This window comes from Muntiacus reevesi, chromosome 12, assembly GCF_963930625.1.
Source record: "Muntiacus reevesi chromosome 12, mMunRee1.1, whole genome shotgun sequence".
Classification (NCBI taxonomy): Eukaryota; Metazoa; Chordata; class Mammalia; order Artiodactyla; family Cervidae; genus Muntiacus; species Muntiacus reevesi.
Window position 1 is genome coordinate 35,513,637 of NC_089260.1, and position 288,358 is coordinate 35,801,994.

Consider the following 288,358-nt stretch of genomic DNA (forward strand, 5'->3'; position numbering starts at 1 on the left):
GAGCCTGATTTTCTCTGTACAATTTCTTAGTACATGTTTTTTAAAATGCTTTGGGTATCTTTGGGACTCAGAATTCAATGGTTTAAGAATCATTTAGGATCAGAAGAAACCAGGCACGAGGTAGCCAGTTGCTCCTTGATTGTGGGGTGGCACTTACTCCAAAGTCCATCATCTGTCTTCCTCATCAGCCCTTCTCCAGTTGTTCAGACAAAGCCTACAGGGTGCATAAGAGAACTGATCCTGCTCCACGGAAAAAGACAGAGTTCACTATAATGCTTGAAAGCACTCGCTGCTGTAAGTTTCATTCAACTGTTACATTACGACTGTACTGTTTCTCAGTTTGTTTTAATATTTTTATTTATATTAAATATAATATGAAATATATACTTACCTGAGAAATATATAATAAATTTTAATAAATATAATTATAGATCATTACAATAAATAGAGAAAAACAAGTGTCACATATATGTAGAGTTTAGAAAAATGGTCTTATTTAGAAAGATGGTCTTATTCGCAAAGCAGAAATAGAAATACAGACACAGAGAACAAACATATGGTTATCAAAGGGGAAAGGAGGTGGGGGTGGGATGAGCTGGGAGATTGGGATTGACAGATACACACTACTATGTGTAAGAGAGGTAATTAATGAGAACTTACTGTACAGCTCAGGGAACTCGACTTAATGCATTGTGGTAACTTGAATGGGAAGGAAGTCCGAAAGGGAGGGGATATATGTATGAGCATGACTGATTCATTTTACTGTACATGTTTTGTTACTGTACAGTAGAAGCCAACACAACACTGTAAAGCAACTATATGCAAATAAAAATTACTTAAAAAATAACTACAAATAATAAGAAGAAATTAAGTACATTAAATAAATACTAAGTATAAATATTTACTTCTTTTTTTAAACTTCCAGCACTCTGTACCTCCGGGCTTTATTTTCCTCTGTAGCACTTAGGGCATCTATGAAATCATAGAGTTCACTTATTTTCCTTGATGGTTATCTATTTTCCCTCTCCAGTGAGGGTTATTTTGTTTGCTATTGCACACCGGTGCCAAGAAGAATGCATGGTATTTAGCAGAGCTCAATAAATACATATTGAATGAATGGTGGCATGAATGATGACATGTTAAACCGGACTCTCTGGAGATATGCCTTCTGCATCCCATGACTTAAGAGGCACACCTCATGCTCAATGGCAAGTGTTCCCAGTATTACAAGTAAAAATGTGTTATGTTTAAGGAATAGAGGAGAGGGGAGCAGTTGTCAGGCACCCATGTCTGGCATCATGAGATATTAATAGTTCTTGACTTCTGAGCCCATGAGTACCATAAGCAGTGCGCCATCAGCCCATGTTATGACATAATTCTTGGTTCCTGATGAATTAGGTAATTTGATTTTACTTCTTGCCGCATATGCTCTGGTTTCATGAGCTTGGTCTGCAGTAGCCTGCAGTTACCTGGATAATACTGCTCTCCCTGCCCATCTAGATCCTTCTCTTCCCTCAAAGCCCAGCTGAGAACAAACCTCTTCTGTAACGTTAACCTCAACTTAGTAGTCCCAGTACACGAAAGTCAGTCGTTTTCTCCCACTCCGAGGGGAGCATCTCTGGCCTAGTGGGACCAGGGAACACGTATATGTGGACTCCATTAAGGTGGCCTGAGCAAAAGAACAGTTGATTTCAAAACACATGTAGCAATTTTGAAAGAAGGTACAATGGTGTAAATTAGTACCTCTTCCACTAAACCACGAACACCAATCACAAACTCACTTTACTCGGTCTTTCCTCTCAGTTGTCAGGAAAATACTCTCCATCATCTATGACAGTTTCAGACATAAAAAGCTTATCTTTGGCCTGCCCACAGCCCCTTGATAAGATCTAGCTGGACTTTAAAGGCAGGTTATTATATTACTGACAGTTCTGAACTTGCTAAAGGAAAGTTACCTAGTTATTCTTTAACAGTACCCCCAAAACACCTTGTTTATCCACCACCATGAATACATTTACTATAAGAAGCTCTTATATAGACATTCTTATACATGTTATACATATTAGTATATGTTATACTAATATATTAGATATATTAGTATATATCTAATATATATATTAGTATATATATCTAATATATAACATATTAGATGTTATACATATTAGTTCATTATCCCACAAAACAACTTAACTATTAGGGGTGTATGTGTTTGTGTGTCCTATTCTTTGTGACCCCATGGATTATAGCCCACCAGGTTCTTCTGTCCATAGGATTTCCTAGGCAAGAGTACTGGAGTGGGTTGCCATTTCCTCCTCCAGGGGATCTTCCTGGTCCAGGGATTGAATCCGCAGCTCCTGCCTTGCAGGTAGTCTCCAGAATTGCAGGTGGATTCTTTACCGCAGTGCCACCTGGGAAGCCATATTGGGTAGGTACTACTATTATCCCTGTTTTAAAGATAAGGAAAATGAGGCACAGAGGTAGGGTGAGTAAAGGCATATAGCTGTTAAGCTCAGAGCTGGGATTCAGACCCAGATATTCTAGCTCCTGAGACCACGTGGCTAACCACTAGCCCACTTGTCTCACCTGTTTCCCTCCACCACCCTCCTTGTATCTGTCAGCCAGCCCCTTGCCTCTGATCTTTATTCTTCCTGGTCAGAGAAAGACTCTGCTGTCTTTCTCTAAAATCATTTTCCAAATCAACCAAGGGAAATTTCTTGCAGTTGGGATGAAATCACTTCTGTGACCCTCCATTCTTCACACTCACTAATACTGATTAGTTTACTTCTTAGCTGACCCCTCTGCTGTTTCATGCTTTGATCAAGCACACCCATCTCTTAAAATGCTCAGACCATTTCCTTCTCTCTCTCTCTGAATTCTCCAGTGGAATATTGACATGAGAAGTTCCACCAGAAAATGCCTTGATCTGAATGAAGTTTGGGGAAGATGAATCTGGTGCTTATATTTGGAGAGGGTCACGGGAAGGTGTGTTATTGAGAAACTAGGTATAGGAAGTTTGCTAGAAATGCTAACTTTTATGGTCATGAAATTCTGTAGGAGCTTGGGAATGAGAAGGAATGAGACATTTCAGAAAGACCAGTGGAGTTGTGGGCAACTGCCTCTAGGAATAAGGTAGAGAAGGGAATGAATAAAATAACCGCTATTTTGGGCCTGAATGATTCTAATGAGAATGTCATTACTGAAATAGGTCTATCAGGAAGCTAATATGATTCAGGGAGAACAAAAAGTTCATTTTAGAATCTTCGTCATCATCCCAGTGGAAATGTTCAACAGTTGGAAGACACCATAAGTGAGCATTTAATGAGCAGCCTTCGAGAGTCTAACAGGGCATGTGATGTGAAATCTACAGTCATTACCGTGAAAGGGAGCTGGGCGAAGGCATCCTTTACACTGGTCTTCTGAAGGCACCTGCAGAGTGTTTGGAGATCCTCCAGAGCCCTCAGCAACAAAGGTGGAGCTGGCTTATAATTTGAATGTAAACAACGCGGCTTACCATACAGCCTAACCCCAAACAGTAGCAAATGACTTTTCTTTGTCACACCTAAGAATCCTTAGACAGTGACAATGTCATGTGGCAAACTGGTTCTGTACTTGGTTTCCACACTTGATCTCACTTCATATTAATTTTTACAACAACAAACTCAAGTAATCTTGAACCCTTGCCCCAGTTTGCTTCTCTCAAGGTCCGGACAGCGCCAGCAGTCTGCACATTGAATGGTGAGAGCCAAAAGCTTCTTGCAATTTAGCTGTTAAAATCAGGCACTCAAGGTAAAAAACGCAGAAATAAAAGATGCAAAAAAAAAAAAAAAAGCACAGCGCCAAGAGAACTCAAAAGATAGGGCCTAGAACGGTGTATTCAAGAAGCCGGAGAGATTGGCGAGCAATGTCCAGAAACAGCATTTCAAAAATCCAAATGATTCAGGTTAGCAATTAACCCCAATTCTCGGGTTGGTACACCTTCCTCGAGATTTCGTACAAGCTCAAGAGTAGTCAAGCCTTGCCCGGTAAAGATCATCAAATGACTTGTGGCGAATCTCTTCCTTCAAAAGTCTGACTTGGACCGCCAACCTTACTTCTAGAAGCCCGGTCGATCCTCCTTTCGAAGGGAATAAGCTGCCGTGGGCTAGCGCGGGCCCCCACGGCTCGCCGGGCCGACTGCTCGGAGGGATCCGATTTTCGGAGGCTGCGGGTTGGAGAAATGATAAATCCAGTCCGGGTTTTGTCTGCACGGGGGAGGGGGACCGGAGGGCTGCGAGGAACGGCTCGCGAAGAGGGGGGCGGTGGTGGAAAACACACAACACAAACAGCTCGCGCCGGGAAACGGCAGCTGTAGGCCCGGAGCGCGCGGGCCCGGCCGCCGGCCGCATGGAGCGCAGCGCGGCCCGCGGCTCCCGGGCGGCGGCGGCGGCGGAGGCGGCAGCGCGCCGCTCGCTCACACCCACCCCCGCCCGCGGCCGCCGCGCCGCCCCGCCGTAGCCGCCGGCGTCCCCGCGGGCCGGTCCAGCGAAGGCGGCGCCCGCGCCTCTGCAGCCAGTGGCAGCCGGCGGCCCCGGGGAGGCGGCTCCCGCGGCCCCCCGGCAGCTCCGCGCCCCGGGCGCCTCGCGACCACAGCGGCCGCCCGGGGAGGAAGAGGGAGGAGGACGAGGAGGGGGAGGTGACCAACTCTCCGGCTCCGCGCGGCGGCCGGCAGCCCGCGGGCAGGCATGCAGGCGCGGCGTCTAGCCAAGCGCTCCAGCCTGGGCAGCCGCCGGGGCAGCGCCGCGCTGCAGCCGCCCGGCCCCGCGCCCGCGCCCGCGCCCGCCCGGGAAGGCGCGCTGCCCGGGCTCCCGCCGCCCGCCCCGGCCCCGGCCCCGGAGAGCTGGAGGCCGCCGCTGCCGCCGCCGCGCAACGCCGGGACCGACCCCCCTCGCGCCGGGGCCGCCGCCGCCGCCGCCGCCTCGTCTCCGGTGCTGCTGCTTCTGGGGGAGGAAGACGAGGACGAAGAGGGCGGGAGCCGGCGGCGGAGGGGGCTCGGGCGGGCGCCGGCAAAGCCCCGAGGGGGCGCGGAGGAGGAGGATGACGACGACGAGGACGAGGACGAGGAGGTGGTCGTCGAGGTGGTGGACGGCGACGACGACGACGAGGACGGCGACGAGCGCTTCGTGGCCCTCGGCCCCGGCCGCGCGCTCCCCAAGGGCCCGGCCCGGGGCGCCTTGAAGGTGCGAGCCGGCTGCGGGGGCGCGCGCGGGACCCTCGGGCGCGGGGAGGGGACGGGCCCCGGGCTCCGGCGCGGCGCCGGCTGCGGCCGGCACCGGCGACCGCAGAGGCCGGCCCGGGAGGGGTGTGTCCGGCGGCCGCGCGGGCCGAGCGAGGGGACTGATGAAGCTCAACGCTCGGGCCCCACACCTTCCCCGGGCGGCCGCTCCCCCTTTCCTCCAGGGCCGGCCGGCCGGGCGTGCTCGTCCGGGGTGGGTTGCGGGCAATGGACGCTTCTCCCGGGTGAGGCGGGGAACTTGGAGGCGGGACGAGGTGGGAGCCGGTCTGCGCCTGGTGGGGACGGGCGAGGTAGGGGGCCGTGAGGTCATATTCCTCCCCGGGAAGCACGAGGGTCCCCCTTCCCCTTATTCCGAGGACTAGTCTAGCGCGTGGAAACTAGCAAACTGCTTCTCTTGTCAATCTCTCAACCCCTTCTGCATCCGAGAACAATTGTGGGTGAGTTTCCATCACCGGCGCCTGTGAGGGAACCGGTAAGCCCAGGACAGGACACAAACCAAGCCCTGGGTTTCTACATGCATTTTGCTGGCAGCTTTTGGCAGAGCCTGCCACCCCCCACCCCCGTTTAAACTCGACATTGTTTAGCATTTGTGGTATTTTCCCCCCTCCTCAAAATTGCAAATGAGAAAAAAAAAAAAAAAAAAAAGGAGACCAGAGGAAGTGGGGGTCATTTGGCATTTAAAATGGATGTGAGTTTCAGCTGAGAATTCAAGCAAAGTCCCTTGTGTCCTGAAGCACTGAGAGATCTTTCCGTTTGTGTATCTTCAGGAGATAAGGGGTTTATTATTACACAACTGACTGGCTGGGCTTTCAGGCATGTGATTGGATAAAGCAAACCACGTTGAGGTTCATACAGAGTGTATGTTGCTAAGAAGTTTTGAGGGCAGCAAGTGGTAAGCAATGGAGTGAGTGATTTTTCTGAAGAGTGGTGCTTAAAATCCACTGAATAACACTGTTGATGGGAGTTTTCACAAGATACTGGTATTTCAGGAAGAAAAATACATGAGCTTAATAGATAGAGACTATTAAAAAAAAACCTTTAAAAAAAAAAGGAACCAGAAAAAAAAGTCTTACTCCTCAAAGCATGAAATTGCAGTTCCAAAGAAATGTTAAATATTAGCATTTGAAGAGCCCCAGAGTAGACATGGGCACAACTTTCTTTCCTAGACCACCCTGGAAGTACCAGCTCTGGGAGTGAGAAATTTTCAGCAAGTGGTCATTTGGGATGATAGTTTTTGACAGTTGCTTGTTGGAATCCAGACCATGACCACCCTCATTACCATGGTCTAATAAAAAGCCTGCATTGTATGGCTACAGGATATAGCTGGGTTTGGAATTAAATCACATGGCATCAGTGACATTAAGTAACAAGAGTAGTGACTCCTTACCTTTTTTGTCCAGAAATACTGAAAAGATGTCTTGTAGTTTGGACAGTTGTTGCACAAGTTATGATGGAAAGATTAATTATAATTTATGTCCTGTGATCAAAGCAAACCCAATATAGAAAAAAAAATCAAATTTATAAAAACCAAAGAACTAGAATGTGATCATTCATATTATCAGAAAAAGATTTTCACATCTCCAGGAAAATTTCTGTTAAATTCTTTCTAAATGGGCCTTATTTTCTAACATTTTGGGTTGCCCATAACTTTTCAGGAATTTATATACTGAATAGTTTGAGGTGTAATTTTATAATCTTTGCTGCTTTAAAGTCATCTTGACACTGCATCTAAAGAGGTTTTCTACTGAATAAAATAGGGTCATTTTATTCTAATGCATTTAAGAATGTCAATTTGTTGTTTAGTCTCTAAGTCATGTCCAACTCTTTGCCACCCCATGAACTGTAGCCTGTCAGGCTCCTCTGTCCCTGGAATTCTCCAGGCAAGAATACTCATGGGATCTTCCCGACCCAGGGATCGAACCCACATCTCCCGCTTTGCAGGCAGATTCTTTATCAGTGCAGATTCTTCCCACCTGGGAAGCCCAAGAATGTCAATATTTTATATATACTTAGGCATTCATTTATTCACATATTTATTAAGCACCTACTATGTGCCAGGTACTATTCTAGAACACAGCACCTTTCAGATGCCCACATCCTGCAAGAAAAACCAGAGCAACAACCATCCAAACAAACAAAGAAGCCTGGTGCTTGAGATTGTGATGCATCCCCTCGTAAGGGAAATGATACCATCTAGGAGGAGGAGAAACTAGTAGAGAGAAGGCCTCCCTGAGGAGGGGACATTTGATCTGAGATTTGAGATGTGTAGTTTGGGAAGATCTTTCCAGAGTAACTATTGCAAAAGTCTTGAGGTGGGAAGGAGAAAAGGCCAAGTGTGACTGCAGCTTGGTAGGTAGGAGGTATGTCAGGTAGCTAGCTTACAGGCCAGCAACATAGAGCTTGGTGGGCCTTTTTAAAGTGGAGAAAAAATATTTGCAAGGTTTTAAGCGGTAAAGGCATACAAAGTGGTTTGTATATTTTTATTAATTTTTTAATTCAAGGATAATTGCTTTACAGAATTTTGTTGTTTCTGTCAAACCTCAACATGAATCAGCCAGGCATAGGTGTACATATGTCCTCTCCCTCTCCAACCTCCCCCCATCTCCCTCCTCATCCCGCCCCTCTAGGTTGATGCATGGTTTGTCTTTTTAGTAGAGTTATGCTGTGTGGGGTATAGAGGGCAGCTGGGAGGGGCAGGGATCCACTTTGAAGGTGATTGTTGAAGTGCATGTGAGAGGCCAGGCAGTTTGGACCAGAGTGGTGTTAGACACGAGGGGACAAATTCAGGATCAATTGTGAAGATCCATTTGCGATAACTTGCTGATGGATTAGGTGGCAAGGAGTGGGGGGTTGACAGACAGAAGGGAATTGGGGATGAGACCCCAGTGTAAAGGTTGGTTAGATGTGCCATTTGCTGATATTTGGAAAACTAGAGAACAACAGGTTTTTGTGAGGGAAAGAATCAAATATTCTCTTTGGGGCATGTTAAGCCTGAGATGATGCTTAGACATAGGCATGGGAACTGCAAGTAGGCAGATGGTTGTAAGGTGTGGAGCTTAGAGGAGAGGTTGGGGTTGGAGAGAAAATTTTGGGAGATGTGTTGATGTCCTGTGAAGCTGGGGACAAGAAAGGAAGCACAGCGAGCCAGAGGACCGTCTTGGGCTAGACTCTGGGGCCAGCACTGTTTAAGTTTGGGTATGGAGGGAGAAGCCAGCAATGACAATTGAAAAGCAGCAACCAAACAAGTCAGAGGAAAACTAGAAAATAGAAAGTACAGTAAGGCAGGAGAAGATATAGTTCTAGAAGCAGGGAGTAATGAACTGTGTTGAATACCACTGGGATACTGAGTAAGACAAGGACAGAGACATGTTCATTCGGATTAGATAATGCACAATGCATTGGTATCCTTAACCAAAGCATGTAAAGTCAGTGGTGTGACCTGAGTGGCCTGAGCAGTGAGCAGAGTTAAGAACACAGTGAAAAACTCTTTCAAACTCTTTTAAAAGCCGTTTGCTAGAAAGGAAAGTAGAGAGAAGGGGGAGAATCTGGAGAACATATGGTCTAGAATTTTTTTAAGATAAGATACAGTAGACTCTGCAGTAAGCTTGCAAGGCAGGAGTCACGGAAGACATGGGCTTAATCCCTAGGTCAGGAAGATCCCCTGGAGGAGGGCATGGCAGCCCACTCCAGTATTCTTGCCTGGGGAATCCCGTGGACAGAGGAGCCTGGAGGGCTACAGTCCGTACAGTTGCGAAGAGTTGGACACAACTGAAGCGACTTAGCACGCACACATGCACAGTAGGCTCTAATATAGAGACTGTAGCACAGTAGGAATTATCTGTTACCTGTATGGGAAGTATATTTGTTTTCTGTTGCTGTGTAACAAAGTACAATAAGCCCCCTACATACTAACCTTCAGGTGGCAAACTTTCAAACATGCGAACGTGCATTCACATGTCCAAGCATGTAAGTTAGTTCATGTGTCTGGCATACTTTGTCACTAGTGTGCATCCTCTGCAAGTGGTTGTGCTTCTGTATGCATTGCTATATAGTGCAGTATAGAGTACAGTAGTACAGTGTCTTTGTTTCAAGCCCAGGATGTCCAGAAGCAAGTGTAAAAGCAGCAGTGATGTAGCTGGTACTGCTAAGAAGGGCCAAGCAATAACAATGGAAACAAAAGTGAAAATAATTGAGGGTGGAGTGAGGCAAAAAGATGGTAGATGTCAATTATTCTATAACATGAATCATTCAGCCATCAGCACAACTCTAAGGACAAGATCATGGAACATGTAAAGTCTGCTCTGCCAATGATGCCCACAATAATATTGAAGAAGCATAGAAAAGTGATGGAGATGGAGAAACTTCTCAGTGTTTGGATGCAGGATCAGAGTCCCACTCAGCTTACTGCTGATTTGAGAGAAAGCTAAAACCCTTTATGAAGACTTGAAGAAACACTATGAAGAATCAAAGGGCACATCTTTTAATGCCAGCCATGGCTGGTGTCATTGGTTGAAGGCTAGAGCCAACCTTCATGATGTAAAAGTAAGTGGTGAAGCAGCTAGTGCGAGTGCAGATACAGGAGCTGCCTGGGAAGTTCCAGAAATGCTTCCAGAAGTTACTGAAGTACCAAAGAGCGTCACAGCACAGGAGATGGCAAGGAGATGTTCTTTATCTGAGGAGGGCCTGTTAGTTTTTGAGTCGCAGGACTCAAAGGTAGAGCAGGGCATGAAGGTTGCAGCAGTTGTTCAGAATGCAATCCAGTGCTGCTGTGTCATCGATGACAAAGAAAATGAGAAAAAAAGAGCCACTACCCCGACATCGCTGGGTAGAGAGAATGTCTACGTCAGGACTGTCCGATGGAGGGCAAGCTGCAGTGTCGCTCATGCTTGATGTCATCAGTGTGATACTGCAGCCTGCCCTCCATCTCCTATTGCTGACAGTCCTTCAGCTCTACCCTCTCCCACTTCCTCTCTCTCCTCCAGTCAGCAACTCTTCTTGCCTGTTCACTTGATGCCAGCCCTTTTGGGCCAGCTGCTATACTGTACTACTGTACTTTTCAAGGTACTGTAAAATTATGTCTTTGTTATTTTTTAAAATGTATTATTTGTGTGAAAAGTATTATAAACCTATCGAGTACAGTTTCCCAGGTTTCCCAGGTGGTGCCCTGGGTAAAGAACCCATCTGCCAATGCAAGAAACACAGGTTCAATCCCTGGAGTGGGAAATGGCAACCCACTCCAGTGTTCTTGCCTGGAAATTTCCATGAACAGAGGGGCTGGTGGGCTGCAGTCCATGAGACCGCAGAGGGTCAAACATGACTGAGCACACACAAACACCGAACCCAGCGTTGAGCCGATTGTATTAGTTGGGTATCTAGGCTAACATTGTTGGTCTTACAAACAAATTAGACTTATGAAAGCACTCTCAGGATGGAACTCCTTCATATGTAGGGGATTTACTGTACCGTAGGCTTTTTGGCTTAGAAGCATTCTCCTTGTCAGAGTCAGGGTCAGGCTTAGCTGGGTCTGCTGTTGAGTCTCCCAGGGCTGTAGTCAAAGTGTTGAGTAGCCTGTGTTCTCATTGGGAGGCTTGCCTGGGGAAGAATTCACTTCTCAGTTCCCTCTGGTTGTTAGCAGAATCCATTCCTTTTCATCTGCAGGTCTGAAGGTCCAGCTTCTTGCTGCCTATCCCTATGAAGGCTGGCCTCAGTTCCTGGAGCCCCTTTCCCTCAGCCCCACCTCCACTTCTGCAATGCTTTGTTGCATGATTTCCTCAGCATGGCCTCTTACTTCATCAAGTCAGCAAGGAGAATCTAAGCCCCTGTCTGTGGTAAGGTGGAGTCTCGTATAAGGCACTGTAATCACAGGAGCAGTACTCCATCATCATTGCCATAGTCTATTGCTTAAAAGTGAAACATGGGTCCTGCCCACACTTGAGGGGAGGAAATATGCAAGGGCATGAATACCAAGAGGTGAGGATTGTGTGGGTCGCCTTAGGGAGGAACCGAAGATACAGAGAAAAGAGGGACACCTGCAAGAGGAAGGTTCTTGGAAAAGGGGACCTGGAAGCCAAGTATTGATACTGGCCTTTGACAGAAGCAAAGACCCTTCTTCCATTGAGTTAGAGAGAAGGTAGGGAAAGCGGGCCCCGATGTGGGTGGTTGTGCATTGGATGGTGGTCAGATAAAGTGGTACTCATCTGATGGCTTCTGTTTCTCCCTGCAGCAGGAGGGAAGGTCATCAGCTGAGACTGAAGGAGCTTTGAAGTAAGAGCTGAAGCCAGGATGTAGTGCTATGAGAGAGCAGGAGAACAGATGAACCAGACATCAAATAGAGCAGCTGGATAGTATCAAGGACCCGCTTGATGCTGGTGCTTCTACATGGACAGAGTAAGCACTCTGTCTGGGTGTGTGATTTTTCCCAGCTTCATTCCATTGGTTCAGACACAGAATAATAATAACAAAAAGAATCCAAGCTAATGTTTATTAAGTTATTTAATTACTATGCTAGCGCAAATCTGGGCTTCCCCTGTGGCTCAGAGGTCATCTTCCTGCAATGCAGCAGACACAGGAGATGTCGGTTCAATCCCTGGATTGGGAAGATCCCCTAGAGGAGGGTGTGGCAACTCACTCCAGTATTCTTGCTTCTTGGAGAGGGGAGACTTGCAGGAGATAGTCCAGTGGGTTTTCAAAGAGTCAGATATGACTGAGCATGCATGCACAGTGCAAGTCTAAGTGTACAGTCTCATTGAAACCTCATAACATATCCCTGTCAGGCATTATTATATCATCCTCATTTTACAGAAGTGATAAGCAATTTACTTAAAAATACACAGGTGTTAGGTGGCAGATCAGGGGTTTGAGCCCTGGGCAGTCCAACTCCACATCTAGTACCATTAAGCCTTACACTTTAATGTCTCTTGTTGGAGACAAAGCAGAGAGCTATATTTGGCAGAGATGAAGTTTAGCCAGGTGGTTGAGCAATGGAAAGAGAGACTATATTGTTGATGAAGTTGATACTGCTGTGACTATAATGATGGACTATGGGCCCTAAGAAAAGTAAGGATAGGAAGGGGCCATGGGCTGGTAAAAAGTTAGGGGTCAGTGGATTGGAGAAAACAAAGGGGAACCAATAAAATCATTAAAAGAATAGGAATGAAATGCAGGACAGTTTGGATTCCAAGATAGTGTTAATGAATATTTTCTGAATACTTATAAACCAGGAAGTGTGCTAAATACTTTATATGAAGGAGGCTCTCCTGAGAAATTATGATTTGGGAATTGGTATGCTCCAGCTGGGGGCTTCCCCAGTGGTTCAGCAGTAAAGAATCCACCTGCAATGCCTGAGACGTAGGTTTAGTCCTTGGGTGGGGAAGGTCCCCTGGAGGAGGGCATGGTATTCCACTCCAGTATTCTTGCCTGGAGAGTCCCCATGGACAGAGGAGACTGGCAGGCTACAGTCCATATGGTCGCAAAGAGTTGGACACGACTGAAGCGACTGAGCATGCACGCACGCCTGCTCCAGCTGAATGTACCGACGTGGACCTGGAATAGCACACCTGAGGCTGTTGGTCACAGCAGAGCTGTGGTTCACATCCAGAACCTGTGCTTTTAATCTCTCCCTATTTGTTTGCGATGTTTATGTCCATTTACATTGAGGAGGATTTGCTACAGCTCAGGAAATAGAGGAATAGATACTAAGTATCTGAGATGCTTGATTACTATCATGGACACTAAGTTGGGCTTTAAATGAGACAAGAAGAGAAACTTTGTGTTACATAGTTGTCAATTTCTGATCAAAGAAGTTTCACATTTACTGCAATGCTAAGATACACACAGCCCCCGAAACCAAAAGAAACTCACCTCCTGGATCCTTGAATGATGAATAGCAGGTAAATATCTTCAACCAGAACTTTATTTTCTATAAAAGAAAAAATACAAGGACTCAGATCTATCAGAGGAAGGATCCTAGTATAAGTTGTTACTTAGTGAAGGCAAAGCAGTAGGGGGCTGAGATAACAAGGCCAGACTTTCCTCTGTGATGCTGTGTATTAGTTGAGGATGACAGCCAGAGAATCTGAAGAGATTGATCATGTACTGTTATATAATAAGTTTAGGAGAAACCTGGACCTGAAAGACTGCTGGTAGTTCTATTAAGAGTTCATCTATTGAAAAATTGGGAAGAAAGGTTTGTGAGATTGTTGTTGTTTAGTCACTCAGTAGGAGAAGGCAATGGCACCCCACTCCAGTACTCTTGCCTGGAAAATCCCATGGATGGAGGAGCCTGGTAGGCTACAGTCCCTGAGGTCGCTAAGAGTCAGACATGACTGAGCGACTTCACTTTCACTTTTCACTTTCATGCATTGGAGAAGGAAATGGCAATCCACTCCAGTGTTCTTGCCTGGAGAATCCCAGGGACGGGGGAACCTGGTGGGCTGCCGTCTATGGGGTCACACTGAGTCAGACACGACTGAAGCGACTTAGCAGCAGCAGTCATTCAGTAAGGTCTGGTTCTTTGCGACCCCATGGACTGCAGCACACCGGGCTTTCCTGTCCATTGCCAACTCCCAGAGCTTGCTCAAACTCATGTCCCTTGAGTCAGTGATGCCACCCAACCATCTCATCCTCTGTCACCCCCTTCTCCTCCTGTCTTCAGTCTTTCCCAGCATCAAGGTCTTTTCCAATGAGTTGGCTCCTTGCCTCAGGTGGCCAAAGTATTGGAGCTTTAGCTTCAGCATCAGTCCTTCCAATGAATATTCAGGACTGATTTCCTTTAGGATTGACTGGTTTGATCTCCTTGCTGTCCAGGGAACTCTCAACAGTTTTCTCCAGCACCACAGTATGAAAGCATCAATTCTTTGGCACTTAAGTGAGATGATATATGTCAAAATGTCCACTTTCAGTGCTTAATAAATGTTAATCAAGAGGAATCTGCTTCACGTGAGCTGGCTCTGCAGGGACATCTCTCAGACTATCTCTGGGCTATCAGATGACTTTACGAAGCCCTTGGCAGGGACTGTGTGCAAGCACTGAATTTCAGTTTATTAACAAGTATATGTGTTGCACACAGTCTGCGTTGGCTTGAGGGGAAGGCATGTGCCTCTGATACCAGACAAAGTTGTCATTCACAGAACTGTCTACTGCCAGACGTGGAAGTGAAACAGATCGTTTGGTAACCCAACACCCTCCTTCAACTGCTCAGGACACTGGGGCTGGGAAATCAGAAATGCCTTGTCCAGTTAGGGCTGACTAGCCAGTTAGGCAGGGCCAGGATTAGCACCTGGTCTGCCAAAGCCAAGTTATCACCCTCCTTGCCGAGTAGTCCTTTGTGCCTGGAATGATCTGTCTGTACCTCGTTTACTCCCTTGGAGTTGTAGTTAGAAAAATCAGTTTCCTGAAATGATCCACCACTCACTGTTTATCCACTTCTATTCTGGGAACACTCTGCCTTCTAAAACACATCAGGCAGAGGTGGTCTCACTTGTGGCTGTGGGAGGTGGGCAGGACCCTCTGTGAATCCTGTTCCTATCAGCCCCCTTCTGTGCAGTTCCCAAGGCACTTGTGTACTCAGAGGATGACTTCTTGTTGCTGTTTGTTGTTGTTGTTCAACAACAGACATTGTTGTGATAGTTGTTCACTAAATTGTGTCCAACTCTTTGTGACCCCATGGACTGTAGCCCACCAGGCTTCTCTGTCCATGGGATTTTTCAGGCAAGAATACTGGAGTGGGTTGCTATTCCCTTCTCTAGTGGATCTTCCCGATCCAGGGATTGAACCCACATCTCCTGCATTGGCAGGCGGATTCTTTACCACTGAGCCTCCAGTGGATGGTAATAAATGGCAGATGAACCCCATTTTACTATGAACAAATTCCCTTAATTTCTGGTGTGGTGCACCTGGTAAGCCAGCCTAGAAAACAGCTTATACTCAGCCCTTAAGCAGGGCCTCTCCTCCTCTACCAGACTTTACTAGTTGAGCCTGCAGTGTCCCAGAGCACAAGGGTTAGGAAAGGAGGAGGCAAGGTGAGAAGTCAGCCCTGCCTGGGATCTGCTCACCTGAGCTTAGTGAGAAGGAGCCAAGAGATACAGTCAGGATGCCCTTGACCTCTGAGAGCCCCTGGACACTGTTCATTAGTAAATCTGCCCTGGTCTCATTACCCCGCCCTCCCTGCTCAAGGGGGCCCCGAGGAGAGAGGTGTGGGAGCCTCTCCCTCCCACCCCAGTGTACACTGTCAGAGCTTCTGGTCTACGTTGGAGCAGCCAGTCTTGCACATGGCCTGATACGATGTCTGCTAATGCGGGGGAAACCCGACCTTTCATTGCCCTGTCTCATCTCTTTAAGGTAAACTCATGGTTTCCATTAGACTTTCTGAAATATCTGAGACTTAGAGGCCCTTAGGGCTTCCCTGGTGGGTGGTTCAGACAGTAAAATATCTGCCTGCAGTGCAGGAGACCCGGGTTTGATCCACGGGTCAGGAAGATCCACTAGAGTAGGTAATGGCTACCCACTCCAGTATTCTTGCCTGGAGAATTCCATGGACAGAGGAGCCTGGTGGGCTATAGCCCATGGCATCAACAAGAGTCAGACATGAGTGAGTGAGTGAGTAACACTTTCAGAGGCACTTGTAACCAACCTCCCAGCATAGTTGAATCTCTTTTTGGAATAAAGATGATTTTCTTTGGGTTTGCTCTCCAGGTTTCTGGTCATTCCCTCAGGAGATGGTTATTAGAGGCCATTGCATGCCATGTTCCTGATTTACATGTAGGAAACAAGAATGGATAAGGCTGATTTCCACTTCTGGGGAGCCCACACACAGCCTGGCAGATTCCTGCCACGTTATCGATAAAGAGGTTCAAAGCCCCTTTTCCTCTTTATCCCCAAGATCAAGATTAGATCTGCTGAGAGACCTCGCTTGGTGGTTTGGGATGGAATTTTGATATGTATCCTAAAGCGTTTGTAGCCAGTCTGTGTGAAGAGGATTATATGGTTTGGGCAGGAGGTGATTCCTGAGTAATTAGTCAAAGGATGAGTTTAGATCATAAATTTGACAAATAACTTCTGTTGCTCTCATTTACTGGATGAATTGGAACAGTATGTAATAACTCTGAGGTTTGTGTAGTGGAATTAGAGTGATTAAGTTCTCACTTTTCATTTAAGATACTATTTGGAAAATCCGGAATTAAAATTTATACATGGGGGAAATAGGCTCGGCTCTAGAGTTTCAAGGGCCTTCCCAGGTGGTGCAGTGGTAAAGAATCTGCCTGCCAATGCAGGCAGTGCAAGAGATGTGGGTTCGATCCCTAGGGAAGGACATGGCAACCCACTCCAGTATTCTTTCCTGGAAAATACCATGGACAGAAGAATCTGGTGGTCTACAGTCCATGGGGTCACAAAGAGTCAGGAGATTATTGAGTGCACACACAGCCACACATACTAGAGTTTTGAAGGAGAGTCTGTAATTTTAGGGTAAGAACTCTGCAGTAACATACAGGAGGGGTTCATTCATCTTGCAGAAGACCATGGAGCTTTGAGATGCAAAGAATTAAAAGGATTTTGCCTGTCCACAGCTCCATGTGTACTAAGAGCTTGAGTTTTCCAGGCTACACACGACACTTACCAGAGACACACTTGCCTTCCTTACGTTCTTGTCATTCTGGAAGGCTGAGTGAAAGTCGAGTCTCCTGATGAAGGACTAATTGGGGATGGATGGTCAAAATAAGTGAATGTCAAAAGTGCTTTGACATTTTAAATTAAATCCAATTTTTTAAAGGCTATATGCCTTGAAATATCATGTAGTAAAACCTGTAAGCAGGGTAATTTTAGTCCATTAGTATGATCTGTGTTGTGGGCTCATTAGTAAGGCAAGAGGGAACATGACTGAGTCAGAGCAGATGACCTTGCCCTCTGCCCCCTCCCCAGGAAATGAGGTAACACAGGCTCTGGGTTCCAATTCTGGATTCTCCACTGCTAGTTGCGTGGCCTCATCAAGTAACTTAATGTCTCAGTGCTTCAGTGTTATCAAATAAAATTGGGACAATATTGTTTTGCCATTGCCTATTGTTATATTTTTTTCAGTTAAAAAAAATATTTTAGCTGCTGTGGGTCTTCGTTGCTGCGTCTGGGCTTTCTTTAGTTGCGGCAAGCAGGGGGCTACTCATTGTGGTGGCTTCTCATTGTGGTGCATGACCTCAGTTGCTCCATGCTGTGTGGAATCTTCCCCAACTAGGGCTCGAACCCGTGTCCCCAGGTGGAATCTTAACAACTGGATCACTAGAGAAATTTGCCTATTGTTATTAAATATGACCAAAGACCTCCTGAAATTAGAGATGGATGGCAATTTATTTCCTTTTTGGTTCCAGAAAAGAATCTTTTGTAGAAGTTTGTTCAAGGACCCAAAATCCTACAGTCATTTTGACTGTAGAGCCTCCTGCTTGTTCCATACTACCAAGGTATTTCAGAGAGCTGCTTCCTGAAGTGACTTCGTTCATCTGAACTCTGAGTGTTCCATTGTATCAGTGGTGAGCTTGAATCTTCCCTTTCATCTCAGGAAGCTGAGAGCCATTTATCTACTTGTGCAAAGAGGACGAAAACATTCCTGCTCTCAAGTTCAATCAGTCTGTTCAGACGTATAGCTCTTATTTTGGAAAAAGCCTGGTTGTAAGCCGTGCAGGAGGGGAAAGTCTTGCCACACACACTGAATTATGTGTCGCTGAGACCTGTGATGCAAATACCAATGATGTTACCTCTCACCTCTAACTTGCTTGGGGCTGAAAACCTCTGCACTGGTGTCTACGACCTGTTGTACTTTTGTTTGGTAAAGTCTTTGTTCTTTGGGTAAATGGGGATGCAAAGCTCAATGTATTCTTCTAAATGCTTGTAACTGCTTGCTTCCACTGTTGGAAGATATCTAGAAGGAGGAGAAAAGGACTCTAATTTAACAATTTAGGGGAATTTCAGTTAAAAAGAAAGATATAGATTTTTTTTTGTAAGTTATAAAATGTTTTAAATGTAAAATAAATTGAAAGAGAAGTATAACACCCATGTACCTGTGCGTAAATTATTCACTGTGGATAACAAGGGCCATTTTGAATTTCTAAGAAGGTGAATATAGATTGTGGCATTTACATATTTATTGGACCATTTACAAATTTATTGGAGCCTTTTTTTTTTTTTTTCTAGAACACCTTTCCCTTCAGATGCATTTTGGGAAATTCCAATTTAAAATTATTTTTTCTAAATGGGAAACCCATGGATAAGTGGCTTATGCTTGGGATAAATTCTTAAAATATCATTATTAGAGAAATAAATTGTCACAGAGCAAGGTTGAAATATTGTTAGTGGGTCTTGCAAGCTTTGAAACATATTTCCTCATAAAGCTGCTAATTTCTTCACTATAAAAAAAAATGAGTGTTCTATGTAGTGAATTTTCACTTGTGTATCTGTGAACACCATTCCTCGGTGTGAAGTTTAAAACCTGGTAGAAAACCCTACTTCTCTTGGTAAATCAGGCTCTGTGATGAGTCCAGTGGGGGAGACAGGAAATGTGGGAAGTGCTATCATGACAGAATTACAAGGTGCCCAGGGAGCAGAATGTCACACAGTGCTGATACCAAGGCGGGTGTATTTAATAATATGGTTTTCACAAGATTGAAAGTATCACAGTTGTTTAAATGAGAAGGAACATATACATTCAGTAAGATTGACACCTTTTCTGTCAATAGCAGTATGACTACTGCAAATAAAGGGGTTAATCATTTATGAAAAACCGGTACCCTATGTTGCACTCTTTATTGGCTATTGTTCAATATTTCAATATTACCCAGCATTTAATGCATTATAATTTATGGAGGATGCTCATCACTCTCTTGGAAGAAAACCTATGATAAACCTTGACAACATATTAAAAAGCAGAGACATTACTTTGCTGACAGAGGTCCGTATAGTCAAAGCTATGGTTTTTCCGGGAGTCATGTATAGATGTGAGAGTTGTACTATGAAGAACGCTGAGCGCTGAAGAATTGGTGCTTTTGAACTGTGGTGTTGGAGCAGACTCTTGAGAGTCCCTTGGACTGCAAGGAGATCCAACCAGTCCATCCTAAAGGAGATCAGTCCTGAATATTCATTGGAAGGACTGATGCTGAAGCTGAAGTTCCAATACTTTTGGCCACCTGATGCAAAGAGTTAACTCATTGGAAAAGACCCTGATACTGGGAAAGACTGAAGGCAGGAAGAGAAGGAGATGACAGAGGACGAGACGGTTGGATGGCATCACCATCTGGATGGACGTGAGTTTGAGCAAGCTCTGGGAAATGTTGATGGACAGGGAGGCCTGGCGTGCTGCAGTCCATGAGGTTGCAAAGAGTCAGGACTGAGCAACTGAACAACAAGAAGTCATAGCTAACTTGGTAATCTTGGAAGGTAGATTTTATTATCTCCATTTTATAGATATGAAAAATGTATTGGAGAACAATAGGGCAGTTTTTGTGGACAATATATATGTGTATATACACATATATACACATACATATAGAATTTTTTTTACCAAATGACATATTTGTCAAACATTTCAGAAAACATTTGGGGCCAACAGATTTAAAAAATAATTGGAATTGTTACCTAAGCAACAATGGAAATTTAAGGAGAGAAGGACTTTATTTTGGAGTAAATTTTAAATTAAAACAACATGAAATACAGTTTTATAGGTTGTCATAAACACTTTCACTTAGCTTGTTTATGCTTTAAAACCTACCTACAAGTGCATGCTGAAGAACAAACCATTAATTTGTATCAGTTTGGGTTAGGATCCAAAGTTGAGCTTAACAATTCTTTTTTTTAATGTAAGCTTTTGACAGTGTTTTCAATTAGTAAGTTCATATACTTAAAACTCAGAACTAGTTTAACAAACTTAGAAAAATAGTCAAAATGTTAGCATAAGGATCTTTAGTTCTGTTCAATGACTGAGTTGTGTCCGACTCTTTTCGACCCCATGGACAGCAGCACGCCAAATTTCCCTGTCTTTCACCAACTCCCGGAGTGTTCCAAGACTCATGTCCATTGAGTTGGTGATGCCATCCAACCATCTTATCCTCTGTTGTCCCCTTCTCCTCCTGCCTTCAATCTTTCCCAGCATCAGGGTCTTTTCCAGTGGGTTGGCTGTTTGCATCAGGTGGCTTAAGTATGGGAGCTACAGCATCAGTCCTTCAAATGAATGTTCTGGGTTGATTTCCTTTAGGATTGACTGGTTTGATCTTCTTGCTATTAGGACTTATGAAAATGAAAATGTGAAGAGTATCTGAAAGAAAAACAATCTTTTTCATCAGATATTACTTGCAATAAAAGTTGTCTCAGAAAAAGGAGGAAAATGGACCCTTGGGCCTATGTAAGCCCTGAACACTGTATCATCTTAGATGGGAAAGAGGAGGTTGATGATATGGAGGAACCACTGGAAGGTTTGAAATGATCCAAGATAGGGTTTATGGAGAGAGAACAGTGACTGCTATTTGGATTTCCCATTACGTGAGTACTTGGTGGATATTTAAGAGGTTCTGAAAATGCGCTCTTGGCCATCTGTTGGGTGACAGCAATATTTTTCAGCTCTTTATTCTTATTCTAAAAGAGATTTCTATTCAAATAGGTCTCTCAACTCTCTGTATTGATTTTGTCACTTGAAATTTTCTTGAAATCTAGCACAGAGGTTATTAGAGAAAATTCTTTTTACTTTAAAAACTATAATAGAAATGATGTAGTTTTCATTGTTTGTAAACTATGCCTATTTTTTATGTGTTAAAATTGAGGTATCTTGAAGATCTTGTTTAAATTCAGTGACAAGTTAATGGTTTAATTGTTTAAAGAAATTTGCGGGGTGGGGGTTACTACTTCATTCAATCCCGTGGTTATTCATTCAACAGCTATACTCTTTGTCAGCTTCAAGGACTCAGAAGAAAAAAGACTTGGGAAGGGTTTCTATTCACATTCTAGCTGGAGAGACAGACAGTAAACTTTGTGGATGGTGGTCCATTGCTGAGCTCAGATGCATGGAGGAAGAGAAGATTTGGGCTAGAAAGGTTGAATCAACAGTTCACCCTTAACTGTTGTTAAGGGTCTTAACTGTGTTAAGTGTGAGATGCCTGTTAGACCCCCGTGTGAAGATGTCAGGTAGACAGGAGGTAGGTGGAGAAGACAAGCAGGGATGGACATCAAAAGTCATGGGCACATGGAGAATATTTACAGTGAGGGAACAGTGAGAATACCTCTAGGGAGAGAGTGCGGGTAGAGAAGGGAAGGTGCCTAGGAGTGAGGAGCTCTGGAACACTTTAGTTGTAATGCTTCCTCTGTCTGTTTCTCTCTCAATACCTTTATTATGGCATAATTCACATAATAGACCATATAATGGTCTATAATGCTCCTTTTAAAGTACACAAGTCAGTACTTTCTAGTATTGTCGCAGAGTTGGTCAGTCATCAACCACAATCTAATTTTGGAACATTTTGTCACTCCCCAAAAGAATACTAGAGTGAGTAGCCATTCCCTTCTCTAGGGAATCTTCCCAACTCAGGGATCAAACCCTGGTCTCCTGCACTGCAGGCGTATTCTTTACCATCTGAGCCATCAGGGAAGCCCTAAAGAAACACTGTAGCCATCAGCAGTCATGACTCCGTGCTCCTTTATATGCACCTATACTCATTTGACGGAGAAGGCAATGGCACCCCACTCTAGTACTCTTGCCTGGAAAATCCCATGGACAGAGGAGCCTGGTGGGCTGCAGTCCATGGGGTCGCTAAGAGTCGGACACGACTGAGCGACTTCACTTTCACTTTTCACTTTCATGCGCTGGAGAAGGAAATGGCAACCCACTCCAGTGTTCTTGCCTGGAGAATCCCAGGGAGGTGGGAGCCTGGTGGGCTGCCGTCTATGGGGTCGCACAGAGTCGGACATGACTGAAGCGACTTAGCAGCAGCATACTCATTTGGTTTTATTTTTCAGTGTCAATAAGTCATTATTCATTCCTTGTGCTTTTTCAGGAAAGAAAGAAGGCAGGAGGGAGATGAGGGTTAACATATATTAGAAAACAAGAAGAGGAGGAAGAGAAAAGAAAAGCCAATACAGCAAAATCACCCATCTGATGAATATACCCCAGTGAGGGGGTCACCACAGCTCAAGGGAGTCCAGTCTCCTAGAGCTCAGAAAAAAAGGGGAAAAGGAACCAGAGACAGCACACAGACTGGCCCTCACTTTCCTTCCCCACTCTCTTTCTTGTCAATTCCAGATAAAACTTGGTTTCTAGCAGTGAACATGGAGTTGAATTACATCCAGTCTACATCCTACTAGGTAATCCTGTGTCTACTTTAACATCAGATTCTTGGCATCAGCAGGAAACTCCCTGAATGAATTGGGCAGACTTTCTTTCCTTTCTCAGCCTCCCACTCTGAGTTTCTACGTGGAAGCCCCTTTCTGGCATTGGAAATGAGGGGTAGAGAGTTCCTAGTATGTTGAGGTTTTATGCAGATCTTTTAGGATTTAGAGTCTTATTGTTTGTTTTGGCTAAAGGTGGGATGGAGTCAAGTTTTCAGGATGAAAAAACTTGTCCAAAATAGGAAGTAAGGGATGGAGAAGAATGAGAGAATGGGTGAGGAACTCCTGCTTTGTGAAAAGTGGCACCAACCTCACAGGTCACATCTTGCCTGGTGCAGAATCTTTTCACAAAAATGCTCTGATTATTTTTCTTTCAATACATAAAGAAAATTGTAAACAATAAACACGCCCAAACAACGTGAGAAATGCCAGCATATTATACTTATACAAACTGGATCACATAAAATATCACACAAAATAGATCACACCAAATGGTAACTTGTGAAGTCCTGCAAAGTTCATATAAACCCAGAAACTGGAGGAAACTAGCATCCAGGGTGATATGCCTTGTTCATTGTGTCCTATTTCATCTGGCATCTTTTAGCACACAGTGGTCGGTGCGGTAGGTCTGTGCTGATCTCCTAATTTGTCCTTTCTCCATTAGCTACCCTGGCACTGTTGTTATCACTGCAGCAGGGGACACTGGCCCTGGAATCACAAAGAAGCTCTTGTTTAGAGGATCATCTGGGAGCCATACAAAAGTACAGAGTTTTGAAAGGTTAAGGATTCTAATTTTGTTCCAGGCATGCCTCCCAGGCAGCATGGGAGAGTACAGAGGTTTCATTCTTAAAATTTTGCTTCCCTAACACTATCTTGAGATCTTTATACTGCAAGCGTGAGTGTGGCTGTGCACACACACACATATCCTACACCCACTTTTGGGTAATGTAGACAGCCTGATCCAGCAGAAGGTAAGATCTCATGTGGAAAGTGAGTCAGTGTCCCAGGATTAAATATTTGGTCAGGAATTCTTAAAATACACACACACACATATACATACACACACGCGCACACACACACACAGGCCTTTTTGTTTTCACTCACACTGTTTTGCCAACTCTGACTTATTCTAACCTCTGTGTCACTTCCCGTTCAGGGCTGACTTCCAGTCATACATCTAAGAGGTAAGTCAGAGTTGTTCTTTAAAGTTGGTCCTGCTCTACAGACCCAGAGCTACTGACTTACTCATCCCTGAGATTCCTCCTACACCTGAGAGCGCGGTGTGCACACGAGGGCCTCTCAGAATAATGTATTCAAAGATACAAAGAAGAGTTATATTAAGAAAAATGAAGAAAAGACTCAGTACACAGTGAATGTCATTCCTGCATAGCTAGTGCTATCAGCCCCCTGACGGAAGCTGGACCCAAGTCAGAGTTATGAGCAAATAAATGTGTAGTAGATCAGAACGGCAGGGGAATGAACCGTGCCTGAGGCAGCAGGCCTTCAGATACTACCCCAGTCCCTCCCCTTTTATCTTTCCTGCTAGCATCTCCCGTGGCTTATGATCTTTCCTAGCACCCTGTACCATCAGTGAGTCATGGGAAAGACAAGACAGGGAAACAGCCCTGCCCTGCCTGGAGAGTCCTGTCACACAAAGTAGTAGCTTCTTGAGCCTATTAACCTGGTCTTATGTTTTATCTTCTTACTTTAGTGTGGGACGTGCATGTCTTTTCAACAGGAAAACAGCTGTCCTATCCAGGCCGCTTTCTAGCCCTAGAGCCTAGAACCTGTGATCAGAGATAAAAAAGAATATCTTATTATGTTAGTTCAGTTCAGTCACTCAGTCGTGTCTGACTCTTTGCGACCCCATGAACTGCAGCACACCAGGCTTTCCTGTCCATTGCCAACTCCCAGAGCTTGCTCAAACTCATGTCCCTTGAGTCAGTGATGCCATCCAACCATCTCATCCTCTGTCGTCCCCTTCTCCTCCCGCCTTCACTCTTTCCCAGCATCAGGGTCTTTTCCAAGGAGTTGACTCTTCACATCAGGTGGCCAAGGTATTGGAGTTTCAGCATCAGATCGTCCAATAAATATTCAGGACTGATCTCCTTTAGGATGGACTGATTGGATCTCCTTGCAGTCCAAGGGGCTCTCAAGAGTCTTCTCCAGCACCACAGTTCAAGGGCATCAATTCTTCAGCACTTAGCTTTCTTTATAGTCCAACTCTCACATCCATACATGACTATCGGAAAAACCATAGCTTTGACTAGATGGACCTTTGTTGGAAAAGTAATGTCTCTGCTAAGGGTCAGTTTATTAAGAAGACATAAAATCCTAAATACACCTAATATAGCTTGAAAATATATGAAGCAAAAGTCTATAGAATCAAAGAGAGAGGAATAGACAAATCTACAAGTATAGCTGAATATTTTAATTACTCTCTCATTTATTGATGGTTGATAGCAAAAAAATGTAAGAATATAGACTGAATAGTACTGTCAACCAATTTAACCTAATTAACATTTATAGATCCCCACAGTGAATAATTGAAATATAAATACTGCCTTTAATTGTATGATAAATATTTACAAAGATACACTATATACTGGGGGCAAAGCCAAGTCTCAGTAAATTTCAAAGGCTTGAAATAGAACAGAGTATATTCTTTGACCACAATGGAATTAAATTTGAAAATCAATTTAAAAAACTAGAAAATCCCCAAATATGTGAAAATCAATCAGTATTCTTCTAAATAATCACTTGGAAGAAAGAAGAAATCACAATGGTAATTAGAAAATAACTTTAATTGAAAATTAAGATGTATCCTATCAAAGTTTGCAGAACTTAAATCACTGCTTAGAGGGAAATATATTGCTTTAAATCAGTGATCTAATCTTCCATCCAAAGAAGCTAGAAAAAGAAGAGGGAAGAAACAAGATATGGTAGGAAATCAGTGAAATAAGTAGAAAACAATAGAGAAAAATCTATGAAGCCAAGAGCTGATTCTTTGAGCAGATTAAATTGATAAATTCCTAGTTTTATAAAGATTTTGCACAGAGAGAAAGCACAATCCAGAATGAAAGACAGGATGTCATACGGAGCTACAGACTTTAAAAGAATAATTACGACATATTACTTGATGTTAGTAGAGGAATTTATGCCAATACATTTGACAGCTTGGATGAAATGGGTAAATTCCTTGAAAAATACAAATTAACAAAACTGACCACTAAAAGTAACAGGATGTTTGAATAACCTACCATCTGTTAAAGAAATGGAATTTGTAATTGAGAACCTTTGCACATGGAAAACTCCAGACCTGAATGCTTTACTAGTGAAATCTGTCAAATATTTAAGGAAGAGATATGTAATACTAATCTTACAAAGGTACAATTTCCTGGTGGTTCAGATGGTAAAGAATCTGCCTGCAATGTGGGACATCCGAGTTCAGTTTCTGGGTTGGGAAGATCCTCTGGAGAAGGGAATGGCAACCCACTCCAGTATTCTCACCTGGAGAATCTCATGGACAGAGGAGTCTGGTGGGCTACAGTCCATGGGGTCGCAAAGAGTTGGACATGACTGAGTGGCTACACTTTCACTTTCAGTATAAAAGCCTTTACCAAAAAAGGAAAAGATTGAATATTCCCAATACATTTTATGGGGTCAACATAACTCTAATACTAAAAACATACAATAACATAAATAAAAAACATGTTAGTTTTTCTTATTATACATGACACAAAAATACTAAACAAAAGGTTAGCAAATCAAATCTAGTCATATAGAAATGGAAAATAGGTTATGACCAAAGTTTTTTTTTTTTCCTTTCATAAATGTAATTTTGGTTAAATACTTGAAAATCAATTGGTATAATTTACTATATTAGATAGGAAGGAAAAAGGCACATGATTATGTTAATAGATGCAGAGAAAACAAAATTCAACACCTATTCATGATTTAAAAAAGAAAAACCTCTCAACAAATAAGGATGGAAAGTCTCAATTGATAAACAGCATATATAAGAAACCTGTAACATCTTAACACTTCATAGCAAAAGATAATTTCCTCCACCACTATGAGGAACAAGACAAAGATGTGTGTGCTAATTCCTTTATTCAACATAGTGCTGGAGGTTTAACCAGTGTGGTAAGTGAAGAAAAATAAGTGCAAGGCACAGAGATTAGGGGAAAAGAGAAAATAAGACTGTTTCTGTGTGTTGATGATATGATCCATCTTCATAGAAAATCCTAACAAAACTACCAGAACTAATCAGTGAACTTAGTATACAAGGTCAGTTTACAAAAATTAGTTGTGTGTACTTCACTGGAAAAATGAAATCTAAAAAACTGTTTACGGAGGTGTCAAAATCTAACACTTGGGAATAAAATTAATGAAACTGTGCAAAAATTATGTGTGAAATCTACTAGACATTGATGGGAGTAATTAAAGAAGACCTAAGCGAATGAATTGATATGCCATGTTCAATTAGAAAATTAAATATGGTTAAGATGCCAATTCTCCATATATTGATCTATAGATTCAGTGGCATCCCAGTGATAGCTCAGTTGGTAAAGAATCCATCTGCAATGCAGGAGACCCCAGTTCAATTCCTGGGTCGGGAATATCCACTGGAGAAGGGATAGGCTAGCCACTCCAGTATTCCTGGTCTTCCTTTGTGGCTCAGCTGGTAAAGAATTCACCTGCAATGTGGGAGACCTGGGTTTGATCCCTGGGCTGGGAAGATCTTAGAGAAGGGAAAGGCTACCCACTCCAGTATGCTGGCTTGGAGACTTTATGGACTGTATAGCGCGTGGGATCGCAAAGAGTTGGACAGGACTGAATGACTTTCACTACTACTTTTATGTGCAAGATCTACTAGACATTAATGGGAGTTATTAAAGAAGACCTAAACGAATGAATTGATACGCCATGTTCAATTAGAGAATTCAATATGGCTAAGATGTCAGTTCTCCACATATTGATCTATAGATTCAATGCCATCCCAATGAAATTCTCAGCAGGAATTTTTGTAGAAATTCACAAGCTAATAGAAAATGTTTATGGAAACAAAAGAAACATAAGAACAAAATTGCAATACTTACTCTACTTGATTTCAGGGCTTGCTATAAAGTGAGAGTTATCCAAATAGTGTGCTACACGTGTACTGTAAGATAGAAAGGTAGATTCATGCAAGAGGAGAGGCCAAATATAGACCCACACAGAAATGGTTTAAAAGGCACTGAAGAAATTCAGTGGCAAAGTGTTTTCATGGCCCTAGAAAGAAAAGATAAAACCTCTACGCCTACCTTACACCATACCCAAAAATTATTCCAAAATGAAACATAAACATAAACATCAAAGCCAAAACTTTATAAAGCTTCTTGAAGAAAATAAAAGAGAAAATCATTGCAATCTCAAGGTAGGTAACGACTTTTGAGATATAAAAGAAAAAACAATTAAATTGGACTTTATAAAATTTAAATATGTATGACCATCAAAAGACAATTAAGAGACTGGGTTAATAATTAAATAGATTTCCTCTGTTACTACTTTTTTTGGGGGACTATCCAAACATTGCATTCATTTTGTGTTTACTCTGCACAGTCCCTTTGCTGAATGCAGAGAATATACTATTTAACAAGAAAGGTGTGGTCCTCATGAAATGTTCAATTTAGTGGGAGAAAGAGACAAATAAATAATTATAATGTGAAATGACAAGTGCAAGGATGGTGAAAGTGTAAAACTCATATTATGATTTTAGTTTACAAATGTAGAAACCGGGCAGTGGTTAATAATTTGCTAAGTTGCAAAGCCAGTCTAAACTCATATTTGCTGACACCTATTCCCCTCTTGCCCTCAGCCTTTTTATTTTTTAAAATTTCTGTTCCAAGCAAAGGGAGTGGAATTTTAAACTTAAGCTTAGTGGCCAGGGATCAAGTAGCAAATGGTATTCATGCTTCTAGTTTACTAAGAAGAGAAATGGGATTGGAGCTATTTAAATAAATTCCACTTCAATGTTGCCATTTTAAAGCCTTGTTTTGAAGTTAGTTTCTCAAACTATGATGTCAACATCAAAGTTAGGTAAGTTTCTCTAAGGATATTCTCTTGCCTATAGTGCCCAGTGAGTTGCAAAGGAGAGCTCTTTTTAGGCAGGCCCCTCTCATCTGTGCTTTGCTAAGCAATCTGTCCTTTTTCCAAAGGAAGGTGCTGGGAAGTGCAGAGAAAAAGATAGGACTCAGAGCATTTCACTTGGAGAGAAGACTTTACTTTTGAAAGTAAACATTTATTGGGAATGAATACATTTGTCCTTCTTTTTACCCTTGCATTTGTGGCCAAAATATATATTGTGTCTTATGTCTGTCCCCACAGTGCTTTGTACTCTTTAGTACATTTCACGTACAGTACCTTTTGTATTTCTTATGTTTTTGACAGTCACTATCATTTCAATTAAATCACAAGGCAACCCTGGCTAGAGGTTAAATGACTATTTCAAGATGACTTCATAAATGACTTCGAATTCTTTCTTTCTGATTCTCCCCATTTTTGTCTCATCTGCCATATATTTATAGATTTTCATGTTGACATGTTCAACTATGACTTATTCTTGCTTTAGTCTTCTGTTTACCCATGTTGAACTAGTGATAATTATTTTGTTTCCCAGTAACTTCCAAGCCATCATTGTCTTCCCTTCCTCTGAAACCACCCTTTGATTCTGATTTTCTCCATTGTTAGTGGTACTAGACCCCACTAAACTTACTCGAGTAGGAGTGGGTGCTCAATAAATGTTTATATGCTCGGAAAATGAAAGAATAAGCATGCCATTGTACAAACATTCTCTGTTTTTCCTCTACCACCTTCTTTCTCTGTATCTTATTTATTTATTACCAGATCATTATTTATTTTTTTCTACCATGTTTTTTTCTTCCCTAAAAATCACTGTCTTCATTCCTATAGTATCCTCGTTGCTTCCATTCCCTTCTCATTAAAGTCTGTTTTCCACAAAACTGCTAAAATAATCTTTGGTTTTATGTAGCCTTTTCACATCATAGGAGCAGTTCTTATCCTGATAATTCAAAAGTCCTCATAAGACAAAAGAAGGAACTAATAATCATTTAGAATTACACTGATCCTTCACCTTGCTGTGTTTATGTTTCTGGACCACAAGAATAATGTCATTTATAGGGAGATCACTTATCTTGCAAATTCTGTTCTTGGCAACCTACCTTAAAAAAAATAAGCTAACAATGCTTGAGGAGCTGAAGTAGATGTAAAAAAAACACAGCTCATACTTGTTTAATTCAAATCAGAAAATATTTCCTTAGGGCCATGGTATAAAAACACCATGCTAGACATTTTGGAGGCTCAAAGGTAGCAATGATTAGTTATTTTCTAGGAATATTCAATCCAGTGAGAAACACGAACCTGTTGCCTTACTCAATCTTAACATCCAGTCCCCAAAAATGTGGTTTCTTGCATGTGTGTGTTCAGGTGCTTCACTCCTGTCTGACTCTTTGCGGCCCCATGGACTGTAACCTACCAGGCTCCTGTGTCCATGGGGTTATCCTGGCAATAATACTGGAGTGTATTGCCATTTCCTCCTCCGACAACCCTGAGTCTTCTGCATATCCTGCATTGGCAGGCGGATTCTTTACCACTGAGCCACCTGGGAAGTCTGTGAGGTTTCTTGGCCCACAGCCAATGAAAACCTGGGAAGTAGAAAGACAGTACATCTCTCCACTAACAGTCAGTGTCCTAAGAGCAGCAGGCATATAACTGACGTTGATGGAACATATGGAATCTATATTTAAAACAGTGTGCAAGTGAGCATATGAAATAGTTTTAAAACTCTGGAGTCATGTAATATGGTTGCAAGGAGTTCCTGAGGGCATATGACTCCATGTTACAGTTTTTTATAGTCTTTCTATGACATTGTACCATCAAGGGAAGTTTGTTCAGTAGAAAAACAAGGAAGTAACTAATGCATTTCCAAGAAACATACAACAAAAATGGTTCAAGTTTATTGGTCAAAGCAGTAGAAACTTCCTATATTAAGAATTGATTTATGTGGCATAGCTGCACCATCATTGTTAGACTTACTGTTTTTACTATGTGTACACCAGCATGGAAGTGCACCCCCAAATGACTTTATTCATCCTCAGCAGTTGTCTAACGGTTCTTGTCTGCAAAGCTCCATGTCGTTTTCCTGCCCTTCCTTCTCAAGGGCAGATCTTAAAGATCCAAGAGATGATATTCTAACCTTAGTGTCCAGAGTACACCAGACTTATAACAGAGTGTGTTTTCAAGACCAGGGACACTGGATTCTTTCCTTAGATATTGCTTTGCAACTTGTATTGCCCTCTAGATTCACCTACCAGAAAAACAAGTCCTACCCTCACAGGGCTCCTAACATAAAGGATTCTCAGCAAACATGGATTTTCTGTCTCAGCTCTTACTTCTAAATGGGAGTCCTGAGAGATCACTGCCTGGGTCAGCTGGAAAAATAAAAAGCCCCAGCCTGTGTACTTGGCTCATGCCTTTTCCCTAGATCATGAGAATAAACTTGCCCCTGTTTTCTAAAAATGAAACAATAGCTCACACCAGCAGGCTGAGGGCTAGGGCCGATCAGGAAGCCAGCCTGCTCACTTTGTCACCTGTTCTGTGTCAGGCGTGTTCCCATGGTCCCCACCTGAGGTGTTCCTGTCAAATGGGGGAAACAGACATGTTTGTGACATTCACAGTCCAGCCTTTTGAGTTCTGCAGTAATGAGCTCCGCTGTGTTCCGGGAACACAGAAAGGGGGAAGTTAACTGCTCAGGGGAGCTCATAAAGGCTTTGGGATAAATGATGTTAGAACTAAGTCTAAAGCCTGAGAAAGAGATTGTAAAGTGGAGAAGGAGGAGAATGACACCCCTAGACAAAAAGCAGAACAAAGCAACAGTGAGAAGCACAGAGCAAATGCAGAGAGCAGGGGCCAGGAAGGAGGCTGGTGCAAGGACAGGGTGGTGGCGGCCAGCCTTAGTGCCAGACATCACTGGTTTTGCTGACTTTGCTGGTGACATGCCATCCTGTGAGAAGCATTTCAGTTTTATAAGGACATTTTTTTGGGGGAGGGGGACAGGAGAGGAGTGCTTAAGTACTTTTGTCCCATGTGCATGTTGTACATGATTTTTAAGATGTATTCATATAAATACAGAAATAATAAGCTGTGGAAAGACTGTGATGGCCTATCGATTCTGGAAAAAAAAAAGTGTGAACAGGGAAGTTTCTATTTTAGAGAATGCAAACAACCAGAAAAGACAACTTTCTGGTGAGTTTAAGTGCATGCCATGCATGTTCTATAAAACAAATAATGGGGCTGTAATTTAAAAGCAAGCCACAACAATAATCAGTCTCTAAGAATGCATTTTTATCCACTTACATGACTGAAAAGCAAATATAAAGGTACAAAGTCAGCAAAATTACAAAAAAATTTGAGAAAAGTCCTGCTTACCATTGAATATGAGTGCAAAAATTTTTTTCAAAAAATTATTTCGGGAAAAATGATGTGAAACATAGTAGAACAAACAGAATGGAATCCTGGTGTGCCACTCACGGTACAGTAAAAGCATATCTTTTATTGGGAAAGAAAAATGGATTTCTAAAAAGAAATGTATTTCAGTGAACATTTAAGCTATATAACAAGCTCTCAAAATGGTAACAAAAATATCATAAAAGTTTTCATCTTCATCCTGAGAACTTGAAAGTTATCACCTTCAGAGCCAGGTAAATAGAGACTGAAAATCCACATCATTACCATAATCTAAATCATCATTGGGACTTCCTGGTGGTCCAATGGCTGACTCCGCACTTCCATTGCGGGCGCTGGGTTTGATCCCTGGCTCCGCCCCCCACCCCCCACCGGGGGACGGGGAGGGGGGCTCAGCGGTAAAGACTCCACCTCCCGATGCAGGAGACACAGGAGAGGAGGGTTTGATCCCTGGGTCAGGAAGGTCCCCTGGTGAAGGGCATGGCAACCCACTCCAGTGTTCTTGCCCGGAAAATCCCATGGACGGAGAAGCCTGGCGGGCTACACAGTCCATGGGGTCGCAAAAGAGTCAGACACAACTTATCGACTAAACAAGTTAGCGAACGAGATCCCAGGTGCCTCAACTAAGAGTTCACATACTGCAGCTAATGCCCTGCATATTGCAAATAAAAGGCTGTTCGTGCTGCAAATAAGACCTGACACAGCCAAATATATAAATAAAAAAATTTTAAAAAGAATTTCAGTGTTAAAAAGTCATTTTTGGAACTCACTGCAGTGCAAATTTAGTCCGCGCCCTGTGCAGGGGGACCACGCCTCCATTCTTTATAGTGTTCTGTTGCAGGGTAACGCCTTTGTCTTCATCTCTGGGCCACAGATTGTTATACTAATAAATTTAAATCTTGAGTCTGAGAGAAGTAATGAATTCTGCTTCAGATGGGCTGGATTCGTTTGTTGCATATGGCTTATTTCTGTGACCAAAAGGGCGTGTTTCTTTTCTGGGATGTTTTGTGTTGCTGGACTTGCCACCGAGGAGGGTAGGGGCAGGGTAGCGCAGGGGTGTCTGGTAACCAGTAGCCTGTGGTTAACATCTGTGGCAGTCCATCTTCTGCCCATAACACGGTATTCTAAGCATAGAACATAGTTGGAGGTAAATCTGAATAAGAAGTCTCTTTCCTGTGTGTTATATATAAATGAGGTTACTTGCCTTGGATTTGTTCAGATTTGCAGTAGAATAGTGTGACAAATGTCTGTACCTTTTTTCTCTGAGTTCTTATTATATGTATTATTATATTTAAATTAGTGCCATATAATTCTTAAATGTAGTACTCACTTATTCCCTTAATATTATTCTGTATATCCTAAACTACATTTTTAGCTGCTTAAAGATACCTTTATTATTTTAATCCCCCAATAGGAGTGGGACAGTAGTGATGGCTTATTTTATTATTTGTGTTAAGGTTTGTGGCATAGTGGAAATTCAGAGGCCTAAGTCTTATTTTTGACCTACCTCCTAACTAAAAGAATACAGTGTAATATTGTGTAAATTTCTTTACTTCTTGTTCCTTCATTCATCTGTAAAATGGGCGTAGACTATATATTTTTCTTTTTTACATTTCCTTATTTGAAAAAGTTTAAGAAGATCACTGTAAATTCACCCACAGTTCTAAGAAATAATATTAATACAGAGAGATCCTGTGTATACTTCATCCAGTTGCCTCCAATGAGTACATCTTGCATAACTCCAGTACAGTATCACAACCGGGAAATTGACATTGATACAGTTCACTGACCTTATTCACATTTTACCAGTTTTACATGCACTTGTGTGTGTGCAGTACTGTCACATGTGTGCATCATGTGACCAATGTCACATTGAAGGTTCAGAGCAGTCCCAGCACAAGGGGCCCCCAAGTTGCCCTCGGATAGCCACACCTACCTCTTTCCTGCCTCTGCTGCTGCTGCTGCTGCTAAGTCGTTTCAGTCGTGTCCAACTCTGTGCAACCCCATAGACGGCAGCCCACCAGGCTCCCCCGTCCCTGGGATTCTCCAGGCAAGAACACTGGAGTGGGTTGCCATTTCCTTCTCCAATGCATGAAAGTGAAAAGTGAAAGTGAAGTCGCTCAGTCGTGTCCGACTCTTCGAGACCCCATGGACTGCAGCCTACCAGGCTCCTCCGTCCATGGGATTTTCCAGGCAAGAGTACTGGAGTGGGGTGCCATTGCCTTATCCTAATTCCCTTGAGAGCCACTCAAGTGGAGGAGGTCATCAAGAAGATGTGACCCAAGGATTGGACCTGGGCAACGGGAGGCTCCTCATCCCCTCCCCTGTCCTTGGAGTGTACATTCTGCCCACTGTTTGTACAGTAGGAGCTGTTTCTAAGCAGCCTTAGAAGAGTAAGGTGTTGCTGAGACCATCAAGATTAGATCGTGACTGAACTCAGTTACAGCCTCTGGACAACCCTGAATATTCATTGGAAGGACTGATGATGAAGCTGAAGCTCCAATACTTTGGCCACCTGATGTGAAGAGCTGACTCATTGGAAAAGACCTTGATGATGGGAAAGATTGCTGGCAGGAGGAGAAGGGGGCAACAAAGGATGAGGTGGTTGGATGGCATCACTGACTCAATGGACATGAGTTTGAGCTAACTTCAGGAGATGGTGAAGGACAGGGAAGCCTGACATGCTGCCATCTATAGGGTCATAAAGAGTCAGACATGACTTAGTGGCTGAACAACAACAAGAATAAGCTGTTAAGATTCTGGTGGGTGTGCAGAGATTTAGTCATCTGGTAGCTGCCCAAGGCAAGCCTCCTATGTAAATTCCCTTGTTTATTGAAATTACCACCCGCCACTTGGAGTGGCTGCCTCTTTCTTCCGTTTCTTTCTATGTATGGAGACCAGTTCCAGATTTCACCCAGGAAGATTCTGAGGTTTTGAACAAACCACAAGTTGTTGCATGTATCAGTAGTTTGTTCCTTTTAATTACCGAGTGGTATTCCATGGTATGGATATATCACAGTTTGTTTAACTAATTGGAGAGTATTTGGTTTGTTTCCTGTTCTGGGCTGTTATAAATAAAGCTACTGTGAACATTCTTATACACATTTTGTACATGAATGTACACTTTTATAAAGTTTTGTTTCTCTAGGCTTAATGTCCAAAAGTAGAGTTGCTGGTTCAATTATAGGAAGAACATGTATGTTTAGTCTTGTAAAAAACTGCCATAGTTTTTCCTGTAGTGACTATGTCATTTTAAATTCACACCAGCGATGTGTCTCGAGTTAAATTTGTGAGGTGTCGGTTGAGGGATGCATGCTTATGCTTAGGGATGTGCGGCACTTCCGCACCGTTTGTTAGAAAGCTGTCTTTCCTCCTTTAAACTGCATCTTCACCTTTGCAGAAATCAGTTGGGCGAGTTTGTATGGGTCTTGTTTGGGCTCTGTGTTGTGTTCTGTGGACCTCTGTGTCTCTCCATCTGCAAATGTCACACTGTTTTGAGTATAGTAGTTATAGAATAAACCTTTATGCACAGTGGAGTGACTACTCTCACTTTTTTCTTTTTTATCAAAATTGTTTCAGTTATTTTAGGCTCTATGTCTTTCCATATACATTTTAGAGTGAGCATGTCCATATATAGAGATTATCATGTTAGATGAAGTAAGCCAGAGAAACACAAATATTAATATCATATATCACTTATATGTGGAATCTTAAAAAATGAACTTATATACAAAGTAGAAATAGACTCACAAACATAGAAAATAACCTTATGGTTACCAAGGGGGTTTGAGGGAGGGTTAAATTAGGAGTTTGTGATTAACATACACACATTGCTATATATAAAATAGATAACCAGCAAGGACCTACTGTATAGCACAAGGAACTGTACTCAATATTTTGTCATAACCTATAAGGGAAAAAGATTTGAAAATGAACATTTTAATATACAAATATATTAAATATATATAACTGAATCACTTTGCCGTACACCTGAAACTAACATAACATTATAAATAAACTATTTTTTGAAGTCTTTTGAATTTTCAGGAAACAGATTATTCTCTGCATGTTTTTGCTAGGTTTATACCTAAGTGTTTAATTTTATTTTGAGTGATTGTAAGTGTAACTGTGTTTTAAATTTCAGTTTCCATGTGTTTGTTATAAGTATTGCAATATATAGAAATGTGATTGTCTCTTGCATTGTTCATCTTGTATTCTGTGACCTTGGTGAGCTACATTTGGAATCCTTTTAGCTCTGGAAAATCTAAAAGGACAGTGAATAATTGTTCTTTATCTGCAGTGAAGATGGAATGAGTAGAAACCAAGTTAAGTTTTCTGGAGTAGAAACTAGGTTGTGTGTGTTAGTTGCTCAGTTGTGTCTGACTGTTTGTGACCCAACGGACTAAAACCTGCCAGTCTTTCTGTCCATGGAATTCTCCAGGAAAAAATAGTAGAGTGGGTTGCCATTTCCTCCTCCAGGAGATCTTCCCAACCCAGAGGATTGAACCCAGGTCTCCTGCATTGTAGGCAGATTCTTTACCATCTGATCCGTGAGGGGAGCCCAAGTCCAACCAGAAGAACTTACTAACCCAAAACGGGACCACTTTAGTAGACTTGCCTAGAAAATGCCTCCTCCTTTGAGAGTTCTGACAGTGCCATAGTTAGCTTTTCCTGGAAGACATACTGCTTGATTTAGATAATCTATTCAGTTCCCTAGTAAAGCCCCAAGATCTCTTGATTCCTTTAAAAATGTACTGGTAACAATATTCTCAAAGTAGAAGAATCAAGACTTAAATAAGTGTGTGTGTGTGTGTGTATTAAGTCTCTCTACTTTAAGAGCTGGATTACTCAATAAATCTGGAATGTCTTTTAGTTTGTAGCCTCCAAGATAAATATCTATTATATTTTAAAGTTCTTGCTTAGGAAATAAATAGTTGCTGCTAGAAACTACATGTATATTTCCCTCATGAGCACCTGCTAAAAAAACACCAGTGAAGAGTATGTAAGTCATTGTCAATGAATTGAGTCCATCAGTGAGATCAATATGACCTCGGATATCCTAGAGAGGAATGCAAATCTCTGCAAAACCAAAAGCCTGATTTAGTCATTCATGATTCACAAACAGCATTTCCTGGTAACAACCCAAGATAGCATCAACCTGCCCTTCAAAATCTTGAACATTCATTGCATAAACCCAGCAATATAGAAACCAACAGGAGATTCTTTATTTCATTAATTTAGTATTACTATAAATGAATAGTGCAACATAACTTCTGGTGTTACAGAGGTTGAGGACTTAGCCATTTTACTTGAGTAATTTTTATTAAAATCTTCTAAAATTAAAGCACATACTTCCCTCCCCACTGAGGATGAACACAGCAACTTAAGAACATCAGATACCATGCTTTTAATGTGGAGACTCTTATGTCACTCAGAGTCATTAACATCTGAATGAATGGCTCCCAATTGCCATAATTTTGCAGATTTTTGGTGTTCTTCCTCTGTTTAAAGATACTTGGGTGTGCCTCTTCTTCTTCAAAATCTTACTTTAAAACCAAGTCTAAATTCATGGTTCTGAGGATAGTCTTACCACTTTACTACAGCAAAGCTCACAGTCTTTAAGACTGATAGTTCCTTTCTCAACACGGAGAGGTTCTACCAAATTCTCTATAATATTTGTAGAAGTCTGTGTCTAAGATATGTGGAACACTCCTGACTTTAAAAGAGGAATGCAGAAAAATGGAGGATACTAGCTGTTTTCTGTTCTGATGTAAGCTAGGCAGTTAGTGTGAGCGAGGGCAACTGTACAGGTCACATCAGCACCACTTTTAATCATCAAGTGCATGGACTTCCTAAGTGTAGCCAAGACTCTTCTTATCAGCAAGGTCAGCTTCCGGTGTGAGGAAACTGAAGTGCAAGTGCAGGAAATGACCTGCAATAGATTTGGCATCGGGAAGGCCGTGCTGATGACTGTGTTTGCCCTGAGCTCCGTGGGATCCGAATCACTGCAAAAGCGAGGAAGGGTGTGGCGTGGGTGCTGTAGGGCTATATATATTGCAAAGCAATATGTGTTCCTCTGTGTGTATTAGGTTTCAGTGGCCTTAAGAGGCTAAAAGTGTATTGAGGAGAGCATAAATATATAATAAGCGAATAGAAGAGAATAGGTCCTCTATACGTTCCATTTGTGAATCTTTATGGTAAGCACCTCAGGGGCTCCAGGCTTTCTTGAAATCAAAGTCAAGAAATATTTCACATTCAGAAGTACTTTTTAAACTAAAAGTTTTGATTGTCCCCACATAAAATATTAATAGCATATTAGACTTAAAATTTAAACTCCAGGATGAAGTATTGGGTTGGCCAAAGAAGTTCATTCAAGATTTTCTATGACACAAAAAAACCAGAACTACTTTTTTTTTTTTTTGCTAACCTAATAAATCAGGAAAACAGATTTTGTTTCCTGCCTTCAAATCATTAGATGCCTTGTCAGATTTATGACTCCCAAAGTGGGATGGTAGAGTCATTGCCCTGCCTGGATTTGAAGGTTGTGGTAGAGAAGAGTACAAGTGCTTCTCACTGGCTCCCTCCCCTTCCTTCTCCCCCAAACATAATCCAGCATCCACTCTTTTTGATTTTACTTCCTGTTTCTCAAGTTCTTCCCACCATCACTATCCAAGCATCTCTACATTAGACTACTGCTTGCACACCCCTGGCTCATTTTGCCGTGTGTTAGGGTTCTGTTTCCCCTGTAAGAGGTTACTGTACCATGAATTTGGTTTACAACACAGGTGTATTCTCTTACTGATTTGGAGGTCAGAGATCCACAGATACTCACTGGGCTACAGTCAAAAGGCAGGGGTGGTTTCTTCTGGAGACTCTAGGGGCAAATCCATTTCCTTGCCTTCTCTGGCTTCTGATGGCCCCGTCTATGTTTCTTGTTTTGTAGGCTCTTCCTCCATTTTCAAAGCATATTATTCCATTGTCTGCTTCTGTTGTTACATGCCCCTCTCCTCTATGGTGAAATCTCCCTCTGCCTCCCTCTTATGAGGACTCTTGTGATTACATTTAGGGTTCATCTGGATAATTCAGGGTAATCTCTCTATCACAGGATCCTTAACCTAGTCACATCTGCAGAGTCACTTTGCTATTTAAGGTCAGGTTCCTGGGATTAGGACATGGATGTCTTTGGAGGCCATTATTCAGCCTACTGAATAACGCTGGAGAAGACTCTTGAGAGTCCCTTGGGCAGCAAGGAGATCAAACCAGTCAATCCTAAAGGAAATCAACCCTGAATATTCATTGGAAGGACTGATGCTGAAGCTGAAGCTGCAATACTTTGACCACCTGATGCAAAGAGCTGACTCCTTGGAAAAGACCCTGATGCTAGGAAAGATTGAGGGCAGAAGGAGAAGGGGACAACAGAGGATGAGATGGCTGGATGACATCACTGACTCATGAGTTTGAGCAAACTCAGGGATATAATGATGGACAGAGAAGCCAGGCATGCTGCAGTTCATGGGGTCACAAAGAGTTGGACACGACTTAGCAACTAAACAACAACAGCATTCAGCCTGCTGTGCCTTATATCCACTCAGTCTCTGTCAGTTCACCTTGACCCTACAGAGAGACACATGGCACACCAGCTCTATAACCCTTCCTCTTCCCAGTTAAAGCCCCATCTGTGAATTCTATGATCTGAGCATTAAGACCATAGTTCTTTACCGTTCCTTGTATAACCTTAGTTTGCTAAGGCTGTCATACTTTGCTATAAGTACTATGAACTCTGTTGCTCAGGCAATGGAAATTTATATTCTCACACTTCTGAAGGCTCAAAACCCATGGTCAAGGTCCTGGCCAGGTGTGATATCTTCAGCATTCTCTCTCTCTTTGAGTTGAAGATAGTCACCTTTTCTCCATGTCCTCACATGGTCATCCCTTGGTCTGATGTGTTATCTCTGTCCTAATGTCTTTTCTTATGAGGACACCAGTCATACTGGGTTAGAGCCCACCTCTAAGACCTCAGGAGAAGGTGATGGCAACCCACTCCAGTCCTCTTGCCTGGAAAATCCCATGGACAGAGGAGCCTGGTGGGCTGCAGTCCATGGGGTTGCCAAGAGTTGGACACGACTGAGCGACTTCACTTTCACTTTTCACTTTCATGCATTGGAGGAGGAAATGGCAACCCACTCCAGTGTTCTTGCCTGGAGAATCCCAGGGACGGGGGAGCCTGGTGGACTGCTGTCTATGGGGTCGCACAGAGTCGGACACAACTGAAGTGATTTAGCAGCAGCAGCAGCAGCAGCTAAGACTCATTTTGTGTTAATTACCTATTTGAAGGCCCTATCTCCAAATACAGGTACATGCTGAGGTACTAGGAATGAGAGTTTCAGCACATGAATTTAGGAGGGTAGGGAGATACAATTCAGCTCATAACATATGATCTAGCCCCCTCTATCTCTTTGACCTCATCTCATGCCCTGTAACAGACTACTTTGGTCACCAGCCTCACTGGCTTTCTTTCAAGCTCTTGAACTTGCTCTGCTTTCCTTCCCTAACTGCTCTTCACCAAGATAGCACCATCTCTCATCAGACCTCACTCCAAACATCACTTCCTGCTATGGACTGAGTGTTTGTGTCCCTCGGCCCCAGCTGCAGATTCATATGTGGAAGTCTAAACCCCCGTGTGATGGTGTTGGAGATGGGACCTTTGGGAGGTAATTGGATTTGGTTGAGGTCTTTGGTGGGTAGAGCCCCACTGATGTCCTCATACAGTCCAGCGTTCTCTCTCTCTGCCACAGGGAACACAGCTGTATATGAGCCAGGGAGCCAGCCCCCACCAGGCACCAGACCTGCCAGTGAGTTGACCTTGGACTTAACCTCCAGAACTGTGAGGAATAAATGTTGTTTAAGCCATCCAGTAGATGGTATTCTTGATATAGCAGCCCAGACCAACAAAGATACTCTCTTGGAATTTCCTTCTCATCTGACTTTCCCCCTTTCATGTGCTCAGAGTTTCTCTGTATACTTCTCAAATCGGAGTATTTGTTGCAGTTGTTATATTATTTATGTTTGTGAGGAAGTATAGAAGTGGATACTTCCCTAATAGCTTCCTGATAGCTCAGTTGGTAAAGAATCCACCTGTAATGCAGGAGACCCCGGTTTGATTCCTGGGTCTGGAAGATCCGCTGGAGAAGGGATAGGCTACCCACTCCAGTATTCTTGGGCTTCCTTTGTGGCTCATCTGGTAAGGAATCTGACTGCAATGCAGGAGACCTGGGTTCAATCCCTGGGTTGGGAAGATCCCCTGGAGAAGGGAACGACTACCCACTCCAGTATTCTGACCTGGAGAATTCCATGAACATCCATGGGGTTGCAAAGAGTCGGACACAACTGAGCAACTTTCACTTTCATAGAAAGTTAACACTTCCACTCAGTCACTCTCCTTGAGGCCCCATAGACTGTAGCCCTCCAGGCTCCTCTGTCCATAGAATTCTCCAGGCAAAAATACTGGAGTGGGTTGCCATTCCTGACCTAGGGATCAAATCCAGGTCTGCTGCATTGCAGGCAGATTCTTCACCATCTGAGTCACCAGTTTGTATAGTTCACTTATTTATGCCCCTCCTTCCCACTGATCTCAAGTAGGAATATAGGGACTTTTGTACATTTTTAGTATATGTATATATATTTATCACTTTTAACCCTTGTACCTACAATACCTAGTAAAAATATTTGTTAAATGAATGCTTACTTTTCAAGCAAACACTCTTTTCAAAGGTCTACTAAAATACCTTTCTTATTATCACTGGTTAAAAAAAAGAGATTGGTTTATGTGTGGGTTGAATAAATATTCAAGCTTTAGAATTTTTATCTCCTTTGAAATCTTTTTATACAACCTCTTTTATAAAGAGTTGCAGGAAAATGATCTTTAAATAAGAAAATTAAAGAGACATTTTAGTTGGAAATTAATGTATTAACATATACTTTAAAATTGTGTGTTACACAGAGATGCAGAAGGTGTTTATATAGTGTCTATCACTTGTCTGCTGTTTTCCTGGAAGACTGTACATGCTTCTGGCTGTAAACAACTTATTTGCCTTTTGAAGCTAGAGAATAAATTGTGGCTTATTCATATTTTACCTTCTTTTTATAGAATGTCCCTTAAATAGCTATCATGTGAACAAAAGACTTCAACTTTAAAAAAACTGAACGTGTGCCCGTTGACGTTCATAAACACATATGAGTCATTTGGTCTATGTAGAGTCCTGTGATAGTGCTATTTGGCTGCCAGCCAAGTTTCATTTCTTATACTGGGGATGTCAGGGCCACATAGTTGTGTTTATAAGGAGAATTTCAATATACATAACCTGTTAAATGACTTGCAGAATCCCAGCCTCCTAACTATTCTGTCTTTGAAAGCAGTAAATTAGATGCCACCATTCTAGAATATCAAACTAATGCAAAATTCCTACTAAATTAGTAAAGGTTATGTCAGAACAGAGTTCCTGTTTTCAGAAAATCAAAAATTAAAGTTAACCCAGAGGCTAAATACATTTTAAAAAAATTGGTGGAACGTAGTTTCTTCTGCACAATTTGCAGTGGTAAACTGCTACCGGTGCATTTTAGCAACAGCCAAAGCAGTGTTATCTCTTGGCTCATTTCTTGAGTTGAAGACGAAAGCAGATGTCAGCAGGTGAGAAGGTTCACCTCTGTTTGGCATGTTTCCCAGCCTGCAGCCTGCCCTCTGTCTCTGGTTTGGAGACTCATGCAGGACCCCACTGATACGAAGAAGATTGTTACTGTTGTTGAATAAGCTCTGGGATATAGAGCAAAACAAGGAATGATGTGCTATCACTAAACACTTCCTGCTTCCTGCCCATCTTCCACTGCGGATTCTATTTCCTATGTTTTCTTGAGTGAGGTTAGAGCTCAGGAAGCGGGATGATTTGGACCATGGTGAGAGATGTTGATGACACCCATTGGGCTCACTCCAGGCAGAAGCTTTTAAGAAAGAGGTGGGTTTCGTTATTTATCCCTTCCTGGTTTTATTGCTATTTTTGTTTTCCTTATGATCACTCAAGGTCCCCAGAAGCCTTATGTACCTCTAGCTGCCCGTGGTGATCCATCCGTTCTCTCTGAGCAGAGCCCCATTCTTTTCAGCAGAGCCTCCTTTCTGTATGTCTGTGGTCCCTTTGATGCATGTCGGATTGCTGCAGCATTTTTTCTTTCCTTTATCAGCAAACTGGATATGAACTACTCTCACAAGCTAATTCTCAGTAAGTGCTGCCAGAGAGAAAGGGTTACAGTTCATTGCCTATTCACCATGCATCAATTACTTCACCGGATATTGCCCTTTGATCCTTCTTACCAACCTGTCATCCCTATTTTATAGATGAGGACAAGACCTTGAAATGCAGAGAAGTTAATAAACTTTCCCCAATCAACCACCTAGCAAGTGGCAGGGCTGGAATTTGATTCCAGTAATATATGATTTCACAGCAAACATAGACTCATTTTCCTGGGATATTTACAGTTTAACCAAGGATTCTGGGTTAACGATGTAAATATGGTTTAACCCTGTTGATAAAATTTCTGGCATGATTCTTAGCTATTGGAATGTAATCTCAACAAGGGATCTTTATGGCACTATCCCTGGTGGCTCAGATGGTAAAGAACTTGCCTGCCAATGCAGGAGACATGGGTTCAATCCCTGGGTTGGAAAGATGCCCTGGAGAAGGAAATGGCAACCCACTCCAGTATTCATGCCTGGAGAATCCCATGAAGAAGCCTGGTGGGCTCTAGTCCATGGGGTTGCAAAGAGTCAGACCTGACTGAGCGACTAAGACTTACTTTCGCTTTCAAGTTGAATCATATAGATAGTTGCCTACTTAAATGATTTTTTTTTAATTTAATGGTTATAACTAAAAACACTAGTTTATTAGCATTAATTTTTATATGGTATGTTAAAGTTATGAAACCTTCTTTCTTATTTGCTTCTCGAAATAACATTCTGAGGAGTTAAGGACAGAAATGGGGAGATTAGGCCTGAAGTTATTGTCGTAGTCCAAAGAAATTGATGGTGGCAATAGAAATAAAATACATAGATTAAAAATATGTAGCAGGGGGTAGCAGACAGAGGAGGATGCAAGGAAAAAATAAAAAAGTCCAAGGTTGGACAAATTGGGAGAATAGCACTGAAATATACACTTTACCATAGGTAAAATGGATAGCCATGGGACTTTGCTGTCTTACACAGGGAGCTCAACCCAGTGCTCTGTGACAACCTAGAAGGGTGAGGTGGGGTGGGAGGTGGGATGGAGGTTCAAGAGAAAGGGGGCATGTGTATACCTGTGGTTGCTTCATGTTGATGTATGGCAGAAACCAACACAATATTGTAAAGCAATTATCCTCCAGTTAAAAAATGAAGAAAATAAAAAAGTCCAGAAACGGGTGTTGGCATGGGAAATATTGTGTATTGGTTCATTTAATACCTCTGCATCCCCTTCCTATATTATATTTCTGTACTTCTGTGGCTGGAACTTCCCGGAATACCTTGCAGCTAGAATTCTGTGTGACTTAGCTTCTGTCAAAGCAGTGTACCCACGTGAGGCATGTGACGAGGCACAGGGAAGACAGTGAGGGGTCGCTGTGTGCCAAATTGATCTTCCGGCAAAATACAGTGTCATGGTTTCCTAGAGTTGCAGGGGCATCTATCGTGGAAGTCTAGCCTTCTGTGCCTGTTGTCATGGGATTTGAGTGCTGGGAGGCAGTGCTGTGGTACATGTGCTAGTGCAGGCTTGTGGTGTGTTTGGACCTTCCTTTTGGCTCTGTGTGGTTGTCTTGTTCAGCAGCCCAGCCTGATCCCCCAGGCTTCTTAGAGAATCTGTTGTCTTGCTCTACAAATAAGAATTGCAATTGGTCCTGCTATCATAAAGTCAAAAGAAGATAAAGAGAGAAGAGGCTGGTTAGCTTCAAGGAGGCTAATTGTGTCTAGTACTGAGAGAATGGAAATTAAATTAATAATGGAAATTTTAAAGTATATATTTATTAAATTTAGTGATATATATATATATATATAATTCACTGTGACTCTAGCAAAAGCATGGGTTTTTTTTGTTTGTTTGTTTCAGAGTAAGTAGAAATCAGTGACAATAAGTTTACGAGTAAACAGTAAGTAGGGAATGGAGGCAGCTCATGCACATGTCTCTATTGATAACTTGACTATGACAGGGAATATAGTAGAGGTGCTGTAATTGAGCAGCATCAGAGGTCAGAAGGTTTTGTTTTGTTTTGTTTTGTTTTTTTAAAGATAAGGGGTAGTGGAGCATCTTTGATTGCTGATGGGAAGTATCAAGAAGAGAGGAGAGAGAGATGAGGGGGAATATCTGTGAGACCTCAGTCAATTACATAATTTCTCTGTGCCTTAGGGCTTCCCTGGTGGCTTTGTTGGTAAAGAATCTGCCTGCAGCGCAGGAGACCTGGGTTCGATCTCTGGGTTGTGAAGATCCCCTGGAAAAGAAATCGGCAACCCGCTCCGGTATTCTTGCCTGGAGAATTCCACGGGCGGAGGAGCCTGGCAGGCTACAGTCCATGGGGTCTCAAAGTCAGACACTACTGAGTGACAAACTGACTCACTCTCTGCCTTAGTTTCCTTAACAAATTTAGATAATAAGATCCTCGTCTTAGAGTTTTTTTGGGTTGGAGTGCAATAATGTCCATGAAGAAATTTTAATGCAATGTCTAGTACTCAATAAGGGCTTAATACCATACTCAGTTGCTCAGTCGTGTCCCACTCTTTGTGACCCCATGGACTTTAGCCCACCAGGCTTGTCTGTCCATGTAACTTTCCAGGCAAGAATACTAAAGTGGTTTTCCATTTCCTACTCTAGGGAAAGGCTTCATAAGCATAGCCATTAGTATTATTGCTATTACTACTATTTTTATTGTTACTGTCTTCTGTATACCTTAGAGTTTTGTGAATATGGAATCATTTTGTCTTCTGAATTTACAAGTCTTCCTTTCAGCTCTTACAAGCTGGTCCCATTGCCATCTTATCATCACTAATTACATTAATTAAGTAAACATTTATCAAGCACCTGAATGTGCCAAATATGCATACATTAGGTGTCTGGGACACAAAACTGAGCAGAACTTGTTCTCCACCTCTAACTAGCATCTGGAACACTAGAGGAGAGGGCTGGGGGAGCATGACTACTTTATACCAAGTTTTATATTATATCAGTCAGAGTGCTAGCAGGAGCAGAACCACTAGGAGGTGTGTGTGTGTGTGTGTGTGTGTGTGTGTGTGTGTTCTATTTATTCATTCCTACATACATGCATGAATACATACATGCGCACACATATTTGTATATTTATTATAGCTAGCTAAGCAAGCCTAAAGTCCATAGGCAGCAAGGCAGGAAGGAAGGATAGTGACCAGACTGAAACCCCACGAGCACGCTTTTCTATCTTAAGATCCTCCTATACTCATTATCCTGGGTCAGTCCAGTTCTTCTGTTGAGCCATCTACCTTCTTGTGAAAGACTGTGTTGAAGTGGGAGGTATTTCTCTCTCATATTCCCATCCACTCTCCCAAATACCTGTTGGACCTTTATTCTAAAGAATTAAATTTATGATAAGCAGATATACAGATTTATTCTAATATGTACTGTTTACTTTCTTGAATACACTCTAGCTGCATTTATTAGCAGATTTTATTTAGTCATCTGTGCAGCTAGTAGAAGTAATTGGCTGTCTGTGAGTTAAGAGCACAACTCGAGCTAAAATGTGAATTCATTAGCTTTCAACTTCAGTTTTTAATTTCACCTGCTGTTTACTGCTCAAAGGAAGGACAAATTGTATTTAAATAAAATGTTTATTTCAGGAGGAACCCTTAGCAACCAGCATTCTTTTTTACTTAAAAATGGCTTCTTAATTTGCCTTGAAAAATTGAAGAAGTTGTGTTAGCCTGTGACAACCACTGATGAATTGGAGAAGCCTTATTTATAGTTCTTATTGCCAAAGGAATTCAAGGCATTGGGTTAGTTAGTCCAACTGTTTTTGTTGCAAGAAGTTGAAACAAAAAGAAACAAAAAATAAAAATTAAAAATAAAAAAAATCTTTTTTTTTGCAAAAAAGAAAGGTAGGGTGAGGTGGGTGGTGTGGGGATTCTGGTGATGAGAAGGGAGAGGCAGGTGAGCAGGCGCAGAGACAACCTGCAACCAGTGTGCTTGGGCGTGGATCTGACGGGCTGGGGAGGGGCATTGGCAGCTCTCAGACGCCTCGTCTCTCTGAGCCCCCCACACGCACCCCCGTCCCATGTTTCTATTTCTCTCCAAAGCCGGCAGCACCCCATTCCTCCTCCCTCTAACCTGGTGTCCTCTACTTTCTCACATGCCCTTAACAGCCTGATCACACCGTCACTCCAAGCCTCCACGGCTACTGGACCTCAGTTTGTGGTCCCTCAGCCTAGGCTACTGAAAGAAAGGATTGTCTTGGTCCTCTGTGCCCAGAGAAATTGTGCGTTGTCCTTTTTGAAAACTGATTCACCCTTTGTGAAAGTGATAGTCGCTCAGTCCTGTCCGACTCTCTGCAACCCCATGGACTGTAGCCCGCCAGGCTCCTCTGTCCATGGGATTCTCCAGGCAAGGATACTGGAGTGGGTTGCCATTCCCCTCTCCAGGGGATCTTCCTGACCCAGGGTTCAAACCCTGGTGTTCTACGTTGCAGGCAGATTCTTTACCGTCTGAGCCACTAGGGTTAATTTATACCTATCAGAACTACATTGTCCAAAATAACAAAAACTTCTTTTCTAACCACTTTGGAGAAATGTGTGGTTTGATCAGAAAAATCACATTTTAGAGTGTGGTTTGGGTCCCAGGTCAATGGCAAAAAACCGGTAACCCCTGAAGAAAATGAACTCTAACGCACTCCTTGAATTGCCAAGAATCTCTTCTTGTTTGCTGTGTGTGTTTGTGCCTAGGATTCAGGCCAGGTGGAGAAAGAGCTGCTCAGAGACACTCAGTGGGAGTGAGGAGAGGAATTCTGGGACATGGGGGTGGGCTCCAGTAGGGACTTGGAAAAGGCTCTGTGAACTATTAGTTTCCGGGGTAGCCTCTCTGTGTGAGGGGCTGAGGAAGGTTCCCGTGAATGGAGACTGTGAGATTCCCCTGGAGCGAAGTTGCCGTGAGAAGAGGTCAGAGGCCGCGAAGCTCGTGTCTGGGGATCCAGCTCCTCCTGGCAGGGGCTGCAGGAGTTTCAGTTCTGGGCTCTACATAGCCACAGCAGCTGGAGTGGACAGGTCTTCTATAGGTCAGCAGCCCCTCAGCAACACAGCTGCCTGTTCTTCTTCAGAAAGAAACTTCTAAGAAAATACTTCCGGAGGGGCCCAAATCCCATCGGCAGAAATAGTCTCTGTGAGCCAAATGTGGAAGAAATTAAAGATGACAGTGATTATCAGCATTGTTATTCTTGACTGTGGATGTTAGAATTCACAGAGTAAGTGGGCTGGTTGTGCAGTGAGCCTCAGACAGGAGGGGGAAGCATTCCTGGGCCTCCCTGGAGACCAGGCTGCTCCGGGTCCTGCCCCTTATAGGAATCTCCGCTGCCAAGGAGTTTGAAAAGTAGAGAACTTTAACTGTGACTTGATTCTGAAATTCTGCCTCATCTCTCAACAGGTTTGCCCTGATATAGCTGGGTGATATTTGTAGAAGGAAGGTTCAGAGTCCCTTAATTTAAAAGCAAAACCAACCCTATTTTCTCTGTGGTGGTTGCGTCACTCAATCGTGTCTTACTCTTTGCGACCCCATGAACTGTACGCCAGGCTCTCCTGTCCATGCAATTCTCCAGGCAAGAATCCTGGAGTGGGTTGATCTTTCCAAGCCAGGGATCAAACCTGGATCTCCTGCACCACAGGCAGATTCTTTACCGACTGAGCTTTGTAGATTTTATTATAAAATAAGTACTGTATTCCTGGAGAGAAAATCCTCCATGAAATGAAACTGAACACTTGGTAAAGAAAAGATTAATATGGTAGCTCTCCTGTAATTATTTTCCACCTATTCTCCAAATTATAGCACAATTCACTCTTTCTTTCTTGGTAGCTTAGGAAATTTCTCTTGACTATGACTCTACTCTTTGCAGCTCCAGCAAGTTGGCATCAAGCCTCCTTAGACTTTTGTTAGTAGTTGCTACCATATAGCACATATAATCACCTGAAAATTCATTCATTTATTTGTTCCCCAAATGCTTATTCAGGGCCCACTCTGTTTCAGATACTCTTCTCGGTACTGGAAGTATCAATACACAAAAACATCCTGGACAATAGACATAAGGAATGGTGAATTATACTTTTGTTATAAGTGCTGTAGAAGAACAGTAGAGTAGACTATGGGAGATGAGGATGGGGTAAGGAGCACTGAAATTTAAATAGGAGGGGTCAGAGTTGGCTTCACCGAGAAAGAGACTTTTGAATGAAGACTGAACGGGTGAGGAAGCCAGCAGTGGGAGGTATGAAGAACATTCCTGGAAGATGGCGCAGCCGGTGAGAATGCCTGAGGCAGGGGTGTGCCTGGCCTGATTCAAGGCCAGCAAGTGTGGGAGGGAGAGGTAAGGATAGAGGAAAGAAGAGGAGAGGGAGAAAATAAGGATATGGGAGGAGGGGCAGGGAAAAACAAACAGGGCCTGGGAGGCCATTGCAAGGACTTTGGATTTTATTCTGGATGAAATGGGGAGTCACTGGAAGGTTCTCAGCTGAAGCAGGGTATGATTTGACTCTGGTTTGTGTGGGATAAGGTGGCTACTACTACTGAGAAGGAACTGGGGTGTGGGAAAGACAGGGCAAGAATGGAGATGGGGATCCAGGGAAGAAACTATTGTAGAAATCAAGGCAAGAGATAAGGGTGGCTTGACCAAGATGGTAACTGTGGAGGTGGTAAGAAGTGACTGAATTCTGGATGTATTCTGAAGGGAGAGGCCGCAGAGTTTTCACTTGAGCTGGGTGTGATGGGTTGAATTAAACTTTGACTTATATAAAATAAGTGGAATATCTAATTACTGTGTGAAGTTCAAAATTCTCTATAGTAAAGTTAAATCTCTAAAGTAAAGTTAAATTTACTATAGTAAAGTAAAGTGAGGTCAACCCATACTGATGTTTCCTCTTTCTCCTTACATTTGTTTGGAAAAATATATGGGTGACTTTAGCCCAGCTTGACCTTAATATTGGACTTCATGGAGATGGTTATTTCTATTCAGAATTTTTCAGAAAGCGTTTTTTAAATACTTACATACTATGTTCTCACTTGCATGATGTTACTATTAATAGAAGGTTTGAAACTTCGGCCAAATTGTCTTCCACCAAAAGTTTTTGCAATAAATTTCTTAAATGTGTGGCTGACTAATCTGTCATTAGGCATGCCAAGTCATGGTTTGTTTAACATTAAATTGTCAAGATATTAGAGGTGAAGGTCCCTCTAGGAATCCCGGCATTAGTAATATTGATGGCTACAGTGGTGTAGCGCTGTGGTTGCCATCACAGGATCTCAACTCTGTTTTACTTTTCACCCATCAACACACTGCCAAACCAGGCTGATTTTCACCAGCCAGTTAGTCTGTGTTGGTATTGAGAAATTATAAACTTGAAGTTAAAGCAGTCAAAAAACCACTTCATTCTTTTCAGAGAGCTTAAGGAATAATATAATCAAAGGGCTAGCGATTGGAAGCAGTTATTTTTAAACTGTTTCTACTACAACTAATCACTAGGACTGGATAGATTTGCCCTCCAACTTATTTTCTTGTGTATCTAGCATGAAATCTGAAGAATTTAATCTGAAGTGATGAGCAGAGTTCTGTTGACTATTTTTAGACGCAGTCTTTATCACTTGACTCAAGAGTCTGGTCTTTCTTTGAGCATGACCTTTAGTTGCAATATTTTAAATTAATTTAAAAATCAATTGCTCCTATTATTAATATAACTTTTGCTTCTTTCGTAGCATATTTTAAAATGTTGGAGTCTGATTACATGCTTTACACTGTGGTTGATGTGTCATTGTCATCAATCACTAAACATACATATTTATGTATTCTAAAGCAAGTTAAAAAAATAAATACTAAGGTGTGGAAGCACAATCTGAAATAGGGAAAATTCTTATAATTTGTCAAATGTGACTGTGTGCTTGCCTGGTGAATGGAAGAGTCAGTTGAAAAAAGTTGCTTGGTCAAGAGGTCCATTCCCTTGTCTCCCATGGCTTGCTCCCCAAAAGTGGATTTTGCTGTGGCCTGAATGTGATTCTCTTTTCCTAAAATGTCTCTACTACTTCCTTACTATTCAGAAAGTTCCAGAAGGCAAATGGGTTGACTTTCTTTAGATTATTCCTGGAAATCCAATTAATCTCCAAAGCCAATTCCTCAAATCTTATTGGGTTGGGATGAGTAAGTTTCTGAGAGTGAATATTGACTCATGCACTTTGGCACCTTATTATCATATATTCATAGGGAGGGTATTGGGTTTAAGGTAGCCTGGAATGCACTTGAGTGTGGACAGAAGGAAGGATTGATCGAGTAAATGGGCTGATGCTAGAAGCCATTCTCTTTTCTGTTGTGCTGCTAGAGGCCTCCTATGGAAAGCAGATGTTTTTGTATTGAAGAAAGCCAGTGAGCTTCAGTCCAGTTTACAAAGGACACCATTTAGAGAAATTCAAGATGGAAATACATACTGTTAGCATCTTGTTTAAAAAGTTGCAATTTCCCCAAGTATATCATATTTATAGATATATTGATTATCTTTGTCTAGGAAAACAAAAGCTGTTCATCAAAATAGAAATTTTGAATTTTATTTGTTAGTTAACTTGTTAATTGGTAGTATTCTCATATAATCAAACACTGAAGCTTTGTTCTCTTGCAAGAAATTGCACTGAATAAAGTATGTGTCTGTGATGTGCTGTTGAAGGGCTTCTGTGTTGGGTAGGAAGAAGGAATTCAGTGGTAATCATTGTAGTACGATATAGCTGAGAGGTACTGGTGATCAAGGGAAGTAATAGTGCAACTGGATGGATAACTTGAAGTAATTAATTTTCCCCCTTTAGTATAGGCAAATATGGGCTACCCAGGTGACTCTGGGAAGAATCTGCTTGCCAATGGAGGAGCGCCAGGAGACACAAGTTCGATCCCTGGGTCAGGAAAATCCTCTGGAGGAGGAAATGTCAACCCCCTCCAGTATTCTTGCCTGAAAAATTCCATGGACAGAAGCAGCTTGGCAGTCTACAGTCTATGGTGTTGCAAGGAGTTGGACATGACTGAGCGACCGAGCATGCATACATGCATATACATATATACTAATAACTGAAAGCTGGTAGAAGGAAAAAAAATTATTATGTAAATACTGTATTCTTGAGAAAATTATATAACAGTAATGTGTATTTTTTTTGGAATAAGTTTATAGGTTTTAAAATACTAAGCTATACATGAATATTGTAAAAATTGCAAACAGGGTAAAAAGCAAAATTAGACTGTAAATCTGCTTCCAAGGAAAACCATTCTTAACATTTTGGAATGTCCTTTCAGAATTGTTTCTCCCTCTCTCTCTCTCTCTCTCTCACTATATATATATATATATATATATATATATATATATATATCTCCCTCCTCCCTAAGATTATATTACATAAGACTCTTTTGGATTTCCTTTTTTCAAATAGTATATTGAATGTCTTTCCATTTCAATAAATACAGAAATATGTCTTTGTTTTTAACTATACATTTTATTTGTTCATATTTAATTCCCAATTTATTGATGAATGTTTAGGAATTTGCATTTTTTAGTATTATAAGAAATTCTGTGCTAAACATTCTTGTGTGCTTTTCTAGATATTTTTTTTCTCCATAGACATAGAACTGCTAAATCAAAGGGATGTACCATTAAATTCATTGCCTTTTGCATGGTGGCCTCCTCCAACATGTATGTTCCCACCAACAGCGATTGAGAGTGCCAGTTCCCTCATATGTTGACCAGCAAAGAGCATTATTCCTCACAATTTTTGTGAATCTCTATAAAATTGTATCTTTGTTTAAATTTTAAAAATTTGAAAACCTTAAAAAAATTTAAAAAGTACCCATAAATCTCACCGCTTTGACTTGTTTGTGTGTCTGTCTGTGTGTGTGTATGCAGCATCTAATTATATAAGGAAAGAGGTAGAACCTTCTTGGCCCACAAGGTGTGTAACTTTTTAACAAACTACTTTGCTTTCAAAGAGCAGTGAAATCCTGCCTAATATATTAGTCTGCAGCTTACCTGTTTCTCTTAGTAAATTGTGAGTGAATATGTTCCTCGTAATACATCATGGATTTTTTCTGATGTTCTTTTTTAGTGACATTGTGGTATGTCCACTGTATGGATTTCTCACAGTTTGTCCCTCCATAAGGAAAAATTTTGGTTGGTTGACTCAGCAATTCTAACTTCCAGGAATTTTTCATACAAAAATGACTTGCACAAGTGTATAGAGGTACATGGATACATACAACAATGGTATTTATTGTGGCATTATGTTTAATGATGAAAAATTGAAAAGTACCTCAATGTCTGGAAAATTGAAAAGTATCTCAATGTCTGGGAGGAAAAGACAGGCTAAACCATGTGATCTTGTGAAATGTTACTGTATTCAAAACTTAAATATAGTACATTTACTACTAACATGAAACGCCGCCTGTGATTTATTGTGAAGTGAAAAAATAAGTTGCAGAATGATACATGCAGTACATTCATGTTTAGACACCCCAAACAAACATATACACAGTTAGGAATTTAATGCATTTTAAATAAGTGGAGGCTTTGCAGTAAATTGTTAAAAGCTGTTCTTTCTAGGGGTTGGACCTGACTGGGCAGGGTTGAGAGGAGAATGGGGAGGAATATAAAGCTGTCCCCATATTGTTTTACACACATTTTTATGGGAATTTTAACAACAAGCATATATTTTGTAATAAATGAATGTTTGAAAAAAATGAAAAGTGCATTCAGGCTCTACAGGAACAATGAAAAAGAAAACATTGAAGTGAGACTAGATAGTCTCTAAGATAATGCCTGCTTCACAGGTTATGAGTTCATGAAATCAGTCAGGTGAAAAGTAGTCTTCTTTATAGATACAGAATGTTTCATTCACAATGTGGTGGAAGAGTGAGAAAAAAGAGGAAGAGAGAGTAAACCGTATGGTCAAAACGGAGTCAGTTGGAAGCAGAAGTGGGCGCCATTGACCCTCGTTCCAAAGAAACACGGTACTCAAATTCCTCTTCTTTAAGAGGGCTCTACACATATTTAAGAGAAGCTATGTGGGCCTGCCCTGGTGGCTCAGATGGTAAAAAATCCACGTGCAATGCAGGATACCGGGTTCCACTCCTGAGTTGGGAAGATCCCCTAGAGAAGGGAATGGCAACCCACTCCAGCATTCTTGCCTGGAGAATCCCATGGGCAGAGGAGCCTGGCGGGCTACAACCCACGGAGTCATAAAGAGTTGGACATGACTGAGTGACTATCCCTACTGCCACTGTGAGTCTTAAACCTTCTGACTTTTAGATGGAGTATTCCCAGTTCCTCCCAGTAGGACCCTTTGTCATCCTGATCACCCTGTTGTGTTTGTTCCGGTTTGTCAATGTCCATCTTGAAATTAACGACCAGAATCAAATACTACTGCCTTCCAACTTACACTCTCGTCATTGTGGGATACAATCAGATTAATCCTTCCTCATGCAAAAGACGCATTTTTAAAAATCTAGACTAAGATTATTCCTAAACCTCTGCCTTGTGTTTTCTTCTTAAAATTCCTAGTTAAGAGTTTTGCTGTTTTTCTTCATTATTTGCCATCCAGGACTTCTAGATTTGGGGAGTTTCTTTGTTTTCTCTGGGTATCTTGTATTGTTGAACCCTTTGCCTCCTTGTGAGCTGTGATACGAAAGATTCTTCAGATTTCCTCAGCTTTCTATTATTTAAAATATCAGCTCATATGAGTCACATCATTAATTGAAATCAGCTTCAAGGAAGGAAGCTAACTTGGCGCAGGCCCTCCACACCACCAGAAGGGTTTCCTTTTGTCACCAGGGCATTGTGCAAATTGCGAACAAAAACAAGAAAGAGTGCCCTCTTTGGGCAAATAGATAAAAAGTTCTTCTCCAGATGAATTAGAAAAATGTCCCTCTTCTATGGGTGAAGAGGCCTGGGGACCTGGCTTGAGGAGGGACTGGATTTTAACCAGCCTTACTTGTGAACGGGATATATTAGCACAGCTGCTTGCGGCAGCCTGCGTTGTCAGAGCACTCCGTGGCTGCCTGTTTGCAGCACAGGTTCCCAATTTCTGGTCTGGGGGTTTTTGGGAAATATACTTTCTACACCAGTTATTCCTGGTTTGGTTCTTTCTTTTCTTTTCTTTTTTTTTTATATCAACAGTACTATTATGGTACAATTTACATATCATAATGTTCATCCCATTGTAAGAATACTGTTCAGGTTTTTGTTTTTTTTAATAAATTCATAGCATGGTACAAATCGGTACAGTCTAGTTCTAGAACATGTCCATCACGGCACAAAGATCTTTGGTGTCCATCTGCAATCAGTTTCCCTTATCAACCCCAGCCCCAGGCAATCCACCGATCTGCTTTCTGTCTTTATAGCTCTGCCTTTTCTGGAAATCTCATGTAAGTGGGATCCTATCTTCCCTTAGCTGCTCTCCTCTGCTAATCTGATAGGGGTTCAAATTGATTTGGGGTTATATCTTGCTTTTGCTGCTTTCTTCTGCTGATCTGCTGGTGGTGTGGTGGCTGGATGTGGCCCTGCCTCCTTCTGCTGCTCCTACAAACCCTCACTCACCCTTTTCTTTCCATCCGGCCTCAGCATTCAGACATGCTCCGTTACCTTCTGTCTTAGAACCTTCTCCCTGGTTCAGCATCCTGTTCAGCCACCACCATATTCTCTGAGCCATTTCTGAGCCCATGTCTCAAGATTTGACTTCATGTTCTCTCTCTACTCTCTTCTCCCCTGTGACTGTTCCTTTTAAAATTTGAAAGAATGTAGTATCTGATATGAGTGGAAGAACATTAAAAAGAGCATATATATATATATATATGTAAACTTTAAAGCATAGAGATATAATGAACATCTACATCTGTCACCCGCTCCTTCCACCAGCCTTACAAACAGTGGAACACATGACTCAAAGTATCAAAAATGTCTTGCTCATCTCTGCATTTTTTTTTGTCCTCTTTGATCTTAGCTAACTCATTTTAACTCCACTTTTATAGAAGGAGTCTGGGCTGAATAGTCTTTGAATTTAATCACATTGCTAAACTTTCCTGATTACCATTTAGAGATTAATTTTATGTTTAGAATGTATTATGGAAGATTTATAGCTTACATTGTTGAATATTACCATAGCTTACTTTATTATGAAGTCTTGGCTAAGAGCATGATATATGATTATACTATCATTTCTACAGGAAATTTATTCTACTTTGTATTAATTTGCTTCAAATGCTGTTTTTTTCCCCTAAAGTTTTGAAGCTAAAAGCTAACCTTCCTGTAATATTCTCCCTCAACCCCACCTCTCTTTGGATTGAATTCTTTTAATCAGATAAATTGGCCCCTGGGGAGGTATGGATGTCAATTATTGCTACAACTTAATACTAATGACTACTTAAATATTTAATTAATGTAATACTTGACACTTAGGGAGAAACTATTTATAATCATCAAAACCAGGCCTTTGTTTTCATCTTTTGTGACTGATGTTTGGCGTATTCCTTTTGTAACATAGTTGGGAATGAGCTGCTATAGAAGTGAAAAAACTGCCTCCCACTCCCTTCCACCTCCAGGCAGAAGAAGTTGCACTGAAAGTGATTAGTGATGGATATTTAAAACAGTTATAATTATATTAGTTTTCCAAACTACGTTTTTATTGAAAATGTATTGAATTTTAGAAGTATGCAATAGTTTCTTATTCCTCTCTATTGAGTATTGATGTCATTGAAACAGCTCTTAAAAGCACTCATTTTTCTTGGACTCTTACTTTGGTTCATTCATTAATACATTCTAAGAAATATGGCAACTTTTTAATGAGTTGCAAATGTACCAAAGTGACTGATGCACCAAATTGTCCTGTGGTGCACAGGCTCAGTGTGGCCGGAACACCGTGGAAGACAGTCTCTTCTGCCTGACAAGTGCAGGCCAACGTGAGCAGGGAGCTCAATTTAGGGCTCCAGGTTCATATGAAAGATACATTCCAGCCACGGTGATCCTGAGGCTCACAAGTCACCCCTGGGCTCAAGGAGAATACATATGAGAGCCCGTTCTGTGGCTCCAACAAACATATAGCTTCAAGTTTTCTCGCAGTCTGAGAATTTCTAGCCATTCACACCATATTTTGCCCGTCTCTGCTTCACTGAACACACAGAGTTTCATTTCATTCTGAAAAATCCCCTATATTTGTGGCTTTAGCTCTATAAATTCTATATCTACTTGATCATATTCTTTGTGCTTTTCCTCCTACCTAAAATCAAAAAGAGACAAACGAGCATACTTTGTATTAAAGTGGGTAGGTGAAGGTTTACTGACTACACATGGACTTCATGAGAAAGTGACTCTGACCTGTGAAATGTCTCATAGACACGCACATTTTGAAACATTCTTCACTGATTAGTGAGGCTCCCTGTTGACAGATAGTCCAGCTCTTCTTTGTACACTTAGGACTTTAACAAAGTAAAAAGTTACTTTTTACTTTGTTAAAGTTGCTCAGTTGTGTCTGACTCTGCGACCCCATGGACTATACAGTCCTGGAATTCTCTAGGCCAGGATACTGGAGTGGGTAGCCATTCCCTTCTCCAGGAGATCTTCCCAACCCAGGGATTGAACCCAGGTCTCCCGATTTGCAGGCGGATTCTTTACCAGCTGAGCCACCTGGGAAACCCAGGGCTTAACAGGGTCACTCTAAACTTCACGAACAGTGCCAGTCATCTTAAAAATACAAAATCCCCTTTTTTAACTTTAGTCTCCTTTTTCATCCATCACCATTCTAAACTCTGAAATCACCAGATATAATTCCTTTGACTTTTAAATTTACATTTGTCTTAAACATTGCATTTAGTCAAAAATAATAAATATTATTATGACTTTTGCAGCGTATGGGCACACCAGTGGTGGTACACGAGCCCCAGAGCTTGGGCTCCATAGTCGCAGCATGTGGGTGCTTATTTGCCCTGCAACATGTGGGGCCCTAGTTCCCCAACTAGGCATCGAACCCACGTCCCCTGCATTGGAAGGTGGCTTCTTAACCACTGGACCTTCAGGGAAGTTCCAGTGTTATGACTTTTTAATTGTCATACTAATGAAGGGATTTCCTTAAGATCAAACTGCTATAGATAAAGAATTAAAAAAACCATTTTTCATGAGGTAAAGAGTGGGGTTAAGGTCATTATTCATAGTCAAAGATTTAAGACTTGATTTTTTTATATGTATAGCTCTCTTCTGTTAGGCATGTGCTGCGCTTAGTCACCCAGTGGTGTCCGACTCTTCGCAGCTCTATGGGCCGAGGCCCGCCAGGCTCCTCTGTCCATGGGATTCTCCAGGCAAGAATACTGGAGTGGGTTGCCATGCCCTCCTCCAGGGGATCTTCCCAACCCAGGGACTGAACCTCTGTTAAGCATAATCAGCATGAAATATTTAAGAACTTGTTTATTTGAGTTTTCTCAGTTGTAGAAGAGAAAACAATGATGTTCTAAATTCTCATTTTTTTTTAGAAGCCTCATGCTTTCAAGTCTTCAAAATGTTTGCCCATCTGAAAGGCTTCTCATGTGCTCATGATGCTTGTTGCTTGCATTATGACAGGCAGCACGTCAATTGTACCTTACTTTGTAAAGTCAGTTATTTTATTTCCATGTTAGATTTCCCCCATTTAAGTTAAAAAATCTTCAAGATGAACAGGGACAGCAATGTCTGTGGTCTGTCCTCTGGCCATCTGCACATAGTCATGTAAAGCTGATATTTTGGGTGAGTGAGAATTTTTGTGTTTTGTTTCACAGGTGGGGAGCATTAAGCGGGAAATGACCTTCACGTTTCAAACAGAGGACTTAAAACGTGACTCTAGTAAAAAAATGTCCCATCAACACTTGTTTCCCTTGGCCATGGAGGAAGATGCGAAAACAGCAGACACCAAAAAAGCCAACCGAGCACTTGACCATGAAAAAGAAAACACTCGCTCCATCTGTCTCCTTGAGCAAAAACGAAAAGTTGTTTCTTCCAATATTGATGTTCCTCCAGCAAGGTAAGGGACCATTAGACCTTGTATGTGTCTGCCCCAGGAAGTCAGTGGGGAGCAGGTACTGTCTCTGCTGTATTTCTCTAAAGTATGCAGACATAGAAGGCTTTTCTGCTGAGAACATCTTTCTGTTACTTATGTGAAATGGAGCAGGTGGTTCTGTTCTTCAGAGCTGACTTTGAGGCTATAGCGGTCGAACTACTGTAGCTCTAGAAAAGCATGTTTTATTAGATTTTGGCAAATAAACAACAAACAGCAAGAGAAGAAATATTAAAAAAAATTTAAAAGAAATACAAAGTGTAGGACTGAGCATAGCCACTTACAAGCAAGGATATTGAGATCCTTTGGTCAAGAGTTGGAGAGTTGTGGCTGCAGATTAGATTTGGCCCCTGGCCCGTTTTTGTTTGGCCTGCCAGATAAGAGGGCTGCCCTGGTGGGTCAGCTGGTAAAGAATCCACCTGCAATGCAGGAGACATGGGTTTGATCCCTGGGTTGGGGAGATCCCCTGGAGAAGGTGAACAGCTACTCACTCCAGTATTCTGGCCTGGAGAATTCCGTGCCAGATAAGAACAGTTTTACATTTTTAAAGGATTAAAAAAATGAAGAATATGGAGTATAGATCATAGGTGGCCTGTGGAGCCTAAAATATTTATATGTGACTCATTATAGGAAAAGTTTGGTGATTCCTGGTTTATATCATGGTAATCCTTTTAAGACAGATCTAGCTTAGAACTGGGCCAAGAGGGCTTATCTGCAATATCAAAAGGCTCTTATCACCTTGTAATTCTACTTAAACCGCATCCAACAGCACTGAATCAGAGGATAATATTATGGCAGAGTGACAGTGGAACAGTAGTAGAATATACATGCTAGAACTTAACTTATTTTCTGGCCTCTCATGTATCTCAGATAGAAAGTAAATTCCATGTCGGCTGTGATTTTAGTCCATCTTGTTTATGCTGCATTTCTAGCACTAGGACCATGTTTAATCATATATTAAGGGCTCAGTAAATATTTGTTGAGTGGAGAAAAGAAAGGAAATGCTGTTGCATGAAAGCTTGCTAATTTTTAATATGTGAAATATATTTTGTTACCAAAAATCATCTATAATGAAACTTCATAAGCAGTTGTTGGTAGAAGGTCTGCATTTGTGCAAGTGGTTTCTGACAGCTAACTAGAAAAATAGTATCTTTGGAAAAGGAATAAATATTCCTTTTCTACCTATTCACTGCCTGTAATTAGAATTTCATTTCTTTTTATATGAAATCATAAGTCTCTTCTCTTAAAAAAACTACATATTTTTCTATTCTGCTATCAAATTTGTCAAACTTTGTAAAATTATAGGCCTCTTTCTTTCCCTTAGCTTTTAATTGAAACTTTTCATATGTTCATTACCTCTGCTTAACTACTTGGAATTATTTGCTTGTCTAATTTTTTCATATAAAGTACATGCTAAATTCTTTAGGATTAATTCCTTAACTGGGAGTTCACTATGAAATGTCTTATCATGACCTGAACCTGACAAGCCCTTCAATTCATATCTGTTATTTGGTTGACTCACAGGTAAAATGAATGACATGTAATTTGAATGTGAAGAGCTGTGGTTTTATTTTTTTCCTAAGTTTGTAGGACAAGAATTAGACTTGCCACTGTCACATAGTTTGGTGCCAGTTTGCAATTCTATAGAACTTACTCCATGGAAAATTTTCATTAGACCATTTTATATATTAAGAGACCTGGAATTCAAAATTTATGCTAAAAATCTGTTAAGGATTCATTCATTTCCACCCATTGACCTATCATTTTATTTTCTTGGAGATTGTTGTGTGGTTCTGATATCAATTTAATGATGGCCTCATAAAATGGTTTAGGAGGTGTTTCCCCCTCTTTGTTTTCTGAATTTGTTTTAGGACTGGTATTTTTTTCCTTAAAAGGTAGGTCTACTGGTAAAACCAACTGGACCTGGAGTTTTCTTTATGGAAGTGTTTTTTTAATTACAGATTCAACTTACAAGATTGATATACAGTTCACTCTTGAACAAGACAGGCTTGAACTGTACAGGTTCACTTAAATGCAGATCTTTTTCAGCAGTAAATACTACAGCACTACATGGTCCTCGGTTGGATCTGCGGATGTGGAGGGATCATGGATACAGAAGGCCGACTATAAATTATATGCAGATTAACCGTCACATTGTTCCAGGGTCAACTATAGTGCTATTCAGGTTTTACGTTTCTTTTTGAGTCAATTTTTTGGTAATTTGTGTCTTTCAAAGAATTTATCCATGACATATAAATTGTTAAATTTGTTAGCATGTAGCTGATCATAATATTGCCTTTTAAAAAAATGTTGAGAATCTACAGGAATGCTCCCTCTCTCATTTCCGATATTGGTCAGTGTGTTATCTTTTTTTTAACCAGTCTACTAGCAGTTTATCACTTTTATGGCTATTCTCAAAGAGCCAGCTTTTGCATATGTTGACTTTGTTGTCTGTCCATTCTCTATTTCACTGATTTATTTTTTATTATTTCTTTCTTTCTGCTTATTGAGTTTAAATTCCTCCTCTTTTTCTAGTTTCTTAAGGCAGAGCTTTAGATTGTTAACTATAGGCTTTTCTTCTTTACAACTATAAGTTATATGCTATGACTCCTTTGAAGCACTTCTTGATATTGTTGTTTAGTCTCTAGATTGTATCCAATTCTTGTGACCCCACAGACTATAGCTCACCAGCCTCCTCTGTCCGTAGGATTTCCCTGGCAAGAATACTGGAGTGGGTTGCCATTTCCTTCTCCAGGAGATCTTTCTGACCCAGGGATTGAACCGATCTCACATTGGCAGGTGGATTCTTTACCTTTGAGCCACCTGGGAAATCACTTCTTTCTATGTACTTCCCAAATTTTGTTCAGTTGTTTCTTTTTCGAAATTGGATTATTATAATTAGGTATTTTTAAAAAGTAAAAAGATACATTTTTCATCTTGTTATTTGTAGTTGGGAAAACAATCCAGAACACAGAAATATGCAGCATATTCTTAAAATAGGATATTTAACTCATTTCATTCATTATAATTACTGATATGTGATTCACTGTAATTACTGATAATTTTGGCAACTTAATTTTTTTAAACGATGCTTTGCTCTGTTTTCTTTTTCCTACCTTTTGTTTAATTCATTTAGCTTGATTATAAAGTTATACATTCTATTTCATTTTCTATTGGATTTGTTCCTCAATACCTTATCTTTTAAAAGATTTTATTATTTTTCAGAGCAATTCTAGGTTCACAACAAAATTGAAAGGAAGTTACAGAGATTTCTCACATACCCTGTGTCCCCACACACACATCGCACCCTTCCATCTGTCATATGTCCTAAATTTTACTTCTATACATGTTTGTGTTGTGCATGAAATGTATAAGGACATGTTTCCCTCATTTTAGTATCATACAGAGTGTTTATTTTTTTGCTGCATAAAATATACTCCATATTCTGCTTATTGATACCTTCCCTACCCTGAACTCCTGGAAACCAGTCATCTTTTTACTGTGTCCATAGTTGTCTTTTTCAGAATGTCTGTAGTTGGAATAATCTACTATGCAGCCTTTTCAGATTGGCTTCTTTCACTGAGTAATCTGCATTTCTTTAATTTATTCAGCATATTTATTAGTTAAGTGGATTTTTATGTACCAGATACTGAAATCCAAGGTAGAGTAAATTAAATATATTTCCTGCTGTCATAGAATTGAGGAGAGAGATATTATAAATAATACAAATATAAATATATAATTATAAATTATATAATTTATAATGTCCAAGACATTCAATCTATTAAATGTACAGGACGTTATGATGTCCATAAGTAAGAAGACTTATATTGAAGCATAAGGAAAGCTCTCTTTAAGGAAACTACATTTTAGCTGACACCTAAAGAATGAGGAAGAGTTATATTGACTAGGGAGGAAGGTGTTCCAGGGACAGGAGAATATTCATGAAAACTCTAAGGTAAGAAGGAAGGCCTATGTGGCTGAACCACAGAGAATTGGGGAGAGCGGCCAGAGATGAGGTTGGAGAGGCAGGCAGGAGCCACATCACGTGGAGCTATATTGATTGAGGTAAAGATTTTTAAAGTATATATTTAGGTTGATAAGAAAAGAATGGTTAATGTTCCTTTTGTGTTTAGGTGTGATCACATTAGATCACATTACATATAGATTGGGTTCCCAGGAGGTGCTAGCAGTAAAGAACCCGCCTGCCAATGCAGGAGACATAAGAGACGCGGGTTCAATCACTGGATTGGAAAGATCCCCTGGAGGAGGACATGGCAACCCACTCTAGTATCCTTACCTGGAGAATCCCATGGACAGAGGAGCCTGGTGGGCTACAGTCCATGGGGTCACAGAGTCGGACACAACTGAAGTGACTTAGCATGCGTAGATTGGGTTGTAGAGGGACAAGAATGGAGGCAGCAAGACTAGTCAGGAAGCTTCTGCTTTAGTACGGAAGAGATGTCATGGGAGTTTGTACTAGAGTAATGACAGCTGACATGAAGTGGAAAGACGCATGCATATTTTTGAAGTAGATGTGAGGTTTCTTGGTTGTAAGCAACAGCAAAGGGCTGGCTGATTGAACAAAGGATGGAATTTCCTGAAAGAGTTATGAAGTTTCTCGGAAGGCTGAATAAACAACTTAAATAGTGGATAGGAGGGTGGGCAGCTAGAAACATAGTTGTGTTCATTCATTCTATAGAACTGGGGCCTACCACTGAGCTCCTTGGCTTTTGAAGCAAGAGATGTGTGTGTTTGGAAATTCTCCAGGCACTAGAAATAAATTCAGCCACTGGAACACAAATTTAACAGATGACAGACCTACGGCGGCTAGGTTTCTGACCCCACGTGAATTTTTGTTTCTTACTATCATCATTAGTGTTTATCAGAGAACATTAACTTATTGCCAGTTACAACTGTGATGCCTTAAAATACATTGATTTCTAATGTTACTTGATGTTGAGCTTCTTAAAAAAAAAATGACTAAACCATTAGGCAAACATTATTAGATAACCTGGACCCATTAGAGCATGGCATTTGTTATTCTTTTTGCCAGACATTGTTTTTTTGGAAGTACTGATGCTTAAATTGGTTGGATTTCACCCAAATAGCAATTACAATGTGATTATGCAAAGTAGTAACTGTCTTCTAATTATAACTCTAAAGCTAAAGAAATCTATTAGCAAACTAGTTTTAACGAGGGAAAAAAAGAAAATTTTGGCCCCAAACATTCCTAGACCTAACAGCAGTTTATTAGAATCCTCCAGATTGTTAGATTGCTCTTGGAAAAAAAATGGAGCCATACGGCCCTGTTTGTTTTGCAGGGTTTTAAAATATAGTGATGTCAGATATATCACTTGCTGGGTAAAATGAAGTCATCTTCTCCTTATAGAATGCCTCTCTGGGAATTATGTATCATTGAAAAAGAACTTCAGAAGCTTGTTAACCTTTGAGTTCAAAGTTAGGAAAGGATCTGAGCTACAAGCAATATCTTATGTGTACATGGAAACTTGTGAACTAATTTGGACTGTCATTCTCAGTGGTGTTCCCCACATTTTCTTCTTTGTCTTTCATGTCCTGTGTATGACTGATAGAAAAGTCTTTTATGTCTAACCTGGAATGAAGTGATAGAGAAGGCAAGATTGCGATCATTATTTCTGAATCACCAGACGCATATCAGTTTCTGGAGCAACTGTTTAATGTTTAAATGTATTAAAAACACTTCCGGTCACAAACTCTGTAACCAGTAAGAAACTACTGAAAAGAAGGAAACTGTTAAAGGTCTCAAAGAATCTCATTGAACATATTCTTTTTAGCAAAGAATCTTGGGAGGGCAATATAAATATACCTACCTATGTTGGAGAAAGACTAATGCTATGTAATTGTTAAGAACCAAAGCAATCTCTATAGAGTAGCTTTTAAGACCATCTTTTCCAGGAAAGCTTTATCCACTTGCATCCCTTCCTATCCTTTCAGTAATTCAGGTCAGCAAATAACTGTTGTTCCTGTTCTTGCTGCAGTCTGTCTGTTTCCTACACAGCAGCCAAAATGATCTTCCCAAAGCACAGGTACAATGATGTGGATAGAGGACAGAGACAGGAGGTTGCTAGGAACCCACCTAATTGACATCAGGATTTAATGAAACACTTTGTGCTATCAGGACACCATCAAGTCACATCTTACTGGGGATTTAAAGTCAACAAATAAATCAAGATTAAATAGAAACAAAGTTATTATTTACAATGTCTTTGATCACCCGTGAGACCAGCACCCTCCATGAAAGACTTGAGATCAGAAACCAATTAAAAGAAAAGACAATTATTCTCTCCCTTCCTACACAAAATTTCATTGAACCGAGTGGTAGGACTGCTGTCTGTTGTGTTTTTTTTTTTAAGGTTCTCTCTTCCTGCCAAATGCTTATAGCTGAATTTCTGTGATCTAAATGCACATATGCTACAACTCTACTCTCATAATTGTCTATGAAATTATGAAAGTTGTTAATAAGGTGAGTCAGGAACCAGCAATTCTAAAATAGTGGTTCTTTCCTGTGCTGACTCTGATGACATTGGCTGGCAATATTTTCTTACTGATAACTTAGGAAAGTTTGTGTTTTGTGATATAAGTTTGGCTCAGATTGTGTATGTGTGAGACAACTTTACACACTTTTTGTGTTGACTTTAAACATGGCATTTGTTGTTGCTCAGTTGCTAAGTCATATCCGACACTTTGCGACCCCATGAACTGCAGCACGTCAGGTTTCCCTATCCTCCACTATCTCCCAGAGTTTGAGTTCAAACTCATGTCCATTGAGTCAGTGATGCCATTCAATCATCTCATCCTCTGTCATCCCCCCTCTCTTCTTGCCCTGGTCTTCCCAGCATCAGGATCTTTTCACTCATTTACAATCATTTTGTGTTATATCCCTTTATTATAAGTACCACATTAGTGCCAAATTAGAATGTGCCACCTGTTTATAACTTCATTGTGAATTTTGAATTTTGCATATTGATGTGGATTTTTAAATGATAAGTAATTTAAGTCCTTTTGCTATTAATGAAGGATATTCTCTCCGCATCAGTTGGGCAGTACTGAGTAAAATACTGGAAGTTTAACGTTGGGAGTATTTTGCTTACTGAAATAAGTCAGACAGAGAAAGACACAATTATATGATATCATTTATATGTGGAATCTAAAAAAATGATACAGATGAATCTATATACAAACAAGGAATGGATTCACAGACATAGAAAATAAATGTATGGTTATCAAAGGGGAGAGTAGAGAGGAAGGAAAAATTAGGGGTATGGGATTAACAGATTAAAAACTACTATATATAAAAGAGATATGCAACAAGGATTTACTGTATGGCTCAGGGAATTATACCCAAGTTTATAAGGTTAATTATAAGATTATTGTATTTCTTAATAACCTATCATGCAACAAAAAAAAAAATGGAATCACTGTGCTGAACATATAAAACTAACACAGTATTGTAAATCAATTCTACTTCAGTTTTTTTAAAAGTGTGACATTCAAGCATTTTCAGGCATCACCTCCAGGGAGTCCTTAGATAATTAATAAATGCTCTTCTGTGAAAATAATTTCTAGCATCAAAATGGAGAAAATTTAATACCCAAAGCTTTTGGTGGACCAGTAGCTTTGTTGTACTGAGTGGACCACTGACTTTGTTGCACAAGTTGGGTAAATGGGAATATTCCAGAATGCTTAAGAGTGCCATTATTCTGCTTTTCTGATGCCACTGGTTGCCTCTGAAGAATTGGTTTAGGTTTAGATTTTACACATCTGTTTTTTTCCCCCTCCTTACTTCTGTTCAAAATTTAAACAACGAGGGAGTAGAAACAATTGGATTCCCACTACCTCCCACTCCCTACTTCCTCCTGCCAATATAAATTCTGTATTCTGCTTTAATTACAGAAAGGCAAATAATAATTAAACAAGATGTTGGTCATTTATTTAAAACAAATCATGTCTGGGCAGCATTGTACAATAGAGTTTTCATATGAGCTACATATGTAATTTTAAAATTTCTAATAGTTACATTAAAAACAGGATAAAGAAACAGGTGAAAATAATTTCAATACTAGGTATTATTTAACTCAACATATCCCAAATATCATTATCTCCCTTTAATCAATATAAAGTGTTACTTCCCTGGTGGCTCAGCAATAAAGAATCTGCCTGCCAGTGAAGGAGACACAAGTTCAATCCCTGGGTCAGGAAGATCCCCTGGAGAAACAAATAGCAATCCACTCCAATATTCTTGCCTGGAAAATTCCATGAACAGAAGTACAGTCCATGGAGTTGCAAATAGTTGGACATGACTTAGCAACTAAACAACAGTGAGATTTTTACATTCTTTTTTGCATATTAAGTCTAAAAAATGTAATGCATATTTTACTCTTACAACACCGCTCAGTTTGGACTGGGCACATTTCAAATGATCAGTAGCTACAGAGGTTGTGATGACTATTGGACAGTGCATGTTCAGAGTAAAACATTGGTTATTATACCTTTCAGTCCAGCTTATCCTTTATCCCTACGACAGGGGTTTCTCTTTTATTCTTGCTCCGACACACATGAAGAAAATGCCTCACTCACAGCGATGCAGTGGAACAGTAGCCTTCTACCGCAGTGTTTCTTAAGGGTTAGTGAGGGACGCAGCAGTAGCCCATGTAAGCAGAGAATTTCAGCGTCTGTGGATCAGGGAATATTTAGTTAGAAAAAAATCTGCAGCACAGATCCAAGATATGTCCCTTCCTTTCCAGTTGTGAATAATTAATGTTTTTGTACAATTATAATTACTATGAGAATATTTAAATTCCATCCAAGTAAAAGAAAGGTTAAATTGATATAGCCACAGTGCTGACATTTTTTAAAATATGAAAGCAGTTTCATTTCCAGAGTTTGAAAATGGCTCTTTAGTTGTTACCAGATACTCTGACATTCCCTACCGTAGCAGCTGTTACCAGTTCTAACAGGCCAAGTCAAGACTTTAGGCTTGGACCTTGATTGTCACACTTATTGCATTACTTATGACTTTTTTTTAATATAGTAACAAAATAGTTAATGAATGCATACTACTGGTAAAGTAGAAAATACAACAAATATATCATTTTTTAGAAAGACTCCAAAGAACAAATGGTTTACTTTGTTTCCAACTTAAAGCTATTAATCATTCTTCTTTTAAATATTGACCTGTTTTTTCTCCTCCTATGTGTAGATTTCTGGGTGGAAGAGGAATAAGGGGTTAGGCTGGAGAGTTAGGCTTGACTTGAAATACTTTCAGAATTTGATTTTTTTTTTTTTTTCAGAATTTGATTTTTAACTGTTAAGTTATTCAAGTGATAGACTGACATTTCAGAAAAGTCGTCTGGTATCTGTGGAGATGAGGAGGTAGGGAGGACATCTGTGTAAGTTCTGACACTGAAGGCAGAAAGAATAAGAGGCAGATGTAGAAATCTGAAAGAGATCATTGTGGAACCTTTAACTAGGACAGAAGCATCACAGCAGAGGGCTATGTTCAAGAGTGTGAAGCGCAGACTCTACAGAACTTGGGGAAATAAAGCAGATGGGAAGCTTAAGTAAGTACTCGGGATGGTTCCAGAAACTGTGTTGTGCATATCTGGATGAATAAAGTGGTTGGTGATGCTGTTTAAAAAAAAAAAAAAGTAATTCAGAAGTAATACAAGAGAAAATAGATTGGATGGAGGAAAGGGGTTTGGTTTTAAACATGTTAAATCCAAATTACCTTTAACAATAAAACTATAGTAACAAAGGCCTGTACTCTGAGCAAAAGTCATATGAATAATAAATGTATTTATGAAGAATAGTATATAGACCAACTGAAGCAGTCAAAGCACAGTCATAATGTAAACACATTACTAGATGTGCTTACTAGTTTATTTTATTTTAACATAGCTATCATTTCTCCACATCTTGATATTCACATATTGGCTTTTCTTGAGGCAAGAGCTGCTCATCGAGTTTAATCTCTGAATGATGAAAAGATTTTGATGACTCTCCTCAGCTCAGGGTTTGTTTTGACCAGATTTGACAAACATTTGCTTCTTTAATGGAGTGCATGCACTCCCCTTTCCTAAATCATCACTTTCAGTCACATTCCTAAATCAGTTCCAGTCACTTGATAGATTTGCCTAATTTCTCTGCCCCTTTCTAAGAATAACATATCATAAGGTTGTCTGCTATTCTCTATATCCAATTTGTGACCACGTACTAGAAAATAAATAAAATGTGGCTTTCATCTTCAGAATATGAGATTTCATCAAATCACATTGTTGTTCAGTTGCTAAGTTGTTTCCGGCCTTTTGTAAACCCATGGACTGCTGCACGCCAGGCTTCCCTGTCCTTCACCATCTCCCGGAGTTTGCTCAAACTCATATCCTTTGAATAAGTGATGCCATCCAACCATCTCATCCTCTGTTGCCCCTTCTCCTCCTGCTCTCAGTCTTTCCCAGCTTCAGGGTCTTTTACAATGAGTCAGATTTTCACATCAGGTGGCCAAAGTCTTGGAGCTTCAAACTTGGCATTTTTGTTCCCTGGGATTGATTTCATCAGGATAACTCTAATCTTTGAGGTTACTTGAATGTGACCACTGTGCCAAGTCACTGAATAAAGCACAACTTTGAATACTGTTTTTGGAAAAACCATGCTCTCTAACCACAAATTGGTAAATGTATTAACCATGTGGGTTTCAAAATATCACCTCAATTCTTTGCACATACAATGTAATTTCACAAATACTAAGCAGGTAGTGTTAATGATCACACAGAGCTATCACTGGTGAAAGTGCCAGACAGCTGCACCACATTTATAAGGAGGGTTAGAGGCATGAGGAGCATGGCATTTAGCCTGTATTGTGCTTTGTAATCTTCACAGAAAGCTGAAAGCTATATTCCGCGCCCCCCCCCCCCCCCGAAAAGGTTGGGGAAAGCTGTATTTAAGAATTGTGTTCCCCCACATGTTTATTTTTCAGAACTAAAACAAGCTTTATTTGTCTGTTTTGATTCATCCCTAACGAGTAAACTATGCAGTCATATTTTCCACATATCTACAGATAATGACACAGAGTGAAAATTAGCATTTGCATTTGCAGAGAAACTGCTGAAAACTTGAGAAGTAATGAATTTTTGTGATTTTCCACCAATATGTTGTCTCAAATTCATCTTCACATTCAATTAATAACTGTCCCTTTCTCTGTAGGCAATGTAAACAAAATAAAGTAAAAAACAAGTCTGCTGTCACTTTCAGATCACTTTGGGAACAAATATAATTTTAAGGAATAAGAAAATTCTTGAAAAGCTTGTTTCTATATTAGAGATAAAGTAGTTTTAAAAATAGAACTGGTGTTTAGGAGGGAGGAATTTGGGGTTCTCCTGCTTTTTGATCTTAGGAAATCCTTTGACCTTCTCCCATGTGTCCAGGGTCAGGCACTGTCCATGCTTCTTCCCCTTGGATGGTTTACTTTCTGGCTGTGTCTCAGCTTCTCTCGAGCTAGCCAGGGAGTTTCCCTTCTCTGAACACTGTCCAAATCTTGTGAAATAGGCTGTGCTTCCCATAGATATAATCAGACTGGATAATAGAAACCAAGAAGGTTTGGGTCTTTATTATCTCCTTCAAAGCTAGAAGACTCAGCAATATCCTAAGGTTAAAAAGAAGTAAAAACCCATTCAAAAATATGAATATATTCAACTCAAGATTTCAAAGTGTTAGTTTGCTAAAATAAATCATCAACAGTTTTTTGTAACTAAGTAATGAATATGCAAAAGGGTCATCGTTCTCCTCGGTATATCAGTCAGTGATCTATTATATATATCTTTACACTTTTTATACTTCAACTATTTCTCTATAAAAACAAAAAGACCATTAAGCAGAGCTGATATATTTATAAGCTAAGCAAGTGAAAGGTTGTTGCTGAACGATGAGACGCAGGATTCTTGGCCTCCGGAGGAGATGAATTCAATCCGGGGCCAGAGACAAGGCTGGATCGCTCAGAGCTTTTGTGTAATAAAGTTTTATTAAAGTATAAAGGAGATAGAGAAAGCTTCTGACATAGGCATCAGAAGGGGGCAAAGGAGTACCCCCTTTGCTAGTGTTAGCAATGGAGTTATATACTCTCCAATGAATCCAAAGAATGTCTGGAGGTTGTAAAGACCTCACCAGACCTACTCCCATAATTTACATTTTAAGATAACAGAGTTGGCCAGGAGGTTTAATCCAAAGATCGTCCTCAGGCAGGACACATCCTTGTAAAGACCAGACCTACTCCCATAATTTATGTTCTAAGATAACAGAATTAGCCAGAGGGTTTAATCCAAAGACTGTCCTCAGGCAGGACACATTATTGTTATATAATCCTAAGAAATGTAGAGGAAAAAAAGTAAAAAAGTTTGCCCTTTCTTCCTCCTTGGATATCCCAGACCTCTCTCTCCTTGGGGACCCCTAGACTTCTTATCAACCTGCCTAGGAAATGACTCTCTCACAAGCACATTCTGTTGCTCACACTTTCTCCTCTAAAAACATTGTTTCATTGCCTATTGGAGAACTTTTATTAAAATCAATTACAGTTGACCTTAAACAACATAGCATGGGTTTGAAATGCATGGGTACACTTATACACGGTTTTTTTTTTTCCCAATAAATATGTACTAAAGTACTACACAATTGGTGGTTGGTTGAATCCATAAATGTGGAACCACACATATTGATGGCTGCCTATAATGTTATACATGAATTTTCAACTGCACAGATGTTGGTGCCCCAAACCTTGCATTGTTCAAGAGTCAACTGTTTGGATAACCACTTAGAAGTTTATTGAGTATCCTCTTAATGTATAGTATGCTGTACCAGGGTCTATCCTGTATAGAATTAAGTAAGCTTTCTTTCTCATTATTGGAAAAGCACACTTTTTTTTCTAGGATAGACCACAAAAACAAGTCTCAGTAAATCTGAGAACTTTGAAACCATATTAAGCATCTCTTTCAACTATAGCAGCATGAGACTAGAAATCAATTGCAAGGAGAAAACTGCAAAAACACAAACACATGAAGGCTTTTTCACATGTTTACAGTATGCTACTAAACAACCAATGGGTCATTGAAGAAATCAAAGAGGATTTGAAAATGTAAGAGGATTGGAGAAAACGAAAATGGATACATAACAATCTATAATCCGTGGGAGGCAGTAAAAAGAGTTCTAAGGGAAATTTACAGTGATACAAACCTACCTATGGAAAATCTCAAAGAAACACTCTAATTCTTACACCTATAGGAATTAGAAAAATATAAACAAAACCCAAAGTTAGTAGAAGGAAAGAAATCATAAAGATTGAAGTAGAAATGGATGAAATAGAGGCTGAAAAATAAACAATAGAAAAGGTCAATGAAACTAAGAGCTGATTCTTTGAAAAGATAAAGAAAATTGATAAACCTTTGGTCAGACTCATCAAGAAAAAATGAGAAAGGGCCTACATAATCAAAAATGAAAAAGTTACAACTGTCACCACAGAAATCTGAAGGATCATAAGAGATTACTATGAATAAAATGGATGAACTAGAAGTGAATAAATTCCTAAAAACTTAGTTTCCCAGGATTGAATCAGTAGGAAATATAAAGTATGAGCAGAATAATTACCAGTAATTAAATTGAGTCAGTGATTTTAAAATGAAAGTCCAGAACCAAGTGGTTTCATAGGTGAATTCTACCAAATATTTAAGGAGTTAGCATCTATCCTTCTTAAACTCTTCTTTAAAAAATTGAGGAGAAGAAATGCTTCAGAACTCATTCTACAAGGCCTGCATCACCTGTATACCAAACCAGACAAGGACACCACAAGAAATGAATGTTCCTGATTTATTCAAAATAAATGAGAAGTTCAGTTCAATTCAGTCGCTCAGTAGTGTCTGACTATTTGTGACCCGGTGGACTGCAGCATGCCATGCTTACCTGTCTAGCACCAACTCCTGGAGTTTGCTCAAACTCATGTCCATCGAGTTGGTGATGCCATCCAACCATCTCATCCTCTGTTGTCCCCTTCTCCTGCTTTCAATCTTTCCCAGCATTAGGGTCTTTTCCAATAAGTTAGTTCTTCCCATCAGGTGACCAAAGTATTGGAGTTTCAGCTTCAACATCAGTCCTTCCAGTGAACACCCAGGACTGATCTCCTTTAGGATGGAATGGTTGGATCTCCTTGCAGTCCAAGGGACTCTCAAGAGTCTTCTCCAACACCACCATTCAAAAGCATTAATTCTTTGGTGCTTAGCTTTCTTTACAGTCCAACTCTCACATCCTTACATGACTACGGGAAAAACTATAACTTTGGCTACAGGGACCTTTGTAGGCAAAGTATGCCTCTGCTTTTTAATATGCCGTCTAGGTTGGCCATAACTTTTCTTCCAAGGAGCAAGTGTCTTTTAATTTCATGGCTGCAGTCACCATCTGCAGTGATTTTGGAGGCCAAGAAAATAAAGTCTGACACTATTTCCATTGTTTCCCCATGTATTTGCCATGAAGTTATGGGACCAAATGCCATGATCTTAGTTTTCTGAATGTTGAGTTTTAAGCCAACTTTTTCACTCTCCTCTTTCACTTTCATCAGGAGGCTCTTTAGTTCTTCTTCACTTTCTGCCATAAGGGTGGTGTCATGTGCATATCTGAGGTTATTGATATTTCTCCCTGAAATCTTGATTCCAGCTTGTGCTTTATCCAGCCTGGCATTTTGCATGATGTACTCTGCATATAAGTTAAATAAGCAGGGTGACAATATACAGCCTGACGTACTCCTTTCCCTATTTGGAACCAGTCTATTGTTCCATGTCCAGTTCTAACTGTTGCTTCTTGACCTGCATACAGATTTCTCAGGAGGCAGGTCAGGTGGTCTGGTATTTCTAACTCTTTAAGAATTTTCCAGTTTGTTGTGATCCACACAATCAAAGGCTTTGGCATAGTCAATAAAGCAGATGTTTTTCTAGAACTCTCTTGCCTTTTCTATGATGCAATGGATGTTGGTAATTTGGTCTCTGGTTCCTCTGCCTTTTCTAAATCAAATTTGAACATCTGGAAGTTGTTGGTTCACATACTATTGAGGTCTACCTTGAGAATTTTGAGCATTAGTTTGCTAGCATGTTAAATGAGTGCAATTGTGCAGTAGTTTGAACATCCTTTGGCCTTGCCTTTCTTTGGGATTGGAATGAAAACTGACCTTTTCCAGTCCTGTGGCCACTGCTGAGTTTTCCAAATTTGCTGGCATATTGAGTGCAGACCTTTGATAACATCATCTTTTAGGATTTGAAATAGCTCAACTGGAATTCCATCACCTCCACTAGCTTTGCTCATAGTGATGCTTCCTAAGGCCCACTTGACTTCACATTCTAGGATGTCTGGTTCTAGGTGGGTGATCACACCATTGTGGTTATCTGGCTCATGAAGATCTTTTTTGGATAGTTCTTCAGTGTATTCTTGCCACCTCTTCATAAAATCTTCTGCTTCTGTTAGGTCCATACCATTTCTGTCCTTTATTGTTCCCATTTTTGCATGAAATGTTCCCTTGGTATCTCGAATTGTCTTGAAGAGATCTCTAGTCTTGCCTGTTCTATTGTTTTCCTCTATTTCTTTGCGTTGATCACTGAGGAAGGCTTAAATCCTCAACATATTAGCAAATCAAATTCAGGACTACATTCCCTGGTGACTCCGACAGTAAAGAATCTGCCTGCAGTGTAGGGGACCCACCTTCTATCCCTGGGTCAGGAAGATCATCTGGAGAAGGGAATGGCTACACACTCCAGTATTCTTGCCTGAAAAAGTTCCAGAAGCCTGGCTACTCCTGGTTAGTCATGGAGTTGCAAAGAGTTGGACATGATTGAGAGACTAACACTTTCACTTTTTTCATGCTTATGATCAAATGGAATTTAACCTAGGTATGCAAGAATGATTCAGTGTCCATAAATCAATCAGTGTGACACACCACATTAACAAATTGAATAATAAAACTCATTCATAGATACAGAAAAAATTTTGACAGAATTCAACATCCATTTATGATTAAAAACTCTCAACAAACTGGGTATTAGGAAACACACCTCAACATAATAAAGTCCATATATGACAAACGACTCAATGGACATGAGTTTGAGCAAACTCTGGGAGATGGCAAAGGACAGGTAAGCCTGGCATGCTGCAGTCTATGGGGTCACAAAGAGTCAGGCACAACTGAGTGACTGAACAACAATAGCATGACAAACCTACAACCAACATCATATTCAGTGGTGGAAAGCTGAAAAAGCTTCCTTTAAGAACAGGAACAAGACAAGAATGTCCACTCTGAACACTTTTATTCAACATTGTATTGGAAATCCTAGCCATGGTAATCAGAGAAGAAAAAAAGTGAGGAATTTGAATTGTAAAAGAAGTAAAACTGTCACTGTTTGCAGATGACATAATACTATATATAGAAAAACTTAATGACAACACCAAAAAAAAAAAAAAAACCTATTAAAACTAATATATGAATTCAATAATAAAGTTTCAGAAATCTATTCTGTTTCTGTACACTAACAATGAGCTACCAAAAGAGAAATGAAAAACTCCCGTGTATAATTGCATCAGAAGGAATAAAATATGTAGGAATAAATCTAACCAAGGAGGTGAAAGACTTGTACTTGGAAAACTAAAAGATATTGAGGAAAGACATTGAAGAAGACACAAGCATTGGAAAGATATACTTTACTCATGAATTGAAAAAATTAATATTGCTAAAATGACCATACTTTCCAAGACAATCTATAGATTCAATACAATTCCTATGAAAATAATAATGACATTTTTCAGAAAATTAGAACAAATAAAAAACTTGTATGGAAACGTAAAAGACCCTGAATACCAAAGTGATCTTGAGAGTGAAGAAAGCTGACAGCATCATGAACCTGATATCGAATTATACTACAAAGCTATAGTAATCAAAACAGTATGGTAACATGGCCAAGTGCCACAGGAAAAGATGCTCAACATCAGGAATCATCAGAGAAATGCAGATCAAAACTGCAATGCCATGTCATCTTATACCAGTCAGAATCATCATCAATAAGGCTACAAATAATAAATTGCTAGAGAGAATGTGGGGAAAAGGGAACCCTCCTACACTATTGGTGGGAATGTAATTGGTACAGTCACCATGGTGAACAGTATGGAGTTTCCTCAAAAAACTAAAAATAGAGAGTTATTTTATGATCCTACAATCCCACTCCCAGTCATATATCCTGAGGAAACCTTAATTTGAAAAGATACATGTGCTGAAATGTTCATACCAGCACTATTTAGAATAGCCAAGGTATGGAGGCAACCTAAATGTGCATTGCCAGATGAATGGATAAAGAAGATGTGGTGTATATATATGATGGAATACTACTCAACCATAAAAAAGAATGAAATAATGCTATTTGCAGCTACATGGATGGACCTAGAGATTATCATATAAGTGAAGTCAGAGAAAGACAAATATGATATCACTTTTATGGGGAATCTAAAAAAAATGATACAAATAAAATTATTTGCAAAATAGAAACAGACTCACAGACATGGAAAACAAACTTTTGGTTACCAAAGGGAAAGGTGGGGAAAGGGAAAAATTAAGATTTGGGGAATAGCATATACACACTACTAAATGCAAAACAGGTTATCAACAAGGCTATTATATAGCACAGGGAACTATACTCAATATTTTATAAGAACCATATGGGAAAAGAATCTGAAAAAGAATGTGTATAGCTGAATCACTTTATTGTACCCCTGAAATTAACACAACATTGTAAATCAACTAGAGTTCACATGTTTTCTCAGACCTGTCAGAGAAAAACAAATACCATATATTAATGCCTATATGCAGAATCTGAAAAAATAAGTATAGATGATCTTATTTACAAAGCAGAAATAAAGACATAGACATAGAGAACAAATGTGTGGATACCAAGGGGAAAGGCGGGGTGGGATGAATTGGGAGATTGGAATTGACATATACACAGTATTGCTACTATGTATAAAATAAATAACTAATAAGAACCTTAAAAGAAAAAAACTATATTTCAATTAAAAAAATGAATTTTTTAAAATACCAAAACAAACAAACAAACCCAGTATAGTACTGGCACAAAACCAGACACATAGTCCAATGGAATGGAACAGAGAACCCAGAAAAAACTCTGGTTGTCCATACTCTATGGATAATTTATCTGTGACAAAGGCAGTAAGGATCTACAATGGGGAAAAGACAGCCTTTTCAATAATGATATTGGGAAAACTGGACAGCTACATGAAAAAGAATCAAACTGAACTACTTTTTCACACTATGTAAAAAAAAATAACGTGGATTAAAGACTTAATTCTAAAACCTGAAATCATAAAACTTCTAGGAAAAAACAGGCAGTATGCTCTTTAACATCAGTGGTAATAATATTTTTTTTGGATCTGTGAAACAAAAAGGCAAGTGAAACAAAAGTAAAAATAAACAAATGTGATTACATCAAGCTGAAAAAGTTTTGGATAGCAAAGGAAACTCTCAACAAAACAAAAAGTCCACCTACTGAATGGGAGATGTTTGCAAACAATATAACTGATAAGGAGTTAATATCTAAAATATACAAAGAGCTCATACAACTCAGTATCAACAAAAAAACCCAAACAACCTCGTTAAAAAATGGGCAGAGGATGTGCAGATGGCCAACAGGCACATGAAAAGATACACAACATCATTAATCACTAGAGAAATGCAAATTGAAACCACAATGAGATATCACCTCACACCTGTCAGAGTAACTGTCATCAAAAAGACAAGAAAGAACACGTGTTGGTGAGAATGTGGAGAGAGGGGACCCATGTGCACTGTTGGTGGGAATGTAAGTTGGTGCAGCTACTATGGAAAATAGCATGGAGATGCCTCAAAAAATTAAAAATAGAACTACCATATGATCCAGCAATCCCACTTACGGGTACTTAAGCAAAAGAAAGAAAGCACTCTTTGAAAAGATAACATGCATTCCATTACTGCACCATTGTTTCTGATAGCCAAACATATGAAAGCAACCTAAGTGTTCATTGGTGGTTGAATGGATAAAGAAGATGTGGCATATATGCACAATGGAATTTCATTAGCCATTAAAAAAAAAAATGAAGTTTTGCCTTTTGTGACAATATGGATGGATCTAGATGTTATTACACTAAGTGAAATGTCCGACAAAGGCAAATACACATAATCTCACATATATGTGCATCAAAACAAACAAAACAAAATGTAAACTCATAGATACAGAGAATAAATCTCTGGTTGCGAGAAGGGAGGGTTGGGAGAGTAAGGAAAATAGGTGAAGGGGATTAAGAAGCACAATCCTCCAGTTATAAAATAAATAAGCTTCAGGGATGTACTGTACAGCATAAGAAATATGCTCAGTAAAATTATTCAATATAATAACATTGTGTGGGGACAGATAGTTACTAGACTTACTATGGTGATCATTTCATAATATATACAAATATCAAATCATTAAAGAGTACACCTAAAACTAACATACATCAACTAATATGTTTCAATTAAAAAAAGGAAAACCACACACTTTTCTCCAGTGAGTTGGTGTTCTGTAGGAATCTGATTAAATGAGCTTTTATCCGTTGTTCTTGGCCATGAGGATTCCCTGCTTCATTCATACGTCATGATAAACTCCATGTAGCGGTGACAGAGCAGCCCCCACTGGTGCCACCTGAATGTGTCACCCAGAGACAAGGTTAGTGCGTACCCTCTGGACGAGCAGGAGGGGGCCAGGGCACCACATCCAGAAGGAACAGGTTTCCACAGCTTTTCATTAATGTGTTTGATGTTTCCAGACTCAGAATTTTCTGTATGTACTGAATCAGTCCTTCTGCTACCACCCTTGTAAATAGAGGGAGACATTATTATGTTGGAATTATAAAGCTGCTTACACTTCCTTCGAAATCATGCCCAGTTGAGCTGACTGAGTCTGATGCTGGCTTCCTTTGATCTCAAATGTGAATCCACCAGTTTGCAAGCGTGCTCCAGTATCTGTGGCAAAAAAAAAAAAAAAGAAGTAACTTCTGCTTCAGCCATTGCTTCATTGTGTGTGGTGAAACTGTGTGCAAAAATGAAAAACATCAGTCTGATGACAGCATGACCCAGGACAGCAGTTGTCACATCTAGTACTTTCCCAGTGCTGAGGTGTTTGCCATGAAGGACTTCTCTTTGCTTGGTGTGTCTTCTTTATTAGCCCCAATCAAAACTGGGCAGAATTCTCTGCATTTATAAAGTTCTGTCAGTGGCAGAGGGACAGTTCCCACTCGGTTATGGGGTTTTGTCTTCACGTTATTGAAACTCCATGTGTCCTATTTGGCTGCAAAGGAACCAGCCTTAATAGAGGGGGAAAAAAACCTCATTTCTATTCTAAGAATAGAAATGAAAAAAAAGAAAATTAAGTTTTTCTGAGCCTATAGCTGAAACTTCAAAATCCAAATATGATTGCTGCTTTCTTTTTGTTTCCCAGACTCTGAGTAATTTAATTATATAAATTCTAATTATCCAAATAAAGTGAAAACACAAGCCTTTTCTTCTGCTTTCCTGGGAGAGCAATGAAACAGGCTATTTCGTCCGAATGAGACCTCTAAGACACGTCAGGCATCTGCCCTGTGTGTGCCAGAGTAATGCTGGGTGTGATGGTCATTGTATTAAGCCAATGTCAGGGTTTTCTGTCTCACAGAGCAAAAAGAAGTATGAGCACCTTGAAAATCTTTCCACATTATTTGAAAGATAGGAAGATTGGTTTAAAAGAAAGTTCAGAATTTGGGATTATAAAATGGACTGAAGCACTCTCGCTAAAAGCTGAGTTTTCAGATTTTGCCACATTTTCATCTGTGAGGCAGCACTTAAAATTCATCGAGCAGGACTTTATTTGCGGATGTGCTAATAGTCTTCCTTCTTGTTTGAGAGGAAGAGACACTACTTCCTGCTCCATCCTCTGAAACACACCACCTGCTTTAGCAAGCTGGAATGCGGTATTTTTCCACTGAGGAGTGCACTTGTTTTTGCAGTGAGAACACAGCAGTGCTGTTTGAAGGCTCCACTGATGATGGCAAAGGATCAAAGGTGGGAGGTGATAGCAGGTGGCAGCTTAGGGGGTGACCAGTGCAACCAGTGTGATCCATTGCTGCGTGGAGATGTGCAGGAGCCCAACGAGAATCCTAGAGTAAAGGGGAAAAGCTGAAAGTCAAAGGCAGGTGATGATTTCAGGTAAATCTGACCGTTCTAGGGAATATTAAAAAGCCCACTGTTACTCTAGTCAGAATTATGATCATTTGGGGAAATGGATGTTTAATTTGATGGATGGAACACTGTATCTTTGCTCTCTTTTTCCTTTACCTTTGGACATGAAAAACAAATGAAGAAAAATTTTCAAACTTAGTGAGAAAGAAACAAAAATTAGTAATCCTATAGGAAGAAAGATGGAGTAGCTAGTTTTTTTAAAAAATTGAAGTATAGTTGATTTATAATGTAGTTGCTTTAGTTTAAGGTGTGCAGCAAAGTGATTCAATAATACATATACATCCAACCTATTCTCTTTCAGATTCCTTTTTCTTATCCATGCATGTGTGCTCAGTAGTGTCCAACTCTGTGACCCTATGGACTGTAGCCCATCAGACTCCTCTGTCCATGGGATTCTTTAGGCAAGAATACTGGAGTGGGTTGCCATTTCCTTTTCCAGGGGATCTTCTCAACCCAGGGGATGAACCTGTGTCTCCTTGCATTGGCAGGCAGATTCTTTACCACTGAGCCACGTGAGAAGCCCTCTTTTTTCTTATAGGTTATTACAAAATATTGAGTATGGTTCCCTGTGCTATACAGTAGGTCCTTGTTGGTTATCTATTTTATATCTAGTAGTGTGTTAATGTTGAGGAGGGCATGGCAGTACACTCCAGTGTTTTTGCCTGGAGAATCCCATGGACAGGGGAGCCTGGTGGGCTACAGTCCATAGGATTGCAGGGAGTTGGACATGACTGAAGTGACTTAGCATGCATGCAGTGTGTTTATGTTAATCCCAAACTCTAGTTTTAAAGTTCATTCCTTGACTCTTGGGGGCTTTCTTTCCCTGAGTTGACTGAAATTGCTCCCAGGAAACCTTCCCTGTGTTATTTAAGAGGGCATGTTAGATCAAGGCTGGGTCCCCCATGATTTCATTAAAGACCCTGCTGTTGAGTTAGTGTTGGTCTCAGGCTGTGGACACAGGAACACAGAGCAGTGTCTTCTCAGAGAGCAGGAAATTCCCAGTTCCTCTTTGTTCTTCATGTTCACCAGAGCTGCAGCATCAAAAGCCAGAAGTGCCGAGGAAAAGCATGGGATGACTGCTTCAAAGGCAATCATGATCGTTTCGTTAAATGACAAAGTAGTCCCCCAAGCTTGAAACTTTCACAGCAGGCAACTAGTCTGTTGAGGAAGAATGAAGTTTTATATACCTAGGCTTTACGTATTTCTTGGGAGTTGGTGATGGACAGGGAGGCCTGGTGTGCTGCAGTCCATGAGATCGAAAAGAGTCGGACACGACTGAGCGACTGAACTGAACTGAACTTACTTATTTCAGTGGTGAACTATTTAATGTTTACAGTTTAATCATACTACTGATAGTTACATCCCTGTAGCTTTTTTTTTTTTTTTTTTGCTTAGCATGTAATGACAGCCTGGTATATTTGCATTTTCACTTTTTTCATTTCACTGAGCAAATTCCTTAGCCTGAATGCACTTTTTTTCTGGTTAGTGGGAGAGTCTTTCTAAAATCATAATTCCCCATGGCTTCCTATGAAATGACTAGTCTGGCTGTAAGATCTTTCTTTAATGCCATGCATGACTGAATATAATGCTGTTCCTTCTATTCATAGATGAGGTGAATTCAGTCTATGACTTAAATCTTATCAGAATTAACCTTCAAGTGGGATAGGGCAGAGTTACAGGGATGTTGATTTCTTTTCTCCTTTTTGGTATCATAGTTTGAAAATCATATTTCTATTCAAAAACTCTTTCTTAATAGAATAGAGCTATGCAAATCGTAAGGAATATCAATGTTTTCCCCCAAGAGCATTTTTAAAAGCCCTAATAAACCTAGTAGTCACTGACTGAATGCCTGCAATGGGGATCACAAATAAGAAATTGGTAAAATAATCAAGCGGTATATTGGAGCCGTCACACACTGGGCCAGGATGAAGTTTTCAGTCTAACAGGCTGTTCTTTGTGTGGTTCTACACTTTTTGGTGTTAGAGTGGCTTTTCTTTTATGACATCATGGTCACAGGTGAGAGGTTGTTTTTCATATTTAAATTGTAGGCAATTTAAAACAGTAGTGACCTCTTGTTGCTGTTGTTCAGCCACTAAGTCATGTCCGACTCCTTGTGACGCCATGGACTGCAGCACACCAGGCTTCCCTGTCCTTCACTACCACCCAGAGTTTGCTCAAACCATGTTCGTTGAGTCAGTGATGCCATCCAGCCATCTCATCCTCTGCTGCTCCCTTTTGTTTGCCTTCAATCTTTCCCAGCATCAGGGTCTTTTCCAGCGAGTTGGCTTCTGGCATCAGGTGGCCAAAGTACTGGAGCTTCAGCTTTGGCGTCAGTCCTTTCAATGAATATTCTGGATTGATTTCCTTTAGGATGGACTGGTTTGATCTTGCAATCCAAGGGGTTCTCAAGAGTTCTCCAGCACCACAATTCAAAAGCATCAGCCTTCTTTATGGTCCAACTCTTACATCCATACATGACTACTGGAAAAACTATAGCTTTGACTGTATCAACTTTGTCAACAAAGTGATGTCTCTGCTTTTTAATACGCTGTCTAGGTTTGTCATAGTTTTCCTTCCAAGGAGCAAGTGTCTTTTAATTTCATGGCTTCATGGCTGTTGGCAGTGATTTTGGAGCCCCCCAAAATAGAATCTGTCACTGTTTCGACCTCTCCTCCTTCTATTTGCCATGAAGTGATGGAACTAGATGCCATGATGCTAGTTTTTTGAATGTTGAGTTTTAAGTCAGCTTTTTCACTCTCCTCTTTCACCCTTGTTAAGAGGCTCTTTAAGTCCTCTTCATTTTTCTGCCATTAGAGTGGTATCATCTGCACATCTGAGGTTGTTGATATTTCTTCCAGCAATCTTACTTCCAGTGTGTGATTCATCCAGCCCAGCATTTCACATGATGTACTCTGCATGTAAGTGACAATATACAGCCTTCTCAGTTCACATACAGCTGAAGCCTAGCTTGAAGGATTTTGAGCATAATTTTGCTAGCATGGGAAATGAGCACAATTGTGCAGTAGTTTGAACATTCTTTGGCATTGTCCTTCTTTGGGATTGAAATGAAAACTGACCTTTGCCAGTCCTGTGGCCACTGCTGAGTTTTCCAAATTTGCTGACATATTGAGTGCAGCACTTTAACAGCATCATCTTTAAGTATTTGAAACTGGAATTCCATCACCTCCACTAGCTTTGTTTGTAGTTATGCTTCCTAAGGCCCATTTGACTCCAGGATGTCTGGCTCTACATGAGTGACCATACCATTGTGGTGATCTGGGTTATTAAGACTTTTTTGTATAGTTTTTCAGTGTATTCTTGCCACCTCCTCTTAATATCTTCTGCTTCTGTTAGATTTTTACAATTTCTGTCCTTTATCATGCCCATCCTTGTGTTAAATGTGCCCTTGATATCTCCAATTTTCTTGAAGAGATCTCTAGTCTTTCCCATTTTATTGTTTTCCTGTATTTCTTTGCATTGTTCACTTAGGTAGGCTTTCTCATCTCTCCTTGTTATTCTTTGGAACTCTGCATTCAGATGGGTATATCTTTCCTTTTCTCCTTTGCCTTTTGCTTCTTGTCTTTTCTCAGCTATTTGTAAGGCCTCCTTAGACAACCATTTTGCCTTTTTGCATTTCTTTTCCTTTGGGTTGGTTTTGATCACTGCCTGCTGTACAATGTTACAAACCTCCGCCCATAGTTCTTCAGGCACTCTATCACATCTAATCCCTTGAATATATCTGTTACTTCCTCTGTATAATCATAAGGGATTTGATTTAGGTCATACCTGATTGGCCTAGTGGTTTTCCCTACTTTCTTCAAGTCTGAGTTTGGCAATAAGGAGTTCATGATCTGAGCCACAGTCAGCTCCCACTCTTTTTTTTGCTGACTGTATAGAGCTTCACCATCTTTGGCTACAAACAATATAATCAGTCTGAGCTTGATATGGACCATCTGGTGATGTCCGTGCGTAGAGTCATCTCTTTGTTGTTGGAAGAGGATGTTTTCTATGACCAGTGTGTTCTCTTGACAAAATTCTGTTAGTCTTTGCCCTGCTTCATTTGGAAATGTCTCAGAGGCAGTTTTAGTTGTGCAAAATAGTCTGCCACAACAAAGAATTCTCGTGCCCCAAATATCAGCCCACCCTCATTGCGAAACATTGGTTGCTTTTATGTTTATGACAAAATTGTAGAATAACAGCTGAATACAATTTGATTATGAGATTAACTGCGCAAAATACTGCATATAAAGGGTGGCTTATCCTCAAGTGAGCCTTCTGTGAATCAGAACACTGTTCAGATGCAGTCTTCTGAGACATTTTATTTTTTAGCTTAACATAATGTAAAACTGTGTTTTCCATGTTCCAGCCAGTCCTGGATATATTTGGCTGATAGTTTGAAGAAATAAAATCTTCCTGCAGCCTTCAGTTATTAAAATAGAACCAACCACCCACTCATTTTATTACATTCTGTGGAATGTTTTTGAATGACAGTCTAAGTATTTTAATTGGTCTCCCGCTGATTTATAACCCCTTGTTTTCTGTTTCACATTTTATATCTTGAAATTACAAGCTACAGTGCCATTTTTATACTGTGCCATTTAAACAGAATGAACAACGTTTTTTAGAAAGAAAAAGTTCCATTCAGAAACCCAAGGGTCATTCATTTGAATTGTCTACATTTGGGGTGCTGGCGTTTCTTGGCTGTCCCAGCTGATTATCTCTGCTGCTATTCATGTAGGTTCTCCATGTGTGTTGAGGGTTGGGGGAGAGACAGCTGGATCCTCTCTGCATCCAGGAAGTAAGATGTCATTCATTTTCTGGGTTTGAATGCAGGCTTTCTCAGTTCTGTGTTCACCCTCTGTGGTTCTATCCCCACGCGATGCTCCATGTGTGTGGGTGTGTGCGTGCTCAATCGCTTCAGTTGTGTCTGACTCTGTGACCCTGTGGACTGTAGCCCTCCAGGCTCCTCTGTGCATGGGATTCTCCAGGCAAGAATACCGGAGTGCGTTGCCATTTGCTTGCTTCTCCAGGGGATCTTCCAGACCAAAGGATCAAACCCACGTCTCTTACCTCTCCTGTATTGGCAGGCAAGATCTTTACCACTAGCGCCACCTGGGGCTTCATGTACCATACATTTATGCTGTGGCTCCTCAGATGTGTTTTTATAAACTTGCATGAAAAAAATTCCTTTGAATTCTTCTCATTGAACCATAGAGACCAGAAAGGGAAAATAATCCTAACTCAGAGCCTCCAAGTTTAGTTGCAGTTTCATCATTTTATACATTTACCACCAATGATTCACTTATTCAAAGCTTTTTAACATCCATTTGTTGGTTTGTACCCAGACACAGCTTTGTGTGTGTCCAAACAAAAATAGAATTGTAAGTAACTCTGCACATGTCTGCAAAGACCTTGGTAGTTTTACTGTTTGAGTTGCTTGGTCTAGGAGCTGCTGCTTCATGTTCATAGCTTTCTCCCTGGGGATAAGGGAGACATGTTGGAAAATTAAAATAAATTTTTATACTCAGCCATTAAAAAAGAATGAGATAGTGCCATTTGCAGTAGCATGGCTTGACCTAGAGATTATCATACAAGTAAAATAAGCCAGACAGAGAAAGACAAATATTATATCACTTATATGTGAAATCTAAAAAAAAATTATACAAATGAACTTATTTACAAAATAGAAATAGACTTACTGACATAGAGAACAAACGTATGGTTACCAAAGGGGAAAGAGGTGAAGGTATATATTAGGAGTTTGGGATTATTGAATACACAGTACTGTATATAAAATAGATAACAAGGACCTACTGTGTAGCACAGGGAATGGTATTCAATATCTTATAATAAGCTATATGGGAAAATAATCTGAAAAATATATATATACACCAATGTATATATATGTATGTATGTATAACTAAGTCACCTTGCTATATACCTGAAACATTGTAAATCAACTATAGTCCAATATTTTTAATGCAAAAAAAAACTTTTTAGCTTTTTTCAGCATATCTTGCTCCTCCAGATAGTTGATTTGTCTTCTAAAGAATGTTTTTATATTGGGTAGTCTATTTGAAATATAGAGCAACAAAATGAACAATAGTTTCCTTTGATAGTTAACTTGATCTAATATTTTTCTTACATAATTATCGTTAGAATCAAACTCTGATTGATTACTGTACAGGTATGTTTCTTCATAAGGTCAATAGAATTGAAGAAACTCGTTTCTGCCCTAAAATGATCTGTATACTAAAGAAAGAGATAGCCAGGCCAAACAAAACAAAACAAAGCAAAAAAACAATATTAAGATTTCCTTACTGTCTTCCATAGTGGCTGTATCAATTTACATTCCCACCAACAGTGCAAGAGTGTTCCCTTTTCTCCACACTCTCTCTAGCATTTATTGTTTGTAGACTTTTTGATGAGGGCCATTCTGACATGTGTGAGGTAATAATATCACATTGTGGTTTTGATTTGCATTTCTCTAATAATGAGTGATGTTGAGCATCTTTTCATGTGTTTGTTAGCCATCTGTATGTCTTCTTTGGAGAAATGTCTGTTTAGGTCTTTTTCCCACTTTTTGACTGGGTTGTTTGTTTTTCTGGTATTGAGTTATATGAGCTGCTTGTATGTTTTGGAAATTAGTCCTTTGTCAGTTGTTTCATTTGCTATTATTTTCTCCCATTCTGAGGGTTGTCTTTTCACCTTGCTTATAGTTTCCTTTGCTGTGCAAAAGCTTTTGAGTTTAATCAGATCCCACTTGCTTACTTTTGTTTTTATTTCCTATACTCTAGGAGGTGAGTCATAGAGGATCTTGTTTTGATTTATGTCATTGAGTGTTCTGCCTGTTTTCCTCTAAGAATTTTATAGTTTCTGGTCTTACATTTAGGTCTTTAACCCATTTTGACTTTATCTTTGTGTATGGTGTTAGGAAGTGTTCTAATATCATTCTTTTACATGTAGCTGTTCAGTTTTCCCAGTACCATTGTTCATTGCAGCACTGTTTACAATAGCTAGAACATGGAAGCAACCTAGATGTCCATCGACAGATGAATGGATAAAGAAGTTGCGGTATATATACACAATGTAATATTACTCAGCCATGAAAGGGAACACATTTGAGTCAGTTCTAATGAGGTGGATGAACCTAGAATCTATTATACAGAGTGAAGTGAGTCAGAAGGAGAATACTGTATTCTAATGCATATATATGGAATCTAGAAAAATGGTACTGAAGAATTTATTTATAGGGCAACAATGGAGAAACAGACATGGAGAATAGACTTATGGACATGGGGAGAGAGGAGGCGAGGGTGAGATATATGGAAAGAGTAACATGGAAACTTGCATTACCATATGTAAAATAGATAGCCAACAGGAATTTGCTGTGTGGCTCAGGAAACTCAAACAGGGGCTCACCTAGAGGGGTGGGATGGGGAGGGAGATGGGAGGGAGTTTCAAAAGGGTGGGGATATATGTATGTCTGTGGCTGATTCATGGTGAGGTCTGACAGAAAACAGCAAAATTCTGTAAAGCAATTATCCTTCAATTAAAAAATAAAAGAAAAAGATTTCCTTAACAGTAATATCTTTCTCTTCCTCTGTCCTGTGTACACATATTATCTATTTGTGTTTACTCTTCTCAGTCCCTCTTATTTTTGTAATTTTTTTACCTCTATTTTGTCTAATTGTTTTCAATTTTCTTATTTTTTGTATCATACATCAATTTCAGATGTTGGCTATTAATCCTATCCATGTGTAACAATTATGATGTCTTTGTAACAGTCTTTGAAATTCTTTCCTTTCTTTATCTATATTGTATAGGATCAGGTGCATTTAGCCAGTCAGAGCGAATCACTTACCCTTCTTCCACTGATGAAGAGGCAATGCCACGTTGTCGTAGTTAACCAGTTGTTCCTTTCCTGCATGGGACTTCTCTGGTGGTTTAGATAGTAAAGAATCTTCCTGCAGTGCAGGAGACCTGGGTTTGATCCCCGGGCCAGGAAGATCCCCTAGAGAAGGGAAATGGCAACCCACTCCAGTATTCTTGCCTGGAGAATCCAGTGGACAAAGAAACCTGGTGAGCTACAGTCCATGGAGTCACAGAGTCAGACACGACTGAGTGACAGACAGTTTCATTTCCATGTTCTTTCCTGTCAAATTAAATCATATAACTCTTCTCAGTTTTCATCCCGGCACATAGAAGGCAACCGATAAAAAAAATGAATGAGACCTCCTTAATTTCTTGTGGTATTCTATGTTGTTGTTGTTGTTGTTCTTTTACTCATGCATTTAATTGTGCTTTTTTATTATCATACAGTACACAGTCAGTACATATACAGTACAGTAAACAATTTGTGAGTATAGATCAGCGGAAGAAATAAAACCAAAAAACCCAAAATACACTTAATGCAATGATTTGGTGATAACTACTGTTAGCACCTTTCTGTGTATAATTCTGCTCACCCTTTTATATTTGCATATAAAAAGACATAATTCAAATAATGTTTTTATAGCACAAGAGTATTTTCAACTTTAAAATATGTATTGTAATGAATACACTGCATATTCCACAAATATTTATCTATATTTGTCTATAGCATAACTTTAATGGGTGGATTTTATCATGTCTCTATACTTTTTACTTCAATCATTACCTGGTCATTTCCATTTCTTTCTTATTAAACATAGCACTGTAGTTAACTCAGTTGCATATTGTTGTATAAAAAATTACCTTCAAACCTATTGGTTTAAGAGAACACACGGTTTCTGTGGATCAAAAATCTGGCCGTGGCTTAGCTAAGTCCTCTGCTTCAGGAAGTCTTACACATGTAGAGTTAAGGTGTTAGCAGGAACTGGGTTTCGTCTGAAGACTCAGTCAAGGACACATGCCCTTCTAGGCTCATATGACTGTTGCACAGTTCACTTCTTCCAAGGCTGCTGAGGTGAGGGCCTCAGTTCACAGCTGGTGTGGACTGGTGGTGGCTCTCCAGTCCTTATCATATGGGTCTCCCCAGCATGCCAGTTTGCTTCAGCAAAGCCAGCAAGAAGAATCCTTTTTTACCCTGGACATGTCAAAATGATAGCATGCGCTTACTATACCGGGGAGAGTACAGCAAGACAAAAGTCACAATGTTATGCCACCTAATCATAACCCAAACAAATGCCTTCTGTTTGTTAGAAGCAAATCACTAGCACAGACCAGAGTCAAGCTGAAGGTATTTTACCAGGGTGTGACTGACTACCAGGAGGCAGGGATCACTGGGATTCATCTTAGAGCATGCCAGCCATATTAACTATCTTGTAGCTGAGCCTCATGCATATGCATTCATATTTCCAACTGATAAACGCAAGGGAAAAAATTCTTGATCAAAAGCTGTGTGTACTTTGGGGAGGTTTTGATGTCTATTGCCAAATCGCTTTGCAGAAGTTGTTCAAGCTTGCATCCCCAACAGCAATTGAACTCTCCAAAAAACTGAGCAGTTCTCTCTGTTTACAGTCGTTATCAGTCTAATAAGTGAAAAAAATGGGACTCCTTTGAATCTCTCCCCTTGACTTTTGTGGTGTTGAACTCTAGTATTCTTGCCCATTGACCGTCTCCTTTTTATTTCTTCTTTCTACTCCCCTTGCCCCCATAAGATGTGTCTGAAGGCTCAGTCTGAAGACCCGTTTTCCTTTCTCCAGTCTTTCAGCTGATGTTGGAGGGCTGACAGTGTGCTGTGCCTGTAGGAAGCTCCACCCACTCATGGGACAGGCACACCCCACTGTGAGTGAATTTCCAAGCAAGAGTCCAGCCAGGCCATCTCCTGGGTTCTGCTCCAATAGTGTGGCCACCTTCAGCTGTGCCTACCTGGACATCCTGGACATGCCTCAGACTTAACCTCTCCAACCAAATGCATCACTTGCTTGGTCCTCTCTTCCTCCTGGCGACAGCTACTTCCCTTCCTGGCTGCCCCCTACGCTCTTGCTGACAGTACTGCCAGGCCAGGTCACTCACTGCACACAGAAAGTCTCAGCAGTGACAGCCTCAGCCTATTCTCCCTGCACAGGGTCACGAAGGGCTTTGGAGGTATAGGTAGGCATTGCTTTCAGTGTAGGGGAGTTCAGTGAGCTGTGTATGCCAAGTCAGTCTGCTAATAAGAGCGATAAGCCAAGGGCTCCCGTGGCTGAGATTCAGTGGTCACCTCCTCACTAAGAATGCCCCTGGGTAAGCCACCAAACTCCCCCCAGCCCCACCACCCAGCTCATTTCCTGCAGCTGTGATGGACCTCGCCACTGATCATTTGTAACTCCGGATCCTGAACTTATCACCTGCTCTGACTGGAGATGGAAATTTCCTTACCATTTTCTGGGAAGATTCTGCAATTTTTTTTTTTTTTTCCCTGCTTCAGTTTCCCTAGGGACAAGGACTGCATTAGCTAGTGACATACCATCATCCCACTTCACCCCTGTACACACTCCTCTCTCACGATCGCAGACCTAGAACAGGAGGTCCTTGTTAATTACCCCCTTACCCCAAAGTGCAGGTAAATTTGCACATGGAAAATAAATTCTTATACATTCTGTATTCTCACTTTAATTTCATTTCACCTGAATACATTGAGCAGAGCAATTGTTTTTCACTCTCCATGAACTGATGCATTTAGCAAACCAACCCCACGTCAACCATAATTCTTGGCCAGAGTTTCCCTCCCCCAAGCTCATAATGGGCTTCCCAGGTGACTCAGTGTTAAAGAATTACCTGCCAGTGCAGGAGACACAGGTTTGACTCCTGGGTCCGGAAGATCCCCTGGAGTAGGAAATGGCAACCCACTCCAGTATTCTTGCCTGGGGAATCCCTAGCAGGCTCCCCTGTCTCCATGGGGTCACAAAGAGTTGAACAGGACTTAGCAACTAAACTATGCTAATCTTCTACTGCATCTTTGAATACTGTGGGGGCTCTGCTTCTTCATTCACCCTCTCTCCCCTCTGACACAGGGGGCTTGCCCTGTGCAGTTTCTTTTCTCCCTTTCACAAGGCTCTCTCAGCTTGGAGTTGTGGTTACTTCTTTCTTAGTTGTCTGTAGCTCCTTCAGTGTCACCTCTTGTCATTTTGTTCCTCGCCCTTTTCCTTTGATGTCCCCAGTATCCTCCAATATCCTCTCGGCTCCATACGCCCAGAGCTGCTTTTCCTCCAGGCTGTCCACTCTGCCTAGCTTGGCCCTCTCAGGCCTGCACCTCTCATTCCACCTGGGACCTCTGCATCTGCCTTTAGCTGCTCTTCCTGCTCCTGTTTCTCAGCATTGGCCCTAATTCATTACGCTTCTTGACCTACTATTCTCATTACCTGGTCACTTCCTTGCCCAGAATTTCCCACTTCCTACCTCTGTTTTGAAAAATGTCTGTGAACTGGTCCAGTCTTATGTATATATGCCTCATATGTATGTGTTTTTTCTTTTCTAGAACTTTCTAACATGCTGTCTCCACTATTCATCACTGTCTTTTGTCCTTGGTTATCCCTTCCTCCATCCCTTTTCTATTTCCTAGGGTAGGAAATAGATACCAGGATCTATTAAATTTTCTTAGATTAGACCTGTTAGATCTAGTAGACTCTAGGATACTCATCTTCCTTCTCCCCACTGATCTATTGTGCTGTCCACCCTCAAGGTCCAACTCAAGACCCATCCCCTATCATTCCAGTCCAGGAATTTCAACCCTGGCTGACAGCAACATCACCTGAGGTGTTTCTCAAATAATATTTTATCTGGACTGGGTCCTGGAACAACTGAAACCTGAACTCTTGGATGGGACTCAGGCTTTGTTTTTGTTCTGTATTCCCACTGAGATAAGCACTCAGGAGTGAGAATGACAACTTCTGGCTGATACAACATGCCAGCAATGTTACCGCATTTATAACCAGCTCCACACAGTCCCACACGGAATTTTTCCCCACCTTGTTTACTTTTGTTCTCTGACCGGATGCTGAAGTGCACACTTATCACTAAATGTCTGTTGATTGACATGTTGTCTTTAACATACAAATAACACATTTGAGATGATCTACCCTTCCTCTAACTATTTCTTCTTGACAGCCTTTGTTAAGTCTGATAATCTTTGTCCCCATCAAACAGAAGTACAACCTAGGGAGAATGGCAGAAGCTGTGGGGACACTTACTTTATTTGATTCATCCATATTAATTGTTGAACATGAATCACAGGGCTTTGTTTTGGTTAGTATTTATGATCCTTGGACTGTTCTTGGTGCTCACCATCTTTAACAAGCAATTTAATTTAGCCCATAACAAGACTTCATCTAAGTCTACAATATATATTCTGTTTGTTGATATATCAATCTAAGTGTGATAACTCAAATTAGTCATGAGAATCAAGAGTTAGTTCCCGTCCCACCAGAGCCTTTCGCAGTTACGCTGAGACCCTCTCAGAAGCACATGCTGAGGTGCCCGCTGCATAACTCCCCACAAATTTAGGCCAGTTTTTAGTCATCTCTTCACTTTAAAAACTCTCATCAAAAATGCTGTGAGAGGCAGCATTTTCTGTCACCGAATCATTCTGGTTTCTTCCTAATGAGTGTTTTTGGAGTATGTTTACTGATGTTTTCCCTTGGGCTTAGCATTGTGCCATTGTGTATAGGAAAGCTCAATAACTGACACCAATTACTGTACACATAACAGTATTTCATTTTACTTGAACACTGGTGTACATTATCCCTCAAACAATGATGATTTTAATTTTAAAGTATTCTTAATGAAAACAGTACATTACTTGCTGGAGCACAAATTATTCAGGCTCAGTCATATTTTAGAGTAGAGGTCCTCAGGAGATCTGCTGTGAGAACAGTTGGGTAGTGGTTAGTCTATTAGCTATTTTCAAGTGGGTGTTTTTAAATTACTTAAGGGTGCTCAACATTATTTTTATAGTTAAAATTGGTTTGGCAACATGTTGTAGAAACCTCATTAAGAGTGGCTTAAACAAGTTAGCTTTTTTCCTCCTTCATGTAACAAGACATCTTTTAAGAACCACTGCATAGTTTATATAATAACTATGTTATTATATGCAGAGTTTATGTAATAACATCCAGGATGTCACAGGAAGCCCATGCTTCTTGACTTCACTCTCTACCTTCCTTCATGCATGACTGTCGTCCACATAGACTCAAGATTCCTTCTTTAGCTTCCAACGTTGATCTTTTTTTCCAAGCAGAGATAGGAGGAAGGATAAAGAGTAAATGGTAACAAGTTGAGTTTGCCCTTTTGAAGAGCTTTCCCAGAGTTTACCTTTCTCGAAGCCTGCCTTGTGCCTTCCAGTTACATCTCACTGGACAGAATTGTCACTTGGCCACTTCTACAACTGGGGAAATGTCATTTTTTAGCTGGGAACATTGCCATCTCAAATAAACCAAACATCCTGGTAATAAGAAAGAAAGGGGGATTGGTTGTAGAATTGGCAACTAGCAGTGTCTACCATTCTAGTTCATTGTTTTACTTTTTCTATCATAATTTGTTGCTAAAATTTAAGAATTTTATCATCTTAAAAGAGTTACTAACTCGTAAAGCAATTATTCCCTCATTAAAAGTCAATTTTTAAAAAAGGAAAACAAAAGAAAATATAAACAAAAAAAGAGTTGTTAACTCAAAACTGGCATTTGCTAGATTTTTATAAATTATAAATGTGTTGGGTTCAACTGAGTGGAGTTTTACTGTACTGATTTTCCTTTTTTCTCTGTTTTTAGAAGTATTCACGTACTTAATCCAACACTTTTTAGAAATCATGTCACTGCATTTGTACAAAATTCTGATTCTTGTCATGCATGGAATTTTTTTAATAAAAATAAAATGTGTCATAATTTCGTGCTGCCTGGTGTTTTGATTTTGAGATTTGCAAATATTCTTGAAATCCCACTAATATGGGAAAACAGGAACCTGCTGAATCACTATGGCTACAATATGGCAAAGAAACTGTTTCTCCCCTCTTAGCACAGTGGGCATTTTTTAGATGGAAAATATATTGTAGTTAAGATTTTATGAAAGGCCCTTTTTTAAAGAAATACATTTCTTTATAATTTTTTCTTCTCTCTTTACAACATACTGGTGTCACCTATGGGTCATTTTCAGTCAAAGCTCCATGGTGGATCTCAGATCCCAGAATTTGGGGAGATGGAGAATAGTAACTGAGTTGTAATTGTTGTCACCAGAAAATATACTGGGAAGGGATGAACACAAGGTAATAAAAATTTGTCTTGCTGTTAAATATTTCTTTTTAACTGACGAAAATTAGATGAGTCAGCCATTCTTATTGACTCAGTTGAAGTACTTCTTTTTTCATTTAAATTTCTGATGACTTCATCCTGCATAGTTTATAAGAACATAGCTAGCTGCCTGTGTGTATACAATTACCCTCTACATGATGCCATGGCTGTGGTTATTGAAAGCTTCACCTAGGAAGCACTTTCATCTTCTAACTATTGTAGAGCTTGTGTTATTCTTTTCCTGAGTATGAACATCTGGGTTTCTGGTGATGTGTTGGTGACATGATTAGATCTTTATCACTTATTTAAAGAGAGTGGAAGTGTATGTGTGTGCCTGCACCTATCCGTGCTCCCATATGCATAATTTTTAAGGAAAAGGAAAGGTAAAGAGAAAAAAAAAAATCTGGCAGCGTTTCTGAAAAAGGTGTTCAGAATTGCCTGATTTCCTTGGATGTTATCCCAGAAACATCTCATCAGATGAACTAGCACACAGCTCAGAGCAGATGTAAAATAGTGCTTGAAATCTTTTCTCTGCATGAGGTTATTGCAATGGTTCAAATATTTGCTATAATCTTAGCAATTAAAGTGTATACTATCCACCTCTACTTCACTCATACTTATTCAATAAAAATAAACCTCTTCTGTTCTTTAGTATATTTTAGTTCCATATTTAACAACTAAAAGAGACTTATTAAAATATAGGTTTTTTAATATAATAATAATCAGGAGTCATATTTATTCATTTATTGATAATAAATCTCAGTCTTGGGGGGTTAGATTATGGTTTTAGAATTTAAGATCATTTTTATAAAAGCAGCTCTTGGTTTAAGACTCATGGTTCTCAATGAGTCCAGTTTATGCCCAGTACAAGGGTCTCCATCATAACCTCCAGGACAAGCTGATGGTGATCCAGTCTCAGAGCACATCTATTTATACAGTGTTGATGACTTTTCAAAACCAGTTTGTTCCTTTTTAAAATAACATTCTGATTTTTACATATTTTTTTCCTTAACGTTAACTTCAAATTGTCTTCCATAAAACTTAATGGTTGGTTCTGGTTCCTCCCTATGGAGCAACCCCAAATTATCTCTCTTTTATGAAACACTCACATGTTTGAATGCAACTATTAAAATGTTTCTAAATATTTTCCTCTCCAGACTAAAAACCCCTATGGGTGTTTGAGGCAAAGGAGGAGTAGTATGTGACATTGTAGCAGGGCGTTTATTTTTCCAAATAAACGCCAGTAGGCTTCAGGCAGACACCAGAGTAGAAGCTCTTCAGAGTTGGCCAGATAATTATGTGCAACTCAGCAGCTGGGCAGCTCATATGAGAAGAGGGTTTAAGTGCAGAGGCAGAATTTATAAACATGTCTGTTTACGTGGGTGAGTAGACACACATATATCTCCTTCTGTCAGCTGAGATGCTCAAGAGGCAGCAACAAGTGCACCTCACGCTCAGATCTTGGTTTTCGAAACCGAGGGTTGGAGAAATGACTGACGCCAGGACTTTGGCAGGAAATATGCAGGATGAGCCTGGAGAACCTCATCATGCCAGAAAGCAAGGAAGAACAAAGCAGAAGTCAAACAAACAAAAAAGCTACATTGCTGGGTGCACATCAGCGAGCCCAGATTTGACAGAAAGCGCTTCCAGTGTCCAAAGCAGAAACCATGTAAACAATGAAGTATATATATACATACATATATGAAAAAATTGATGAATTACAGGGGAGAAATTAAATAAATTTCTTGGCAGAAGAATTCCAAAGAATTCATACAAATATTCCCACCTCAAGGACATAGTGCATAATACAATCCTCTGCTTTGTCAGTATAAGCTGCTCAGAAGGTGACCTCCTTCTAAAGAGTATCGTATAGAAAGGAGGAAAAAATGATAACTGGTGGAGAAGACTAACAAATATAGTTCATGTAGGTTATTAACAGTGGTAAGTCCTGTTATTACTGCGTACCCTTGATATGATGTGATGAAAAGGGCTGTTTACTTCTGTGGTCTTCTTCCCCAAACCAAAGACTTCAGTATAATCATGCAAAAAGCATCATCCAAATCCCAAATGAGGGTGTTTTTATGACACTTGACCTGTAGTCCTTTAAACTGTAAGTTATCAAAAACAAGGAAAGTCTGAGAAACTGGCATATCCAAGAGGAGCCTAAGGAGATATATTGACTGTATTTAGTGTTGGTATCCTAGATCAATCCATAACAGAGAAAGGACATTAGACAGATTAAGGAAATCCTAATAAAAATTATGGACTTCAGTAAATAATAATGTATCAATACCATATGGGCTTCCCTGGTGGCTCAGTGGTAAAGAATCTGCCTGCAGTGCAGGAGATCTGGGTTCGATCCCTGGTTTGGAAAGTCCCTTGGAGGAGGACATGGCAAGCCTCTCCAGTACTCTTGCCTGGAGAATCCCGCGGACAGAAGAGCCTGGTGGGCTTCGGTCCATAGAGTAGCACAGAGTCGGACATGACTGAAGTGGCTAAGCAGCAGCAGCAACAATGCTAGTTTATTAATTGTTTCAGAAGTATCATACTAACGTAAGTAGTTTGTAATCAGGGAAACTCGATGAGGGGGTTTAGAGGAACTCTGTACTGTCTTTTCAGTTTTTCTGTAAATCTCAAACTGTTCTAAAAAGTAAAATTTATTTGAAAAAAAATAGTAAAAGATTCCCAGGAGAAAACCTGGAAGACCTTAGGTGTGTGATGCATTTTTAGATACAACACTAAAGGCACAATACATAAGTCATTGATAAACTGGGCCTCATTCAAATGGAAAAGTTCTGTGAAAGACAATGAGAAAAGAGTGAGAAGACAAGTCATGGACTGGGAGAAAATATTTGCCAAAGACACATCTGATAAAGGACTTCTATCCAAAATTGACGAGGAACCCTTAAAACTCAATGATAAGAAAACAAACAACCTAATTTAAAAACAAGCAGAAGACCTTCGCTGACATCTCACTAAAGATACATAGATGGAAAATAAGCACATGGAAAGATGCTCAGCATCATATATCATTGGGAAATTCAGATTTTGTAATAAACTATGGGATACCACCACACACCTATTAGAATGGCCCAAATCTGGGACACTGGTGACATCAAGTACTGGCAGGGATGTGGAGCAACAGGAACTCTCATTCACTGCTGGGAATGCAAAATGATACAGCCACTTTAGAAGACAGCCTGGCAGTTTCTTACCGAACTAAACATACTCTCACCATGTGAACCAGCAGATGCACTCCTTGGTATTTACCCAAAGGAGTTTAAAACTTGTGTTCACACAAAAACATGCACACAGATGTTTATAGCAGCTTAATTCATAATTTCCAAAACTTGGAAGGAGCCAAAATGTCACCCAGTAGGTGAATAGATAAAGAAACTGGGATTCATCCAGACAATGGAATATTTTTCAACACTGAAAAGAAATGAGCTCTCAAGCCATGATAAGACATGGAGGAAACAGAAATGCATATTACTAAGCGAAAAAAACCAGTCTGAAAAGGCTATATTCTGTATGATTCCAACTATAGGACATTTTGGAAAAGGCAAAACTGTGGGGAAAGTAAGAAGAGCAGTGGTTTTCCAGGGATAAGGGAGGGATGAACAGGCAAAGCACAGAGGATTTTCAGAGTGAACTGTACTCTGTGATACTACAAGGATGGATACAGGCAGTCATGCAGTTGTGGAAAGCCATGGAATGTACGAGGCCAAGAGTGAACCCTAAAATAAACTATGGACTTTGAGTAATAATGATGTGTCATTGTTGGTTCATTGATGGGAGCAAATGGTCCACTGTAGTGGAGGATGCCTGTAGTGGATGGGGTTGTCCATATGTGGGAACACTCTGATTTTTCACTCACTTTTGCTGTGAATCTAAAACCATTCGAAAAAATTAAGTGTATTGTTTTTTAAAATAATTTAAATTACATCCTCTCCTGGTAGGAAAGCTGAATGGAGGTCAGATTATCCCAGGGTTAACCAGGTTGATAGAACATGGAGTAAGAACAAGAAGAGACTTACGTTGTATGACTTAAATTGTGCCCTGGAGAAGGAAATGGCAGCCCACTCCAGTATCCTTGCCTGGAGAATCCCCATGAACAGAGGAGCCTGGTGGGCTACAGTCCATAGGGTCACAGAGAGTTGGACACAACTGAGCATACACATGCAAAATTAAGTACATTCTATTAAAAACATAGGCAATAAATTGTGAAATGACTTCAAACTCCAGTAATAGAGTGTGCTCATCTTTCTTGGATGGACAGGCCTTCTCTCCCTGCGCAGTGGAGGATGGGCAAGACGAGTATCTGCTTCTGTGACTCACTTTTGTTGCTGCCTTTTGATAGACATCCATACCTCTACTGGAGCACACATTTTGTTCTATCCAGTACCTTCAGCTCTGCTATCCAGGAGTCCAAGCATCTAGACTTTATACCTTTATGGCCTTGACTCTTTATGCTTAGATTGTGTAGTTTAACTTTCAAAATGTAACATTTCCTTCGTTGCCAAATATTTCCAAGTACTTCCTCAAAAACACCACTGACAGCTCCAACCCCTTCGAATATTCTCAATGTAATGTATTTTTCAGTCTCTCTCTTATTCTTTTCTTCCTCCTCTGTTTACATTCCTATTACTAAATAGCTTTCCTACTATTTTATTTTAATGTTCCTCTTAAAAGCTAGTGCCCAGAATTGCCAAAGACTCTATGTGTCATCTGATTATTTCAGAGTGCAGTGGACTCTTGTGTTCATCTGGACATTGTCATCGCTTTAATGCAGCCAAAAATTGCATTAAGGACTTTAGCAGCCCTATCTCAGTAGTTCTTGTTGAGACTGTAGTTAAAAACATCCCTGAGGCCTTTATCCTGTGAACTGGTACATCACACAGCTGCTCAGAAAGTCTCTCCTGCAACTTGTGCTTTTATAATTGAATCTCTTTAAATGTAAATGCAGACAATTACATTTGTCCTAGTTAAATTTCATCTTATTATTTTCCAGCCTGTTGAGATCTTATTGAATCTTGGTTCAGTCGTGGATTTCTGTTATGTGTACTTGCTTATGTCTATGACCCAGATAGAGGAAGCTTGCAAAAAAATCTATCCCATCTGGGCTAACTCAAGGCAGGGGAACAAGGAGAAAACAGCAATGAGGACTGCCCAGGAATGGAGAAGACAACCTGTCTTCTCTAACAAAGTAGAAATTCTGTACTATTTTTTGTGTGTGTGTGTGTGAGTGTGTGTGTCAGGTCACAATTTGACCTGCCATTGAGAAGTATACATGCTGCTAAGTCGCTTCAGTCGTGTCCAACTCTTTGTGACCCCATGGACTCTAGCCTGCCAGGCTCCTCGGTCCATGGGATTCTTCAGGCAAGAATACTGGAGTGGGTTGCCATTTCCTCCTCCAGGAGATCTTCCCAACCCAGAGATACATCTCTTACATCTCCTGCATTGGCAGGTGGTTTCTTTACCTCTGGCACCACCTGGGAAGCCCCCAGGTAAAGTATACTGAAAGTCATCCATCGCTAATTGCATTTAACAAATTGAAATTTTTCAGAGACTTAAAAATTAGAGTGAATTTGAAAGCATCTTTATCATTCCTCCCACTCCCTTTCATTCTCTGAAATACTTTTCAGGGGGAAAGAAAGAACTGGAATGAAATCAGTGGAAACCAAGTTTTCTCATATAGGTTCCGGCCTATACACCAGGTTTGCCCATCACTGCTCCAGCACAGTGGCCCTCCGTCTATTTTGAAGTCCATGGTATGCCTGGGGGATCATGTTCCCATGAGTGGTGCCCTCTTGCAGGGTGGGTGCACGTCACGGCTGCTGCGTTAGCAGAGGCTGCCAGCAGGCTGAGGCTGATCCTGGTGCATCAGATGTTCACCACTCCTCTCTCTCCTACTGCTTCATGGCATGCCACTGGCTAGAAAAACCTCAGCTCTAACATTTAAAGCTGCAATTTGCCAACTGCAGCATGTTAAAGCTTGGATTGGCAAACCATGGCCTGTGGACCAAATCTGGCTTACCACCTGTTTTTGTAGATCATTAAATGGTTAAGGGTAAACAAAAATTTTTAAGAATAATATTGCATGACACATGAAAATTTGTGAAATTCAAATTTCAGTATGCAAAATAAAAATTTATTGGAATGCAGTCCCTTTCATTTGCTACATATTGTCAATGGCTTCTTCTGTGACATAAGAGCAGATTCAGGTACTTGCAAGAGACTTTACAACCCATGAATCCTAAAATATTTACTTTCTAGTCCTTCATAGATAAAGTTTGATGGTGCTACTGGTAAGGAACCCACCTGCCAATGCAGGAGACACAAGAGAGGCAGGTTCGATCCCTGCATCAGGAAGATCTCCTGGAGGAGGAAATGGCAATGCACTCCAGTATTGTTGCCTAGAAAATTCCATGGACAGGGGAGCCTGGCGGGTTGCAGTCCGTGGGGGTCCCAAAGATTTAGACATGACTGAAGCGACTTTAGCACACACGTGTTAAAGGATCACTTGCATCAGATTCACTGGGATGTTTTTGAAACTGTCTTCCTGAGCCCACTCCACACCAAAGGGATCAGAACCTGGCGATGGGGCCCAAGCTCGTGTAGTGCACACCTAGACAAACACTAAAGACAAAACTAGAGATAATGAGCCAGATGCATGGAAGGATGAAATGCTACCCTTCTTTTTCTGCCCATCTTACTCCCTTATCCTATGGGCCATAATTTTTCTACAAACTGCATAAATTATATCAATCAGTTTCTAAGCACTTCTCAAAATCAGCTCTCATCCAGACTTGTCTATCTTTTAGTAAGAATGTTTATATTCATTTCCTAAGGCTGCCATAACAAATCACCGCAAATTGGTTAAAACAACAGAAAGGTATTCTCCCACAGTTCTAGAAGCCAGAAATCCCAAATCCAGGAAAGCTGTGTTCTCTCTGGGAGGCCTAGGGAAGGAGTTCCTTCTTTGCCTCTTGCAGGGTCTGGTAGCTGTTGGCATTCTTTAACTTGAGGCCTTATCACTCCAATCTCTGCCTTCATGGCCACATTGCCTCCTCTTCTCTATGGCTTTCCTCTCTTCCTCAGATCTTCCTCTGTCTTTCTCTTGTAAGGCTGCTTATCGTCAGATAGAGGGCCCACACAGATAATCCAGGATGATCTCATTTCAAGATCCTCAACTTGATTTTATCTACAAAGACATTTTTTTCCAAATTAAGGTCAGAGATTAGGAATGGATGGACCTCTTGGAATGCCACCATCCAACCCAGTACAGGTGCCATTGTCCATTCAGTTTCTGAGTCTTCAAGATTCCATCGCTCCCTCTCCAGTATTGTTATGATTCCATTCTGTCAACAGGAATTCCTGACACAGAGATTTATGATGGTGTCCTGTGTGTGTGCCAAGTCACTTCAGTCATGTCCAACTCTTTGCGACCCTGTGGACTGCAGCCTACCAGGCTCCTGTGTCCGTTGGGTTCTCCAGGCAAGAATACTGGAGTGGATTGCCACTCCCTCCTCCAGAGAATCTTCCCAACCCATGGGATTGAACCCATGTCTCTATGTCTCCTGCACTGGCAGGTTGGTTCTTTACCACCTGGTCTTTACAAATTCTTGATCCATTTCTGAGCCTGGAATTAGGAGTTTCTGCAGTCATGTTGCCAGTGGTGTTTTCTGTTTCATTCTTGCTCTTTCTCCTTATGTGTCCCTTGCCTTCCAACCACACTGTGCTATTTGCTGTCACCCTCCCCACTTCTGTCCTCTTCCTGAACTCATCCACACTGTTCCTTCCTCCTGGAAGACCAGGGGACTGGCTTTTCCTCCATCATCATCCCCACTCTTGCATCACTTAGGACCTAAGCATCTTTCGAAGCCCTTCTGAGGTTCCATTTCCCCTTGAGAGCTTTACCACTTCTTCCCACTGGATGTGAATCTCAGAACCATTTGCACCTTTTATGGTATTTACCTTACCTTACCTCATGTCATAATGTCTGTACTTGCATTATCATGGCTTTAGATGTAAACTTCCTCTAGATTAAACTCCTCAGGTCAGGGACTGTGAGAAACAGTATTGCTCAGTGGTTGAGACCTAGGGCTCTGACTCAGACTGCCTAGTAGACCTCCAGGCACTTAGTACTATGTATCCTTCAGCAGATTATTTAATATCTGAGTTTTTATTATTTAATGTCTATAGTTTTTTCATGATAAATAGGGACAATACTAATAATAACTCCTTTCTGGGATTTTAAGGATTAAATGAGAAAAGGCATGTAAAGTACCTGGAATATAGTAGTAAGCATGTAAAATTTAGCTGTCATTATTGTCTTATCTCTATTTCCTGATGCCAACACAAGGACCGCCTTAGATAGGTACTGAATACATGTGTATAGAATTTAACTGATCCAATTCAAACCTGAAACCAGAAACAGTGACCTGAGGTTTTCTGTTTGGACCCCTTCTCTAGGTATGACATGTTTTTAGCAAGAACCAGTATAAGTAAACCAAATTTCTGTCTTTTGCTGGCTATGAGTATTCTTAGAAATTCTGTCACAATGTTTTTGACTCTGTTTCTCTTCATCAAATGGATAGAGAAAGTGAAAATGTCTCAGCAGTGTCTGACTCCTAGCAACCTCGTGGACTGCAGTCCCCCAGGTTCCTCTGTCCATGGGATTCTCCAGACCAGAATACTAGAAGTGGGTTGCCTTGTGCTCCTCTAGGAGATCTTCCTGACCCAGGGACTGAACCCAGGTCTCCTACATTGCAGGCAGATTCTTTACCATCTGAGCCACCAGGGAAGCCCATCAAATGGATAATTGGTGGTTAAATATGATTTTCATTTCTTGGTGATTTCTTTCTTACAACCTAGTTTGTAGCCAAACACCAAATAGCCTGAAGTAACCACAGAGTAGGAACTTTCATGAAGTCCTTTGATGGGAGCAAGTACCTGGGAAAAGGAAAGGAGCCATGGGCCTATGATACCTGCTGCTGCTGCTAAGTCACTTCAGTTGTGTCCGACTCTGTGTGGCCCCATAGACGGCAGCCCACCAGACTCTCCCATCCCTGGGATTCTCCAGGCAAGAACACTGGAATGGGTTGCCATTTCCGTCTCCAATGCATGAAAGTGAAAAGTGAAAGTGAAGTCGCTCAGTTGTGTCTGACTCTTAGCAACCCCATGGACTGCAGCCTACCAGGCTCCTCTGTCCATGGGATTTTCCAGGCAAGAGTACTGGAGTGGGTTGCCATTGCCTTTTCCATGATACCTGCTAGTCACTGGTAATTTATAGATTTCTTTTCAGAGTATAGTGACAATCCTAAGGAAGAGTGCCCTTGTAGCAACTCCCACTAAATATGGCCCCAGAAGACTGCACTTACTTCATGATCTAACAAGTTCTTCTGTAGGGCATGGGTTCCAGGCAGAAGGCATTCTTGGTGGCCTCAGGGGGTGCCTTGAAGGCAGACTTCTGAGGCTGGGTGAGTTTAGAAGGTGGCTGGTTTTAAGACTTTTAGCCTCGTTGATGAACATGGTTCTACAGAGGATTGAAGGTGTGTTCTTCAAAATATCAATTCTGGGTATCTTGATCAGAAGTAGTAAAGGAATGTGGGCAGAGCTCTAGCTCAAAACCATATTTTGAACACATTTTGGAGGAGTTGCTATAATTATAGAACTTGGCAATACAGTTGGATTGCCACGATCAGTCTGCCCCTGTTCAGAGACTGCAGTTTGTACAGCAGGGACTTGATTAACCTGACGCTGGGTTCTCATGTCAGGCTTTCTGGTCCCACAGGATTTTTGCTCTTTGGAAGTTCTTTGGGATTTTACTGAGCAATCCTATTGCAGGCCCTTTTAGATGGTAATAAACTTCTTCCAGACATGCATAAATTCACCAACAAATGGATTTTCCTTCTTTATGAGTCATTTATTGTGGAATTTAATGTATATATTCCTCATGGAAGCAAAGTTATTAAATTGACTTCTAAGGATAATTTAAAAAAGAAACAAAAACAACAAAGCCACTTTAACCCACAATGTAGCCAAAATGTAATACATTGACAATAAAATATATCCTTAAAAGCATACTACTTGTCCCTCTTTGCCCACCCTACCTATCCACAGGGAGCATGTTGCCACCTGGCAAGAATCTCATCCTCAGAAACCAGGGCAGAACAGCCAAGTAGGTAATTGTCATCTTTCTCTCAAACTCTCTCTTTGTTCTGGGATTTGGGAAGTCTTCTGGCTGAAAACTAAAGCTGTCTAGATTTTAGGGACCCTCAGATGGTAGTTTCCTTTGCACAGTTTACATCCAGGTCTGGCATGTGGGGTTTCTCATTCAATCTGGAAACTCTGAAGAATAATTATAATAATGATTTTACAAATAAACACTAATGTACCTATAACATTTACTATATACCAGATACGGTTCCAAACACTTTTCGGATGTTGATTCATTTAGTCTTTACAGCTCTATGAGATTTGTTATCACCATTTTCTGGATAAGGGAAACCAAAGCACTAGAGAAGTTAAGAAAGATGCTGAGATCAAACAGATAACAAAATGAGATCCAGGATTCCAACCCAGGCTGTCCATCCCCAGCGTCTAAGCTCCAGACCCTGGCCTCCCCTCATTCCTCTCTGTGCAACTTTTTAGATGCATTTTTCTAGTTACAACTGTACTCTCCATATAATACTCTATTTTGACCTCAAGGGGGGCTTCCCTGATAGCTCAGCTGGTAAAGAATCTGCCTGCAGTGCAGGAGACCCCAGTTCAATTCCTGGGTCGGAAAGATCCACTGGAGAAGGGATAGGCTACCCACTCCAGTATTCTTGGGCTTCCCTTGTGACTCAGCTGGTAAAGAAAAAGCCTACAATACTGGAGACCTGGGTTCAATCCCTGGGTTGGGAAGATCCCCTGGAGAAGGGAAAGGCTATATCCACTCCAGTATTCTGGCCTGGAGAATTCCTTGGACTGTATAGTCCATGGGGTTGCAAAGAGTCGGACACAACTGAGGGACTTTCACTTTCACTTATGACCTCCAGGCAATTAGCTCTACCGACGTCCTGCTCCCAGGGATGCTCTACTGCCCCCACCTTATTATCTGCAGCTGCCATTGGTCTTGGCGTTGCCCTGTTCTCACTTGGACTTGACTGGTGATGTTGACCCTTCCCCAGAGCTGCTGCTTTTGTCATGGACTTTCCAGAACCCCAGCTTCTCCTATTTGTCCCTCATCCATCTCCACATCTGTTCCCCTCTGCCCCGACTATACCACGCAGGTGATCGTGTGGTGTCCCCAAGCCCTGCTGTTAACCGAAGCTGAGCCAGTTCAATACCTTTCATTCAAACAAAGCAAGATAACAGAAAAAGTCAATAAGATGAGCTTTCTTACTCTTGATGCTGATAAGGAAAGAAAAGCAAGCTTAATTAGAGGAATACATAGAGTGAGAATATAGGTAGAGATTTGTCAGTGTCTACAGGCAGGTTCAAAGAACTGAAGTTATATTAAGTCTCATTTCACTTTATTTCTTAGTGCAGTCTTCTTGGTACTTGTCCTAGTGAAGTAAAGAGTGATTTTCATGAGACACGTAGGAATGAGAGTCAGCCTGGGGAAGCTGAGCGTGGGCGAAGACTCTCATGCTCTGAATAACAGTCTCTTGTGATGACTTTGATGTTCTGTGAGTGTTGGAAAGGGAAAACGTGGCTTGTACATGGTCTTTATAAGGGAGAAAAAATGGTGATGGAAGGAAGAGAGGTGAGATGGCTTGTGTGGGATTCTGGAGAAGCAATGTTGATGGGTGAATAGGGCTGGAGTGGAGCAGGGGTGGAAGTAGAGATGGCAACTGCTAATGTTTGTTTTATAAGCAACTTGACTGCACCCTGGGTTTTGTCTGTAAGTACATCCTTCTGATTATAGACACAAAGTAACAGGAAATACTTTCTATTTTCTTGGTTAATGCATTACTTTTATTTTAAAAGTTCTTTGAAAAAGATAATATGCTGGATTGGGGCTAAAATAGATGTATGAAGAGCATCCAAAACTAACCTTTAAATAACAAAAATACAAAAATGTATTCCATCAAATGAGTTATAAATTAAAATACTTATATGACTATTCAGTAATTATAGTTCCTGGTTTTCACTAAGCCTGTTTTTGTTAAAAATACTTTTGGAATTCTTTTAGAAGCATCTTTTTCAATGTCTTTAAGAGAAGAATGGTCACTATCATCTTCATATTTAGTACTGTTTTAAAACATTTTGGTCACATTAGTAGGATAATATTTATAAATGCTGAGAAAGAAGACATAAAAATTATTACTATATACAGGTACTTTGATCACATACTAGAAAAATTTAAATATCAAGATATTAGTAGAAGTAATTCAGAGTTTAGTAAACTGCCTACAAATAAGACCAATTTAAAAAAAGCAATCACCTTCTAGTTGGAAATGTAACTTTAAAAAATTCTCAAAAAAGTTTTTCAATTGCAAAATAGTGTAACTGTTACAAAATAATGATTTCTAGTATATGTTCTATATGAAGAATTTTTCAAAATTTTGAGTTATAAGAGAAGATGACTTAAAGAAATACACACTCTTTTAAATAATATAAAAATGTCCATTCTTAATAAATTTGTTGTAAGATCCAGTACAATTTTCTCTGGACTACTTAAACAATTTTATTTATATTTTGTAGTACTGATCAAATTCCAATAGGATTTTGATGGTAGAATTACATGTGAAGAGAGAAACATGAGACTGAAGCTTAAAAGAATTCAAAATGTATTTAAAATAATACACAAGTAAGGAAACTCTCAGAGATATACAGATTTTAAAATATTCTGTGAAACAGCTGGCCTGGACCTTTGAAAATGTCATGCCATGAAATTGAAAAAGAGAGGAAGGAACAGGGAGCGATGGAGACAAGGAGTGAGAGTGAGAGAGAGAAAGAACAAGAAGGTGGATGAGGAGGGGAAGAAAGAGGGAGAGGAGAGGAGGGGCAGAGAGTGAGACAAAGAGAAAGAGAAGGTGGTCAGATGACCGGTATTAAAAGAGGTCAGAGACATAACATCAACTAAATGTAATGAGTGATTCTTAGTCAGATCTTTTTTGTTTGTTTTAAGCTATAAAGTTAATTTATATATGTATAAAGGTGGCTTAAAACTCAATATTCAAAAAACAGATCGTGACATCCGGTCCCATCACTTCATGGCAAATAGATGGGGAAACAATGGAAACAGTGACAGACTTTATTTTCTTGGGCTCCAAAATCACTGCAGATGGTGACTGCAGTCATGAAATTAAAAGACATTTGCTTCTTGGAAGAAAAGCTATGACAAGCCTAGACAGCATACTAAAAAGCAGAGACATTACTTTGCCAACAAATATCCGTCTAGTCAAAGCTATGGTTTTTTCTAGTAGTTATGTATGGATGTGAGAGTTGGTCCATAAAGAAAACTGAGCCCCGAAGAACTGATGCTTTTGAACTGTGGTGTTGGAAAAGACTCTTGAGTCCCTTGGACTGCAAAGAGATCAAACAAGTCAATCCTAAAGAAGTCAGTCCTAAATATTCATTGGAAGGACTGATGCTGAAGTGGAAACTCCAATACTTTGGCCACCTGATTCAAAGAACTGACTTATTAGAAAAGAACCTGATTGGGTCTTTTCTATTGGGAAAGATTGAGGCAGGGAAAGATTGAGGGCAGGAAGAGAAGGGGATGACAGAGGATGAGATGCTTTGATGACATCACCGACTCTATGGACATGAGTTTGAGCAAGCTCCGGGAGTTGGTGATGGACAGGGAAGCCTGGCATGCTGCAATCCATGGGGTCACAGAGTCGGACATGACTGAGCAACTGAACTGAACTGATAAAGTTAATTGTGGGAGAATTGAGGAAATTTAAACTGGATAATAATAATGGCTGTGATAATGTATTGTGGTTATAAAGGAGAATGGCCATGTTCATAAGAGATGTACACTGAAATATCTAGAAATGAGATATGATGTCTTCAGGTCAGTTTCAAAGAGTTCAAAAAAGTAATAAGTTTGTATATCTGTGCTTTGTATACAAATATGTATAGAGAAAATAAAATTAGTAATTGAATCAAGGTGATGAGTATATAGGTATTACTTGTAGCCCTCTTTTAGCTTCTTTGTTGATTTTAAATTAGTCAAAAAAACATGTGGGGGCAGAGAGTAACACACAGGAGAGACAATGTTAAGGAAAATTCTAGAAAATTAGTAACCCTGCCAGATTCTGTATTCACTGAACAAGTAGTCATCGACTGCATGCTATGTTCTATATTCCTGCAGTGTTTAAAACAGTAATGGCACAAGGTTAAATAAGGGTCAGTGAGCTGAAGTAGACAGTCAAAAGACTTGGCATAACTAAAAATTTCTCACATGATAAATCAATAGTGAAGGGTAGGATTATTCATGAAATCATAGTGAGATAAATTCTTAGCAATTTTCAAAAAAAAATCAGCTTTGCCCATCCGCTCAAAACAAACACTGAGCTAGATTATATTGGATAAAAAGTTTAAAATATACATAAGTTTAAAAAGGAAAAGAAAAGCAGAATTATAGTGAATGACATTCTAAACCTAGAATAAACTGAACAAATCACAAAGAATCAGAAATTTTAACTCTATCACAATGAAAACCTTAGCACATTAAAAATATGAAAATAATCTGTAGGTTAATATTTTGATTACTATAAGGAATTCATTCAAACTGATTTAAAATAATCCCCAAATCTGAGGAGATGAATGGCAAAGGTCAACCACAGATATTTCATAAAAGAAATAAAACTAGTAAACAACTGCTAACTCAATCATTAAAATTAAGCAATTAGTATTTCAACCTTAAAGTCACTTTCTTTTTTTCAGTAACAGTGACTTGCTGGAGAGGATGCTAAGCTCCTGTTCTCTTATGTTGTTGATGTCATTATAAAAGCATACAAGTCCTTTGGGAAATAATTTAGTGGTTCCTGTTATAAGTCATAAGAATCATCATACTGTCGATTCAGTAATTCTGTTTCACAGGCTCTAGCTTAAAAAAATAATCCAAAATAGTAGGTAGGGTGAAAACTATGTACAAAAACATGTCACTCATTATTTATACAAGTGAAATGTTACAAGTGAGTTAACTGTTTAGCAATAATGGACTATTTAATGAATTATGATATAATGCCCAAAGGAATATTGTGCACCTATTAAAATAATGATTATGACAATTGCATGAAAAATATTCCTTTGAAATGTGAAGTTTTAAAATGTTGAAAAATTACATGCATAATACAAATGATATACTTAAAGTCAACTTTCCGAGAGGCTCTTTATCATTAAGATAAAAATCTGCTCATCTTTCCAAAGTTTATCTCCTTATAGTCTATCTTTTTTTCCTCCATCAAGGAAGAAAAATAGTTCAATGAAGTCTCCTATAAAAGGCAGCATTTATCTATGTCTTAGAGCAAAATTTCATCACTTGCCATTTTTCTCTAGAATTGTCCAGAAAGATAAGTATTTAAATAACTGTATTTTATTGTTGTACTTGCTATATAATTTTCTCATTTTTCTACCCTATCATTTTTACCACACCGTGAGTAAATCAACAAGCAGACTGAGGGAAGATATTCCCAGAGAATGATATATTTGGGATATTCCACTAACTAAAGGTTACTATTCTAAAATTTTGCCTACCATAGATTTGGTCCCAACTGTGTACAGAGCTCACAGGTCTACCCATAAAACGGAGTGTATCTACTCTATAAACAGTGAAAAATAACTTGTTGGAAGCAACTTTATAATTATTTTACCTTCAAACACTTTCCATGGCCTCTCAGATGCCATTATTACAAATTTAGAAACATAGACTTAGAGGACAGCAATGCTTTTTATCCTACTGTAGATAGAAAAGTTGATATTCTAATTTAAAAACTATTCTATGTCATGTAAACAGGGAATGAAACAAATATCACAAAATCCATAATCTTCTCTACACATTAGCAGTAAATTCCTTGCAGTTAATCTAAGCAAGATATTTGATGTTTTATAATTATGCCAAGAATATCAACTGATTTTTTTTTTAATCTCTCAGATGACAAGGTAGTTAAAAAATAGCTAAGTGGAAGACAAGTTTTCCAGAAGATGGAGTAAATATACTTTTCTGTATTTCCTTCCCCTAAGAACAACTAAAAATTCTGGACATTTTATATGAAACAAATATAAAGGTGAAAAATGGAGAGAAGGTAGACTGGCTAGAAACCTCAGGATCAGAGGAACAACATGGGGCTGAGTTTTCTGGCTTTTCTTTTTGCTTCATATATCCCAGACTTGTTGTTGAAGAAACTGGGAGTCAGGAAATACCAATGGCACAGACCAAAAAAAGCTCTAACAACAGAAAAGCCTGTTCTCTTAGTCCAAAGACAGGAAAGGGGCAACCTCAGAAGACAGAAAACTTTTAGACAATAGCCATTCTATTTCAACCAAACACCACAGAAAAAACTGTGGGCTCAGCCCCATCCACAGCACAGCGGAGGGCCTAGATCTCCACCCTTATGAAGCTATGAGTGGGATAAAAAAAAAAAGTTACCCACTGGGGTGTTCCAGAAAAGGCCAAGTAGGTTTTCATCCCCGCCAGGCAGTAATGAAGCCCCCTCAGTGGAGACCATGCAGAGAACTGGAACTCCCCCACCAACCAGCAGGTGCCCCCTACCTCGGCTGTCAGTAGACCCAGGCAGGGTACCTGGACGTCTTCCTCCACTATGCAGTAGCCACACAGGACCTCCCCACCTTCCCTGCCAGAGGCATGTCAAGGAAAGTCAGTTAAAACAGGAGGCCTAAATGGCGTCCCAAGTCTACATCACATACATCGTACACAAATGTCCAGGTTTCAATGGAAAATCAGTCATAATACAGGAAAGACTGATGCTGGGAGAGTTGAAGGCAGGAGGAGAAGGGACATTGTCTTTGTCCAGACTGTCTTTGTACCCTCAAATTTTATCACAAGGTCTAGCTTGCACATATTAGATTTCAATAAAAATTTGTTGGATGGATGGATGAATGGTTTTGTTGGTAAATGTTTAATAATTAACTCTCCAGAAGAAAAAAAAAAAAAGCTGATTCACATCATTTGCTGATTTCTCTGGTTTAAATACTTCTACTTGGTCATTTTCAATCAATTCACAGTGTCTAATGTCTAACTACATAGAGTCCAGAAGTGGTGTTAATGATCACCCTTCATGAGCCAGTATGAGCTGGACAAAACAGAGTTGGACATTGTGTATTACTATGTACTCTTATTTTCTGATATCAACCTTTCGTCATCCAGTTAAAATTAAAAACAGAACTAAGCATCAAGTTATTCCCTAGTCTCTTCAACAAGGATATTATATTGGCTTAAGAGATCCAATGAGAATTAGTAAATAGTTGGCTCAGAATAAATCCAAGATCTCCATCTAGCAAACAGAAATAAAAAAGAACATGGCTTACTGCTGGTAAATACAGATTCTTTTTCATGATGGATAGGACATCTGCATGGAGAGCTAAGAAAAGTGTGAATTACAGTGGTTTACACTAAGTCCAATTCACAGTGGAAGTAGCCGAAGTTTTCATGATGTGCCTTTTTATTTATTCTTGGGGGTGATGACTTATGGGTGATATACTTAAAAGGACATACAATAGAAAACTTTCTGTTTTTAAGGAATCAAAAAAGGAGAAGTCTGTTGGCTTTGTACTCTGGGCTTGTTTCTCAGTATTAAAGACTTAACTTCTAATCACCCTTACCCTCTGCTTGTTTTCAGTCTTGTTGAATGTTTCTGAAAAGTGTTTCAAAGACAATATTTTCTTTTCACTCTGTCTTGCAGCTGCTACATAATCTACACTCAAAGCTTGTGTTGCAACACACATGCCCTTTGGCCACAATCTCTGCTTGCTTTGGCATGGTGTATCTATGCCAAAGATATCTGTGTATTTGGGTTGTTCTAGAGACTTCAAGGCAGCCAAATGGTCCAAGAAAACCTCAGAGAAGCCACTTTAGTATTTTCTAAAGCTCAAGGTGTTTAGTAGACCTGGATTCTTAACATTTGTGCTGCAAGCAAAGGAACCTATAGGAAGTGTGATTTAATGACACAGGCTTGAGGAGGGCAGTTTTGAAAGCAGCAAAAAAGCTGAGTAGAGGGAAGTGGGAGAATTTCTTTCTAAACATGGTTATGAGAGGACACCCAGGGTATTGATTAACATGTTAACATCTGTTTCTTTGGGACATTGGGTTTTAACTACTCCGTATTAAAAAGTTTCTAAAAACTAGCCTAAGAATTACATAATTCAAGGTCATTGCTTATATCAAATTCAGACATGTCATAAGTCATTGTTTTCTTTCTGCCTTTTCATATTTCCTTCAATATGCATTATTTTGTGATTGAAAAAATCATACAGAATTAGAAAATGAAAGAGCATTATTGATTATTAAATAAATTTAATTATTCTTATTTGTGTAGCAGATACCACTCAGTCCAAAATAAAATGCTTAAAGTAAACCAGAATATAGATTAGTAAACACGGAGTTCCTTATATTTAAATCATTTGAAAATTGGTGACCATTTGTTTCACATGTGGTTAGAATCAGGATTAAGTGCTTTTATGGGTGAAGTCAAATAAACTGTTCTTAATTTTTATGTTATTTATTAATTAGCCAAGTTAATTACAAGTCTTTGAGAGGTGACAGATTTTTGAAGGAGCTTTATAACAAAAATCAAACTCTTTTAAGTTAAGCCTCTATAAATTCTTCAAAATAAAGCTATGTGGTAGAACTCACTGGAATGGGTACAAAAGGTCAAGTTTTAGGAAATTGTGGCACAAACTCACTTTTATCTTGGAAAGAAAGTAGCTTCGCCTCCCTAGGTTCAGTTCCCTCTTTTTTGAATGAGAGTCAGACCATATAACCCCTAATGTCTCTCCCACTTTAACATTCTGTGGTGCAGCAATCAGCTGGGTGTGGTGTAATTCAGTAATAGAACAATTATTTTTAAACCAACACGAGGGGCCCAGATATTTCAAAATGTCAGCAACATAGATCAGGAAAGGACAGTCTAAAACAGTGAAAAATCTTCATCCATGTGTTACCTGAGTCTTTTTCCGTGGAAGGGACTGAATTTTGATGGATGCTGGCTGGGATCTCAGAGTAAGTTTACAGTTAGGTTTCTGTGACCTGGAGAAAGGGCAGGGGCGCAGCTGGATTTTGGGGACTCCATCAGCAAGGACTGGAAGGAAGCAGGCTCTTCCTATCTGTCTCTGCTTCTTTCTGAGTATCAGGCCGTTCTCTCCTCCTGCAGAATGTCTTCCTGCAAATTGCAGGGAGCTTGGCCATTGAGAATTCAACGTTGGGATCTCACAGCAGTAAGACTCAAGAAGGGTTAGAGAAAGATGCTTGTTAGCCCAGCCTTGTGTGATGAGGTGCCCAAGCTTGGATCAGCCACTGAGCAGTGAGTGGGTTAGATAAGAAGAACATGACTAGAATTAGAGGAAGAAGCATTTTCTAGAAGGAAAGATTACATTTACCAAAAGAAGGGGAATAGACAATAAAATGATAAAGTCCACTAACATTTTTTTTAATTGTGAAATGAAGTGAATATTAATATATATGCAGTTAACTGCACTAATGAGCTGTTGCTTGGTAATTGTGGCCCTTGGTTCACTAATACCATGCTAGAACTTACTTAGCACTCAGAGAATGCTCAGTAAGTGGTAGCTGATTTTTTATATCAACTATTTGTGAACATCATAAAGGTCCATAACAAAGAAACTTGCCTTTTCACCAAGTATATTAGCTATTGTTGTTGTTCAGTAGCTAAGTTGTATCCAGTTCTTTGCGACCCCATGGATTGCAACATGCCAGGCTTCCCTCCACTATCTCCCAGAGTTTGCCAAACTCATACCCATTGAGTCTATGATGCCATCCAACCATTTCACCCTCTGTTGCCCTGTTCTCTTCCTGCCCTCAATCTTTCTCAGCATCAAGCTCTTTTCCAATGAGTCAGCTCTTTGCATCAGGTGGCCAAAGTATTGGAGCTTCACCTTCAGCATCAGTCCTTCCAATTAGTATTCAGAGTTAATTTCCTTTAGGATTGACAGGTTTGACCTCCTTGCTGTCCAAGGGACTCTCAAGAGTCTTCTGAAGCATCAGTTTGAAAGAATCAATTCTTTAGCACTCAGCTATTACTGCATAACAAATTATGACAGATTTGGCAGTGCAAAATAACACATTTTTTATTTCATAGTTTCTGTAGGTCAGGAATCTGGACACAGCTTAGCTCCAAGTCTGTCTCATCAGTCTCTCTGCATTTAAGTTTTCAGCCAGGGCTGAGGTCTCATCTAGAGGTTCAGTTGGGGATGGAGTCTTCTCTCAAGCTCACCTGTATGGGTATCTGCAGGATTCACTTCCTTGAAGATTGCTGGACTGTGGGTCTCAGTTCCTAGCCGAATGTTGTCTAGAGGCAGCTCTCAACTTCTTGCCATGTGGGTCTCCGCAACACAGCAACTTGCTTCACCAAAGGCAGTAAGATGGAGAGTCTGCTAGTGAGATAGAATTCACAGTCATGTAGCCTAATCACAAACGTGACAGCCCATCACTTTTGCCATATTCTATTGCCACAGAACTATTCAAGATCCTAAAGGGTGATGTTATCAAGGTGTTGTATTCAATATGTCGGCAAATCTGGAAGCAGTGGCCACAGGACTGGAAAAAGTTAATCCTTATCCCAATTCCCAAGAAAGGTAGTACTAAAGAATGTGTTAACAATCAGACAACTGCACTCATCTCCCACACTAGTGAGGTCATGCTTAAAATCTTGCATGCTAGACTTCAGCATTATGTGAACCAAGAATTTCTAGATGTCCAAGCTGGGTTTAGAAAAGGAAGAGGAACCAGAGATCAAATTGCCAACATTTGCAGGATCATGGAGAAAGCTAGGAAATTCCAGAAAAACATCTAGCTCTGTTTCATCAATTATGCTAAGGCCTTTGACTGTGTGGATCATAATAAACTGTGAAAAACTCTTAATGAGATGGGAATACCAGACCATATCTTACCTGTTTCCTAAGAAACCTGTATGTGGATCGAGAAGCAACAGTTAGAATCCTGTATGGAACAACTGATTGGTTCAAGATTGAGAAAGGAATATGACAGGCTGTCTGCTGTCACCCTGTTTGTTTAAGCTAAAGGCTGAGCACATCATGAGACATGCCAGGCTGGATGACTTACAAGCTGGAATCAAGAGAGGCAGGAGAACCATCAACTGTCTCAGCTATGTGGATGATATCACTCTAATGGCAGAAAGTGAAGAGGAACTAAAGAGCCTCTTGAAGAGGGTGAAGGAGGAGAATGAAACAGCTGGCTTAAAACTGAATATTAAAAAAACTAAGATCATGGCACCTGACCCCATTATTTCATGGCAAGTAGAAGGTGAAAAGGTAGAAGTAGTGACAGAGTTCCTCTTCTTGGGCTCTAAAATCACTGTGGATGGTGACTGCAGCCATGAAACTTGGAGACGTTTGCTTCTTGGCAGGAAAGCTATGACAAATATAGACAGTGTGTTGAAAAGCAGAAATGTTACTCTGCTGAAAAAAGTCCATATACTCAAGGCTATGGTCTTCCCAGTGGTCGTGTACGGTTGTGAGAGCTGGACCGTAAAAAAGGTGGAGAGCTGAAGAATTGATGACTTCGAACTGTAGTGCTGGAGAGGACTCCTGAGAGTCTCTTGGACAGCAAGAATATCAAACCAGTCGATCTTAAGGGAAATAAACCCTGACTACTTGTTGGAAGGACTGATGCTGAAGCTCAAAAGCCAGTATTTTGGTCATCTGATGTATACCACTGACTCATTGGAAATGTCTCTGATGCTGGGAAAGATTGAGGCAGAAGAAGAGGGTGTCAGAGGATTAGGTGGCTGGATGGCATCACTGATGCAATGGACATGAACTTGGGCAGACTTTGAGAAATGGTGAGGGACAGAGAGGCCTAGTGTGCTGCAGTCCATGGGATTGCAAAGAATTGGACTTGACTGGGCAACCGGGCAATGACAATTGGTCACAAGTAAGTCACAGGTCCTGCCCACACTCATGGGGATGATATTACACAAGGTGTGAATAGTAGTGGGGAAATACCACTGATGGGCAACTCAGCATCTGTCTGTCATACTAAAATGTTGATTTACATAATATTCACCCAGTGTAAGGCTAGAAGTAAGGTATTTAACTAATGAAAAACAGCTCTCAGTGGGGGTGGGTGGGGGTGGGGCGCGGGGAAATGACCCTGAAAAGACTTCCAAAAGAAAGTCCAGGCTTAGATCTGGTGTTACACTGGAGTCCATCAAAAGTATATGAAGCTTAACATTCTAATTCATTGTTCAGAATCCCACAGTCCTTAAATAGTGCTATGAAGAGGTGTCTTACCCTGTACCTCCAGCATTCCCAACTTGGTGACTAACTCATAGCAGATGCTAGGAACTTAATGAATTCATGTTTATTAAAGGTTGTATTGAAGCAGTACAATGTTTCCAGTCCAGAGCACAAACTTTGGAGCTAGAAAAACCTGGGATCACATCCTTGTTCTGCCATTTATTTTCTATGTGACGGTGGGCCAGATATTTAAATTTTTCAGAGCCTCAGTTTCTTCATCTGTGAAATGGAGCTAATAATGCCATAATCTTTTCCATCTGAGGCACCCTGGATTTTAAAGTGCACCATTATTTGATGTATAATTCACAGAGAAAAATTGCTACCTGTTAAACTAGATATAGCTTTTTAAAACTGAAGTCTTGTAGATTCATAATGTTGTGTTCACTTCTGCCGTGCCGCAAAGTGACTCAGTTATAGACAGATAGGTAGATACTTTCTTTTTTATATTCTTTTCTATTATGGTTTAATCCTATATAGCTCGCTATACTATCCAGTAGGACCGTGGTATTTATCCATTCTATATATAATAGTTTGCAACCTTTAACCCCAAAGTCCCAAGACATCTGTCTCCTACCCTCCTCCTCCTTGGCAACCACAAGTCTGTTCGATACCTGTGAGTCTTACACTGTGATATAACTTGATTTATTCTAAGATGTACCCTCTTTACTAACATAGAATGTGGGGAAAATGTGTGCTTTAGAATGTATGTATTGTCCTAGTACTGATCTGATGTGGTTTTTATAAAGTTTAAATGAGATAGCATGCATAAAACACCTAGCAAATGGTGCTTTTTAAATAGTAAGAGCCCAATAAATATTAGCTATTTCATTGTCATTAGCAATGGTAATCTTGGAAATTCTGAAAGCAAATCATTGTAAGTTGTTTTCTTTTTTAATGTCTGAAATTGAGTTGCAGACCAGATCTACAAAGCCAGTGTTGATTTTTGCAGATAAGGAGTGGGATATTGGCAAAATGTCTGTCTCAGAGCTATGACTCTGTTCAAAAAGCTTAATAAGTGTAACACTTGACAAAGGGCTTTTGGTGGGAAGTGTGCTTCCCACAAGTCTTGTCTTAAATGAAGGTAGAATAAAGGCCCAAATTATGCTTAGTAACTCAACAGGTTGAAAGCCAGCTTTTAATGCAGCTCCGCTCGGTTGCCTGCTCCTGTGATAGCTGATAACTTGGCGACTGGCTGAGCAATTGCTCCAGAGTAAACCAAAGGAAGGCCTTTATGCTTGAAGCCGGCAATGCTTCCAATGACAGTGAAGAGCTATTTGAAGCGACGTGGTATTGATATCAGTTGCTTTAAAGGCAGAGCTCTAAGACAGCACCAGAGAAGCACAAAGCCTGGACACAGAGGGTATGTGTTAAATTGGCTGTGTGTATGAGAAGCAAAGCCCAGTGCACTTCAAATGTCTAGAAGGACAGCTGGCCATTCTTTGTCTGTGTGTGTGTGTGTGTGTGTGTGTGTGTGTGTGTGTGTGAGTCACTCAGCTTTGTCCGACTCTTGCGACTCCATGGACTATAGCCCACCAGGCTCCTCTGTCCATGAAATTCTCCAGGCAAGAATACTGGAGTGGGTTGCCATTTCCTTCTCCAGGGGATCTTCCTGACCCAGATATTGAACCTGGGTCTCCTGCACTGCAGGCAGATGCTTTACCATCTGAGCCACTAGGAAAGCCATGGACACTTTGGCTCAAAGACTTCATAACACTTGTCCCTTCATACCCCTTAGCACAGTTTTCTTGCTATTTAATTGTCTGTGTGTCTAGCCAGACTGTAAGCTCTGAGGGGGTGGTGATTGTGTCTTTCCTGCTCCTCTTATGTATGCAGTAGGAAACATTCAGAAGGTTCTAAAATCTTCATGGATGGTTGAGTAAATGATGTTTAACCTTAGGGGAGTGAATTATGTATACTGATACCACACTTTATCAAAATTTCAATTTAAAATAAACACATTTGAACAGAAATAATTATTCGGGGATATCTTTGTCAAAATTCTGCATTATGGGTCTACCATGAAGGCATGCTCTTTCGGTTATACCAAGTTCCTAGGAAATAGGTATTGTGCCAATGGGAAGAGCAGTAGAAAATTGTTAGAAGCCCCCTGTCTCTCAGCTTTACTCCACACCATGGGGTTGATTGTGAACCCCTGTGTTCTCTTTACTCCTCAGTGATGTTCATGGCCATGTGATGGTGGGCAGGTCACTTAAACTTGTAGTCTCAATTGCCTGGTCTCTAAAATGGAAATGAGAATAATACCTCCTCATGGGGAGGCTCTGGATGTTCTTAGGGGGAAGAGAGATGATACAGTTCTCTTTAGGAGTCTCTCCTGGTCTCCAAAAGACTTAGCTTTCTGTTGTAGCTAAATGTATTCTTTGAGGAGCTCTGATGATTCTCCAGGTCCTCAACTACCCTTTCTCTGCTGACATATCCCATGCATCTATAGTGTCCCTTCACCCAGCTGAATTCTTGCTTTGAAGCTGAATCCATACTGAACTTGTGTTCAGAGTTCTGTAGGACAGCTGACTCCCTGACTGTTGAATGTCACATACTACGATATTAGAGCTACTGCCTCTTTAGAGTTACTATTAGAGCTACTCCAAGGATGGAATGCTAAGAGTACAAAATGACCCACTAACCATGGATTGAGAACATGTTCTACTGCTGGACCAGGGGAAAACTGACAATCTCAGCACTTGAAAACACTCATTTCGTGTAACATGAACATGACAGTTAAGGACACTGTTTTGGGGGCATTTCTTTTTTTCCTATAATATTTAATGTCTCAGGACTGAGTTTTGGAAAATAACAGAGCCCAGCCACGGAAGCCATGGTTCTTAAACTGGACTGCACGCTGAAACCACAGAGGGAGACCATGCAGTACAGATGCCTGGATTCTAACTGAAACCAAGTGAAGCCATTGAATCTTTGGGGCCGGGCCCGCATAGGATTGAGAGCATTCGATTTAGAGATTCTGGGATCACTTCGTTTCTCTCCAGTCGTGTCTGTTTTCAAAGCTGGACCCTTTCTGTTTTGTTTTTTCTTGAACATTTTATTTGCTTTGGGTTTCAATAGAGCTGCTAAGAGATATCTTAGAAGTTGAGTTCAGTTCAGTTCAGTCGCTCAGTCATGTCCGATTCTTTGCGACCCCATTGACTGTAGCATGCCAGGCTTCCCTCTCCATCACCAACTTCTGGAGCTTACTCAAGCTCATGTTCATTGAGTTGGTGATGCCATCCAACCATCTCATCCTCTGTATTCCCCTTCTCCTGCCTTCAATCATTCCCAGCATCAGGGTCTTTTCAAACGAGTCAGTTCTTCACATCAGGTGGCCAAAGTGTTGGAGTTTCAGCTTCCGCATCAGTCCTTTCAATGACTATTTAGGACTGATTTCCTTTAGGATGGACTGGCTGGATCTCCTTGCTGTCCAATGGACTCTCAGGGGTCTTCTCCAACACCACAGTTCTTAGAAGTTGACTGGCTACAATTATTAAGCTGTGGTGGGAGGGAGCCCCCGGAAGGATTGACTTGGGTGCCTTTTCAGTACAGGGACCTGTGATGCAATTATCTTCTGCTAATTATTATTCATTCTTTACTAATTTATTGTATTGATCAGTTAGGCTTGGTTTGCTATGGTAACAAGCAACCCCCATATCTCATCGGATTCAAACAACAAAGGTTTATTTCTGGCTTATGCTTCAAATCCGTCTAGAACTCAGATGCATCTGGCCCAGAAGAGAACAGAGACGTGAACACCAGTATTAGAAAGGTGAAACTGGTCACTTGTACTCACATTCTTCTCACTCAAGCAAATTGTGTGGCTGTGCCCAGCTTCAGGGGAGCAGGGCTTGAATTCCACCTGGGCCTAGAAGAAGGAGGCCTTGTGAACAGTCCTGAAGTCCCCAAAACACTGAGCGTGTTTTTTTGTTTGACTGCTAGTCAGCTTCCTTTGCACTTGTCCATTTGGTGGTGGTGGTGTTTAGTTGCTAAATTGTGTCTGACTCTTCTGCAACCCCTGTGGACTGTAGCTGACCAGGCTCCTCTGTCCTTGGGATTTCTTAGGCAAGAATTCTAGAGTGGGTTGCCATTTTCTTCACCAGATGATCTTCCTGACCCAGAGATTGAACTCTTGTCTCCTGTATAGCAGGCGGATTCTTTGTGACTGAGCCACTGGCATTTAGAGGTTTTATATAGAACTGTAACTTTCAGAAGTGTTCATACTTCACGTCCAGTGACTCTGTTTTGCATGCATATCATTTACTATTTTCAAGAAATTTTGTGGAGGGCTTTGTTTTGTTTAATACTGTTTTAGTTTTTTGTCATATTATTAGTTTTAGGTTGGAGGAATGGCCGCAGAAAGAATATTTTTATTCTTTCCTTTAATATAGTTGTTAAAGTCATTAGAGCTGATGACATGTGCTGACGAGGAGGAAATACCCAAACCATGGAATGACTGTACTGCTCAAGCTATGTTCATGGATGAAATGGGCTGTCCCACTACTCTATTTCTAGGCAGTGAGTGCTATGGCAGGATACTGAGCAAGAAGACTTACTGAAATTAACTCAGTAAATATGACTGTAAGAAAAAAACACACTGGGAGAGAAAAGTTGGGAAGGGTCCTTAGGTTGAAGAGAGCCATTTGCCTTGTTCATTTTTCATATGGCCAGGCCCTCCATGGTTTGGAACTGGTGTTTGTAAGACTTGTAGCTACTGGCTCAGGGTGGGTGTGTATCAAGGTCCCTTCCTATGTCAATTCTTTTCATGGTAAAGAACTCAGATGTTCCCAAATGCAAGATGTTCTTATGGCCAAACGGCAAAATGATCGGGAATATTTCTTGTTGGGTCTTCACTAGAGGCTTGGAGAGGCCATACAATTTAGTATTGCATGTTCTTTTTAGATCCACTTTGGAGCTAGCTTTAGGAAGTGACTTTTGGTGGCTCATATGGTAAAGAATCAGCCTGTAGTGTGGGAGACCCAGGTTCAATCCCTGGGTTGGGAAGATCCCCTGGAGAAGGGATTGGCAACCCACTCTAGTATTCTTGCCTGGAGAATTCCATTGACAGAGAAAACTGGTAGGCTGCAGTTCCATGGGGTCACAAAGAGTCGGACATGACTGGGTGACCAACACTTTTTCACTTTTGTTCAGGGGCTAACACATCTTTGGGGAAGTTGACAACCCCAGCCTGGATGATACTACATTAAAAAGTTAAACATCATCTGTCCTTTCCATAGAAATTTGCTTCACTGCTTCCTTTAGAGTAGTACACATTTTCCTCATTAGGGTCATGAAGAAAAAAGCATTCTCCAGAGCCACAAGGAGTGATGTTTGACATGGACATGCAGCGGTGGGGAAGGCCACTTTCAACGTTTATTGTTTGGGTTCAGCATTGGAACCAAACCAGTTTTTCTGGTCCTCCTCCCTCCCCCCTGTCTGAGTGGCAGAAAGCCCAGAAATATAAGTTTGCATGCCAAGAGATGGCTCTAAATATAGTGCTGGGTGGGCAGGAAGATGGTTTCCTCATGAACGCAACTGGTGAGTGCTGCATACTCCCCACCACCCTTCAGGGGCACGGGGCAGCTTTGGCTGAGTTGCCCTCCTGCAGGGGGTTCCCCGTCTGACTGCAGAGACAGACACAGGGCAAGTCGGCTTGGCACTCATGCCTCCAGCCAAGAGGTGTAAATCAAACAGTCCCCACCTAGCTGGCTTCTTTACTCTTCAGGATTCAGATGTGTGATTAAACATGTAACAACGGCCAGCTTTTAGAGACCGGGGTGAAGGCATTGTAGATGCCTTGTTTCAACACAGTTGTTTACAGGAGGTAGGAAAAAATGTGGCTTCGCCTGTGTTTGCTTGGAAATATGAGAGGGTGTTGCTAGCTACTGTCTGCCAGGAAGCTTTGAAACTTGACTATTTTGCTCTTGTTCGCAAGGGTGACTTTTCATCTTTCCTACCTGTTTCCTTTTGATGCAATTGAAAGGAAATAGAGCACGTAGAGAATAAGTAGACCAGCTTGGAAATGCTAACTTTAGAAGATCACTTTTCAGTTTTCCCCCAAAGCAGAGCAGGTCAGTACAATAAACAACTTAGCTCAAAATTGCCTACCAAGCTCTTGCTCTCAGCAATTAAATAAAACATACTTTGGAACCTCAGTTTATATGAATCAGATTGCCTGAAGGGGATGGAGGGCACTGATTGGACAACTGTTTGGGTCCACTTCCTTGATAAGGTTTACTTTATCTCACTCTGTTTTTCTTCTTTGTTTTTCTTGGCAGTGGACATAAAATGACAGCTTTACAGATTAATGTTGATTTGGTTTTTACTGGTAAAAGCTTATTATGCCTAAGGAAATACTGCAAAGTAGCTGGTACGTGTTATGTAATGCAATTATCTATGTTGAATGTATTAGTATTGAGCAATTAATCATAGCGCACAGTTGGTTCTGAACCCAGGTTTTCTTAATCAGAGACATGAACCCAGTTACAGAGAAGTAGTGGGAGGTTCCCATCTCAGGAGAACCCTGGCTGGCAATGAGTTGGACCACTTGAACCAGAGCAAAACTGAATTAATGCCAACCAACCGGTAAAGAGTGATTTGTGATGCTGAAAGGCCATACTTTAGAACCAGGCAGTTTCATGAATACTTACATGTACTTTTAGGTTCCATTAATTATAGGAAATGTGAGAGAGATATCAGTAATTACTGATAGTAATTCACTAATACTTTTACATGGATTTTTATCTTATTATAATATTTTCCATCTGTATTTGGGAAATAGTACAAATATGTGGGAGACAACATGCAGCCCCAGAAACCATGTTCACCTCATATTTAGTAGTCAATAACTAATTTTTACTGAAAATTAAGCATCATTCAGTACATGAGTGCTCAGTCATGTCCAACTCTTTGTGACCCCATGGACTGTAGCCCGCCAGGCTTCTCTGTCCACGGGGTTTTCCAAGCAAGAATACTAGAGGGGGTTGCCATTTCCTCCTCCAGGGGACCTTCCCAACCAAGGGATCAAACCTATATCTCTTATGTCTCCTGCATTGACAGGCAGAATCTTTACCACTGCACCACCTTGGAAGCAAACATTATTCATCTGAGGGACAGTTGTTAGTGTCCAGGCAGACTACAGAAACATCAGGGCCCACATGGTGGAAACCAAGATGCAATCTATTTCTATGCCTCTTCATAGGGCTCTTGTCTTGCCACTATAAGCAAAGACCCAGGAAGAATCTGGGGACAGACCCATGGAATCATTCTTTGGTCAGGGCAGAATGCCCCCAGCGGTGAGGAGCTGGCTGAAGGTCTAAAAACTTCCTCAGCTTTGCCACATAATTTCTCCACTGTGTCCAGATATTCAGATTTTAGTGGCTGATAAGGAGCAAAAGTTTCACGATAGCATTCTTTGGCTAAAATAAATTAGTAGTCAATATTGCAAAAATAAAGTTTTTCCACACAAAATTTATTAGAGCTATTATTTTGTAAACATTTTGTTGTTATTCAATTGCTCAGTCATGTCCAACTCTCTGCTTCCCCATGGACTTCAGCATGATAGGCTTCCCTTTCCTTCACTATCTCCCAGAGTTTGCTCAAACTCATGTCCATTTAGTTGATGTTGCCATCTAACCATCTCATCCTCTGTCACCCTTCTCCTGCCTTCAGTCTTTCCAAGAATCAGGGTCTTTTCTAATGAGTCAGCTCTTCACATCAGGTGGCCAAAGTATCAGTCTGAGCTTTAGCATCAGTCCTTCCAATGAATATTCAGGGTTGATTTCCTTTAGGATTGACTGATTTAATCTCCTTGCAGTCCAGGGGATTCTCAGAGTCTTCTCCAGCACAACAATTCAAAGAATCAATTCTTCAGTGCTCAGCCTTCTTTATGGTCCAGCTCTCACATCCGTACATGAATACCGGAAAAACCATAGCTTTGACTGTAAGGACCTTTGTTGGCAAAGTAATGTCTCTACTTTTTAACATGTTATCTAGATTTGTCATAGCTTTTCTTTCAAGGAGCAAGTGTCTTTTAATTTCATGGCTGCAGTCACCGTCCATAGTGATTTTGGGGCCCAAGAAAATAAAGTCTGTCACTGTTTCCACTTTATTTTAAACATTTTGTTTTTCCTAAATTGACATTTATGCGAAAAGATTTGTCTTCACACAAGATGCCCTGAGAGAGCTCACAAAACTCCTTTGAGCTGAGTTCTCTACTCTAGTTGCATGGGCCTCTGTGGATGTTGAGTTTTAAGAGGTAGCTGTGTGCTCCAAGTTTAAGATATACAGTGGGTTCTGAAAACTTTGTAAGGAAAAAAACGATGAAAATATCTCAGTAACTTTTATGTTGATTACATGTTGACAATGTAATCACAATTGTCATTGCAATGTAATCGCAATGACAATATTTTACATATGTTATGCTAAATTAGAGGCATGATTAAAGTTAATTCCTCCTTTCCTTTTCTTAATGTGGCTACTAGAAGATTTGAAATGACGTAAGCAGCTTACATTGTCTCTGTTGGACAGATGTTTCCTGAGTGGTGCCTGAGAACAGGAGGAGACCACCGCTGACCACCCCAAGTCAGTGAGAGTGAGGAATGATAGTTGGCCCCTAATTCTACCACTTGGTGATCATTGCCTCTTCTAAGTGTACACTGGGTGGATCTGAGTGATCCCAAGGGATGATTTCCTGGACCAACCCTGAGCAGTGTTGCAGCTGCCTGAGGGGGTGTGTTGGGGAGGACTAAGGGCATAGTGGGAAAGCATCCTCTGAACTCCCGGCCTCAGCTTCCTTGCCCACCCAGGAAGAATTCTTGATCCACTTGAAGGATATTGAGTAGAAGCTTGCTGGGCACTAACTTCAGGCCAAAGCTTAAAGAAGTTTTGTAAGTACCTCCACCTAGAAGAAGTTGGCACAGCCCTGGCAAGAGAAGATCTGCACCCCTCACAAAACCCAAACAGACCAAATCCAGCTTGGAAAGTCACGTCAGGAAAGCAGGAAGGAAGAAGGGATGGAGGACAGGTCCATCCTTCAACGGTGACTGACACCCCCGGGCAGGGTCCCAGGGGCTTGCTCCTTGCTGCTCTCTTCAGGGACTGTTCCGCTCAGACGATATTTGCTGAACGCTAACTGCACATGTGTTAAGTGATCCAGGCTCTACGCTTCCTTCTGTGCTTTAAATATAAAATAAGAGATACGGTTTTCAAGTCAAAGGGATTATAATCTACTAGGAGGGTAAAGGCTGTTGCTCATTTGAAGATGGTTAAAATGGCACAAAGAAAGGCAATCCCAAAGAATGCTCAAACTACCGCACAATTGCACTCATCTCACACGCTAGTAAAGTAATGCTCAAAATTCTCCAAGTCAGGTTTCAGCAATACATGAACCGTGAACTTCCAGATGTTCAAGCTGGTTTTAGAAAAGGCAGAGAAACCAGAGATCAAATTGTCAACATCCACTGGATCATCGAAAAAGCAAGAGAGTTCCAGAAAAACATTTATTTCTGCTTTATTGACTATGCCAAAGCCTTTGACTGTGTGGATCACAATAAACTGTGGAAAGTTCTGAAAGAGATGTGAATACCAGACCACCTGACCTGCCTCTTGAGAAACCTGTATGCAGGTCAGGAAGCCACAGATAGAACTGGACATGGAACAACAGACTGGTTCCAAATAGGGAAAGGAGTACGTCAAGGCTGTATATTGTTGCCCTGCTTATTTAACTTATATGCAGAGTACATCATGAGAAACGCTGGACTGGAAGAAGCACAAGCTGGAATCAAGATTGCCGGGAGAAATATCAATAACCTCAGATATGCAGATGACACCACCCTTATGGCAGAAAGTGAAGAGGAACTAAAAAGCCTCTTGGTGAAAGTGAAAGAGGAGAGTGAAAAAGTTGGCTTAAAGCTCAACATTCAGAAAACTAAGATCATGGCATCTGGTCCCATCACTTCATGGCAAATAGATGGGGAAACAGTGGAAACAGTGTCAGACTCTATTTTTTGGGGCTCCAAAATCACTGCAGATGGTGATTGCAGCCATGAAATTAAACAACGTTTACTTCTTGGAAGAAAAATTATGATCAACCTAGATAGCATATTAAAAAGCAGAGACATTACTTTGTCAACAAAGGTCCATCTAGTCAAGGCTATGGTTTTTCCAGTGGTCATGTGTGGATGTGAGAGTTGGACTGTGAAGAAAGCTGAGTGCTGAAGAAGTGATGCTTTTGAACTATGGTGTTGGAGAAGACTCTTGAGAGCCCCTTGGACTACAAGGAGATCCAACCAGCCCATCCTAAAGGAGATCAGTCCTGGGTATTCATTGGAAGGACTGATGCTGACATTGAAACTCCAATACTTTGGCTACCTCATGCGAAGAGTTGACTCATTGGAAAAGACCCTAATTCTGGGAAGGATTGGGGACAGGAGGAGAAGGGGATGACAGAGGATGAGATGGCAGGATGGCATCACTGACTCAATGGACATGAGTTTGAGTAAACTCCGGGAATTGGTGATGGACAGGGAGGCCTGGCATGCTGCGATTCATAGGGTTGCAAAGAGTCGGACATGACTGAGCGAGTGAACTGAACTGAACTGAGTTGAAAATGGAACAGGCCTTAGGAATTAGAAGGTGGAACTCTTTTGTGGGTGGAGGGTCTGAAAGTATTACCGAAAGGTATGTGTATGGGGTCTGGCTGCTCACTGCTCAAAAGCCAATAAACAGACCAGGTTGGTGGAAAGGAAAATTGGCTTTACTTCAGATGCTGCCAACTAGGGGTGGTGGGGAGGGTAGTGGACATCTATCCAAAGGCTGACTCCCCCCCACCTGACAAGCAGTGGGTGAGAGCTTTTATAGACAGTGTGGTAGGGGGCTACATGATCTCTAACAGTCATCTTTGAATTGGTCATTTGTGGTCTGACCAGCACCATCTTCATTGTTTTAGTTACAGTCAGTCTTCAGTTCTAGGGTCCATTTGTTCCCATTTTTTGCAGTCAGTTCTTAAAATCGTGGCAGCTCATGCCCTGGGTATAGTCTGGTCATCTGTTAATGTAGTTAACTTCTCCACCGGGTGTTTTAGTATCTTTAAGACAGCTCACAGGATATGGCTCAGAATATTATCTGTAGCCCTTGAGAAAGAACTAAAGGTCCTTGACTATGCTTAATGACTGTACTATTATTGTTTAGTCTCCTTAGACTGTTTTCCTTTATTTCAGCATTTCTCACTTCTCTGATTAAACTTATTCTTTGACTAAAGTTTTCCACAGGCGAAAGGCAGGCAGAGGACATGGGCAGGGGGCAAGGACCATAGGGTCCTGCTTAATTTCAAAAGCACCCTCACTCACATTGGAAGAGGAACCTGGATATCCAGCTGCTTTAGACCTGCCCAGGGAACGTAAGTTCCATGAGAACAAGGGGTTTTGTTTCTGTTGGTTCATTGCTGAATCCCCAGCACCAAAAACAATGATTAGACAGTTAAGTGCTGAAAATGTATTTGTTAAATAAATGATGGTTGAGGTGAAATTCTGTACTCCTCTCTGTTCTCCAGGCCTGACATGGCTCCTGGAGGCTTAGAACTTGAAGACATCTTCAAACTAGCTAACTTCCTCTTCTTTGTTTCCAAAATGTGCTGTCTTTTCTGATTCTAAGCCAAGTCTCCCTTGTTCTAGTCAGTCTTCTTTCCAGAACTTTCTCCGGCTCATTCCTTTTCCCACCCAAAAGCAAGTTGCTTTTTCTCCTGCTATTTCCCACCATCATTGCCCATTCCTCATCTATTTCCACTCATCTGAGATGTTTGTTTTTATATGCTGTTGTTCGGTAGCTAAGTTGTGTCTGACTCTTAGCGATCCCATGGACTGCAGCACACCAGGCCTCCCTGTCCTTCACTGTTTTTATATACTGGCTTAAAAAAGAAGAGGATGTTGCTAAATCATTGGTTTGGGTCATCAGACTATGAGGGAAGCCTGTGAGATTCTTCAGGGCAGAGTGAGAACTCTGAAGTCAGAAGTCTGATTGCAAATGAGTATAAGGCATTGATGCCAGGGCTGGCAGGACTGACTGATATACTTGACTTAGATGCCTTGGGCACCTTTTTTGGTTTCAGCTTGTCCTTCCCCCAAAATAAAAAAATCTTTCCTTCATCTTGCATCATAATACTTTCCCTATTCACATGAGAGGGCTCAAGTGTACCCCAGTTGAGGAGAGGGTTATATTAAACTTTGCATAGGGCCCACTTTTGTTGGATATACCACTGATTTGGTTTCTGAGTATCTACTTGCCATTATTTGAGGAAGGGGCATCTTTTATCATAATTCATTTTTTTTCCCTCCTGAAAATCCAGAAAACATCTCTAACCTTGAATTATATTATCTCATAAACCCTTGTCATTGCAAGAATTATTGCTTTATTAACTATCACAACCTCCCAAGAGGAAAATGAGGTGTTTTAAATATTTTTTAAAGTTACTGAAATGGTTTAAGTTTCGTGTAGCTGGAGTGACTTCCATCCTTATTGCTAATGTAATCATGAAGGCCTTCGGTCAGCCTAAGTTACACCATGGGCTGAGGATGTACTGAACGTAGTCTACATTTCTCTAATGACATCCTTTTCCAAGTTCATTTTAATTCCTCAGTAGTTGGAAGCAGGAATTTTCTGCACAAGTGTCCCCAGTCCTACTTCCTAATTCCCTTTTTTTCCCAGAGGTGTATGTAGCATATAAAACAAAGCATCAAGCACAGATCAAAAGTTTTCCAACAGAGTTGGTGCTTTTTGTATGGCTTTAAAGTTCTGATTATTTATGATATAAACTTCATTTGAGTCCCATAAACAGAGCCTTTCAATTAAATTGAAAAACACAAATTATTAAGTACTCAATGGGTTTCTGAAGAGCAAGAATCTTGGTTTGTTGCAAAAGCCTGTTTCATGGCTAGAGGCCAGTGTGGCCAACCACAGAGCTATACCACAGACTGTAAATTTAGCAAATCCAGAAACTTGACTAGAAGTCAAAATTGGCCCCGTATGATTACAATTTTTTCAGTGACCCCCTCCCTTCAAGCAGAAAGCTTGAAGTGTTGGGATCCCAGGGGGTAGATGTGGGAAGCCCAGATTAAGCACATGTGTTAGGAAGAAAACATACTGTCAGAGAGAATATGAACTGGATTCAAGACTACCCACCAATTTTCCATCTTAATACTATTGCTCTAAAAGTGGAAATAGAACTGCTTTTAATTAAAAGAACTTTATGGACTGATTAGTGCCTTTACAACTATATTCTCATTTTATCTTTCTGGTAATATGGTGAATTTGTGAGTAGGTTTTGCCTGGTTTACTCTACAGATTTCACTTCAATGCTATTCCTCCAGGAAGGCTTCTCTGGTTCACTCCTGTGACCAGTCTCCTTGCCAGCAAGCAGAGTTCAGAGCCCATCCCCCATAGCACTGAGTCCTTTCCCCTCTCATAGCACCTACTGCCAAAATTCACCATTGAATTTGCTTCCATTGTCTGTTGCCTCCACTGTTTGTAAAATACTTGAAAGCACGGATTGTATCTAGTTGATTCTTCTGTCCTCCAGCTCAGTCGGTCAAAGGTGCTGAACTGAATTGAATTATGAAGGTGGAAAGGGAAGTGAAGAAAACTTAATCATCCTGCCCAGGGCACTAGAATGTAAACCCCATGAGAGTAAAGACTAGAGCTATCACATTCAATATGGTACCCGCAACATCTAGAAGCATGCTTGGCACTGAGTATGTACTCAAAAAAGGTTGGATGAATGGATATGACAGGTGAATAGCAGAACCAGGATATAAATGAAAGTCTGCCCTGCTGAAATCCTATATATGCTGTTATATCCAAAAACATGAAAGGAGATTGAAAGTATTATTTCATAAGATCCTACCACGTGCCCGACTCTGTGCACTTTCACACACATGATCTCATTTAATCTTTGCAACAGCCCTGAGAACAGTCCTGTGTGAGGTTACGTTTCTCTTGGGTAAACACCTAGAAGTACAGAGTAGATATTTGTTTAATTTTATAAGAAACTGTCACACAGTTCTGCAGAACGATTGCACCATTTTGCAATCCTCACAAGAGTCCTGAGAAAGTCTGAGTTGTACTAGGAAATTAAATCTACTTTCCCTTGGCAGAAATATATTTAATCAGCTAAGAGTACTTGAGACGATTTTGATGTTTTCCTTATCTTTCCAAAGGGCCTGCTTGTTCCTGTTTCATACACTCTGTCTGTCTTTAGAATCTGCTTAGTTCCAAGCTCGTGTTCCACTTCATTTTGAAGTATGGTGTTTTTTCAGCTGTAATCTGATCTGTGGAATTTGGCCAGGCCCAGAAAGAGGACTGGCAAAGTTTGCAAAGTACTTTTTTTTTTTTTTTAAATGGAAACACTTAAATGTATAGGAATCCTTCCTGTTGTGATATACATGCTTTTTAGCAAAATTGCATATAAATTTTTTAGAGTATTCTATTTAGTGTAAGTTTAGGGTGTCTCCCCTATTCAAATAAACTTTGGCTGAAGTGGGTGGCCAATACATTAAGATACCAGACATTATTAACACAGAGCGTTACTTCTCCTGGAAGCTGTTATGCCCATCTGTAGTTAGATTTCTCTAGAACATTTTTCTGGTGCTAGAACTGAGCTGCATAATTGCCACCTCCTTATCAACCGTAACTAAGGAATTTCCCTCTGTGCTCAAGGGATTCCTTGAATTGAAATTTTTTTAATCTTGATTATCTTTAAAGTTTAATATAATAGATAATAACATTGAAGAAGTAAAGGGTGCCATGAAAAATATAATGTAACACTGCTTAATTCCACAGGGACTCAAAAGAGGTAAAATTATTTAGTTCCTTAATTATGAATTTGGGAATTTTAAATTTTTTATATTAAGTATGTTGAGAGGATGATACCTATACTTAAAGTATATTTTAGGGAAATGTTACATGATGTGATAGGAGTGGAAGAGATGGTTCTCCTCTTAAAAACACACACACAATTTTCATTCTAAATTTACTTACACATTTTAAAAATTGACCATTTCAATTGTAAATGTTTTTCTTAAATGAGTGACTGTAGATTTCTTTAAAAGAGAGTTCATCAGTGCATACAGGGGTAGTTTCTTTTTGTTTGTTTCTTTTATATTGTTTTGATTCCTTTTTATAGCAATGTACTACCACAAGGGGTAAGTTAAAAGTTTAGGAACTAGTGCTGAGTTTTGAGGATCCATAAAAAACAAAGATGCATCTGTTTATCATCTGGTTCATGTAAACCATGTAATTAACTGTGTGAAGATTTAGTATTGGTTTAGTTCATGTGTGTCTGCCCATTACCTCTGGCCTCCCCAACAATTAAAGGGACAGTTCATTAGTTAAACACATTATTTTAACCATAGATAACCCTTTCCCTGGCTCTGTGCATAAGTAAGTGTATTTGTGCTAGCTGAGTGCATTTGTGGATTGTGATAAAAATGCCATGCATTAAATTGCAGCCAGATTAGATCAAGACAAATGTAGCAGGGATGACAAGAACATTTCTTAAATGGCTATTTGAAATTTTCTGTAATTTGAAAGTCCCTAAGCTCTTTGCTCATAAGTGATTACACAATGCAGTAGGGGAAACTATATTTAATGATGTGATTAGCAGTTTGTGACATATTTGGCTTCATGCTCCATTGTAACTGGGTAACTTTTAAGCAGTATCTTGGGGAGATGCATTAACTCTTTCATGGCCTAGGGTGTAATCCAATGGAGTATTTCTCTCAGTGCTATTTCAGTGTTCTAGAATGGCACAGTGCAAAAAAAGAATATATTGCAAGACACATATGTCATTTTAAGTTTTCTCATAGTCACATTTTTAAAAAATGAAAAGGAGCAAGTGATATTAACTTTAATAAGTTATATTTTATCTAACCCAACATGTCTGAAACAGTATCATTTCAACATGTAATCAATATTTTTAAATTATTAATAATTTTAGATTTTTTTTTTTTTTTAGTTTTAGTTTTTTTTCAAAATAAGTCATCAAAATCTGGCATTTGTTTTACACTCACAACACCCCTCAAATTAGACTAGCTTTATTTCAAGTCTAGAAAGATCTCTCTATCCTGCTACCTGGAAGCCACTCACTGATTTTGTCATGAAAATTCCTAACTTTTCCCCTTAATTTAGAGCCACATTTCACTATCCTGAAGTCTTAAGATCATTAGGAATGGACATTTCAATAATTATAAAAGCCATCACAGACTGAACCATCCACTGTGCTAATTAAGCATGTTACACTAATTAGTTAACTCATTTACACTCATGTGACCTTATGCAGCTAGGCACTGATAACTCTCGAGTATTCAGAGTGATTCAGAGATTCAGAGTGATTGATTCACCTGGTTTACCAGGTGATCACGTCGGTAGTAGGTGGCAGGGTCAAGATTAGAGAGATTGTTTCACCAGGGAAGGTCACGTGGGTAGTAGGTGGCAGAGTTACTGTGCTGACAGTGATGAGCTGGAGAGAGGATTCCGGGCTGGAGAGGGGACCCCGGACTGACTGAGTTCCCAGGAACCCTCAGACATCAGGTAGGAATGGAGAAGATGCACAATGGTGCCTCACAGCTGGAAACTAGCTAGGTTAGCTCTGAAAACTACCTGCTTTTCTGAACATCCCCACGCCCATGTTTTTCTCTTTCCAGAACACATTTATATTTTAGTTCATATTTACTTACTAAGACATGTAAGGATATTTACTCACTACCATCATAGAGACACAGCCTTAAGCATATTTGTAAATGTTGCCGAGTCTTTATGCCCTGCATTGGTTGGTGAGGAGGCTTTTTCTTTTTCTCTGGAGTCTGTGAGTAAGGATCTAGACCTGAGAGTCTCTTAAGGCTAGAGGTAGGTGAGGAAACAACCTTCTTTTCCTTTTCGGCTGCTCCAGGAGACAGTGCTTTGAATGGAGAGAGAGAAACCGGACATGATTTCTGAACATACTTTCTTGCTAAAAGGCTGAAAGAGAAGGAAAATGTTTTGCAATGTAACTGATCTGATGCACTATTATCTTTCATTGGAGAACTTTGTTAACTCTCCGTAAATTTGTTAGCATGTTGACAAATATGCTTATCCAGAGCTAGCCCCTTCCCTTGGACTGCTTCTGTTTGTACAACTACACAGCAAATAGGACAAGGCCAGGAAGGATGGGGAAAGAAGACTGGAACTTTACTGCCTTCCTCTCCAGAGGAAAGGTTTGCTTCTGTATCCCAGGGAGACAGAGTGATTCAACTAAACCCAAGTGTGGGCTTCCCAGATGGCACTAATGTTAAGAATACTGCCTATGCAGGAGACGTAAGAGACATGGATTCAATCCCTGAGTCGGGAAGACCCCCCTAGAGGAGGTCATGACACCCACTCCAGTATTCTTGCCTGGAGAATCCCATGGACAGAGGAGCCTGGTGGGCTATAGCCTATAGGGTCACAGAGAGTTGGACACAACTGAAGCGACTTAGCAGGCACACGCTTGGGACACCCACCTGAGCCGCATGGATACCTGCCATGGAAGAATGGTTGACAGAAAGACTAATGGTTTTCCTGGAATCAAGACTCCCAAATAACCCAAGATCTGGAGAAAATGACTTGTTATGTATGACCCAGAAATATGATTCCTAATCTTTGGTGGGATGGAAATAATGCACTACTTTAGAAATCCAAAAACTGTACTCATAGCCTGATGGATCTCTGGGCTGAGCATTTGTTAAATAATCCAAATTGGTATCTGTTCTCAATAAATCCTTAATTGCACATTAGAGTAGAAAGAGGGAAAATTTCAACATTCCTTGCTTTTCTTGCAGTTCTAGCCTGTTATTCTGGTGTGAACCTGTCATATCTTGGGGCTGAGCATGAAGGGATCAACCACTGTAAGTTTAGATGTCCCCTGGTAGATGCTCAAGACAGTATGGGAAACTGTGAGGAAAGGGAGTCACTTTCTTTTCAGGCAAGAAGTATTTGCTGAGTACCTGTGTATTAGGTGTTCAGAAGAGGCAGAGTGTATAAAACTTGTCCCTGTTTTCAAAGTCGATTGGAAAGTCAGACGTACATCAGGGAAACAGTACACAATAAGATAGAAGCAAGCAAGCCCTGAATTGGGTTTCCCAGGTGGCTCAGTGGTAAAGAATCTGCCTTCCAATGCAGGAGACACAGGAGACTCAGGTTTGATTCCCTGGGCCAGGAAGATCCACTGGAAGAGGAAATGGCAACCCACTCCAGTATTCTTGCCTGGAAAAGTCCATGGACAAAGGAGCCTGGCGGGCTACAGTCCAAGGGGTTGCCAAGAGTCAGACTTAACTGAGCAACTGAGCACAATCCCTGTACTGCCTTTTCTAACAAGTTCTTGAGAATTTTGTAGAATATTAAAAATACATTTGAATAGTACCAACAACAGGTTCTTACTAGTACACAGGTCAAGGGGCTCAGCAAAAGAATATAGACTCTGGTATCAAACCAACCTCACATTAAAAGCCAGGCTTTACTGGCTGTGTCACCTCTGGCATATCACTTGACTTTTTTGAGGTATAGATTTCTTATCTATAAAGTAGGAATAGCAATGGTCCTCTGGGGTCATTGTAAAAACCAAATAACATGTCCACTCAAATGTTCCCTACAGAAAATCCTTTATAATTTAAGTAGATACCCTCCTCCTGGAGGTAGATATTAACTCCCTTCATTTTCAGTATGAACCAGACTTAGTGATTCACTTCTAAAGAAAAGAGTCTGGAAAACAAAAAATATTAAATTCATAGTGGAGAAGCGTGGTAGATATCCCTAAAGGATAAAAGAATATATTCAAGAAGAATATAATGAGAGAAACATCATGTTGATAAGATCTCCCTTCTGCAGCAGTGTAATGAGAGAAGCACTTTACCTCTGTTGGTAATCCCTCCCTAAACACATAACCACAGGCTAATCATGAGAAAATACATCAGACAAGCCAAAATTGAGGGACATTTTACAAAATAAATGACCAGCACTCCTTAAAACCAACTGAAGTCTTGAAAAACTTGGAAAAATTGAGAAATCATCACACATTATGTGTGTGATGGAAATATGTGAGGAAATAAGGCAACTAAATGCAACGTAGTATCCTGGATGGATCTTGAAAGAGAAAAAAAGCATAGTAATGAAAAAAGTTGGGAAATTTGAATAAAGTCTGGAGTTTAGTTAATAGTAATGTTCTAGTTTGGCTTAACTTTGACAAACATATCAGAGTAATGTGAGATAACATTAGGGGAAAGTGAAGCTAGGGGTATACAGGAAATCTCTGTATTGTTTTTTTGATACTTGTCATTTTTTTGATTGTGCTAAGTCTTAATTGTGGCACTCAAGATCTTTAATTGAGGCATGGGGGATCTAGTTCCTTGACCAGGAAATGAACCTGAACCCCCTGCAGTGAAAGTGTGAAGTCTTAACCACTGGACCACCAGGGAAGTCCCCTTCTGTATTGTTTTATACAACTCTTCAATAAATCTACTTGAAAAATTATTTCAAATAGTTAATTTAAAAATATATATGTCCATTTATTTAATGCAAATATGTAGATAGACTTCATAACATAGATAGTGCTCATTTATAATAATAGTTACCTAGATGGAAGGAAATTAAATGTGATGGTGAAGTAAAATCAGTTTTATAATAGTATTTGCATATTTTACAATGAGAATACATTTTTGTTTTCAGTTTTAGTTGTATAACACAACTTAGAAATATTTTGGGATGTTTACTCAGATGGAATGGATTTTGGAAGGTGTCTATACCCAGCAGCATAGACAGTGTGGCAGAATAATGGTCCCCCCAAAATGTCCATGTGTTAATCCTTAAAACATGTGCAATATGTTACCTTACATTGAAAAAGGGACTTTAAAGATGTGTTAATTTAAGAATATTGAGTTGTCAGGCGATTCTGAAATATCTGGGTAGGATATTCGGTTTCAACTTCAATGTAGTCATAAAGATCCTTATAAGAGGGAAGGGGAGGGTCAGTCAAAAGCCAGTGTGACAACAGCAGTAGAGAGAGACTGGAAGATGCTTCACTGGAGGGAGGAGCCACAAGCCAAGGAGTGCAGGCTCCCTCCAGAAGCTGGAAAAGGAAAGGAGCCAGTTTCTCCCCCAGCATCTCCAGGAGGAATGCAGTCCTGATGATCCGCTTTGAACTTCTGACTTCCAGAATTGTAACCTAATACATTTGTCTTTATTTAAATATGTGTGTGTGTATACATATATGTGTATATATGTATATATATATATACACACATATATGTGTGTATATATGCACTTATATGTGTGTATATATATATCTCTCTCTCCACAAATTCTTGGATACTCCTACTACCAAAAGATGGCGCTTGACTGCCTTTCCCTAGAGTGTGTCTAGTGATTCACGTATAGTGAATAAAATGTGGCACAATTGATGATATATAATTTCCATGACGAGGTCATAAAAGGCAAATGCCTTCCTCTGTGCTCCCTCTGGAATCACTCACTCTGGGAGAAGCCAGCTGCCGTGTTGTGAAGTCACTCTAGCAGCTGAGTGAAGAGGCCCGCATGGTAAAGAACTGAGCGATCCTGCCCGCAGTCAGCAAAGAACTGCCTTTTCCTGCCACCCCCTAGCCATTGACCCTTTCTATGAGAGGTCTGTCTAGCCTCAGTCAAGCCTTCAGATGATTACTGTCCTGGCTTGTATCTTGCCTACAAACTCAAGGGAAACCTTGAACCAGAACACCAAGCTAAGTAACTCCCAAATTTCTGATCACAGAAACCATGAGACTCCGCTTGTTGTTTAAGCCATTAAGCTTTAGGGTCATTTGTTATGCAGCAATAGATAACTGATGCAATATGAAACATGCTTAGCATGCTGTCTGGTATACATATATAAGTACTGAATAAATTATAGTTTTTATTTTTATTGTTGTTATTTAGTCACTAAGTCATGTCCAACTCTTTTGGGACCCCATGGATGGAGACCTGCCAGACTCCTCTGTCCATGGGCTTCTCCAGGCAAGAATATTGGAGTGGGTAGCCATTTCCTTCTCCAAAGGATCTTCCCAACCCAGGGATCGAACCTGCATCTCCTGCATTGGCAGGCAGCTTCTTTACCACTGAGCCACCAAGGAAACCAACCCCCCCCCGCCTTTTTTTTTTTTTTTTTTGTTTCAAAACTTATTTCTCTTACCCAGTTATTCTGGTCCTCCCGTTTGCTCTCCACTTGGAATAGTGATTCTTAACCATTATTGCACATTAAATTAAAAAAACAGAAACCACAGCATCTGAAAAACCACAAACAAAAGAACCTTAAGGCCTATAGTCTTAGGCTAGATTAATTAGATAAAGAATTCTGGGGTGGGCTCAAAAATCAATGTTTTAAAAACTCCCATAGTAATTTTCATGGACAGACAGGGTAAATGACCATTGCTATAGAAACACTAATACTTAAATAAGGGCTACTAAAATTCTAAGACCTCTGACTTTAGGAGCATAAAGTGCTATTTCTTGCTAATTCATCAAAATAGGCTTTATACATTAAGGAAAATGTATTGCAAACAAAGAGAAAATTTAAAGTTGTCCACTGAAATAGCATATTATCTTATACCAGCCTCCTTTGAAAGGAATGAAGCAATCTTTAACTAAGAGTTTATCAGCTAGGCAGAGAGACCACAGGATAATTCTGTTGACCTTGTGGCAGTGAAACAGACTATTTGTGGACTGTATTCTGAAGGACAGTTAATGTTTTCCTTGGTTAATATGCTGAACTGGAATTCCTTCTTTCCTGTTTATATTTTCTTTCTCTCTGTCAAGCATAAGTATCAAAGAAGCATTTGCTGAACGTGAATCTAAGAGAATGATTTGCTTAAGGCATCTAGGAAAAAATTAATTGCAAACTTGTTTAAATATTCTTTAGTTGACAAAAAAAAAAAAAAGGTCTGCATATTTCATACTGAAAATATGGAACCATGAAATAGGAAATCTATAATTAACATAGCAGAGTCTGTCATTTCATCCCCTTGCATAACCCAAGGAAGGAAATAATCCACCAGGCATTAGGTCTCTATCAAAATGAGTTTTGACCTTTTTATTTTGTCACCTGGGTAACTTATTGGCAAAGGAGCGAATCAAATGATAATTCTGAGCTAAGCAGTCTCATTATGGTCCAGTGAAAGACTTGCTTAGATTTGGACACTAAGTAGAATGTACTTAAAGGCATTTGTTGAATGAAGATTTTGTGAGTGGCACTTTAGAAGACTACGAAGATTCTGCCTCTGACTCAGCAGGTTTGCAAATACCATTGATAAAACGAAGGTTGGTATATAATGTACTTCAAGTTTTTGCATTTTAAATAATTTCAATGAAAAGAATTACAAGCATGGATCAGATTTGATAGAAAAGATATGTAGGTAACAGTAGTGTTTGATTCTAATAAATAAGAGTGCTAGGTCCTTGGTATTTGATGACCCAATCTTGAATATAGTTTGAATAAATAAGGAGAGCATCTAAGCTGGAAAAGAATCACAAAAGCAAAAATAAGCATCATGTGGGGAGTGGTGAAATGACTGACATATAAAGTAGAGGTTTATTTGAAAAAGAATAAGGAGACCAAGACCAGATAATGTTGAAGATCCTTGAAGATCTGGGTAAGTACCCAGAAAATCATTGAAGATTCTTGAACAGTTTGAAATGGAGAGGGGGGGCCTCTTTAGGAGAAAGGGTAGGAGCAAGCAATTTGCAGGATGATGTAGAAAGCATAGAAAATTAGAGAGAGACAAATCGCAGACATGGTAGAGATGAATAAAGAAACTGGATGATTATTTATTAGTAGATGCATAGTCTCCCTTTAGTGGGTGCATCTCAATCTGAGGGCCAGCTTCATGTGGCCAATCGCCATCAATAGATAGTGATGGAGATAAAAACACTGGGCTTTCTGTCAACAAATAACCTACTTTGTACCACATCTCATCCATTCCTCTGCCGATGGACATCTAGGTTGCTTCCATGTCTGGGCTATTGTAAACAGTGCTGTAATGAACATTGGGGTGCATATATCCTTTCAGACCATGTTTTTCTCCAGATACACACCCAGGAATGGGATTGCAGGATCATAGTGTAGTTCTGTTTTTAGTGTTTTATTTTAGTTCTATTTTAAGGCATCTCCATACTCTTTTCCATAATGGCTGTACTAATTGACATTCTCACCAACAGTGCAGGAAGGTTGGCCTTTTCTCCACACCCTCTCCAGCATTAACTGTGGATTTTTTGATAATAGCCTTTCTGACTGGTGTGAGGTAATACCTCATTGTAGTTTCTATTTGCTTTTCTCTAATATTTAGTGATGTTGAGCATCTTTTCATGTACCTCTTGGCCATCTGTATGTCTTCTTTGGAGAAAAGCCTATTTAAGTTTTCCGCCTGTTTTTTGATTGGGTTGTTCATTTTTTGGATACAGAGCTGCATGCACTGTTTGTATATTTTGGAGATTCATCTCTTATCAGTTGCTTCATTTGCAAGTATTTTCTCCCATTCTGAGAATTGTCTTTTTGTTTTATTCATGGTTCCCTTTGCTGTGCAAAATGTTTTGAGTTTAAATAGGTCCCATTTGTTTATTTTTGTTTTTATTTTCATTACTCTGGGAGATGGATTTTAAAAAAAAGATATTGCTGTGATTTATGTCAGAGAATGGTGTGCCTGTGTTTTCCTCTAAGAGTTTTATAGTATCCAATCTCAAATTTAAGTCTTTAATCCATTTTGAGCTTATTTTTATGTATGATGTTAAGAATGTTATAATTTCATTTTTTTTACCTGTAACTGTCCAATTTTCCCAGCATCATTTATTCAAAAAACTGTCTTTTCTCTATTGTATATTCTTGCCTCCTTTGCTATAGATTAATTGATCATAGGTGCATAAGTTTATTTCTGGACTTTCTATCCCATTCCTTTTATCTGTACTTCTATTTTATTACTTAGCTATTAAAAAGAATGGAATAATACCATTTGCAGCAACGTGGCTGGGCCTCGAGATTGTCATACTGAGTGAAGTAAGTCAGAGAGGGTAAGAGAAATATCACAGGATAGCCCTTACCTGCAGCATCTTTAAAAAATGATACGAGTGAACTTATTTACAAAACAGAAACAGACTCACAGATTTAGAGAAGGAACTTGTGGTTGGGAGGGGGCAGGAGAGAGAGGGAAAGGATGGTCAGAGTTTGGGATGGTCATGTACACACTGTTATGTTTAAAAATAGAAAACCAAGATGCTACTATACAACAGCGAACTCTGCTCAGTATTACGTAACAACCTAAATGGAAAAAGGATTTGAAAAAGATAGCTCCGTGTGTGTGTACAACTGAATCACTGTGCTATACACCTGAAACTAGCACAACATTGTAAATGGATTTTACTCCAGTATAAAATAAAAAGTTAAAAAAAAAAAAACCTACTTTGAACATTCGCGTCCCGAATCAATAAACCAAGAGTGTGAGTCTGTAGTCCTGTAGTTCTTATAAAATCCTGTAATTCAATTGGGATACATGATAAAACTTGCAAAGACATCTTCATTAAATGTCCAGCTTTCTCTTTTAGATAAACTGTATTTCAGCAGTAAAGAGGTTCTGTCTATAATACAAACTTAAAATATTCTTTTTAAAATGACCTTGTTACATGTAGGAATTTGTCTCCTCCATTCCTAATCAAAAATGTTTTAAGTTCTAGTTTATCTTGTTTGATCTAATAGTCTAAGTAGGAGCGTTGTTCTAAATTTTGACCCTTACAGGAAGTGTAATTGTTATTAATAGTCATATAACTATAAAAATAAGATTTCTTTACATGTTTGAGATACTTCTTTCATTTTCTCAGTAACTAGCTTTTATGCTTTCTGGTGTAATGACAGCATCAAACAACCCAGAGATGGGAGGGGAATATTCTCAGTGGCCTGTAGGCCTCGCCACAGTGCGGAGTGTCTCACATGAATGCCAGGCTCTCCACAGAGCTAGGCCAGTGCCGTTTTCTGAAGGCTAAATGTGAGGAGCAATAGCCTGCCTGTCTAGTGATTTGGCCTTGGAGGAACTGGCTTGACCTTCTCTAGAAAGAGTTTATTTCTGTCAATAGGAGTTTTTTTATACTCTTCTGACAGGCTGACTTGTAGTAAATGTTTACAACTTTACCTAAAGAATACTTATTCCTATACTATGTAAAGTGGTTTGAAAAAGTGATGCCATTAGGCCCTTAGCAAAAAAAAAAAAAAAAAGAAAGTACATATTTTGTTTCTGTCGTCTGAGGTGTTCTAGATTAGCTAATAAAACAACGTGAAAACTACTTCTTGTAACGGTCAAAATTTAGGCCAATCCTCCTACTGAGAGCAATAAAACCTGGATGAAATATACTCACTTGGACTTGCTTGGAAACATGAGAGATCTAACCAGGCAGAATTATGGGGAAAATGTGGGAAATAAGAAAATCTAGAGGAGAGAGCCTGCCTTGAGGGGCCACTTTTTCTCTCAGATGTCTGCTGGCCCCAGAAAACATAACTGAAATGCTAAGTAACTGAAAGGCTGAGAAATGGAATGGGACTCCTAACAGCCCCATGAACTAGATGAATAAAACTGGACTCCAGGACCCACCAAAGCTGAGGTGAGGCTGGTAAATATACCAGACTTTGTACTGAAACACTAAACATCTACCCACCAGAAGTTAAACTGTAAATAGACTATCCTCTCAGAGCCGGAAACTCAACTTTAAGTCATTTTTAATCCTTGAAATTGAATCAAGATGATCTCAGATTGCTGGCTTCTAAACCTGTTGATAGCAAAGCAAAGTAAAATCTCTCTCAATAAAGAGAATGTTATCAAGATCTCATATTATTTCTACAAATTTTCATATACCATGTCCACTATTTCAATAATAGGGTCATGAGGAAAGCAAACAGTATGGATGAAAAAAATAAGAAAAACAACACGAAATGGAAACATGGGGCTCCACATAATTTAGCACAAACAGACTTCCAAAAAATATTCTTAATATGTTCTGTGAGATTTTTTAAAAGACTGGAAATTTTAGACAAGAACAAGAAACTCTCACAATGAGCCACCTGAAATATCCAAGATCTGAATTTTAAAACTTGATTGATGGGTGGATTAGGTAATTATTGCCATGTAACAAATCATCCCAAGACTTAGTAACTTAAGGCAGCAATAATCACCTAATCTCTCTCATAGTTTCTGTGAGTCAAAAATTCAGGAATGGCTAATTTGGCTGATTACTGCCCAAAGTCCTTCATAAAGTTGCCATCAGATAATTGGCTGGGGGACAGTCATCTAAAAACTTAACTGGGGTTGGAACCATCTAAAGGGGGTTCACTCACATGGATGGGAAGTTGGTTCCTTTCAATGTGGGCTTCTCTAGGGAGCCGCCTGAGTGTCCTTATAACATGGTGGCTGGTTTTCCTCAGGGCTGGAAATCCAAGAGCATAAGCCAGAAGGTGCAATGCTTTTGATGACCTAGCCTCAGAAGTCTCACACCACCACTTCTGTAGACCCTATGATATTCTGTCATACCCATCTGGTCATACAAATCAACCCTGCTCTAACGTAAAAGGAAGCTACTCATGGTGTGAAAACTAGATGGTAAGGATTATTGAGGTCAGGGAGCTCACCTGATAATGGCTGCCATGAGTAGACACAGTAGAGGAATTCGTAAACAGGGAAAGAGAATCACAGAAGAGCACAAAGAAACAGAGATAGAAAATCCAGAAGTGGGGGTGTGGATATCATATGTAACTGGATTTTCAGAGGCAAGAGATTAAGGCAGAAGCAGTATTTGAAGAGACAACTGTGATTCTGCTAAAACTGTTGAAAGATTTCAAGGTACAAATTCAAGAAGCCCTATGAGTTCCAAGCAGGATAAAATTACAAAATCATTGTCTCTCCTGCACTATGTGGACATATAATCGGTCTTTGCTTACTTAATATTTTTAGCCTCTGTTTGAAAACATTGTTGCTGGTTTGAATGGGGTTGTTCATTTTTGTAATTTTGGAAAAGTTCTTCCTTAATGTGATGTGCAATTTTGATATTGTTTGTGTTTCATTCTTAATTGTTCCTAGTCCTTAGTAACTAGGTTTTGGATCAGCCCAAAGTATTTAAAGGGAAAATGTGCAGTGTAACAAAGAATAAAACTCTCTTTAACTTGATGTTATCTAGATGTCTAGTATTCAGTTAATAATAACTGGTACTTTCACACATGTAGAAAGCAGTGACATTTGAAATTTGTAAAAATGACTCTGAAGTTTTGAAATATCATCAGAATATTTCTTTTAAGGTTGTTAAGTCATGTCCAGCTCTTTGTAACATCATGGACTGCAGCACACCAGGCTCCTCTGTTGTCCACTATCTCCTGGTGTTTGCTAAAATTCATATCCATGGAGTTGGTGATGATAGCTAACCATCTCTTTCTCTGTCGCCCCCTTCTTTTGCCTTCAATCTTTCCCAGCATTGGAGTCTTTTCCAGTGAGTCATTTCAGGGTCTTTTTGACTCTTCACCTCAGGCAGGCAAAGTACTGGAGCTTCAGCTTCAGCATCAGTCCTTCCAATGAATATGCAGGGCTGATTTCCTTTAGAATTGACTGGTTTGATCTCCTTGAAGTCCAAGGGACTCTCAAGAGTCTTCTCCAGCACCACAATCAAAAGCATCAATTCTTTGGTGCCCAGTCTTCTTTATGATCCAGCTCTCACAAAATCTGTACATGATTACTGGAAAAACCATAGCTTTGACTATGTAGACTTATGTGGGCAAAGTGATTTATCTGCTTTTTAATATATTGTCGAGATTTGTCATAGCTTTTCTTCTAAGGAGCAAGCGTCTTTTAATTTCATGGCTGTAGTCACCATTCACAGTGATGTTGGAGCCCAGGAAAAGAAAATCTGTCACTGCTTCCACTTTTCCCCCTTCTATTTGCCATGGAGGGATGGGACGGAATACCATGATCATAATTTTTTTGAATGTTGAGTTTCAAGCCAGTTTTTTCACTCTCCTCTTTCACCCTCATCAAGAGGCTCTTTACCTCTACGCTTTCTGTCATTAAAGTGGTGTCATCTGCATGTCTGAGGTTGATATTTTTCCCAGCAGTGTTGATTTCAGCTTGTCATTCATCCAGCCCAGCATTTCAGATGATGTACTCTGCATAGAAGTTAAATAAGCAGGGTGACAAAATACAGCCCTGGCATACTCCTTTCCCAATTTTGAACCAGTCTGTTGTTCCATGTCTGGTTCTAACTGTTGCTTCTTGACTAGCATACAGGTTTCTCAGAAGGCAGGTAAGGTGGTCTGGTTTGCCCATCTCTTCAAGAATTTTCCACAGTTTGTTGTGATCCATACAGTAAAAGGCTTTAGCATAGTCAATGAAGCAGAAGTAGATGTTTTTATGGAACTCCCTTGCTTTCTCCATGATCCAAGGAATGTTGGCAATTTGATCTTCCTACAGGGGGTGGGAGGGATGCTCATCTTCTGGCCTCATATCTTTTTGCTTTTTCGTACTGTCCATGGGATTCTCCAGGCAACAGTACTGGAGTGGGTTGCTATTTCCTTCTCCAGTGGACCACATGTTGTCAGAACTCTTCACTGTGACCTGTCTATCTTAGGTAGCCCTGCACATCATGGCTCATAGCTTCATTGAGTTACACAAGCCCCTTCGGCATGACAAGGCTGTGATCCATGAAGAGGTCTTTTAACATTACGATGTATTTGTTATATTTGGGGGTTCAATACATCATCATTTAATCCAGTTCATTAGAAATTGACCATGTAGCACTGGTAATTGAGTGTATGAATAACCACAGACACCATTCCTTGACCGTGCTGTATCAATGAGACTTAACTTGATTCATACTTGACTCTTTTGTGTAAAGAAAAACTGCCAATTTTGCTTCTACTAGCTGTTTTTAAGTGACAGATATTTAAAATAATGACAAGAATTTAACAATATAAATTGAATAGCATAAAGCTCCCAAAATGTTGGTATGGATTGCCTATTTAGAGGATGCTGTCCATTTTGGGATAGAATCTGGTTCTTGTTCATCACAGGTAGGGACAGATGGCCATTCAGCTGCAACTAATGACTTGGTGGTTGTCATAAGGAGCAACTTTAAACAGATAGTATTTAACCCATTATGTCTTAGACTGGCCTCTCGTTCAAAAAAATTCTCAGATGAACTTATTTTTATCCAAATATGAGAGTACTTAAAGTAAATATCTTAAGAACATCTCACTTATCAAACTTTATGTTTCTATGTGTTTCTTCAAAGTTTAATAAAAACTTGGGCACATGAGGCATTCTTATCACACCTTTCATTTCCCAATTTGTAATAAATTCAACTCCTGTTGTTTGAGGGTCTTCGGTTTCACTACAAAGAGTAACTTCCCCCTAGTATAAAACACCAGCTTCATTGTACCAGAGCAAAGGTCAGAATTCATGTTTGCAAACATCCAGTTTAAAATGGTGGGGAAGGAGATGCTCCCACAGTTGGAGAAAAGAAATCTAACCTTTTTAGTTCAGTTCAGTCGCTCAGTCATGTCTGACTCTTTGTGACCCTGTGGACTGCAGCATGCCAGGTTTCCCTGTCCATCACCAACTTCCAGAGCTTGCTCACACTCATGTCCATTGAGTCGGCAACGTCATCCAGCCATCTCATCCTCTGTCGTCCCCTTCTCCTCCTGCCTTCAATCTTTCCCAGGATCAGGATCTTTCTCAGTGAGTCAGTTCTTCGCATCAGGTGGCCAAAGTATTGGAGTTTCAGCTTCAACATCAGTCCTTCCAATGAATATTCAGGACTGATTTCCTTTAGGATTGACTAGTTAGATTTCCTTACAGTCCAAGGGACTCTCAAGAGTCTTCTCCAACACCAAAGATCAAAAGCATCAATTCTTTGGTGCTCAGCTTTCTTTATGGTCCAACTCTCACATCCATACATGACTACTGGAAAAACCATAGCTTTGACTAGACAGACCTTTGTTGGCAAAGTAATGTCTGCTCTTTAATATGCTGTCTAGGTTGGTCATAGCTTTTCTTCCAAGAAGCAAGCATCTTTTAATTTCATGGCTGCAATCACCATCTGCAGTGATTTTGGAGCCCAAGAAAACAAAGTCACTCACTTTTTCCATTGTTTCCCCGTCTGTTTGCCATGAAGTGATGGGACCAGATGCCATGGTCTTAGTTTTCTGAATGTTGAGTTTTAAGTCAACTTTTTCACTCTCCTCTTTCACTTTCATCAAGAGGCTGTTTAGTTCCTCGTCACTTTCTGCCATAAGGATGGTATCATCTGTGTATCTGAGGTTACTGATATTTCTCCTGGCAATTTTGATTCCAGTTTGTGCTTCATCCAGCCTGGTATTTCTTTTAATTAGAAATTAAAACATATTTTTTACTGTTGGTAAGTATTATGCTTTATCATCTGGAACCACAGTTAGCTAAATCTACAACTATTATGAAAGATTGATAAACCAGTACAGCCTGATTTCAGATATAGTCATGAAGTATACAAACAATATTTTCTGGAAGTATGTGTACTTCTCCTTTTAAGCATAAGACAAAAATTGCTTTCATAGGAATTGCATTTTTTTCGTCTACTTCCTTGCCATGTGACTGAAGCTTAAAGTTCCTCTCTTAGTACATCTCCCCAGGAGTGTTCTGTTTCTGGCATCTTAAGGAAGAGATTTTGATGCTATTAAAATCACGCTGCCTTATTAGCTTAATAAGTGTTAACAACTGGGCATGTAATTTTACAGACAGATATATTAGGCACAGATAATAAGTTGCCATTCAGGTGATTCTCTGTGGTAGAGCTAATCAAGAATTTGATCCTGGCTCCAGGGGTTTCTAGTAGTAATCAAAATCTCTTCTCCACGGGTGAAATTTCATTATACCTAATAAGCCCAGATTTAATGAAATCTCACACATAGAGAATAGATTCTCTGCCCAGTTGGAATCCCCCAGGACCATGATTGCGTTTCTGATCAGTGATCAGCGCTACAATTGAGTGGAAGTGCTCAGTTACCTGCCAACTGGGTGGCACTTCCCCAACTGCAACCCCTGTTAGAACCAAAATGCTTAAAAGACAGTGGGCTGGGAGTGAAAGGGTTTCTGGTGTGAAAATCTTCCCCCAAATTCACAGAAAAGTGATCAGTTCTCACTTAATCCAGTGAAACATGGTTACTCTCTGCGAGCCAAGAGGACACAAGATTTCAGTTACCACAAAGGTGATCTTCACAGTGACACCATGAGGAGTGTATTATCACCTGCATTTTCCAGATGAGAAAACTGAGACTCAAACCCATTGAGTCTATTGCACAAGGCCACCCAGAGTTTGTAGTAGAGCCTGTACCCAAAGTTAAATCCCCCAGACTCCAGAACCCCACACATAACCATCATGCCACATCGCATTTCCTCCCCTTTTGGTAGCTTTCATCCCACCTTCTCTCTCTACTGTTTCTTCTCCTCCACTGGCATCTGAAATGGGGCAAGGAGCCCAGTCCTACAAGACTGCCCCCTACTGCCAACACCAATCACAAGTCTAGGTTTAACTATGCCTGCGTGCTAAGTCCCTCAGTCATGTCTGACTCTTTGGCAACCCCATGGACTGTAGCCTGCTAGGCTGCACTGTCCATGGGATTTTCCAGAGCAGAATACTACTGGAGTGGGTTACCATGCCCTCCTCCAGGGGAATTTTCCTGACCCAGGGATCAAACACGTGTCTCCTGCATTGCAGGTAAATTCTTTACCACTGAGGCCCTGGGGAAGCCCGGATTCTGGCCAGTTAACTACACACCAGAGGTTCCTACAACCCCTTCCTCTGGCTCAACTAATTTGCTAGAGTAGTTCACAGCATCAGTGAAAAGTTACCTACCCTTTGCTGGTTTATAATAAAAGGATCAGGGGAGACATGAGGGAGGGATGAAGTGGAAGGCTAGAGGTAGCAGACGTAGGCTTTTATATATGGGATGGATAAGCAGCAAGGTCCTACTGCATGGCACAGAGAACTATCTTCAGTATCCTGTAATAAACCATAATGGAAAAGAATATTTTTGAAAAATATATATAAAAATAAACAGAAAAGGATACAGATGGAAGAAATGCAGAGGACAAACTATGTGGGAAGGTGGTGGTGGTTTAGTCAATAAGTTGTGTCCAACTGTTTGCAAACCCATGGACTGGAGCCTGCCAGTCTCCTTTCCCCAGAGGATTCTCCAGGCAAGAATAGTGGAGTGGGTAGCCATTCCCTTCTCCAGGGGATCTTCCTGACCCAGGGATCAAACCAACGTCTCCTGCATTGGCAGGTGAATTCTTTACCACCGAGCCACCAGGGAAACTCCATTTAGGTTCTTAATAAATGGTACTCTACCCTCCTTACCCCTTTACCAGAGGGGGTTTCTAATGAGATGAGAAATGCCAAGCGTGGCAGGTATGGCATGCCAAGCATGCCAAGCTTTGGCCTGTGAGTTCTTGGTGGAAACAGTTCTCTCGTCTATATTTTGTTGAGTTGTTATTACACATCACCATGCAGAGGCCTGTCCCAGGGCCTCCAGAGCAGGGCAGCACAGTGATTAACGATGCTTTGGACTTTGGACTCGAATCCCTGGGCTTTGCCAACTGCTGCTTTCTGACCTTGGGAAATTACCTACCTCTCCAAGCCTCAGCTGTGTCATTTTTAAAGTGTGTGTGTGGAGGGGGGGGGAGGAATGGGGGGTTATGCCTACTTAGTAAGCTTGTAATAGGGCTTCCCTCCTGGCTCAGACACTAAAGAATCTGCCTGCAATGCAGGAGACCTGGGTTTGATCCCTGGGTCAGGAAAGATCCCCTGGAGAAGAGAATGGCTACCCACTGCAGTATTCTTGCAGAAACTCGTGGATAGAGAAACCTAGCGGGCTACAGTCCATGGGATTGCAGAGTTGGAGATGACTGAGCCCCACCCCCCACCCCCCCACACACACACACGGGGTTAAATTAGATAAAATATGTGAAACATTTAACATAGTTCCTAGCATACAGCAAGAGCTAAATAAGTGGTAATGATTGCTACTATTACTTAATATTTTTGCTACGGTGTTGTCTTTTTTTTTTTTTAATACTCTTTGGCCAAAATAACTTTGAAGAAACTGGAAGGCTACCTCTTGCCATTTTAATCGGAGTCTATTTTTGAAGAATGCCGCTTACCTTCCTAGTCTAATCAGTGACTTATTTATACTGATAAGCTCTGTCTTCCTTTGCCACAGAAGCTGATCCTAACGCAGGCAGGGTGTTCGGTTTCCCTCGACACCTCTGAATAAAATGCCATTTCCTCAGGAACAGCTAGAAATACCGATGCTAATTTTTCCTGTGCTCGGGAAAAGCGAGAGCGCTCCCACTGCGGTGGGCTGCAGGAGCTTTCCAGAAGCATTATGTCATCCTAATTTGCACTGCCAGGGGATGAGCTCATGGGGCGGGGTCTCGCAGGGCTGCAGCTGCGCGGGCCCCTTACTTGTAGGATGTGCGTCCCCCTGCCGCCTCTCCCCGCGGCCCCCTCCACCCACCTCCTGCCGCCTGCGCCGAAGAGAGGCACTGCGAGATGAATGCTTTAAACCGGAGGTGAAGTCCTGCAAAATATAACCAGGCACCGGAGGGCACACAATAAAGGCAAACCGTGCATTGTTGTTATTTTGTATTAAAAAAACAAAAACACGGTTGCAGAACTGTTGTCAACGAGAAGAGACTTGTGTTGGTTGTCTTTGCTTCACCTCTTTGCCTCCATCAGCCTTTCCCCTTTTCTGCTTCAAACAACAGCTTGATCTGTGACTGAACCCAGGCTGCATCTGTGTTATGTGCCAGTTAGTCGCTCAGTCGGGTCCCGACTCTTTGCAACCCGGTGGACTGTAGCCGGTCAGGTTCCTCTGTCCACGGGATTTCCCAGGTAAGAATACTGGAGTGGGTTGTTGTTTCCTTCTCCAGGGGATCTTCCTGACCCACCGATCGAACCCAGGTCTTCTGCTAGATCTCAGAGGATCACGAATCTGGTCCTGAGCCATGGCTGGGGCAAGAGAGAAATATGGGAACCATTTCCCACATTCTTTTCCTTATTACACATATTGTGAGTTTATTTACATTCCTGCTAATCTACCTGACTCTATAAAGAGGGGTTAAACATACAGACTTTAGCTTCAGAGATCCTGAGCCTGGATCTCAACACAGACACATATGGTATCTTTAGGATGGTGAGAATTGTCACCTCTCCAAGCCTCAATTTCTCTACCTCTAAAATGGGGATGATAGTCAAGCCTGGATCAAAAGAGTGCTGCAGACATTAAATGACTATTGCCTGATAATCACTAAGCACCGTGCCTGGTTCATGGAATGTGCTCAATCCATGTGAGTGATCATTAATAAAATATATATATGCTCAACTGCTTTGTTAACCATTCACTGCAAGAGAAACCTTTCATTATAGAAATTTTCAAGTATACACCGAAATAGAATCATATACTGAACCCCCCACATACCTATCACGCCACTTCAACAATTATCAACATTTTGGCAGCTTTGTTTCACTTATTCTCCACCCTTTCTTTTCAAGGAGTATTTTAAGGGTAAATCCCAAGTATTAAATCATTGTACCTGTAGTACTTGAGTGTGTGTGTGTAAGGAAGACCCCAGTGGCTTGGTGGGAAAGAATCTGCCTACAGTGCAGGAGACACAGGAGACTCGGGTTCAATCCCTGGTTCAGGAAGATCCCCTGGAGGAGGAAATGGCAGCCCACTCCAGTATTCTTGCCTGGGAAATCCTCTGGTCAGAGAAGCCTGGCAGCTACAGTTCATGCGGTTGCAAAGAGTCGGAGGCGACTGAACACACACACACCTGTAATACTTGCGTGTGTAATACTTTAACTGAAAAAGATTTTATTTTTAATTTAACCCTACAATGTTAAAATAGTTCCTTATTATCATGTAATGTCCAGTCCTTATTCAAATTTCCCCAGTTGTTCAAAAACATCTTTTTATACCTTAAAAATAAAAGCACATAAAATATGCTTAGACTTTTTAAGGGGTTTCTAAATATGTGGATTCTTGGCTTTTTCAGAGCTAAATTTCAAACATTAGTAAACACAAATATTGATATTTATGCAGTAGGACCGAAACAGATTACTAATTTGTTTTTGTCAATTGTTAATCTGAATGATTTGTCTTAAAGTAAGAGATTCTGTACTGACTAGAATGACAAATAATAAATATGTGTTAATTTTTTAGTCATAAGTTTTGTATTTGTGATTCAGATAGCCAATATTTTGATGTGCTCATTATCTAAACATGACTTTAAAATCTTACTTAAAATGGCACTTAGTGTATAAATAAGATCATAATTTATTCTTTTTGCTGCATTTTCATTAGCTTGTTTCCTCTTAATTTAACGTCTGTAAATCACTATACAGTAGAAATTTATTTAGAAAAATTTTTAGCATTCAGTTTGCCAATAGCTGTTCTTGGTTAAATGTAAACATTTAATTTAACTTTCAGAAAATACATCTTTTCCCATTTAAGGGGAAGCCCTGTGCGAATCCTGGTGTATTTAAATTCATATAATCAGTGTTACAGTAAGTCTCCAGGGAGGCATGGATTATGTCCACAAAAAATTTATGTACACTCTATTTTTCATGAAGGATATAGTCTCTCACTTCTGAGCATAAGTTCCCGTCATGACATCATATCCTTCTTTGACAAGTCAAGGTCACTCCAAGGCTTTCTGGCCTGGCCTCATTCCTTCCTTAGCAGTATCCCCATAACTTTTTTGTTCCCTCATCCCCCATATACCTGAGACTCCAGCTGTGTCGGACAACTGGCCATTCTCTATGCGTCTCCACCCCTGCTCTTCTCAAGCTATTCCGCATATCTGAGGTGGAGTTGCTGAATTTAGTACATAAGATTACAGAAGGCCCAGTTAATTTTGAATCTCAGACACACAATGAGTACATTTTTAGTATAAGCATATCCCTGATATTGCATGTGACATACTGTACTAATTCAAAAATGTTATTCACTGTTTATGTGAAATTCAAATTTAACTGAGAGTCCTGGATTTTATCTGATGGTGCTAACCTAAAGAAACTTTTCAAGGGCTGGCTTTTCCTCCCAGAAGCCTTCCTGAGTGCCTTCTCTACACTCTGCTACCACAGCATTTTGCTGGAACCTCCAATTACATACAAAAACACCCTAGTATGTTTTAACTGGTCATATGTGTGGCCACTTCATACACAAACACTGTGTCTTATACCTAGAGTTCTAAGATTTAGCATTTACACCTCACTCTGTCTTTCCACTCCAGGGGTTGGATAACATTAACCCCTCATAGTATTTTTCTCACTGCTTTTGAGTTTGTTTTGTTTTCTCCATATAAACTTGTATGGCCTATATTCACTGTTATTCATTCCTAACCATGTACCACTCACTGTGATAAACAGTGGAGGTAAAGAATGAATTAGGTAAGTTTCTGATCGTTAGGAGCTCACATATTGTCAGAGTAGAAACACATAACTCATGGTGTCAAAGTAGAAACACATAACTAGGTAGGTATTTTGGTAGGTCTGATGTGTTTGATAAATAGTTATTAAAAGCTCAATACATGCCAGGCAGTGTTCTAGGCCCTGAGCATGCAACTGTGTACAAGGAAAGCCTATGTTTCCCCGGAGTTCCTTTCCTGAAGAAGGAATATCCAATGGGTAGATGTGAATGAGAGTTTCTAGGAAGCCTTCCAAGATTTTTCATGAATAGACTGAGTCCTAGAGTAAGGTATGAGCTTGCTAGACAGGTGAAGGGTAGAAAATGAGCACTCCAGGAAGAAAGCTTGTCAAGTACAAAAGAATGGACTAAAAAAAACCCAGAATGTGGTCTCTGTAAGGATAGGAACTTGATCTTGTCTGCACTGATATGACCCCATGCTTGACTCGAGATGGGCACAGAGGGAGCACTTGATAAATAGTTGCATGAATGAATGAAGGGAACATGGTGTACTCAGGGAAAAGCAAGAAGATTGGAATGACCAGAAATGCTAGCTGGGCAGTGTCATTCTAAAAGCAGACAGTGGACAGATGATGAAGGGCTTCATAAAGCACACTTAGAAATGTGAATTCAAATGATAAACATTGGAGAGACATCAGAAATTTTCAGGTCTGGAATGGGGCAATTTCATTTTAACTTCTGAAGAGGTTGCTTGAATGGCGTTGTGGATAATGGGTTAAGTGAAGTGGAGACCAGGGAGACCAGTTAAGTGTCTATTGTTTGGGGAGGATGGACCAGGGCTGGTATTAAGCAGTGGTGGTGAAACATCAAAATGAGAGAAACATTTTAGGGTTATTTCTGAAGTAAAACCAGTAAAAATTTGGATTGATTGGGTATGAGTTCAAGAATGAGGGTGGGGGGAGAAGGGAACAAGGCCTGGAGCACTCCCAGGTTTATGGGTTCTACAGCCGTCTGGACAAGATTCCATTAGGCAAGGGGTGCCCAACCTCTGGGATCTAATGCCTGATGATCTGAGGTGGAGCTGATGTAATAATGACAGAAGTAAAGTGGACAATAAATACAATGCTCATGAATCATCCTGAGCATTATGCTAATGAAGTGAGCATCCCTTCATGCTCCCACTCTGGTTGGTGGAAGAATTGTCTTCCACGAAACGGATCCCTGGTGCCGAAAAGGTTGGGGACCACTGCATTGGAGCACAGGAGGAGGACGGTTTTAGAAGGTCTGGACAGGAAGACATTTGGGGGAATCATCAGAGAGTCATTGGGGGAATCATTGAGAGTTAAAGCCATGATAATAGATGAAGCCAGCAAAGAGTGAGAGTATAAAATTGAATCAGAAGGGGGCCTGGAAAATGCCATTTTGCAGATACATATTTGTCGTATTTATATATCTGCAGATGGTTCAGTTCATTTCAGTCACTCAGTCATGTCTGACTCTTTGTGACCCCGTGGACTGCAGCACACCAGGCTTCCCTGTCCATCACCAACTCCCAGAGCTTACTCAAACTCATATCCATCAAGTCAGTGATGCCATCCAATCATCTCATCCTCTGTCATCCCCTTCTCATCTTTCCCAGAATCAGGGTCTTTTCCAATGAGTCAGTTCTTCGCATCAGGTGGTGAAAGTATTGGTGTTTCAGCTTCAACATCAGTCGTTCCAATGAAGATTCAGGACTCATTTCCTTTAGGATTGACTGGTTGGATCTCCTTGTAGTCTCAAGAGTCTTCTCCAACACCACAGTTCAAAAGCATCAATTCTTCAGTGCTCAGCTTTCTTTATAGTCCAACTATCACATCCATACATGACTACTGGAAAAACCATAGCCTTGACTAGATGGACCTTTGTTGGCAAAGTAATGTCTGCTTTTTAATATGCTGCCTAGGTTGGTCATAGCTTTTCTTCCAAGGAGCAAGCGTCTTTTAATTTCATGGCTGAAAAAAAAAAAAAAAAAATTTCATGGCTGCAGTCACCACCTGCAGTGATTTTGGAGCTCAAGAAAATAAAGTCTGTCACTGTTTCCATTGTTTCCCCATCTATTTGCCATGATGTGATGGGACCAGATGCCATGATCTTAGTTTTTTGAATGTTGAGTTTTAAGTCAACTTTTCCACTCTCCTCTTTCACTTTCACTTTCACTTTCATCAAGAGGCTCTTTAGTTCTTCTTTGAGTTCACCCTCGCCATGAGGGTGGTGTCATCTGTGTATCTGAAGTTACTGATATTTCTCCCAGCAATGATTGAGTGAGCCCAAACCTAGCATCAGCCTGGAAAGGGAATAATAAGTCATTAATATCGCCTTCCAGTTCTATATCCAGAATGTTTTTATAAAAAGGGAGAGTCAATCATTTGATTTGATTTACTGTTGACACTATCTCTGACTTCCTAAAGAAAGATCGCTTAACCCCTTTCTGACCACCTACTACCTATTTCATCAGGTTTGTTGAAGACCAATTGAATACAGTCTACAAAGTAATTTGTATAGATGGAAGAGAAAAAAAAATGAAATTCCAAAATCACAAGATAATTATTGATGATGATAAAATATTATTTAAAAGCAATCCCTTTTAAGAATCTTCAAAGCAGTTCTATTTTTATGTACATGCATAAAGATAATACGTTTCTACCTAAAGGCTTGTAATGGCTTTGGAATTGTAGAAGCTGATAAGAGTCAGGGTGTGAGTCACCACCAAATACCATTTCCCTCATTTATAACTAAGCTATGATAAAGGTTTTTGAAACCTTAGAACAATAGAATATCTGTTAACTGACTTCCTAGAGGCTCTAGTGCCCAGTACAAGAGACATAAGAGACACGGGTTCGATCCCTGGGTTGGTAAGATGCCCTGGAGAAGGAAATGGCAACACACTCTCGTATTCTTGTCTAGAGAATTCCATGGACAGAGGAGCAGGCTACAGCCCATGGGGTCACAAAGAGTCTGAAATGACTTACATGACTGAAGTGACTTATCACAGCACTGGACTAACCAGTGTTTTTCATTTGAGGCTTAAACTCAAAACTGTCAGGCTACTCTCTAGATGAGGGTATTGGAGACTTTTTGTTCATGATTTCTGAGCAAAATTCAGAGAATTTTGAAAACCATGCAGTCCCTCACACATTTTAAAGTTGACATCTTAAATTTTACATTGTAGATTTAAGTAGTAATTTAATAGTAATTTAAATAATAATATTGATATTTTGATGAAAAAAGCTGTAACATCACTTCTAAAGTATCTAATGGAATCTAAATACCATAGAGACTTAATACATACCATCATGCATTTTTTATAATACACAAACTTTTAACTGGCATAAATTCTATTTATTCCTTTTCCTTTTAGTTCAGTATCCATTCCTCTTTGTGCACAGAACTTTATCCTAATATATTTATGCTTTAAAGATTTTTATTGGTCATCCCACCATAGTTCTCTGCAAGAAAAATATATTTATAAATTTAAATTAAAATATTTTGCATTTCCTGTGACCATATGTTTCTGAGTAGTTAACATTTTTTCTGGTGTAAGCTATATTTAAAATTATTAGTAGTACTCATTTGACCAACACAACACACTAAAGTTTTGATAAACAAGTGAATATAAAGTACAGTTTTATTAAAACCACATCTCTAATGAGATATAGGATTTTTAGGTTAATTATCTGTCTGTGGAAAATATTATATATTATGAGAATGAGATACTATTCAGCAGCATTTTTATTCCCATTTTTCATTTTTAATGTGAGCACTGAAAAAAAATTTGTACACATAGACAGGTAAATAGGAAGAGAGAGTTTCATTATATTGTGCGTGCATGCTCAGTCATACTTATGTTCAATTCTTTGTGACCCCATGGACGGTAGCCCTCTTGGCTCCTCTGTCCATGGAATTTTCCAGGCAAGAATACTGGAGTGGGTTGCCATGACCTCCTCCAGGATATCTTCCTGACCCAGGAATCAGACCTGTGTCTCCTGCATTGGCAGACGGATTCTTTACCACTGAGCCACCTGGGAAGCCCATTATATCAGAGTCACTCAATTAATGAAATTGCTTTCAAGAGAGATAAATGCCAAATATCACAGTACTGAATCATCAAAAACTTTTTAATGATCTGACTTGATTAGGTTCTCCTTCAGTTCTCTTGAAACCAAAGAATTGGAAACCACTTAAATTGCAAAAGAACTTTTAAAATCCAATACTCAGAGTCATTCATTTTTTCTGATACCAACACTAATTTTTCTAATTGACTCCAGTTGCCACCCTGGAGATCTTACTACACTAGAAAAATTTATGTGCTGTGCTGTGCTCAGTCACTCAGTCGTGTCCAACCATTTGCGACCCTATGGACTGCAGCCCACCAGCCTCCTCTGTCCATGGGGATTCTCCAGGCAAGAATACGGGAGTGTGTTGCCTATTGCTTCTCCAGGGAAACTTTCCAACCCAGGAATCAAACCAGGGTCCCCTGCACTGCAGGTGGATCTTTACCAGTTGAGCTACCAGGGAAGAGTAATTTACAGATAGATGAAAAGTTGCCTTTTTTGATAAAGTGGGACAAGGTGCTTTGGGATACAGACAGAAAGAACTCCCCCTGTCTGATAGCAAATATATTCTCAGACCAGTTGTTAGAAGATGTGTATACAAGTGAAGGAGTGTAGTAAGAGGTCATTTCTATTAAAAACTAAGTTAATTGCTTTGAAAAAGGCAAGTTGCTTTAACAATTAATCACATGCTAGATGCTACAAAACTTAAGAGACTGGAAAAATCTTTGAGTTAGACACTTATCTTGCTTGGTAAATGTCTTTAAATTCTTGTTTTACTTTGAATCACAACTAATTATTTTATACAATGCATGATTTATGCAACAATAATTAACACTTATTAGAGGTTAATTAACACAGTTCCCATGTGCCAGGAATGGTCCTACCTAACTAATTTGTTTGTATTCATTAGTTAATCCTCACAACAACCCCATGAGGTAGATAGCTTTTCATTCCCATTTTACAGATGAAGAAACAGAGATGGAGAGACAGTAACTGCTAGAGATCACACATCTAATAATGACACAACCAAGCACTCTTGCTCCAGAGTCTGTATTCTTAATAAGTAAACCTCTACTCAAAGATCATGATTTTGAATTAAAAATAGAATTTATAAGGCCCATATATAGCATTTTTGGAGAAGGGAATAGCAATCCACTTCAGTATTCTTGCCTGGAGAATTCCATGAACAGAGGAGCCTGGGAGGCATCAGGTACAGTCCATGGGATCGCAAAGAGTTGGACATGACTGAGTGACTAACACTACACTCCTATAGCGTTTTTATCATTTTCTTCTTTAATAAGTTTCTTTGATTAACTGATCAGGCAAGCATGTTAAGGGGCTTTCTGCAGGACTATAAATGTTAAATAATAAGCTGTGGTTATTATTTTAGAAACTGCAAGTCAGGAATGATGCAATGCACCTCTTAGTGTTCAAAAGCTGCTTAGCCAGTTTGGTTACAAAAACATAATAAATCATTATATACCTGGTGAAAATGAATATTAAAGTATTTTCTGCAGCTCTGAACAAGTTCTCCTAATTTTTGCCAAAAATGACATGTATTTTTATAGTGTGCCTTTTAAAAAGTTCTCAGAATCCCTTTAGGTACATCACAGAGAATTGTGAGCACTGTAAAGATCAATATATTCTAATTTAACAGACAAACCCCAGTGCAACTTCTAAGTATCCTTGAGCTGTTCTATCCTCTGCTATTGAACCTTCCATTCTTCCCTAACTCCCCACTTTTATTTAGCCCATCTAAGATATTCAGACTGCAACATTTGCATATATCCTTCCTTTTTATATTAAGGAACCTCAGGTTTCTTCCTCTTTCTGTTTCCTTAAAGTTACATCATTCCAAAGTAAATTTAGCTTTCTCAAAATTTAACATTTAATTTGCAAATCTCTGTTCAAGCATTACCTACAGGCCAGACTCTGTGTTCAGTTCAGTTCAATCGCTTAGTTGTGTCTGACACTGTGCAACCCCATGGACTGCAGCACGCCAGTCTTCCCTGTCCATCACCAACTCCCAGAGCTTAATCAAACTCGTGTCCATCATGTCAGTGATGTCATCCAACCATCTCATCCTCTGTCATCCCCTTCTTCTCCTGCCTTCAATCTTTCCCAGCATCAGGGTCTTTTCAAATGAGTCAGTTCTTCACATCAGGTAGCCAAAGTATTGGAGTTTCAGCTGCAGCATCAGTCCTTCCAATGAATATTCAGGACTGATTTCCTTTAGGATTGACTGATTTGATCCCCTGCAGTCCAAGGGACTCTCCAGAATCTTCTCCAACACCACAGTTCAAAAGCATCAATTCTTCAGTGCTAAGCTTTCTTTATAGTCTGACTCTCACATCCATACGTGACTACTGGTAAAACCATAGCTTTGATTAGACAGACCTTTGTTGGCAAAATAATGTCTCTGCTTTTTAATATGCTGTCTAGGTTGGTCATAGCTTTTCTTCCAAGAAGCAAGCATCTTTTAATTTCATGGCTGCAATCACCATCTTCAGTGATTTTGGAGCCCAAGAAAATAAAGTCTGTCACTGTTTCCATTGTTTCCCCATCTATTTGCCATGAAGTGATGGGACCAGATGCCGTGATCTTAGTTTTCTGAATGTTGAGTTTTTAAGCCAGCTTTTTCACTCTCTCCTTTCACTTTCATCAAGAGGCGCTTTAGTTCTTCTTTACTTTCTGCCATAAGGGTGGTGTCATCCACATATCTAAGGTTATTGATATTTCTCCTGGCAATCCTGATTCTAGCTTGTGCTTCATTCAGCCTGGCATTTTGCATGATGTACTCTGCATATAAGTTAAATAAGCAGGGTGATGATATACAGCCTTCATGTACTCCTTTCCTGATTTGGAACCAGTCTATTGTTCCATGTTCAGTAGAATAGGAGCAAAAAACAAAATGCTTTGTCCCTCACAGAGCTTATAGTTGAGAAGAAGGTGTGAGCAACTAAATCCAAAATCAAATTTGAAAAGTGACACAAGTGGGTCAGTGTAGGTACTTTGTGAAAGATGCCCTGGCAGAGCCTAGAAGATGAGGTGGCATCTAATATCAGCCTTTGTGTTGTAAATGCCTGACCTCTCTGCCTGGTCCAGGAGCTTCTGATTGCCTGGTTGGTGGACTGATGACTTCACTAACTCCCTTGATGGTGAGCTGGTTGACTGAGATTGATGAGATTCACCAAAGGGCAATAGCTGGTTCATCTTTGAATGGCTAATTGCAGGGCTTTCTTACCTGCTTTTAAGTTTTCCCTTCTGGATGAGAAAGTGGGGCTGATGGGAACCATCCTTCTATTTCCTACATTACCACTGAGGGAAATGAGATGAACTTTCTGCTGTGTTCCCGCTTCCCTCATGGCTTTGGCTGCTGGTGGCTCAGACAGCAAAAAATCTACCTGCAATGCAGGAAACCTGGGTTCAATCCCTGGGTCGGGAAGATCCCCTGGAGAAGGGAATGACAACCCACTCCAGTGTTCTTGCCTGGAGAATTCCATGGACAGAGGAGCCTGGTGGGCTTCAGCCAATTGGGTCACAAAGAGTTGGACATAACTGAGCGACTAACTGCTGCTGCTAGGTATGGTTGAAAGGAAAAGATCACAGGCAGCAGGAGAACAACTCCTTTCCTTCCCAGATACTTAGGCTTCTCCATGCTCAGTTACTAACATTGATCATTGTGGAATAATACAGGAGGAAATTTATATAGGAAGTTCTTGTGGCCACAATGCAGAGACTATTAACTAGTCTTGAAAATTCACTTCATACTTTAGCACTTCCTGATAGCTCAGTTGGTACCGAATCTGCCTGCAATGTAGGAGATCCCAGTTCCATTCCTGGGTCTGAAAGATCTGCTGGAGATGGGATAGGCTACCCACTGTAGTATTCTTGGGCTTCCCTTGTGGCTCAGCTTGTAAAGAATTCGACTGCAGTGCAAGAGACCTGGGTTCGATCCCTGAGTTGGGAAGATTCCCCTGGAAAAGGGAAAGGCTACCCACTCCAGTATTCTGGCCTGGAGAATTCCATAGACTGTATAGTCCAGGGGGTTGCAAAGAGTCGGACACGATTGAGCAGCTTTCACTTTCAATTTTCGCTTTCATATACAAACATGTATAAAAAGAAAGTTCAGGAGTTCTCTCATACCTGTGTGACCTTGACTGAAACTGTGAGAGAAGGAAGGAAAAAGGACAGAAAATAGAAGTGGCTTGGCGGCTGGGACTGAAAGCCTTAGGACTGACTTCCAGTGGATGTGGGACATAGAAATATACTTCTCCATGAAGGGGGCTCGACAACGCCAGATGCAACCTGGGCTGAGGCTGATACCCAAGGAAGTCACATCTGCTGAAGGAAGAAGGCGCCAGGGATCACCAACAGAGGACACTGGTGTTCTAGGAAGAACTTGAGTTTGAGTGGCAGACAGACAGACTTGAAAGTAAACCTGAGCTTTACTAGTTAATACCTATGCTGCTGCTGCTAAGCTGCTTCAGTCGTGTCTGACTCTGTGCGACCCCATAGACGGCAGCCCACCAGGCTCCCCCGTCCCTGGGATTCTCCAGGCAAGAACACTGAAGTGGGTTGCCATTTCCTTCTCCAATGCATGAAAGTGAAAAGTGAAAGTGAAGTTACTTAGTAATGTCCGACTCTTAGCAACCCCATGGACTGCAGCCTACCAGGCTCCTCTATCCATGGGATTTTCCAGGCAAGAGTATTGTAGTGGGGTGCCATTGCCTTCTCCGAATACACATGCAGTCTCGGATGAATGAGCATCTTTAAAGCTCTTCCCTTTTCCCATGGTATTACTGTGAGGATGAAAGGAGACAGCATGTATAGAATATAAGACCAATGACTGCATCCCATCAGTAATGGTTCCTTCCATGTCATGTAAGCTAAGAGATTTCCTGAAACAATCTGTTCTATGGAAGCCACTCTAGGCTGGAAGGCAGACCCAGTTCTCCGACTGGAGTTGGCTCATTGCTCATGTACTCAGTAACCTATCAATACTTCTGTCAGTGACCTGCTTTCTCCCAGCCCTCGGCTCCTAATGTAGCTCCTAAAAACAAAGTGGTAAACAAACCTCTTTTGAGTTAAACAGCCACGAACTAGCCAAAATGCTTGGTGAAAAGGAAGAAAAAAGCCTCAAAGGTTTGTGGAAACTGGAAACCTCTTTGAGCACATGTCAAAGACCCCCAAATCTGCTATTTACAAGACAAGTCATGGTTCCTTTGTCCCATCTCCTTAAAGCTTTGTGATAATTGACCTATGTCACATTGTGAAAAGAGTAACCCTGCCATTATTGGCCTAGCAACTAGGAGTTACTTGTGTACTAATCAGTAGTTATTGTTACTTTGATCTTTCCTGGAAGCATTCCATGGAAGCTTGTCAAATTGTTTTGGTACCGCCATGCAGAGCACACGAGGTAGTCTCTGATGATAATCAAGACATCACTAGCCAAGAGCTCCCTCTGTTGATTTTAAACCTTAAAAAAATCTTTTATTATCTGATTGAAACCAATGGCAATGTATAGAATGCCCACTCAGTGAAAGAAGCTAAGTCGCTAAAGAGTATAAAGATGAAGAGTGTGGCTTCTGCCTACCGGAAGGAACAGACCTGTGTATATGAAAAGCTAAAATACAATACTGTATAAAAATCATATCCATTAGCTTTTGGCACAAAAATATGAAAGAGCAAACCAACCCACAGTTATATATCCTCACTTACTCATATAGGCTGATCGGGGGTCAATTGATCTAGACTGGATCTGGTAGGGCTGGGGATCAAACTGCAGGTTGGGTTCAGGTTTGATCCATATGACTCTCCTCCTCTTTGGACCAGCAAGCTAGCCAGAGCATGTTCTCATAGTGATGGCGAAATGGCCACAGGGGAGAACAGAAACCTGCAATGCCCACCCCCCTTGAAGCCTAAGGTCAGAACTAGCACACCCAAAACAATGGGGTGAGGAAGAATGCTCAGCTTCTAGAGCAGGAGTCCCCATGCTTCAGGAACTAATGCCTGATGATCTGAGGGGGAGCTGATGTAATAATAATAGCAATAAAGTGCACAATAAATGTAATGCACTTGAATCATCCCCAAACCATCCCCACCCCCTTGGTCCATGGAAAATGGTCTTCCACGAAACCTGTCCCTGGTGCCAAAAAGGTTGGGGACCGCTGCTCTAGAGAATAGAAAAGTGTCAGTTCAAAAGGGGCATGGATTCAGGGGAAAGTGAGGGACTGGGAAGAATGATGTCGACTACCACAATGATATAATAGAATTTCAAAGTGTTGGGGGACATAATATAGAAGGTAATTGATGTTAGCAGGGGAAATTAGTTTTCACTTTCTGGAGAACATGGAATTTGAGAGAACTTAAAGAGCAGGTAGGATATGGATTAGCCACGCTGAGGGGTTGTATACTCCAGGTAAAGTGAACTCCATTGAGAATATTATGGACAACACTGAGTTTAATAAGTGAATGAAAAATCTCTAGGGGATGGCAACTTTGTGAATGCTCTGAAGTGTCATCCTAGAAAAATTCACCTGTGCGCACTTCAACATTTATGTGCAAAGTTAGCTCTGTTCTTTTCTTCCCTGATGGCTCAGACAGTAAAGAATCAGTCTGCAATGCAGGAGATCCAGGTTCGATTCCTGGGTCGGGAAGACCCGCTGGAGGAGGGCATGTCAATCCACTCTAGTATTCTTGCCTGGAGAACTCCATGGACAGGCTACAGTCTGTGAGGTCACAGAGTCAGACATGATTGAGCAACAAACACTTCCACTTTTCACTTGAAGGTGAGAATTGGACTGTGGTTGGACTTAAGATATTTCAGATATATGTTTTCTACTTAAACTTTTTCCTACCAAGGGGGCTTTTACATTACCTCAAAAAAGTATTCAGAGAAGCTTTAACTACTAGAGCTGTTTAAAGAGTATGGAATGCCTTTGCAACTTACAAATGGAAGTGTGATAAAGTTTAAGCAGTGTTTTAATTGGCTTTTCTTAGTTTTCCCTGAGGCAGATAAACCAAACTAGCAGAAGAAGCTGACAGTGAATAACAGCAGTAACAAATCTTGCTGATCTGGCTCTTAGATATTGTTCTTGACAGCACATGCCTACCATGTAGAATTTAATATAAAGCTCCCTCAGTAGATAAAGCTGATGAATATTGTAATCCCACTTTGAATAGACTCTTGAGTTCTTGTTTCCAGATTTTAGGAATAAATGTGCAATCTTAAGGATACAGAACAGAGACCAGGACCCAAAATGTAGCTCTTTTGCTTAAAATTGTTAAGTTATGAACAAAAACAGGGCTTCCCTGGGGGCTCAGACAGTAAAGAATCTGCCTGCAATGTGGGAGACTCGGATCCGATCTCTGGGTTGGGAAGATCTCCGGGAGGAGGAAATAGCTGCTCACTCCAGTATTATTGCCTGGAAAATCCCATGGACAGAGGAGTCTGGTGGGCTACAGTCCACGCAGAGCGTTGGACACCACTGAGTGACTAACACACATGAACATAAAGAGACTAAATGACTCAAAATGAATGAATTTTCTGGACAAGTAGTTAGGTGTCTATTCTAAAACTCCGGTGGATCAAGTCCTGATGTAGTTAGTTTCCTCTGAGTAATCAGGATCAGCTGCAGTGTTTAAGGATGCTCAAGGTCTTCTTGATTACTTTGGCTCCAGAGCTGGAAGGCTAAGACGTCTTTGAGTGAGTCAAGGCTAGAGGGTCTCAGATGCACTAAGATGTCTTCTGTGAGTCACTGAGTTCTTCTTAAGTGATCTGATTTCCTTTGACCCTGTCAAGGGAAAGAAGTATTTTAGAAAGCAGAATGGGCAGAAGGAGATGGGTCCTGTTAAGCGTTGGAGACAGTCCTGTTTTCTGACCTACAGACACCAACAAGTCCTTTGGAGTTCATGCATGCATGCCAAGTCGCTTCAGTTGTGTCTGACTCTTTGCGACCCTATGGACTGTAGCCCACCAGGCTCCTCTGTCCATGGGATTCTCCAGGCAAGAATACTGGAGTGGGTTGTTATGCCCTCCTCTAGGAGATCTTCCCAACTTAGGGATCAAACCTAAGCCTCCTAGTCTCCTGCATTGGCAGGTGACTTCTTTACCACTAGCACCACCTGGGAAGCCTTAAACTGCCATTAATTCTAATATGTATGAAATTTGGTTTAATACTCTTATTCCTGGTATATGTAATTAAAGAGGAAAGAAATTAAGTGATATCAAGAAAGTCCTTTGAAAGGAGCTGGTAGAAGTCCCCAGGCCCTTGTCATGAGGGATTCCTCACCTGTTAACCTCAGAATCAGACTCAGGAAATCTTAACATAGGCCATTCATCAGTCTCCTAGGAAGTTTTAAAACTATCAGTGCCCCAGGCCCACCCTAGAGATTCTGATTTGATTAGTTTGGGATGGAGCTGGACATCTGGACAAGGAGGTCTAATGTGTGTAGGGTAAGGGGGATACAGAATTAGACCGATTTTTTCTTTTTTATTTTTAAAAGTAATTTATTTATTTTAGTTGGAGGCTAATTACTTTACAGCACTGTGGTGGATTTTGCCATACATTGGTGTGAATCAGTCATGTGTACATGTGTCCCCCCATCCTGAAACCCCCCTCCCCCTCCCTCCCCACCCCATCCTTCCGAGTTGTCCCAGAGCACCAGTTCTGAGTGCCCTGCTTCATGCATTGAGCTCGCACTGGTCATCTATTTCACATATGGTAACATACATGTTTCAGTGCTGCTCTCTCAAATCATCCCTCTCTTGCCTTCTCTCACAGAGTTCAAAAGTCTGTTCTTTACATCTACGTCTCTTTTGCTGTCTCATATATAGGATCATCATTACCATCTGTCTAAATTCCATATATATGCATTAATAAACTGTATTGGTGTTTCTCCTTCTGACTTATTTCACTCTGTATAATAGGCTCCAGTTTCATCCACCTCATTAGAGCTGACTCAAATGTGTTCTTTTTTATAGCTGAGTAATATTCCATTGTGTATATGTACCACAACTTCCTTATGCATTCATTTGCCGATGGACATCTAGGTTGCTTCCATGTCCTAGCTGTTGTAAACAGTGCTGTGATAAACTTTGGGGTGCACGTGTCTCTTTCAGATCTGGTTTCCTCAGTGTGTATGCCCAGCAGTGGGATTGCTGGGTCATATGGCAGTTCTATTTCCAGTTTTTTGAGGAATTTCCACACTGTTCTCCATAGCGGCTGTACTAGTTTACATTCCCACCAACAGTGTAAGAGGGTTCCCTTTTCTCCACACCCTCTCCAGCATTTATTTTTTGTAGACTTCTTGATGGCAGCCTTTCTGACCAGCATGAGATGGTACCTCATTGTAGTTTTGATTTGCACTTCTCTGATAAGGAGTGACGTTGATCATCTTTTCATGTGTTTGTTAGCCATCTGGATGTCTTCTTTGGAGAAATGTGGTTAGCTCTTTGGCCCAGTTTTTAATTGGGTTGTTTATTTTTCTGGTATTGAGCTGCATGAGATGCTTGTGTATTTTGGAGATTAATTCTTTGTCAGTTGTGTCATTTGCTATTATTTTCTCCCACTCTGAAGGCTGTCTTTTCACCTTGCTTTTAGTTTCCTTTGTTGTGCAAAAGCTTTTAAGTTTAATTAGGTCCCATTTGTCTATTTTTGTTTTTATTTCCACTACTATGGGAGGTGGGTCATAGAGGATCTTACTGCGGTTTATGTCAGAGAGTGTTCTGCCTGTGTTTTCCTCTAAGAGTTTTATAGCTTCTGTAGACCAGCTTTATAAGGTGAAAGTCTTCTGCCACTGGAAAGTGGGTAACCTCTCTGGAAGGTGGAACCTCTCTGGAACCTCTGCCCTCACCCTTCCCGGGCCTCATACTCCCCTGTCACCCTGCGTCCCGCAAACCAGAAGCCTGAAGGCACAGTATAGAGGGCCAAGGGGCGCTCCACTCTAACCCAAACACGAGAGTTACCACCCTAAGTGAGTTATTGTCTGGGGATATTGTCCCCAGATGCTGTGCCCTCAGGAGCCCATTTGAAGCCCCAACGGGGTCTCAGTGCCCCTCTCATGAGAAAAATAATAAAATGTCCACTTTGAGGAGTATAAAAATATGCACCTTAGACATTATTGAAAACAAAGGACAGGGGCAATTTAATTCATATCTTGTGTGGCCTTCATAAATTAATAGTGATCCCAGAAAAGTGTGCTGCACTTCTGCCCAAGAGAGCAGGGGAGTGAATTATTCTTTCATGATATTATCTCATTCTCTGTTTTATCTGATAGTCAAGAGTACCTGAATGCAGGCTATAGTTTTTTGGCCTGTATTTTAATGAGTAATTTAATTTGATGAGTCAGAATTTGGGGCTTTGCAGCCAAGAAATATGATCAGCATGCATCCGTAATTCTTTTTCATCTTACAAATCACTATTGTTTCCATGGAGTCTGTTGAATTGATGAATATTAAATCTGACTGCTCCTTGTGTGCATGAAGGCAAAATGGCAGAAAAGAAAGATCAGTGGTAATAGAGAGGTTTTGTGTTAAAATATATACTTACTGAAATATCACAGACCCAGCCCTCTCAGCCTCCTGTCACCATCCCCTTTATGTGACCTCGAATGGGAACTGTATGTTATTCACAATTGTGCTTCATGAGGCGACATCCATCAAATGGAAACCAATGGCTGATAAGATAAACACAGTTCTAGAGCCCTCCTTTCTTGCAGAAAACTGCTGATGTAAATATGTGAAGCCAGGAAGAAAAAGATCAAAGGTACCCAGAGGAGACCAGAGGAGATCATTAACAGCATCCAATAATTTCATGGAAAGAGATTGTCTAAAGATACCAAGAGCTCCCAGACAATCACTAATACCCTCTTAGCCCCTTGGGAGTAGTCAGTGGTCCATTAATCAAGAAGGAATTTAAAAACGAAATTAGGGGGAAAAAAAAAGCTTGATGCTCAGTGAACTTTAAAACAGTCTCATGGGAACCCTCCTACACTGTTGGTAGGAATGTAAATTGGTACAGTCTCTATGGAAAACAGTGTGGAAGTTCCTTAAAAAACTAAACATAGAGATACCATATGATCCAGTAATCTCATTTCTGGGCATATATCCAGAGAAAACCATAATTTAAAAAGATATATGCACCCCAGTGTTCATTGCAGCACTATTCACAATAGCCAGGACATGGAAGCAACCTAAATGCTCATCAGCAGAGGAATGGATAAAGATGTGGTGCCTATACACAATGGAACCCTACTCAGCCATGAAAAAGAACAGAATAATGCTATTTGCCGCTACATAGATGGACCTAAAGATTGTTATATTGAGTGAAGTAAGTCAGACAGAGAAAGACAAATATCATATGGTATCACTTACACGTGGAATCTTAAAAAAGATGCAAATGAACTTATTTACGAAGTAGAAATAGAGTCACAGATATAGAAAACAAGAGGGAAAGGGTGAGGGAAGGATAAACTGGGAGATTGGGATTGACATATACACACCATTATATATCTATAATAGATAATTAATAAGAACCTACTGAGGAGAGTTTGGGGGGAGAATGGATTTATGTATATGTATGGCGGAATCCCTTCACTGTTCACCTAAAACTGTCACAACATTGTTAACTGGCTATACCCCAATACAAAATAAAGTTTTTAAAAAATCCTAATGTATAGCACAGGGAACTCTACTCAATACTCTGTAATGACCTATATGGGAAATATATGCGTGCATGCTAAGTCGCTTCTGTCATATCCCACTCTTTTCAACCCTAGGCTGTAGCCCAACAGGCTCTCTGTTCATGGGATTCTCCAGGCAGGAATACTGGAGTGGATTACCATGCCCTCCTCCAGGGGATCTTCCCAACTCAAGGATGGAGCCCATGTCTCTTATGTCTCCTGCATTGACAGGTGGATTCTTTACTACTAGCATAACCTATATATATATATATATATATATACATATGTATCTCTACTTTTTTAGATTCTATAAATATAGATAAACAGATTTTATATATATGTAAATGTATGCATAACTGATTCACCTTAAGGTACAGACAGTACAACATTGTAAATCAACTACACTCCAATAAAAATTAATTTTTAAAAATATCCCATGAACAAGAACCTACAGAAGAGGCCAAACTTTTGAACTGTGCTGAAAGTTTCCTTGACTCCCTCCTTTGTTCAACCACGATTTGATGGATTTGTCAGGCATTGTTTTCAGCTCTAGCAACAAAGTTGCTTTCCTTTAGGGTTGATACACTTTCATCTCAGAGGGGATAGAGGTTTAGGAAAAGGTTCCCCCCCCCCACCCCACCCCCCCAGTGCCTCTCATTTGCATCAGCTGCAGTAGGACTCTGAAGTCAAATGTCATTCTCTATTGACTACAGACTTCCTACAAAGTGACTTTTTTGACAGAGAGGAAGAACATGCGTGTGCTGTTGTGGCTGCCAGTGAAACAATTTGGACCAACACTCCAGACAGAAATTATTTATCCAGGAAAAAGTGGCAGTGGAGTTATCAGGCCTTCTCTAATAATAACGGGTTGCAGGAGTCATTTTAGGATTGCAGAGTATTCTTCTAGAATCTGAAGCCTGACTCTGCCGGGTGAGGCTCGTGGCCCAGCCATCCCTACCATGCGCCCCTCTGAGTGGCACCAGAGAGGGTGAGTTCTCCTTCATGTCTGCATCAGATAAAAGGAAGGCACTTCGCAAAGTATATGACTTTCTGAAATGAACCTTGAGCAATGACATTTAGACATAATTGGCTTCTAAGATGATAGTGGAAACATAATGTAACCCAAAGCAATTGTAAATTAAAGAGATTTCCCTAAATGATCCAGGCTTCCCAGGTGGTGAAATTGGTTAAGAATCCACCTGCCAATGCAGGAGACACAGATTCGACCCCTGGGTCAGGAAAATCCCCTGGAGTGGGAAGTGTCAACCCACTCCAGTATTCTTGCTTGTGGAACCCCATGGAGAGAGGAGGCTGGAGGGCTACAGTCCATGGGTTCGCAAGGAGCTGGACACGACTGAGCACTCATGCATGCCTCCTCCCTAAATGATCCATTACTGAAGAAGCTCACTGTTTGACATTATCTTGTTTGTTAGCTTACTTCTGTATTACCTGCCTTCTCTGTGCCTCTTCCATGAGGATGGGTTCTTGTCTTCTTCGCCAACATAGACCAGTTGCCTGATAAGAACTTTATTAAATATTTCATGACTGAGCTGAATAACTGATGATATAGATGATATAAACCTGGGAGGGACATCAGGCTCCATATCCCGAAGCTGTCAGCTTAGTGGAATGACCAGCTGAACTGACAAGGTGACATTTAAGAGCGATAAAGATGAAGTCTCTTATCTGGGCCCCCATTTCCATCTGCACAAGAGCAGGATGGCGGAAGCTTGGCTTAAGAGCAATACCTATGAAACACTTACAGGAGTTTGTGTATGATAAACTCAGTATGAGCCAATAGTATGAAGAGAAAATGGCCAATATCATTACTAGAAATGTGTCCCCCATTATGGTCGGTTGATTTGCCACAAGGGGGCCAAGATAATTCAAGGATTGTGTTTTCAACAAATCATGCTAAGACAAAGTGTCTACATGCAGAAGAATGAAGTTAGACCCATACCTCAATCATATTAAAAAATTTAAACTCAGAATGGTTAAAGATCAAATGTAAGAGGTAAAACTATGAAACTCTTAGAAGAAAACATAGAGGTAAAGTCCATAACCTTGAGTTAGGCAACGGTTTCTTAAGTATGACAACAAAAACACAAGTGACAAAAGAAAATTAGATACATTGGCCTTCATCAAAGTTAAATACTAAGTCCACAGAATGGGAGAAAATATTTTCAAATCATATACCTGATACTGGCTAATATCCAGAATTTAGAAAAGCTCTAACAACTCAATATAAAAAGACAACTCAATTAAAAAAAAAACTTAAATAGATACTTTTTAAGAAAGATATGCAAATGGAAAATGAGCACGTGTAAAGATATTTGACATCAGTAGTCACTAGGGCAAGGCAAGTCAAAGTGATTTTGTACCCACTATGATGGCTGTTATCAAAGAGATAACAAATGTTTGAAAGGATGTGGAGGAATTGGAACCTTCATATTTTACTGGTAGAATTATAAAATGGTGTAGCCACTGTGGAAAACATTCTGTCAGCTCTGCAGAAGGTTAACCATGGAATTACTGTATGACCCGGCAATTCCACTCCTAAGTATACACCAAAGAGAATTAAAACACATGCACAAACACTTGTATGTCTTTTATTTTTATATTCATGAAAACATTATTCATTATATCCCCAAGTTAAAAAGAACACAAAGTCCATCAGCTGATGAATGGATAAAGAAAATGTGATGTATCCATACAATGGAATATTATTCAGCAATAGAAAGCAATGAAGTACTGATACAAGTTACAACATGGATGAAGCTTGAAAATATAAACGTGAAAGTAAAACACTAAGTCAAAGAAGCTAGTCACAAAATGTCACATCTTGTTCAACATCATTAGTCACTAGGGTAAGGCAAATCAAAGTGATTTCACACCCATGGGCCCATGTATGTGAAATGTCCAGAAGAGACAAGTATATACAGGAAACAGATCAGTGGTTGCCAGAAGGTGGGAAATAAGCAGAGACTGCTGATAGGTATGAGGTTTCTTTGGGGGATGATGCAGATGTTCTGGAAGTGGGAGAAGACTCTTGAGAGTCCCTTGGACTGCAAGGAGATCAAGGAGTCGATCCTAAAGGAAATCAACCCTGAATATTCATTGGAAGGACTAATGCTGAAGCTGAAACTCTAATACTTTGGCCACCTGATGCAAAGAGCTGACTCATTGGAAAAGACCCTGATATGGGAAAGGTTGAAGGCAGGAGGAGAAGGGGGCGACAGAGGATGGGATGGTTGGATGGCATCACTGACTCAATGGACATGAGTTTGAGCAAGCTCCGGGGGATAGTGAAGGACAGGGAAGCCTGGTGTGCTGCAGTCCATGGGGTCACAAAGAATCAGACATGACTTAGCGACTGAACAATAGTGACTGCATAACTCTGTAGACATAATAAAAACCACAAAAAAAATACTGAATTTTACACTTTAAAAGCATAAGTTTTGTGATATATAAATTATACCTTAATAAAGGTGTTATTGGGCTTCCCAGGTGGCACTAGTAGTTAATTAAAAAAAAACCCTCCTGCCGATGTTAGAGACATAAGAGACTCAGGTTTCATTCTTGGGTCGGGAGGATCCCCTGGAGGAGGGCCTGGCATTCCACTTCAGTATTCTTGCCTGGAGAATCCCATGGACAGAGGAGCCTGGGGGCTACAGTCCATAGGGTCACAAAGAGTGGGACACGACCAGAGTGACAGCATGCACGCACACATGCAAAGCTATTATTAAAAAATGGGGGGGAGGGGGGGCGGCGGCATGAGGAAGGCTTCCCCAGAACAAGGTCCCTTTCACAGAGCACTTGTCACTTCCCGCCTGAAACACTGAATTCAGTCCTGGGCACCTGGGACAGAAGCAAAGTAAAACTGTGTCACCAGTGGAAAGCAGTTTCAATAGTTAGGACATTTAGACTTGTTCTGAGCAGAACATTGAGGATGTACCAGATGCTTAACCTGTTTTGTTTTGTTTTGTTTTGTTTTGTTTTAAATCCACGTACCTATGGACACCTTATCTTTAACAAAGGAGGCAAGAATATACAATGGAATAAAGACAACCTCTTTAACAAGTGGTGCTGGGAAAACTGGTCAACCACTTGTAAAAGAATGAAACTAGAACACTTTCTAATACCATACACAAAAATAAACTCAAAATGGATTAAAGATCTAAATGTAAGACCAGAAACTATAAAACTCCTAGAGGAGAACATAGGCAAAACACTCTCCGACATAAATCACAGCAGGATCCTCTATGACCCACCTCCCAGAATATTGGAAATAAAAGCAAAAATAAACAAATGGGACCTAATTAAACTTAAAAGCTTTTGCACAACAAAGGAAACTACAAGCAAGGTGAAAAGACAGCCCTTGGATTGGGAGAAAATAATAGCAAACGAAGCAACAGACAAAGGATTAATCTCAAAAATATACAAGCAACTCCTGTAGCTCAATTCCAGAAAAATAAATGACCCAATCAAAAAATGGGCCAAAGAACTAAACACATTTCTCCAAAGAAGACATCCAGATGGCTAACAAACACATGAAAAGATGCTCAACATCACTCATCATCAGAGAAATGCAAATCAAAACCACAATGAGGTACCATTACACGCCAGTCAAGATGGCTGCTATCCAAAAGTCTACAAGCAATAAATGCTGGAGAGGGTGTGGAGAAAAGGGAATCCTCTTACACTGTTGGTGGGAATGCAAACTAGTACAGCCGCTATGGAGAACAGTGTGGAGATTTTTTAAGAAACTGGATATAGAACTGCCATATGACCCAGCAATCCCACTTCTGGGCATACACACTGAGGAAACCAGAATTGAAAGAGACACGTGCACCCCAATGTTCATCGCAGCACTGTTTATAATAGCCAGGACATGGAAGCAACCTAGATGCCCATCAGCAGATGAATGGATAAGGAAGCTGTGATACATATACACCATGGAATATTACTCAGCCATTAAAAAGAATTCATTTGAATCAGTTCTAATGAGATGGATGAAACTGGAGCCCATTATACAGAGTGAAGTAAGCCAGTATGCTGTTAGTACAGCATACTAACACATATATATGGAATTTAGAAAGATGGTAATGATAACCCTATATGTAAAACAGAAAAAGAGACACAGATGTACAGAACAGACTTTTGAACTCTGTGGGAGAAGGCAAGTGTGGGATGTTTTAAGAGAACAGCATTGAAACATGTATATTATCTATGGTGAAACAGATCACCAGCCCAGGTGGGATGCATGAGACAAGTGCTTGGGCCTGGTGCACTGGGAGGACCCAGAGGGATCGGGTGGAGAGGGAGGGGGGGAGGGGGGATCGGGATGGGGAATACATGTAAATCCATGGCTGATTCATGTCAATGTATGACAAAACCCACTACAATATTGTAAAGTAATTAGCCTCCAACTAATAAAATAAATGAAAAACAAAAGCAAAAACAAAACAAGGCTGAGGACACAGTTCTTCAAATTTGCCTGGTGTTTATGTGGGAGAGGAATCAGAACCGGGCTGTATTACACTGAGCTGCCTGAGGAAACGGCTGGTGTTGCCTCAACACAAAGGAGAACTTTCTTTCTGAATTGTCTCAATGAAGACAGAGTTTTCTCTGAGCATGAGGAGTTCCTCACTGTGAGAGCAAGCAGTCAGAGTTCATGTGGTCAGGATGCTACGGAAGGCCAGGGGTGGCTTCAAATGAGAGGTCGGACTGGCTGACCCTGAGATAGTTTTCCTATGAGTGGATTCTATCGTCTAATCCCAGGAAACTCTTTCGGGTTGTAACTGATCTCTCAGCTCTCATATGCCTGGAAGTCTGTGATACTTTTTTTTTTCCCTCTAAGTACATTTATTACTTGCAGTTTCACACAATCACATGCACCAATGTTTTTGTCTATTTGACATGAGCTTAAAATATCTTCTGAAATCTCTCCTTATCAACCAAAAGTCAGGATCATCAGCAAATTCAAACGTTTTTCTGTGGCCTCGTCCAGATCATTTATAAAATGATCCAAGCAGCATCTTCGCAGGAACGTGGTTGTTAACATGTCTCCATGCAGAGAGGTACCCATTCATTTCCACCTTGTTTCCTGTTTCCAAACTGGTTCTCTGTTCATGACAAGGCTCCCTCAATCCTCTGGTAATTCCACTTTTTAAAAATAGTCTATAAGGTGGAATTGTATTAAAGGCATTTTTAAAGACTAAAGCTTTTTTTAAAAAAGAAAAAGACTAAAGGAGCTACCTTCAATGTATTTCCTGTTGCAGTCTGAAGTGGTTTGGAAGCTGTGTGTGGTCTAACCCACTCGGCACTATCACTAAACATCAGTAGGGAAGACAGAGAGCTGTGAGCTATTAACTTCACTGCCTCCCCTCTATCTATGTGCATATTTCTCTCCTCAAGAGTTTATCAATATAATGGGTGAAAAAGCCACTTCAGCTTTTGCAGAAGTTATATCATTTGCTTAGTGTCTGTGGCCCCACTTTTTTACTTTGATCAACATCAAAGATAAAAAATCTGAGCCTCAGTAGTTGTAGGTTTCCACAATCCCCTGGGACTCCTTATAAAATTAGTTATATTCTGCTCTTTAGCACAGGGATATTTAAAGACAGACTATATGTTTTGAGCTCTGTAGGTTCTTTCTTAAGTTTCTTTAAAACAGTTTTTAACCTGCTGGAGGCTGTGGATCAATTTCAAGCAATCTTTCAATTCACCGAAATAATATACAAAATCTTGTGCTCATGTATATAGTCATTTTTCCTTCCTGATTCAAACTTTACACCTGACCTGCCACTCACAGTGGGCTTCTCTATTCTTTGTATGTGACCAAAGCATCATTAGTCCCACTACCATGAGACTGTTGTTGTTTGCTACTATTCACTTCTGTTACCACTGCTGCTACTATCAAAACTGTCACCGTCATCAGGACTGTCATCAGTTTCCATCTTCCCAGTTGCTTATAGGCTCTGACATCTGTCACTAGGAAGCTGGAACATACACAGCTCGTGAAGTAACTCGGATTGTGGCCAAAAGTACACTATGTACCAGGAAGAATGGTGTTCCCTCCGGTCTAAGATTCTGGGCGTTGCCTGGCAATGCTGCCATGCATCCCAAGTTCACCAAGGCGGGCCCTTTCCCTCGCTGCTATCAAGCTGGCTCAGCTTGCACAGTGAGCGTGTCACTGGGCTCCAGCTTGTGACCAACCACACTCACATGTCTGCCACCCTATCCACTTGAGGTCTTCCCCATCTCTTTCCCTAGCACACTGGGTAGAAACAATGTCTTAGCTCAGGCTGTGGAATATCATATTTATAAGCAATATAGATCCCTGGGTCAGGAAGATCCCCTGGAGAAGGGAATGGCTACCCAATCCAGTATTCTCGCCTGGAGAATTCCACTATTATAACTTCATCTAAACCTAATTATGTCCAAAGGCTGTACCTCCTAATAGCATCACACTGAACTTGGGGAGGACACAGACACTCAATCAGAAACACATATGGTGGTGTCCCACTGCCTGGATGGGAATCCAGTACCCACTACTTACTTTCCACTACCTCTCTCTGCCTCAGTTTCCTCATCCCTAAAAATGGAGGTAATGATAATATTGGCCTCATAGACTTATTTTGAGGATTAACTGAGTTTATAAAAGTAAAGGTTGGAGCAGTAGCTGGCATATAGCAAATGCTGCATAAATGTTAACTATTGTGATTTACTTAAGGAGGTACGTTATACCCTGGATTTGACCCAGTAGGACTACAATCCAAAGGAGTTATAATAAAGGAAAGTGAAAATGAAAGTCACTCAGTCGTGTCGAACTCTTTGTGATCCCATCCATGGAATTATCTAGGCCAGAATGCTGGAGTGGGTAGCCTTTCCCTTCTTCAGGGGATCTTCCCAACCCAGGGATCGAACCCAGGTCTCCTGCATTGCAGGTGGATTCTTTACCAGCTGAGTCACAAGGGAAGCTCAAGAATACTGGAGTGGGTAGCCTGTCCCTTCTCCAGGCATTCTTCCCGACCCAGGAACTGAACCAGGGTCTCCTGCATTGCAGGCGGATTCTTTACCAACTGAGCTATCAGGGAAGCCCCTAATAAAGGAAACGCTTGGACAAATGTCAGAGTGATCTTCGGACAATTCTGGAGACAGGAAATCCTTCCAGATGCTTTATATAACTTGACTATCTTTTTCCTCTGTACCATGTTTTGCTGTTGTTCAGTTGCTAACTCATGTCTGACTCTTTGCAACCCTGTGGACTGCGGCATGCCAGGATCCCCTGTCCTTCACCATCTCCCGGAGTTTCCTTAGATTCATGTCAATTGAGTTGGTGATGCCATTCAACCATCTTATCCTCTGTCATCCGCTTTCTCTTTTTGCCTTCCAACTTTCCCAGCATCAGGGTCTTTTCCAAGGAGTCAGCTCTTTGCATCAGGTGGCCAAAGAATTGTAGCTTCAGTTTCAGCATCAGTCTTTTCAAAGAGTATTCAGGGTTGATTTCCTTTAGGATTAACTGGTTTGATCTCCTGGCAGTCCAAGGGACTCTCAAGAGTTTTCATCAGGACCACAGTTCGAAAAGCATCAGTTCTTCAGCGCTCAGCCTTCTGAACCATGACAGCAAATATAACCTGTACCTCATCAGGAAAACACAGGCACACTGGTCCTCCAGGAATGTATCCCAAGGAAGCTGAGGAAGATGTCCAACCGGGGGATTTTTGAGTTTTCTCTGAAAGAAACAAGACCCCTGTGTTAAATTGCATAGTCACCAAAAAGAAACAGTACTTGTGGAGGGCATGGAAGTACACCACTCAGATCTCCTTTCAAAAGAAGCTGCAGCTGTGGGGAACACAGCTGCCGGCCAGCCTCTTGAGGCCACTCTTTTGAATCCGCTGCAGCTGGTAAAACACGCTTCCCCTGGGCTGCCCTCCTCCAAGGGCCTGGCTCAACAGGGCTCCTAGAGGTGGGCCGTTCTGCCTGACCTGGAGCTTCTCTAAAGGGCAACTTCAGGACCCCATCAACTTGAGCTGAGACTTTCTTCAGATTGCTCCCAAGTACTTCCTACCCAATCCTCAGGCTTCCCAGGTGGTGCTAGTGATAAAGAACACGCCTGCCAATACAGGAGATGTAAAAGACGTGGGTTCAATTCCTGGGTCTGGAAGATCCCCTAGAGGAGGAAATGGCAACCCACTCCAGTATTCTTGCTGGAGAATCCCATGGACAGAGGAGCCTGGGGAGGGGGCTACAGTCCATGGGATTTCAAAGAGTCAGACATGACTGAAGTGACTTAGCACCCAATCTTCTGTCCTTACTCTTTACTCACAGGTGTCAGACCTGGCTTGGGGATGGGGGCAGGCTCCCCCACTTTCCCGTGCTCCCAGCCCATCTCCTTTCATAGCCTCTTCCCAGGGAGTCTTCTATAAGTGAACTTACAGAGCTGCTCTTGTCTTGGTGACTGCTTCTGGAGGCACTCAGACTGACACAGAGCTATTATGCCCTCTCTGAACTTAGAAGTTTTACCTGCCTACAAATGAAAGCAGATGCTTATTTCTGTCTGTGCTGGATGAACCTTCATAGATATGGCATACCAAGTGAGAAAAGAAATGTTCATGGAGTCAGTGATGTATCATAGTCAAAGGGTTTTTTCCTCCTTATTTTTATACTCATTTTAATTGGCTCATTTTCTCATCATATTCCAAATAAATCCAGATTCTTAGCCTGTATGTGTGTTAATTCCTTATCATAAGATTATTGGTACAAGTATGCAGAAAAGTAAATTTATAAGCCTCCGTAATGATTCCAAAAAAAGAAAAGAAGACAGGTAACTGCTGAACTACTGACTAATAGAGGTCTATTTGCATTTGAAATATTTAGAACTTCATAATAGTACAGAATGGAAAGATATATTGAATGGGTAATTCTGCCATAGTTTAATCAATGTGCCATTAAAGTTAAGTGCACCTATAAACTGCTGGTACACTAGTGTGACAACCTAAATGAGTGAAAAATTACCAGCAAAAGTGGAAATTATTATTTATACCTGATAGCTATACAATTGTTTTCAGTAATGCTTTTTACATTAAATATTAATTCCAGCATCCTAGCCTTATAAGCCATTTATATTGTTTTCAGAAGAAACGTGAAATAGTAGCTACAATGCTTTACTTCTCTGGCACTGTGGACCTCTCTTGGCTTCAGCCTAAGCACTCTATGGCATTCCTAACCTGTATTCATCCACCTCTTATTACAGGAAACTGGATACGCCCTGGCCAGTAGCCATCCAGCCGTGTCACTGATCTGCTGTTATGTCCAGTAGTAACCTTGGCATTGTGTTCCTAACTATATCAGTTTCTCCTGCTTATTCCTTTGGGGAAGTCATGTTCCCGCATACACAGAGTATACAAAGCAAAATGTGCAATTGTTCAGACTTTGGGTGTTCAATAAATAGGTTTGATTTCATAGAGCTCAAATTGTACTGTTATGAACACATTTAAGAATGATAGAATTACCATTTTCAAGGGAGAAGATTCATAACTGACAGTTTGAATTGATCTGTCACCAAATAATAGGTGTATGAATTGACAAAAATATATATCGTTAACATGGTTAAAATATAAAGAAGAGATTTCAGCCAACAGAACCAGTGATGTTGTGTGTGTGTGAGTCCTCTAGAGGGCGATGTAGATGCTTGCACTCATTTCCCAGAATCTGGACATTCCAAGTGTCTCATGTAGAACATTGATGAGGTGTGGGGCAAGGAGTTCTGCCTAAAGAAGTACTTTTCACATAGTAGATATTGAATTGAAGCTTGCTTGAATTATATTAATAGGAGATTATCTTTAATAAAAGCCAACTCCAGAAATAAAATTACCCACAGTACACACTTAAGGAAAGAACCACTGTCTGGCTTATTGATCTCAAACAGTCGATTTAAATTGAGGATAAACTAGCCTTTGAAACTAAAAATAAATGTTTGATAAGAGCAGAAATCAGATTGAACCCTATGAAACTGCCACTTTGGTATATTAGAAAAGAGTGAATATTGGCAATTTCATGTGGTTCAACTTAACAGTATATAACAGGTACTTGTGTAGGGGGTAGAATTTGGGTGGATGAATTGAATTGAAATTTAATCATTCAAAACATTTTAAGAATGTTATAAGAATTCTATTTAAAGAAAATCCATAGAGAATCTTTTTGAAAGCCAAACCCCTTTAAAAATTAATAATAAGCCTAAAATTTAATTTATTTTTGTCTACTTGAACTTTTGTATTTTCATTAATGTGGAATCACCCATATATATAATGAACACCTTTTCATCATAAGATAATTTAAAGTGTAATATAGGAAAAAAATGTGTAATCTAAAACAGATCATGCTAACCTTACCAATATATTTGCACTTATAGAAGGTGACAAGCATGTCTTGAATTTAAAACAAGGTTACAGAGCAGATCATGAAAATGGCATTCGTGTGTGTTGTGAAGCTCCCATTGGACCACTAGAATAAGGCAGGGCTAGCAGACTGGCCAAGTGCCCTTAGGAAATTACCACAGTCTCCACATTTGTAAATGGGCAGTAATATCAATAAAGTGACCATTTCAAATAAGGTACATAGGCATTTGGCATTGGGAATGCTCAATAAATATTCTATTATTAGAAAAAAGATGTTTTTGAAAAAAGGATGACTTTTTTCTTTTTTTTAAGTCAAATCTAAAATGAGCAGTTTAAAAAGGAGTTAATTCATTAACATAGATACCAGTCCGCCCCCTTCTTTAATAGCATGAGACAGTGCACACATCAGTCCTGCCATGGGTGTAGCCAGAAGTGACTGAGTCTGCAAGCAGGCCGCAGGCAAGCTAAAGATGAAATAAACCAAAATTTATAAACAGAACAACAAGCTCCATATCCACACCCTCCCACCACCCCCTACACCCCCCAGCCCCGCCCCAGCCTAGAGCAGGGGAGAGAGCTAGCCCACTGACCTGCTAACGACTTTCGTCTGCCCAGCTCAAGTGGCCGCTCCTGGGAGGCAGGGCAGGTACCCGGCGCCTGTAGCATGTGGGCAGCAAGGGTACGCAGCTGCTTTCTCCCACAGAGAGGGGGCTTCCTCTTGCCCCCGAGAAGCCTTTTGGGGCGGCTTGCTTGGAAACAATAGGAGCCTCTCTCTTTGGAAAAAGTCAGGTAAGACAGCTACAATGACCACTCCTCACCCACACGTAGGCCTGTTGCCAGCATAATAATGATACCCACTCAGGAAAGAGAAGTAATAGAAATAAGAAACAGTATTTTTAAACCTTACTTTAAAAAATAAATATCTAGAGGAAAAAAATCACTTTTCCCCTAAATTAGCAAACTAGAAAACACTCGATTGGTTTTTTCCCAATTGCCCTCATGAAATAACTGTTATTCCCATCAGTGTAGCTGGAAATTATTGTTTTTTAATCTTTAAACTTATGAATTTTTTTCTTCATACATATATATTATTGAAGTATAGTTGACTTACAATGTTTCAGGTGCATAGCAAGGTGGTTCAGTTAAACATATACATGTTATTATTTTTCAGATTATTTTCTATTATAGGTTATTACAAGATATTGACTATGGTTTCCTGTGCTAGAGAGTAAACCTTCATTTCTTGTTGCGTATCTATCATTGACGCCTAAATGGATTTCAGGCCTTGGAGCAACAATGTAATTAACCCCACCAGAAAGTCTGGAATGACCTGATTTGGATGTGAACGTAAGAGTGAGAGAGGCAACTGTGATCACACTCTTCTTCTTGAGGACAGCTGTGGTATGTGATCTGCAGCCTGTTACCTGCAGGCGACCTGAATGACCTGAGCTTCGGCTCCATTGGCCTGGGACCCACCGCCTCTGCACACATGGCTGGCTCTGCCCAGCCAGGTGCTCCCGAAAACTCAGGGACTGACTGGCTGGCTGCCCAGACGGACAGACTGCATGCATCCTAAGTCACTCAGTCGCATCCAACTCTTTGTGACCCCGTGGACTGCAGCCCACCAGGCTCCTCTGTCCATGGGGGTTCTCCAGGCAAAAATGCCAGAGTGGACTGTCATGCCCTTCTCTGGGAGATGTTCTCGACCTAGGGATCGAACAGACGTCTCTTATGTCCCCTGCATTGGCAGGCGGGTTCTTTACCACTAGCACCACCTGGGAAAGACAGACAGCAGCCCAAGCAAAAGCCCGCTAAAACGTCCATGGGCCCTTTCCAGACAGTCTGACTACCTTGCCTGGCCATTGCTGAGAGGCAGGCAGATGCTTCTGGAATACAGAGAGTCAGCAAGAACCTGGCCATCCAGAGTTCAGGAAGAAAAAGGCCACTTGGGCAGGAGACGGAGTCTGGGACCATGGTCACCTGCAGCTCCTTCCATCCCCTTCTCTGTGCATAGAGCACATACGTCCACATGTAGACAGTCACACACAGACCCACACAGGACATCAACCCAGAAAGACACAGGCATGAAGATAACACAGATACACACACACACACACACACACACACACCACACACACACACAAGGGGTGTTCTCGATGCTTCCCGGGGCTACACTCCGCAACCTGCTCACATGCAGAAGTCCAGCTCATCCCACAGAATTGTTTTCAGGGGATTTGGAACTTCTTATTTAATAATGTTATTGCTGCCATCCCAGAGTGCGCTGATGAGTCAGTGGGCCTTGGTGAATACAGAGCAGGACCCTAGACACCGGTCCCGGGTCAATTCTGCAGAGATAGGCCAGCACTCTTTGGAGCCAGTAAAAAAGATATTCATGTGAATGATTTATTTAATAGCTGAATTTTTGAGAAATTGTTTTCCACTTGAGGAACGGAATGAATTACCGGGTCTAATGAGCGGAAGAAAAGGGCGCAAGATCTTCAGCTGGGCTTCCTGTGCTGCTCTTTGCCACCCGTCGCCCACTGCCCACCGGCCACCGCCTCTACTTGACACTGATTCCTCCCAAACTCCTCATGAAGAGTTGACCTTAAGCCAGGTTTTGTGCTCCATGTTGGCAATAGATGTCAGACAGTCATGATGTCCAGGGGCGAGGGGGAGCGCGCACCTGACCACACAGCGCAGGCGCGGGGTCAGCTGGCCCGCCGGGCGAGGGTCCGCAGGCCTCCTCCCTGGAGGACTCCCACTCCCTCCTCCCACTCCCTGCGGGACGAAGCTGACGATGCGAGGGGGAGACAGGCGTGGCAGGGGGAACCCAGAGGAAGCTTGCTCCCAAAGCAGAGGGCGTAACTTGTGCCCAGGAGTGGAGAAGAGGATGTGACTACCACTGGGGAGCTGCCCTGTGGAAAGTGAACGTGAAAGTGGCTCAGTCATGCCCAACTCTTTGCGGCCCTATGGACTATACAGTCCGTGGAATTCTCCAGGAGAGTACTGGAGTGGGTAGCCTTTCCCTTCGCCAGGGGATCTTCCCAACCCAGGGATCGAACCGGGGTCTCTCGCATTGCAGGCTATTCTTTACCAACCGAGCCCCCAGGGAAGCCCTGCGGAGCACCTGGGCTGAAATGGGGGCGAGATACAGCGACCCCGCTAGAGAGGGCCACGCGTCTCTGCCTGTGCTTCCAGCGCGGGAGTGTGAATCTCATCCCGAAGGCGGTGGGGAACCTCTCAGGAAGGAATGCCTCCCAGTCCCCACGGCTGTTAACAAGCTCTCAGCTCCTCCACTCCCGCATAAACCTCCTGCGGCTTGAGGCCCCTCCACTTCTCCCCGGCTTAACTCTCCTGACATCCTGGTCACTCACCCTTTACTAAAGACTTGCATCACCTGCTCACAGCTTTCCTCTCCTGGGTGACATGAGCGACCATTATATAGGCAGCCTCACCATTCATGATGCAGTGACTTCACCCCTCCTCCACCTCTGCGCTTCTCCTGTGGCCAGGCCCTGGCCCTGCTGTCTGCCACGATTCCTCTCTCTCTCGAATCTCCATCTCCAGTACTCCACGCCTGCTCATGACCTCCAGTTCTTTCAGCCCTTCCTCTCTCTTGCTCCCACCCGCTTGTATTTAGATCTCATTAAGATCTCATTAAGATCTCTGGTTTCTCTGCATTTGCTCCCCCATCTTTCGGCCCCTCCAGCCTTCACTCATTTCCTAAACCAAGATCCCACGGCCCTCTCTGCACACCTCTTCATCGAACCCCCCCCCCAACCAGGGAAATCCAGCAGCTGCCCCCCACCCGCTCCTGCAGCTCTCAAAGCCCCCACCCCGCCTCTCAGCGGAGCTGTTCTTGGTAGTTTCTTGTGGTGTCCTGTTCAGCTTCCTCTCTCCTTATTCATAACTCTGATGTCAAACCTTCAACCCAGGGCCCCATCCCCGACTCCCCACAGAGAACCGTGCCTGCTTCTGAGGAAAGAATTAAAGCAAAAAACCTCCATAAAGACACGTCATCAAGTCCCCGAGCCCACACTACACATGTGGCTGTGCCCAGGCCACCAGCGCTCTGCTCGCTCGTTATAGGGACGATGCTCCTGCCTGTGTATAAAGTGAATTCCACCTGAGCTGGGGACCCCACTCTATGCAGCCTTAGTAAAGACCTTGTCCGTTTATTATCTCCTCTCTCCTGCATCTCCAACTTCTCCATCCTACTGGCCCTTTCTTGTCAGCATTTAAATGCACTAGACTCCCATTTGGGCTTCCCAGGTGACTCAGTGGGTAAAAATCCACCTGCAGTGCAGGAGACACAGGCAGACAAGAGTTGGATCCCCCAGACAGGAAGATTCCTTGGAGAAGGGCATGGCAACCCACTCCAGGATCCTTGCCTGGAGAATCCTATGGACAGAGGAGCCTGGCGGGCTACAGTCCATGGGGTCTCACAAAGAGTCGGTCACGACTGAAGCAACTGAGCACAGAGCCCACCCATCTGAAGACAAACAAATACCTTCTAACTCCCTCCAGGAACAGCAGCCTTCTTCCCTTCATGGCCAAGCTTCTTTCCAAAGTCGTTTATGATCCCTGCCTTGAATTTCTCACCTCCTAGTAACCATTCACTCCTCAACCCACAGCAATGTCACTTCCATCCCTACTACAGTTTCTTCCATTTCCTGGCTACTGGTTCCCTTGGTCCTGATGGGCTTGGTCTCCACCGCCTTTGACACTATAAGCCTGTCCCTCCTTGAGAGTCTCTTGCCCCTTGTGATCTCCAACCTCTGTCCTCATTCCCCTTCTACCCCATCCATTCCTGCTCCGTGACCCCGAGTGCAGATGGGAAGAGACCCTTAAGCATGTTAGTGGATGGAGAAAAAAGCTAGTGGGCACAGAAGGAGGAGCAGGCTCTTATAGGAGGATGAAGAGTGGGTCCGGTGGAGCAAGGCTTCAAGCAGGAAAAGTAACACTTGAACCTACTTGTGATGCCGGAGAAAGGAGGTGAAGAGGCAAAATGTGAGAGGTCATGGCTGGTGGCCTTAATTTACTGTAAAATACAGGAGGTTAGAGCATCTGCTGTTTACCAAAAACCCTAATTCAAAAAGATACATGAAACATGTTCATAGTAGCACTATTCCCAAGAGCCAAGACCTGGAAGCAACCTAAGTGTCCATCAACAGATGAATGGATAAAGAAGATATAGTATATATTACAATGGAATATAACAGTAGTAGTGTTGGTCACTCACTCTTTGCCACCCCATGGATTGTAGCCCACCAGCCTCCTCTCTTCATGGGATTCTCTAGGCAAGAACCCTGGAGTGGGTTACCATTCCTTTCTCCAGGGGATCTTCCTGACCCAGGTCTTCTGCATTGCAGGCAGATTCTTTACCATCTAAGTTACAGGCATTTTACCATCTGAGCCACGAGGGAAGCCCAGAATGGACTATACTCAACCATAAAAAAAGAATAAGATTTTGCCATTTGCAGCAACATGGACTGTCAATCCTAAAGGAAATCAGTCCTGAATATTCACTGGAAGGACTGATGCTGAAGCCGAAGCTTCAGTATTTTAGCCATCTGATGCGAAGAACTGACTCATTGGAAAAGACCCTGATGCCGGGAAAGATTGAAGGCAGGAGGAGAAGGGGATGACAGAGGATGAGATGGTTGCATGGCATCACCAACTCAATGGACATGAGTTTGAGTAAACTCCTGGAGTTGGTGATGAATAGGGAAGCCTGGCATGCTACCGGCCATGGGGTCGCAGAGTCGGAACTGGCTATGCACGCTCACTCACACACATAGTATAGGTCAGGTAGTTTACGTAAATTATTTAGTTCTTCCAAAACCCTGTGAGATCAGGGTTCATTATATTCATATTCAGAGATCATTATTATACCCATTTTATGCAAGAGGAATGAAGCTGCACAAAGCTACAAGGTTTGCCTAAAATCACTCATCTAGTAAATGGAGTTGCTAGGAATTAACCCTCAGTCTACTTGGCTGCAGGGTCTTTCCTTAAGCTCATCACCAGGCTGAATATTGGGGGTCTAGGGGCACAGATGAAAGTGAAAGAGGAGAGTGAAAAAGTTGGCTTAAAGCTTAACATTCAGAAAACTAAGATCATGGCATCTGGTCCATTCACTTCATGAGAAATAGATGGGGAGACAGTGGAAACAGTGTCAGACTTCATTTTTGGGTGCTCCAAAATCACTGTGGATGGTGACTACAGCCATGAAATTAAAAGATGCTTACTCCTTGGAAGGAAAGTTATGACCAACCTAAACAGCATATTAAAAAGCACAGACATTACTTTGTCAACAAAGGTCCGTCTGGTCAAGGCTATGGTTTTTCCAGTGGTCATGTATGGATGTGAGAGTTGGACTGTGAAGAAAGCTGAGCACCGAAAAATTGATGCTTTTGAACTGTGGTGTTGGAGAAGACTCTTGAGAGTCCTTTGGACTGCAAGGAGATCCAACCAGTCCATCCTAAAGGAGATCAGTCCTGGGTGTTCATTGGGAGGACTGATGCTGAAGCTGAAACTCCAGTACTTTGGCCACCTCATGCGAAGAGTTGACTCATTGGAAAAGACCCTGATGCTGGGAGGGACTGGGGGCAGGAGGAGAAGGGGACGACAGAGGATGAGATGGCTGGATGGCATCACCAACTCGATGGACATGAGTTTGAGTAAACTCCGGGAGTTGGTGATGGACAGGGAGGCCTGGCGTGCTGTGATTCATGGGGTCGCAAAGAGTTGGACACGACTGAGCGACTGAACTGAACTGAACTGAGGGGCACAGAAGTTAGGTTATTGGATGCTTTCAATCAGTCTCCTAGGATCATAGCTATAATTATAAATTGTTTAAAAATAATAGCTATAATGTATTTGCCAAAATATTAGACGACTGTTAGGGGAGAGAGGTGCTGTTAGAAAGGCAGGTGATGGCTCAAACAGAAAGAAGGAGAAAATCGGGTAACTGCACAGCTGAGCCTCAGAAGCCCAGGAGTTTTCGCATGAGGATGAAGGGGGATGGTCTCCTAGGGGGGCAGGTCAAAGATGAGCATCCCCACCTGACCTCAGTGAGACTGACAGGAAACTCTGATGGAAATGAGCACAGAATTCAGAGGAGGGCCCAGATACAGTAGAGGGGAGAAGGTGAGGAATTACCTGATCATGGAACGTGGGCCCCGGGGTATCAAGTGACAAAGGTGGTGGGAGGACCCAAGGGGACCAGAGCAGCAAGTGGGGGAAAGAGAGAGGGGACTGGATGTTGACTTTTCAGGCAAAGTGAAATGGACATGAAAGCAATTGCCTGGTGCCACGTACTCAATGGGTGCTCCATGGACCAGTGCTAGTCTGCACTCTGTCATCAGCCCACAGTGAGCTGGGTACAGAAACTGAGAGGAAGCAGCAGTTTAGAAACTCGCATAGCAATTTGACATGACCACATCTTCCACTGGCACTAGCAGTAAAGAACCCGTTTGCCAATGCAAGAGACATAAGAGATGCGGGTTCAATCCCTGGGTTGGGAAGATCCCCTGGAGGAGGGCATGGCAACCCACTCCAGTATTCTTGCCTGGAGAATCCCCATGGACAGAGGAGCCTGGTGGGCTACAGTCCATGGGGTTGCAAAAAATCAAACACGACTGAGGCGACTTAGCATGCACATCTTCAATGGGTCATTTTCCCCCTTGTATTTGACAAAAGTATTGATCCGTGACTGGTTAGAAATTTCTTAAAAATTATCCTTCCTCACAGGTAGTTTCAGAAGTACTGACCTGTGTTGCCTCATGTATTATGATGTGTTTGGTCTCATTTTCCCATCTTGTTTGATCAAGGCCACTGGACACCTTAATACAATAGGCAGCTTCTCTCATCTTCCTTGTGGTCTCAAGGAAACAACAGCTAAAATGAAATTAGAGGAAAATGGACTACTTTTGCTACAAGATCCCTTTAGAAAGAAAATGAAGTTTTTGTGCTTTTTAATCACATTTAACAGTGACTGAATCCAGTTTTCCAAACTCTCAGGGAAAGCTCTCCCAGAATTCCAGGATTGGAGATGTTACTGTGCCCATTCTAGTGGGAGAGAGTTAGTTTTCAGACTTTATTCCTTGTCTGAAGATTACCACAAGTTTTAAAAGTAATTGAACTCGGTCTAGACAGCAGATTTCAGTGGTTGCTAAGGAACTAGATTAGTTCTAATCTAAGGGATGTAGTATTCATTTTTATTTCCGTTTTCTTACTACAGCATTTTAATTGCAGATAAATGTCTTTTATGGCTCTCTGGGGTGTAAAACACTTTTCTGTTAGCTGGTGGGCTAGCCAGGGGAGACCGTGTTTGTACACACCCTCCGAGCAGATGGTATTCAGGCATGACATGTTTCGAAAGAAGAAAAACGCTTCTTGAGGCGTGAACAATAGCCGGGCTTGTCGGCGCAGGCCAGGGCCAAGCACTCAGGGCCAGCTGGCCGCACCCACCCGGCCGGAGACCCCGGGCCTGGGGCCGGGGCCGCCGGTGCTGCTCACGCCCCCGGACTGCCTCTTCGTGTCACAGGTGCTGTCATCCCGCAGCCTGCTGCCACAGTCACCAGGCAATCAATTCCTCAGATAAAAGATCAGTTGTCAAACCCCAGAAACTCATTTTCCACATGGCGGCCAGGGTGAGCTTTTTGAAAAGTAACTCTGATAGCATCACCTCAACTTGACCTGACCCCTCCCCACCCGACCCTGCTGGAAACACCTCAATGCTTCCCAGGCCTTTAAGATAAGAGCCTTAGAGAACTCCACAGGCCCGACCCAGCTGCCCCTCCCCAAGGGAGGGCTGCCAGGCCCAGCTGGCCCTCCCCACCGCCCTCAGCCTTGCTTCTGAAGGCAGCCTGGCCTGTGCTCCTGTACTGACCGGACCTGGGCTCGTCCACACCCTCAGCAAGGCTACGGTCAGTACCCCCTTCCAGTCCTGAGCTGGGAGCTCTCCCCTTAGCCAGGAGCCCCCAATCCAGCCACTCCTACCTGGCATTTGTCACGTCTGTGGGTGGTGGTTTAGTCACTGAGTCGTGTCTGAGCCTTGTGACCCCACGGACTGTAGCCCAGCAGGCTCCTCTGTCCATGGGATTTTCCAGGCAAAAACACTAGAGTGGATTGCCATTTCCTTCTTCAGGGGACCTTTCCCACCCAGGGATCGAACCCACGTCTCCTGCAATGGCAGTCATATTCTTTACCCCTGAGCCACCTGAGAAGCTAAATTTATGTTTATCTATGTGTCTGATGAAGGTCTGGTTCTCCAACAGAGCACAGCTCTGGAGGACAGAGGCTCTGCCAAGTTTTCTTGAAACTGTATTTCCAGGAACTAAAAGAGCTCTTTAGCCACCTAATGTGAAGAACTGACTCATTTGAAAAGGTCCTGATGCTGGGAAAGATTGAAGGTGGGAGGAGAAGGAAATGACAGAGGATGAGATGGTTGGATGGCATCACCAACTCAACGGACACGAGTTTGAGTAAACTCCGGGAGTTGGTGATGGACAGGGAGGCCTGGTGTGCTGTAGTCTATGAGGTTGCAAAGAGTCAGACACGACTGAGCGACTGAACTGAACTGAACTGAACTGAAAAGAGCCCTGAGCACATAGCTAGTAGTGCAGGAATGAGGGCTGAGAACAGAAATAAAATCCAAATGGTCACTGGAGGCTTTGGCTGCTTGTGGGGGGGCCTCAAGAGCCATGATGTCAAGAGCCACATCCTTGGCAAGGCTCGAGCATGTGGCACTAGTGAGGAGCCCAGCAGCTGCTCCTCGCTGCACAGTTGCCACCTCTTACAGAGCACTTCTTGTGAAGTTACAACTGTGTCTTTATGAAAAATAATACCATCATCACCACCACACACACACACACACACACACACACACACACACACACACACACACAAAGAAAAGCAACAACTGCTAATGCTGGTGCTGAATAAGAAGAGCAAGTGAAGAAACCTAACACTTTCCTCTTTCATGGGGGTACGTGCGATGGGTGTGTTCATGAACTTGAAGTTTAATAAAGGCTAACACCCATGGAACCCTGACTCTAGTGAGGCTGTATGTTGGTACTCGTGTACATTTTTCCATTTAATCTTCTCAGGAGATCTATTCTCTTTGAACTTTATTTATTTGTGGCTGTGCTGAGTCTTCATTGCTGTGTGCGGGCTTTTCTCTAGTTGCGGTGAGCAGGGCTACTCTCTGTTGCAGTGCGTGGGCTTCTCCTTGCAGTGGCCTCTCTTGGTGCAGACACAGGGTCTAGGTGCATGGACTCGGTCATTGTGACTCGCGGGCTCTCGAGCACAGGCTCAGTAGCTGTGACGCACAAGCTCAGTTGACCCATGGCGTGTGGGATCTTCCTGGATCAGGGATCTAACCTGTGTCTCCTGCGTTGGCGGGCAGATACTTTACCACTGGATCAGCAAGGAAGCCCCTCAACAGACCTATTTTTTATCTTCCTTTTTCTAATAAAGCTCTGGGAGTTGGTGATGAACAGGGAGGCCTGGCGTGCCGCAGTTCATGGGGTTGCAAAGAGTTGGACACGACTGAGTGACTGAACTGAATGGAACTGAAGGTGCTCGAACCCTATTGTGAACCACACATATAAGGGATCTAGGTTGCTCGCTCCTTGTGAGAATCATCCTGAAACATCCCCCCACATCCCTAGGCCATGGAAAAATTGTCTTCCACGAAACTGGCCCCTGGTGCCAAAAAGGTTCAAGACTACTGACATTTAGAGTAACAATGAATATTACTATTTTTAAAAAATAATTCTAAGTATTATTAAGTCTTCTAATACTCAACTAAGTTTGAGAGAAAAGAAAAATTGAAAAGTCTTTTGTAAACATATGATTAGTAAGGTTTTCTACAGTAGACTCAAATTCAATTTCAAACTAGGAGAGAATATTTAGTATTACTGATAATGTTTTTTCCCACTGCCTCAACAACTTTAAATCTACCAGAGGGCCTTTGTAGCGATTTTCTCAAAGTGTTACAAATTCTACTTTGTATATCATCTCTTCATGTTTAATTATAAGAATTTGAATTTACAGCACCAATTAATCAGTAATTAGATAGTACTGTACCAAAAGAAATTAAACAAAGATAAAAACAAAAACACAACTCAGCACAAGGCCATATCATCTGGTAATGTTTCATGTAGCATGATAACAATGCTTCCCAAGAAATATAGGTTAACTGAATCATTAGCTATGTATTCTTTTGATTTTTTTATTGTTGTAACTTCCAGTACCGATGGGAAACTTAAAGGTAATCCAAATACAAAAACACCCTGATTATACTAATGTTTATTCCTCTTTTTGCTCATCAGAAATCTGCTTTATGACACTCAAAAATTATTTTGAAATGCCAGCTTTTGGAATTGCAAAATGAATGCATATTTTATAATGATACATGCTGTATTGATCGTCATACTTAACACACAAATCAGCTTTTGTGTTAATTATCAATGAGACCTATAAAACATAAACGTGTATGTTAGATGTGAAAAATCAAAAAAGCCACAGAGCAGATTGAGGAAGGAAAAACGAAGGTCCCTGAAACAGAGATAGAAGAGGGAAAAACCATGGCTGTATAGCAGGTCCCTTTAGAGATGGGGGCAAGTGGCAAGGGGACCTTCTCCCTACAGAGTCATGCCATTTCCCTGCGCCAGGCTCATGGAACTCTTTTCCAGGTTCTTAAACCTTTTGTTAACAAAAAAAAGAGAAGGGTGGTAATTGGAAAGAGAAATGAGCAGCTCCCATTATTCAGCCCTGGATGAGATGGCAACATGGCCTGCTCAGGTGCGCCCCCTGCTGGCCTGGAGTGATCCTGACAGCTGAGCTCGGGCCGGAGCCGTCAGTGGAAGGCGCCCCACCGTCTATTTATATGGAACAGTTTCTACAGCAAGCTTTTCTCCTTCACGCCCCCCAAGTAACCCCTTCCCTCTGTGGCCATGACTACCTGGGAAGACTGAGGCATAAAACACTCAGAATTACTTTAAGATGCCTTACATTCTTTCCCTGGTGCAGTTTCAGGAGGTCTCATTTCTGGAAAAAAAAAAAATTAGGATCACCTTTACTCCCAAGTGTGAGGATCTTATAAATTGTAGATACTGTAAAATCTCTTAATGGTATGCCAAATGAGTCAGTGGTTTCTTCCCTAAGTGTATGAAACTGTCTTGAAAGTTTCTGTGCAGTGAATTTCACTGTGTGTGCTCTCAAGCTTGCTTTCTAGAAGTACTTTTCTCTGAACCAAGTAATTTGTCTTTTGATGGATCGATTTGCCAAGAGAGAGCATAAGGCACTTTGAGAAGAACTATAGAAGAAAATTTCAAACACTCCCATCTTTTGGTACCTTAGATTGAAAGAGTAAGCTTTGCTTATAATTCAGCACTATGGTGAACATCAGAGAGCCAAATTGTAATAATTTTTGTAATTTCATGATGAAATTGATTGAGCAGTTCCCCAACCTGCCTTAACTGGGAACCGTTTGATTTTTCTCCAAGTCAGGAATCTTTTTTCCCTTTGTTGTTTTGAAGCGATGCTATAAAGTTTGTCTCTCAAGAGTTCATTGCTTTTACAAACTATACAGCACACCTGTGGATGAAAACCACCTTTGTCAAAATGTCAGTTCCTTTATGGATATGACTTATTAATCCTCCTCTGTGCTCCTTCAGTTGTTCCCTCGTTTGAAATAAAATATTCATCTCTGAGGAGGCGGTACAATTTATCTAGTGTCAGGGTACTATTAATGCATACATTTTTCCCTCTCAATGCTGACTTCATTATTGAAATGAATTTAAACAAGCCAGTTTCAATTCACAATGATCATTATCTGATGAGCCTTTATTCAGGGTTAGCTGGCCAAAATTAATGAACCAGAGTAACCTCTTCATCTCAGTGGCTCTTCATGTTAATGCAGCAACTACTCTCTGCCCTAGCCTTCCTCTCGTAGAATGTGGAAAAGCCAGCACTGGAGTTTAACACCCCTCACTGCATTTTCTCCCACCCTCTCCAGCGCAGTAAATGGGTCCAGTTAATGCTCCAGCCAGACACCTGGGCACATTCCCTTCTGCTCACCCTGCACACCCTGAGCAGCGGTCAATCCTCCAAGGCCCCTGCTGCTCCCCCCACCCTAGTCCACGAGACTCTGTCCCCCTGCCTGAACTCCTAGTAATTATGTCCTAACTAGCCTCCCTGCTTCTATGCTACCTTTCCTAGAACTCATTCTCCATATAGAAGCTCAGGTCGTGATTTTTAAAATATCAATCATTTTACATCACTAGACCTGCTTCAAGCCTTCTGGTCACGTCCTGTTCCACCTGGAATAAAACTGAAGCACCTCCCACAGCTAAAGGACCCCTCATGACCAGCTCAGCACCTCTCTCCCCTTCTCACACCAGCGGGTCACTCTCCAAGTGTCCAGCGCTGATTCCTGATGCCTCGCCTTCCCACAGCTGTCTTGCTGCTGGGGGTCAATTTATCCTCCTCCTCCTTCACAATTCAGCTGAAAGGTCACCTCCTCAGAGAACCTTCCCTGAGCCCGTTAAGTGCAGCTGTCCACGGTCCTTGTCATGTCAAATTGTCTGTACCCGACATAGCACGTGTCACTGCCAGAAATTTGTCTCTCCCTTTTTGGTTGTTTGCTGATCCTGTGTTTCTCCTCACCAGCCTTGTGTGTTGTTTACCACATATCACCCATACCTAGAAGAGTCTAGCCCCGTACTGCGCTCTGAATAAACGCCTGTTAGATGAATGACCGATGGATGAACCTGACACCTCCTAATATTACCTAAAATTTTTAATCAGATTTTTTTTATCAAATTAAATTTTTGAGACACTGCAGCTTGTGGGATCTTAGTTTCCTGAACAAGGATTGAACCTGTAACCTTTGCAGTGGAAGGTCGGAGTCTTAACCGTGGACCATCAATACTATATGATTTTGACTGAATCACTTAACTGCTGGACTTTGACTTCCTCATCTGTACAATAAAACTAACAAAGCATTGCATTTTCATGAGGACAATCGAAAGGGGCAAACGTGTGTGGTAACCTGGCACAGAGAGGCAGAATGAACAGTTAACCACGTCCCTTCCTGTCTTCCAGGAAATCTTCGGAGGAACTGGACATGGATAAGGTGACGGCAGCCATGGTCCTAACGAGCTTGTCCACCAGCCCTTTGGTTCGGAGCCCTCCTGTGCGGCAGAATGGTGAGCCTGGTGCATAGGGCGTAGGAAACGGTCCTCTCACATCAGGAGCAGAGCTTCTCCTTGAGGAAGCTCTTTTCTTTTTCTCTTTCTCTTCCCCTTTTTTTGTTCCCCAGCTGTTTTTTAATGACACAGCACATGAACACACCCGTATTTTAAAATTCAGCCACGTGTTGCACAAACCCTCCCAGTGCCAGCCCCTCCCCAAAGGCAGTTGCTCTAAGCAGCTTGGAACACATCCTTCCAGACTCTGGTCTTTGCACTTACGTGCAGACTCATTCCCGACACACACAATGGACCCTCGTCCACTAGTGGGAAGTGAGCGGACATGTGAAAGAAATGGACCCCGGAGCTACCAGCCTCCTCCTCATCGTCCCAAAGACCCCACTGCATCTCACTCCTACGTCCACCCATTGAGAGTACATTTACTGACCTCCACCACCTTTCCAACTTATCTTTAAGAACTTGTGTTCCGTATTGCCCCAGGTAGATGGAGATTGGTCTCATGAAGTTACTTCCCCAGCCTTTTTTTTTTTTTTTTTTTTCTGTTTGGTTGGAGGGATAGTTGGACCAAAGAACTCTGAAGATTAAGTATCTTGAAAAAGCATTGTCCCAGGCTCCTTAATCCATTCTTTTATTCAGTATATATTTATTAGGTACCATAACAGATGCAGCCTGGCGTGCTGCAGTTCATGGGATCACAAAAAGTCGGACATGACTTAGCAACTGAACAACAACCATAATAGATGGTTTGAATATATCATTGAAACAGTGTCCATACTCCTAGGTAATGTACAGTCTTTTGGGGGGAATAAAACTATCACAGCTGTATTAATAGCTAGCATTTATTGAGTACTTAGTATGTGCCATATACTAGGTTTACTTTATCTCATGTAATTCTCACAATTCTATGAGATGTTATCACTATTTTACAGATGAGTAAGCTGAGACACTTGAGGATTAGCTGACTTTAAACAGAGCTGAACTTCTTTCCATATTATTCTGATTCCAGATCTCCTGTCTCGGTCATGATATAATATTGACTCTTATAATTCAATATGATAAATCAGTAGGGCAGTAGGAGATGAAGCTGGAGAGCCTGGCAGGACATCAAGGAGTCATATCTGTCTGGTTATGAGTTTGGACATTCTTCTGAGGCTATAGGAGAGCTATTAGATGATTGAAACATTGCAAAGTTATAATTGAGTATACAAGACAAAAACAAAAAAATAAATAAACAGAAAAAAACCATGTGCATGTCCTGAACCTTGGTGGTCACAGTGGGGATGCATATAGGGCATAATTGACAAATAAGAAGAAGGCAGAATCAGCAAGACTTGGTGATAGACAGAGAAGATAAAGGAGAAGGAGTGACAAGGGTGACTTCTGGGAAGTCCATTCCCTGTGGTGATGAGCAAAGGCAGAGGAAGAGATCTATTGATGAATGTTAGGAGCAAGAGTTGGGGTTGCCGAAGAAGATGAGAGATCCAGCTTGAAACACGTTTAGTAGGGAGTACCTGGGGATCATCCAAAGGACAGCATCTGATGGGGTTCTGGGTCAGCCTGGGAGAGAGATCTGGGCTATGCAGAATTGAAAGGTGACATTTTGAAGCCATGAACGTAGATGAGCTGACCCTAAGAGAGCTATGGAAAAGTAAAGGATAATGAGAAGGTGGCTAAGTGAGAAGTGGTGAGCCTCCTCCTTATGTAAGGAAAAGAACCCAGGAAGGTAGGGGGTAACTGGAGAAGCAGAGAAGAGCAGGAGAGTGTGATTTCATGGAAGTCAAGGGAAAAGCTTGTTTCAGGGAGCAACAGCTGATGCTTCAGAAGGTCGAGGTGAAAAGGAGTCAATTCCGCATCAAGAAGAATGTGATGGCTTTGAAAAGAGCATTTACAGTAGACGACCCATGGAGCGGAAGCCACATTGCAGATCAGTGAAATGTTATTCTGAGGCCGCCGGGTAGAACTTACCAGCCAGGGAAAACCTCCTCTCAAAAGCCAGCCTAGTCACTGGCAAGCTAGAGCTAGGGTTCCCCCGTAATCTGGTTATAAACAGGAGGTGTTAAAATAAATTTGTGGAACATCCGTCAAGTCCTCACCCAAACTTACTGCAATCTATTTGGAAGTGGAAAGAATGATCAAGATGCTGGGAATTCAGATCAGTACCAGAAATCAGCGGTGCCTACTGTCTTGATTCCCCACAAGTTGGGGTGATGTCACTTCACTTAGAGTAGGTACCATGCTCTTGAGATAAGCCTAATCTTTCCTGATACCCTTCTCAGCCTGGCAAAGCTGCTAAAGAAAGATGATAGGAAAAGCAAGGCTGAAGTCATCCCCAAAACCTATTCTAGGAAAAAAGAATGACAGAATTTCATGGAATCCTCAGGGGAAAACCATAATTTTTATGTACTCATTCTTTTTACCATTGGAATTTTTAAATTAAGAACATTTTTATATTCCTTTGTATTGAAATGTTAGGATCAAAATAAGCCTTTTGCATCTTCATTACAAACTTTTCTTAGCATAGTTATAAAGAGAGTGTTCATTATGACTTAAAAAAATAACTATCCAGATAGTAATCCCAAATATCTGATGTCTCTCATTTATTCTGCAAAAGGAAGCAAATTCTTAAAAAGGGAAAGCAATTTATGATAATGAAAGCTATTTTTTAGAAATGAAGATTATCTCCAGAATTATTGCATATCAGTGAATTTTTGAAAACTGTTGTGATCCTCTGCTGTGCTAGGAAAGGATCATTTTGTTAGGATGTGGGTCCAAAACAAGGCAGATTCCAGCAAAATGCCTGTTTGAATTTTTAGCAAAAGCTTGTTTAAGATAAGAAGACACTGCTCTCTAAAAAACACTAGAAATTAGCTTCTGAAAGATTTATTTCTATATTCCTTTGTCCTTCTGATTAAATAGAGTTTCTAAAGGAAATGCCATTCATAGGGAAACAAATAAATTAACTCTTGGCACTGGCAGGAAGCAGTGTGTAACCACACTGTAACAATAGTTGGCTTCAAAATTATTTCAGTTCCTCATCAGTTCATTTCAGTTGATCAGTCGTGTCTGACTCTGCGGCCCCATAGACTGGGAACCCCCCAAGCCTGGCAGCATGCCAGGCTTCCCTGTCCGTCACCAACTTCCAGAACTTGCTCAAACTGATGTCTATTGAGTCGGTGATGCCCTGCAACCATCTCATCCTCTATTCTCCCCTTCTCCTCCTGCCAGTTCCTCATACTTAACATGATTACAGATCTTGCACCACGAACTTGTTTTATTATACAAGTGTATGCTTCAATATATTTATAAGCCTCCTGGGCCCGCCAAGTGAGTTTGTCCACCAGGTAATATTACCTAAGGCCTTACACTAGACTGCTCTTGTAGTTATGTATTGAAAAGAGCTTTCTTATTTAGTAGAGGCAACTCCAGTCCAGGGAGTATCTCAGTCTCTGTGTAGACCACATGGAGTGAAATGCTGGTTTGGTTTTGTTAATGTTATCAAGGTGTAAGCTTGCATAACAGACCTTGTAATTCTGCTAGAGCTTGGCTTTAATGAGATGGTTAACTTACTTCTGCTATTCCACTTAAAACTTCATTCATCTAACTGAACTTTTTGCTTGACATAGTTGAGGAATATGCTGGAAACCTATAATTAGGTGAAGATAGTCAAGAAATTTTTCGATGAATGCTAGCATGTTGTTTGTCTTCAGTTCATTACTAATTACACAGACATTAATAGCATTTCTTTAATGAGGCATTTTGGGATTTTTTTCCTTCTTGTAGTTAGGATGTAGTTTTAATATATTCAAAATGCATATTAATATGGAGGAGAAATTATCCAAAAGAAAGTCAAATTTATACAAATGCTAATTAAGATTGGGCATTTTGAAAAGTAAAGCAAATCTTCAGTGATTAAGAGAGCCCCTGAAGACATTCCAACTGGGCAAAAATCTCTATTAGCAAGCATTTCATCATGTTTTCTCCCACAAGTGGAAAGGTAAAATTCAACACCAATCTTATCAGTAATTATTACCAATAAGTTCTTTTCTGATCTCAGCTTTGCCAGAAAGAAACAAGGATTTTCACACCCAGGGTCTGCGTGTACTGAAGGAGAAGCAGGGCCAACTGGCAGACCAGCATTTGAGACCCTGGCCCATCCTTGTTATGTACTAATCATGGCAAGTCAGTTAATTTCCTGGTGCTTCAGGGACTTCATCTGTAAAATGGGCATAATAATCCTTACTCTGAAAGATAGATATTATGAGAATGCATCAGATTGTGTGAATAAGCTTTGTAAGATGTAAGTGAAATAAAAGTGAAAGTCACTCAGTTGTGTCTGACTCTTTTCGATCACATGGACTGCAGCCCACCAGGCTCCTCTGTCCATGGAATTCTCCAGGCCAGAATACTGGAGTGGGTAGCTCATCCCTTCTCCAGGGGATCTTCCCAACCCAGGAATCGAACTGGGGTCACCTGCATTGTAGGTGGATTCTTCACCAGCACAGCTACCAGGAGGCCCTTGTAAGATGTAAAACACACACCAAATACATGGCACAATTATTTATTATAATTAGCTGAATGGCAAATGGCTTTAGGTAACTAATCAGAAATTCTCTCTCTTAGGTTCTTAAGTCTTAGATCAACTCTATAAATGTATTCCAAAGATCACAGCCCTGTAAGAAATTCCTTTTAAAATGTTAAAATGTGAGGATGGGGTTTGGAGAAATACTGCAATTCATTACTCCCTTAGTAACATAGTCCATAAACACCTAAACTTCCTAAACTTAGTAAACCATAACATCTTTTTTTTTCTCCTTGTTTTCATGTATTCTTCACTATCATCCTAAAGAACTAGTGTTGCATAAAGCAACATCCGTCAGAAAACTCTTAGAAAAGGCCTGTCCTGAGGAGCACATGGCAACCCACTTTAGTATTCTTGCCAGGAGAATCCCGTGGACAGAGGAGCATGGTGGGCGACAGTCCACAGGCCAGAAGCGACTTAGCGCGCACACACATATGGCTAAAACAAATGTTTATAAACAAACTATCATGCAAGTTTTTGGAAAGTGTAAATAGAGTATAACGTACGTCCTGAGCTGCTGCAGGTTACCGAGTGGGCTGCAGGTGCTTTCAGCAGCCGGGAATCTCGGCTCCCACCGCCCCTCTGACCCCGGCCTGGGCGCTGACACTGTGACTGTGTGCTCCGACAGAGGGCCTGAGCGGATCCTGGAAGGAGGCGGGCGGCGTGCCCTCCAGCACCACCAGCAGCGGCTACTGGAGCTGGAGCGCCCCCAGCGACCAGTCCAACCCGTCCACGCCGTCGCCGCCGCTGTCCGCCGACAGCTTCAAGCCCTTCCGCAGCCCCGCGCCCCCCGACGACGGCATCGACGAGGCGGAGGCCGGCAACCTGCTCTTTGATGAGCCCATCCCCAGGAAACGAAAGGTTGGTTTCAGGTTTCATTTGGGGGGAATCCGCTTCCTGGGGTGGTGATTTTGGCACTTCTCCAACACACGCCGCTTTTGATCGACAGAAACAGCCCGTGTTCGCCTCTAATGTCCTTTGAAGTCTTCAAATAAATTAAGGGTCATGATTAAAGACAAATAGAAATGATTAAAATATTACTATATTTCTTCCAAGTATGCATCCCCACCCAACCCCCAATCTCATCCCGTCTTCTCCCCTGGTTGTAAATTGCTGCACTGGTAACATCAGGTAACCTAGAAAAGAATCTGCCTGCAACACAGGAGACAGGTTCGATCCCTGGGTGGGGAAGATCCCCTGGAGCAGGAAATGCAACCCACTCTAGTATTCTTGCCTGGAGAGTCCCAGGGACAGAGGAGCCTGGTGGGCTGTTGCCTATGGGGTCGCACAGAGTCAGACACAACTGAAGTGACTTAGCAGCAGCAGCCAGTATTCTTGCCTGGAGAATCCCAAGGACAGAGGCGCCTGGCAGACTGTATATAGTCCATGGGGTTGCAGAGTTGGATAGGACTGAGCAACTAACACTTTCACAACACTTCCACCTGGGAATTTACCAGTATTTGGAAGTCAAAGAATTGGACTTCAGGCTTGGTTTGGTAATTAACTCACTCTCTTCGTGGGAATTAACTTTTTCATCTGTAAAATAAAATTATATTTTACTCTTTTCTGCTTCACAGACTTATAAAGGGTTGTGGGAAAGAAGATTTTCTGACTTATGTTTACAAACCTAGATGTGAAATATACATGAAAGCTAACATGTAAACATATGTAGTATTTACATGCCCCAAATTATGTATTTATTAAATTAGAAGTGAAAAAGTAGATCTCGTTGATTTAATAAATTAATTTGACTGCATTTGTATTTAATCCTCACAGCAGTCCTGTATGGTATTGGTTTCCCATCTTAATAGGAAATTGAGGCCCAGGGAAGTTATACATTTCACCCCTGTCGTGCAGGTTAGAGGGCTTCATGGGTGGCACTAGCGGTTAAAGATCCCACCTGCCAATGCAAGAGACCTAAGAGAAGTGGGCTCGATCCCGGGGTCCAGAAGATCCCCTGAAGAAGGAAATGGCAATGCACTCCAATATTCTTGCCTGCAAAATGCCATGGACAAATGAGCCTGGCCAGCTACAGTCCACAGGGTTGCAGAGTCAGAAACAACTGAAGCAGCTTAACATACACGCATGCAGGTTAGGAAGGGCCAGGACTGCCATTCAAAGCCTGGTCTACCTAAACCGAAAGCTCATACTCTTTTCATTCTCTTCATACACATTTAAGTGACTGTGTTCACTCACAATTTTAAAAAGCATTTCTGTTTCATAGAATAAAGAAATACTACTGCAATATCTAGAAAACATTGTAACATTATTTTTAAATCTCCATGTAAATAGACTTTTTAAATATATTTTAGTTTTTTAGTTTGCAATTGGTAGCTTCATTATTAATGACTATTCACAAACAAAAATCCAAAGAACACCCTGTGGACTGCAGTGCAACCTATTTTCCCAGTTCATTTCAAAGAGAAAAACAAAGAGATGGCACTGATCCAACACCATCCGTCCCTGCATCTCTGTTAGCATCAGGCGGCATGTGTAATGGTGCTGGTGGTACACGCACTCTCTCTGCCCGGAGAACAAACAGGGCATTGATGTCATCTCTGGTCCTTCCCAAAGGCCAGGGCATGAAGAGCTGCTGTTTCACACACCATCCATCGGGCAGGGTCCTGGAGCTGTGCAGGCATCCTGTGGGTCCCCAGAGACCATGGGTCTTAACTACTTGGGGAGAGAGGCTGCACTTGCATCTGTGAGAACCCAGAGGCAGGACAGCTGTGTGGACCTGGAGTCTGTCCTGTTGCTTCAGGCTGCACAGACTTTCTCTCTAGGGACTTCGGAGTGTGTGATCTTGGCTGTCATTAAGCGCAGCCAAGCCTGTGGCAAAGACTCACAGCAGAGGGAGCTCCCCAGTGCTTGTAAGGTACCCTGCTAGAAGGCTCCTCACAGGTTTTCCTTTCCAACATAGCCACGAGCCAAAATTCATACTCTTGCATTGCAGTTTGGTTGCCTCGGTCAGACTTGTATGTAAAGTCTTTAGACTTCAACTCAATTAGGAGATAGTCAAGTCACCAAATGAAAAAAAAAAATCATTACAAACTGGCATTTATTTGAATAGCACAGACCCACTCTTCAGGAGTTTGGGAACCATGTTTCTCCCTCTTTCTTTGTGACTTCTCCCTCCATTCAGACTCTGGATTTCCCCAGCGTGATAGCAAAAGGATGAAGCTTGTAGTCCCTATTTTTTTCTTTTTTTTTTTTTGCTGTGGGGTCATAGTTCCTTGACCAGGAATTGAACCTGCACCCCCTGCATTGGGAGCACAAAGTCTTAACCACTGGACCCCCAGGGAAGTCCCAAGTAGTCCCTAGTTTTTAATGCATGGATCGTACACAGACCAAGTCATTGCTTTTTGAACTTAAAGTTATTTTGAATAGTGGTAATAACAAGAAAGTAGAATGGTTGCGGTTCATGATTCATTTTTTTAGTATATCAAGTGAACCAATATTTATTGAGCATCCAACAGGCACAATGCTCAATACCCCGAGATTAAAGTGCAGCCCAAGGGGCAGCCCAAGGAAGCCTTCAAGGTTGAAAGTTAGGCAGGTGGACACTGATGTATAAAAAGGCAATAATAATTATGAACGATAGATGCTGTGCTCACAGTGTGGTCCCCCAGTGGTGCTAGTTGTAAAGAACCCGCCTGCCAGTGCAGATAGACATAAGAGTTGTGGGTTTGATCTCTGGGTCCGGAAGATCCCAGGAGGAGGAAATGGCAACCCACTCCAGTAATCCTGCTTGGAGAATCCCATGGACAGAGGAGCCTGGCAGACCACAGTCCATGGGGGTCTCAAAGAGTTGGGCATAACTGAAGTGACTTACCAGGCACATAATGGGGTGGAATCACAGTAGCTGTAGTACTGCTATTTTGGTTTTTAAAATCATATCTCAAATGATTTCCAAGAGTTAATTGTCTAATCCATAGACAATATGTTCTAGTTGGGGGACACTCTAATTCATTTTATTTTCCTCTTCATTCCCTGAGGTTTATAATATCCATTTGAGACCGTGGACTTGCATTGGGCATATGTCCTGTGGGGATTGTTTGAGAACCTTCTAGATCAATATTTTCCAAACTGCATGTCTCAGTCCACTGGTGGGTTGTGAATCTTTTCAATGACTGTGAACAGCACATCCTTAAGGAACAGGACAGAACAGGGCGCAGTGGGCATAATCAGGATGAATACTGTTCCTTGATGCTTTGGTTTCAGTTGTCACCTATGTGTCTACTTTACAAACGGTGTCTCTTACTGTGGCTGATGGTCAAAAACGTTTGGAAGCCCCTATTCATTAGTATAAAGAGAGAACATGATAAGTGGTAAGTGAAGGTGTCCTGATTAGAAATCTAAAAATCCACATTCTAGACTCAACTTTGCTACCCTGAGAACTTAAGCAAAACACTTCATCTGTCATCATCTACTTCTTCGTCTGTTAAACAGGCAAACAGATATTATCAAACCTCTCTCAGGACGATCATGAAGACTGTGTGTGACCAACCATAAGTATAGGAAGGGCTTATAAGCTCTAAAACTGGAATGTAGCAACTTTGTAATAGACCTATTTTAAGACCCTGAAACAAAGTGGGAAGAGGCATACCCTATACTAATTATGAAGCAAAGACCCTGGTCTTCCTCCTCATGAAAACTTATTTGGAAGTTATCTTAACACTTTAACTCACTTTCACCTCTTATATGATCCCTATTCCACTTATGTAAAGAGGAAGAGAGATTTATTGCCTAAATAAGGCATTATTGCTGCCTACTTTCAGTGGTGAGCAAGAAACAATTGCTGATATTATCAAATTTATATATACATATATAAATAACTATATTTGTATATTTTATTATAGTTTACAAAATACTTTTAAATGCAGCATGTCGTGTAATCATCACAAACATCTTTGGCCTAGTCATATCCCCATTGTGCAGAAGAGGCTTACTGAGGTTATGTGAATTATCCAAAACCCTGTAGCTTATAATCTTAGAAATAAGATCAGCTTAGCTGAAATAGCAAAGATGAAACTCTTGAGGCAATTTCAAAGAATCCACATTTCCGTCTGCACCCAGAAGAAAATCACATGGAAAGAAAACAGTCAGACCCAGTTACAGCCAGCATAGCATGGCAGGGTGGGAGTAGGGTGCAGAGGGTTACAAAGAACTCGAAGACAGAGAGGAATTCCAGGCTGTGTGCTGAGGCATGGGTCCCCAACCTCCAAGATCTGATGCCTGATGATCTGAGGCAGTGCTGATGTAATAGTAATAGAAATAAAGTACACAATAAATGTAAGATGCTTGAACCACCCTGAAACCATCACCCCTCCGTGAAACCGGTGCCTCATGCCAAAAAGATCGTGGACCACTGTGCTGGGGGAGGTGGGGGCGGACAGCTTCCTGCGGGAAGGGCACATGGCTCTTTAGCCAAGGGAGGTGGGAACGCGAGGAGGGGAAGTGAAAGGCTTCTTTTTCCTGGCTCTGGAAATCAGCCAGCCAACTGCCTCAAGCCCCGTTCTAGCAGAATTTTTCCTCTGGAATTTCAGACTGAGTGTACTCAGATGTTGAGAAAAGCCTAGTAGTATGAGCTGGGAACTCGGGGACTGCCGGGAAGGTGCAGTTCCTATCCTGACCACTAGGTGATGCAATGGCCCTAAATACGGCCGCTCCGGGCGTCTGGGAGAAAACAGCTCTACGGAAGGCCAAGAGTTAACATTCAATCCCTGAGGACCTCTAGAAAATCAAGAAGGGCTCATAACTAATTAATACTGTGCTTTTTTCCACGTCAGATTCCTAGTTCAGTCAGATTTGGGATTTGTCCTTTCCTAAGCAGGACAAAACCGTTCGGGCTCTGGAATTAGCACTCCAGCTACAGCACTCATGAAAGCGTGAAAGTGCTAGTCGCTCAGTGACATCCGAGTCTTTGCAACCACATGGATGCACAAGGCTTCAGGCTCCTGTGTCCATGGAATTCTCCAGACAAGAATACTGCAGTGGGTAGCCATTGCCTTCTCCGGGGGATCTTCCCTACCCAGGGATCGAACCCGGGTCTCCTGCCTTGCAGACAGATTCTTTACCATCTGAGCCATCAGGGAAGCCCGCAGTACTCATGTCAGCGTAGCAAATAACTCGATCTCTCTAAGGCTCAGTTTCCCCATCTGTAAAATATGAAAAATGATAGCACCGTAATGGTCAAGTTCTTGTGAGGGTGCTGCTAATATTTTGCCTCCCTTTTTACCCACTTGACAACGGACTGAATGGCATTTGAGAAGCGTGAGTGTGGACAGGGAAGGCTGCCTGCCTCCATCCTCCGTTCTGGCCCCATAGGACCAGGGCTGCTGCAGCTCAGGACAGGGCCCCTCGGCCACCTCAGTCACCTTGGGCTTACTTAGGGTTAGTGGAAGAGGCCAGCCTATATTAGGGGTGACGGAAGCCATGACACTGGCAGAAGTCGGGGTCTCCGGAGGAAACCTGACTCAGGACTCTGCATCTCAAAACATCAGCACGACTCAAAAGCAATCGCAAAATTCCAGTCTTCACCACCTTCATTTATCTCACAGGCGTCTTGACCATGAACCACTTTACCTGTAGACTGGGGAGAATCTCAAGTCAGAGGGAAAAAAATACCTCCGTTCACGTAAGATACTTCGCTCATCATTGTACGGTAGTAAACAGTGAATTAATCATTTGCTCTACTCTGCGTGTTCGATCTTTTGGAATCAGAAAGCAGTGAGTCACTTTTAAGTTGTGAATGACTGCTCCAACAGACCCTCACGGCCTTCACAGTTATGCCTGTTGCCAGCCTCTAGGCTGACTTAATTCCTAAACCACTAATTTTGAGCAGAGAAGTGCCTTCTGTAAGAAGAACTGCTCCAGAAATAGACCCATCTGTTAGAAGTGCTGGGGAGGGCAGTGCTAAGAAAAGCCACTCGGGGTCACACCGTGTGGATCTCAGGGTGATGACACAGCATCGCCCGCCAGAGTCAGAGAGCTGATTGACCTCAGGGAGGATCAGGGTAAAGAGGAGAGATCTCGGCAATTTAATGACAGCATCTTAGAAGAGCCTGCCAGGCAGTGTGTGGTCCAGGAGCGCAAAGGACTTAAAAAATCATCGAGCCCAGGCTCAACATTTCCAAGTTACAGGACCGCTTGGATCATGTCTGGAAATGTGCAGATGTCCCCAAAGATGAGATGCACTTTTAGAATTCACTGATGGAGAAAATTTAATGATCAGGGATTTCTATTAATTCAGGAATACTTTAGTTTGTGGTTTTAGACATCATTTAAAATTGACTCCATATTTAGGTATCATGTCCACACAATCAAATGAACCCACTTTAAACATATCATTCAGTGAGTTTTAACTAATGTCTCCATGTTAGTAATCACCACTCTGATCCAGGCCAGCAGTTCTTGTGTCTTCTGGAGTCAAATGCTAACCCCCAACCCAGACAGGCAGCCCTGACTTCTGTCACCAGAGATTAATTTTGCCTGTTGTCAATGGAATCAGACAGTGTGCGCTTTTTGGTGTACTAAGTACCAAACGTGGGCCACAGGAGCTCTCATTGATTGCTCTTAGAAGTGTAAAGTGGTACAACCCCTTTGTAAAGCAGTTTGGCCGTTTCTTATAAAGTTAAGGATATACTCACCATATGACCCAGTAATTCCACTCTCAGATATTTACCTAAGAGATAAGAAAACGTGTCCACAAAAACACTTGTAGATAAGCTTCATAAGAGTTGTATTCATTGTCACCCCAAACTAGAGACCTGTTTCCATAAACAGGGAAGTGGATAAATAATTTCTGGTATATTTATACAACAGAATTCTGTACCACAGTAAAAGGGAACTAATCACTGAAGTATGAAACAGGGGGTGAAGCTCAAAAAAAAACTATGCTCAGACAAAGACACCAGATACATGAGAATACATTCTGTATTATTCCATTTACAGAAATCTTTTTGTTATTTTTAAATTTTGTGTATTCACACAGCACCCATAAATGGGACAAATAGGTGGGAAATGTTTAATCCCTGCTTGATATACATCTGAATTTTCCTATACACCTCATGGATCTAATCTTGTTCACTCTTCTTGTTTTACAAAGAAAGAAAGCCCCAAACTAGTGAGGTGACAGGTACAAGGCTGTTGTCCCAGTAAAGAACTGGAATGCCTTCAACTTCTAACAGTTATTGATTTTTTTTTTTAACACAGTATTTGTCAGTCTTTTGGAACCTGCTGAGGGTCTGAGTGGACTTCTTGATCCTGAAAGAGCCCCTGGAGGCTCTGCCAAAGCTGTGAGTTCCCAGGAGATAGGCTGAGGAAGCGTGTGTGATGTAACACATTGACCTCTGTAGAATAACTGGACTGTCTTCTCTCTGGGAAGTTTGAATGCATGAATATCAACCCACCCTTTATCCCAACACTCACACACACACACACACAAACACGCCAATCACCAAATAAAGGCAACTTGGTATTAACCCCAGGCTGCTATCTGGTAAACCAGTCATGTGATGATTAAAGTCAAATGTATGTACCTTCTGGAATATAGCTGTAATGGAACTTATCCCTGGCATTTTGTATACTTCAAAATCCAGCCATGTTTGCACTCTTGTATCTGAAGGTGACTTCAGCGGTCATCTTATCAGTCCTGTGTACCAGTCCGGGTTCTCTCAGGAAAATAGAAGCCAATCCATGTATCCTAAGTATGAAACAAGTCAAAACTAGCATGGAGGCTTGCCATGGAGAGGGAAGCAGAGAGAAGATGAAGGAAGGCTTAGCCAAAGATCTCAGCCTATCACCCCAGAGCAATTGGTATCAGAGACATCCTGGGAGCTGCCACAAAGGTGATGAGTCTTCAGGAAGTTCTCTCCAACCATAGTAGCCCCAAGGCCAAAGTTGAGTGATTCTAAAGAAGCAGCTCCTGGAAGCTGCTGCGAACGTCGCGCTGAGCATGTGTGAGATTCCTTGAGTCGGCTTATAACTGTCAGGCTGTTGTTTACTGAGTCACATTCAACTCTTTTGCAACCCCATGGACTGTAGCCTGCCAGGCTCCTCTGTCCATGGCATTTCCCAGGCAAGAATACTGAAGTGGGTTGCCATTTCCTTCTCTGCAGTGTAGGGAACCTGCGGCTCCTCCATTGACAAACAGGTTCTTTACTGCTGAGCAACCTGAGAAGCCCAACTGCCAGGAGCTGCAGCTAGACCAGGCAGATGCGTGGAGGACCATAGCTCGTTGAGGTTCCCAGCCAACAGTGGCATCTCCCTACCTCGGACATCCCAGCTTGGTGAACATCTGCTGAAGCTGAAAAGAGAAGCCAGGGCTGAGGCGCAGATGGTCACGTTGAGACTTGGCGGCTGTGACTCTGCCGGCCGCTTTGCTTAGTTTGGCTTCTTGGGCGAGCTTGGACCCATGTGGCAATCTGGGTGCTGTTTATTTAGCTATGTCTTCCTGTTCTCCTCCTCCCGTGGCAGACTTTCCTTTAGCATAACAGGGAGTAGTTCTGTAGACAAAGGATTTGTCTCCACTGAAAGTAACCAGGGTACTCTGAAAAGTACTTAACCACTATTTAAGGTAAGAGTCCCCAACCTCCACAATCTATTTCCAAATTATCTGAATTGGAACTGATGTACTAATAATACAGATAAAGTCCACAGTAAGTGTAATGCACTTCAGTCATCCCCAAACCCTGACCCCAGTCCATGAAAAAATTGTCTTCCACGAAACTGGTCTTTGGTACCAAAAAGGATGCTTGAGGGCTTAGTCAGTCATGCCTGACTCTTTTAGACCCTGTGGACTGTAGCCTGCCAGGCTCCTCTGTCCATGGATTTTCCCTCCAGGAGTACGGGAGTGGGTTGGGTGCCCTCCTCCAGGGGATCTTCCCAATCCAGGGATCAAACCCACATTTCCTGCATCTCCTGCATTGTAGGCAGATTTTTTTTCACCACTGAGCCACTGAGAAAGCCCACCAAAAAGGTTGGGGGCCACTGATTTAAGAGACCTTATGGTTTGACACACCTTCACCTAGATAGAAAGAAGTCGCTTGCCTGCATTAAAGTTGAGGTTCTTGTGCTAGTATAGTTGTATTCTCTAAAAATTTATCAAGCAAGTATTAATATTATAGGTTGACTTCTATTTTAATTTAAAATAGGGTAATTTTTATATTTCGCATCACCAACTCAATGGATGTGACTTTGAGCAAGCTCTGGGAGATAGTGAAGGCCAGAGGAGCCTGGCATGCTGCAGTCCATGGGGTCACAAAGAGTCAGACACGATGGAGCAACTGAACAACAACACAACTTCTATGTTTGGAAATTAATGTAAAATTAAGATACCCTTCCCCAATATCTTCACCATGCAATAAAACTGAACAACAACACAATTTCTATGCTTGGAAATTAATGTAAAAATAAGATACCCTTCCCCCATATTTTCACCATACAATATTTTCACCATGCAATTTTTATTTGCCTTAAATAACCCCCCAAATATATAATGTTGTTTATGTTCTTTTATAACCTACTTTTGCCCCATTTCAATCAAGGTCCTGGGAGAAGTTGGTGGTGTTCTCAGATGGGGTAACTGAGAAGAGTTTAATAAAGAGACTCTTTATAAAGGAGTAAAGGAAGAAATCAGAAGAGATGATGCAGTACCCAACGGGCAAAAGAGAAAAGCAAGAAGAAATAAAGTTGATCATTTTTGTTCATATCCATTATCTGATTTTGTTTGGGCAACAGATTTCTTTGGAGCCCTTAGTAGGAGCCCAGAAAATTATGGGTATGAGTAAAGAATCCACCTGTAATGCAGGAGACCCCGGTTCAATTCCTGGATCAGGAAGATCCCCTGGAAAGGGGATAGGCTACCCACTCCAGTATTCTTGGGCTTCCCTGATGGCTCAGTTGGTAAAGAATCCACCTGCAATGCAGGAGACCTGGGTTCAATCCCTGGGTTGGGAAGATCCCCTGGCAACCCACTCCATTATTCTTGCCTGGAGAATCCGCATAGACAGAGGAGCCTGGCGGGCTATAGTCCATGGGTGGCAGAGTCAGACATGACTGACTAAGTATACAGCACATAATCGAGGAGATGATACACAAACACTTATAATTGGTAGTTCTCCAAAATCCAAGGGATTGTATTTGGGGAGTTTGACACCTCTGTATCAGCTATTTCCTCCTAAGGAAAGGAGTTATACCAATGACATTTATTTTTCTGTCATTAGTACCAGGCTTTATTAATCAATTCAAGAAGCAAATGCTTGACATGTTATTGCAAGAACCAGGAACAGCAGTCTTACCAATAATACTTGTTATGGCACAGAAATACCACTGTGATTGTCATTTCTCAGAACAGTTAGCAATTTGACCGTAAGAAATTCCCAAGGTGTTGGAGGAATTTGGCTCTGCATGTTGTGTAATACTATTATATTAATTTCAAAAGACTATCTGTTAATAACTGACTAATTGTTGTACATGCATACATGTGAAGTCACTTCAGTTGTATACAACTCTTTGCAACTCTAAGGACTGTAGCCTGTCAGGCTCCTCCATCCATGGGATTCTCCAAGCAAGAATACTGGAGTGGGTTGCCATGCCCTCCTCCAGGGGATCTTCCAGACCCAGGGATCAAACCTGCGTCTCCTGAATTGGCAGGCAGGTTCTTTACCACTGGCGCCACCTGGGAACATCAAATGATACTGCATAAGTCACATATTCCTTCTTAAGCCACTTTCTTCCATTTGTGCTGGTGATACCACCCTATTTTGATTACTGCTACTGCCCACACCCTCTCTCTCTGTCTTTTCCTTCTCAGTCTCCAACATAAAATATTGAATCTGCAGTATGCTGGGCCTTATAATTATCTCTAGCTGTATATCCCCCTAGATGGTCTCGTCTAGATCTGTTTTAAGAACTCCTTCAGGTCCTGATTCCAAATGTATATCTCTAGACCTGACTTCTTCTCAGTTTCAGGCTCATAGATCCATTGTCCTACTCGCCAGTAGGTATCTCAGAATGAATGTATCCCAAAGAGAAGCTCAACTCCTCTCGATACAGAAGTCATCTTTAATACCATCCCTTTTAACATTCCTCATGCTCAACCCAACAACAGGTACTGCTGGATCTGCCTCCAAAATGGACCCTGAAAGTGTCTACTTATCTCTGTTCTCACGGCCCAAACCTTCTTCAAGCCACCATCTTTTCTGAGCTGCAGTAGCACTACACTGGTGACCTTAGTTTTCCTTTCCAGAACAGAACAGAGTGATCTTTTCTTTTCTTTTTGGCCATACCACACAGCATGTTGGATCTTAGTTCCCTAACCAGGGATCCGACTCACACCCCCTGCGTTGGAAACATGGACTCTTAACCACACTGGACCACCAGGGGAGTCCAAGAGTGATATTTTTAAGAAAATATCTAAATCTAAATCATATCATATCACTCCCCGACTTTAACCCCTTCAGTAGCTTCTTTATTTTAGAATAAAATCCAGGTTCCTCACCCTTACCTTCAAGACTCTGAGTAATCCTCCTTGCCTCCATGGCCCTCCTTTCCTCTCCACATGATCTCAAACAGATCACACCGTCTCTCCTTTCCATCCAAACTAACTGTTCCTTTCTGGCCCTACAGTATGTCAAGTTCTTCTGCATCTTCACGGCTTCTCATTAACTCTTCCTTCTACCTGGAAAACTCTAGCTCATAGCATGGTTGGCTCCTTTTCCAACCTTCAGGTCCCAGCTCACAAGTCACTTTCTAGAGGCTTCGTCTGACCTAGCGTTTCCCACCCCCATTTCCAGAAACATTACCATACCTGAAACAATCATCATTTGTGATCATTTCTGTCTCTCCCCCATTAGAATGTAAGTTCCTGAAGAACAGCTTCTTTTCTTTCCATCACAGCCACTGGAATATTCCTTGCTAAGTAGCTATTTAGTTTAATGAATAAAGGAATACCATCTGCAAGAAGGCTAGGAATGAATCAAAAAGTACTTTCATCTATCATGACTTCATTTCCAGATGGATATTTGGACTCTCAGATACCTGTAATTTTGGTTTGAGTCATTAATTCCCTTAAGTGGAAGATATTTTTTAATAGAACAGCTTCATTGTTTGAAAAATGAGCAGAAAGCACTCACAGGGTGAGGATTTGTTCATTAATATCGTCGTCATCTGCTCTGAATTAAAAAAAAAAAATCAAGCCAAATTCTTTTTTGTGAACCTTGAGGCTGGAGTAGAGGGCAGGGCAGGTTTTAAATTCTCCCCCTTTGGTTCATCTTCCATCTCATGCATTTGGATCAGTGGCTCAAGAAGATCAGGGAGCCTGAAATTTGTGAATGGTCTCCTTAGAATAAACACCAACTCATCAGGATAGTGTACTATAAAGTGTCCTAATTCTGTCTCTGCTTCTCAGCTCCCCTCACATCCCTCTCTCTCAGTTTCTGCTCCAGCTCTTTGCTGCTGCAGCTCGCTCCTGGAGCTCAAGTACTGCTCATTGCAGCAGGAAGCATGGGCGAGCTGTCCACAGTGCCCAGGAGCGGCAGTGGGAATGGCTAGGTCGCAGTGTCAGGAAGGCCAGCCACCTGGGACCTCTGGGGCCCCCCAGTTCCCTGGGCTCATGAAGCTCACAGGAGGCATGGGCTGCTTCTTGCCGCCACTAACCTATCTGTTGCAACAGACTAGCCATGTGCCACCATGCTGTGTCTTCCACTTGCCACCCCGAAAGTGATCATTCCCAACACACAGGATACTCCTCACTTCTGTAAGTTCCTAGGTATTTTGTTTCAATTGAGAAAGATTTGGGTGGGGGTGACTGGCTGAATCAGGGTACTAATTCCATTATAATAGCCAGTGAGTCATCCTCTAAATGTGTAAATGATGGCTTTCTAGAACAGGGCTAGAGAGCAGAAATCCTACTAGACTTGTAAACAAACCTACAGCAATTCCGTCAGTTCAGGGAAGGTGTCATTGTTTATTGGTCAGGGGAGGCTTACGGTTGAAACAACCCATTTCCAAACTTCAGTGGCTTAACTATATAAAGGATTTCTCATGTCACAATCCAATCAGGTCAGCAGAAGTGATGAAGGAGTGTTTCTGCTCTACACATTCTCCAGGAACCCAGACCCCTTCCTCCCAGTGCAGAGATTCTTAACTTGGAGTCCACAAGTCCCGCAAAGGGAGCGGAAAGAATTCAGGGAGTCTGTGAAATTAGATGGGAGAAAAAGTAATCTTTATTGTCATTAATGTTTTAACTATAATTTAGCATTTCCTACAATTATGATTGGAGACATCAAACCACAATAGTATTAGTGCCTCATGTGACGTTACTACCAATACGAAACGTGGATGTTTCCATATCATCCTACAATCTTAGCAGATATCATGAAATATCATTTATGCACAACACTACTTTGAAATTATGGTAGTTACTAGATTCACTTAAAGATCTTATAAGTTTATGTGTTAAAGAGTATATATATTACTGCTTCACAAAATTTTCTAGTATTTTGATAACTATTTCAGCACACTTACAGTTTTTTTAATCCTGTGTATTTTATTTTAAACATTATTAATAAAAACATTACTTTAAGAAGGGGTTCATAGAATTTAGCAGACTGCCAAAAGAATTCATGGCCAACAAAAGATTAAAAATCCCTAAACTATAAGTTCTGACTGTATAGCAGAGGGAACTATATTCAATATTATATGATAAACCATAATGGAAAAGAATATAGAAAAGAATGTATAGCTGAATCATTTTGTTGTACAGCAGAATTAACACAACATTGTAAATCAACTATACTTCCATTTTTAAAATATTGAAAAAAAAAATCCCTGATCTAGTGGCGCTACTGTCCCGTAAGTCCTTGAGTATCCCCAACCTCTAATCAGCCAAACAGGCTGGAGTGACATTGACAAGTAGTTTAGGGACGAGGCTTAGAAAGAATGTATGTCACTTCTGCCCTTATTCCATTGGCCCTAATTCAGTCACGTGACTTCGCCTAACTTCACAGGGGGCTGGGAAATGAAGTCTAGCTGTGTTCCCAGGAGGAAACAAGGATGGGGCTTGGTGAGCACATGGGAGAAAACTCACTCCCTGTCAAATTCACTCCAGGAAGTATAATCATCATAAGACCATAATAGCTGCCATTGGTTGAATAATTACTCCTGTCAGTATTGTGCTAAACTATTTGCTTTCATAACCTCATTTAATCATCATAATAACCCTGTGAGACAGGGACTATTGTTCTTATTTGATAAATAAGGAAACTAGAACTTGAGAAAGTAAGTCCAAAATCAGTGCTCTCAATCACTTTGCTGGACTGTTTTGGAAAACTTCTAAGATCCTTGTAGGAGAAGATAGATTTGTGTCCTGGTGGAGAGAGTAGTTCCAGGAGCCAGACTTCCAAAATTCATATTCTGGTTTTGCTAGAAGCTGGCTCCCTTGACTAGGCATGTTTTACTGAAGCTTTCCATGAATCTGTAAAGCGGTGATGATAATAGTATCCATCTTTTAGGATTAAATGAGATAAACTCTTAGACTAGCACTTGGCACATACTAAGTGCTCAATGAATATTCTAAAATTCCCTGTCATTAATGCCGGGTTTCCTTGGTGGCTCAGATGATAAAGAATCCACCTGGAATGCAGGGCACCTGAGTTCCATCCCTGGGTTGGGAAGATTCCCTGGAGAAAGTCATGGCAGCCCATTCTAGTATTCTTGCCTGGAGAATCCCTGTGGACAGGGGAGCCTGGTGGGCTACAGTCCATGGGATCACAAAGAGTCAGACATGATTGAGCAACTAAGCAGAGGACAATGCCTAAAAGACACTGTAACCACCTTAAAAAAAAAAGAGTGAACTAATGGGGTGGGAGGGAGGTTCAAGAGGGAGCAGACATACATATACCTGTGGCTGATTCATGTTGATGTATGGCAGATGCCAGCCCAATCTTGTAAATCAATTATCCCTCAATTAAAAATAATTTTTTTAAAAAGTAAACTAAACATTCCAGCAGGGCTCAGTATTCAAGAAGGAAGCAAGAAAATCTCTTGAGGTCACTAGGATCCTTGGCTGGGGGGGTTCCTAGAATGGTGTGCTGAGTTAGAGTCAAGAGAAAGGGAAGCTATTATGTTGATGGGTTAGTTTTCATTGTAATATAACCTTGTCTTCCCTTATTAGAACTCCATGAAGGTGATGTTCAAATGCCTCTGGAAGAACTGTGGGAAGGTTCTGAGCACTGCAGTGGGTATCCAGAAGCACATCCGGACCATTCATCTCGGGTAAGGAGCCCCCCCTTGGAGCTGGGTGTATCTCCATCAAGTTCAGTCCAGGACCACCTGCACTCGGAATTACACTTCACATAGTGCCTTAAAAATTCCGAACACAGAAGCAGATCCTGGGCCTGCTTGGTCTTCCTAATCAAGAGATGGACTATGGAGATGGTCATGCAGATAATACAGGCCAGTATGACAAGTGGAAAGAATATGAACTTAGAGCTGTGAAGCCTCCCTAATACACTCACTAAGTGATATTAAGCAAGCTGCTGCTCGGAGCCCCGGTTCCGTCTGAAAAGGAAACTCAGAATATCAGCCCTGCAGGGTCATATGTGATGGTCAAAAATAAAATGTATGTGAGAGTGATTTGTAAAATATAGAGCACCAGGGTAGGGTAGGATAAGGAGTCCTTAGACCCCTCTGAAAATGTTTGTAAAATTATATGTGCAATTTTTTCCCCAGTGGACTATATTCATGACTTTGAGCCTCAAAGGCAGACATACCCTGAAAAAGGTTTAAGAAACACAGTGACAATCAGTGTTTCTATTCTTATGAAGCCTGGTGACCTGCTCTATCCTTTTCTGTTGCCCAAATAAGTCCTTTATTTGTACAACAGATCCATTTCCCTGTGTTATACAAAAACCTTTCCAAGGAAAGATGAAAGGAAGTTTTGAGCAGCAGAGATTAGGGACCACTCCAGAAAGGCTGTGATGGTACAGCCTCTTGTTCTTTAGTCTGTGGGTCTTTCTTGTCCAGGGATGTGGAACTAAGAAGGGATCTTGAGAAGCTGTAAGTGATAAACTGTGCACAAGGCAAATCCAAACACATGACCGAGCCCCCCAAATGCCTGGACACAGAGGGATCTTTTCGAAAAGATGTTGTTGTTTTTCAGTCTCTAAGTCATGTCTCTTTGCAGCCCCATGGACTGCAGAATACCAGGCTTCCCTATCCTTCACAATCTCCCTGAGTTGGCTCAAACTCATGTCCACTGAGTCAGTGATGCCATCCAACCGTCTCGTCCTCTGTCACCCCCTTCTCCTCTTGCCTTTGATATTTCGCAGCATCAGGGTCTTCTTCAATGAATTGGCTCTCTGCATCAGGTGGCCAAAGAATTGTAGCCTCAGCTTCAGCATCAGTCCTTCCAATGAATATTCAGGATTGATTTCCTTTAGGATGAACTGGTTGGATCTCCTTGCTATGACTGCTGAGAAATAAGCATTACAAACACTGCCCAGCCAAGGATAAATCTAGGGAAGGCATCATCCATGAAAAGTGGCAGAAAAAGAAAATAAGAACGGGTTCCAAGGTGATTTTGCTGCTTCCTGTGGATGGGCTCCTGCCATGGCTGGAGAGAAGCAGGAATCCAGCTCCCTCACCCATAGGCTGGGGATGCTGGGGACATAGCCAGACCCTTCCAGAGGATGGCATGTAAAAAATCACCAAGCACTGTGGTTGTGGCCTAGCAAAGCAGGGCTTCTGCTCCACGAGCCAGAGGGTCCACCTCACCCTCCAAGAAACCCCACACAGAACCCACTCCTTCAGGGAAGGAAACCCCACAGCGTCTCCCCTCACCTCTCACCATCAGGACAGCTCACAGTGTAAATAACTCAGTTATTTGAACATTTAGAAAGAGCTTCCTGAAGCTAGAATCAGGAGCTGGGGGTCTTTGTTTTAAAGTCAATTGGCCCAAAAAGTCAAATCCTATTCAGCACCATACAGAAACACATACCTTATCTATGTGTTTATAGATTGTGAGTGGCATCACATGATTTTCTTTTGAGCTTCCAGGATGCTCTCCTGGTGGGTGAAATTCAAGTACAGCAGGTGCTGTATTTGCTTCCCTGGGATTCCCTTTTTACTCTGCATGTTTCACATGGCCTTGATGAGTTAGAATCCCCACCTCTGCCAGCCACGGCCCAGGAATGAGCCTGGGAGGCTATAGGAGGATGGGGCAGTTTTTAATGAGTGTTGATTGCTTGTGAAGAAGGGAGCATACCCCAAGCCCCAAAATACTTATCTTGTGTCTGATAGAGCTGCAGTGCACACCACGCCAGCATAAGAAGTACACTGTTTTTCTCTGAATTCTCACTCCGTTCTTACACACCAGGGGCTGATCCTGGTTTACCCCCGAGTAGGACACACGATTTTCCCCAGGCCTGCGCGTCTATTAGTAGCACTCGGCAGCCGGTAGCGACTCGGCTCACCCTTTCCTGGAGAGGAAGTGGGGACAGGAATAGAACAGATGCACATTCTTCGGCCCACTCTCTGGGGTCTTTGAAGCTTTGCTTGTAGGAGAGCCAAGCCCTGCCTGACCTGATAGGGAGCAGACACCTCCCTAGACGCCTCAGCCAGAGAGCTCAGGGGATACGGAGCCAGGCTGGGAGAAGCCGCTGATCTGGCTGAACAGAAAGGCCCAGGAGAAAGGGAGATTTGTATTTTAGGTTCTGTACAGGGATTGTCAGTGGGAAAAAAGTTTATTCTGAGTCATTGCCCTGCTGCTGCCAGATATGGTCATGAAACTTGGAGATGTCCCAGGAAAGGGAGATTTACAGATCCCACCCCAAAAACCGGGTACGAGAATGTGCATCATTTCCCTAGAAATCCTCAAATCCAACAAATGTTAGTTATTTGACAGGCTTCCCAAGTGGTGCAGTGGTAAAATCCGCCTACCGACGCAGGAGACACAAGAGACGCCGCTTCCATCCCTAGGTCGGGAAGATCTCCTGGAGGAGGGCATGGCAACCCACTCCAGTATTCCTGCCTGGAAAATCCCATGGACAAAGGAGCCTGATAGTACAGTTCATGGGACTGCAAAGAGTTGGACACGACTGAGGCCCCCCCCCCCAACACACACACACACTGGACAGTTATTTTCTTTTACACAAAACTTACTGTGGAAAAGCACAATTTTCTGTGTCTCAGAAGAACCTGTGGAAGCACCAGAAGATACTTTCCTGGTGATAGTAAACACTGAGTCTTTCTAGCTTCAGCCTTATTTTTATTTAATAAACCTTTAGTGCTTATTACACGTGAGCACGCTCCACCTCTAAGCACCGTGTTCGGCAGGCTCCCGGTGGACCCGGAAGGCCAGCTCTGCTGTCCTACTGTATATAAGGGCACGGGCTGCCAGAAGGCAGCTGGGAGGTGTCAGGATTTGAACCTGGGCAGTGTAACTCCAGAATTCATGTTGGTAATCGCTGTGCCATAGCATCGGCTTCTTTCTTTCATTCGTTCAGCATTTAACAGGCACCTACTGTGTGCCAGATGCACTGAAACATGTGTTATCTGTTAAACAAAAATGAGCAAGACACAGCCCTAAAGAATCTGTCTTAGGGAGGCAACAGAGGTTTAAAAAAACTACAGAAATGTACCAAATCATTAAATAAATAAAGTGAATTAAAATGAACACACTTCAGAGTAATTCCCTGGTGGCTCAGCTGGTAAAGAATCTGCCTACAATGCGGGAGACCTGGGTTCGATCCCTGGGTTGGGAAGATCCCCTGGAGAAGGGAACGTCCAACCACTTCATTGCGACCGCCTGGAGAATTCCAGGGGATTGCAAACAAGCAGACACGCTGAGCAACTTTCACTTCCACTTCTTCAAAAGGAGCTCAGAGGATGTAACTGAAGCTAAATCCTGATGCCTGTCACTCAAACGAAGTCCCCAGTTTGAGAGCTCAGGCCACTTGCGCCCCCACCCCTCGCCCAGCCGCTGCCAGCCGCTCCACAGCCTGCTCACTGGCTCCTGTTCCTCTCGCCTTCTGCCCTCTGTTCTCTCTCCAGACAGTGACCAGGGTGAACCCTTTACAAGTAACATGTCTGTGAGTCTGTTTCTGTTTTGTAGGTAAATTCATTGGTATCATTATTTTTAGATTCCATATAAAAGTGGTAGAATATGTTATTTGTCTTTCTCTGTCATCTTACTTCACTTAATGTGATAATATCTAGGTCCAGCCATGTTGCAAATGGCATTAGATGGCATTAGAGAACAAATTTATGGTTCTCAAAGGGCATAGAAGAGGAAGGGGTGGAGTGGGGAGAGATAAATTAGGAGCTTGGGATTAACAAATACACACTACCATGTATAAAACAGATAAACCGCAAGGACTTACTGTATAGTGCAGGGAACTATCCTCAGTATCCTGTGGTAAGCCACAATGGAAACAAACCTGGAAAAGAATACACACACACATACACGCACACGCACACACGTGTGCGCACATACATGCACATATGGGAACACACACGAACGCGTGCAGACACGCGTGCACGCACACACTCGCACACACACGTGCGTGCGCACACATGTGACACTTTGCTGTACACGTGAAACTAACACAACATTGTAAATTAACTGTAATTACTACACTTCAATTTTAAAAAATAAAAATAACAAGTAACCTAGATTCTTCAAAATCCCCAGAGGCTTCCATGATGTTCAGAACAAAATACCAAGTTTTTCCCCAGTGCCTCTGCCTTCCTTCCCGTTCTTCTCCCATCACTCTTTCCCTGACGCCCTGAGCACCGGCCACCCACCTCTCTGTCCTTCTCAGAAAGCAACAAGCCAGCCCGCCCCAGGGTTCTGTGCATTCTTCTCCCATAGTTCCCACAAGGGTTTTCCCTTCACCTCATTGAGACCTCTGCTCAAATGTCATCTCCTCAGAGTCTTCCTATGAATACTCTATTTAAAATAATGTCCCCCATCGATTGCCCTGATTAAGGATGCTCTTAATGCTGCTTAATTTTTCTTTCTGGGATTTATCTCTACCTCATGTATTAAATGGAGAAGGCAATAGCACCCCACTCCAGTACTCTTGCCTAGAAAATCCCATGGATGGAGGAGCCTGGTAGGCTGTGGTCCATGAGGTCGCTAAAAGTCAGACACGACTAAGCGACTTCACTTTCACTTTTCACTTTCATGCATTGGAGAAGGAAATGGCAACCCACTCCAGTGTTCTTGCCTGGAGAATCCCAGGGACAGGGGAGCCTGGTGGACTGCCATCTATGGGGTCGCATAGAGTCGGACACGACTGAAGTGACTTAGAAGTAATGTATTAAATATCTGTTTCTTTATGGGTTTACTTTTTTTTTAATTGACTTATGGTTGATGAATAGTATTATATAAGTTGCACATGCACTATATGGTAATTCACAATTTTTTATTATTATAGTCCATTTATATTTACTGTAAAATATTGGCTATACACCCTGTGTTTTACAATAATACATCCTTGTAGCCTAGCTGGTAATCCACCTGCAATGCAGGAGACCACAGTTCTATTCCTGGGTTGGGAAGATCCACTGGAGAAGGGATAGGCTACCCACTCCAGTATTCTTGGGCTTCCCTGGTGGTTCAGACGGTAAAGAATTCACCTGTAATGTGGGAGACCTGGGTTTGATCCCTGGGTTGAAAAGATCTCCTGGAGAAGGGAATGGCTACCCACTCCAGTATTCTTGCCTGGAGAATTCCGTGGACAGAGGAGCCCAGCAGGCTATAGGCCATGGGGTTGCAAAGAGTTAGACACAACTGCACAATTTTCACATACATACACACATCCTTGTAGTTTATTTTATCCATAATAGTTTATACCTCTTAATCCTCTACCCCTATTCGTCCCCTCCCCCTCCTTAGCTATTGGTTTGTTCTCTATATCTGCTTCTTTTTTGTCATATTCACTAGCCTGTTGTATTTTTTAGATTCCACATATAAGTACTATCATAGTATTTGTCTTTGTCTGACTTAATCTCTCTTAGCATAATACCCTCAAAGTCCATTCATGTTATCACAGTGGCAAAATTTCATTCTCTATGCCTGAGTAGTATGAGTGTGAGTGTGTGTGTGAGTGTATGTGTGTGTGTGTGTTAGTATCTCAATCGTGTCAGACTGTTTACAACACCATGGACTGTAACCTGCCAGGCTCCTTTGTCCATGGAATTCTCCAGGCAAGAATACTGGAGTGGGTTGCTATTTCCTTCTCCAAGGGATCTTCCCAACCCAGGAATTAAAGTTGGGTCTCCTGCATTGCGGGCAAATTCTTTACTATCTGAGCCACCAGTGTGTGTGTGTATAACATCTTCATCTATTCGTATATTGATTGACACTTAGGTTGCTTCCATATCTTGGCAATTATAGATAATACTGCTATGAACATCGGAGTGCATGTATCTTTTCGAATTGATGTTTCTGGTGGGTTGCTTTTTTTTTTTTTTTTTCAGATATATACCCAGGAGTGGAATTGCTAGGTCATATGGTAGTTCTATTTTTAGTTTTTTGAGAAACCTCCATAGTATTTTCCACAGTGACTGCACCAGTTTACCTTCCCACCAACAGTGTATGAGAGTTGCCTTTTCTCCACATGCTCACCAACATTTGTTGCGTTCTTTTTGATGACAGTCATTCTGACAGGTGTAAGGTAACATTTCATTGTTGGTATTATTGGTTTGATTTCCATTTCCTTGATAATTAGTGACGTAGAGCATCTTTTCATGTGCCTTTTGGCCACCTTCATGTCCTCTTTGGGAAAAAGTCTATTTAGTTCTGCTCATTTTTTAAATAGAATTGTTTGGTTTTTTTTTTAATGTTGAGTTAATGAGCTATTTATATGTGTTGAATATTAACCCCTTATCAGTCATGTCATTTGAAAATATTTTCTCCCATTCAGTAGCTTGTCTTTTCACTTTGTTGAGAGTTTTCCTTTGCTTTGCAAAAGTTTTTAAGTTTAATTAGGTCCCATTTCCTTATTTTTGCTTTCATTTTCTTTGCTTTAGGAGACAGACTCAAAAAAAAAAAATATTGCTACAATAGATGTCAAAGAGTGCCCTGCCTATGTTTTCTTTTAGCAATTTTGTGGTGTAATGTCTTAAATTTAGATCTTTAATCCATTTTGAGTTTATTTTTGTATATGGTGTTAAAGAATGTTCTAATTTCATTCATTTACATGTGGCTGTCCAGTTTTCCCAGCAACATATGTGGAAGAGACTACCTTTTCTCCATTGTATATTCTAGCCTCCTTTGTCATAAATTAATGGACCATAAGTGTGTAAGTCTATTTCTGGGCTCTCTGTTCTGTCCCATTGATCTGTATATCTGTTCTTATGCCAGTGGATGCATGCTCAGTCACTTCAGTCATGTCTGACTCTTTGAGACCCTATGGACTGTAGCCTGCCACGCTCCTCTGTCCATGGGATTTCCAAACTAAATGCTGGAGTGGATTGCCATGCCCTCATCCAGGGGATCTTCCTGACTCAGGAATCAAACCTGTGGCTCCTGTATCGCCTTCATTGCAGGTGGGTTCTTTACCCACTGAGCCACCTGGGAATCCTCTTTATGCCAGTACCATACTGTTTCATTCACTGTAATTTTACAGTATAGTCAGAAGTCAGGGAAATGATTCTTCCAGCTCTGTTCTTTCTCAAGATTGTTTTAGCTATTTGGAGTCTTTCGTGTTTTCAGACAACTTTTTAAATTATTTGTTCTAGTTCAATGAAAAATGTCATTGGTATTTTAGACGAGATCGGGCGCATTCAGGGTGGTATGGCCATAGACTGTCATTGGTATTTTAATAGGAATTGCATTGACTCTGTAGATTGCCTTGGTGAGCATGGTCATTTTAACAATATTAATTCTTCCAATCCAAGAACATGGTGTATTTTTCCATCTGTTTGTGTTGTCTTAAATTTCTTTCATCAGTGTCAGATAGTTTTCCAAGTGCAGGTCTTTTACCTCCTTAGGCAGGTTTATTCCCAGGGATATTATTATTTATTTTTGATGTGTTCTGTTACAAGTTTCTTGTCTGCCTCTCCCACTAAACTGTACGTCACATCAGGGCAGAATCTGTTTTGTTCACTCTAATATTGGGTTCCTAAAAAAGTGCCTAGACATAGTAGACTCTCAGTAAATTTTTTTTTAATAATTGATTGGTTGATTAGTTGAGTCAATTGCTTTAAGATATCAAGGAAGGCTTCCCCGGAAGTGGACAGTTGCAGGATAAGTAGAAGTTTGCCAAGCAGACAGGACAGAGGACAAGCATTCCAGACAGAAGGAACAGCATGTACAAGATCTCAAGGCAAGAAAGCAGTGTGGGTGAGTTGGATTGTTTTGCTCTCTTTTGCATTAGGCGTGTTGGGGAGTCTGACTACAGTGATGGAGAAGAAGACTTTTACTACACCGAGATCAAGCTCAACACGGACTCCGTGGCAGACGGTCTGAGCAGCCTGGCCCCAGTTTCGCCTTCCCAATCCCTGGCTTCGCCTCCTACTTTTCCCATCCCAGATTCCAGCCGAACAGAAACTCCTTGTGCCAAAACTGAGACAAAACTGATGACGCCCTTGAGCCGCTCTGCTCCCACCACCCTCTACCTCGTGCATACTGACCACGCTTACCAGGTGACTGGCTAGGGATCGTGAGAGCAACCACTTTACTCCTAACCAGAAGCAGTAGCTTTCTGACCTGTGAGTTAAGGGTTGTTACTATTGTGTCTGACTCTTTGTAACCCCATAGACTGTAGCTCATCAGGCTCTTCTATCCATGGGATTCCCCAGGCAAGAATACTGGAGTGAGTTGCCATTTCTGATTCCAAGGTGAGTAAAGGATAGCTCAGTGGAAAAACAGCATCCAGGAGAGCCCAGTAGCAGAGTTCGCCTTTTTTCTCCTTTTAAAGCCAGAATCTCATGCAGATTGGACCCTAGGGTGTTCTTGAACTTCCCAGTACTGACTGAAGATCTGATCCCTGAGAAGTTGTTATGAGGATTAAAATCCTTAATATTGTAACACTATCAGGAGGGTGCCTGGTACATGATGTGAGTACTTGTTAGATAAAAAAATTAAATAAATGAAAAGATGAACTTTGAAAAGCGTTGGCACAATGACAGCCTCATCCTGTACTGCAGATCCAGGACTTTGTGCCCTGCCTCTGAATTGGTAACTAACTGTCTCAGGCTGGAGCCATGGTTGTCAGTGTTCAGCAGATCAACAGTGTCAGCGTCACCTGGGAACTTGTTAGAAATATACATTGCTAGACCTGCAGACCAGAAGCGAGGGGTGAGGCCGAGCAGTCTGTGTTTAACAAACCCTCCAGTGATTCTGCCTCACTCTATAGTCTGTTAAGGCCTTAGAGACAAATCCTGCAAATACAGGACACAGCTAAAGTTCCTTCCCCGCCTTCCCAGCAATTCTGAACTCTTTTAAGTCTCAATTTAATAAAATTTCAATACGCTCAAATGAAAAAAAGTTTTCCCATAATTTTCGACTACTTTATGTAACTTTTTAAAAAGAAAACTCTCCTGTACATATTTGTAATTTATATTCTTCCACTCTTGTTTATAAACACTCTCTGTAGAACTGAATATATGACTGAATTCAATTAAATCAAAACACCAAGTTGCTTCTTTCTCTTATGTTAGGTATCTACTTTTTAATTATCATCAATAAGGCTACTGAGGACACTTCCGTGCCAGTAGTTTTTTTTTTTTTTTTTTTTTTTTTTCCTATTGAATTTCCAGAAGAGTAATTATTGAGTCTTAGGATAGAGCATGAACAGCTATGTATTGCCAAAATATTTTCCAATGGTGCCAGTTACAAAACCACTGCCACTAGCAAATATATTTGTAAAAGTAGAAAAACTAAACTTGTAGAGGAGACATTCAGCCATTTATTAAGTAGACTTCAACTCAAGAGCAATGGAATAGTGCTAATTATTAAATTAGTTGATGCAGCAACTTTCATTCCTGACTCTTCTATTCAAAAAGGAATAATTCATCCCTTAGTTCTTGTTTGTCAGTATTGCATTTAGGTCCAAAATCGTGGGCTTGAACCAACTTAAATTATTTTTCTTGTGTATATAATGAGAGTTGGAACATACACTAAGCGATCTAGAAGTACCTTTTCAAACTATAGATTCACAGCATTGGGATTTTTCTGCTTATAGATATAAGTGTTCAACATAAAGATATTAAAAACATGAGCAAAGAAAGAAAATTCATCCCAAGTCCCAACAACAAGAAAGCCCCTTGGTTCATATTTTTGGTAGGTCCTTCAGGACTGTTCTTTGTGCGCATTTTTATTTATTTATTTATTTTTGTGCGCATTTTTAAAAGCGGAATCTATTATAGTACTGTTTCCACTGTACTTTGCTGTTTCCACTTGAGATCTCATGAACATTTTACCATGCCAATGAATATTCTTCAGCATCATCTTCCCTATGTGTTTCCAGTTTTTTAAAAAAATATATAATACGTAGTTCTGCAATGAACATCCTTGTGTCCATTTCTTTAGAATAAATTCTAGAAGTGGAATAGCTAGTGTACAGAACACTAAGAATTTTGACATGTATTGCCAAATTATCTTCCCAAAATGTAATTGACAACCTACCATCACTTATAAAAAGCTGATCTCTCAACTTGATAACAAGGAATTGTATCTCACAGATGTCCTAAGATAGGTATGTGTATGTATAGTCAAATTTCTATTCGGAAATCAGCAGCCAGAAGCTTTCTCCTTCTATACCTTAGATTGCTTAGATGTATAAAAGGTTACCTCTAGCTACTTTCTTTAACTGTGTTTAATCTCTTCCTATTATAATTTTGTCATTAATGAAGCTGAGATTATTTCCGAAGCCTTATTTTGGTAATGACAGCTGAGGACTCCAAGGAGAAATATTCTTTCAAAACATCTTTCTCTGTCTCCTGTTTGACAGGCCACGCCCCCCGTGACCATTCCAGGAGCAGCCAAGTTCACCCACAATGGCAGCAGCTTCAGCATTTCTTGGCAGTCTCCTCCAGTTACCTTCACAGGCATTCCAGTAAGTAGAAAAGCAAAAAGCCAGAAATCTGGTCAGAGCCAAGCATGCATTTAGAGAACAAATGGTAGAAGCATGCAAGGAAAAGACAAAAATTGGAATGCCAGAATAATTTTTTTTTTAAGTGACATTTGTAAACGTAGCAAGCTATCTTGTGGTCCAGACTAGCCCGACGTCTCTGTGAAAAGGTGTTTTGACTGGAATTTTAGAAACTAAAAGACAGTTTCATCTGTTGATAAACAACTTGTTGGAAATATATCAAGATTTTTTTGTATGGATGGTGTATTTGCATGTTTCCTAAAGGTTTTATAAAATTAATAGTTGAACTCAGACCCCAAAGATAAAAGAAAGAGACTCTACAGGTTAATGGCATATATTATTATGAGCTCTCTGGTGGCTCCGATGGTAAAGAATCTGCCTGCAATCTGCCTGAGTTTGGTCTCTTGGTTGGAAAGGTCCCCTGGAGAAGAGAATGGCTACTCACTCCAGTATTCTTGCCTGGAGAATTCCATGGGCAGAAGAGCCTGGTGGACTACAGTCCAGGGGGTCACAAAGAGTCGGACACAACTGAGATACTAACACTTTCAATTTTTCTTTCAACTATATACAATTTGACTTTGAAATTATTGTTTGAAAGTTCAGATAGTAGGAATTGAAATCAACTTTTTTCTTCCAAAGCCTAAATAATCCATGCTGATGGGTAATTTGCAAATAAATGAGTATTAAAATATGCCGTCAGATTTAAGGATTATTTTAGAATTGATTTAACATATTAAATAATTACTGTCTGAAAACTCACCATGAATTTACTTGATTCTTAACTATTCATTTAGAAGATATGGAGCCTTTTACAGCTTATCACAGAATATCCATAAACCTCCACATTGCTCATGCTCAGGGGTTTACAACTCCTGATAAGGTTCAGAAAGTGGCTTATGATAATAGATATTAACCTTATTTTCTCCTCTCCACCCCTTTCCCCAAGGACCTCACAAAAGCTTCTTATTGCAACTGCTGGCAACTCCCAGAGGTTTCCAGCAAATACTAAGGCCTCCTGTGGAGCTGATAAAAATGAAAGTGGCTCAATCAATTATGCTGTGCTCTGTCAAAGAATATTTATTAAATTCCTTAGAGGAATAGCCAACAATAAAAATGCATCCTGCTGGCTGCAATTTGAAAATCTGTGGCTTCCAAAAATACTCCTAGAATTGGATGTTTAAGCAGTATGGTGGATCTGGAGTACTTATGAAAGGTGCCTGCTTCATGAAGAGTGGGTTGTTCTCAAAGAACAAGAATACGATGGATGACCTTGTTAGAAGCATTTAAAAAGACGAGATTAGATGTGGAGGTATTAGTTTTACTTCTGGCAAGAACAATAATTCCCCTGAGGTGGGTGTCAGCCTTTTTGGCAACTTTTTTTTTTGGACAGACATAAAAAGACCTGAGTGGCTCTCAATATGACATTTGAGACTACCCTTCTAACCCAGAGAGGCAGCTCCAAACATAGAATTACAGAGACCTGCTCTCCTGAATTCTGTTCACTCCTGTCTTTGATGAGAGCTGAATTTTCAGGAACATACCCCACATTGCTCATCTGATGAAAAAATAAGTACAGCATGTAGACAGAACATTGCAGTTCAGATTTCCTTTCAAGTTACCTTTTTTATCAAATGGATAATTTGGAATATTTTCCCTTTTGTTCTATTAATTAAATCATTTCCTTTTGAAATAAAGTGACGTCACTGTGAGTGGGCTTTTCACTAGTTTTAAGTCCCCTGAATCTCCTAAGTGGCGGACACAGCAGGACACCAGTCAGATTCCCTCCTCTTGTTGATTTCTCAACAAGCAAAGTTTAAGACTCTTCTCTCTATGGATACTAAGGATATCTCGGCCCTCCTCTCAAGGTCTTAGATTTTTCAGAGTTCCTCACTTCACTGTTGGTTACCAGGGACATCCTGGACTAGAGCTTTGACAGAAAGTATGTAGAATAACTGAGTTAAGTAGATTCCCACTAGAATCCTATGTGAGCTACTAATTTATTCTTTCACCAGAGAATTCCCAATCTATCTGATTTTAGATGGCTCTAGCAGTCAAGCTTGCCATTACTATTTAAAAATAAAGATAAGGGAGTAGGGAATGCTGCCCTTTTCCAAGGCTTTTGTTTTATTCTAGAAAGATGACAAGAAGGTTTACTACTCAAAGTGTTCATGTTGTCCTACTCTCAAGCATGTCTTTTTTTAAAGAAGTAAAAAAGTAGCTGCTTGCTGTCTGCCCACTTATACTGGGGGCTGGATCTCACAACACCACACCTCCTAGCCTAGGACTCTCACATGTCCACTGACTGGGTGCCAGCAACGGTCCCTGAATTCTCCACATGTGCTAGTCCCACCCTTAGAAGATGGGGAGCCAGGCTGACTCTGAGAACACGTGAATCCCCACCTCCTGTATTTGTGTAATAGGGTTTTCAGACAAAAGCTCTACAAGTTTCAAATGATAAGGCACCAGTATTAGGGGTGGCTTCAACTTTATCCAAACTGATGAACAGAGCAGTTGCCATTTTATTAAAAGTGAAAGTGTTAGTTACTCAGTCATGTCTGACTCTTTCTGACCCCCATGGACTGTCGCCCTCTGTCCATGAAATTCTCCAGGCAAGAATCCTGGAGTGGGTAGCCACTCCTCTTTAATGAACGCATTTCTTGTTTTACTCAAAAGCAAGTACCCTGAAGTTGTCAACCCCATTTAAGATTTCCTTTTTTCCCCTGTCTTTGAGACCTAGTGTTGAAGAGGAGATGCTTTCATATGCTTCCTCGAAAGTAGAAATAATCTCCTTCTGTGAAATCCCAAGGTTTGCAGAATTTTATTTATTCATTTGCCTACACTGGACTTCCTGAACTAGGGCCTTTAATAAGTTCCCTGGGTAAGACTTCTTCCCAGAGGTGTATAGCTGAGAAAGTCGATCTGCATATTCACAAACTAACTATAGATTCAGTCTTGTCTAGCCCAAGGCTATGGGCATAAGGTAGGGAGAAGACCATGGTTAATTACAGCTTTCTTGACCTGTTTTTCCCCAGTGACTCCTCTTTTCTTCTAATTATTTCCCTTTCTTTCGCTGTCTTCTCAGGGCAGAAAGCTGAGAGCTCTTGGACCCTGTATTAGTCTGCCATAATAGGAGACTGGGTGGCTTAAACAACCCACATTTATTTTCTCACAGTTCTGGAGGCCAGAAATCTCAGACCAATGTGCTAACTGACTCAATTGCCAATGAGGACCCTCCTGCTGACTTGTCAGGGGCCACCTTCTCAATATGTCCCCACATGGCCTTTTCTTTTGGAGGTGGGGAAATGGAGAGAGAGCCCTTTGGTGTCCCTTCTTATAAGGACACTAATCCTATTGGATCAGGGTCCCACCTTTTTTAATTCATTGGGTGGTGTTAGTGGTAAAGAACTCGCCTGCCAGTGTAGGAGACCTAAGAGATGCAGGTTCCATCCCTGGGTCAGGAAGATCCCCTAGAGGAGGGCTTGGCAACCCAGTCCAGCATCTTGCCTGGAAAATCCCATGGACAGAGGAGCCTGGTGGGCTACAGTCCATAGGGTCACAAGGAGTTGGACATGACTGAAGCAACTTAGCACACACGCAACACATATCTTTAATTACTTCCTTAAAGGCTCCATCTCTAAATACAGCCACAGTGAGAATTAGGGCTTTGACATGTGAAGGTAGGACTGCACAAAATCTGGCCCATAATAGGCCCCATGCAAGTAAGTAGGAGCTAATCAATCTACTATCCAAGGGCCATGCCAAGAGGCTTCAGGCCAGAGAGATCATCTCCAGACCTGAAATAGTACTTATTAGCTCGTTAGCTATTTTTTTTTTTTTAATACTTTGATGGAGGATTCAAAATTGTTTGTTAGAACAGATTAAAACCAAGACAGGGGCCTTTTTTCCATTTGAGAGATAGAAAATCACAGAGAAATTTCTGTAATATATTTACAGAAGAACATATCTGCATTACTGCTTTTGTTTTTGTTTAGTTGCCCAGAGTCATGTCCGACTCTTTTGCGATCCCATGGATTGGGATTTTCCAGGCAAGAATACTGGAGTGGGTTGCCATTTCCTTTCTCCAGAGGGTTTTTCTGACCCAGGGTTCAAACCTGCACCTCCTGCATTACAGGCGAATTCTTTATCACCAAGCCACCGGGGAAGCCCATTATTGATCTGATGTGAGGCAAATACTCTCTCTGGCATTTACAAGCTGTGACCTCTAGCCAGTCAGTCACAGGACCTCTCATAAGCAATGCCTTCAACTTAGCTGTACAACCACTACCTTGTATTGTATTTTCAAGCACAATGCTTGGCACTGGTTGACGCTGAGTAGGACTTACTAGTGTTGTTATCTGTGTTGTATCTCATTACTATTAAACAGGGGGCAGAGAAAGTGGATTCTCCTTATTGGGATTGACTCATATATCACAAATATACTCAACATATGGGAGAAATCAGCCATAATTTTTGCAGACTGTAATTTAGAGTTCTTTACACTCTCCTGAAATCACACCTAATCAGGAGACAAATTATAGGCATGTAGCCCATTTTATTAATTTAGAAGTAATACAACATAGTACTCTCTCCAAGTATGCTGTATACTTTATAAAACAAATCCCCAAATAGAACTTAAAAAGTTAAGATATAAAACAAATAAATACAGAATGTGGAAGCCATTGGGAAAGAGAGCTGAAATCATGTTTTCCAGGGCACTCATTATTGTCACCATTTATGAGGCAGGTTAGAAGACAGCAGAAAACAGGGCATTAGCACCATTCAGAACCAAATACCAAGATCCATGAGTGTCAGACAGCCAGTGTCCCACTGTTTACTAATTGCATGGCCTCACCCACTTCCTTACCTTCTCCATCTCCTTGTCTATAAAGTGGAAGTGATAGCATTGCTTATGCAGGGTCATTATGAGGATTAAATTGGATAACATGGGGGAAGGTATTTAGCTTAACAAGTTCTTAGGAAATTACTGCTGCTGCTTTTAACTCTGGCATCCATATAAGCCAATTCCCTGCTCCAAGCCTAAATTATTTTACCTGCAAAATGCAGATATTGCTTTTTCAGGCTTTTTGGTGAAGATTAAAAGAGATTATAAATAACCCAGTGGCCCATCTTTCACATTTGCAAGCACTGAATAAATGCTGGCAGACTTCCTCTGCCAGTCTCTCCCTCTGACTTCCCCACCCTCAGCCCCGGTTAACATAAGACGCCAAAACATGATCGTCTTGATCTTACAAGTCTCCAGGAAAGCTCACGAGTTAGGTTGTATTCATCCTCCCATAGAACTGGGCCACACGCTGGTATGTGAAGTGAGTCCTGGCTTCTGCTACACTGAAGGCTGTAGAAACCCCAGGTCTGTTGTGAAACAGGAGGGGCTGCCATAGGACAGGACTAAGCACGAGACAGGTGTGCCCTCAACTCTAGAGTTAAAGAAGCCATTAGCAGAAAGAAGAACGACAGAGAAGGATTCTTCCTGGAGTACATCCAAACCTGGTCCTCATCCTCCCGTAAGCCGACCAGGTCACCGGTTTTTTAATTTCAGCAAATGGCACCCATATCCCTTCATCCTCTCAGGCCAGAACCCAGGATGTATCCTTGACTCCTCTTGATTCATCCCTGACTAATCTAAAGATTTGTCTTCATATTTCCTGTCCTGTAGCCCATCTGTCAGCAGGTCCCAGAGTCTGCTTCTATAGGATATGAATCCAAGCACTTCTTCCCATCACTGTCACACCCCCATCTAAATTACCAATGCATTTCCCCACTAAATTAGTGCAAAAGCCTCTTAAGTAGTCTTCAGCCCTGTCCAGGGCTATCTCTAATTCATTATACAAGGACCAAGAGTGATCTTTCTAAAGCATTAATCGGATGTCTCACTTTATTAAAATGTTCCACTGGCTTCCCTCGCACTTAGAATGGAACCGAAATCCTCATCATAGCTTCAAGGCTTGACCTGAATCCACCACCTCCCATCCTCCTGCCTTCCACCTCCCATGCAGCATCTTCTAGCCCCACTGGCCTCTGCACCTGGGAGGTCTTGGCCCTTGCCTTCCCCTTTCTCCAGAGTGCCCTCTAGATCAAAGGTAGCCAATGCAATAGGCCTTCTCTTACCACCGTAAACAAATATGCTTTCCATCACCCTTGGTCTGGTAGCCTGTTCTAGTTTCTTCATGCCCTTATCACTAAATTGCCCTTACTTCTTTTGTGCTTATTGTCTCTCTCCCCACCAGAAGGTATGCTCTATGAGGGCAGAGATTTTATCTTGTTCAATACTGTATCCCCACAATCTACAACAGTGCCTAGGATGTGGATGCGTGCATGCTCAATCATTTCAGTCTTTGCAACCCATGGACGGTAGCCTGCCAGACTCCTCTGTTCATGGGATTCTCCAGGCAAGAATACTGGAGTGGGTTGTCGTGCCCTCCTCCAAGGGATCTTCCCGACCCAGGGATTGAACCCTAGTCTCCTATGTCTCCAGCACTGGCAGGCAGGTTCTTTACCACTAGCACCACCTGGGCATGGTGAGAACCTAATAAATATTTGTTGACTGAAGAGCATTTTACCATCTCATACCAGCCCACACAAAAAGGGTATGGCCATTTTGCAAAATTTAGAACCTTCCACATTATCCCCAACTGATGGAAATAGTGTCCCTGGCGTGTCACCTAAACATTTCCAGTTCTCTGACTGAATAAGGAGGTATTCTTGGAATTTTACAAGTTCCACAATAATTAAAAAAAATTTTTTTTTCATTGTCCTGAGCACAATTCGTATTCTAGATTATCTACAGTGGGGGTAAACTGTACAGTGGAGTGAAGCCTTCACTCCCTCTGGTTTGCTAATATGCATCCTGGTCCGCTAGTAGTAAAGGACCCACCTGCAATGCAGGGGACATAACAGGTGGGGGTTCGATCCCTAGGTTGGGAAGATCCCCTGGAGGAGGAAATGATAGCGTACTCCAGTAATCTTGCCTGAAGAATCCCATGGACAGAGAAGCCTGGAGGGCTACAGTCCATGGGGTCACTAAGAGTCTGACACGACTGAAGCGACTGAGCACAGGCATGCATCCTGATCCCAAGGGGATGGGGGGTGTGTGGGGATTCTGCTTCTGGAAGAACATACCCATCCACATCAAACGCATACACTGAACTCCAAAGCTTTCATTTTATATTATGTATGTTACTCACCTCTGTTGGCCCTCAATCCCTCCCAGCTTTAGCAAAAAGTAGAGTCAGTTAATTAATTCTTTAATGGAAAATTAATTCTCATCCTGATATGAAAAAGAAAAGGAAAATGATATTCTGGTATTTCAAGGACAAGACAGAACCAGATATACTGGCCGCTAGTCATTCCCTGAGGACAATATTGCTGTAGGCTTTGAACTCTGAAATGCCCTTTCATCTTTGCTCTTCCCTGTTTAACATATTCATTTATTCCTCCAGTAATTATTTGCACCATATCAGGTAAATCTGGAGTTTATAATGATCTCAACAAGCAGAGTATTTCTCATGGTGTTAATTAGTTCTCAAAAGTAAATAAGCATGAGAATTTGGCTTCCGTGGTGGCTCCAATGGTAAAAATTTGCCTGCAATGCAGGAGACCAGGGTTCAATCCCTGGGTCAGGAAGATCCCCTGGAGGAGGGCATGGCACTGTACTCCAATATTCTTGCCTGGAAAATCCCATGGACAGAGGAATCTGGCAGGCTACAGTCCATGGGGTTGCAAAGAGTCAGACACGACTGAGTGACTTTCACTTTCATGAGAATTTGGGGAAATACTTTAAATGTAAATTCCTGAAACCCATCCCAAGACATTTTCTCAGTACATCTGGACTGGTACTTAGGAATCTGAATGCTTAAAAAGCAACTTAGTGTATTCCATACAGTAAAATAATATTCAAGACTTGAGAGAGAAGAAAATTCTAAAATACAGGCTGATGTGGATAAACCCCAGGGACATTATGCTAAGTGAAATGAATCAGTCACCAAAAGACAAATATTATATGATATTGTATGATTTCATTTACAATGTATGGTATATCTAAAATAGTCAGATTCATAAAATCAAAAAGTAGAATGGTAGTTGCTAGGGATTAGGAAAGTGTAAAAGCGTTAGTTACTCAGTTGCGTCCAACTCTTTGTGATCCCATGGACTGTAGCTGACCAGACTCCTGTGTCCATGGGCGTCTCCAGGCAAGAAGAATGGGGCTTCCCTGATAGCTCAGTGGGTAAAGAATCTGTCTGCAATGCAGGAGACCCTGGTTTGATTTCAGGGTCAGGAAGATCCCCTGGAGAAGGGATAGGCTACCCACTCCAGTATTCTGGCCTAGAGAATTGCATGGACTGTATAGGTCATGGGGTCACAAAGAGTCGGACACGACTGAGCGACTTTCACTTTCAGGCAAGAACACTGGAGTGGGTTGCCATTCCCTTCTCCAGGGATCAAACCTGCGTCTCCATCATTGCCGGCAGATACTTTATGGTCTGAGCCACCAGGGAAGCCCATGGGGGCTAGGAGGAGGGGATAAATGAGTTACTAATCAATGGACATGAAGTTTCCATTAAACCAGATGAATAAGCTTTAGAGATCTGCTGTACATTATATCTAGAGTCAGCAGTGTTGTATTGTGCACTTAAAAAATTGTTAAGAGTGTAGACCTCGTGTTAGTTCTTCTTACTACAATAAAATAAAGTTTTTTAAAAAAGGAAAAAAAGTGAAGACCAATGGTACAGAATAAATCAGACTTATAGCAACAGTGGTTTAAAATGTTAGTTTTTTTCTTACGTGTTTAATTCTTCTTAATTTATAGCTGGGAAAATAGCACTTATATGTCCATTCTTTTACATTCAACTTTTTAATTGAAAAAAAAATTAAAAGTCCAGGTCCCTATACTAGAGAAAGTCAGTTCTCTAAGTGTGCGTAAGGACGTTCCCATGACTGTTGATCAGTACTGGTATTCCTGTGGTCATGCTGGCTTCTCAGTGATAAAGTTTTTAAGCTTATTAAATGTTTGCTCTTTTGTGTATGGCAATCTTGTATATTTACATGACACGGCATTTGTCTTTTGTTAGTTTTTTTGGAGCTCCTGAGAATCCCATTTGCTGGGAGATATTTAGTGTTATGTGAGCAGGTGATGCAAAGAGAATAAGTGAGAAACACAAGAGGAAGGGAGAGCAAAGCGGACTCTCCCATCATCACAGCTGAGAGACAAGAGCATGAGGCGGTTGAACACACAGTCTGGCATCAGGGAGAGCTCAACTCTGGCCATTACGGGTTCCACAACCCTGGGCAAGTTATTTAACCTCCCTGTGCTTGGGTTCCTCATCTGTAAACTGGGAACGATGAACACTTATCACATGGGATAGTTGTTGAAAGCGAAGCTGTTGTCAGGGACCCTGGCACAAAGTGGGTGCTCAAAAGTTCTACAAGGTTGACGTTCATTCTTGCTTTGCTCAGGCTCTTTGCTGCTTGCCTTTGTTCCCGTTCGGACCCCAGAATCTGCCATGTGGAAGTCTTATGCAAGAAGCCATTTATGTTATTGACTGTGAATAATCTAATTGAATAAACAGAAGGCCAAGGTCCGCACTGTGTGTTGCCCCTGAGTAGCTGTATAATTTTAGAAAACTTTCTTAACCTCTTTTCTTCTTTAAAAGAGAGATGATTGAAGCTTGGAAGAAGTATATCCTTCAAGGTTTAAAGTATTATTCAAGTGAAAATGAGCAATTTGGAATGCAGAGATGTGAAGTCATGAAGATTTCTGAAGTGTTCATTGTTGCCAGATCTTTTCTGTTGGTGGTTGCGTTTAAATTCCACCAGGAGCATCACCCCATCCATTTTAACCTGTGGTCTCTATGAATGAAGCACTGCCTCCGTGTCTAATGGTCAGATACCACTGCCCACGTGGCAAAGGCTGAGGAAATGCATGATGAGGAGAGCCTGCCCCGTCAACTTTGTTTCCCATGTATTTACAGGTGTCACCAACCCACAGTCACCCGGTGGGCGCAGGAGAGCAGAGACCGCACACTCACACCGTCCTGTCCTCCCCCCCAAGAGGGACGGTCAGCCTAAGGTATGAGTGCTTGAAACCCACATGCCTCCTCTCTAGGGAATTAGCCGAAAAACAGAACTACAAGGAAGAGAGAAACCAGAGATACAATCTTCCATAAAATTCCCCTGGAATGGGTGAAACACCCATTCCTTTGTTCCCATGGTTCCCCCCATCCATTAACTATTGATAAAGATTTTTCATTTTTCTGGAGCAACAGTTCATGGTTAGTTCTCTTGCAGAATAGGTAATGCTGATTACTGGGTCTCTTTAAAGGCATGTTGCATTAACCTCGGTATGATGTGAATTTTAGTTTTTGACCCAAACCAAGGAGGACCTCCCCAGGATTCCCTTGACCAGAACGCTAGACATTTGAAAAGCCAGAGACCACTTGAAAGTACATATTTAAAAACTTGAAAGAGTAGTGCTCACTGCTGTTAATTTTTGTATTTGCTCATGTAATTCAGTGTAATGACGATGTCCCAATAGACATGTCTCTAAATGGACATGTAGAAGCTGAAGAAGGCTATAAGTACTCTTAAAAGTAGCAAATTTTAACAGTTCAGTGAAGGGCCTCCCACCTGGCTCAGTGGTAAAGAATAGGCCTGCCAATGCAGGAGACACGGGTTCCATCCCTGGGTCAGGAAGATCCCCTGGAGTAGGAAATGGCAACCCACTCCAGTATTCTTGCTGGAGAATCCCATGGACAGCCTGATTGGCTACATCCCAAGGGGTTGCAAAGAGTCAGACAAGACTGCGTGCAGGTGAGTGATGAAGTACGGTGAAAACATCCCACACAGGTTAACCTCTGTACCTAGAGAGACCCCCTGCGGTGTGGCCTAACTTTTTCTAGAGCTTTCCAGGGATTTTGAGGTCTCCAAAGAATGCCTCTAGAATCCCTCGCACTGAACACCGTTTCCTGGCCTGTCTTACAGGAAGCCCAGGGGAGAGGGCAAGAAGTGCCGGAAGGTGTACGGCATGGAGAACCGGGATATGTGGTGCACAGCCTGCCGCTGGAAGAAGGCCTGCCAGCGTTTCATTGACTGATGCGTGGGCCCCTAGCCCGCCCCAGACACTCCCGCCCTCGTGTTCTTCCGAGGGTGTTGAAAAGTGCTTTTCCTTCCGCACCAAACCGACTTGAAGCCCAGGGAAAGCACTTCTAGGAACCTTGGTGAAATCACAGCAAAAAAACAAAAACGGTCACCACCTTCCCTGTTCTTGCTGAGAACCCAGCTGAGAGCAGCTGTAACTATTCTTTTCCTTAAAAAGAAAAGTCAACTTTTTTTTTTGGCTGTAGGTCTAGGTCTGAAAACTGTGGACTTCTGTAGCAATCGAACCAACCAAGCCCATTTTTCCTAGAAAGGAGGCCTATTTTGATAAACTTTCTCAATAATACCATTTATGAGATCTTTTTTTTTTTTTTTTTTTGACACTTAAGAAGCTACAAGTTACTCAGTAGCATTTGTATAAAGAACAATAGCTGTTTTCATTGTGAAGTCTTTTCCCTGTTCTCCATCCGACTTCTGGGAGCAGTTCACATCATGATGTGTTGCCAGGAAGTGGCAGCACTCTGGGTATCTTTTCTATGTCTTTTTTGTTTGTTTTGTTTTGTTTTGAAGAATGGCCCCAAATTGAACCATGGTAGAGCTGTTCGCTTGAAGGGCCCTGGAGGGCATAAGCCCGAAAAGAGATTGATAGTGGACATCACCAGCAGATTTCAGCCCCAGCTGAGTTCAGGACATCCCGCGTCACTGTTGGAAAACGTCTGGGAGTCTCCCTCAGAAGCCCCACCCTGAGAGATGGCCCCACCTACTTTCTCCTGGCTACAGTACACTCAAGACCTGATGTGTCGCCATCTGGGTAAGCCTCGAAGCTTCCTTCAGTGATGCGATGCCAACCCCAGCTCAGATCTGTTCATCACTGCTCATCTGACAGTTGCTGCCGGGTCAGTGGCTCATCAGGCCTGCCTTCCCTCAAAACGCCACAGCAGACTGGTTTCAGAAAAGGTAGAGAACTCAGACCATCCCAGCAGGTTGCTTCCGACCATGCAGAGCACAGCCTCCATACGTTCAGAAAGTCATGTGAGGTCAACATCCATCCCGAGTGCACTTTTATAGGTTTTAGGCTTTAGCGCGTCTGGGAGATGGGTTCATGAACACTATAAAGATTATATGGGGTAAGGGAAGGTCCAAACCTTTATTTTTCTTATCAGAATATTGGAGCTATTCATTAAGAATTCGCTCAGAAGGGAATGTATGAAACACCAAAAGGAAATTGCGTGTTGGTATAGGAATCTTTCAATTCAATAGGACCAGGGCTTGCACTGTGTTCCATTTATTAGACTTTCTAGCCTGGTGTGTGTTTGTTCGTCCGTCTTGCTAGGAGTGGTGCCAGGACAGGGGTAGTTCTCAAGCCCTATAAATAAGCTCATTCTGTCTACCCTCCTCTTGATCGCCCTGCTCGAGTTATTCGTCCTGTACCTATGCAAAGACGCAAGAGCACCTTATAGGATGCGCCGTGTGGGACGGGGGCCTAGGATCAGCCATAGGAATGTTGAGTGCAATTGCACAGAGCAAAGTTTAATATATTTAGAGGTTGTACATACACTTTTTTTTTAAAGAGTAGAAAGAAGTCATCTAGTCATAACAGATATCCTTGGTTTTTTTTAATACACAAGGGGAAAAAGGAGGTTCTACAGTGTAACAATCTGTGCGTTCATATATTTTGGCAATTTTATTTTTTAAACTCTCATATGACATTTGAAGAATTATTCCTTGAAAGAGATCCTGTTTTCCTCCTTCATTTTTCTTTAAAAACACTTAAGAGAGCAGAGAAAGAGCTTCTCTTTTAATATCACATTGTGATTAAAATTGTGATTACCAATCAGTACAGTACCAGCTATAGTGTATGACAAGGTCAGCCAGGAAAGGGTTTTTTAAGAACAGAAACGTATTTGCACCCTCTATCCCAGCCTGTCTTTTCTTCTCCCTGGTATCCTGCTGCTTCGCCCACTGGCATCTCAGCTAGAAGGTGACCCTCTGGCCTGAACCAGGAAGCCCTGCGCTGTGACTGGACTGCCCAGCGGCCACAGTGCCCACTGGTGAATCCCAGACTGGTCAGCCAAGAGCAGGCTCACTGTGGACTTCAGTGCTGTTGGATGTAACCCTGGAGGAGAGGGTTTTCTCTCCAGCAAAGTTCCATGGCCTTTGCTCCTTGGGTTAAATCACTAATCAAAAGAGATTAAAATGGCAAGGGGTTAAAGCTATCCCCCCACTCCCAGAACTTTGGGAGAGATGGTGGCTATGGACAGTCCTGGCGTGAGGCTCTGTGATTCTGCCCCCAGAGGGACAGTCCATGACTAGTTCTGGGCTCTGGCCTGGCTGAGCCAAGCTCAGTCCTTACCTGATTGTTAGCTGATGCATGGGTGTAAGCAGAAGCGTAGACCTGAATGCAGCTTCCCTGGGATTTCTTCTCCTTTCTGAAACCTTCTTCTCACACACTGTCCACATCTCTGACCCATGCGGGGCTCCTTTCTTCAGGCCAGCCCAGGGCTCTGCATGTCCTCTTCTCCAGCTCCAAGGTGGGCACAGACCCTCAGTACTTGCTGCACACAGACACCTATTCTCTGCACCAGGCCTCACCTGGCTGGCCTTGAAGAAAAGGGATAAAATTTCTTTCAAGCCACCCAGAGAGCTACAAATTGTAATATACAACACTGATCGTAAATGCTAAAATTAAAAAAAAAAAAAGTAGAGATATTTTGTTATATTTTGGAACTAAATGATGTGCCAAATTAAGCCCAGGATTTATTTTATGCCTTCTTTGTGGTACCATGTTCTTTTGTGTCTTCATTTGTCAGGGGAGGAGGGAGATGAGTGAGATGAAAGTCCCAGGGGCACGGAGCTGCTTAATGGGAGCCCCGCCTACCATGGGCAGCTCAGAGAATGTGCAAAAGGAATGGCAAAGGCAATGTGTTCTGGTTCCAGAGTCTTTCTAAAGAAGGCATGTGGCAACCTTTGACTTTTCTCTCCCCGATGCCCCTTCCTGCAGAAAAGATTTCTCATCTCTTTCCAAAGAAGGCACTCCCTGGTGATGGACAGGCTTCTCCAGATAGCTGCACAACAGACAGCAGTCATTTTAAGCCTTAGTCCTTCCCAGAGGATGTGCAACCAATGAGTGGGAGGCAGTGTGACCACCTGGAGGAAACATCTGGTAGCAAGTGGGTGAAGCCAGAGAGGGGATACAGGAGGACTCTGGACCCCTGACTGGGGTTCACCATCCTAGTGCGGATCAGCTGGTGGTGACTGTCCCTGGGCATCTCTGAGGAAGCTGCCATGTTCCCATCCGAGGAGCCACTGCTTAAAGCCAAGAGACAGCTCCTTCATGGGACGTGCACGGGCAGGGATGCTGCATGCCCCACGCACATCTCCGGTGAGCACGTGCTGCTCTCCTCCTCGCTTGCTAAAAAGTTCCCTCCATTGTTTGGCGAAAGTCAGTGTCAGGAAGAGGGCAGTGGGTTTCTGAGCAGGAATGTGCATGCCTATCATCAACTCCGTGCACCAACAGGGAAGGTGCCCTTTATGAGAGGAGTCTTTGTCCAGTCATAACCTTGTTGCAGATGAAAACTTTTCAATAGAGAAAGATGCATGTTACAGTTCTTGGACTTTCCAACAAAGTTTTTTTTTTTTAAAAAAGTTACATGTATGTTGTAAAAAGTGTCTGAAATTAACATGCTCTCTATCAGATTTCAAGATCACTTGAAGTCTACTGTCACTGATGTCACACTAAGCCACACTCAAAAGCAGTTCTGAATTGGCCAGCACTGCTCAACCCATGTCCGCCTCCATCTGACTTCATTGGAAAAGGAAAATGCAGCACTCACTTGGGAAAGTTTAGGGAAAAGTGGCACGAACTGTACATATGGGAGAGAATACCTTGAGAATAGTAGCAAAATACTGTAAAAAAAAAAAAATCATTTCCTCAGGGAAAACTAAAGGGTATGTGAAAAGTGGATCTGGAGAATTTTAAGACTAGAAAGGTTTTTTTATTATCTCCAGCATCTTTTCTGGTCAGAATAATTTGTTTGTTTTTTAATGAACATACCATTTCATGACCAATTTCCATGAACTGGACAGTACAAACTTTTTGAGGTGTGGAGGAATGCTCTATGAAACGGAGCAGTTTCTTTGTTTCTTAGACCTGCATTCGAAGGGTGACGTCTGAACCACAGCGCAGTCCCTGGTGGGTTTTCACAGACTCATATAAGGCTGTTTCTGAATGTAATTATGAATATGACGCCTTGGTGTTCCTTTTTATAATCAGCTGGTTGGAGAACTGATTATTAGCTGTACGCAAGAATTCTGTAGGGGAGGGATGTGAAAGTTGTGCATTTTGCTTTAATGACAGGTTAAGGAGCAAACTTCCATGGACTTTTGTGGACAAGGTGCTGCCTTTTCTCATGACCCTGTAGAATTTCTATTGACCACATCAACTGTAGCTCTGACCTATATGAACACAGGGGAGAATTTGTGCATACAAATGAGTGGAAACAAGAGCAGGATTCATGAATATGGATGAGGATGCGGATCATTGTGGAGAAAGTGCTGGGCGCACGGGTCAACTGGAATTTTCGTTTCTCTAAGAAAATCACCCAACCAGCAGCACACACCTTCTCTCTGTTCCCCATACCTGTGGGGCTTCCTCCAGAGCGGAACTGTTTCCTTCTTTCATATTGTAACTAGTCAAACCGGAAATTGGTAAATGAAATGAGCTTATAAGCACTTTTAGATACCAATTGTATCACTAAGTAATGCACACCAGTAGAGCAAGAAAGTGTAAAATGTATTTAAGACCGACTGGTTTGCTTATCATGACTAACTGTAAAAGCCCAGATCCAATGATATATGTGCTTTAAAAGGTGTATCTATCATAGGACTAGAAATCAAAACGGGAATTTTACTTCTGGTCCTGTTTTGTAAATAGTTCCTTTTTTGTTTTTTAATTGAAGACAATCTCATGTTTTACAACTTTTCTTGTGAGTCTGAGAATCACAATAGTAATGTGTTGTGTCAAAATGTGATCTTAAATACAATAATAATTATAACTTAATTTTCCAAATAAGGCAGGAAATACACTGCGTAGGCTTCTACAATTCTGAAAGATGTGACATTTTTATAATAAGCATTAGTACTTAACTTCTCAAGTTAACAGAACTGGAAATATTTTACAAGATGCAGCGTTTTGTAATCACAAAGAACATGAACATTTTGTGGGAAATGACCTTGGTTTTATACATTGTAGCTTATTTTTTAAAATACAATATTTTACCAGACAGGAAGTGTTAATATTGTAAGCAATTCCTGCTCTCCAAACAAAGGGCTATGCCTCTTTTAAGCAAGCATTTTGATGCATATCTTTTCAATCCACCCTCTGCAGCAAGAGTAGAAATGCAGATCAGATGGAAAGATTATTACAAGAGAATCAAGATTGCAACAGCTACTCCCTTTATCTTTACCAGTGTTTTTTCAAAGTATTTGGGGAAAAGAAAACACTTTAAGAATCATATATCTGAAATCTTTAAAATATTAATAAATATGCTTATAGGCAATGAGAGAAATAAACTTGTAAATTCTGTCATGTACCGTGATAGATTTCTGTCACAAGGACAAGCTTAATGCCCAGCCTACCAGAACCACAAAGCTGCATTTGACTAGCAAGTGTCATTTGATGGTAATTTCTAAAATCATAGTGTATAAGCCCAAAGATACAATTCTTAGCTGATTGGTGATGTTTAAAATAATTTTGTGCTCACCACTAACTAAACAACTTTCATTTCCTTATCAGAACAAGTGCTTGATTTTTCACATGAGAAGTTCACAGACAGGCAAGTTTGAGATCAGAAAGTCACTATATTCCCAGGAGTCAGGGAACAAGGAAGGCTACCATGGAGAGTTGATTAACCACACAAATAATTCTGAGCTTTGCCAAAACCATTTCATAATGCATTAGTTTTTTCTAGCCCACTCACTGTTAAGCAAGAAAACATCTTTTCTTTCTAAGATTTTAGTAATTCAAAAGCTAGACTAATTAGTCAAGTATGCAGATAACATCAAAAGAAAAGCTAGGACAGAACAGTCTTACACCCATTAGGCAACCCCTGTGAGGTAGTCAAAGGGTCACTCAGACTCTGCTTTCAAACAGGCTTCAGAATCTGCGCACATGAGGACTAGAAATGCACAGGGTTACGGGAAGACATGTACAGCTTCATCTCTGCGATGAGGCAGTCCAACGTCTCTCTTCATTCTCTTGGAACATCTCTAATGTTGGCATTACAGTTTCCCAAGAAGTGTTCACTGCTGCATGGTTTTTGATCAAATGAGTCTTGCTTCATATTTAAATGGAAGCCTCCTAATGGTACATAGCAGATGCGTTAGAAAGAACAGGCAAATTGTGTAAACAAATGATTCAGATCAGGCAAAAGAAGGACACTAGAGAATGACAGAGATCACAGTGAACCAGAGGACATGTGTCCCCATTGAAGGGGGACCCCAGCTGTAGACAATCAGAACCATGCAGAAATCAGGCCCAGGGCGCTAGACCTTCTGACTTGGAAATATAATGTTACCTGACACTTAATCAAAATTCAAATTCTTGGCCAGCAGTGTGCAGACCAAAGAGAACCTGTATATGGACAGACACAGCCTTTGGGCACTGGTTTCAACTGTTGGGAAAAAGCAGATTTCACCTTCCATAGCCATCAAGTCAAGTTCTTCCAGCAGCTCCCCCAACTCACACATTGGCACTATCTGGGCAACTAAAATTTAAAAAGGGAGAGAAGTCAGTTCTCCCCCAAAAATCACTCTCATGGAAGATTTGAGTATTAAAATACAATATCCTTAAACTAGCCTTGCTTCTGATCAAAATATACCGAAGTATTATTCAGCTCTCACTCTGCCTCCTGGCACGCCCAGGCCGGGCCCCTAAGCATTAAATGACTGTAATCCTAACTTCCTTACTGTTTTCACTGCCGTGACCACTGTGATGAGGGGCTGGCAAAGAGCAGCCTTGTGCCTTCAGCGAAGGCAGCCAGGAGCCCCTGCAGTTTCAGATAGCACACGTTGCCTCCTTGTGCCAAAGCCCTTTGCCAACCCCTCCACATCCCTTCCCACTCCATCCTGCCTCGTGAGTTTTCATCCCAGGATAAAAGTTCCGTTGTTCCACCTCTGACACAGCAAAACCCTTGGTTCATAACTGGTAGGTCCTTAGGTATTTTAGAGTGTCCACTAACCTCAAAATGGAGTTTTTCCATGTAGAAAACCTTAACATCTTTCCCTGAGGGAAAAGACAAAGTAGGAATAAATGTGTCATGGAAAAAATTAGAAGTTGCTTTCTTCATTTGGATAAACTAGATAATTTTAGAGTGTATCTTACACCAGAGTCCTGGTAGTATTGGGATAATCACTAACCCTTTCAGATATATAAGAAAGTGTGTCTCTTTCAGATACATGACTTCCTTTGACCCTCCCTAGTACTCAGCATAGAATGAGAATATTTAAAATTACTACCACCACCTCCAAAGCCAAACCTGGTGCAAGTGGTCTTGAACCTGAGTCAGCCTCATTACTACGTCCAGGGAGGAGGGAAAGAACAAGTTAAAGAGCTGGCTTAGACCTCAATCTTCCAGAATGACTCTAGACCTGAGAAGACCCCAGGGACCCATGTTCTTTACCCATTCTAAGAATCCAAGTATTTCAGCATAGAAGTAAAGAACCCTCTCATTCACAGTGTCAAATGCAGACTCACTCTGAAATTTATCCCTTTAGCCTACCTTCCAGGCCCCCATCCCCTAAATTCTAGCCATTTAAGTGGTTAATTATAGGAGATGACCAGCTAGTGCAATGTTCTGAGTTAAACTTTTGACTCCTTTGAAAAAAGTTATTTTGCTGCTAACAGTTAGCTTTTGCTATCCATGTAGATTTGTATTGATGCCCCCAAATTTGAAAATAAGCTCAAATTTACCATTTGTAAGGATTAAATTGAAAAATATTGTCATCTCAAAGTTGGAAATAGCTGGTAATATTGTTATGTCACATGGTAAATATGAATGCAACTTAAACAACATTGACAATGCCTGATGGTTCTGTCATCATATGATTGACAGGCTGACCAGTCCATGAATGGATGGTCCTCTTCTCTCATCAGCTCACAGGTTTCACAGGTTTTGAGTAAAGTCACTCCCAAGTTTAGTCATGGAGCTAGATGGGCCTAAACCATTTTGGCCCATCACCTGCTTTTTGATAAATTATACTTTTATTATGTTTCTAAAGCAATACAGTACTAGAAGAGGAAATTGTGAGCTTTCCTATTCTGGTGGAAAAGAAGCCCATTTTGCAATGGTTAGCCCCAATGCCAAGACAGTGGCAGGACTTAAAAGAACCCAAGTTCTAGGGAACAAGAGAAAAGCTACCATTCAAAAAATAAATAACTGTAGATTTTGAAAGAAGGTAGAGATTATGACTTCAACACTTAGGCCATAGTCCTTTTTTCTTCAAAATATTCTTTTCCTATTGAGCACCATCCACATAACTATTAACTGCCAGCTTTCAAAGGAAAGCTCCCCGCTATTTATATTATGAAAGTGTTAAAAATTAATTCTCATGTCTGATTAACTGTTATATTTACATACTTACTAGGGGCAGTTCTCTAAATTTTTAATTCAGAAAATTAGCCAGGGGAGCAAGCAGCAACTCCTGAAAACGGCAAGAGCACTGTCATTAAAGAACAAAATTTTCTTTAAAAAAAAAAAAGTTTCTCATCTATTTCCTTCTGAATTCTCTTTACATCCCTGACTGAAGAGGAAAAACCTGCAGCGGGAGAAGACTTTAAGGGAGAGAAAGAACAGTCCCCATTCTAGTCAATAGTCCCTTTTTCCCTTTTGGCAACCGTCTTGAATTCACTAGCAAAATGTTCGTCTCCCCTCTGCCTTAATCTGCCTGAGCCAGCGGCCATGCTGTTTTTAATGTATGTTTGCTTCCCAAAGCCCTGGATTAAACATTTTCGCTCTGTACTCTTGCTTTCTCACTCTTCAATTAAGGTCCAAGGGGATAAACACTACCAGGACTTGCATGTTAGGCTGAGTCGATGAGGCGCCTCACTTCCTTCAGTGAAACGTTTCCATTTGTCTCCACAGTTTGGGATGACCATTCAGAGAGCAGGTTGATCAGCAGACAACCTGCCATGTTCATCACAAAAGATCCGGTCAGACTCACTGACATAGAATAGCAAGGCAGATACCTAGTCCTTCCACTTTGATTCAAAGCCCCCCCTTGCAAGTCCTCTACCCCCAGGAGTCCCCCTCTGGAGCAAAGCCAATGGAGTGATCAGGACAGAGAAAGAAAGCTTCACGTTCGTTGGTCTGGGCCCTGACCTCTGCCCAGGATCACAGAGCGTGAAAATGGAACTGACCTTTATTATGTGAAAAGACAGTGGCTTCTGTGGGGTATACTTGTTTTAAGTTTATGCAAAGAGAAGGCTCTTCCAGTCTGCTCGTGTTGTGAAGCACGTGTCTCTCACTCCAGTGGAGCTTCCTTCCCATGTTTTGGGCACAGATGACCAAGACAGGAAAGAGGCAGAGCTTGGGGGCCAGTGGAATTACCCCTCAGGGATCTACGGTGTAGCAATCACAAACTACCCCCACCTGAGGGAAATTTAAAAAAGATGCGTCACTGTGGGGGCCTCCCTGGTGGTCCAGCGGTTAAGACCGTGCTTCCAACGCAGGGGACACGGGTACCATCCCTTATTTGGGGAACTAAGATCCCACATGCTGTGCAGTGCAGCCAAAAAGAGAGAGGGAGAGAAAGATGCATCACTGCAGACTGTGAACCATTGCTTTGCTCTTTACGCCTTTTCCCTTACACTCTGCTAATTGGAAAGCAATGACTGTGATTTGACCAAGCCCTGTGATGACAGCAAAGCTTCTTCTTCCAAAGTGTCCCAGCTGTTTGGGGAACCTCTGTGATCACTGGTAGAAAGCTTTAGAATAGATTTAGATGTTTAGGGAAGAACTCAATACCCCCCAAATATACTTGTTCCATGACTTCAATAACTGAAAATATCCTGGGTGTAAAATAACCCAGGCAGGCAGATCATATATGTTTTTTAAAAAATGCCATTAATCAATATTTTCCTACAACACGACCTTAAATTCCTATTTTTATAATTAATGGTTGGACGATAGTCAGCCATTGAAACATAAGCTCTCTGGAATAACCAGACATTAGTGTAGTTTCCAAAGTGTTTCATGTATCAAAATCTATATACTTAGAGGAAGAACTCAGGATAAGAAAAAATCGCTAGGTCCCAAAGGGTTCGTGACTATCATCAAATACAACTGCCGAGTGGCCTGTGGTCATCTTTTTTGAATGAGGGAGCCGGGGAGTGAGAGAACCACAGTCATCACAAAACCTCTGTTGCCCTTCATCCATGATAAGATTTTAAAACATTCTACTTTTAAGAATTAAGCCATCTTTCAAGTTGTTTTCTACACCAAATCTAACCTATTCAAATAAAATGACAAAATAGCTAAAAATGGGGTTTTTAGTGGAAATGCTGTCAGTAGAAAGCATTGCTTTTTAGTGCCTGCTACAAAAAAAAAAAAAAAGAAAGAAGACTCAGTCCTTCCTGTGAGATGCAAGTGTTAAAATGACAGTGTTAACTTGGAATCAGGCACTAGTTAAAAAACAATGAGGCAGTGCTCTACAATTTTTAGAAATCTTTCAAAATACAGTCTTACCACTACTTAGAGGTAAGTACTTGTGTATAAAAGTCTTTAATATTAGTGAATGAATGTAAAAGTGACAAGCTATGCATTTTCAAAGGGTAATGTTATTTTGTATCCAATTCAAGTCAATTTTTTTTTTTCATAGAGACTTACCACAACCACAAATTATTCAAAACATACTTGAATGCATATCATTATGGGGATATAGGACTTCCAGCTATACACTTCTAGCTGATACTTTTAAAGACAGTGCATTGAAACTTCAGGCTCTAAACAAATCTCAGCCACAAAGGTGATTAAAGGAGAAATGGTTTGTATTTTACTTCTTCAGCAGAAATGGGAAATGTGGGTGTTACAAAATGGGCCCAGTTTTTTTTAGAGGTAAATGTTCTAGTAACTGGATTAGCAAGCAAACAAAACTGCATGAAGTTAATGAATATTGCCTTGGATGAATATAGCATAGGCTGTGTCTATTATGTGTAATTTGCAATCTAAGGGGGGAAAAACACTTCTCCAAAGGGTTTGGATTATATAGTTTTAAAGAATATAAAAACAGAATATAGAAATATAAACAGAATATAAAAATATTGTCCTGCAAAGAAAAATCATTGGCTTTCTTTTTTTTTTCAAAATTAAACTTAGATCATCACCTATATTTTTTTGGAAAGTCCATATAAAATAAACACACATGTCTTCGGCATTCTTGGGGATTTTGTATTCCCATGAAACCTTTTCCCCTAATAATTTATTCTTTCTCCTTAATCAGTACTTTCCTATGTTACTCGGCATGAAAAATAAAATTCTTTCCTTCATCTGACAATGTTGACATAAAGAACTCCATTTCTCTGCCACTTAGGATCTCTTCTGTGTCCATTGAGAAAGTTTCTCAACTGTTTGTTTGTAAAATATGGAAAAATATACTTCTAAACCTGGTACTTGTGGTTATACTGGATATGTTTGCTACCTATTTAGAAGTTATTGGGGGCCGGGATGTGTCTTTTTATATGATTTTTAGCCAGATTCAGATGTTCTGATACTACATTTCTGAATACCTATCTGACTGTAAATACAGCCTGAGGAGGTTCAGGTTAATAAACCTTTTACGTGACTGTTCCTCAGCCATGCTCCTTGCCAGCTTTGGGCACCTTGTACATAGATTTGTTGAATGTTTAAATGATGTTGTTTTTCTAAATGCTGTTATCTAAAACAACTTTTTGAATGTTTTTTGCTTTCCATTGTTTGGGACTTTGTGTGTTGGTTTAAAAAAAAAATGTTTCCTAAATATTTAACACCAGGAAAACGATTTCAAATAAACTGGTGCTAATTGAAATAGAAGGCAGATTTTCAGATGGAAGATTTACAGTATCAAATGTTGACACCAGTGAAATGAAACTGTACTTTCCCAAGGGGACAGCTGGCATCTACCTGTCATGGGCATCAGAAGGACCCCTGATTGTTTACAGTTTCTGTGGCCCATTTAAGCGTAAAATCAAGAAATGGTGCTGTCCCCCCAGAGTTGAGGATTTGCTCCATGGGTCCTATGGAAGCATTTAAGTAGAAGTAAGGGTCTATAGTAAGAATCATTTTAGTAATAGTCTTCTGGTCTTTGGACTTTCACGTTCTGTAATGCTTAGCTGTAACAATGAATATGGTGTTGCCAATCTAGTCTGATGTCATCGTCGCCCTGTTATTTCCTGTGTGTATGGTTCTACCTTGAGTTGCACTGGCACGTGCCGAGCCAGAACACTGGACTTTCAGGAAGACCATTCTGACTTCTACGGTGTCCGCACACATGCATTTAAATGCACTTGTAACTGGTTAATTACCATGAAGTCTAACTTCCACTTAATAAAAGGTTTTGTGTATCTGCTTCTATTTGGGAGCTGTTGATTTGAGTAAAGGATAACCAACTGGTACCCAAGAAAGGTTCTCGGGGGTTAGAGGGTTTGAGATTTTACCTACAGTTGTAAAAAAAAAAAAAAAAAAAATTAAACCAAAGGCATCTCTTTCCCATAGCAACTGCTCGCCATCAAGACTATTTTTAGAAACATGTTGAAGGTACATCTCACGTCTAGAGTTCAGCCTGGATAATTTCAACTCAAACCCATTCCCTTGGCAATGAGTGCCCAGCTTCATCAACTTCTCACCCAGTGCTGCTGATCCTGTTGCCCAGATCATGTGAACTCAAGCTGGCAGACAGAGGAAGCTCAATGTCTAGTCTAGTGCCAAGCCACTCTGGAGACCCTCCTTGAAGCCATGGCCATGTCCGCTAGAACTTGACATATTCACCTCCAAAGACCAAGCATATGTATTTGTGCAGCAAGGCAGCAGGCTTTGGAGTTCAACAGATTTGGACAGAAATCCGAGTTTTGCCTCTTGCAAGATAGATAACTGGACATGAGATTTAACCTTTTAAGTCTTGTTCTTACATTAGGAATGATAATAGAAGAGATGAAAACTAATTAGCCTGGCTTAGGCAAAATCTTGATCTAGTCTAGTCCTCCATAGCTGGGGTGGGGAGGGCTATGACTCATGGTCTGCTGCTTGCTTTCAAGAAGCTCCTACCTCATGGAGCTGTTGTCAGAATTACCTGGAATAACAGGTCATCATACACAGAGAACTGTTTCCCAAATGGAGGCCACAATACTCTAATACTGGAATCCTCAGATATCTGGAATAAGTGCCTTGAAACTCATGAGTGTCTGCAGAACTTCTTCTTTTCGATTTAAGAATTTTCTTTCTAAAATAAAAAATGTCCAACCTTAGTAAATAGCTTACATACCACATCTGAATGTTCTCTTGGTTACTCCTGGCCATCATTATTTCATCTATTAATAGCCTCAGCAGTAGAAACAGTTTTAAAGCTCAGCCTATTCGATAACTAGAAGCTTGTGCAGTTGGACATCCACTGCTTTCTTCCACCAGCCCAACCCCCAGCGCAGCTGCTTGTTGTTGAACCTCTATGATTCCCTTGTGTTTGGCACAGGGACCCTGAGCCCTTTGACCTTTCCTGTGATGCAGGAGGATGGGAGACCAGACTCACTTTGCTCCTACTCTGTGCTGAGCAAGTACTGGAGGCTTCCAGGTGGACTGACTGTCACAGCAGCTCTGCGTGTGGGAACCACCACCCCATTTTATCCAGAATGAAAGACCTTCATAAAGGTTCACTAACTGTCTTGAGGTCACAGAGCTTACATAGACGTGGATGTCCCCTGCCTCTGACACTACCCAGTGGTTCTTCTGCATTTTTAGGGGCTTTCAGTCTATGTATCTGCTGTGAACAATCAAAGACAGTGCTCCTTTCTCTCCTCTCTGCTTCATGGTTTCCTCCTCCTTTGAACCAGGTATGGGCTGCTCTTCACCCTATGCTGCCTTCTCTCCCCACCCTGTCCTCCTCTTTACACTGTCCATTCCCATCACTTCTTTTGCCAGTTTCTCCCCATAATCTGAAATTACAGCAGGGAAACATATACACACTATGATACATAAACTAGAAAAACAGGGGACTTCCCTGATGGTCCCGTGGTTAAGAATCTGCCTAGCGATGCAGGGGACTTTGCTTCGATCCCTGACTGGGGGACAAAGATCCCCCATGACGTGGGCAACTAAGCCCGAGAGCCACAATTAGAGAGTCTTAGCTGCAAGGATCCCACATTAGCAAAGATCCTGCATGCCACAATGAAGACCTGACACAGCCAAAAATAGATAAATATTTTTTAAATAAATAAAATAAACAACATGGACCTACTATATAGCACAGGGAACTATATTCAATATCTTGTAATGACCTATAATGGAAAAGAATCTGAGAAAGAAAATGCACACAGACACACATAAAAATGAATTGCTTTGTTATGCACTTGAGACTGGGCTTCCCTGGTAACTCAGCTGGTAAAGAATCTGCCTGCAAAAAAAAAAAAAAAAAAATCTACCTGCAATGCAGGAGACCCCGTTTCAATTCCTGGGTTCAAACAATCCCCTGGAGAAGGGATAGACTACCCACTCCGGTATTCTTGAGCTTCCCTGGTGGCTCAGATGGTAAAGAATCCGCCTGCAATGCAGGAGACCTGGGTTTGATCCCTGGGTCGGAAAGATCCCTGGAGGAGGGCACGGCCACCCACTTCAGTGTTCTTGCCTGGGAAATCCTCATAGGCAGAGGAGACTGGTGCGCTGCAGTCTGTGGGGTCGCAAAGAACTTGAAACTAATACGACATAGAAAATTAACTATATTTCATTAAAAAAAAAAAACAAAAACCACTGCAGGGAAGGCTTGACCCTGTATTCACATCTGCCAGTTAGAGTTCTTTCTCCCCATGCTTCCCACAGCATGCCTGCCAAGCCTGCGGCTACATCAAATGTCACATACTTCCGCACAAAGCATTGTCATCCTCAGGCCTCAGGGCTCTCGAAGATGATTGCTAAACAGTTCACTTTCAATGCCCACATTCTTGCCAAGGAGAAGGATAGCTGTAACAACCTCTATGAATGGTGTTCAAACAGCACATTCTTGCTTCTTCCAGGCCCTCTGGCCAAGGTCCCAGGAAACTGCTCCCCCGAGAGTTGCCAGGAATCTGCATGGCCCTCAGGTGGGGACAGGAGAAAATATTGAGAAACTGGACTGGAGATGTCGTCCTACAAAGTTATGTGTCAATCATATATTTGCAAAACAAGTTTTGACCAAATGCCCACTATTTGACAGGAGGCTGCAGCAAACATCTAACAAAGTATTGGATTCTTTTCTTATTTTGGCCATTCCACATAGCATGCAGGATCATAGTTCCCCAGAGACTGAACCTTTGCCCCCTGCAGTGGAAGCATGGGGTCTTAACCATTGGACCACTATGGAAGTCCCAGTAATGAATTATTTTAATATTAAAAAAAGAAATGAAAGCCACCTTCCTTGGAAAAAATACCTTCCAAGACCTTACACTTCTTACTCCGGCATGTAGTAGGTGCTCAATAAATTTTTAAGTGAATGAATGAAAAACTGTTCGGATGGAACATTTCTTCAGGCTGTAGATATGCTCCCTGCTTTCCATCTACCATGGCCCAAACAAAGCAAAGAGGGAAGAAGAAGTGAACATTTTGAAGCCTAGCATAGACATTTATTGGTTTCCCAGGTGGCGCTAGTGGTAAAGAACCCACCTGCTAATGCAGGTTAGACGTAAGAGACGCAGGTTAGATCCCTGGGTCGGGAAGATCCCCTGGAGGAGGACACAGAAACCCACTTCAGTATTTTTGCCTGGAGAATCCCATGGCAGAAGAGCCGGCAGGCTGCAGTCCGTAGGGTTGTGCAGAGTCTGACACGACTGAAGCAACTTAGCACGCATGCACATAGACACTTATTTGGTCTAAGGAGCATTTTTAAAGTTTCTTTAGAAGACATGTATTCTCAAAATCACCAACTCCAAACGACTGTTGATTACCTAACAATTATCTAATATAGGACAAAGTGTACAGTAACACCCACTGGTTTTATGTAGAAATTCCTTGCACATAACAAGAATTCAATAAAGGTAGTAAGTGAAAAAAATGAATGCTTCAAAATGAAATTCATTGCAGCATAGGTCTGTACTATTAAAAGCATGCAGAGTAAATGGAAGAAGGTCAATAGGATTTGAGTCAACAAGAGAGGAGAGAGAACCTAGGTTGGCACTAAAAAATAAACACTATTTTATGATGAGGATCTGGATATAATAGTAATTGCTCACATCCAGGTAATATATGTACACAGTTAAAAAAAAAAAATCAGAGCAGTAAAATGCTTATAATGAAAGGAAGCCTTGCTGTTCATCCCCTTTCCGCCCTTCATCACAATTTGAGAAGCAGCCAGTTCTGTTTAACTTGATTACATTTTTTCTAAATTAAATGCAAGTGTTGGAATTCCAGCTGAGCTATTTAAAATCCTAAAAGATGATGCTGTTAAAGTGCTTCACTCAATATACCAGCAAATTTGGAAAACTCAGTAGCGGCCATAGGACTGGAGAAAGTCAGTTTTCATTCCAATCCCAAAGAAGGGCAATGCCAAAGAAAGCTCATATTACTGTATAGCTGCACTCATTTCACATGCTAGCAAGATTATGGTCAATTTCCTTCAAGCTAGGCTTCAACAGTTTGTGAACCAAGAACTTCCAGATGTACAAGCTGGGTTTAGAAAAGGCAAAAGAACCAGAGATTAAATTGTCAACATCTGCTGGATCACAGTAAAAGCAAGAGAATTCCAAAAATAAATTTACTTTTACTTTATTGACTATGCTATAGCCCTTGACTGTGTGGATAATAACAAACTGTGGAAAATTCTTTTTTTTCAATGTGAATGTTTTAGTAGCAACCACATTTGTACCATACACTCTGCCATTCAGATTGTATGTGATAAAGCAGCCAGGTATGGCTCTAGATCAACTCTCTATAAGTACAAATTTCACTGTGGGAAGTAACACCAACTTTGGTGGGTTTTTTGGGTTTGGTTTTTTTTTTTTTTTTTTTTTTGGCTGTGTTGGGTCTTCGTTGCTCTGCACATGCTTTCTTCAGTTGCAGTGAGTGGGAGCTACCCGCTAGCTGTGGTGCGAGGGCTTCTCATTGTGCTGACTTCTCTAGTTGTGGGGCATGGCTTTTTAGGCACATGGGCTGTAGTAGTTCCGGCTCACAGGCTCTAGAGCACGGGCTCAGTGGTTGTGGAGCACAAGCTAAGTTGCGCTGCAGTGGAAAATTCTTAAAGAGATGGCAATACCAGACCACCTTACCTGTCTCCTGAGAAACCTGTGTGCAGGTCAAGAAGCAACAGTTAGAACCAGACATGGAACAACAGACAGGTTCAAAATTGGGAAAGGATTATGTCAAGGCTGTATATTGTCACCCTGCTTATTTAACTTATATACAGAGTGCTGCTGCTGCTAAGTCACGTCAGTCATGTCCAACTCTGTGCAACCCCATAGACGGCAGCCTAACAGGCTCCCCCGTCCCTGGGATTCTCCAGGCAAGAACACTGGAGTGGGTTGCCATTTCCTTCTCCAATGCGTGAAAGTGAAAAGTGAAAGTGAAGTCACTCAGTCATGTCCGACTCTTAGCAACCCCATGGATTGTAGCCTACCAGGCTCCTCCATCCGTGGGATTCTCCAGGCAAGAGTACTGGAGTGGGTTGCCATTGCCTTCTCCGTATATGCAGAGTACATCATGTGAAAAGCCAGACTGGAAGACTGACAAGCTGGAATCAAGATTGCTGGGAGAAATACCAGCAACCTCAGATATGCAGATGATACCACTCTAATGGCAGAAAGTGAAGAGAGACTAAAGAACCACTTGATAAGGGTTAAAGAGGAGAGTAAAACAGCTGGCTTAAAACTCTCAAAAAAGAGAGATCACGGCATCCAGTCCCATCATTTCATGACAAATAGATGGGGAAAATGTATTCTTGGGCTCCAAAACCACTGCAGAAGGTGACTGCAGACATGAAATTAAAAGACGCTTGTTGTTTGGAAGAAAAGCAATGACAAACCTAGACAGCATATTAAAAAGCAGGCATCACTTTACCAACAAAGTTCTTATAGTCAGAGCTATGTTTTTTCCAGTAGTCATGTTCAGATGTGAGAATTGGACCATAAAGTAGGCTGAGTGCCAAAGAACTGGTGATTTCAAACTGTCATACTGGAGAGACTCTTGAGAGTCCCTTGGACAGCTGGACAGCAAGAAGATCAAGCCAGTCAATCCTAAAGGAAACCAACCCTGGAAGGACTGATGCTGAAGCTCCAATATTTTGGCCACCTGATATGAAGAGATGATTCACTGGAAAAGACCCTGATGCTGGGTGTTAGAAAATGCCGCGGGAAGAAAGAGCCACCTCTAAGGACCGGTGGTAAAAGGCCTTTATTGGGCAGGCGCTCTCAGGCAGAACTCCCAGGGAGGGGCGGGTGAGCGAGGAGACAAATGGAGTCTGCGAGGAAGGAGAAGTGGGGAGAGGTTTTATAGCCCAGGCCGGCGCCCAGGCCAGGTCTTTCTATATAAGGAAGAAAGCGCGGGCTACAGCGGCGGTGGGTGTCCAAGGGCTCTGTGTTGGTTCCTGATCGGACCAGGCTGCAGGGGGGGGCTCGGTCCCCGGAAGTTTAGCCAGCCTCCGGAAGTTGTCTGTGGCACTGTTCCCGGGGCATGCCTCAACATACCTGACCTTTCATCCCGGCCTTTTTGCTATAGGGCAAGGGGCGCCGGTTCTCTCTGGCTTCTTCCTGCTGAACGGGGGCGGCGAGGGGTAGGGTGTGGCCGGGATGGCAGGGAGCGTCTGCCGCTAAATTTGTCACGGAGTGTTTGTTGGAAGCCCTTGGTATTGCTGTCGCAACACCATCAGCTGGACCGTGTTGAGCCGTTGTTTGATAAAGACCAAGAGCCTGATCTCCCGGGGCCAGAGGCTGAGTTGGCCCTTCGTCGTCCATCGGTTGTGGCAGGACCCGGTCTGCATGTTCTCTCAGTAAGGATCGTAAGAGGGAGAAGAGGGGGAGGTACCCCGCGAGTGGGGCAGCCTCTCCCTCTGGGAGGTGAGTCAGGAGGTAGGGCCTGCTGTAGAGCAGTTCAAAAGGGGTCAAACCTGTTTTGGAGTGTGGTGTGGTGTGAATGCGAGTGAGCACCAGAGGGAGGAGGTCGACCCAAGACAGCCGCAGTTCTGAGGCAAGCTTGGTCAGGTGCGTCTTGATGATGCCGTTCACCCGCTCTACCTTGCCTGACGATTGGGGCCGATAGGGAATGTGGAGATGCCAGTTGATGCCCAGGGCCGTAGCCACCTGCTGGGAGATCTGTGAGATGAATGCAGGCCCATTGTCAGACTGGAGAGAGTTTGGCAACCCAAATCTGGGAATGAGATGGGTCGTCAAGACCTCTGCCACCGCCGCTGCCGTCTCTCGGGCGGTGGGGAAGGCCTCGACCCATCCTGAAAAGGTGTCTACTAAGACCAGCAGATAGCGGTAGGTTTGATGTCTGGGCATGTGGGTGAAGTCTATCTGCCAATCCTGCCCGGGCATATGTCCCCTTAGCTGGTGAGTCTCTTGTGGGGGTCGGAGTCCTCCTTGAGGAGAAGTGGAAGCACATGTTAGGCAGGAGCGGTGGGCAGCATATATGGTCTGTCTGAAATGTAGGGGAGAGAAGACAGGTCTGAGAAAGGAAAAGAGAGCCCTTGGTCCGATGTGGAGGGTATTGTGGATTTGGGATACTATGGCCTTAGCCTGGCGCTCAGGAAGCCCCGGTTTATTATGGAGTAATATCCATCCCGACGGGTGCCTCTGAGCCCCTTCCTGTGCCAGCAAGGCTCTGGCTTCTTTGCTGGAATAATCTGGATTGAGGGTGGATTTTAAACTCAGCAAGGGCTCGGGGCTTGTTGTAAGGTGATTTGTCGAGCCACTTGGTCTGCCATATTATTACCCAGAGCGACAGTGTCTTGAGTATTTCGGTGTCCCTTGCAGTGTATGATAGCGACCTCTTTGGGCAGGGATAAGGCATCTAACAGTTGAGTAACGTGGGGGGCATTACAGATGGGGGATCCTTTAGTGGTCAGGAAGCCCCACTCTTTCCAGATTGCTGCGTGAGAATGGGCAATCAAGAAGGCATATTTGGAGTCTGTGTAAATATTGGCCCTTTTTCTTTTTTGCTAAGTGTAAGGCTCTAGTTAGGGCTGTTAGTTTAGCCTTTTGAGTGGTCGTCCCGGCTGGCAAGGGCTGAGCCTCCAGGACTTTTCGGGTGGTTACCACAGCATAAGCCGCCCTTCAGTTCCCGTCGGGATCTCGCTTTGAGCTCCCATCGATGAACAAAGTTAGCTCTGGATCTGGTAGAGGTTCGGAAAACAGGTTGTGAGGTGGTTGCATAAGGGACTCAAGGACCTCTGGGCATGAGTGGGCTGGGGGTTTTGAGGAAAGGGGGAGGGAGGGCAACGAGGAAAGCGGGTTTAATTGTGGAGAAAGACCCACGGAAACTTGTGGATTGTCCAAAAATACCAGGTGAAACTGCTGGAGCCTGGATTTGCTGAGGTCAGAGAGAAATCTAGAGGCTAGAAGATCACCAAGGCGATGAGATGAGAAGATGGTCAGGGGTTGACCATGAATCAGCTTTTTAGCATCAGCGTACAATGTTGTCGCTGCTCTAGTGCCCGCAGGCAGGGGAACCATTCCCTGGCTGTGGGGTCAAGTTGTTTGGATATGTAAGCAATAAGCAGCAGTTCGGGGCCAATCAGCTGCACCAAGCTCCAAAGGCTATCCCTCCCTTTTTATCAGTGTATAAATGGTATGGATAGTTGGGATTGGGAAGAAAGAGAGGGGGTGCAGCCAATAGGGTTGAGCGTAAAGTGTGGAAGGCCTGAGCCACTTCGGTGGGGGAAGACAGCGGTCCCGTGGGAGTCTTCTTTAGCGGACATATAGGGGTTTGGCCAGGGTGGCGTAATTTGGGACCCAGTGTCGGAAGAATCTCGTCAGTCCTAAGAAGGACAATATCTGGTCTCCGTTGGCCGGAGGGCAGAGGGACCTGAGGAGGCTACACCGATCTGCTGTCAGGGCCTTAGTGGTAGGGGTGATTTGGAGGCCTAGATAGACAACAGAAGTCTGAGTCAGTTGAGCTTTGGATTGTGAGGCTCTGTAGCCCTGGGAACCGAGGAAATTAAGAAGAGTGGCAGAATGTCGTTGGGAGGTCTCTTTTGAGGGGCTGCAGAGGAGCAAGTCGTCTACATATTGGAGGAGGGTGCTAGGACAGAGCGAGCATCTGGCCAGGTCCCGGGAAAGAGCCTGCCCGAAGTAATGGGGACTGTCTCTGAACCCCTGAGGGAATAGGGTCCATGTGAGTTGTGTGGTCAACTGGGTGTCGGGGTCAGTCCAGGTGAAAGCAAAGAGGAATTGGCAGTCGGGGTGGAGTGGGATGTAAAAAAGGCATCTTTGAGGTCAATAACGGTGAAATGAGAGGTTTTGGGAGGTATGGAAGAAAGGAGGGTGTAGGGGTTAGGGACAAGTGGGTGGGCAGGGACCACTGCCGCATTGATCAGGCGGAGATCCTGTACTAGCCAGTAGTCTCCTGAAGCCTTTTGAACAGGGAGGATGGGCATATTACAGGGGGAAGTCGTGGGGATCAGGAGACCCTGTCCCATGAGGTGGTCGATGATGGGCTTTAGCCCCCTGAGGTTACGGGTAGACAGAGGAAACTGGGGCCGGGCTGGGAAACAGGTGGGGTCCCTTAGCTGGATGAAGACTGGAGGGTGGGCCGAGCCACCACCAGGACTTGGGTGTCCCAGACCTCAGGATTAACAGAAGAGGTTGGAGGGTCAACAAGTAGCATCAGGAAGGCCCCTGACGTGGGAGCCGATTCTGGAGTTAGGTGAAGAGTGGCCTTTAGCTTAGCGAGAATATCTCTTCCCAAGAGAGGAGTAGGGCAGGAGGGGATGACCAAAAAGGAGTGGGTAAATAGGCAGGAATTTAATTGACAGGATAGTGGTTGGGTTTGGAGCGGACACGAGGGTTGGCCGTCAATGCCCATAACCGAAACCTGGGAAGGACGTAAAGTGCCCCCCGAAAGAGGAAAGGACTGAATAGGTAGCCCCCGTATCAACTAGAAAGTTGACAGACTTACCCGCTACCTGGAGCGTTACCCTGGGCTCGGTTTGGGTTATCGGGGTTCCCGAGTCTGGGCGGCGTCAGTCATCGTCGAAACTCAGCAGCTCTAAGGCCAGAGGAGGGCAGGAGGTCTCCCTGGGGCGCTCTGGTCTCCGGCACCTAGAGGTCGGGGCCCGAGAGGCCTGGGGACAGTCACTAGCCCAGTGTCCTCGCTGTTTGCACAACGGGCACGGCTTGGAAGGAGGCCGCGGATTGGGGCACATCTTGGCCCAGTGTCCTTCTTGGCCGCACTTGAAGCAGGCCCCTGGAGGGGGGTTTTGGGGCCCCGAGCCCGCTGCCAGCCGCAGGGCCGCTACCAAGGCCTGGGTTTGCTGGTTTAGGAGGCTCTCTTGAAATTCGGCCTTTTGCTTGAGCCTTGCCTTTCGGCTGGCCTCAGCAGTTTTTTTACCGGCGTTGTAAACCTTAAAGGCCATTTTTACCAGGTCTCGAATAGGGGTCTGAGGGCCGTCCTCGGCCTTGGCCAGCTTTTTTCGGATGTCAGGTGCGGATTGGGAGATAAAATGATTGGCCAAGGTAGCTGCCCCGATGGGGACTCAGGGGGGAGTCTAGTGTATTGAACAAGGGCCTCAGTCAGCCGATTAAGAAACATGGCTGGGTTTTTATCGGGCCCCTGAGTCACCTCATCTAGTTTGAGGAGGTTTACAACCTTATGAGAGGATGTTTTTATTTCATCGAGGATGCATTTTATCATATAACGTACCCCGCAGCTGGCTGCCACCCCTTTCCTGGTAGTTTTAATCAGGGTCGGTGTCAGGAACTGCCTGAGCTCCCGGGGGATGCTCGGGGGAGGGGCTGGCACAGTGTCGCTGATCGGCCTGAGCCCTGGCTGCCATCCAAATGGCCTGCCTCTCTTCGGGGGTAGTGGTAGACCCCAGGATGACATATATGTCCTGCCATGTTAAGGCATAGGCGCGGGTCAGACCAGTAAACTGCTTAATATACTGAGTGGGGTTGGAGGAAAAGGATCCCAGTTTGGCCTCAATCTGTGCTAAGTCCTGGAGAGAGAAGGGGACGTGGACCTGGGCTAGACCCTCAGCTCCGGCTAGTAGTCGCAGAAGGAGTAGCGGGACTGGAGAGGGGGGAGGGGAGGCTCCTGGAGGGTTGCTATGGGAGTGAGTGTGGGAGTTAACCAGAGAAGTGGAGGGAGTGAAGGGGGAAAGGGGAGGGTACAAGATAAGGTTAAGGGCCTGCGGTGGAGCCTCGGGGGCGGGAGCAGGAACAAAAGGGGCCAGAGTAGGGTTAGAGGGGGAGGGGGCAGGAGGGGCCGGAGAGGAGGGGGAGGGGGTAGGAACCAGATAAGAAGGTGTGGGACGAGAGCGCAACGCCCAAAAGGCCTGAACATAGGGGACCTCAGACCATTTTCCCGTTCTCCGGCAGTAATTATCTAAATCACGGAGGACGTCAAAGTCTAATGTCCCTGTGGCTGGCCATTATGAGCCATTATCTAGGGAATACTGAAGCCAGGCCTGTGAACACAGAAAAGTGAACTGCTTGGGGCGGATATCTCCCTTTGGTCTTAGAGTCCGCAGGTTAGCCGGCAGGCACTCTAAGGGGGTGGAGTATTGGGGATCGGGTTTGGCGGCTGTCGATCCCATGGCGACCACGGGACGTGGAGGCAACCCCCGCTGTCCAAACATCTTCGGACGAGTCAAGGGGAGCCGGAGGTCTGTGTAGTCGCGGGGAACGTCTTCCTCACGACCGCAGGGACCCGGAAAGGCCAAAGCCGGAGGTCTACTCAGTCGTTTAGGATGTCCCCCTCACGAACTGGTGACCGGAGAAGGCAGAAGCCGGAGGCTGAAGCCGGAGGTCTACTCAGCCACTGAGGACGTCTCCCCACCAGCTAGTGACCGGGAGGGCCCAGTAAGTGCGCACCCGTTACGGGGGGGCCCTAGGAGGTGGTCGCCAGGGAGGGCAGGCCCCAAAGCCGAAGGGACTTACTCCGTATCCTGCCGTCCGGGGGGTTGGTCTGTCGCCTGGGTCCTAGGCTTCCACGCGGTGGAGCTCGAGGGGGCCTCAACGGCGAGTGCCGGGGGGGCCCCACGTTTGGGGCGCCAGATGTTAGAAAACGCCGCGAGAAGAAAGAGCCACCTCTAAGGACCGGTTGGTAAAAGGCCTTTATTGGGCGGGCGCTCTCGGGCAGATCTCCCGGGGAGGGGCGGGTGAGCGAGGAGACAAAGGGAGTCTGCGAGGAAGGAGAGGTGGGGAGAGGTTTTATAGCCAGGGCCGGCGTCCAGGCCAGGTCTTTCTATATAAGGAAGAAAGCGCGGGCTACAGCGGCGGTGGGTGTCCAAGGGCTCTGTGTCGGCTCCTGATCGGACCAGGATGCAGGGCGGGAGTCGGTCCCCGGAAGTTTAGCCAGCCTCCGGAACTTGTCTGCGGCACTTTTCCCAGGGCATGCCTCAACATACCCAACCTTTCACTGGGAAAGATTGAAGGCAGGAGGAGAAGAGAGCAACAGGGGATGAGATGGTTAGATGTCATCACTGACTCGGTGGCCACGAGTTTGAGCAAACTCCGGAAGAGAATGAAGGACAGGGAAGCCTGGTGTGCTGCAGTTCATGGGGTCACAAAGAGTCGGACAAGATTGAGTGACCCAGCAACAGCAGTGCAAGAGTTGCCTGGCAAACAGAAAGACCAGCCCAGGCCAAGACAGCAACAGTATCAGAACCAAGAGAGACAGGGTCCCGCCCAATGCTGCAAGATACATAAAGGGTGGCAAAGTGCCCAGCACAGGTCAGCACCTCTGCTCCAAGGGGGCCTCTGCACACAGGACAGTGGAGAGAGAAAATTCTGAGTAACACACACCTCTCTCTCCCTGAACACCAAGACGCTGTCCTATTGCCTGACCCAGAGTCTCTCAGGAGATGGCTGACTAACAATCAACTCCCCTCCAAAGCACGATAAGCCATGGGTAAACTGAAAACAACCAAAAGTCCTCAGCTCCATGTTAAACCTGCCAACTAGCCCTGAAACCCAGACCAAAACCTTCAGCCAACAAGCTGGCTAGCAGGTCACTTGCCATATCACTTTCTCTCTTTTCTTTTTTAAATAATTTTACTTATAAAAAATTATTTATTTTTGGTTTCCCGGGGTCTTCATTGCTTTACTCAGGCTTTCTCTAGTTGCAGTGAGCAGGAGTTACTCTTTGTTGCAGCGCTCAGACCTCTCACTACAGTTGCTTCTCTTGTTGCAGAGCACAGACCCTAGGTGCTCAGGCTTCAGCAGTTATAGCATCCAGGCTTGGTAGTTGTGGCCCACAGGCTTGGTTGCTCTGTAGCATATGGGATCTTCCAGGACCAGGGATCAAATCCAATCCCCTGCAGGTGAATTCCTATCCACTGCACCACCTGGGAAGTCCCCCATGCCATCTCTTTTAATACCATCTTTACTGTCACTCCAGTTTTTAGTGTATCCCTTACTGTAACTGATTTCATGATAAAGCCCAGATCATTGCAGGAAAACATCCCAAGTCAGATTTTGCAAAAAGGCTCAATGCAAAAGTTGTTCACTATTTGGCTACGCATACCAGACATGCTGGGGACCGGCTGCACCCATGCGTCTCACATGGCTGAAAGTGAGTAATAAACCACTCAAGCTAGATTAAGCAAACACAAGTGCGGGGTTTATTGAGTGGACACAAGGTCTCTCATAGGATCCAAGGTCAGACAGAGTTGCCAGATATCATGGAGTCCTAGAACCAAGATTGAGAAAGCCATTAGGAAGCAAGAAAGCCACACTCCCCACCTTCCCAGTCCTGTCCTCTCACCTCCATGAGGCAACAAAATCAGGACTCCTCTCTGTAGGTTTCTTTTCTTCTCTCTCTACATAACTGCTATCTTTGCTTCTCTAGCACAAGATGAAAAACAGGCAGAAGGTGAAAAATGGCCACAAGAGACCAACGTTGAATTCACAGCACATGTGGTAAAAGTGTGCGAGAATTTTGTATCGCCAGTCCCAAACTCAGGAATCATTGGCCAGGCTTGAGCGAAATATCTTTCCTTGCTCCAGTCAATTGGGTTCAGTGGAATCAGGGTTCACATGGGAGGGTCTCTAATTAAAAAGTGTGAGGTTGGCAAGGTAGTGATGGGGAGGGAGAAAATAGCTGTCACTCCTAGTGTAGGAAATGAAAAGTCCATTTTTATTGCTAATAAATATAATTATAAAATTTATATCTGAGGAATATTAAAGGTCATCTAGTTTAACTCTCTTATTTCATAGATGAGATTCACGACCCAAGAGATTCATGACCCTTTTATATTTATTAATGTTGTTTGGATATGAGAGTTGGACCTTAAAGAATGCTGAAAGTCCAAGAATTGATGCTTTTGAAATGTGGTGCTGGAGGAGATCTTGAGAGTCCCTTGGACTGCAAGGAGATCCAACCAGTCAATCCTAAAAGAAACCAACTCTGAATATTCATTGGAAAGACTGATGCTGAGTCTGAAGCTCCAATCCTCTGGCCACCTGATGCTAAGAGCTGACTCATCGGAAAAGACCCTGATGCCGGGAAAGACTGAGGGCAGGAGGAGAAGGGGGCGGCAGAGGATAAAATGGTTGGGGGCATCATCAACACAATGGACATGAGTTTGAGCAAACTCTGGGATATAGTGAAGGACAGGAAAGTCTGGCGTGCTGCAGTCCATCGGATCGCAAAGAGTCAGACCCAGCGATTGAGTGACTGAACAACAATGTTATCTGAGGCTAGCCTGTCTTCATAAGCCTTTATTGTTGGCTAGCTTTCTGAAAGACAAGGTTATCTATTCTCTTAAACATAACAGGGTGGAGTTCAGAGGGTAGAACCACTGAAGTGACACTACCTGAGTTCAAACTCTAGCTCCACCATTTACTAGCAATGTGTCCTTGGAAAGATTAGTTAACCTATCTGTGCTTTAATTTCCTGCTCCATAAAATGTGGGTATTAATATGACCTACCGTATATGAGTACTGTGAGTTCTAAATGAGTTAATAAGTGTAAAGTATTTAAAATTGTGCCTGACACAGATTGAGGACCATAAAAGTTTATGAGTCATCAACAATGTCATCACTTAAATACCCTGAGACAAATGCATTAGTCAACAAATCATCCAGAAACTATTAGAACAAGGAGCCATTAGTTAAGTTACAGTAAAAGCTAGAAGTATATATTTACTTCTAACAAAGATTATTTTCTAATTTTTTCCAATTTAGAATTCTTCCACACTATACAAGTGCAGAAAACTAGAAAGAAAATAAAATCACTGATAACTACAACACTCAAAAATAAGCATGGGTAGATTGCTACTTTTTTTTTCAAACTATTTCTGTGCATATTTATTTGCATAGTTGTGATCACACTGTTTATATAATTCAGCACATTGCTCTTAACCGCTTAATGTTATAGCATGTGCATTTTCTCACATCATTAAATATTTTCAAATGCCTCTATCTTAATGGCTGGGTAATAGTACAGTATACAGATATATACTGATTTCTTAAAATAGTACCCTATTTGGAAAACATAGGTTATTTCCAATTTTAAACTCTTTTAAACCCTTAATCCAGATTGCCAAATTACTCTCCAAATGATCTGGCTCAATTTTCTCTCCCATCAGCAAAATGGATGTTTTTCTGTATGATCAACTGAGATGAGTGTTATCATTTTTAAAATCATTCCTAAGTTGATATATATTAAAAAGCACATCATTCTTCTTTTAAATTATATTTCTTGGACTTCTGTAATGGTCCAGTTGTTAAGACTCCATGATTCCACTATAGGAGCAGAGATTCCATCCCAGGTTAGGGAACTAAGATTCCACATGCCACACAGAATGGCCAAAAAAAGAATTTTTTTAATTAAAAAAACAAAATTTAAAGAAATAAATTATATTTTTAATATTAACTGATGGTATTATTTTTCTAGATCAACCATTTATAATTTCGTTGACATGTCACTTCACGTCCTTTGCCTATTCATCATTTGAAACCTTACCCTTATGTATTAGTAGGCATTCTTTAGATTGTTAGGCTTTAAATATCTGCCTTATTTGCTATAATAGTTATCTCAATTTATGTGCATTTTTTGATTGAGCTATATTTGATTTACAATATTGTGTTAATTTCAAATGTACAGCATAGAGATTAAGTAGTTTTGCAGATTATATCCCGTTATAGGTTGTTACAAGATAGTGGATACAATTCCCTGTGATATCCTTTTTGCTCATCTGTTTTCTATATGGGCTTCCCTGGGGGGTCAGATGGTAAAGAATCTGCCAGCAAAGTTAATCCTATACACCTAATTTTGTCCCTCCCTACTCCCTTCTTCCCTTGGTAACCATAAATTTATTTTCTGATCCTGCATATATGTTTCTGTTTTGCATATGCATTCATTTGTATTATTTTTTAGATTCCACATATAAGTAATTATAGTATTTGTTTTTCTCTGACTTATTTCACTAAGCATAATGTTCTCTAGGCCCATCCACATTGCTAAAAATAGCAATATTTCATTTTTTATGGCTAAGTAGTATCCAATTTATGTACATTTTAAATGCAGTCATCAGACATTTTTGCATGCAAATTTTAAAATCTTTTTATCATTGTCTGCCAATTTTTTTTTACTTTCACATCTTACTTATAGCTTAGATGAGCCCTTCACATTTAAGTGTCAGGAAATACTCCCTTATATTTTCCTTCAGGTTTTATTTATGGCTCTTTTTTTTCTATCTAGAATATTTTGGTATAGGTAAGGTTTAAAATGTATTTTTTCTCCCCAAATAGCTGGCTAATTGTCCCAATCTCATTTACAATTAACTCAGTCATTTCCCAGAACTGATTACTATTAGCTACTGAATTGTTATAAAATTATGGATCTTCTCAAGGCTCTTTTTTTCCTATTTAAACTCAGTTAACCCAAGTTACCCTTGCCTCCTTTTTCTCTGAGGATTTGCAGATGATATCAAGCATGGAGCTAGGGCTTCCCATGTGGCTCAGTGGTAAAGAATCCACCTGCCAATGCAAGGGGCGCTGGTTCTATCCCTGGGTCAGGAAGATCCCCGGGAGGAGAATGTGAGGCTGTCACGGCTAACGCCATGGCAGGCAGCCTAGAGTAGGAGTAGGCCTGGTTTCCCGGGGTAACATAATTATCAGGCTACCTGGAGCCAGCCAATCAACATATGCCTAGCCAGAAGAAAGGGAACCTATCAGGGGAAAGCTGAAAGCCCCACGTAGGGCCAACAAAAATTACCTTGCAACTGTGTAACAAATCCGCTTATGCCAACTACCCACTGTGTAACCAATCCAATTGCACCAACTACCTGCTGCTTATTTTGACCTAATAAATACCGGAGAGAACTGGGGCTCAGGGCCTTTCGTCCTCACACACCTGGTGAGGGCGGGAGGCCCTGGCTCAAGTCAGTAATAAATTCCCCTATTGCGAGTTGCATTATTTCGAGGAGTCTTCTTTCCCGACCGGGGACTCAGACTACGGGCAGAACAGAGAAAATGGCAATCCACTGCAGTATTCTTGCTGGGATAATCCCAGGGATAGAGAAGCCTGGTGGGCTACAGTCCATGGGGGTCTCAAAAGAGTAGGACAGGACAGAGCAACTGAGCAAGCACGCAGGCGTGGAGATGGTAATGTGGAACAGTCTTTGGTCCCAGAAAGTCATGTATTTTTATCTAAGGTGAAATTAATTCCACCTGGTCTTTGAATTCCTGTCTCTACCATCCCATCATCTGTTCTTTTCTTAATACAGATATTCTTTTTCATATTCTTTTCCATTATAGTTAGTTATAAGATATTGAATATAGTTTTCTGTGCTGTAGAGTAGGACCTTGTTGTTTATCCACCCTATATTTAATAGTTTGCCTCTGCTAATCCCAAACTCCCAGTCCTCCCCACCCCTATCCCACCAGCCCTTGGCAACCACAAATCTGTTCTCTATGTCAGTGAGTCTATTTTTGTTTTATAGATACACTGAATTTGTGTTGTATTTTAGACTCCATATATAAGTGATATCATATGATATTTGCCTTTCTCTTTCTGACTTATTTTGCTAAGTATGATCTTCTCTAGGTCCATCCATGTAGCTTCCAAATGGCATTATTTCCTTCTTTTTGACCATCATCCACTCTTGACTCATCATCCATCATGACTCTGCTGTGGTCTCTAGCTGGCCACAGTCCATGGTTCAACTTCTGATAATGTCCCATGTTATTCCCTCTAGAACTCTTTCAGCCTCCTGGTCTGTCTCAACCCTTCTCCCTCCCTCTTGGAGTCCTGGGAGACTGGAAGGGTGCCACACTACCTCCCTTGCATGCCCTCTCTGGTGCCAAGATAGCCACTATCTGCAGCATCCTCTGGAGATCAGGCCCACTCGACTGTGTACAGGTCCACCCTAAATGTACTGGTACCGCTCACATCTCCCGCTCCCGTAGGACCTCTGGTGAGACCAGGCCAGTGCTTTGCTCCTCACTGTCCTTTCTGCCTCTTTGGAATTCCTCCTTCCCTTCCCCAGTTAGTCTTCACCTTAGAGCATCCTATACTTCTCCCAGCCCAGTGTCATTTTTTACATCACCTTCTCCTTTTCTTCTTGTGGCAAATCTATTGAATATTACCAGGTCCATTGAATTTTACCTCCTAAATATCTCATGCGTGCGTGCTAAGTCACTTCAGTCGTGTTCGACTCTGTGCGACCCCATCAACTGTAGCCTGCCAGGTTCCTCTGTCCATGGGATTCTCCAGGTAAGAATACTGGGGTGGGTAGCCATGCCCTTCTCAAATATCCCTTCAATCTACTCAATTTTGTTTCCTCTGCTGATCCAGGTGGTAGCCCTCATCATTTACCACCTGTACTTTCTCAGATCTCCCTCAGCCACTTTTGCATCCTTTCAAAGAACTCTCCTCACAGAAGCCACTGAGATCTTAAAAATAGAAATCTGGTTGTGTAACTCCTATTTTGTGTACTTTGGCAAATTTCCTTTGCTCTCAGGATACAACTCCGGATCCAATACCCACGTGTGTGCTAAGTCACTTCAGTTGTGACTGACTCTTTGCGACCCTATGGACTATAGCCTTCCAGGCCCCTCTGTCCATGGGATTCTCCAGGCAAGAATACTGGAGTGGGTTGCCATGCTCTCTTCCGGGGGATCTTCCCAACCCAGGGATCGAACCCAAGTCTCTTACATCTCCTGCATTGGCAAATGGGTTCTTTACCACTAGTTCCACCTGGATCCTGCCCAGGCTGGCATATGTGAGTCCCTGCCCACTTCAGCTATGTTCAAAGTCACTTCCCCATGACACCTGCTGACCCTCCAGCCCCTCACACACACATCCTGTCTCCCATCCCGCGTTAGTCCTAGTTTTTCCCTCTGCCTAGAGAACTCTCCCTGCATTTTACTGTCCTTTTCCCTGCCCTCACTTCCACCCCCACCTCCTCATCTGGCTAATTCCTCACCACCTCCTCAGAGAAGCCTTCCACCCCTGCCAGAGGTGAGGATTCTCTTAGTCACAGCCCAGGAGCTCTGTAAAGGCAGGGAGTATGCTGATCTTACTTGTGGCTTCTCTAGTACATAGCATACAATGGGTCATGAATGAATGAATACAAAGGAAGGAGATCCAAGTAGGAAACATGAACTAAATCTTAGATACCCAAAGTGTTTGTCTGTACAGTAAAACCCCTACATACAAACAAGATCTCTTCCAACCAAGCGTTCATAAGCCCAATTTGTCAAATCCAACATATTTAGTCTAGGTACGCAACTAACACAATCAGTTATATGTGGATGCTAAGTCGTTTCAGTTGTGTTTGACTCTTTGAGACCTATGGACTGTAGCCTGCCAGGCTCCTCTGTCCATGGGATTCTCCAAGCAAGATTACTGGAGTGGGTTGTCATGCCCTCCTCCGGGGATCTTCCCGACCTAGGGATTGAACCCAGGTCTCCTGTGGCTCCTGCATTGCAGGTGGATTCTGTACTGCTGAGCCACCAGGGAAGCCAAATCAATTATATAGTACTATTGAAAGAATCTGAAAAACACCATGAAATTCCCTGGCCTGTGTAAATTTTCCACTTGCGCAGAATTTTCCGTTTGCAAAATAAGGATAGAGAAATGTAAACGGAACGTCTATAGGTTTCCCAATAACTGCACAAACAAGCCTGCTGTTTTCCGGAACCAACTGACGTCAAGCACCTGTACTCACAGATAAGATGACCCCATATGATACACATTATGTTACTTTTATGTTATTCATTCACTGTACTGGATGTGCTAACGGTATACATTATGTTATTCATTCACTGTACTGGATGTGCTGACAATGTGACTTCTGCCTATAAAAGTCAGCTTACACTGCTATACGGTGCGACTCTGCCTCCGAGGAGACTAGAGTCGCCCGGCTTGCGCAAACCGACAATAAAGCCTCTTGCATATTGCATCTGCTGGACTGTTTATTGAGTCGCGGGAGCTCCTCTCCGGAACAGAGACCTGACGTTTGGGTCTTACACTATGTAATACTTTTCACACAAATAATACCTAAAAAACAAACACAAGATATAAAGAAAAAATTTCTAATCTTATAAAACAGTACCTTGAAATGTACAGTAGTCCAGAACAACAGCTGGCCCTTCTTAGCACTACTAGCTACATCACCACTGTTTTTGCACTTGCTTCTGGACATTCTGGGCTTGAAATAAAGATCCTGGACTACTGTACTCCATACAGTACTGTAGCATAAAATACACAAACGCACAACCACTTGTAGAGGATGCATGTGTGTGACAATGTGTGCCAGAGCAGTGAATTTACTTATGTGACTGGACTTGAGAACACACGTTCACATCTTTGAAAGTTTGCAACTTCAAGGTTTGTATGTAGGAGATTTACTGTACTCGATATTGATCATCATTTCTTATATATTATTTTCCCAACTCATGCACCTTAATTTATCACATTCAGTTTATCACATTCAGTTGATCAAAATTTCCAGTAGTGAATTGGGCACATCCCTTTCCTTGTACATAATGCCGTAGCCTCTGTCTGTCTAGTCTAACAAAGACAGAAATGGAAGCCTAAATTCCAAACAAACTTGAGAGGAAGAGACATCAAAATGCACTTGAAAGTTTATTAAATGAATAAACAGAATAAAACTGCAAGGCTACTTCAGTCACATGGAGTCAGATCTTCTCTCAAAACAATGAGTTACAAAAAAAAAAAAAGAAAGAAAATATGAAGAGCAGCATCTCCGTTTTGTTTTTTGAGGGGATAGCAATGAAAGGAAGGTAGTTTTCTAAGAAGACGCAAGCAACAAATGTTTCTGAACAGAAGCTTAAACCCTAGAAGTTTAATAATCTGATAATCATTTGGAAAAACTGGATTATAAGCATACACCTCTGGCATTGCCTAGACAAAGGGAATAGCCTCTTTCTTGGGCATATGTTTGCCATTTTGTGCAATATAGCTATTTTCTAACAAGTCTCACAACCCCAAATTGTTATGCAAACTGCAACACCTTAACATGAAATTATTTACTTTTAATAATAGAAAACTCTTGAGAGAGTCCCTTGGACAGCAAGGAGATCCAACCAGTCAATCCTAAAGAAAATCAATCCAAAATATTCATCGGAAGAACTGATGCTGAAGCTGAAGCTCCAATACTTTGGCCACCTGATGCAAACAGCCAACTCATTGGAAAGACCCTGAGGCTGGGAAAAATTGAGGCCAACAGGAGAAGGGAACGACAAAGGATGAGATGGTTGGATGGCATCACCAACACAATGGACATGATTTTGAGCAAGCTCCAGGAGATGTTGAAGGACAGGGAACCCTGGAGTGTTGCAGTCCGTGGGGTTGCAAAGAGTCGGACATGACTTAGCGACTGAACAACAATAATAGAAAAGTTATTTTTGACTGCAATGAAACTGTAAATCTGGCCTGTTTTGCTTCACTTCATTTGTTTGGACGGCCATCTGGCAAGATTATTTAACACAGTGCAGACTCTTCCCCAGCACAAGTCAAATATCTTCTATTTAAAAGTTGACGTTGTGCCGAAGGTTGAGCTGTAATTCTTTTTCATTTTCTTCTCTTTACTTTTTATAGCCAAATAAACAAAGTGTTTGATTTAGAACTTCTTCTACTTCTTCCTTCACCATGTGATGATAAAGTAATAAAAATGTTTCCAAATGTCAAGTTCGAAAATCAGTGTCATAACTTTAGAGAAACCAGAACCAACAGTAGATATTTCTGCCTTGTGGCAGAGAGGGATCTTACATCTCTAGCTAGATGGGTCTTTAGTTTTGAGGAAAACACCTCGGGGAACACTGATAGTTCTTTTTAATAGAAAGAAAAGAGACACTTTGGGCAAGACTGGGTAGCCAATTTTTGTACATAATGTGCATGCTAAGTTGCTTCAATTGTGTCTGACTCTGTGACATTATGGACTGTAGCCTGCCAGGCTCCTCTGTCCATGGAGTTTTCCAGACAAGAATACTGGAGTGGGTTGCCATGCCCTCCTCTAGAGGATCTCCCCAACCTAGGGATCAAACCTGAGTCTCTTACGTCTCCTGCATTGGCAGACAGGTTCATTACCACTAATACCACCTGAGAAGCCCACATAATAAACAAATGTTATCTGCACAGTTGAACTTCTGTGTGTGTGTGTGTGTGTGTGTGTGTGTGTGGAAGGAGGAAAGGATAAAGGACCTGGGACTAGAAATGGACGTGGGGAGATTAGAGGAAAGAACAGTGCTGTCCAACAGGACTTTCTGAGATAATGAAAATGCTCTACATCTATGCCAGCCAACATGACAGGCACTAGCCATGTTAGCCTGTGAATTCTTGGAAGGTGGTGATGTTACCAGGGAACTGAATTTTTTTATTTATTTAGTTTAAATTTAAATTTCCAAATGTGACCCAATGGTTGCCCTAATGGGCGTTGCAGAAAAGAGGACCCTTCAGATCTATCCCTCCTCCTCCCCAAACCTGAGCCATGAGCAACAAGGTGCAGTCTGAGGAAACCAGGAAACTCCTAGAGCAGGGACACTGAGGAACTTTCCAGAAGGCCATGAGTGAGTGACAGTCAAGTTCAAGCTGTTGCTTGCCCTGTGTTTCCCTCTTGTTGTCCCCAAACCTTCAGGAAATGCCTCCAGTACTAAGGTGACCGTTCATCTCAGCTTGCCTGGAACTGCCATTTTGTGTCTGTATGACGTCCTGGTATAACTGCTAACAGTGTCTGCTTCACTCTCGCAAGTGTCCCATTTGGACTCCTTAGCTAAGCACACAGCCTTGTATTCACAGTCTCATGGTGATTTAGGGACAGGAATGTACTCGGACTTTCTGTCTCCTCTCCCCAGAAGTCTCTACAAGAGCTGGGGGAGGGAGGGGCAGACCCAGGAGCTGAGGAGCCAAACAACATGGTGGGGCCTTCACACGGGCCTGGCTGGGACAGGAGTGAGACCAAACCGTCTTTCCCAAGTAAACTAGAGGAGGATGGAAGAGGGGAGACAGAGTAAGGAGAGCCTGTCAAGGAAAAAAGGAAAGAGAAATAGAGTCTCTCCAGCATTTCCAAGCATTACCAGTAAAAATTAGACAGATTGAAGTCTTTCCAGTTCCCTGTGCTTGAAAAAATTCAGTATTAGTATGTAGAACCTTCTATAGCAGTTAAGCCCATACCAACCCTTGAAAAATTCTTCAAGGCATAATTAAAGTTTAAAATAAAATTATCTGAGATTTCCACCAGTATAAAATAAAATAAGTCAGCATGTGGAAGGTAAGGTGAAACCAAAACGTCCTATGGCCTGAGCCTTATCCAAAGGATGTGCGTGCATGTGTGCTAAGTTACTTCAGTCGTGTCTGACTCTTTGCGATCCCGCGGACTATATAGCCTGCCGGGCTCCTCTGTTCATGGATTCTCCAGGCAAGAATACTGGGGTGGGTTGCCAAGTCCTCCTCTGGGGATCTTCCCGACCCAGAGATCAAACCCGTGTCTCTTACATCTCCTGCATTCTCAGGCAGGTTCTTTACCACCTGTGCCACCTGGGAAGCCCTATCTAAAATATATTAGGCATTAATTTCTAACTTTGAATTCAACATTTTCTTTGTTCGTGTATGTTTTTGCCTTATGTGTGTGGTGTGTGTGTGTGGTGAGAAGACAAGATCTGCTCTTCTAACAAATTTCTCCTTCTTCTTTTTTAGATTCCACACGTTAGTGAGATCACACAGTACTGATCTTTGTCTGGCTCATCTCATGTTAGCGTAATGTCCACCAGCTTCATCCATGTTGTCACAAATGGTAGAATCTCCTTCTTTCCTGTGGCTAAATGATATCCCCCTGTATACACCTACCATGCCTTGATCCATTCGTCCATCCATGGACCCTTAGGCTGTTTCCATATCTTGGCTGTCATGAAGAAAGCTGCAATGAACTTGGGATTGCAGATATTGCTCCAGAATACTGACTTTATTTACTTTCAGACACATTTTCAGATGTGGGACTGCTGAATCATATGGTAGTTCTAGTTTTCATTTTTTGAGATGTGAGGTGATATCTCATTATGGTCTTGACTTACATTTCCCTGATGATTAGTGATGCTTATACCTTTTCATATACCTGTTAGCCATTTGTCTATCTTCAATTGAAAAATGTTTCTTCAGGTCCTTTGCCCATTTTAAAATTAGATAATTTGGTTTTTTGCCTCGTGTTTTTAAAGCCTTACACACGATTTTAAGTGATTTCCCACTTAGCAATTTTGTAAATGAGAACTAGACATTTTTATGACATCAGTCCTAAACCCACTGTACACATGAAACCGTCGGAGAATAATTGGCTTTGCTTTCCTTCTAGACATACACAAGATGCAGTTCTGTCCTTCTTATGGCCCAAGCAGATAAATGCCTAAAATATATGTCACCCAAGTATCACTGATGGAGAAGGCAATGGCACCCCACTCCAGTACTCTTGCCTGGAAAATCCCATGGACGGAGGAGCCTGGTAGGCTGCAGTCCATAGGGTTGCAAAGAGTCAGACATGACTGAGCGACTTCACTTTCACTTTTCACTTTTATGCATTGGAGAAGGAAATGGCAACCCACTCCAGTGTTCTTGCCTGGAGAATCCCAGGGATGGGGTCGCACAGAGTCGGACACGACGGAAGTGACTTAGCAAAAGTATCACTGAAGTGATGGCAGCAAGAAGCAGAATGGTGGAGTAATTAAGAAGGTGGGATCTACCATAAAAAAGAATGAAATAATGCCATTTGCAGAAACATGGATGGAACTAGAGATTATCATGCTAATTGAAATAAATTAGTCAGAGAAAGAGAGATACACATCACTTTATGTGGAATCTAAAAAATGATACAAATGAACTTATTTACAAAACAGAAACAGACTGACAGGCCCAGGAAACAAACTTCTGGTTACTAAAGAGGGGAGGGGAAACATGAATTAGGAGAATGGGATTAACAGCTACATACGAGTATATATAAAATAGATAACCAACAAGGCCTTATTGCATAGCACAGGAAGCTATACTCAATACCTTGTAATAACCTATAGTGGAAAAGAATCTGAAAAAGAATATATATATATGTATCTGAATTACCTTACTGTATGCCAGAGACTAGCACAACACTGTAAATCAAGTAGACTTCAATCTTTTAAAAAATGGAACAACAAAAACAAAGTGGGCTCTAGAGTAACACTTTGGGGTTTGAATCCTGGTTCCACAAACTTAGTTTTCTCATCTGTAAAATGGGGAAGCATAGAAATTACCTCATAGTGCTGTTATGAGGATTTAGTTAGATAACCTATATAAAGCCCCAAGCATAGTTTCTGGCAGATATGTGCTCAGTAAGTGCAAACTATGATGATATGGGGGAGGATAATTAGCGAGAAGCTGGTAGAGAGAAAGATAGAAAAATGTGAGAGTTTAAATATAACCTTCCATCTAGTAGAATGTGAAGATTTTGAGAGAAGGGCTATATTGACATGTATTTGTGTCCCAGCAACTAACAGAGTACTTGAAATATATGGAATGTAATATTTACTTATTGATATTAGTTATACAACAATTATTGACTAAGTGTCTGCCATGAGACTACCCCTGACTGTGCTAGATGCTAAGGACATATACCTGAATCATTGTTGGGATTCAGTGGAGGAATATGTTGCTCACACAAAGCCAGAATATTCTTACAGGGGCAGAAAGAAGAAATTAAGTTTTTTGGCCAGTCACATATGAATACATCCAATACTTATTCCTGCAATGCCTATTCTTTGTAGTTTTGGCTCAGCTAAGGGAACATACAGGGCCCAAGGAGCCTCACCTGGTGCTGGCTGTACTAGGGATCCCAGACCGGAAGCAGTACACCAGTCGCGATGCTCCCAGTTGACCAGGGGCTAATTGTAAAGGTGTATGTCACAGGTCAGAGATGGGAGCCTGGCAACATGCAGGTGGGGGAGAAGCCCCATGCTTCAGTCCTTGAGCCACAGCCTCCTGGTCCCGATGAGGAGAAGCCCAAAGTTGTGCCTCCTCACCAGGCAGTTATATTCATTTACGGACATCCTAGTCCATAGCTTACCAACCATGGGTCATCCTTCCCAGAAGCAGTGTTACCTGGTAACACAGGTAGCATCCATTTCGGTCAGACTGCCAGGCAAGCAGAGCTAGAAAGGTAACCTAAGACCATTTTGTTTTTTTCTCATAAAGAGGAACATGCTTTGTTCACCTTTTACTCACTCATTGCCATTCTTGGCCTGCTTGAACTCCCCAAATCTTATCAGAAACCATCAATGAAAAGTCTCTGATGCACCCTAAACTCAGTATGTATAAGACCCTGCCCACATAATTCTATCCTTTCTCCCTCCCTGGACACCTATGTTCCCTGGTTTGTTTGGGTTTGGGGGTTTGTGTCTGTTTGTTTGCTTTGGTGGTATCTAGTGGCTTGCATGCAGGATATTAGTTCCCTAACCAGGGATCAAACCCAGGTCCATGGCAGTGAAAGTGCCAGGTCCTAACTACTAGGGAATTCTCTATGTTACCTGTATCGATTAACACAATCATCATCCATCCAATCATCCACTGCATAGCATTCTTCCAGGGTTTTCATCCCAAATTCTGGAGCATGATAATTAAAGCTCTTCTGAACGTAGACATGGTCTGCCTCTAGCCTCTTCCACTCACCCGATCCTCTAGACACAGACTGTTTGTCATTTTCGACTGTGTCATCATTAGAAAGTGTCCACAAATCTAGAAGATCTTTCCACTAACTGGTCAACCAAGACCTTCAAACCCTTGGAAAACCAACTCAAACATCACCTCTTTGAAACCACAATGTCATCCCCAGTGTGAACTCATCACTTCTTTTTGTCTCTTCCTGAAGCACATTTGCAGCCTCCCTTGAAGTGCTGTCCATACAGCTGTGGTCCCCATCACCCTCAGATCTGCTAAGGAAAGAAACTGAGCCTTATCTATACTGTCTTCCCCAAGCCAGGCATCCATGACGCATCTCTGTACACACAGAGGTCCTTCAATGTCTGCTGGCTTGAATCCAAATGATAGTACCAAAGCTGTGCCTTAAGAAACTTGTCTAAAGACAAACGAGGGGGAAAAGGCCCAGAAGCAAGAAAGTGGGAGCAGGTTTGGGAAACAGTCCATTTTGTTGACACATGAGCTCTTGGAGGAAAATAGACATGTGAAATTCACCATGATCTTGCCCCAACATAAGACAATTTGCCTTTATGTAGCAGGAAGTGGTTGTGGTTCACCATTTATATTTTAATTTCCAAAGTGGTATCAGAATACTTTTATTTATTTTTCCTCTGTTTTATAGAGATATAATTGGCATAGAGCACTGTATGGGTTTAAGGTGTACTGTGTAGAGATTTGACTTATGGACATCATGAAATGATCACCAGAGTAAGTTAGAGAACATCCATCAACTCATATAGATACAAAAGTAAAGAAATAGAAAAAATATTTTTCCTTGTTATGAGAGCTCTTAGGATTTATACTCTTAACAGCTTCCACTTATACTATAGCACTGTTAATTGTATTTATCATGTTGTACGTTACGTCCCTAATACTTACTTATCTAACACTGGAAGTTTGTATCTTTTGACTGCCTTCATCCCTCCAGTTCCCTTTCTCCCCATCCCCACCTCCGGTAACCACAAACCCAATCTCTTTTTCTAAGAGTTTGTTTATCAAGTATAATTGGCCCATAACACTATATTAGTTCTTGTTAGACAACGTAGTGATTTAACATTTCTGTATATTTCAAAATGATCAGCACAAGTCTAATTATGATCTGTCACCCTACAGAGATACTACAGAGTTATTGACTGTATTCCCCACACTGTACATTTCGTACCCAAGGCTCATTCATTTCACAACTGGAGTCCTGTACCTCTAAGTCTCCCTCACCTATGTCATCCCTCTCCTCACTCATCTCCCCTTTGGCAACCACCTGTTTGTTCTCTGTATCTATAACACCTCTTCTGTTTTGTTATACTTGTTCCTCTGTTTTGTATTTTAGATTCCACCCACAAGTGAAATCATATAGTGTCTTTCTCTGACATGTCACTTAGCATAACACCCTCTAGTTCTTTATGCAAGGACTTGGGAAAAAAACTGAGAGGTTACACAACAATCAAGTCTCTAGATGTGATTATTTCTAAATGATCTAATTCACAGATCCTTTGGGAACAGAAAGTTTCCTCAAATCAAGGCTGTAAAAGCTAAGCAAAGGATAAAATGTAAAAACTGCTAAGATTTTGGCATGCGATTTCAGCTCTCCTAACACACAGCCTTTAAGATGAAGGACCACCGCCAGTGCTCCATAGCATGGGAATATTAGACCCACGTGAACGCCATCTTCGGGGTCTGAGGATCCCTTTCTACCCAGTTAGCACAGGGCAGCCAGTCGTAATAATGAGATTATGAACACCTGCCAATTCAAAGGCACAGCTCACTCTCGAGTGGCAAATGAAAAGAGCTGGGGCAACCCGCAGACCAAAATAATGCAAGGCTTTTGCAGTCAATTTCAAGCATAAGAAGCTGAGTAAAGTACTAGGCAAGATGATCCACTGTACCCTTTCCAGTTCTTGCTTTTTGGAAATGAACAAAACAAGTTCCTTAATATGATTATAAACCTTCCTCCTTCTTTCTCACCAGGAGCAGACTAACACTCCAGCCAAACAATCCCAGAATAGTTATTTTTGTTTTTCTAATTTTTTTTATTGAAGTATAGTTGATTTATAAAGTTTCAGGTATACAGCAAAGTGATTCAGAATATATATATTAATAAGAGAAAATATATAAACATTGCTTTTCAGGTTGTTTTCTACTACAGGTTATGATAGGATATTGGACAGAGTTCTGTGTGCTATACAGTAGGCTTTTGTTGTTTGTCTATTTTATATATTGTAGTATCTATCTGTTGATCCCATCCTCTTAATTTGTCCCTCCTCCTCCTCTTTTCCCTTTGGTAACCCTAAGTTTGTTTTTCCAAATTTGTGAGTCTGTTTCTGTCTTGTAAATAATTCATTTGCATCATTTTTTGAGATTCCACATATAAGTGATATCACATGATATTTATCTTTCTCTGACTTACCTCACCTAACATGATCATCTCTAGCTCCCTTCATGTTGCAACAAATGTCATTATTTCACTCTTTTATGCCTGAGTAATTCCATTGTACACACACACACACACACAAACATATATATAGGCTTCCCAGGTGGTGCTAGTGGTAAAGAATCTGCCTGCTAATGCAGGAGATATGAGAGATACGAGTTTGATTCCTGGGTGGGTAAGACTCCCCTGGAGGAGAGCATGGCCACCCACTCCAGTATTCTTGCCTGGAGAGTCCCATGGACAGAGGAGCCTGGCAGGGTACAGTCCATAGGGTCATAAAAAGTCAGACAAAACTGAAGCAACTTAGCATGCATGCACGCGTATACACACACACACACACACACGCATACACGACATCTTCTTTATCCTCAGAATGGTTATTAAACACCTAGACTGATGACAGTAGTCCCTCTGACATTATGAGGCAAAAAAGGAAAAGGGAAAAAATGAAGTTCCTGCCATTGAGAAGTATGTCTCACTAGAGAAATAAAATTGAAAAGCTAAGCCATAAGATATAGAGGCCTTCCAAGATGCCTTGTGGAACAGAAAAAGCAAAGTATAGACTAATGTCTATATAATATAATTTGCACCTATTTGTATAATATATACATATAATGATATAAGCATCTTTCTGCAAGAATCATTTTCTGCATGATATTGCTGGTGGTTACCTCTGGACAGTGGGTCTGGTTTGGGAGTTCAGAAAGGCAGTTTTAATCATGCTCCATCTTACATTGCTTGTTTACCATGTGCATGAGTTTCTTCAATTTTTAAAATTGTAATAAGGTAAGCAGAACCACAAGACAGGATACAATTGCACAGCAAGTGAATAAAAGAAAAACAATCTTTACTGACTAACACCCATGAGCCAGGCACACCTCTCTGCCTCTTCCCAGTCACTACAGCCCCACGGGTGCGGCTAGGACATTTCTGGCTCCTGGGAAGCAGCTTGCAACCTCTCCTTGGGCTATTCTGCCACCTCAGTCAAACCCACAGTTGGCTCCTGCTCCGAGCTTTTTCTAGCATATGGAATGCAGCCAAATTTGGATGGTTTCCCAGGGAGGGTAAATAGTGTGTTGGAGATTGAGTTAAAACAACCAAACTCCTTTTTAGCAAGCCAATGGGATCAATCCAGTCCTTGTAAAGTACCACCTAAATTGTTTTTAGTTCCTTTGATGGCTTTTTCATCTTGAAAACTACAAAACAAACACACCCTCTTCAACTCAGGATACGCTGCTTTAAGGACTATTTACCCCATGTTCAAACCAAGCACAGCACAGCTTCTTTACTTCAGTCGTGCTGATGAAAGCAGGATAAGTACTTTCTACTACTATCATTGTTTAAAAAACAAATTAAACTTCTATGATAGCTATACACCCTGAATCCATATATCAAACCCTTATCAAATGCTGCCCTCTAGTGGAACACTAGTAAAACCTTCTGCTAAAAATAGATGTTTAATTAAGGCTCAGATGTGTTTTGAAGGAGAGAACAGAGTTGATGTATGTCTTTTGAATTTAAATAGCCATCATCCAACAACAATGACCTCTACCTGATATTGTCATCATTTCCTGAAACATTTTAAATATTCGCCTTGCTGAGAATTTTTTACCTTAACACATAAATATAGTTTTACTTTCTAAAGCAGACCTGAGTTGACTTCACAAGCACTCCAAAAAAAGTTTAAATGCATGCTGTTTCATAACAAGGTGCTTCTAGAGCTGTGTTGTTGCTGCTGTCGAGTTGCTCAGTCGTGTCCGACTGCGACCCCATGGACTGCAGCTTGCCAGGCTTCCCTGTCCTTCACTATGTCCTGGAGTTTGCTCAGTCTTACGTCCATTGTGTCAATGATGCCATGTGTATGCACAATATTTTAAAAATCACATCCCAGCAACCCTGTTCTGAGTCTGATTACTGTTAAAACAGAAAAAAAAGAGCAACTTTTACAATGTAAGGGCATTTGAGCAAAAAAGCAGTTGGGGAACCTGGATTTGGTGTCCTTGCTCTAGACATATTGGCAGCTACTTGGAAACTTCTCTCTAGCCTCTCTGCCTCATTGCCTGGAAGTCATTCATCACTTAGTTTAATAAAACTCGGGACCCAAACACACACATGCTGCCAAGTTTTCTAAGCTTTAAAAATTATTCTTTTCCAGCCAGGTCAGACTTTGTATTTACAGAATACTTTCCCCTCCCTAAGAAGCCCAGAATGATTTGTCCAGATCTCCACAGAGTGATTCTTAACCCAATTACATCCAAGCAAAGGATGGGGGTAGAGAGACAACAGGGACCAGAGCATCCTTTCAGCGCCTGGGGGCAGAATCTCTGCATCTGATGACAACTCCCCTTCCCGGGCCTCATCTATCACATGGCTTTTACATCTATCCCTCCAAAGACAGAAAGAAAAATACATTTTAAATCTCCAAGAGCCTGTGTTTTTCACAGCAGGCCCTACTCCACCTACCTTTCTAAGCTGCGGTGTCTGGTTCCCTGCTGCCTGGAGCAGCTCAGAGCAACGACGGCCAACACGACTGTCACTCGGCGGCCTGGCCAGGGGAGAATGAGGTCCCCGCACACCCCATCCCTGGGGACGAGGACGGTGAGCCCGCCCGCTGGGTCCTGTTCCGAGACGCGGTCAGGGTTAGAACACAGCAGAGCTCCGCCAGTTCCTGAAGGTCACCTTTACAGCCTGACACCCAGCTCGGCCACTGGCTTCACAGTCCAAATTCAGCCTTCCTTACTCTCTCTCAGCTAACCATCTCCTGTTCTCCTTACGGTCCATGTCTAAAAACAGAAGTCCATACCTCAGTGAAATATTTTTTTGTTGGGAAAAGTTTGATTTTAACACCTAAGAGGAGAAATAGACATAACTTGGAAAGAATGAAAATTTCCACAGAAGAGGTAAGTCAAGGGACCGTCCTCAGACCAACACCCACCCTGCTCAATTTTAACTCTCCCTCAGGTTCACAGATAAATGCCTGTTATTATCACCTCTATTATGAAACTCTGTCTCCACTTACAATTATCACCCCCTTTCATCTTCCCTGAGGTTTCTTCCTTTGATCCAGAGTTGTGTGTGGCTTCTCTCGCTGTGGAGACTCCCAGCTGGTATTTCTGCCACACTTTCTTCAGCTTTTCCAAATACTTTCCTTCTTCCTTCCCCTGCTCTCTTTTCGTTACTGGCAGAAACACATCCAGGGTGGAAAGGCTGCATTTGAGCCAAGTTTAATTTTTCAGACACTAACATTTGTGATAAGATAGCATGGCCTTTTAAAAAAAGTAATGGATAAAGAAATACCTTGTGTAGGTTTGGCTTAACCAAAAAGAGGAGAAGAAGCAAATAGGAAGAGAGGCAGAGCGGGGAGAGAAAACTGTCTCCATCTCTCGTCAGGAAAGACACAGAGAAATAAAAACAGAAGGCCCAGCTCCCTTCCTACATAATTTGCAGAATGGCTACACAATTTTCAGGACCTAGTACAAAATAAAAGTGAGGAACACTTCCTTCAAATGTTATCAAGACTTTCAAGTGACGATACCAAAGTATTAAACAGTGAGTCCCCTATATACCAACAAGTTCCATTCTGAGAGTGTGTTCATGGGTCTGATTTGTTCGTATGTCCAACAAAGTTAACGTGGATATCCAGTTAACACAATAGTATGCTTATAATTTATAGTACAGCTTATAATTCTTATAATTCTGTTTATAGTATGTTTATAATTCTTTTCACACAAATTATACACAAAAACATACAAATACAAAAAAAATAAAGATAGCATTTTAAAGCTTACATCACAGTACCTTGAAAAGTTCCCTAGTTCAATACAGCAGCTGGCATACAGGGCTGGCATCGAGCGAACAAGCAAGAAGAGTTACTGACTGGAGGAGAAAGTGGAGGTGGGAGATGGTAGAGCTGCAGGATCGTCAGCAATATGAGGTGGAGGGCAAGCTGCAGTTTCACTCACACCCGACTTCGATGGAACACACATTCCCGCCTTTGAAAGTACGCAACTTGAAGGTTGGTATGTAGGGGACTTAGTCTACCATGCCTGGGCCCTTCTGAGGGTGCGGCCCTGGGTGACTACACTACACCCGTCGCACACTCCTGAAGCTAAATAAGCCACCATAAATCAAAACAGCAGTCTTGCTGTACTAGCTATATTGGGGAATTTCCCCCAAAATGGTCAGCCCCTGCTAGGGTGATCAACTTGGCCTGGTTTGTCCTAGACCAGCAGAGGTTTAGCACTGAAAACCCCACATCCCAGGCATTTCCCGAGACCCAGGCAAACTGGGACAGTGGGTCACCACCCTCTGCTCTGAGGACCCAATCTAGTGACAGACCTGTCCTCTGGATGTCTCCTGGTCTTAATTTCTTGCTCTCAGAACCAGTGGCAATCTGAAGCCAGTCTCCATCTCTGTGGAGGTGTGTGAAGCTATTCCAAGTGTCCCTAGATTTATTACCTGACTTCTCATGTCCCCATAGAGAAGCCTAGCAAATTACGATTCTAACTGCTCGTGTGTGTCACGAGTAAGCTAGAATGTGCTTCCATGTAGCAGAGCCTGTTGGAATTTCTTGTAACTCTAGAAAGAAAATTGCATTTCAGGATTTGGCAGCTGTACACTTGTAGTCTTTCTTTTTCTTTTTTTTAAAGGTGTGAGACTCCAACAATGTGCAAAGTGTTATTTCTATTAAGACAATCACACATTATATAATGCCTGGCCACAAAACAGAACATTGTTTTAATTCATTAAAAGTAACAAAAAATATATCCATGTAAAAACTAATGAGGACTTCCCTGGTGGTTCAGTAGGTAAGAATTTGCCAAATGCAGGGGACACAGGTTCAATTCCTGGTCCAGGAAGATCCCATATACCGTGTAGCAATGAAGCCCCTGGGCCACAACCACTGAACCTGTACTCTAGAGCCCACGGCTGCAACTACTAAAGCCTGCATGCCTAGAGCCCATGCTCCTCAACAAGAGCAGCCACTGCAATGAGAAGCCCATGTATCTCAACAAGGAATAACCCTTGCTCACCACAACTAGAGAAAGCAACAAAGAGTCTGTGCAGCCTAAATAATTAATTAAATAATTAACTGAAAAAGTAATGAGCTGTCATTTTGTGTCATTTTTCCCCCAAGGGTATAATCTTAACTACAAATTGAATTTCACCTGTTTGTTTACTGTTAAGTCTGATCTGAACATTCACTAAGCACTTTTCTGGGTCTGGAGATATCTTGGTGAATTTAGTACCATATCTTCCGTGGAACTGCTTAAGGTTTAACATTTAGATGTTCTTAGTAATATGCTAAAGCAAAAAAACTAGTTAATTAGCTCTATAATTAAACAGATATCAACCCTGCTTGTGTCTTCCTATCATTTCCTGGTGCATATTACACTCCCCTGGAATATTGGATATGCCAAAAGTATTTCAAAATTTCTCATTCAGCTAATGTCCCTTGCCTCAGTTAATGCCCTTGTATATTATTCACTGAGAAAATAAAAGACCCTAGACAGAAGCTCCTACAGCCTCCTCAAAGCAAATGGGCCAGTCTGCCTTTACCTGCTCCCTGTCTTGCTGGTCTTCTTGGAAGCCACAAGACAGTGCTCTGGTCCTACCAGCATCCAACCCTCCATGGTATTCTGCAGCCCACCCCTTTTGTCCCCTCAAAGACTTGCTTTCCATCTGCAAACAACTTTTAAATATTCTTTCTCTTTTATAAATCATCTTCCAACTGAAAGATGATGTGCTAGGATGATGGTTCTCAAAATATGGTCCCTGGACCATCAATATCAGTATCACCTGGGATTTATTAGAAACACAAATACTTGGAAGGGGGGGACGGTGAGAGAGCTGGACTGGGAGTTTGGGATTAGCAGATGCAAACTATTACGTATAAAGTGGATAAACAACAAGGTCCTACAGTATAGCACAGGGAATTATTTTCAATCGTTGTTGTTCAGTCACTAAGTCATCTCCAACTCTTTGTGACCCCATGGACTGTAGCACGCCAAGGTTCCCTGTCCTTCCCTGTCTCCTGGAGTTTGCTCAAACTCACGTCCATTGAGTAAGCGATGCCATCCAGTCATCTTATCCTCTGTCATCCCCTTCTCCTCCTGCCCTCAATCTTTCCCAGCATCAGGGTCTTTTCCAATGAATCAGCTCTTCAATATCCTGTGATAAATCATAGTGGAAAAGAATATGAAAAAGAATATGTGTGTGTATATATGCATTTATATATGACTCACTTCACTGTACAGCAGAAATTAATACAACATTGTAAATCAGCTACGCTTCAATAAAATATATTTAAAAAATAATACTTGGGTCATATTCCAGACATCCTGAATCAGAAACTCTGGGGCTGAAGCCCAGTAATCTGTGCTTTAACAAGCCCTCCAGGTGGTCCTGCTACACACTAAAGCTTGAGACCCACTGATCTGTGGATGACACCCCTCAGCTTCCCTCCGCACCACCTCACACCTGTGTCCAAAGAGAAGGTGGCTAGATCACCAGGAGAGAGCTCTTCAGAGTAGACTGGAGACTACTACTCCAGTAGTAGTCCTTGACCCTCTCCTGATCCTATTTTTATTAATGACGGTGGAAGCACAGATGGCACGCCCATCTCATTAACCGATGATAGAGAGCTGGATGGCACAGAGATGTTGAATGATGACATTAGTACCCAAAGACACAAAGTGATAGTCCAAATATCTCAAGGTGAAACTTAATAGGGTATATTAGTTAGGATTAGATTCAGCTTTGAGTGACAGAAAACCCAAAATAGCATTGGCTTAATAAGAGGGAAATTTGATATTTCTCATTCACACAAATGATCTCTGGAAGTGTCAGGCCAGAGTCAATGGGGTGGCTCCACCCCCTGGAATTCCCAGGACTCAAGCTCCCCATCTGTCCCATTCCTAAGATACAGCCTCATCGTCAAGTCAAAGATGGAAACATTTATGTTTCAGATAGCAAAATGGAGAAAGGATGGAGAAAACGGTCTGTTCTTGCTTTAAGGATTCTGGATAAAATCACATTATCCTGCTGTATCCTACTGGCCAAAACTTAGTGTGACCATAGCTTTAATGGAGGCTAAGAATTGTAGTCTTTATTTCTCTGGGAAGTTCAGCTAGAAAACTGTGCTGTGGAAGAAAGGGAGAATTAATAATAGGACACAGTGAGTAGTCTCTACTGACCAAAGCAAAATCAAAGACCTAAAGAAGGTCTAAAATACGAATGTTGGACTTCCCTGGTAGTCTAGAGGTTAAGAATTCACCTGTCAATGCAGGAGACATGGGTTTGATCCTTGGTCCAGGAAGATCTCACATTCCACAGAGCAGCTAAGCCTGTGAGCTGCAACTACTGAAGCCCAAGCACCTGGAGCCCAGGGTTCTACAACAAGAGAAGTCACTGCAATGAGAAGCCCAAGCACCAAAACTAGAGAATAGCCCCCTCTCACAGCAAGTAGAGAAAGCCTGCAAGCACAGCAACAACGACCATCACAGTCAAAAAATAAAATGTGAAGGTACCTTGAAGATTGTTGGCAGAGGAGGGGGAGCAGGGAGTGACAGCCCTCTGCTGTCTCTCTACGTGCTGTGCCTAACTGTTCAGTCATGTCTGACTCTTTGCTTCCCCATGGACTGTAACCCATCAGGCTCCTCTGTCCATGTGGATTTTGGCTTAAGTAAACAGAGAAAGTGATGGTGGTGATGGTTTTGTCGCTAAGTTATGTCCAACACTTGCCACCCTATGGACTGAAATATATCAGGCTCCTCTGTCCATGGGATTTCCCAGGTAAGAGTACTGAAGTGGGTGGCTATTTCCTTCTCCAGGGGATCTTCCCAACCCAGGGATCTAACCTGCTTCTCCTTCATTGGCAGGCAGGTTCTTTACCAACTGAGCCACCAGGGAAGCATGAGAAATAAAACTGAAATTCTCAGACACCGTGCTAACTTCAGGGATGTCATCAAGATGTGGCCCTTCTCCATATCTTGGCTCTATAGTCCTCCATGGTGGGTTAATTCCTATGCTTCACATGGTGGCAAGGTGTTTGCCTACAGACCCAGACCCCTCCTCTGAACCTGCTGGTGGGCCAGAAGCAGTGCACATTCACTCTGCTCCATCATGTCTCCACCAGTTTTTCAAGTCAGCCTCCTCTAG

The 288,358-nt window shown here is 41.7% G+C and overlaps 1 protein-coding gene across 2 annotated transcripts; it reads left to right on the forward strand.

The window, feature by feature from the left end:
• Positions 1–4,587: 4,587 nt before the first annotated feature.
• Positions 4,588–241,079, forward strand: ZNF704 (zinc finger protein 704). Of its 2 annotated transcripts, XM_065902641.1 has the most exons (10): positions 4,966–5,216; positions 40,942–40,998; positions 59,192–59,433; positions 195,327–195,430; positions 200,641–200,873; positions 216,190–216,290; positions 224,402–224,669; positions 226,979–227,083; positions 237,106–237,203; positions 238,115–241,079. In XM_065902641.1, the coding sequence occupies exons 2-10, from the start codon at positions 40,957–40,959 to the stop codon at positions 238,224–238,226; spliced, it is 1,305 nt and encodes a 434-aa protein (XP_065758713.1). In that variant the 5' UTR covers positions 4,966–5,216; positions 40,942–40,956; the 3' UTR covers positions 238,227–241,079. The 2 variants fall into 2 exon arrangements, with proteins under 2 accessions (XP_065758712.1, XP_065758713.1); XM_065902640.1 differs by lacking the exon at positions 40,942–40,998 and having other exon boundaries at positions 4,588–5,216.
• Positions 241,080–288,358: the final 47,279 nt, after the last annotated feature.

Excerpts from the sequence above, each read along its gene's own strand:
- ZNF704 (XM_065902640.1), top strand. The coding sequence starts at position 4,722 with ATGCAGGCGCGGCGTCTAGCCAAGCGCTCCAGCCTGGGCAGCCGCCGG. Across the intron at positions 5,217-59,191 it reads CGGCCCGGGGCGCCTTGAAG|GTGGGGAGCATTAAGCGGGA; the intron begins GTGCGAGCCGGC and ends TTTGTTTCACAG. Across the intron at positions 227,084-237,105 it reads TTACCTTCACAGGCATTCCA|GTGTCACCAACCCACAGTCA; the intron begins GTAAGTAGAAAA and ends ATGTATTTACAG.